This window comes from Dipodomys merriami, unplaced genomic scaffold (assembly GCF_024711535.1).
Source record: "Dipodomys merriami isolate MVZ:Mamm:240054 unplaced genomic scaffold, mDipMer1.0.p SCAF_20, whole genome shotgun sequence".
Classification (NCBI taxonomy): domain Eukaryota; kingdom Metazoa; phylum Chordata; class Mammalia; order Rodentia; family Heteromyidae; genus Dipodomys; species Dipodomys merriami.
The window spans coordinates 8,490,136-8,778,493 of record NW_027203382.1 but is presented as its reverse complement, the minus strand read 5'-3'; the positions used below and the strand labels follow the sequence as shown (position 1 = coordinate 8,778,493).

The following is a 288,358-nucleotide window of genomic DNA, read 5'->3' as shown; positions in this document are numbered from 1 at the left end:
TCATGGAACAAGCAGAAATTCAGATTAATGAAAGGAACCTTGAGTGTCGATTTGGGAGGTGATGGCCACGCCCCAGAGAACGGCATGCCCACACCCAATACTAACAGAACTCTTAGGTAAGAGGGAAAATTTTATTCATTCATTCAAGATCATGGATAGAGGGTCTGGAAGAAATCAGCTTATGTGTGCACAGATACCCATGAGATAGACTCATGGCCTTGCCTGAGAGAAAGGGGAAAAAAGTGGTTGTACATAGGAGTGAAGATAAAATCACATTACTAGGCTCTTCTGAAAACACATCTAAGTAAAGTTCTGTTTAGAATCTGTTTGGGGATGCTTCTACAAGCTGATGAAAGTATAGGTGCCATTCTTGAAGCTAAGCGCTATTCTTTTTCACACAGTTGATAAAAGCTCCACAAAGCTGCAATCAACCTGAGATAAACTTATAACCAAAATTAGATGCTCCTGAGTCTAACTTTTATCTGCATATACTTTCTCATTTGTAGACATTTACTCTACAAAACATCTGTGAACAGGTGATTTTTTGATGCTAAGCCCCTCGTGGTAGATAAACATTTTTAAAAGGTATGACAAGGTGGGGATGGGAAGGAAAAACTAGAAGAGAGCAAAAAGAATTGTATTATTTACCTGACTTAGGTAACTGTAACTGTGACCCCTTTGTATATCACCTTTATAATAACAATAAAATTCAAAAAAATAAAAAGAAAAGAAAAACATAACAAGTGCTTGTCTTCAATGTCTTCTAGAAAGATGCAAAAGCTTAGTAATAATATATTGATATGATGGAATATTTTAAATTGCTTTAAAGAGCAGGCCTATATCAACTGGCATTGACTATCTAGAATAAGATAAAGATGCAGCTCATTTATATTTTAAACTTGATATACTGAGGAAGATTTTCTTATTGTAGTAGCATTGGTAGGCTGAAGATAGGAAGGGATGAATACTGAATCTTGGACAAAGAGCCACCAACACCTAGCCTGACTTCTTTCCTAGGGCTTGCTAACAGAGGAGGGAATGGACTCCATAAAGTGTGGCACATACTCTTTGTCCACCCACATGCCTTGACCTAGTAAGGAGTATTGGAGTTTATGCTTTTGTCCATTTTCTTGTCCCCTGGATAAGTAAGAGGGGCTCTGAGAGAAACATTCTTAAAGAATGATGCATATCTGTTAGAAGCAGAGACTGAAATCTCAATGTCACTCACTAATGGGTCACTTATCAAAGATAGTGGATCCATGCATTGATCTTCCCCATGACTACTGACCAGGTATGAAAAGCCTTGGAAGACATGGAAGAGTTAGGCTTAGAAGGAATCTGTGAGTTTTCTATGGGTTACAACTTTGACCTGTCTTATTTCCTTCCATCTGCTTGTCTTACACCCATTGCAGTTTCTCACCCACATCCTAGGTCATAGGACTCTCCTAGAAGGTTAGGAACCTGACCTTGGCCTTGTCCCCTCTCCTATCATCTCCCCCCAACATCCCACACATGCAGCAAAACTCACTTAAAAATGAATAGGTAACAAAGAGCCATCATGAGATCTCAGTACAGAGAAGAAAAGAAGTATCACTAAGATCCTACAAGGATATGGCTGTTATGGGGGTCAAGGATTCTCTCCATAGTTCTGCTTGTGATAACACAAACTAACCTTAAACCCTGAGAAGGAGCCATTGTTCATGAATATGGCCATAAATGCACAGATCAGGGTAAACCTACATAACTGGCTATTTTGAAACCAGCGGCTCCTTTTTGTAATCTTACCTACTCAGGAGGCTGAAATCTGAGGATCATGGTTCAAAGTCAGCCCAGACAGGAAAGTCTGTGAGACTCTTCTTCTAAATCATAACCAAAAGAAAAATTTAAAACAGCTGGAATGGAGCTGTGGCTCAAGTGGTAGAGGGCTAGCTATGAGCAGAAAAATGAAAAGGTTCAGGGACAGTGCCCAGTCCCTGAGTTCAAGGATTGGCACACACACACACACACACACACACACACACACACACATGCATACACATAGCCCTGTATGAGATATAACATTTTAGGTGATTTATTTAATTAAATAAGAAATATATGAGCAGATCACAACATTTTAATTATACAAAAGAATATGCAATAAACAGTTCTTGTTTTATCTTTGTCACCCAACCTTTCAGCTCCTTTCACCAGGGGCAACCACTGTTCCCAGATTTTTGTGCCAGGATATAGTTCTGAATTTTATTTATAAAGTAAAATCAGAACAACTTGATTCTATACATGTAAATAGGATCTATCTATCTATCTATCTATCTATCTATCTATCTATCTATCTATCTATCTATCTATCTATCTATCTATCTATCTATCTATCTATCTATCCATCCATCTATCTATCCATCCATCCATCTATCTATCCATCCATCCATCTATCTATCTGTCAATCTATCTGTCTATCTGTCTGTCTGTCTATTCATCCATCCATCTATCTATCTGTGAACCTGAGTAAAAGTCAATTAATTAGTAAGTTTTCTCACTACTTTTTGGGTAAAAAAATTAGCAGTCAGATGGAGTAGGATGTTTTCTTTTCCATTATTCTTCAATGAATATTTATGTGCATATGCATGTATCACATTCAAATTGTTCTTTTTCTTTCTTTCTTTGTAAACTTGTTGAAAATAGTGTTTAGAGAAGCAAGGAGACACCTTCCAGACATTAAAGGAGGCCCTTCTTGCAACCTTACTGCCTCTCTCCCGGTGCTTCTCTATTTTTCCTCCATACTGCTTGCCACTCCGGAGGAAGTCTTTATGGGAACTAATTTTGTAATGGAAGGTGTCCTCCAGTTGGTATTTGCATCAATCTCAGCAGTCCTCTCACGAAATTGTGCTTACATTGATCATGGCTCAGTCCTTGTCACCATTCAGTGGCTTTTTACTGGGCCAATGGAGCTTTCTTTCCCCTCTGACCTGAGCGGAAGTAGCTTCTGTGGTATCAGAATCTGTCTTGGGTACTGGAATTAGGGCAGTCCAGCTGTGTGGCTGGATGGGGAAGGGTTTAGCAGATGTTAACTGCGAGCTAAATCTTGCCATTCCCCAACTTCTCAGCACACTTAAAGAAACAAAAATGAATGGGGCTTACAAAAAAAGTTTATCACTAACAGTATTGTAGCCATATTTAATAATGCTTAACTCCTCTCCCAGTGACCCAAGGAGAGACCATCCCTTACCATCTATTTCAGAGGGAGGAGACAAAGGGCCAAACTACAGGTTAATCTTGGCTAGAATGGGGGCTAGCATTTTGAGGGAGAGGCCTGGGTGTCAGGGACATGGAAGGGCTAGGACTGAAGATGGGTAGGCTGAAAGTCCCAAGAGGACAAGGATGCTAGGGCTTGACAAATTGCGAAAGAGACTATTCTGAGTTCCAACACAGGGAAGGGGCACGTGGAGCTCAAAGACTATGAAAGAATAGAACAGGGAGACATTAAAGTAAGGAAGACGATGGGAAAACTGGTTCAGTGGAAAAGATTAAAAACAAATAGTAAGCTGGGTGTGATGGACGGCACACCCCAGTAAGCCCAGCTACTCAGGAAACGAAGGTAGAAGCATCACTGTCCAACGCTAGCCCCAGCCCCAAAGGATAAGATCCTATCTGAAAAATAAAGTAAAACAAAAAGAACTGGGGTGTGGTTCAAGTGGTAGGGTGCTTTTCTAGTAAGGGCATGGCTCCAAGTTCAAACCCAAGTACCACAGATAAATAAAATGAAATAAGGTAAATTAAAATAAAAAAAATAGTACTTGATAGGAAATTCAGGTTTATAAGCAGACAATTATAAGAATTTGGGTTTATACAGTGGCTGAATTAGCAAATACATGCAGCAATGGCAGAAATGCTGATTTAAAGCAACAGAAGTCATTAAAAATAGCATCAAGCTTTTCTTGGAAAACACAACTGGCTAAAATCATGCCATAATGTAGTCAGGTCTATTTAACTAGTAAGACTAGTTTTTAAGGACAGCAAACTATATGTTGATAAAATCTAATGGCTCAAAATATTGAAACATTTTGTTAACATCAGGTGTACAACACCCATCTTACACAGAGTTCATAGCTATATTTTTGTACAGCTGATTGAAAAAAAATCCTTTAACATGATCTGAGATGCTGAAAGGAAATGAATCACTTTTATTGTATCTTTAGTTAGAAAAAAAACAGTTTATCCTATCCAGAAACAGCCACTAAGCACACACACACACACACACACACACACACACACACACACACACACACACACAGATGGAAAGACTTGTTCAAAGAGCTTGTGGTAAAACTAAAAGAAGCAGACTCTGGAAAATAAAAGTCTGAGCTAACAATTGCTATTGAGCAACTTTACCAGAAAATACAGGAAATAAACCAAAAGCAAATACTAGTGTTTAAGCCCTTCTTCCCTCAGGAATCCTTACTTCTATTTCTAGTTTTTTCCCAGTATCACAACTAAAAGACTCTCATTCAGATAGACAAAAAGTATAACGTGTAGCAAAAGTGTTCCTAGTGGATTTCTGATGAATAAATTTTAGCATATTCAAATAGTGGAAGAGGTTGTAGTTGTCAATAATAAGAACAGAAATATGTATGGAATGAGTTTTCTAGTATCTAAAAATCAAAGTGTGAAACCATGTATATAAGACAATATCTTGTATAAATCTCAAAATGTAGTGTAGGAGAGAATGTATATACAACAATATATAAATATATCTATGTATCCTAACCTATAGATTTTGAAGTGTTTTAAAAGTTGCAAAATAGTATCTCTCTCTAAAAAGAGAGAGAACAATGCAGAAGCTAGACCTACAAAACACAGAACTCTAGGTATTCACACTCACTGAGAGCAATGGAGACTATGTTTAGGTGAGGAACCCACAGGTACAATACCTATGTGCCTCTGATCATATAAAATAATATTTATCGAAATGAACTCCAGAAATGGAAACATGATGCTGTAACTTTGTTGCTGTTTTTTGTTTTTCTTTTCTGTCTTGTTGATTCATTTATCTGTCTTTGGGAGGGGCACAGAAATGGAAGGATAAAGTGTGAACAAATGCAGCAGTGGTACTCACTAGACACTATGTTGAAAATGAACTATATAACTTGTGGGTGGGGATGGATGAGAAAAACTGGGGGAGAGAGGAGGGAGGGCAAGGACATTATCCAAAGAGAAATGTTCTCTTTATTTGACATACATAAGAGTAACCCCTCTGTACATCACCTTTATAATAGCAATACTTTTTAAAAAAAGTGAATGAAGAACATAACATAGACATAGATTGCGGAGTCCAGCAATGTGTGGTGTGGATGCTTAGACTAAAGACTGGGCAGGTGTGTGGCCAACTGTGGGTAATGAGACCTTTGAGGAATAGGAGAGAATGGGAGGGATGGTGTGGGTTTCCCTGCTCTGCTCTGTAGATGCCTATATTTATTTGACACTTGTACAATTAGGAGGATTTAGAGGTTTTACTAATTCAAGAACATAGAAAGAGACTATAAAGACGAAGAATACAGGATCAACTTACAATACCATTGTAATCAGAGAAGCAGAAGGTAGTAACACAGACACAAAGTAACCTAGATTCCGGTCTGATCATTGTGACCACCACTTTGAGGTGCCATAAAAGAAAGAGGAAACAGAGAATATGGTTGTTATCCCAGGCTCAAACACTGCCCTCCTGTAGATTTGGGGGATACCAGCAAAGTATGAGGTGACTGAATTCTGAAGTGAAGACATGGGCACACTTGCAGGGACAGATGGTGGCAAAGGCCAGTCTGCTTGAGCGACAGGGGAAGTGGTTGACACTGTGGGTGTTTTCTGACACTGACGCTGGCTTCAGGGGAAGGCTTGCATAACATGCCGTAAGAGTGACTCACAGGCTGACAGAACACTGCTGATAGACAATATTAGTGACACGGCCTTCGAGGCCCTTCCCCTGTGCGTGGTGATAGCTCTGCCTACTGAATGAACTGGATACTTGAGAACCTGTGGCACAGAGAACTGGCAGGCCTCCATAACATGTTATCCTTCTGTACCCCTTACCAAGTATTTGGGCTAAGTTATGTTTGAAGCATGAAAGATGGATGCAGAAGGTGTTCAGTTGGAGAGGTTAGGGGGCCATTTGAGGCCAAGCCTGCTTATGACAGTGGATGACAGTGTGACATACTATTATTTGAACTTGGGTGGCTGACTTGTTTCTGCCCTGTTAAGGTACCTGATTGCTGCTCAGCTCTTCCACATCTTTCCTGGCTACCAAGTCAGAAGGGGTAAGCACCCTCCCTGTCTAATGATTAGTATGGTTTACTCTTGACATGGGCCCTTCCCATGAGTAAGGGACATCATCATCCAAAGGTGTTGTCCTCAAGTCTGTGGAGAGGGCAGACGCTCTGAGGACATATGCAGGGTGTTCATCACAGGATACACAATGGGAACACGGAGGTGGAGGGGGAAACTTAAAAGCTTCCACTTTGTTCAGCTCCATCTGAATACTAGACTCTTCTGGGAAACTTAAAAATAGCTGACTGAGCTCTATCTCCCACCCCAGACCAATTCAGTTTCAATCCCTTGGGTCCTCTTAAGTTTATGTTCCTACCAAAGACCTTTCCTCCTCAGCGGAACAGACACCCGAAGGTTCCTTTCTGTCTTGTGGGGAGACAAAAAGTTCACTTTGTTCTCTGGCTCATGGCCAAATCTTGGTAAGCTTACCATCCTATGATGTGCTATTCTGTGGCATTAGTTCCAGGAATTCAAAGCTCAGGAGCCCCAGCTGACAATTAGACTAACCTTCTGAGAAAGATCCTTTGCTTGGTCAACCTTTAGGCAGGCACCTACGTCTTCTGCTGGGTCCATCTGTGTACATCCTATTAACTCCAGTTATGGCAGAGTCCTGCTAAGTCAGCTTAGCAAAATGCTTTCTACTTCCTTTCCCACACATCACTCCCCCAGGCCCTGAGGCTTGTCTGGTCACTCTAACCTGTCTTCTGCACGAAATCTTGTTAGGATCACTTACTTAAGCAGAATTTTTCCTAACACTGATATGTCTCCTTAGTGATTTCTAGCTATAAATTTCTGGCTATAAATTTTCACACCAAGGGCTGGTGGCTCATGCCTTTAATTCTAGCTACTCAGGAGGCTGAGGTCTGAAGATCATGATTCTCAGGCAGGAAAGTCCATGAGACTCTTATTTCCAACCACCCAAAAGTCAGAAGTGGAGCTGTGGCTCAAGTGGTAGAGCACTAGTCTTGAGCAGAAAAGATAAGGACAGTGCCCAGGCCCTGAGTGCACATAAGTGTGCACATACATGCACACTTCCTACTGTCCATGATGATTTCGGAATTGATCTCAATCTCTTTCTTCTAATGCAAGACCCAGTCACTGTGGTCCTAAACTTTTTGCTATGTTCATGAATAAAATCTTCCTTGTTGTGCTTTAATAAGTATCATTAAACAAATATTAAGCTGTCCTTTTGGGAGTAGGCCCATTTATTTGTGAAAAGAATCTTCTGGCAATAAAGCTGAAAGTTTGGTGAGAGGATGCATATCACAATGATGTGTTGACAATTGCTGTGTGGTGTTTCTTGTCATGCCAGTACCTCTGCCTGCCCCTCACAGGAAGGACATGGGCCTCCGAGTTCTGAGTTCTTAATCCCCTTGTCTTTGGTGAGGAATGGGCAGAATGTCAAATGCTTTTGCTTTTGAGAATGGAAATGCTGCTTTTGAAATGTGAAGAACAGGGAGAGGCAGGTGGGAGATGAGAAATGGGCTCTGTGGGGAAGAAAAGAACATCCAGACCCTGAGGACAGTCAGGTCTCACGTAGTGGGGACATAACATGCATGTCTCTCCTCGTCAGCACCTAAACTCAGATGCATCTAGGGTGAATCAAGTAAGATGAGACCTTGTCTGACTGGCAGGTGGTAGAAACCACCAAGATGCCTGCAGGTGGAACCCAGGGGCGTGGACACAGTTTTGTTGTTTCCATGATGTACTGAAAGTCCCTGCATAATGTTCCTAAGTGGTGAAATCAGGATTCTAATGTCCCTTGATCATCCCAAGGGAGGGGCAGGGCCACCGGAGCTGTAGACTGAATCAGATTTAATTTTCTTTATAAAGATTAAGAAATGTGGCTGTTCTGTGCTCTAGGATGGGGAATGACTACCTACCATGGCTGATCATGGAGGAAGAATGTGCCTGTCCAGTAGCTTTTGAAGGGACACAGAGTTCGGGGTGTGGAGAAGTGAACCCATGAAAAGATGGGTGTGGAGGGTGTGATGTGGGAAAGCAGAAGAAGAACTCCTAGGAGTTCAACAAGTATCTGCTGTGTTCTAGGGAGTGTACTCTCATTTTCTTTCCAAGGATGTCCTTGGTGAGATTGTAACTTGGTCACTCTCAAATACTCTTACATAGGTGGTTTCTCTTCTCCCTCTTTCCTCATGAGAAAAAATTAAAAAAAAATAGGTAGGATTCATTGTTAAAAATACACGCAAGCCAGGCGCTGGGGGCTCAAGTACTAGCTACTCAGGAGGGTGAGATCTGAGGATAGCAGTTCAAAGCCAGCCCAGCAATAAATCTGTGAGACTCTTATTTCCAATTAACTACCAGAAAACCAGAAGCAGCGCTGTGGCTCAAGTGGTAGAGTGCTCGCCTTGAGCTGAAGAGCTCAGGAACAGCACCCAGGCCCAGAATTCAAGCCCCAAGACTGACAAATGTGTACTTCCTCTCATTCTTAATCTTCAACTTAGTTCCCCTCTCAAAATGCAGCCACCGGTTACCAGTTTCTTTTGGAGGTGAGCTTTAGATTGTATCACATTAGCTCTCTGCTCTGTCCTTGCTTCTGCCACTTGACAATTTACTTTGAATACTTGTAGGTTTAACTCATCTTTATAAGGCTACTTAATATTCATTTTATGAATGCATTAATGAATGCCTATTGTGGAGTTTTGGGTTTCCATCTAGTAGTAATATGACAGTGAATTTCCAGACCGTGAGCTGGTTGGGTTGGGGAACTTAAGGAAAGATGGTGAACCAAGGCTTTATAGAGATTACTGTGTTTGGGGACCAACAGAGATTACATCCTGGGGAATTGTTAATAATGGGGAACCCTGAAACAAATCACTGGAGATTTGAGATGTACCTGAAGAGATCTCAGGGCTGGTATATTTGTACTCTTCCTCAAGAAAACCCCAGAAATGCCTCAACAAAGCTTTCCTGAGTTTTCTTGAGAATGAGGAAGGAAATTCTTCATTGTATGACCACATCATCATCCACAGGCCTTGAAAACCTCCATGGAACTGAATATACAGTTACCTTAACCTCTGTTGAGGTTTGATTGCAAAACATTCAGATACCCAAGTTCTTTGTCTATTTAAGTCACTTAAATAATATGAAGTATCATTTGCATGTAACCTATACCATATTGTTCAATATACACTCATCAGGATAGTGTTTTTAGTGTTTTTTTTTTTAATGTCAGTACCTGCTTTAAGCTCAAAGCCTCACTCTTGCTGGCTTTTTTTTTCTTGGCTTACCACTTGAGCCATGCCTGTAGCATAGCTTTTTGCTAGTTACTTTAGAAATAGAGTCTCTTAGATTTTTCTTCCCAGACTGGCCTTGAACTACAATCCTCTAGATATCAGCCTTCTGAGTAGCCAGGATTACAGAGCCATCATTGCTTGGAAAATGCAAATTTTTTTCCCCTGAATATTTTGGATCTGTGGTTGGTTAAAAGACCATGGGTACATAGGGCTGACTATAACTCTGTATGTGTGTGGAGGGTGGGGGGGCAAGAATAAGAAGATAGCATTCTCTGACTTTTTCAGTTCAGCTCTTACGAATGCCTAGTTATTTCTGGTAATCCACAAGGCCTCAATGGCAAGCCCTCTGAGTCTGCATCGCTGTCCTCAATTTCTGCTTACTCTGGCCCATCTCCTCAGGCCCTACGTCCATGTTACTGAGCAGAGCAGTGTTCCTATTTCAAACACATTGAGACCCTGTATAAGCACTGCTTCCCAGGAGGCCAGCCATTCTATGACCCTGTCATGTGTGTCACCATACCCCGCTCCTAACAGGTAAGAACAGGAATGTTCCAGTTTAGGAGTTGGCTTCTGAATGCCAAATGAGTCCACATTTAAGGATTATGACATAAAGTGCCACACCTTCTTATGACCCAAAAAGCAAGTGGAAACTCCCTTTTGGAGAAGAAGTGGGTGGCTGTGTGTGCACCTGCTGTGTTTCCTAATAGTTGAAGTTGGAGGTGAGTAGCCATGCTAGCAATGCAGTAGACTCTCTGATGCACACCAGCACACCTGGAAGATGCTGTGCTCTCCTTTCCTGTGTACTGAGAGAAAGACCAATTGTGCATCGAGGGAGACATTGGTCAAGAGGAAGGTTTGCGTAAAAGAAAGGGAATGATGCAATCTGCAATTTGTTTTTTTTTTCTAGTGGAGTTCTGTGACTCCATTGTCAGACACACTAAGGCCAGTCTGGAATGGGAGTGATGTTCTTAGGAAGTTTTGAATGACTCCTGGTTGGGATGTGTGTTTAGGGCCAGTCCTGCACTAATACTCAACCAATATGGTAGACAGCAACAGAGATTCTGAGTGGTTGAGGCCTATGCCATCTTAGGGGTTAAGTACTTTAAATATGTCTGAAAACCGTATACTACATGGTGATTTTATATGTGGAAAATGAAAAAGAAAATAATCATTTATAATTCAAGCTATAAGAAACTCAGCAACAGAAGGAGGAGGAGAAGGAGGAGGAGGAGGAGGAGGAGGAGGAGGAGGAGAAGGAGGAGGAGGAGGAGGAGAAGAAGAGGAAGAGGAGAGGAAGGAAGAACACATCAGAATTGGAGATAGTAGTAACAATTTTGCACTTCTTAGGAAGGATAATGTTGAAAATCATCAATTCCATTAAAATTTGTTTTGGGGTAACACATGAAGAACCGCTTCTGTGAAAGGTCTCTCTCCATCTCTCTCTCTCTCTCTCTGTGTGTGTGTGTGTGTGTGTGTGTGTGTGTGTGTGTGTGTAGTCACACATTAATTTTGAAATCATTCGGCCTTATGTTCTTCAGCAACATGACCTCCTGAGTCTTTGGGGGCTCCTGGGTGGTGTTTCAGAGCACCTTTACTTGTCTTTGTCATTCTGTACCTTTGGGGTCTAATTCTGGACAAGGATTCCTGCAGCAAAGCGCACAGAGCAGTGTGGGCAGACTATGCATGGCTTCTGGGTCAGGCAAGCATTCCAGTCTATTGACCGCCACTCCAGCTGTATGATTTCAGGCAAGTCCCTAATCTCTTTAATGATGGAGATAGTGCCCCACTCGGAGAAGGGGTGAGGATTCTAAGAGATAATAGTATTTTCCACAGTGCCTGTCCCTAAGTGTTCAGTAATGACAGCTGGAGGTCCAGCTGCCAGTCCACAGGAGTGAGGAAGATTCTGTGATTTCCATTTCAGCCACAGAAGAGGGAGAGAGAATGCGGTAAAGGTCAGAAATCTGATTGGGAACATAAAGTGGGCAATAATTATAGTAATAATTATGGTAAGAACACAGTAAGGATTTAAGTGTCAGTGACTCATGCCTATAGGAGGCTGAGATTGAGAGTACCATGATTGAAGGCCAGAGTTTGGGCAGAAAAGTTCACAAGATGCCTTCTCAACCCTTAGTTGGGCATGGTACTGTGCACCCGCCATCTTAGCTACATGAGATCAGGAGGATCACAGTTCTAAGCCAACCTGGGCAGAAAAGTCTGCCAGACACCATCTGAATGGAAGGAGCTGGGTGTGGTGGTATGTGCACAACATCACAACTATGGTGGGGCTGAAAAAATACAAGAATGACAGCCCAGGTATGCACCTGTGAAGGAAGCAAAGTCCCATCCTAAAAAATAGCCAGTGCCAAAAAATTGTGCTGGAGTCATGGGTCAGTGGATAGTGCTTATCCAGCAAATAAGAGGCCCCGAGTTCAAATCCTAGTACTGCCAAAACTCAAACAGTAAAATAAATATAACAAAAGCAGAACAAAAATCCTAAAATACAAAAACAAAACAGTAAAATTTCTGAACTTTGGGACCTAAGTGAATCTCCAGCCCTGCTGAAGAAGAAACTTGTTTCTTGTTTTGAAGAGTATCAGGAGTAAAGTCGGGCACCAGTGAGTCTGGCTCATGCCTGTAATCCTAGCTACTCAGGAGGCGGGGATCTGAAGATCGTGGTTTGAAGCCATCCCAGGGAGAAAAATCTGTGAGATGCTTTATTTTCAATTAACCAGCAAAAAAAAAAAAAAAAAGAGCCAGAATTAGAAGTGTGGCTCAAGTAGTAGAATGCCAATCTTGGGAAAAAAAAAACCAAACACTAAGGGAGAGACTGAGTTCAAGTCCCTCTGTAGGCAGGCATGCACACATGGCTTTATTCAGTGGGCCTGACAAGGGACATTGTAGGGAACAAGTGCTCCCAGCTCAGGAAGATACATAGTTGGAGCACCACCTAGTGGCCATGCACAACAGTGTATGCGATGAACATGGGTTCCATTTCCACAGGATAAATGAGTAAATAGTACCATCAACAGCATTCAGACATTTCCTATAAAAAAAAAAAAACAAAACACCAGATCCACCTAAAAATGCTTTAGAGGAAAAAATATAGTGGGTACAATTTTATGACTTTTTTACTAATAATTCTAAAGGTATGTTGGTGCCATAACAAACAGTAATTATTTGAGTTCTCCAAGATAAGATTCACGTTTTGACTTCCAAATGTCTTATTTCTTCTTTTTCCTTGCAAAAAAGCAACACTTTTCACTCATAGAGTTGATATCAAGGGAAGACATCGTGTTGACTGTGTGTTTAAATTCAATGCTTATATGAGGTACAGCTAATTCTGTAGTTGGTACTGAATTTTTCACCAAGCATACAACCTAAGAAACCATTACTATTAAAGAGAATATTGGGAGGAACTGTATTCTAATGGCATTACCATTGGTAAGGTCAATGTAAAAAACTCTCTTGAAATTGTCTTTGATTCAATTTATATCAATCATGTCGAAAACCACACTAAGTTGATTTGGGTACTGCATTTCACAGCTCAATAGACTTTCTTAGACATCAGGTTTTTCAGATATTATCTAATTTTGAGAATTTAATCTTCTTAACACATGAAAGAGAATGGTCACATTCATATCATCGTTCCTCTCAGTGTCTAGGAGATGTTTTACTTTGTGTGTGTGTGTGCGTGTGTGTGCGTGTGTGTGTGTGTGTGTGTGTATGAGAGAGAGAGAGAGAGAGAGAGAGAGAGAGAGAGAGAGAGAGAGAGAGAGACAGAGTCAGAGAGACAGAGAGACAGAGAGACAGAGAGACAGAGACAGAGAGAGTGTCCTGGGATTTGAACTCAGGGCCTGGGCACTGTCCCGGAACATTTTTGCTTCAGGCTCATACCACTGAGCCACAGCTCCATTTCCAGCTGTTTTGTGGTTAATTGGAGACAAGAGTCTCAATCTTCCCTGACTGGATGAGCTTTGAACCATGACCCTTAGACCTTAGATCATGTGGCCTGCCTGAGATGCTTTATTTTCGAGAGGCTGCAAGCAATAAACTCTAAACTGACCACAGATACAAGGAAAGAAGTAGATGAGCAAGCAAGTACAATTAATATCATAGCAGACAGTGGTTCTTTGCATTCCAGTTAGGGAAGATTCAAAGCAAGGTCCAGGGTAAACCTAGCATGAGTGGAAATGAGAACAAGTCATTACAAGGAGGAAACCTACTCACTCGGCCAGGGTAGTTTTGTTACAATACAAGTGGTATAGTCAGACTTGGTCCCTATTTCAACAAGTTACTATTTGGACAAAAGCAAATTTATTTTATATTTTATTTATATACTTTTATTTCATTCAGACAATATCCAACATTTATGAAGTGGTTTGCAAAAGTTAAAGTCAGACCTCAAGTTAAAGCAGCATTGAAATTGCGATAGTACTCCTTGAATTATGTGTTCATTCAACTTAGGTACAATTTAAACATAAATATAGTTTTATCAAAGTGTTATGAATAAGTCACATTTATCAGTGACTGGTTTTAGATCGGTGTTTGCTGACTGGTAAGAGGGGTCATGAGTTGTGCTGGCCCGCTAAATTTGAATTAGAGCTTGATCTTAGGAATGTGACTTTATACCTCTGTACCTTCATCTTCAGGACTGTCAAATGGGAATGAGAATAATTGCACACCTTCCAAAGTGCTGTAAGGAATGGAAAGAAAATCTTTCCATTTATGGCAGCATTTGCTAAGGAGAGGTCATAGCTAACTACTGTGTTTCTCAAGGCTGGCTCTAACCACCAGATGCTGATAAAGGATCATGCAGTTGGAGTGTCTGTGGGTTGGTACACTTTGGTTCTATGTGAATGTTCTTCACTAAGGTGCAAGCAGTAGTGTTGGCTTTACCCAACTGCATTAAGGCCTACAGCATTACTGAATCCTGTCCAGAGTACTGGATTTTAATTCTTAGTAATTATGCAAAACTCTCTAGCTAGAAGTTCAGCCACTCACAGTTTTCCTTTTTGGTGAACTATTACTTAACTCAGTGAGTTTCTTCACTAGCCTGTGGTCTTTGGCTAGTCAATAAACTGTAGATTCAGCTTTCAAAAAATTGGTCTATCATCATCTATCATCTACCTTCTTTGTTCTTTATTAGCATTGATAGTCTTGATTAGCTGACAGGCCTAAACAGATTAGCATATTTAAGTCATTTAGAATGGAGCATTGTCTATATTAAGCACTGAGATGTGGTGGCTATTATTTATGTCCAGTCACTCTGGAAGATCCATGTGACATGGAAATATTTAATTAAATCTGCAAGAATATATATGAGTGAAAGTAGATTATACCTCAGGAATAGACTCTAGCCCAGATTTGTAAGTAATACTGTTGTGCTCAGGAAGGGAAGATTTTGAGCCTGTTCAGTGTAAAAGAAACTCTCAGGTCTAAGTTTGGGGTGAGTCAGAGAGCTTAAAAGCCTAAAGACTGGGATTGGAGGTGTGGCTCAGTTGGTAGAGCACAAGCCAATGAGCAAAAAATATCAGATACTCAGTTTGAGTCCCAGTCTAAAATAAACAAAGAAACCATGAAAACTAATTCATTCAGATACTTCCTAATTTTTGAAATCTTAAACAGCTTTCTCAGGAGGCAGAGTTAAAGGTAGTTTGTTGGCAGATGAGGTCTGAGAGGCTTGTTTCCTGAAGCTCAGCACATGCACACACACGTGCCACACATGTGCATGTGTCCAGTCTTGGCTTGCACTCCACATTCTTAGCACACTACACAAGTGTGGGCTTTTATTGCAGAGGAAATGGTCTGTTTTCTCAGAGGAAAGAGATATTGAGGACACATTCCTGTAAGTGATAGAAAACAAGGCTGCATTGTTTCCCAGACCTACTCATTTCCATGTAACTGAACCTCTGGGTCCAGTCCCCACCCAACAGGTCAATTCCCGCTACCTGGCACCTGTCAGTCAGGCTCCGCCCATCACCAAGGTCCACCCTTGCTGGGCTATTGTGGCTCATGTTTGAAGTGATCAGCCAGGAAAGCTTGTAGCCTAGTTTGAGTCTGCCTCAGAGTTCTGCAGCAACTTTAGGCCCAGAAATGGATGGGGTCATTGAAGTCAGGAATTCCAGGTGCCCCTGCCCCATGTGCACAGCAGCTGCTTCTGAAAACCAAGGGAAATCTATTGGCAGCTGCTTGAGGAAGATGGTAGATAGTACAGTCATGTGGAACCCATAGTCCAAGCCTTCACAAAATGGGACCCAAATCTGCTTCACATGTGAGTTATTCCTCATCTTGAAGAATTAGGCAAGACTATATTAGGAAAGGAGAATATTGGTACTTTGAAGTAAGAATAACCAAGTGCAAAAACTGGGCATTAGCCAGGTACTCGCATCTGCCACCCTACTACTCAGGAGGCAGAGATCTGAGGATCCTAGTTCAAAGCCAGCTCGTGCAGGAAAGTCTGTGAGACTCTCATTTCCAGTTAAACCCTTCCCCCCACATGTAAAGCCAGAAGTGGAGCTGTGACTCAAATGGTAGAGCACTAGCCTTGAGCACAAAAGTTCAGGGACAAGGTTCCGGTCCTGAGTTTAAGTACCAGGACAACTCCTTCCCCTCAATTAGGCATTAGAATAAAATAATTGAAATAAAGGCTATAGGAATAGAATTATAAGATGAGGAATGAATGGGTGATTTGGAAGACAAAATAAATTTTCCTAAAGGTGTACAGAAAAACAAAAGAGATAAACTCTCTGTCTGTCTCTCTGTCTCTCTGTCTGTCTCTCTCTTTGTCTCTGTCTCTCTGTCTTTCTCTCTCTCTATATATATATACATATACACTAAGGTGTGTGGAGGTTAAAAGTAGAGGTTCCAACCTCCAGATAATAGGAGTCCCAGAAAAAGAACAAAAATATGAGCACTGGAAATATTTTAAGAAAGTAATGGCAGTCATTTCCCCAGAATTGAGGGACTTTGAAAATTCTGTGGAGTTTGTCTGCAACATATACTATAGACAGAGAAACCCACACAAAGACATCAGGTGGAAAAAAATAGTAGTCTCATAAACAAAAAGTCTGAAAGGTCCAGAGAAAAAAAATAGTTAGGGGCTGGGAAGATGGCTCAGTGGTAGAGCGCTTACCTTGCATGCCTGAGGCCCTGGGTTCAATTCCTCAGCACCACATAAGCAAAAAGAAAAAAGCCGGAAGTGGCGCTGTGGCTCAAGTGGTAGAGCGCTAGCCTTGAGCTGAAGAGCTGCAGGACAGTGCCCAGGCCCAGAGTTCAGGCCCCACAACCAGACCCCCCCCAAAAAAATAGTTATCTTGTAAAGGAGTAAGACTCGGGTGACAGAGGTCTTCCAAGTAGGAGGTATGATTAACAAGTGGCAATATCAGGGCTCACTTTCGGGTTGCAGGCTTGTATTCCAACTACATTTCAATGAGAAGTTTTGCCCCCATAGAGGGCTTGCCACCAAAACCCATAGTAAAGTACTTTGGGGAAATGACCTCTCATATAAACTATACAATGCAGGATAAAGAGAGGGATGGGAAAAGGAGGATAGAGAATTGTATAATAGATTTGTCAAGTTAGTAATGTGGAAAAGTTCATCTCTTCAGATTTAGTGGTTGGGATAGTTTTGTTTTTGTTCCAGAGATAAAAGAGAAATTCAACCTGTGTGGTAAGGCATGGGGGTGGGAATTAGTACAAATCAGCAGAGCAAACAAGCATTCCTCATAGTATATACAAGTTCTCCTTATCTTAGTAGCTGTTGTGTTTAATTGAGCCCATCATTTCTTTTCTTCTCTACCTCACATTGTTTTATTGGTAGAAAGATTGTAGCACTTTCTTCTTTTTAATCCCGGGAAGAGAGTTGGGGATTTTTATGTTTCCCATCTAGAAAAAAAACCTTTTAACAAAATCTATCTCCTTTTCTTCTCTTCTTCCCTCCTCCTCTCCTTCCTTCTCTCATACACTCTCTCTCTCACACACACACACACTTTGACACATGTACACGTGATCAGCCATCCTCCAGCCCCTCCCCCACAGCATCCTCATCTCCATAGCTTAAGGTAAGGAGACATTTCTGATTCGTGCTGGGATTATCCCAACCAAAGAACCACAGGTCCTTTCATGGAGCTGGGTGGCAGGTCCATGCTGCATGGGTCTCTCCCCTGGTGTGACTGCCAGTCTGCTCACCTCCCTTGTAGCTGCTGCTCTTGAAACCTTGCAGTGACGTGGAACTTCCACAGGACTGTCCAGGACTCCACCCTGTGCCTTCTAGAAAATCAGAGCGTAGTTATATTTTAGGGCAGCCTATGTTAGCACTGCAGCCCTTCCCCTGCCTAGCCTTGCTTTACTCTCCTACCAAAACAAACCAGAACCTAGGAGGAACCCTGGAGATAATTGTTCTGCCCTATGGGGCACTGTTTGAAGGGCTCATATTTATATTTATGGGTGCATTTCTCTTGTTGAGTTTTGTCTTCACCAAGTAATCCATTGTACATGTATAACTCATTTATAAATGTGTTTTTAAAGGAACAGGATTATTTTTTTCCCAAAGAAAACTCTACAGAGGATAACCATATTTAAAGTATAACAGTGGGGTTTTCCTGGCTAACATGGGGGTTTAGGGCCCTGAGTTGTACTCTCTTGCTTAACTGCTTCTTGGCAGACCTCGATTTTGTGTAGGGTACTCATTCTTGAATTAATTGGAAAAGAAAAAAAGGTCAAAACTCCATCATTAAAGTATGGTAATCCTAACCATTTCTGTCTGATGATGTTTTTCAGTAAACAGATTAATAGCCATATTTCAGGTTGATTTTAGATTTGCAGTGAAATTGACTGGATAATAGTGTGGTAAGGAACTGAATACATTAGGGTTTGTTCTATGGGTTGGAAAGCTTTGTTTTTCTTTCCAGTTTGTTTTTATTTTTTGAGTCCATCCTGGAGCTTGAATTCAGGGCCTGGGCCACTGTCTCTGAGCTGTTTTTTCCCCCTCAGGAGTAGAATACTACTCAAGTAGTAGATTACTACTACTTGAGCCACAGCCTGGGCTGGCTTCGGACTGCAATCCTCACAGTTCACCCTCCTCAGTAGTTAGGATTACATACATGAGTGGCAGCTTATGGGTTTTAACTCACGTAAGATCAAGAGCTACCATTTCAGCAGCGTTCGTTTATGCTGTTGCACGCTTTGGCTACATGTTTATAAACTCCCCCAAACGTCACTGGGCTATGCTGTTCTGTACTTTACCATTCTCTTAATGTTGGCCATTCCTGTTTTCACTCACACAGGAGAACTAAAAGTTAGTTCACGGAAATAGTCTTCCAGGATCGAGAGTGCATTCAAGGGAAGAGCTAATTTGGAAAGAAATAGTGCTGTGTGGCATCTCCCAGCATCTCCCAGACAAAAAGGCTTTTGTTTGAAGCTGGAGGCCAGTGCCAGGTTCCAGTTTCTGCCCGGCTGCCACACTCCCGGGGGAGGCTCTGGACACCCGGGCAGGGCAGGGTGGTGGTGGGGGCTGGGAAGGGAGTGCGCTGCACCAGCTTGGCGTGGATCCTAACCTCCCAAGAAAGGGCTGCAAGCATTCTCTCCCTTCCTTCTCTACTCTCTCCAAGCCTGGCAGAGCACTGAGACCCACACCTGTCCCTGATGGGATTTTGTTTTTGTTTTTTGTTTTCCTGCTCTTAGGACTGGTTGGCTCCATGAGGATGGATGGTAGCAAAGTGGGCCTGCGGAGGTCCAGTTTGATAAAACATGTCACTCTTGATTATCTAGCACGGTCAAAGGGCTACACCATGTAACTCCGCATCCTCATGATTTTCTCCAGGGAGCAAACAACTGTAAGCACTGTGTCCCTTTGTCACGTCTCCCATAATTGCATACCAGAGTGAATGAGAAGAGTACTTTGTACTTGGTGGGATTTGCTTTTTCTCTTCTGTTTAACGCTTGCACATTTCCAGAGTATTCTGGAGCTGGGGTTTGCTGGGCCACTGCGACTCTGGGTGCTGAGCATCATCATTGTGCGGTGTGCCTTGGACTCTCTAGAGCTCTCCAAAGGTACAGCAGCTCCCCTAGTCTTGTCTGCTGCAGGGTTCAAGAGTGGGCATGTGGCAAGAGTGAAGATGCACCAGGCTGTCCCCTTCTGTCTGTTCCATTTCCAGGTGGGGGGTGTGAGCCTGTGCGGCCCAGCACACTGGAGAAGCACACTGTGAGACTTGTTTGTTTTTGCCCTGGAGTCTGGCCTGTCCCCTGACCTCTGACACAGAACTATTTGTTCCAACTGTTTCAAAACAAACTGAAGGAAAGCTCTCTCCTGAAGCCCTGCTTTCCCAGTCAGGGGCTTGAAGTGAACAAGAGGCGGGGATCAAGTGGTGATGAGGCACTTTGGCCCTCACACCAATAGTAAAATACACTGTAGTGCAGGCTCTGGCAGGGCACAAACAGCCCGAGAACAGCCAGGAACACAACAGGAGTATAGTCTTTGGGTCACAGAGACCTGGACATGCATGCTCCCTTTACTTCTTCTGAGCTATATAGCTGGCTCTGGACTCAGTTTCCCTATCTAGTCATCATAGACATCTTACAGAACACACTTACAAGAACCACATGGAAAAATAAAAACTAAAGCATTCAGCCTACTGTTTGGCATAAGCAAGCCCTCAAGCCACTGTAGTTTTTATTATTCAGCAGTCAGGGAAATAGGGGAACCAGTTGAGTAGCTTATATTCTTAGAAATGTTGGCACTCTGGACACTTGTAATCCTAGCTACTCAGGAGGCCGAGATCTGAGGATCACAGCGCAAAGCCAATCTAGACAGACAAATCTAAGAAATTTTATTTCCATTTAACCACCAAAAAGATGGCTGTGGCTCAAATGGTACAGTACCAACCTTGAGTGTAAAAGCTACGGGACACAGCCCAGATCTTGAGTTTAAGCCTAGCAAACTCTCTCTCTCTCTCTCTCTCTCTCTCTCTCTCTCTCTCTCTCTCTCTCTCTCTCTCTCTCTCTCTCTCACACACACACACACACACACACTCACGTAAAACTAACAAGCAAAAATGTGTCAACAACAAGGTACTGAGAACCATCACGTTTTTCTGAAGCCTCCAGGTTAGGTCAGAAGCCTCTTAGGCAGAAAGAATTACCTCATGATTATGACATGTGAAGCATGTCTAAATTGCCAGAGGATCTGGCAAAAACCTAAGTATGCTGTTGATCTGAGTTTTCTGAGATGGCCACCGCCAGCCAGTCTCTCAGCAGCAGTTCAAGTTTGATTTGCAACTTTTTTCCTCTAGTGGACCGGATGGTATTTCATCATCTCCTCCATGCTGAAGGCCAGTCTTCCTGGCAGGGGACAGTCTTTGTTTCCACACGGGCTAAGTGTTTGGAAAGAAGGAAAGAGTACTAATGAGCTGCTTCTCTAACGTAGCTAGCTTATGAGTAATTCTGCCAGTAGAGCCAGTATTTATTTGGTTCAGACAGTTTTATTTGCTTGTGTAGTAGGGGGAGATTAAACGAGATTGTTTAAGTAAATGTCTGTCAGCCATACAAATCCAGCAAGGAGAAGAGATGATCAGTCATTTGTGGTACCTTTGAAAGACCACATCCATTCATGCACACAGCACAGTACACCCCACACATGTACAGACAGACAGACAGACACACCAATTCACATCCATTCTCATGCACTCATGCAAACCGCCCCACATGCTACAGCGAGGAAAAGGTTGCATGTAGACTCGAGGGCTGATTTGAACGGATTGGGCCGAAAGGCACACGTTTCTCTCGAGTGTTTTTTGCTCTCCTTACAGTTCAGCGAACCAACATAATCAACACACTGTGTTTCCAGGATCCGCTCCAGGTTGCTGCAGTATCCCACGGCTTCCAGAAGGCGGCGCTGCACGCCACGCGGGCCCGCCGGCCGGCCCTCTCTGCGGGAGTCACCCAGCGGGTGCGAGGTGAGCCTGCGCGTGCCGCCGAGCTCAGCTGCGGTGCGTGCGCAAACGATGACACACAGGCTTGACGAGGGCCTTTGTCGGAAGCCGCGGGGATCTGGCGTCACCGCCCTGCGGAAAACAAAGCGCTTGTGCCTGGCCTGGCCGGAGCTCGTGTTTGCTCACCGTGGCTGTGCAGCGTTTACAGGCAGGATGAGTTCATGTGAAGTTTCAGGAGCATACCCACCGTGACTCAGATTCACTTTCTGTAAACGACTCAGCTTCCCCTCATTTTAGGCCGTCCCTTGAACTCTGGGCCACCAGCTGTCTCTGTGCTATTTCATAAGTATGATTCTTTGGGGGGGATGGACAGGCATCACTCACTTGGGATAGACCCAAGGGGGGGATTGGGTCACAAAAAGCTCCCCAAGTCCATGTGCCTGGCCCTCCCTGTCTCTGGTGAGGGGAGCATGCCATGGGGCAGGGAGACTTCAGATGGGGATTAATTCCCCCCCCCCCCCACACACTGTTTCATTCTGTCCATATCTTATCTTGTGGCTGTACCTTTGAAATATGAGGACAAAGCCAGCACGAGTTTGTTTTTCCCTCTTTGCAGTGTTCTGGATAGATGTGTCCTTCCAGTACATCTTAGCAACCTGGACATAGATTTTTTTCTTTCTTTCTTTCTTTTCCTCATGAAGTGGCAACCTTTTCCTTTGTCACTTAAGGGAGAGGTTTGGATCTTCCCTGGTGTATCTAAGTGGCTCTGGCCCTTTAGGGGGCATTGTTATCTAATATTTAATAATTAGATAATACTAGATATATAATATAATAAATAGATATTAATCAAATTAATATCTAAGAATTATTTAATATTTAAAGATAAGGGTGTCTCGAACCCCAGCACCGCAAATACCTTGCCAGTTATTCTGTGAACCCAGCCTGCTACTGGGTGACACAGGGCAGCATGCATAGTGTGGGCACAGTACTGGACAGAGGTGCACCGTGCTGAACAGCATGGACGGATACGATTGCATCACCACACTCAGAATGGCGCAAGTTGAATAGGGACCGGTTGTGTCTATGTGGAATTTACCACCTTTTCTTTTTTTGGAATGTTTGTTGGCTGTCAGGCTGAAACCACAGATATGAAAACAATGGATAAGGGGCAACAACTGTCGTTAGTTGACTCTTCGAAAGTACACTGTGAAGAAATTCAGGTAAACTTGCAACATCTTTTTCTTGGCAGGAAACCCTGGAGGGGATTGCTTATGAAGACAGTGATGACTGGACCGGGCAGGGCCACCATGGGAAATGATCTGGTGTGAAGATTTTGACAGAATTTTCCAAAGGTGGGAAAGATGTGGTTAGAAGGCAGAAACAAACAAGCAGAGCTGGAAGGGTCAGAAAGGACTTAAGCAAGTGAACCCAAAGAAGCCAGGGTAATAATACCCTAATTTACATCAGGAGAAGCACCTGAAGAGAATTAACTTGAGAGGAGGAGGGAGACTAAGGTTTTCCAGGCTAGACTCAGGACTGCAGCCCGCCTGACCTGAAGGCCCATCAGCTGCTGGCCTTGGCCCAAGGAGAATAGCTTCTTCCCATGCCCCCCTCCAGGGCCCTGGTCTTATACTCCTCTACTTCCCCTGTCCTTATGTATGGGGAAATACATTCCAAGAAGTTTCCTCAAACTCCGTTCCTAGTTCTGCCTAAGTGGCCTCCCAGGGAATTTTTCTGCCAATTTTAATAAATCCCCCAATTTCATTATTCCTCAGTTTCCCTATGGCAATCTCTAGCCAGGTTGGATTTTTTATTTGCACAGTTTTTTTGTTTTGTTTTGTTTTGTTCTTTTTGTCCATTTAAGCTTTCACTTAGGAAAACATCTTTTGGGGACTGGAGAAGGAAGGCAGACACCTTCTTGGGGACTCTCTTCAGTCTTTCCTTCTCCCCTAGCCTCCCTGTCCAAGATCTCTCTTAGCTTTGATGGAATTCAATGAGAATGCTGCGAAAACGCTTCAGACATGTAGACAGAGATGCCAGCTGAGTAAGCAAACAAGCAAACACATAAAAAATAACAGCAAGATCAACTCTTTTTCCCAACCAAGTCCAGCAGATTTATCTTTGTCCAACTAAACTACAGGACACATGATGCTTTCACATATTCTGTGTTCCCTTGCATGTGTGCTGTATTATGAGGAAGGGTTGGCTTATGATATAAAGTTTTATTCTTTTTACACTTAGAGAAACAGACTGGGGTTGAAAAAGATGAAAGAGGTCTCGTTCTATGGTGTGTGAAAAGAAAGAGGTACAGACTAGAACTTTGCTAAGTTATCACTGATTCAAATACATCAGAGTGGTAGAGAACAATAAGGCTACACAAGAAAATTGGTCAATATACAGAACGTTCCAGGTACTTCCTGCCACTTTTTTCTGAGTGTGTACCAGTCTTGAGGCTTGAATTTAGGGCCTGGATACCCTTATCTTTCCCGATTCAAGTCTGGCACTCTACCATTTGAGCCATAGCTCCACTTCTAGCTTTTTGGTGGTTAGTTGGAGATAAGAGTCTCCTGGACTTTTTCAACTGGGGGGGGGGGGGCCGGCCTTGAGCTATGATCCTCAGATCTCAATTCCCTGAGTAGCTAGGATGACAGGTGTGAGCCACCAGTGCCCAGCTTTCGTCTACCATTTTTAATGCCTGACCTTTGCACAGTAAACCTGGCAGATTGAAGTGAATTAGGGAAACAGATTCCTAGAGGGCTTCGGTGAATTTCCTGAGCTCATGTAGTTAGAAGTGTGATTCAGTCTTTCCACTTCCAATCAGACCTTTAATCTTCTGCCTCTCAACCTTTTGCCGGTGGTGAAGGGGGGAGTTAAAGGGGGGGGGGAAGGGGGTGTGACTACAGAATGCAGAAAACCAGGTTCCAGTCTGGAAAATGCCTCAATCTCATTTTAGAATAACTGAGGTCAGTCATGAAGTTCTTGCCAACAAGTCTGTGGTCATGTCCCCAGCTCACAGGTGAGCATCCCCTCCCCCTGTCTCTTACTCATCACTGATGAGACCTGTGCCCCATGAGGCCCACAGGTTGGAATATTGCTCCCTATTCCCACTTTGCCAGCACTGGTTTGGAGTCATTGGAGAGCACTGGTGAATGTCAGCCAGGCTTCCATCACACACTCCTCCTCCCTTCCTGAGGGCTGTCTGCACTAGGAGATTTCCTGTCTGTATCTTAATTGTCTAAGTCTGCAGAGTTGCCCAAGTATTTGTAACCATGTTTCACTGACTCATGCCTGGTGCCCGTGATTGAACTGATGACTGCTGAATGGAAAGATGTCAGCGTGGAAAACCCAGGAATTGTCCCACTGCCTGGCCTGTGGGTTTCTGCTGATTCTTCAGAATAAGTTGCCCATAGCTTAACTTTCAGAATGAGCAGAGTTTGACTTGTCGCTCATCTTCTTGCTGAATTGGGAAAAAAAATTATCTATTTGGGGCTACAGCAAAAGGGAACAGGCTAACATTCCTAGACCTCATTTTTAAATGGCCTTTTGCTTCTCATTGCTGTGTTCATGCTGGCTGGATTTCCCAAAACCTGAATTAGTCTGTGGCAAAGGCTTTACCCTGAAATAGCTGAGATACAAGTTTGAGGCTGCCCTGCAATTACAAGCGTTATCACTGGCTGACATCGAAAGGGTGTGGGTTGGAAATGAAATATACATTAGGAATAAGCTCTTTGGAAACAAGGGAATGGCTTTCATGAAATGAAGGCTTTGCTCAGCAGTCTGGACCTGAGGTTATCAAGACACAGAGCAGTGTTCTCCCTTTTACTTCTCTAGACTTAATTAAAAAAAAAAAAAGAAAGCCATGCACTGGTGGCTCATGCCTGTAATCCAAGCCATGCAAGAGGCTGAGATCTGAGAGTCAAGATTCAAAGCCAGACAAATCTGGGAAGACAAGTCTGAGAGACTTACTGCAGATAAGCAGCAAAAACCAGAAAGGGAGATGTGACTCAAGTGGTAGAGTACCACCCATGAATGAACAAGGCCCTTAGTTCAAGCCTCAGTACAGGCGCATACACACACACACACACACACACACACATAAATAGTGAAAAAAATTAAAATATCAAAGTAAACATCACTGTAAGTTTTTCCTTCTACCATCTATCTTGCAGATCTTTCATTTCATGTCCTCTGCCCCAAGTGTGGCTAAGGTGTCACACCCACTTCTGCCTTTTTGCTGTGTTGATTTCTCTCTCAACACCTTATTCAAAGTCATCATCACTGTGAGGTCTTCTTGCCCCAATTCTTGTCCTTCACGGTATATTATTTTACTTGCAAAACTTTAAAAACAAATGTTCTTAGGCCATTCCCTGGGTACATAGTATCTCCAGTTGATCAGGTTTTCCTTCAGAGTAAAAATGTGTATTTGATTTTTTTTTCTCCTGCTAGTTCCTTCCCAGGTGATCCGCCAAGGTAGTACCCAATCTCAGACCTCTCATTTCCACTTTGTGCCAACCTAATGTCCTCCCAGCTAAGTGAAGAACTAAAAACAGCCCATTCATCTGGAGTCCATGTGGACAGCCTCCTCAAATAGCCAGGACATGCAAATTAATTAAGTTTCATATTCCACACAAGCATGACCTTGCTGAAATCATCTCTTATTAGATGACAAATCCGGATGTTTCTATTGCACGTTTGCTATTTGCCACATGCTTCCTGGACAGGTTTCCAGGTAACCATAATGGTTACATGCTTCGGGGGAAGGAGGAGTAGAAAATAACTCACCTCTTCAGCAAGTGGTTTTAAAAATATAACAGCATTTAAAAGCTTTTAAAGAGCAGTTTTCTTTTTCCGGCCACATAGGCCTTGTTTGTTTTGTGATAGGAGCCCCTGTAATGTTTCACATTGAGCAACATCTGTGCAGGGCAGAGAGACAGGTTGAAAGGGCAGAAGATTGATTTTGTGCTTTGTAGGGCTTTCCATGAGGGGTGTGGGAGAAAAATCATTTGGGGAAGCTGTGGTCAGTGAGATTTACTTCTCCATAGATCCTTTATTCATCTAGGGGTAAACAAAGGGTACACAAAGGGTAAACAAAGTCCATTTCAAGTCAATCACAAGGCTCTCTACAGGGAAGTTTCTCCTGGAGGTTCCAAGGAGGTAGCAGGGACCTGGGATTAGAGTTCTCATTGCCATCCAAAAATTGCCAGGGAAATGGGCCCATATTGCTATGTGTTTTGATTTGCTGTGGCCACAGGATGACAGTCCAGGCTTACTTTGGCATAGCTGGATTACATGGTTCAAATTAGTCTTGAGGATCCAGTTTGGGGAATTGGGAGGAGATTTCCCCTCTGCCAGGCTTGGGGTTTACCTTCCTAAGAATAGTGAGCAAGTGCCTCATGTTTACAAAAATCCCAGGCCATATCACTTCTTCCTGTCAGGGCAGAGAAGGAGGGAGAACATGTCCTCTAGTCCTCACATGCTCCGGGCATGCGGGTGTTGGGGAGGGAGGGAGTGTACCGGTTGTTTGAGCCAATCAATTTTCACTGTACACAAAATTCTCACTGTAGACAATCTGTGTGTAGCTTCCCCCCCCCCCCCAAAGATATTCTTAAGGCTATATATCAAAATATCAATACTGTCTTTTAAATGTTCTGGGAAGTCTTTTAGTTGGTTTGGGAAAGATTTTAAGGTGTTTCCTGGTTCTTTTTAAAGATCTACATTCTTTTTTGTTTAAAAAGTTGGTAGCATGTTTTTATTATGACCCAGTGTGATATCTATCTTTCTACCTAGATATATTTAATGAAAAGATATGCAGTCTACCTCATTGTTAATTTTTTTTGTCAAAATTATATGTTAATATAATATCTATGTTATATATTAAGATCTTTTGAAACCAAGTGACCATATGGTATTTGGTGAGTGAATTTGCTAAATGAATCTCAAATTTTCTCTGAATTTGCTAAATGAATCTCAAATTTTCTCTGGCTTTTTCATCCACATTGTGTGGGCTTGAGTAGAAATGCCCTAGCTGTGCACACACAACAACCGTCTTCACGCCACCGACTCTATGTCCACATGGTTTTCTCTCTTGGAGTATAAACTGCTTCCTAATAGTTTAGGAGGAATTCTGCTATAAGACACATTCCAGTTTTAAATAAAAACATTGAAGTCCATTTTATACAGTGAATCTATATACAAACTAGTTATAATAGGTGCCCACGTACTCTAGAAGATGAGAGGTTGGGCTCATGAAATAATTGTGCTGAGTACCAGTGGCTCACACCTGTAGTCCTATCTACTTAGGAGGTTGAAATATGAGGATTAAGATTTGAAACCAGCATCTGTTGTTATCTGAGTTCTTGATTTTTGCCATTCTAACTGGGGTGAGGTGGAATCTCAATGTTGTTTTGATTTGCATTTCTTTTATGGCTAGGAGGTTGAGCATTTCTTCATGTCTATTGGCCATCCTTCTTTCCTATTCAGAGAAGTTTCTCTTTAAGTCTTTAGCCCACTTATTTATTGGGCAGTTGTTTCTTTCTTGGGAAGGAAACTCTGTGAGACTCTTATCACAATAAACTACCCCCACCAAAAAAGCCAGAAATGCTAGGGATTAGCTTTAAGCAAAAGAAGCTTAGAGATAGTGCCCAAGCCCCGAGTTCAAGCCCTAGGATCAGCACACAACACAGGAAAAAAGAGTAATAATTTATATTTGATGTGCATTCACTATGAAAAAAGAGGATTTATGAATTACCATTAAACAGAAGAACAAAACATTATCATTTGGCTTTTAAGACTGAAAGTAGGTTACTCCATGTTTTCTCTAATGATTTCCTGACTCCGAAGGAATGGTAAGAGCTAACTAGTTCATGCTAAGTAAGGATGATTAAGGTTTTGAAAGACCCAGATTTTCAGCAGGATTTATTTGAGTCACATCAGCATTGGGTGTAAGTTTCACTGGGGAGAAAAGACAAGCAAAAGACAAATCATAGGACTTTAAAAAGCAGTCTCAATAATGCCTATAGAGTCCTCATGAATGAAACATACAAAGATATAAGTTTTGCTATGCCACCATATATAATTAAAAGTAAAGACCATTCAAAAACACAAGATTGATGTTTTAAAATTTGTTTCTATGGTAACTGTGGTTATTGGTTGATTCAAAGTTTTTCTGTTTTTTCCATTTTTTTTTCTGTTTATTTCTGCTACCTAAGCAGGTGCTGGGTGTGCCTGCCGGTTATCTTAGTAGCCTGGTGCCCGTGAAGTGAAGGCAGCTAATGTAGGTGGCTTTTTGAGAGAATGTAGGTCCAAGGATGGGACAGTTCTAGCTAGAGGGCAGCATGTCTGTTCAGCCAAAGGCACAGGGAATAAAGAACCAGTTACAGCAAGAGCTCCAGAGAGGGGAGATTTCAAAATCTACTTAATAGTTCCTTTGGGCTCTTGAGAGCTGGGTGTCTAGTTTATGATTTCACATATTCATCTTCTGGCTAGAGGCAAACGAACAGCTCATTAGGAAAACAACCAAAGAGCTAAATATAATGGAGGAAGTAGTCTCAGCCACGTATCCCTGACAGACTAGGATGGCTCACAGTCCACCGGAGAGCAGAGGCCAAGCCAAACCAGGGCTCCTGTCCCTTAAAGGTCAGTCAGTTAGGCCTTTGTCAGACCAGGAAAGGGAAAGAGTTTCAAAGGGCCTTTTGTGGAATACATACAGCTCTGGCCTCTGAGATTCAAATCAAGATCTGGAACTTGTGTAGCAACTACCTGCATGCAGGATGAATAGAAGACCAGCCAAAGTCTCTGCCTGCACTCTCTCCACTCTTTTCTTTCTTTTTTTTTTTTATGAGCACTAAGATTTCCTTGTAGTTGAGAAAGAGATAATTAAAAACAAAGCTAAGGCAAAACCGAAGTTACTTATCTATCTGTACACAGAACAACCATGCTAAATATTTTTGTTGGATGTTATTCAACAAATGATAAGGAAATAAATTTCCTATACAGTTTTGATATTTTTGTTCTCATCACAGATTATATTGTTAAATGGCATTATGGGGGAATACATACACATATATTTATATATATGTGAAATGTATATTACATATGGGCTTCTATTAGGTTCAACCTCTTTTTTTCTCCCTGTCTTTCTGTCTCTGACTTAAGTTTCTCTCCCTCTCTCTCTCTCTCTCTCTCTCTCTCTCTCTCTCTCTCTCCCCCTCTCCCTCTCCCTCCCTCTCTCTCTCTCTCTCTCTCTCTCTCTCTCTCTCTCTCTCAGAGGTGTGTTTATCAAAAGAAACCTATGAATAGGTCAACAGCAAAATCTGCTAAAATTGAAATATAACAAAGTAGATTCCCACTTAGTTTGGCCTCTAGTTTCCTTTTATGGACACTACCTTCTCTGTGTACAATTATTTCTTCTGTCTTTTTCTTAGAATATCAATGAGGCTTTGGTGCCTCTTCTGTTTTCTGTATTACAAACTCTCAGAAAACTTGGGAATTGTGCCTGTATTTACTATTTTGCTCCCAAGTCTCATTGAGTTTTCAATCAGCACACAGTTACTGTTTGTTTTCTTAGTTTCACTAGGGCAGCAGCCTCAGGTTGTGACTTTGTGTTCTGAGAGGGCCAGGCCTGCAAAGCAGAACACTTGACCCTTCCCTGACTCATGCCCCACTTTCTAAGCTGTGGCCTCTGATTGGTTCTTAAGGATTTCTGAGATTCAGCTTTGCAATTGCTTACCTCACAGAGCTGTTGTGGACATAAAACAAAATGATGACCATTAAAGCACTACTTAACTATAAATGATGTGTTGCTATTAGTAAAGTTTCTATTTCATACCTAGACAAAGAAACATTGGGAGTCATTCATTTGGTATGGTTTCTTTTTATTCTAATTCATTTTATATGTTTCCCCCTTCTATTTCTGTCCATGGTTCTCTTCAAACTTTATGTTTAAAATGATGTTGTCATTATTGAGTCATAACTGAGTAAGCCATTGAAAATATGAATCAGCTGAAAGTCAAGACAGATTCATCTCCAGTCCAATAGGAAGGGACTCCATGAACTCAACGCCTGTTCGAGACAACCTTCTTTCATTGTAAAGTTCTAAGTGAGTCAAAGCCATAAGCTAAAACTTTTAGGGAAAAGAATCAGGGACCTCAATAGACAATAAATACTTAGCCAGAAGAAGGCTGCAGAGGGCAATTTTGAACCTGTAGGCCTAGTAACCTATCATCATCCTTAAAGACAAGAATATCATAATCTCAGCAAGCTGAATAAAGGAGGCGAACCAGTGAATCAAGCCCATGGTTATGCAATGGCTTGCCTGGCAGTTCCAAAGGCTAGCTTGCTAGGCAATAGTTTCTCTCTCTCTGTCTCTCTCTGTCTTTCTCTCTCTCTCTCCCCCCCACCTTTTTTTTTGAGTGCCAGTCCTGTGGATTGAACTTAGGGCCTGGGTACTGTCCCTGACCTTTTTTGTTCAAGGCTAGTGCTCTACCACTTGAGCCACAGCTCTACTTATAGTTTTTGGTAGCTATTTGGAGATAAGTCTCATAGACTTTTCTGCCCCAGGCTGGCTTTGAACCATGATCCTCAGATCTCAGACTCTTGAGTAGTTAGTGTTAAGGACATGAGACCTTGACTTTCTTCCCATTTTTCCATTGAAGTTTCTTGGTCCAGTAGGGTTGGGCATCTGTTAGAAACTCATGTCTAAATTAAATTCCTTAAGCATTTGTCATTATCATTTGTCTTGTTTCTGTTGTGATTGACACATTTATATAACCAGAAATTCCAGTTCATCTGTGAAACCTAGCACTGGAGTCTCAACCTTTGACTTTGAATCCATGGCCTCCTTTAGGAGTATGATAAAGCTCTTGGCTTTTTCTCAGAATGATGATGTTTTATGCTTAAAAGTTTGAAACAATATACAAGATACCAATTATATTGAAAAATATATTTTAATCTCATTTAAAAAAGTTGTTTCTTTATTATTATAGATGTTTATTAATATATTAAATGAGATTAACTAGTGTGAAATGTATCTTCAAAATAGCATTAAAATAACATAGTTACATAACTATTGTGGTTTGTTACCTACCTTTCTAATTAAAAGAAATGTTAACTTGAAGTTAGCAAAGTTATAGGTTAGTAAAGCTAAACAGGACTTTTCCTTATCTAGATTTTCAGACCCCTAGAATTTAGGCCAAGACTTCTGGATGTTTCTAACACCAAGCTCAGCATCAGCCATTGAAGCTTCTTTATTACTGGTCCAAAACCCAGTCACACGCATTAAGAACAGCATTACCCAAATCATTGTGCTATATCAACTCATGAAACCTAGCTTTCTCAGCTCATCCACCAAGTAGTGTCCATGTGCACTCTGAGTTTAATGGCAAGATGTAGCAAAAGTTGGGATGCAGAGACAATGTGTATGATATTTGTTTTGTGGTCTTGCTAAGGTTACCAGCTGTCCTGACAACAAATAGTCGAAGGTTCCAGACTGTCAAAATAAGTTTGTAGAGTCAGTTTGACTTTAAAGGAAGCTAGACCCCTTGAAAGAAGCTAAGAAAGCTGACACAAAAGTACACTAACAGCCAGGTGCTGATGGCTCATAGTTGTAATCTAGCTGCTCAGGAGGCTGAGATCTGAGCACCAGGAAAGTCTAAGATACTTTTACCTCCAATAAACTACCAAAAAGGAAAAGCAAAGCCAGAAGTGGAGCTGTGGCTCAAGTGGTAGAGCACTAGCCTTGACCAAAAAAGTTCAGGGCTGGAACACACACACACACACACACACACACACACACACACACACACACACACACACACACACACACACACGGAAAGTACATTAACAGCCAGAGAAAAGTCAGCGAAAGCCCACATCAAAGTATAAGACTAGGGATAGGAAGAGGCAAGAAATGTTTGGGCACAGGCATGAGGGCCCACTGAGGTAGAGTTGTATACAACTTCATCCTCCAGCCTTAATACCAGGCAGCAGAGTGTAAGCTCCATAGTTTCAACCATATCACCAGTACTGAGCTTGAGATACCACACTATAGATATAAAAATAAATCTAGCCTTATATTTCTTATGGTTTGGGAGAACTGGTTAACTGTTAGGGGCTAAGAAAAAGGCAAAGGATGTACTGATTTCCACAATTAGGTAATCTCTGTATGGATTTCATCTTCTTTACCTTGAGTGGAATAGCTTTTATTTTGGCATAGGTTTTCTTTTTTTTGCCAGTCCTGGGGCTTGAACTCAGGGCTTGAGTACTGTCCTTGAGCTTCTTTTTCTCAAGGCTAACACTCTACCACTTGATTCACAGTGCCACTTCTGGCTTTTTCTGTTTATGGGGTACTGAAAAATTGAACCCAGAGTTTCTTGCATGCTAGGCAAGCACTCTGCCACTAACCACATTCCCATCCCATTGGCATAGTTTTAAAGGAAACATTGTTATTAACATTTTTCTTTAGTGTGCAAAAGGTTTTCAGTAAATTATGTTGGCATTGGTCACATCTAATAAACATAGTATGTCTATATGCATGTAAACTATTTGTGATTTTCAGGGAGGGGGTATGTTTGGAGATACTGTTAATCCATACAAAGAATCTAGATCAACAAGCATCACTTCTAAAGAATGAATGGAAAAACAGAAAAAGAATGACAACAAGGGATTGGGAATGTGGCTTAGTGGTAGAGTGCTTGCCTAGCATGCATGAAGCCCTGGGTTTGATTCCTCAGTACCTCATAAACAGAAAAGCTGGAAGTGGTGCTGTGACTCATCATAGAGTGCTAGCCTTGAGCACAGAGAGGCTCATGGACAGTACCCAGGCTTGAGTTTCAAGCTCCAGAGCTGGCAAAAAAAAACAAAAACAAAATGAGTACACATCTTTCCTTACTTGTTTGTCCCTAAGTGATGTCCATGGTATTTCCAGATAAATAATTTGAGGGAGCTGAGCTTGCTTTGATGAGAGGGTTGAGTTAAAGGGAGGTGAGGGAGCCGCTACAAACTGAAAGAGGGGACATGAATTGGTGATGGGTTTTAGGAAGTGTGGAAATAGGTGAACACATCCACAAATCCACGTATTTACTTTTATTTTGGAAAATAATCTCTTCTGAATTGATAAGGACAGAGAGAGTAGCTGCTGGAGGCCTCTCTTATTTTCTGTTAGAGGAGGAGTTTTGGGGGCACCTGAGACATGAAGGTGTTGAGGAGCAGGCAATGGGCTGCTAGCCAGGGCCTAGTGTTTTCAGACCGCTTCTTTAATGCCATATGCCACAGTGCAAATGGACTCCATGACATTCTCACTGTTTTCTTCTGATTCCTGTGTTTCTGAAAAGCAGTGTACTCTTTTCTCTGCTTAGAGATCACTGGGTTGAGTGGAAACTCTCCAGCCATGCCGACTACGATCCTCTACTCATGGGTGGTGCTCTTGTTCAGTGGACTCTTCTCTTTCTCTATTTATTTCATGCAGGTTCAAAGTTAAAGTTTCAACTATGGTTCTATCTGAGGAGGAATGTCACTTCAGATTTTAAGGATGGGGGAAATACTACTATGGAGTTTCCCTAGAACTAATCTTTGTAGTGCTTTCAATGGAATTGTGAAACATTTGGGGGGGGTACTCCAGTGAAGAATGTGTCCCCTACTTTGCCTTATAGAAGTCATTTCCTTCCTGGAACATTGAACAAAACCACTGTACACAGTGTTCTGGGAGCTGTAGGAGGATTAAGAATGACCTTTAGCTAAGGAGCAATGCAACACAGCTACAGGAGATTCTGACCTATTTTCTTTTCACGTGTATCATGTTGCACCTCTCTGGAAAACGCTGGCTTGTCCCAAGCCAGCCTCCGACAGACCCTAAAAATCCTCAGAGAACTGGCCTTCAGTCACTAAAAACTTGCCAATCATATGCCAGGGTAAAAGCCAGCAAAAATGTGCTCATGGCGTTTTCTGTTTAAAGGAAGAAGAGGGGGATTTTGTTTCTAAAGGAGGGAACATGAGGTACACAGGAAGTTAATCCATTTCCTTATATTGCTTAATACCTGAAAACTTGAGGAGCACATTCACAACAGTTGTCCCATTTGACTGTTTAGCTACAAGGCTAACAGAGCAATAATATAGTTAAGAGTTATACAATTATATAACACATATAACTAACAGTAGAAAGACCATTCATTTAAACAACAACAACAAAAATCCTTTGAATTGGGTGTGTCTGTAATCCTAACTACTTGGGAGGCTGAGCTGAGGGGGGTAGCCAAGCACTTGCTTAGGAAAAAGTAAGAAAAAGCTTTATGTGTGTTAAATACATGACAAATAGAGGATTGATTCTATTATACAAAAGGCTTCCTTTGGAAAGAAACATCTCTGAACTATCTAGTAGGAGTCATGAATTATGCAGGCAGGGAGCTTGACAGGCCTTTTACCACTTGAACTTCAAAACAGGTGTGTAGGGCTGGGACTGTGGCTTAGTGGTAGAGTGCTTGCCTAGCACGCTTGAAGCCCCAGGTCCAGTTCCTCAGTACCACATAAAGAGAAAAAGCCAGAAGTGGTGTTATGGCTCAACACTAGCCTTGAGCAAAAAAAGCTCAGGGACAGTGCCCAGGCCCTGAGTTCAAGCCCCAGGACTAGCAAAAAAATCATCCCCACCCCCACCACAACAAACAAAACAAGTATATAGTACCATATTCTCTATTTTATTTATTTTTTTTAAATTTAATTTAATTTTATTTGTGAACATACTGTACAGAGGAGTTACAATTACATGGGCAGGATAATGCGTATATTTCTTACCAAGCATTGCAGCCTCCTCCTTTGTTTACCCTTCACATATATTCTCTATTTTATAAAGAAAAATGCTTGTGTTCAGAACTCAGTTGTTTTACTGAGGGTACATAGTCACTGATTATCTGAGAGGTGAGTCTAGTGTCACTGTAATACAAAGCCCATTATCCCCACTTCATTCATAAGATGAACATTGTCCTTTTTTTTTTTTCTCGGTTGGTCATGGGGCTTGAACTCTGGGCTTGGGCGCTGTCCCTGAGCTTTTTTTGCTCAAGGCTAGTGTTCTACCACTTCAGCTCCAGGCGAGCACTCTACCTCTTGAGCACAGCGCCACTTCCAGTTTTCTACTGGTTTATTGGAGATAAGAGTCTCATGGATGTTCCTGCCCTGGCTGGCTTTGAACTGCAATCCTCAGATCTCAGCCTCCTGAGTAGCTAGGATTATAGGCATGAGCCACCGGCGCCTGGCGAACATTGTCCTTTATTTCTTCTCTTTCTTTTTGACTATTGTCAACCCTCTGACTGAACATAATCACCTCTTGTCTTTTTTAAATAATTTGTAAAAGTTATTTTTCCCTTTTAATTTTATTAGTTCTATTAATTTTTGTTTATGTGGTACTGAGGGATTGAACCTGGGGCCTCATGCATGCCAGCCTAACACTGTACCACTAAACCATATTCCCTACCCTTTCATCATCACCATCATTACTGTCACAATTTGATCATTCCTTGACCCCATTTAAATGAATCTTATTATGGTTACTTAGGATTTCTCTTCTTGCTCACATTATACCATATGTTCCTTGAAAGTAGGTCTCATGTTTTACTCATTTTGTATCTTTAGCAGTGTCTTGCATAATGTTCTACATCTGCATCTATTATAACCTCAATAAATGTTTTTGAGTGAAACTAAGCAGAGAGAAATGGTCATAATTCAGGGAATTAATAAACTAGAGCTTTTAACAACTTATTAACGTGCTAGATAAAATACGATGGTATACAGAATGTTTTCTTTAACCCTTTTCATGAAACCTATGAAAATAATGAAGCTAGGAAGAATCTCAATTCATTATAATCTGCTAAAATGTTGAATCTGACCAAGTCAAGGAAGGCTGTGAAGAGGTGAAGCCCATCTTTTAGGTTTCAATGGTGTTGTAGATTTCTTTGGAAATAATGTAAGGGTCTCCAGGGACATCGTCCTTCAAACAAGAATTAAGGGTATGGATGGGACCCACAACAAATGAAGAACATCCTTCTGAATGTTGGTTCTACTTTGCAGAGAAGGAAAGATGATCAGACAGAAGGAAGGAAGTTACTGGAAAGACACATTGGCTCTCTCTGAAAACAGAGTTCAAATTTATAAAGTAAGACAGGAAGTATGTAAAAACAGAAATGGCAGCCAGTTGTTTGAACAAACAATTCGAAATACACATAAGAAAAGATTAGAGAGCTAGAAGTCTCCACCAAGATCCTTGCCAAATTATATCCTGCTTGGACAACCCACTCACAGGAGTTCAGTCTAAAACCCTGTGAGCAATCAGGCCTGATTGGAGGTCTGCAGCTGCCACTGATTGTCCTAACTCCTCCTATAGCATGTAATAAACAGCAAATCACAACAAATAACTTATTTTAGCCTATAATTTCATACAGATTTAGGCACATTGAAAACACCAAAAGCAAATAAAAACAACCACATCCAAGGTTGTGGAGGGGTGGAACCAAACCTGTAGTCAACAAGCAGATGAAGAGTAAACCATTAAGAGGGATTATTCGGGCAACCTACAGAATTCCAGATGCATATTTATCTACATTCTCCAAGAAAATTTAAATATATACCAACTTTGTATGAAATGAGTTTTAAGATACAGGAGGTCAGATAAAAAGAAGTTAAAGCTAAAGGAGTGATGAAAAGAATTGAAGATAATGAAACCACCATAGAAATGAAAATCATATTATAACATAAATTGTTGAAAATAAACCCAGTGATGGAAATAAGACAAGGGTGAATCAAATAGATGATGAACCTATTAACTATAACCCTCAGCCAACCGGTATATATGATAATGCTATCCTCAAAATAAAGGGGGGAGAATGAGAGAGAGAGAGAGAGAGAGAGAGAGAGAGAGGGAGGGAGGGAGGGAGGGGGAGGGTGCTCTACTGAAGCAATTTTTCGGATAAAAGAGATTTCAGCTGATAAAATATCATTACAAAATTATCAGTGTGTAATAATATTCTGTGCTTTACAAAGAAAATGCTAATATTCAGAGCTGAGTTGTTTCATTGAGGGCAGACAGTTATTGGTGATCTGGTAAGGAAAGTGGACTTTGCAGTTAGATTGGGTTCAAAGTACATCTCTAGCACTAGCAGTGTGGTCCTGGCAAAGTTATTTGACCTGTAACATGTATATAAAATGGGAATAATATTCATGGGCAATTATGAGGAGCTGATCATTTTATCATTTCCGAAGTATTTAGAGAAAAGTCAGCCATACAGCAAAAGCTATGTAAGTATTTGTTAAATAAAATATTAGGCTATGTAAGAATTCATTCCTACTGTATACTTTCCCTGGGAATGCTTGGCTCTGATTTTCACATTACTAATGGCTCAGGACAGGAAATCTGATTTGCTTGCTGTGACATGCCTAGTGCTGGGATAGTGTTGCCATGTGACAAATATGCCCTGAATGTCTTAAAGAATGAATGGTCCCTTTCATTAGGGCAAGGCTTCTGGAGGCAAATCAACACACTTTTAAAGGTAGACTGCCAGTCCTGGCTCCTCTCATGTGCCTTCCTGTCCTCACGTTTTCACATCAGATGTCTCTGCCTGAGGCAGGCTCTCACAGGCAAACTCTCAACAAATTGCTTCATAGTTTCTTGCATCTCAGTTGGACATTCAATCCATTCAGTTAAGAACACTGGAGGACTGATAAATAGAAAGCGTTTCTGAAATAAGAATCTTAATTCCATGAAAAACAAAACAAAACAACTATGGGTTTGGTGCTGGTGGCTCATACCTATAATCTTAGCTGCTCAGGAGGCTGAGATCTGAAGATCATGGCTTGAAGGCAGCCCAAGAAGAAAAGTTCCTGTGAGAGCCATATCTCCAATTAAGTGGTGCTGTGACTCAAAGTGGTAGAGTACTAGCCTTGAGCAAAAAGAGCTCAGGGACAGTTCCCAGACCCAGAGTACAAGCCCCATGACCGACCCCTAAAGAACAACATAACCAACAACAACAATAACCACAACAAAAGAACTATGGTAGATATAAGACTGTATTTCTATTCCTAAAGAAGAGCTGAAATAAAACTGTGAACTCAGAAGAGAAATGTTGTTTAAATCCATGTTTGTACTTCTAACTGAGGTTACAAAAAATAGTAGTTTTTATCATGGGTATTAACACTTGTGTCCTGTCTGTCTCTGTCTGGCTGGCTCTGGGAGAAGCTACCTTGTGTTAGGATGCTCAGGCAGCCCATGGAATGTTCTCCATGGTGAGGGCCAGGAAGTTTCAGCCACAACCATGTGAGTAAGCTTGGGACTAGAAATAGCTAGCAATGAATTCTACCAAGTCATAAAATCATAAAACAAAGATGAAAAAGACACCAATGACTACAGGTTCGCAGAGATAAGAATATAACAGAAAACCCAAGCTAAACTAATCAATTACAGATGAGCACAGTTTTCATTTTCCCAGTCTGACACCCAAACATGGCAACAAATCTCTCATCTATTACATTAGCTGGACATCACTGATGGCTAGCTACTCAGGAGAGCTGAGATCTGAGGATTGTGAATCAAAGCCATCCCAGGCAGGAAAGTCTATGATACTCTTATCTCCAATTAATTAGAAGAAGCTGGAAGTGGTGCTGTAGTTCAAGTTGTAAAGTGCTAGCCTTGAGCAAAAGGATCTTAGAGACAGGGCCCAGGCCCTGAGTTCAAGGCCCAGGACCAGCTGAAAAAAAAAAATATAGCTTCACTAAGAGATGCCAAGCTAAAAAAAAGTTGTTGAAAGGATGTGTGTGTTGTTTGTGTGTGTGAGGGTGCATCAGTACTAGGTCTTGAATTCCAGGCCTTGTGCTCTTGCTTGGCTTTCATGCTCATGGCTGAGCCATGAGAATGGCTCATGGGCCTCCAGTCAGGCTTTTTGCTGGTTAATTGGAGCTGGAGTCTCAGACTTTTATAGGTGGCCTCAAACCTTGAGCCTATGATCTTAGCCTGTTGAGTAGCTATGATTATTGGCACAAGCCACCAGTTTCTGGCTTAACAAAGAGGTATTGAGTATGAATACACAAATAGAAACAGGGACATCTAAATGGTATTTCTTCCAGGGACCCTAGTTCTGGTAAAGCATAGTTTGAGGAAGTGGGTCACAGAGCAGAGGTCCATGGGATTCCAGAAACCTGATTTGCAGCAGAAATGATGTTTTACAAACCCTCTAAGGTAACATTTTCAATGTGTTTGTTCCTTGAAATATTGATTTTGAGATACTTTTATGAAACAGGATATGGTGTGATCTCTACTTCCTCTAAAGGCATAGATCAGCATATTAAAGGTTTTGAAAAGTCCTTCATCAAAAAAAAATGCTAACAATGTTAAATCTAGCATTGTCCAAATTTCTTAGGCCAAACAACTCTTTTTTGGGTAATGTCTACAAACATTTTCACATTGCATTTGGGAGATCCAGAAATCTTATGCAGGTTAGTGGCCCTCACTTCTTACCATTCATTTCTATCATATGATAAATTTGTGTAAATGTCTTCTGTGTAATTCCTACTTCAAAAGAGTCTACCTGCAGAACTCTTTGGTCTTTGTGAGAACATAGACAAAAGTCCCTAGGTGATTTTAATTAATGGAGAGTGTTAAAGACACAAATGTTGCCTCAAATCAGAATCACCTGCAGGGCTTCATGAAGGCTCTGGTTGGTGGGTCTCAGTCCAGGGGTTTCACATCAGCCTGAGAATTTCTATTTCTAATAAGTTTCCAGGTGCTGCTATACTGCTTCTGGTCAGAGAGCATGCCTGAGACCCATCACTTTGAGGAATAGTGAGTTAGCATGGCTGTCAAGCTGTCTTCCTATTTTCCTATAGCTGATAATTCAGAGTAAAGGTCAAGTCAAAGATACAGGGGCAGAACAGATCTCCATTTCTTTTTCTGGGAAGAAGGGAGATCCAGGTATCACAATGTCAAGAATGCAGCAGCATAGCGTGCACCCACAGGTGAAAACCTTGTCCTGCCATGGTGGGTGGCATTCCACCTCCAAGCAGAAAACAGAAGCAGGAGGTGGTTGCACGAGGGAATAGGAGCTGGGGAGAGCCTCCATCTGGGCAGTTTGAATAGGAGAGGCATTTTCATAGCAGATTGGGGTGTTGACCTGCTGGGAGAATACAGGGAAATGAGAAACATGTGGCTCAGAGCATAGATAGAGCAATGGAAACTTCATGGCCATAGCGAGTGAATGGGCTGTGAGGAGACCTTGTTGAGTCCCCCCAGGCACCAGCTAAACAATGGGGGTCCCTTAGCGGAGGCTGCCAGGAATTAGGGTACAGTAGAGAGACAAGACCTACTTTCTTATCTACTGTTCACCCTCTGTGACTCTTTGGGGGTTGTGCCTGGGGGTTGTCCCATTCCACACTGAAAGTGTTTGAGGAGGACAATCAACTGAGGGCATCTGTGAAAATGTTTGGGAAGACTCGAAGTGTTGCATGTTGACAAATGGTAAACACTTGTTGCTCTTCTCTGCTGTTGCTTGTTCTCATCCTGCAAAGGGCTTCTCCTGAGCTTCTCTGACCCTTTGGCATTCCCCTCCCAGCTCTGTTGGTTTAGCTTCTTGTTTGTTCACCAGTAACCTTGTTATACTCACACCGTACAGATGGTCTGCCCAGTTGCTCACAGCAGAGCACTTGATGGCAATTTTAATAACACAGATGTTATTTCTCTGTCTCACAAGCTACCCTGGGTGATGATGTACCCTCACCATGGCCCAAACATCTTGCTCTACCCCAGAAGGGTACACTCAGGGAAGATACCAGCCTCAAACCTCCTGGAAGATGGGGGCCTCAATCATTCTTGAGAAAAAGAATCACTGTCCTTCCCAAGTTCCAACTTTCCCATGTGAACTCAGGGACTAGCTTGAGGTCCACTGACCCACCAAATGGTATCTCCCCATGTTGGAAACTTTCATCGGAAGGAATTAGCAACATGAGAAGGCCACTAGATAAGAACCCCAAGTACCAGAACACTTTTGATAAGGCAATAAACTGAAATGCCTGGGCCTCAGGAAGGAATCGTGTCTGCTTTTATCTCCCTAGATATGTTTAATAAAGACAAAGCAGCAATTTAGAGAATAAGTTCAGCAATCTAACAGGCCCCAGACAGCTTTTATTCACTAGAAGTAATTTCCAACACTTTTTTCTCTTCTATTGCTGTAAGTAGTAGCTTCATGCTGCTGCTCCAAGGAGACCTGAACATTTTCTTACTATGTCCTCTTGTGCTGGCTTGACTATAGAGAAAGGTCAGAAATGCTCATGAGAAACCCGACTATGTTCAGAAGAAACTAAGGTTAACTTCATAGGTGCCACCTAAGACTTCTCCTACCCTGTGCTAATCCCTACCTGCCTTTCCTTCAATCCTGCGGAAGCTGAGGGGTAGCAGATGAAGGAAGGATGACAAGGAGTACTTGGCTCCCAGTTCAAAGCAAGCCAAAGCTGGAAGAGGAGAGAAGCATTCATTTTAAATATACTTCAGAATTTTAGTTCTAATACAAGATTGGAATTTTAAATTGCTGAAATGAGACTCCTACTAAAAGGGGCCATGTAATTTAAGAGTAGCTATTTTGCATGAAGTATAGGACCTTCTAGAAGTTTCTGTTCCCTCCAAAGTGGGTTGGCATGGGGGGAGGGCCTGTAAAAACAAGTAGTGTCGCTTTCTGATTGTCCCTACCTAGTCCTTCTCACTTCATGAAATGTTTAATGGTCAGGTGTTACAAGGATTATCAGAGGAAGATGGAAAGCTATAGGAAAATAGCCCTGGGCCACAAGTTCATAAGAACCAGGACTCACACCCATGATATAAGGCTCCATGTTCCATTATCATCCTTCATCTCTGAAGAACAGTTCAACTTTTCCTCAACTTTCCATGTCTTTCTTTTGTACTTCTGTCTCTATCTGGCCTTTTCTCCATTTATAAGCTAAATTCAAGAAAACATGTTTAGATGTGCATGTTAAAAGAAGAGAGGAGCAGGAGAGTTCATACATGCAAGACCAGTGAGTTCAGAAAAAGGATGAAGCGGATGTGTTCATGCCTGTAATTGTAACTATTTGGGAAGTAGCTAGAGATCTGGAGGATGGTAGCTCAAGGCCAAGCCAAGCACAAAAGTTTATGAGGCCCCATCTCAAAGTAAAAGCTGGGCTAGAAGTATAAAAAGAAGGCTCACATTCCAGGTCAGTTTAGGTATAAATGTGATATCTTATTTGGAAAGTAAAGCCAAAAATAGCTAGAAGCATGGGTCAAGCAGTCAAGCAAGTGTGAGCACTGTGTTCAAACCCTAGTACTTCCACACAAAAGAAAGAAAGAAAGAGGAGAAGGAAGAGCAGGTGGGTGGTGCTAATAAGCTACCATAGCAATACAGACTTGTCAACAGGGACAGAGAGAGGAAGAAAGGAAGACGTTAGATGGAAACGTGGCTTTGCTAACAGTCTCCAGCGTCACCTCAGATCTGTTTTCAGCTGCAGGGTTCTGTAGCTCAGGTGACCATGAGACCCCTGGAGATCCTCTTGGCACTTCTTAAACAAGATAGATTTAGATGAGCTCTAGCCTTGGGATGAAAAAGAAAAGGAGAGGGAGTCTTTTTTTGGGGGGGGGGGGCTGTCGGTTGTGGGACTTGAACTCTGGGCCTGGGCACTGTCTTTGAGCTCTTTAGCTCAAGGCTAGCAATTTACCACTTGAGGCACAGCACCGCTTCTGGTTTTCTAGTGGTTAGTTGGAGGTAAGAGTCTCACCAACTTTCCTGTCTGGGCTGGTTTTGAGCTATGATCCTCAGATCTCAGCCTCCTGAGTAGCTAGGATTACAGGCGTGAGCTACCAGTGCCCCATACTATGGAGTCATTTTTATAAAAGCCTTTTTCCTAAAACATCTCACCTATAACGAACCATGTTGAACCCTTCTAGTAACTGGGTGGTAAGAAGAATGTAGATTTAAGACAAAAAGGCTCTTTTAAAAATGGTTCTTTCTAGCCAGGTCCAAAGAAACAAAGGTCCCATGGTTTCCCTTATTTGCAATAATTAGTATATGTCTGAGACAAGCAGAAACGGTCAGATAAGTCAGATAAGGCAAAATGAACCCCAAGATAGGTATTCAAATGTGTTTTCTTTCTTGTGATTGTTTCTAACATATTTATAAGATGATTTCTTTGTTGTTTTGTATGTCCCTCCCCCACGGTATAACCTGTTTTCACTGTATCTGATATTGGTATAATTTGTGGAGGGGAAGGGAAAAAACAAATTGTTTAAATAGGGATACAGTTGGACCCATTGCAACAATGAGATGTACAAGATGTTATGTTGACAAACGAACTTTACAACTCTGGCCGGGTTGGGGGAGGAGGGATGGGAAAGGATGGGAAAGGGAAACAAAGGAGGAGGCAACAATGCTTGTTAAGAAATGTACTCATTATCTTGCCCATGTAATTGTAACCCCTGTGTACAGTATTTTCACAATTAAAAAAATTGGTCCTTTCTAAAAACAACTAGAAAAGAGAATATGGAGAATTTTCAAAGTTAATCTTAAGTATGGAACAAATACACCTACACTATTGTAAGTTACTAATAGCCATGATGCTAAGGGAAGCTAAAATGGTACTCAAGAATCAGGAGCAGAGTATTTTTTTCTTTTGTCAGTTCTGGGCCTTTGAACCCTGGGCCTGGGTACTGTCCCTAAGCAACTGTTGCTAAAGACTAGCACTCTACCACTTGAGCCACAGTACCACTTCTGGCTTTTTCTGTGATTAATTGGAGATGAGACTAATGGATTTTTTCTTGCCTGGGCTGCTTTTGCCCTGTGGTCTTCAGACCGCAGCCTCCTGAGTAGCTAGAATTATAAACATGAGCCACTGGCATGTGGCAGTAGAGTCTTTAAAACATTTTAGGGCCGGGTGCTGGTGGCTCACGCCTGTAATCCTAGCTATTCAGGAGGCTGAGATCTGAGGATCATGGTTCAAAGCCAGCCTGGGCAGGAAAGTCCATGAAACTCTTCAATAAACCCCCAGAAAACTGGCAGTGTTCCTGTGGCTCAAGTGGTAGAGCGCTTGCCTTGAGCTGAAGAGCTGAGGGATAAGTCCAGGCCCAGAGTTCAAGCCCCATGATGGACAAAAACAAAAAACAAAAAACAAAACAAAACAAAAATTCTAGGTTCTGGGTTGTGTCTTTTTACCATAAGGGCTCAATCAATGTTATGCAAGAAGCTAACCCCAATAGTTCTGACTGGCTGCTTTGTTAGGAACATTGCCACAAAACTTGCAACATGCAAACAAAAGATGGAAATAATAAAAAAAATTATGCAATAAAAATACACTGGAAAATTTACTAGTTGCCAGGACCTTTCTACATATGCTTTATCATAACAGTCTCTGAGGTAGGCATTATACCACTCATAGGAAGCAAACTGAGGGCAGAGGGCTTTATAAGCTGGACCATAATCTGTAGCTTGTGAGTGGCAGAGTCAAGACTATCTGCCAGGCTGGCTCCAAATGTGCTCTCAACCTCTGTGCCTGTGGCCTGTGTTATGGCTCAGTTTGTTGGGTGCTTTACCACTATTATTGATCACTTTTCAGTAGTGGCTATAGGAGGATGAATGTGTAAGCTCCTGGGGTCTCATCCTGCTCTGCCATGCACTTGGATATTTCTACTCCATCATCTACAAAATGAAAGTGGCTTTTGTGATGGCAGGGCTCTGCTACACCATTACAGGAATCCCTGAGAGCAATTATCCTCAGAGCATTTACCACCTGGAATGTTGCACAAGTACTAAATACAAAATAAGTGTCAATAATAACCTATGTTGAATTTAAAGAAACATCAGGCTAGAGATGCTTTAAGGAAGATGGCAAGTTGATGCAGCATGTCCTTGGGGAAGTGAGAAAGCTATTTGAAAAAAAAAATAAGATTTCCTTAGGAAATTTATAATAAAAATAGACTTTAAAATCCAAACTATTACAGACTGTCTTGGCATCAAATCTGCCTTTGTTTATCAATGCCTAAATCAAGACTTTGGGAAGATAAAGTAGAAAAGAACAGATCCAAATAACACAGTGGATTCTCACAATTATCTAAATTCTCTTGCTACATGATTTTAAATATGACTTGTAAGAACAATCTACCCCACACATTCTTTCAATACATTATATTGAGTACTTTCCATATGCCCGACACCAAGCTAGAAACTGTCTTGTTCACAAGACAGTTAATAATGGAACTTAATAATGTAATGAGTATCCAGTTACAATTTTAAGTGCCACAAAGAAGTATAATATGAAAGAGGGCTTATAACCTGAGTTAGTCTGGAAGGTTACAGTCTGCTTAGTGGTATCTTAAGACTGAGGAGGACTTAACTAAGGAAGGAAGGGGAGGAGGGTAGAGATAGATAGTGGTATAGATCTTTCTTAGTGTAGGACAAGAAATGTGTACAGGAAAACCTGAAAGGAGGCCTGGGTGAATGGGGAACAGGAAATAGGGGTTGCAGGAAATGAGATTGGTAGGGAAGATCAGGCTGCCCACAAGGTATCAAAATGGTGTTTTGTAAGTCTGGCTGAAATTCATGAACAGTGAACATGGCAGTGAATCTCATTCCTTTCGTTAATGCAAACATGCTGGCTGGCTAATTATGTGAGCTCGTTTTTAGGATGTGCCATCCTCCATTTCCTAGACCCAGATACAGAGTTCTTACAGTCTACTTGCCAATGTCCAAAATGTATCAATAATCTAATCCTAGTAAGAAAAACCAGCCTGGCTGGTCAGTTGAATCAGGCAGGCAGGAGCTGAAAATGACACATCTGCACTGCCGCACACAATAGAATCATCTGCTCTCCGGCTTGAGAATTAAGCAATGGTAAAATATCACAGTCACTTATTACCATGACCAGCCTCCCAGGGCCCAATCTCAGAATGGTCAAACCAGAAGAGCAGGTACGTTTATGTCTAGCATTCAATAAAACAAACACTTCAACCGAAAGCCCAGGCTTCTCTCGGCCTCCGTCCCTTTGACTGGACTCAATCTTGTTAGGAAAACAATGTTCCAAAACATCCATTATTGCACTGGGAAGATCATCCATCCATAATTCAGACCATTATTTTTCCAGAACACTCAAATGCTCTCCTAATGAGCCCTCTTTCATAACCCCGTGCGAAGGCCTCTTTTCACTGTTGCGCTGAGGACAGGAGTCTGGCTAAAAGGGAAGTACAATGTCAGCTGTCCCATGTGAGGAGGGCTGGCAGTACTGCTGACACAGTGGTGATTTGGGGGAGACTCACCCAGCCTTGAGGCTCCTCATAAACCCAGTCACTACTGGCACTCATCATTCCAGGTTCTTAACACCAGTGCTTGACTAAGGTTTCCTTTTTTATCACTCTCTATTATTCCTTCATAAAACTTGTAGAAACTGGAAGTTAAGGATTCACTGGGGAATGTCCTTTGGCCTAGTTCAAATGGGCTACCTGCTCATGCTATACAGCTGGTTCCTGGCCTAGCCTTCTAAAATGAAAACACCAGAGGGTACCACTTCCCCCTACCTCTGCCAGTACTGCCCAAGTGTCAAACAGCCCATTGTTAAGACCGAAGATATTCAAATATAAAGGAAACATAGACATTCTCAAAAAGTATTTTGAGACCCCTTCAAAGTTTTAAAAAAATAATTTCAGAAACTTCCACTTGCCCTGAATAATCTACTGGTTATGATCCTGACTCTCACATTCTATCTCTAAACCCCAGAAGTTTTGCCCAGGACATGCGACATAGCTGAGCGCCGGCTGTCACTTTGTGAAATTATGCAAACATAGGAAGGCAAAAGGAAGAAGTGGTTAAAACAGAAAAGTGGAGGTTGGCATCAGGGTTCTCAAATGCCACCCATTTGCTAGCTGTTTGTCAGGTATGTTTCTCTTCCACACCTCAGCTTAAAAAACAGAGCTGACTGAGGTAACGAGAAATAGGATGATCAATGCAAAAACACAATGAAATGAAAGCCCTCAAGAATGGTAACTGAAGGAACTGCTCCTTTTTTTTTTTTTTTTTTTTGCTGTTGTCTTTTGCAGGGTGTGTCCTGTGCCCTGCACAGACAAAACAGGCAGGGTCCTGAAGCAAATACCCTACGTTCCCGTTTCCTGGAGTCATGACAAGTCCTATCTCTGACCAGGGAAGATCATTTACATTAGGGCATCAGAGAATATTTTGCCATGGGGGTATTTGTTTGTTTTTAAGACAAAGTGCTGTGAAATGAGACAAAGGAAAAACAAGTACCAGAACCGCCAAGTTAACATTTTTATTGAACTGAAATTGGTGAAGAACAACAGCCCATTTGAACAGCTGCCGAGCTCACAACTGAAAAGCCCCTGTGACATTTTAGCCTTGAGAGGCCTGACATGGATGGAAACAGCTTAGAGATATAGGTGTAATTCTTCTTTCAACACTCAAGATAGTTTGAAATGAGCCTTACAGCCTTGTCCAATTTACCAAGTTACATAGAACATTGTTAACACCTTCTGTGGCCTTCATTTAGTAATGTCAGTTAATATCTTTTCCCAAAATATCCCTCTCAAAGTGCTGGCTCTATTTTGTTTCCCCATTCCCCTTTAGTACACATAGAAAGAATTTAGTAACACTTGGGCAAGTAATAAACTGTCAGAACTTTGCAAGTAGTAAAGGCATTTATCAAGCATACTGACTTGACACACTGCAGGTGAACTGGCTACAGAATTCCAGCCAAGTTCCAGGAGCAAAGAATGCACTAATGGATAGGGTAAGGCACCCAGGCAGTGTCTGAACTGACGGCCTGTTTTTGTCTGAACTTCTCTACATTTTGCTTCCAACACATAAATATGCATTTGATTTTATATAATAAGATGAAATACTTTAAGCTAAAAGAAAAATCCTATACAGGGTATAAGATCAATCAGAGAGGAATAAAATTAATACTGAAAATTTTTAAATCAATGCATGGAACAACACTAAAATCTGATCACACCAACAACTACTGAACACTTCTCACTACTTAAAAAATTAAAATTTGCTGGGTGCCAGTGACTCATGCCTGTAATGCTAGCTACTCAGAAAGCTGAGATCTAAAGATCATGGTTGGAAGCCAGCCCAGGCAGGAAAGTCCATGAGATTTTTATCTCCAATAAACTACTCAGAAAAAGCCAGAAATGGCATTGTGGCTCAAGTTGTAGAGTGCTAGCCTCGAGCAAAAAGAACTTAGGGAAAGCACCCAGGCCCCAGAACCAGGAAAAAAAATAAAGCTAATCCCTCTAAAGTATTTCAAGGGAAATAACCAATGAGATAGGAAATACAATCTCCATATTAAAACATGTACTTGAATATCCTTTCAGCTGGGTTGAAGTTAGCTTCTCATTCAATAGGAAGTTTATAGGCATTGATACAAAAAAATCTTCCAGAGTGCAAATTGTTTCAGATGAAATGTGGTGAAAAAAGCAGTAAGACAATTCATCCCCTAACTGTGACAATGCTGCTTTACATTTACTGTAAAAATGAGAAAATCTTCCACAGGAGTGACTAAGTGGCCATGCCTTCCTGCAGAAATCATTTGGAAGAATCTAAAAATCTTGCAAGGGGGGGAATGGAAAAAATAATTATAAATATTTTAACAGGGCTGTAACTCTTCTTCAAAAAGGGCTGCAACCTTTGATAGACAAGGACCTCCAATGTAATACAATGACATCCAGATTAAGGATTTTTCAGGTATGTGGGTCAAGTTTATAGAATTCTGGATTTCCATAAGGCATCTCCAGTTTCCATATTACTTGACCTGTAAACCAGAAGATATGCTGTATAATGGTGGGCAGGGGCTCCAAGGGGGAGTGATGAACTGTAAACAGGTTCTGAATTAAGAGCTGGCAGTGAAACAAGAGAGGGTTTGCCCTCAGATCATAAAGAAGGGAAGAATGAATTGTACCTACTGACAGGGATGGGTTTAAAAAGAAAAAGCAGAGTTCGTTGACCTTCATTTCAAGATTTTAAAATTAAGAGGCTTAAAAGTTTAGACTACATCTAAGCCAATAGTTCTCACACTTAAGCTTGCAAAAGTCACCTACAGGAGGAAATGTGTGAAAGTGTACGTACCTGAGCCCTACCCAGAGATTCTAATTCTAGTAATGGGAGTGGTCCAAGAACCTTGCTTTTGAGAAATATTGCTCATAGCAAATAGCAGCACACAATCTTTGATTTAAAAGGCCAAGACTCCAAGAAGTAACACCAATGAGATCATTACCTATAGCAAACCCGTCAGGACACTCTACCATAATATGAGGACCAAATTTATCTCCCAATAGGCTTATACTTTTCTTTCTTTTTCAAAGGTTGAAATAAATTAATCTTTAATGATTGTACCAATTTTGAGGTAAAAGAAAGAGCACCAGGGATCTCAAGACTAAAAGAAATAGAATTCCCTAGGAGGTCCATGCTACATAGAAATAAAATATACAGTAATATTTTAGAGCTATAGTGTAAAAGTGTCACTTCAGTTCTTGCATAATGTGTATACCTTTGTATACTTGTAACATATTTTTAATCTCTCCAGTTAAAATTTTAGAAAGACTCTAAACAGAAAAGTTAATCTACATATTCTGTCATGTTTTCTAGATATCAACATTTTCTGGTTGACAGTGATACGCAACAAGTTATTTATTTTCTTGGATGCTGGAGACAAACATCTTTATTAAAGATACTACCAAAATTTTGGCAAACATTTCAAAACAGATTTGTAAACATAATGCTTCCCTTTTCAACTGGCAGCACTTGAAAAGACAATACGATAAGACAACACAACTTGAATCAACATTAGTTCAAAATCCTTATATTTTTGACCACATAACTTATGTTCCCACATGATAAAACAAGTGATAGTTTAAATCAACGTCAACAGATAAACTCCATGAAATGAAAGTTTGTGCTGTTTGATGAATCACAGTATGTTATGGTTAAATATATCTGCACTTTCTTATATTCCTGGCATCCAGGATGAAAAAAAAATCTTTAAATATACATTTCATGTAGGTAATAGCTTCTTTGCATATCTCTCTCTTCAAAAATACTTTATAGCAGTATATAAATAGGTTACCTACACATTTAATTTTATAATTTTGCCCCAAAACTATAGATCTGTTTCATTTTTATATCATATCAATTTCTGCCCAACATTAATAAAGCTGACAAACTGTTGAAATGGAAATGCTTTTGTCTTCCAAAATAGAAGAAAGTAGCAATTTGACAGGAAAAAAACAAAACAAAACGACAACAAAACCCTACGGTAACACTCGTCAGTTGTTTAACCTGAGCGTTGGGCCTACAGAGAATAGCAGCTTTTCTCCTTCATGCACGCTCACATCCACATCAGCTCTGCACACATACAGGTTGAGCACACGTTTCAGACGCTGGTAGGCCACAGTGTGCTTCCCAGTGCTCTCATCATTGGGAAGCAGTGTAGCTAATGACTAACCACACTATGTACACAACTAGCAAACACCTTAAGGCAACCATTGCAATGGGGGGTTAACTTGCAGGGCAGATTTAATATTCTAGATCAAGTCGGCCAATAGATATATATGTGTATAAAAATCTACACACATACTCCCACAACTTCCTATTTTTTTTAACCCTCCAAAACAATGTTTTATTTATTTTTTTTGTATTTTTGTGCAAATGTCTAAATGTTCTACCATTTAAGGCAAAGAGTTTGCATTAAGAAAGGTCAGAAAATAGGCTTATGTTTATCCAAAAGCATTTCACCTTGCCCATGTCACTGTGGTTGTTTAATACACACAACTTTGAAGTGTGGACATTAGATCCCCAATATCTAAAAAAAAAAAAAAAATCATTCCTAAAGACAAACACAAGCTCTCAAGAAAAAGAAAAATGATTTGCAGTATAGACACTGGATCCCCAATATCTAAAAAAAATGAAAGAAAAAAAAAAGAAAGAAAAGTTTCTATTAACAAACACAAGTCTTGAGAAGGGGGAAAGAGAAGACTAGGAGAAAGCAGCTTCGAAATGGAGAGAAGCAAAGTAAAATAGGAAAAAAAAGTAACTCAAGTTTACTAATACTGAAACTTTCAACAGGCAAAGTTTCATCTTTTAGAATCTAGAGCAACTCATTTGGAATTTTAAATAAATAAGATTAAGTTTATTCACATCTTCTGGTGCAAGCAGAGATCTAGGGCCATGACTCTGCTTGCTGTTGGTCAAATTCACCTATTAGTCTTTTGATGTGAGCCAGCTTGTTATGGAGATACTCGCATCTGTATTTTTCTTCATGGTAATTGGGACTAGACTGCAGATGAAGAAAACAGTGAGGGATTAGGTGGCAGAATTGATTACATTTATCAACTACAGGTCAGGAAACCAATAATGATGATACCTACCTGCTTGATCTTCTGATATTCCTGTAAGACTTCTTCATGAACATGCTACAAAAATTAAAAATGAGAAATCAGAAGAGAATGAATTATTTTGGGCGTTGCAATAATTAGCATGCATTTGGTAAAGTGTAGGGCTATTGATAGTGAAAATGTAACCTGGAATAATTTTTCTTGGGGCCTCATTCTTGCTTGGCAGGTGCTCTACCACACAAGCCACATCTAATCCCTTTTTGCCCTAGCTATTTTTCAGATAAGGTCTCCACTGTTGCTACCCCGCAGGGACTAGCCTTGGACCATGATCCTTCTGATCTCTGTTTCCCAAATAGCTTGGATTATAGCTGTGCACCATCATATCTGGGACTAGCCTTGGACCATGATCCTTCTGATCTCTGCTTCCCAAATAGCTTGGATTATAGCTGTACACCATCATATCCGGCCTACAATCTTTATGAAGGGCAATTTGGCAATAACTATCAAAATAGCCAATGTAAAATTGACTCAGCAATTTAATTATACTTTAGCTCTACTTGTCCTTGAGTAAAATGATGAAAGTATGTTATTCACTGCAGCAAAAGGTGGCCAAAAGTTGCAATTTACACAATGGATAGTAAGAGGACACTGAGAAGTGCGGTTGTGCTTTATCTACTGATACAAAATAAATTCTTTAATACTTTACATTGTTCCGTTAAGAGTAATATGGGCAGTTAGCTACCATTTATTTCAAACAGAGAAATTACTATATTCTAAAAATGTCATTACTTTTTTAGGATGTGCATTTCTTCTAATTCTAATGAAACCACGATAAGAAATAAAATATCATGGTTTAAGTTACTGGGATAAAACACAATGATGCCACTTATAATTAAATGAAACTTAGATTTAATTAAACACATGAATGTACACACACACACACACACACACACACACACACACACACACACACACACACACACACAAACACTAAATATACGTTTTTGAAAGAATATAATAGAAGCTACTGGTAGTGATTACCCATAGGGAGAAATCAGGTAGCTGGGGAAAAATAGCTGCTTAGCATCCATGTTTAAGGTACTAGGCATGGATTCCCAATGCTTAATGTCATTTATAAATGCTTAATGCAATTCTATGATCATCCCATTTTGTGGATGGGGAACTTGAGGCAAAGAAGAATTTGCAAACTTACCCAAAGGCAATATACAGAAATATGACATAGCTGAGGCCCCAGCTTCAGAGCCACTAATCAATCCTTAGAATTATAATATTATATTATAATATACTTAAATAAGTTTAAAATTATTATAAAGTTATTTAAATTTATAATAAATATCATATAAATGGATAAATAACTGCACAGAAAAACATAAATTGTAAATCACCACTCCAACACCTTCTATACCCTAAATATCAATTCATCTGGCAAAGTCTTTAGCTCTCTTTGTTTACTGAAAAGATGAAAGCCCATGAGTGCAAGCCACAGGTATGTGTGAGAGACACACATGCTCTTGGTCTGTTTCTCCTCCTGTGGGGAAATAGTAAGGTAAGAACCAGGGGTTGGGGGAAAAGCACTATACCATTTATGGCTGTGAAGTGAGACCAAGTTCTTGGCCTAGGTAATGATAAAATATTTATTTCTATCAATTCTTTTGCTAAGAACTATCAAAAAAAACCCACAAAAGACAGAGCTACTGTTCTTTGTCAGCTGCAGCCCTATTACCAGCTAGGGTGGGAAAGAAAATCAGATTAGTACATAATGTACTGTGTCTATGATGGCCCTAATTCTATGACTATAATCTAACTCAGAGTTATAAAAGTAATAATTAAAAGACTATCTTGAAATAACACCATTGTGTGTGTGTGTGTGTGTGTGTGTGTGTGTGTGTGTGTGTGTGTGTGTGTAGGGGCTGACTATATTCTGAGCTGAGTTGGCTGTATAATCAAATGAAGCATAAATTAATCCCAAGATCCAATTTTCCCCCTATTTAGTAATATTTGATAATTCTCAATACCTGATATCTTACAATGGTGCAAAGCTTTTATTTTTTTAGAACTATTTCAACAATTCAGTTCCAAAAGCAGCAGAGGTTTAGTTTAGAGAGCTTGTTTTAAATTTAAGTAAAGGATGGCTGAAGTTAGTGTGACAGGGAAATAAAGAAGGTAAAATATGAAAGTGAGTCTGATCAGGAACAAATCAAATCCATTTACCTGATACTCTTTTGAGCCTGGAGAAAGGCGTTTTCGTTGCGCATCCAGTTTGATAAACCTTCTGGCCACAGTCTCCATCCTGGCATGTAAAGCCCTGTATTCATCGTACTCTGCATTGAAGTCATCCTTGTAATTCTGGCGTTGCTCATAGGAGACAATAGCAATATATTTTCTAAGAAAAAAAATACCACAAAGAGTAGTTACTGACAAAACACAATGACCCGAGTCTGAGACTGAAACAAATATTAGAAATGGTATCTTTTCATGAATCATATCTATCACTAGTAGTTAATGCTGCTCCACTACTAGTTTGTTCCCAGCTCATTCTTTCACTGGTCCTTCCATGTGAAGTGACTCTACAGGTCTTAAGAGCTTTTATGAAGGGGAATCAAATGTGAAAAACAGATGGTAGCAATGAAATTAAAATGTATCTAAGTAAAAAGAAAACAGTGTCAACACACATTTGGCTTCCTAAACTAGAAAACTATATAAAATACAAAAAGGGGATTTTTAAAAAATTTTTTAAAGTGAGAGACAAAAGGAAACTATTATTTCTCTAGGTCTTTTTGAAGCAACACATTATACTCTGCAGTTTTGAACTATTAGTCTAATTTTCTTTCTTTAAAAAATTATTTTCTTTAGGTAGTTGTACAAAGGAGTTGTCATTTAACAGAATATATATTTATGAATACAGTGACTCGATCAATGTCACCCCTTTCAACATTCGCACCCACCCCTTTACCCTACTCCTTCCCTTACTTTTCTTAATTTTTAGGTTATTTATTGAAATTTGTTTTTGCTCTTTAACAAAGCAATTTATGTATCCAATGCATCTTGATCTGTGTTTTTCCTTCGACATCTTCAACCCCCTTCCACCCACCCTTTCCTTTATTTTTCTCAGGTCTATGGCATATACAGTGCATTCTTGTGTACATGTACTAATGTCTCCATTCATTCTTCTTCCACTCTCTTTGTGACCCCCCCTCCACCACCTTGCAAGTATCTACTTCCTAGTACTCAAAATTTGCTTTCTTAATAAAATTCAAGAATTCTGTTTATTCATTTGGAATGTGAGTACTCCTTGAGATCTGGAAAGTAAAAGGTATACTCCCAGATGACAGTTTATCTAGTGGTAAGTAAATTACATCAGTATTTAAATATTAAAACAAACACTATTATTTGTTCATAGATCTGGGAACTGGAACACCACAAGAGCCTAGCTCATTGCTCTTAGTACTTCTGAAATGCAAAATCCCCTTGACTAATTGAGATGAAATCTGAGATTTCAGGCAGGTAGTGGGAGCTTGAGGATATATTCTGAAGGTACACATTTATTCATCACTGTGGTAACATCTTGGAATTCAGTATCTCCACATGGCTTTATATAATCTTACCAGCTTTATTTAAATTGCTGTATCACAGATGCCTAGTTGGAAATGTGAGAAAAGTGATGCAGTGAGCAAACTTGGTGTCCTCATTAATATTTTTATTCGTGCTGAGTTAGACAGTACGGAGGTTTAATTTTTGATGTGTAATTGAGACCGCAGTAGTGTGCTGATTTAGAGCTGCCCTGCTGGTGTCTCAGCTGCACAAAGAACACAGGCAGCAGAGCATGGAAGCAGTCCTCCCCAGACATGGCTTCCTGACTGCACACCAGAGGCAGCCCCGAGGGAGCAAGAGCTTCCTGGGGATAAGCACATAGAAGCAAAATAACTAACCCAACATGGAAATTCTGTTTTACTTTGCTGTATAATATATGTATCCCGCTTATTCAAAGACATTTTTTTGTGTTTTATATAATAATTTTCTCAAGAGAAAGCTCAAAACTGGCCACAAATGAGTTTGGTTATCCTGGGATTTAAACAATTTTTTTCCATTATTATTTTTAACAGAATTTGCTATGGTTTTACAGCTGGCTCTTAGTGCAGTGATAGAACAAAACTTTTTAACTTTGGATAACTCAAAACCACAAGTAATGAAAGTATTCTTATTATACAAAATTAGCAATACCATGGTTAAGAATGAATTATTCAAAAGCAGATCATTTAGGGGTTATAGTATCTCTTTTTGGTTTTCTTATGAGCCAACTTCTGTGTTTTGGGTAATTTTCTCATTATTTATAAACCTTACTTTTGGTAAGGCATATTGCTTTTCCTTAAATGAATTAAGTACTCAATTGCAGCCCTAGAATCATAACATACAAAACTGTACCAGAACAGATGCGGCAATCATTCTTAGACCAGTAACCTAAAAAAAAAAGTCTTTTAAATATAGAATTAGTTAATTAGGCTGTCAAAACACAGCAACAGCCTTGAATCCATGGGGGGAAAGCTTAGAGTATTTTCTTTTTAGTCTCCCCACACAACTTTTATCACACATAACCACTTTTAATAAGAGGAAATCAAGAGCTGCCTCCTGGTGGGTGCTAATGTGATGGGCTGACTTGGAGAACTGGCTCTATAGCTGGAAAGGTAAAGCCAGGGGCTAACCTGGAAACCTGGCTGCAGACCTATACCCCTTTCTGGGAACTGAGAGGTAGCTGATTTCCAAGGCTCCTCTGTTAAACTAAGCTCAGCTGGCAGAGTACTTAGTTAGCATGGTTTCACAAACCCGTTATTTAAGATGATAACCAACATTATACTTTCATACAGTCTTATTCCTGGTAACTATAGTATTCTCTATATTAACCAGAGGCAAAATATTTTAAATCTGAAATGTCCTGCCTTGGAACCAAGATACAAGGACACATGCACCTCCATGTTCATTGCAGCCCTGTTCACAATAGCCAAGATATGGAAACAACCCAGATGCCCCATTACAGATGAATGGACCCAAAAATTGTGGTACCTTTATACAATAGAATATTATTCAGCCATTAGAGAGGACAAAATGATAGCATTTACAGGGAAATGGATGGAACTAGAACAAATCGTGTTGAGCGAGGTAAGCCAGGATCAGAGAAACAAACAGCACATTGTCTCCCTGATATGTGGATGTTAAATTCAAAATGCAAGGAGATATGACAAAGTAAACAGGACTCAAGAAACAAAGGACCTCTACATAATTTTCATGTTATTTCTAAATGACTCCATGTTCTTGACCTTATATGTGGTATATACATGTGCACATCGGAGGGAAGTTAGGAGGGAGGCATAGAATTAGAGGGAAATGGGAAAATATACAACAGAGGGGCCCATCAGGTGCACTAGACATTGATGAAAACAAGCAACTCAAGGGCAGTGATAGGAGAGAGGGAATGAGAGGGAAAGAGGCTACAGCTTACACTAAGCAAAAGGAAAGAGAAGTACATATCAACTGATTTGGAAGAAATCATAGAATTCACCAACTTTATAGACCATGATAATGACAATTTGCCTTGTGAAGGTTAAAATGTGTTTGTACTTTAACTATGTATCATTATCCCATAATACTGTGAAATTTGTGAAATTTATGTAATCACTTGATCTCAATAAAAAAAAAATAAAATGTCCTGTCTTCTGGGAAATAAATGGCTAAGTAAGATAGTTTATTAGATGCCATTTATAAAAAAGTTCACACAGCATACATTCTATTTTTTGTTTTACTTGTTAGGTATTTTGTTCATTTTAATATGTATCTGCTGTCAGATCTGTTTGTGCCTTCACTGTCCATTTAACAAGCTCTTGAAACAATTATTTTCTCCTTCTAGAAGCCTTTTATTCTGCAAAATTATAATGTCTATATAACCAGTTACAAAAACATCCCCAGAAAATGTCTGCAAGTCAGCATTTGGCAACTTGTTGTCATAAGAAGGAAAATGTTATATTTTCTATTCAAGTCAAAGGGTTAAATTGTATTATTTGTTCCCTTTAAAATTAATTTGAGGGCAGACGTTTATTTAAATAAAAACCAACCTATCTCCACTTTTTAGTATGCAGTGTGGAGGTCCAAGCAGTTTGTCAGTAATAAACCGTCCTTTGGGGGACCAAAGGAATGGCCATGTATTGACAGGCTGTCAGCTTTGAAGAGGCAGATCCCTGAAATCTTCCATAATCAAATGCTTGGCCTTGCCTGGGAACAAAGGACAGGCTTCTCTATACTTCCAGGCCAAGGAACATAGCTCAGGGTAGGGGGAGGAACAACCTGCTCATGAAGACAAGGGTGGATTTGGGACAGCAGGCTTAATGGCAGCTTTTCAATTGCATGGGTCGCTCCAGGACTCTATTTCTGGAATTCCTTACTTTTTTGATTTGCAAATTATGGGAAAAGAATTTGCAAACTTTCTAAAATTAAACAGCTCTCTCCACTGGCAGACAGATGAACTTACATCAAATAATCTGGGAGTTCAATGGTAGAAGAAGGCTCCACGGAGGCAGTGCAGTCCTCTTTAACTCCTATAAAGAAAAAAAAAATCAGAGCATTCATCAGCCAGTACGGTTATCAAATGCCTGTAATTCTAAAAAAAAAGATTAGAAACATCTGGAGCACTTTTCCTCAACTTCTATTCTTCCATCTCAATAAGCGACAGTGAGTAAGGAATACAATTGACCACAAACAATAGAGGCCCTCTGACCAGCGCCAGAAGAACTGACGCCAGGCATTTACGCACCCTGGCTACTGCAGTGTCTGCACAATAAAGGAATTCCATCTTAACCCAAGGTCAATCTTCTATTCTTTCAACAACAGTTGTGGCATCTGCCCAGCAATTCAAAGATTGTGGTGGCAGATGCAGCTAGACAATAAGAGATACAAATTTTACATCAACATCTACTTTTCATGGGATTCAAACAAGGCAGATGAAACAATAAAGGCAGGTAGCAGACTGCTTTGGTCACTGTATTTTCATTGCCATCTTTTCATTGCCATCTTTTTTTTTTTTTTTTTTTTTGCATGCAGACAGTGGAACTGGTAGGAAGTTTTCCCATTGGTTTAAAATAAAAGTATTATTTAATGGTGATACTGGACCTCATAATACTCACAGATTTTTTTTTTTAAATAAAGGTTCTAATTACTCATGATTATCTTGTTGAAGTATGTAAACTCTCAGTATTTATTTAAGTCTCCCATTCTCAGTGGCCTTTTATTAGTATATGTATTTTTAATTTCTTAAAGTACAGTAGGTAATGCAGGCTTTGATTTGTCTGACTTTGATTTATTCACTATAAAATAAAGGTGTCCATCTAACAATTTCTCAGTGTAATATTTTAAAAGCTAAAGCATATTGAATAAATTACATAGACTTGGGCTTACTGTTTACCTACATATATTTGATTCAGGCTTAGGCAAAAGAGCATGCTTTCACAACAACCCAGACCTTCAAGGAAATGAATCAAGTACAAGACACTTCCTCCTTGCCACAGGGGCCAGAGATGTTCCAACAGAGGGAGGATTCGGGTCTGGATCTGTCCTGGGTTTTTGATGAACCTACTCCAATTTTTTTTTTTTCCTGTGATCTTCAGGGAAGGATTCTAAAGACTAGCCCTGTTTCTCCAGATCTCCAACTGAGAACACTCATAACTTTGCTGTAGGTCTCACCATACTGGAATTCAGACCTGTTGGCACTAGGTTTCAACTCAGAATTATCCTCCTAGTGTGGGAATTGTGGAAGAGAACAGAGGATGCCCAGGAACCTGGCTAATTTACTTCTTTATGGCTTTTCCTGACCTGACAGATTCAGGTACAAAAAGTGTTAAAGAGAAATAAAGCTTAAAATGGGCATTCATTACATGTTTTGATGCAATAAACTGAATCTAGATAGACACTGTCTTGTGCTATTCTACAACTTCTTTGCAAGCACCACTAAAATCAGAGCTTGTTTCATATGACAAAAATGATTAGTTAAAGCGAAGAATTGTAGGCTTTTAGAGTTATGAGAAAAATAGAGAACAATGATTGATGTTAATTTACTATCGGTGTTCACTAAAACAGAACCTCCAAATCGAAGAACAAAACAAAAAAAGCCTTAGAGATTGTTGATAGCCAACATCCTTGCTTTCACTGCAAATTAAGATGTTTGAGATCTGTGAATGAACATTGCCTATTTTATAAAGAATTTGACATTCCCCCTGTGCTAATGATAATTACAGCATGGGGTGCCCTGATTTCTTTGAGAAAGAAGAAAATGACTATTTCTATTGCTACTTGTGTGTCTGATTAAAGTCAGTTCCAGAATATTTAACAGTAAGGTTGAGATTGCACAATACCATAGTATGTAAGAAAAAGAATAAAGTCTCCCTTCTTAAAATGTCATTTTCAAATGTCATTATATTATTAATACAGAAATCATGTTAATAGTTGCTTAAAAAGAAATTGTAAGATAAAAGAAAAAAACAGCTCAAAAGTATAATATCAAGGTAAATAATTAAACAAGCATTTGCTTATCAAGTTCTTGCTAATTATGAGTATCATCATCTCCAACTCATGCTAGGATGATCTTCCAGTTTACATAACACATACAGTCAGATCTCCCCCAACCTCTACCTCTATCTTAGCAAATGTAAAATACCTTCACTGGAATTTGGGCTGGAGTTATTTAGCTTGGCAATTGCTTCTCTTTGAAGATCTTCCTCTTTTTCTTCAATAGCTTCAATGTCGTGCTTTTTCATTTGGTCCTTTTCCTTGTGTTTTTTGGACTTCTTTTTGGACTTTTTATGAGACATTGAATGGTTTTCTTCCATAGGCTTTGGACACTTTAGTAGAACTGAACCGGGGGGTAATGTTTCCAGAGAAGTCCTCGAGGTATATTTGTCTTGCTGGTCCTCATAGATGCTACCATCTTGACTAAAACTGTCAACAGGTAGGTCTTGAGTCCCCCGGCCTTCTGGAGTGCTAGGGGAATTGGAGTTGGAATTTACAGTCTGAGGGGGATTTGAGACAGGCAGGTGCGTAGAAGGCAGTGGTGGGGGCGTGGGGATGGCAGCAGCTGCAGGGGGCGGCGGTAGTCCTGCAGCAGATTTGTCACTGGTGGAATTCAATTGACCATTTAATGTTGGAGGTACTCTATTTGTTAAGTGAGATATTCGAGCTTTTTTATTCATTAAAGGATCAATGAAATCTGAATCCAAAGGCCGTTTCTGAATGAGAAGGAAAGGGGAAAAAACAAGCAGGTTTGCACTATAATACATTCAAAACCTCTGTAATTGATCAAACAGCTGAGTATCTTACTCTCTCCCAACTCAAGCAAAAGCAAAACAATAAAGTCCTATAAACAAGCCCAAACCAAACTAAAGCAACAAATCCAAATGACAAGTAAAATAAATTGTAATGTAATGTTAAAAGCAGAACTTGGCAGATACATTGTTTTTTGGAGTTATTACTCAAGTTCTTTCTGATCTGATAGCCTTATCCATAAGATTGTGCTGATTATTAGACCATGCTGATTTATTTGGATTAGACCACTCAGAAGAGTATTAAATAGAAGCAACTGCTTTCCACTGCTGGTGATGGCTAGGCTACTTAAATGAGAAGAGAGAGCATTTTGTGCCATTTGACTCTGTACTATGAAAGCTAGGTAAAGGCCATACGTCTATAGCTATTGAATCTCTATTGCTAAAATGCTCTGGTTATAAATAGTTTGGTTGTCAATCACCATTCCCTCTATCTTAGAGTAGCCAGTACTTTCAGAGTAATTCCTCTAAGTCTCTTTCTGTCATTGCTGAAATGTTATTTAATTTTTTACTCTTCCAAACCTTTTCACAGTAGTAGTATAAGCTAAGCCTTTTCATTAAAAGTACTTTTAAAGAAAGCATGCTACATTAGCTTAATCTCAAAGCAACAATAGTTATAACAATAGTTACATGTTAAGAAGCAAATTCAACAGTCAAAAGGTATGAAATGTAAGTGCATTTTTGTATTTAAATATAATATTGGAACTTGAAATTTTGCCCAAAAAATGAACAGCTAGTAAGCACATTATTTTCTTCTGTTATAAACTGAGTGTAACTGACTTGGTACTCAGCGTATGTCATCTGATCAGAAGTAGTTTCACTATAGTTGGTGAACAAAAAGTGAGGCTTCCACAGATAAGGAACATTGCAAGGGTGAATTGCCATGTGTGATAGTCTTCTGCTCAGCACATTCTCTCCACACATGGTTTTGTCCCCCCTCATTCTCAGGAGAATCCAGAGGTACAGGGCATATGGTACAGTGCTGGGAGGGTGGGGAAGTCTCTCTCAAATGTCTGATCCAAGTGCCCAGGACATTGAAACTCTCACTGAGAATTCTCTTACTCTCTCAGGGAGAGAATTTCAGGGCTCCTTGGCAAGTTCAGTAAACTGGAACTCTTTATACTGCCAAGGACCTCTTCTACCTTCTCTAGGATGGGCCAAACTAGAAAATTCTAAGCAGGAATAATGTCTGATGGGGAGTATTTCCATTAGGATCAAGTTGAAAAGAGTTTAAGTAAGACACATACATAAATGTTCTCTTTTCTTGTTTATTTTCTAATTGCTAATACATTTTCCCTAAGAATATTCTTCTAGAACATGTTTTAGACACAATCAAATATCTTTAATTTCCCATGTAATACAAGAATTGTATAGGACTAGATAAGCCTTATAATAAGTGATCAAATTAAAGAGCAGATAACTTTACAACAAAATGTAAATTTTAAAAATGGAAAGCAAGGTATGTATTAAATATTCTGACAAGCAGAGCTGCATAGTGGAGACAGTTCTAGATTGGAAGCTGAGACTGACGTCGTGTGGCTTTGTGTAGACAAACTGTGCAGCTTTCTTGGGCCTCATTTCCCCCACTTAGGAAGAAGGGGACCTCAGCTGTTGGCCTCCATGTTAGGTTTTGTAAGTTGATGGCATACCTGAGGAGAGGATGCAGTGTCTCTGCTAGAACATACAGGAGATTCTGAACGGCTGGTGCCAGCAGCATTCTGAGATGCATTTAGTTTTCTGTCAAGAACACACATGTTCCATGTAATAATGAGAATTTTAAAATGTTTACAATAGAAAGCGTACTCTTGATTCTCTTTCCCAACTCAATATTAAAATAAGAATGACTGAAATGATTTCTTATTTCTATAATTTTTAAAGAAAAAAAAGGGAAAAAGAACTTACCTAGAGAGTACTGACTCCAATGACCGTCTGTCTGCTTCATTGTATCCTGGCCAGTCTCTTTGAAGCTCCTTATATACGTAATCCTTTAATGTATAGGAGAGGTCCTTAGGATTTAGATTGGCTACCTGGTATGTGATATAAACAGAGCGTTAGATATTTGTGCTAACTATCCAAAGCAGTTGATCTTTAGGATATATACCAAAGACAATTACTCTCATTGGCTCCAAAGGGACTATTCATTAAATGTATGCCAGGTTGCAGTAAGTGTCATTTAACTTCATTTCTGGTAGTTAAAAGCACCCAGAATTAAAACTTTATGTGTGGAGTGGAATGTTTTCCTCCATTTGCCAAACTTCTAATTAAATAACCAGGTAAATTTTCAAATCAATCTTGTCTTCTATAAGAAATCTAAAATTTATATTAACAAAATCATTATTTATTTACTTCTTATTAACTTGAGTAATTCTGAATCACAAAGAAATACTTAGTCTCATATTAAGTAGAAAACAATATTCAAATAGTAGGTTACAAACTCTCTTTTTCAGTCCTCCACAGAAACTGTCTTTAAATAGTATAAATTTTGATAACCTCATCTTTTTTTTTGATAGTTAAGCTTGCTCTGTGTATTTACCAGATCTCCTGAACTACCATTTTATCCAAAGTCCTTGAAATTCCTTTAAACCAATAAACAGAATCATAAACTGAAGGAATGCCCAAATAATTATTAGTGGCTACACAGTTCATTCCTAAGTACACTCTTATCCTATACCTTAACTGCAATTCCTAGTGTTCAGACCTATAATCCATTAAGTACACAAATCTATGGATTTAGGTGCCAAACCAAAAGTAACTTTTCAGGTTAGAGAAAAGTACTCTGGAAATGGTCTTTTATGCTAATCTAATATTATTGTTAGTTATACAAAAGAAAATAGGTTTATTTTAAAATTCAAATTTACAAATAAATGAATATGTGATCTGACAGGTTTGAGTAGAATAAATAACAACCTTTTGTTTTTTTTATTACTCCTGGCAGTACATATACAAATACCACTCCTACAGCAACTCAGTCTCTTAAGTTTCGGTACTATGTTCTCCCTTGGCACCTTTCTTTCTTGTTTACTTTCTCAAAGCTCTACATGGGGGGAATGCTTGGTCTGCTTTCTGCCCTTCATTTTCTTTATTTCTTCCTAAAATAATTGTATTCAACACTAAGACTTAGAAGGCCTAATCTTGATGATACTAATTCCTAAATTTATGGCTCCATCCTAAACTGTCCTCTGAACACCAGGCCCTTATGATCTATAACTATTTATTATATATTACTATTTGTTATTATTTATTATCTATCATTAGTTATCTCCATTTGCAGGTCTAACGGACATCTTTCAATTTAGGGAAGAATTCCTGAGTGCAACTTTACATCAGCCTCATTTCTGCCCCTTTTCCGTCTTTTTCCATTTCAGTCCATAGCTCAACATCCATTCAGTTTCTGGGACCAAAATTGCAGTCATAATCATAGGTTCCATTTTTCTCTCACTGTCTCCCTATATGCACTTCATGATCAAATCTTGTCACAAAATGTGTCTTTAACATGATAAACCATCCACTGTTTTCACAAGTCAACCCACCAACATTTCACACACTCAGATTTCTATAGTACGCTCAGTTAAATTCTCTCTCTCTTGTTCTTTTCTTGTTTCCCTAAGCCATCCTTGCCCAACCTAAGTATGAGTGTTCTCACTTTAAGTACCAATCAGATTATAGCACATTCTTGTTTAGAATTCTTTTTTTTTTTTTGCAGTCTCAGTCATCATAAAATCAAAAGTCTTTGCCCCTGGGTTGAAGCAGTTCTGTGGGTTTTGGCCTCTGCCAACTCCTTCCTTCCTTTAGTTTGAGCATACTAAGCCTTCTCCTTCACCACACTTCCAGGTGCTAACTCATTTTCTTGGTTCTTGCTCTTCATTTTCAGCTAAAATGTAAGCCTTTAAGAAAGATGTTCCCTGACCTTATCATTCCCTAGAAGCAGCAGGCCTCTCCCAACTCCAGGAGGGCAGGATTGGCCTGTGGGGGTCACTTCGAGATTCCAACATGTAGAACAGTATATCTGGTACATCTTAGATAGTCATTTTTCAGTGTTTACATCTTCAGTATCCACATCCATATATGATATGCAGGACCCCATAGATATCCAAATACTAAGGTATGTCAACTATAGTACATAAAAACTCAGATTTAATGTGTCCTCCCACACACTATAAATTTTATCTAGATTACTTATAAAATGTAACATAATTTAACTTATTTAACATGTAAATGCTATGTATGTAGTTGTTGTATTGTTTAGAGAATAATGGTGAGGAATGTTTACTGAACATTTAATTAAAAAAATATTTCTGACCTGGAGTTGGTTGAATCTATAGCTGCATAACCATTGGTAGGTACTACCAACTTCACTTAATAAATTCAATGAAGTGATCTCAATATCGAAATGTTAAGGTTAAGAAGAAAATTACCTTTATCTTGGTTTTCTGATTTCTAAAAAATTTTTTCAGAGAAACAATCAATGTAAGAAAAACCAAGCCTTATAAATTGTACCAATTTAGCAATAAACAGTATTAAGTAAAATTTCCTGGTAGATATAAAAGATTTTAAAATTTATGTACAATCTTTCAAGTTTTACTGGGAAATATTCCAGTTTACCTTAACAATCTATTACTTTGATAAAGGAATTCACAGGGTGCATTCATTCACAGGGTGCTGAAGACTTGTACATAAGAAACAAATAAATAACTTTATTGATATAGGCAAAGCAGGATCAATCCTTTTAGCTAATTTGTTTGGCAACTAGTTTGTTTAGGACAAAAATAACCATGATTGGACTGTTTATGTATTTTGCTTTTTTTCTCTTCACTTTTCTATTTCTACTTCTGGTCAGTTTCAATGGAACACAAGTGGTTTTATGTTAGGAATGTTCAGGGCAAGGAATGTGTAGAGAAGCTAGTTTAATTCAAAGTCCTCCAGATATGCCTCTGCTCTTCTTTGTGAGGATTAAACAAGATCATGACTAGTGTGGTGCCTGACACAGTACATGCCTACACAGTGGTAGATATTATTAGCCTCTCATCTCTGTTTCACTGAGCCAGTGGTTTTCTGCCCATATCACACATTTGGAATTATTCAATGGTTGTAAACACACGCACATGTTCACACACATATGCACAATTACTAAATTTCTGACACATATCAGTAGTAGTTTCTAAGAGAACTGCTTCTGGTGTCATTTTATCTTTTCCAGCCTCTTTCCAGAAGGTAATTCAAAACCTTCTAGAGATACAGTTATCAAAAAATCCCACTTCCCAAATAAGACTTAAGATACATATTTGTACACTCATCTTCATTTTTTTCTTTTCATACTTTCTTCTGAGCTCCTAAAAATGCTATGTGACATATGGATTTAAGTTATTCCAAAAGATGGTCAGTCGGTTTAATAAAAAACTCTGAGACTGACTGAGGTATCTAGGGACTGACTACTCCTGAACTGTGGTTTCACTTTTTCCTTACATTCGGTATTATGTCTTAAATGTACTAAATTATTAATGAAAAATAGATTTAAAGTGTTGTTCTTTGAGGAATAGATGAAATTCTTTAGTTTTTTAAAATTTAATTTTAATTTAAGAACAATTTTGTAAATATTATTTAAGAACAACATTGTAAATATTATTGCTTTGGAGAAAATTAAGAAGAGATGGACTACAGTTCCTAGTGGCTCTGAATGATAATTGACACTTATGACCTGAAATAAGTATAAAAAATATAGGAAGGGCTGGAAAGGTGGCTCAGCGGTAAAGTGCTTGCCTTGCATGCATGAGGCCCTAGGTTTGATTCCTCAGCACCACATAAGCAACAAAGAAAAAAGCCGGAAATGGAGTTGTAGCTTAAGTGGCAGAGCGCTAGCCTTGAGCTGAAGAGCTGAGGGACAGCACCCAGGCCCAGAGTTCAGGCCCCACAACCAGACCCCCCCCCCCAAAAAAATATATATATATATGAAGCAACAGTCTGACAAACTATTGTCTTTAATGAAAATAATGGTCTACTTTATTCTGAAGTTTGTGATTATAAGGTAACTGATCATTGCTAATCTTTTATACATTTATATCCCTTAATGCATATTTGGCATACTCAGTGGCAGAGAAAGGTGGAATATTAAGGGCTTCAAGGGTCTGGAAGACAAGGAACATTCTAATCCATTTAGCAAAGCAAAAATGTAGTTACATGTGCTAACCAAAGACTAAGAGAATACTCTATACAACTTTACTTGTATAAGTGAAAATAACTGATGATTCAAGATGAAAATCAGAAAACAAATTATCTTGCTTACTTCTTAGAGGAATTTTGAGGCAAAATTAGTGTAACCCAAATTAATACTCAGAAGTTCTATTTCACACACAATTGATCAAAATGGCTGAGGTTTCTGTATCTCAATAATAATGATACTGAAAGTCTTATGTGAACTTCTTCCAAAGAAAGAAGGTTAGCAGGAGGTTCTCACCTGTTGCAGAATTGCTCCCAGGGAGTTCTTGTCTTTTTGATTCACACCATCTTTCTGGAGTCGAGCAAGCAGCTCAGGTTTCTTGTAGGCCTTCAGTGCCAATAAGTGAATCACTCTGTCCCTATATGGCCGCTGAGAAACACTGCTGCTGCTGTGTGTCTTTCGAATTGTGTTTGCAGGGTTCATGGGGGTTGACCTTTTCCTCTCAGGGACTGCATCTGAGACAGCTTGAGGTGCTTTCCGAATTTGTACTCTTTTCCCTAAAGTCCAGTGGAAAAGATACCATTAGCTATTTGGGATGACAAACTCTCAGGTTTCTTTAGGTATAAAGAAAGGCCATTGTATTTCAAGTTTTACTTTAAAGAGACATATTAAATGTCCTAAAGTATTAACTAGGAATTTTGATGGTGTTATTCCTTGGAATAAATATGTATTATAGATGTACTTTGGCCACCTGGCTACACATGGATGATCATTTGTGATGCAAAGTGAAACAACTGACTACAGATTTTTACTTTATAGGTTATTTGACACTAAATAAAAATAATTTCCATGTTCATCTGTGCTATTAACAAAACTTAAGCCTATGTATTATATGTCATTTCTGAAAAGTGAATATAGTGAAGGTATAACAAAACTTAAACCTATTTAAGACATTTTGAAAAAAAATGGATGAATGTAATCGGTGTGGTAAAATATGAAAAATGCTTGTCAGAACTTGCTAGGAGCATACACACTCAGCTCACCAGGGTAGTACATTGCTAATATCACGGATTAAGAAACCACAAGGAGTGAAGTCAACATCCACTAGGCAACCATGAGTGATATTCCTTTTGGCAGACTATAATACATTTTGAGTCAAAACCCAAAACCAACCAATAAATAAAAGCAACCATCCAACCAACAAAATCATCTCAGAGCACCAGGCAAACAGATCTCTCCTCTGCAGAGCTAAGAGTAGACAGATGAGTTAGGAGAAAGGAAAAATGTTACAAAGGAGGCCTTCATAGCACTCTGCATAGCTGGTGCCACTCATGTTAGATAACTCATTTTCTTCTTGGATGGAGCATTGACACTTGACAAGTGGCTACTTTTAGAAAATATGGGCTGAAGTAACCTAGATACTATGTGTATGTGCAAACCTATCATATAGGACTGGTCACCAATGACAGCCAGTAACTATTTCTTGTTGAAGGAACAGAAACTAGCACGAGATGGACAAGACCGTTGTTTGACAATATCTGAAGTAGAATCTTCTAGCTCATTTATCACATACTAAACCCAACTCCATGCTGTTTGGCTGAAAAGCAGACAGAACTAGCAGTGATATTCAGTGTGGGGTAACAACATTAAGAACAAGACCAGCATGTAGAAACAATGGATAAGTAGAAGCAATTTCCATGAGCTGTGGTCTGGGGTGAGTCAGCTTGCTGGGAAGGAACTTTACTGAATAGTAATTCTGTCTGCACTGGGTTCCCCAGGCCTGGCCGGAGCATATTTGTTTGGATAACATTCTGTTTCAAGTAAGGGAAAAGGATGAATGTCTTTTGGAAACTTCTACCAGCTAGTATGTTTCTTTACCATTTGAACGTAACTGATGGTAAATACCAGATCAAACCACTGAAGAACAAAGGAATGCATCACTAAGGGAATACTGACCAATAAAAAGAAAAACTATTAAAAATTTTAAAAATAGTTTTGGATACAAATTTAGAACTATTTTCTGTATTTTTCATAATTTACAAGCAGCTAGATCAGTGTTTGATGGAAAGACACTATGCCAAAAGCCTCACACATTATCTCAGTCTCCCAGTGATCTGAAGGAGTGAGTAGTGACCCCCATTTCACAGATGAGAAATATAAGGCTTTCCCTGAGATATTCTGATAGTAATGCGCTCACTCAGCATCCAGTGATTTTGTAATTAACCCCCCCCCCAAATAGTCTCCCCTGTACTTTTTGGAAAGAGTTTTATGAAAAGCCTGATATACTGTTGCTTTGTGTTAGGCTGTAAGCACGGTGAGGGCAGGGCTGTGGCTGCTTTCTCCACCAGCAGAATGAGTTAGCACTCAATGATTAAGTGAAGGATAGCAAGTCATCAGGAAACAACATTGTCTGTGTTCTTCTACATTACCAGGTATCTGCCAGGCTGCAAATACACTGAAATCTCTAATGTAAAAATGTAAGTGCAAACCTGGTCTACCATTTCTCCTTCATGAAACTGTTACTTTTTTTGTGACAATGTTACTTTTATTTTTTGCACTAATAGGGTTTGAACTCAAGGTCATGTGCTTGTTACTGGGTGCTCTACCACTTCAGCCACATCCCATTCTGCTGTAACTCATTTTCAGATACAGCCTGTGCTTTTATCCAGGGCTAACCTTTGTCCACAATCCTCCTACCTATACTTTTTGCATAGCTGGGATTGCAGGCCTGTACCACCAAACACACTTGTTCTTTGAGATAGAGTCTAGCTGTGTGTGTGTGTGTGTGTGTGTGTGTGTGTGTGTGTGTGTGTGCGTGCGTGCCAGGAATGGACTCTAACCACAATCCTTTTTTTATCTCTGTCTCTTGCATACTTGGAATTACAAGTATAAAACACTGCACATAGTCCTATTCTTTGGAAATTAATAGGAATTTGTGAAAAAGGCACTGTCACAAAAATTTAATAGGAATTTGTGGAAAAAAATAGGATCACTCTCAGAAAAATTCCACATTACCTTCCCCTTTGCCAAGTCTTACAAAAAAGAAATCTGTTGAACATATCCTTTTCCAAACAACACTTATTGACTGATCATTTAAAATGAATTAAAGCCAGGCAAATAAAAATAAAAGAGTCCAGTTCTGCCAGTTTGTTTCAGACTGCCCTGCCTCATCTGTGCTCTGCTCTTCCTCTGATTCTCAGTCTCCGAAGGGCTCCAAGGACCACTGGGTTTGCCTTCATTCTCTAGGAAGTGAGCACAAGGGAAACAAATAAAGGAGCCTAACTTTCCCTTTAAGAGTGGAACAAGTATACTGTTTTGTAAGAAACTGGAGACTAATCAATGAGAGGACAACTTTATGGTTGTACCTTGGGTCTAGTAGCAGACACTTATCTCCTATGAATTCCCAACTCACAATCCACTCACTTCACTCTATCTCATGTTTCTTTTATACAGCCAGCCAGTCCAGGGTAGCCCCTATGAAAAATTAATTCAGCCACAATGGACCTCTGAACTATATTCAAAGATCACCTGCTTGATGTTTTCTCACCTCTTTTGGGAAAACATTAGTGACATAAATATTTAGAATTGATATGCTCAAGAAAAAAAACTACAGTAGGAAAATGTCAGATTTAGTGTGGATCAAATGGTTATGTTTTTATTTTTAATATTTGCCTCAGAAAAGCCTTTTTAATAAAGCCTATGGGAAAACGTAATTCTCTTCCCAGACCCATCTGCTAATCAATTCCCTAGGCTCCTTTATAAACAGTAGCACTGATACCAACAGGGTTGGGTAATCTGGGACTGGAACTGAGTCGCTGTTTCATAACAAGAAGTCCACTTCTAGCTCCTGCAGTTAATATGAAATGGTAAAGTATTATTACTTCAGTCTAGTGATTATGAATAAACAATTTGAAAATGAAGATGTGGAAGCATTCTATTAGAAAGAGTAGGAACTACAGCTATCTCCTCCCCTCCCCGCCCCCCCCCCCCCCATGGCACCGGAAGTCCTAGTAACACAGACTCAATGCTTTAAAACCATCACAAGGGCATGATGTCCACTACAAAATCCAATTCCACCATTTTGCGTTTGTGATCACTGTTTAAAATGTTTACTACATGCATTCATAAACACACACACACATACACACAGAGTCAGTCAGTCAGTTGGAACTACAAAGAACCTTAGAGGTTATCTAGTTCAAATACCTTTCTTTTTTTTGGCACTGGTTCTGGGGCTTGAACTCAGGGCCTGGGTGCTATCTCTGAGCCTTTTACCTCAAGACTTGAGTTATACAGCTCCAATTTCAGCTTCCTAGTTAATTGGACATTAGAGTCTCAGAGACTTTCTTGCCTGGGCTGGCTTTGAACGGTGATCCTCAGATCTCAGCCTGCTGAGTAGCTAGGATTACAGGTGTGAGCCACTATCACCCAGCTTTTCTTTAATATTTGAGAAAATAAAATAGTTACTTGTCACTCAAATATGTGACAACTCATCCCAAAAAAAGAGTAGAGAAATTGTTGAAAATGGGAGCAGAACCCTCAATATTACATTAGCTGGTTATTTTATATACTTAAGTAAATGTTAATATAAAGAAAGATGTGTACTAAATTTGTATTATAATTCTACACTTTCGCTAGGCATCAATAAGAATGATTAAGATACTGGTAATTCAGATGTTGTAGTGAATTGTGATTGTTTTCTTAAAAGGGAAGGGGTTAGAATAATATAGCAATGTCTACCCCTGATCTAAATGTAGAAATGTTACTGAAAAAACGAATAAACATTTCCAAGGTAAAAAACTTTCCAACTCATCTGTTGGCAAATATGTTTTTCTTTCCTTAGCTCAGAAGAGGGTTACAGATTATATTTTGAGTAGGCCAGGTGACCCCTAGATCCTAAGGAGTATAGACTTTATCCCTTAAATTGGATGTGTACCATAGTTCAGTTGGCAGAGGCCATGCTTGACATCATACCACCACTACACCATAGAGGGACCAGTATTACTCTTGCTTGTCTCCACCCAGGCTGACACTGCTGAAAGAAACCTTGTTCTGCAGGTACTTAGGCTAGCATAGGGGAGCTTTTGGTATGATTTAATATGGCATAGTCAAATTGAGCTGAAGTGGGTAACTCTTGCTGATTAAGGAGAGAATACAACCTGTTTATGAGGACATGCCCATATCATGTGTGATTTTCTGATCCTGACAACTTGATATGCAAAATAAAGAGGTAATCACTACCTGCTTCAGAGTGATCATCATTGCGAGATTCAGATCAGGAGACTAGCAGGGTGGTAGTAAGGGACTAAATAAAAGAAAAAGATTAAAATGGGACAATAGTTTAGGACAGTTAGAAAATCAAATAGAGAATCCAGTGAGGATACTTGTGTCTGAAGAAATAATAATATTTTTGTTAAGAGTAGCTTTCCAGTAGTAGTCCAGAGACAAACAATACAAATAATTAATACGTCGGGACACTGCCCATATTAAGGAAAACTAAAAGGAACTGGGATGATGTGACCTAGAGGTTAAAAAGCTGATGAGGTCAGAGAAGAAAAGTTGAAGAGGACCAGAGAAGAGCACTGTGCTTTGACAGGAGAAAGCTGGAGGGAAAGGCTAGATAGGACACCTGGGCTGGCTTCAGGGATCACTTTAGGGTTCTGATTCAGTTGTTATAACCTTGGATTTTTTCCCTGTAGTCCCCTCCAAAAGACATGTATGTTTTTGGAGTCCCTATAAAGTCTTACTGTTTATAAAATTCCCAGTACCATTAGGAAGCACACAGTCTATGAGATTTGGGATGCTGGGAAGTTTGTTGTATAAACTCTAAATGAACTGTGTCTGACCCTCATCAAAACAAACAGAAACACATCAACACAGGGGACACCCAAGGACCAGTCAGTGGAAAAGTGCAGTAACAGTAATCATTGCTGAGTTTCAAGCACTGGAATACATCAAGGTGAGAGTTTTCACCTTGTTCCACTGGAAGGAAAATAAAATCATTCTGATGATGATTCGAGACTTTTATTCTTTTGTTGTATACATCACTTACCTCAGTGTTCATAATAAAGCAGTGGATTAAAATAACACTTTCAAATAGGGGCAGATAAAACATAGTTTCTATTTTAAAACATAATGTAGATTTTAGCAATAATTTGAGATGTAGCCTACTAGCATAGACAGCTAATTACATTATCTATGAAAGGAAAGGAGAAAGAAAGGAGCCTGGAAGTTGTTACCTTACTCAATAGGAAAGGGTAGGTTAAAAAAATTCTCATTGCTTGCAACTTACTAGGCAAGGAACTGTGACCCTGTGGGTATAGATACCTGGGGAAGCCAAGAATTGTTGTTAAACCAAACTAAATGTATCTAAGCTAAGCACCATGTCCCAGGAGCACTGGCTTTGTTCCAAAGAAACACTTATTAAGACAAGTAGTGTTTCTTAAAGCTGAATGTACTATAGTGGGGTCAGCAACGGGGTAAAGGAAAACAGAAGTAATAACTGTATCAAACATGGAAAGATGTTGGTTAATTAAGTAAGAGATCTGGTTCTATAAGAGACCGTTTTCATAAGCATTTACATTTCTAAATTAACAATAATTTTTTAATCATTTACCAGGATGACCTGAAATATTAATCTACTAAGGACTCAAAGTCCTTGTCCTTACTCTTGATCATTTTTAGTATTGTTAATAGTCACTATGCATTGATTCATTAAGATTATTCAGGACACTGATCATAAAGGAGAGACTCATCTTGTTGGTCTGGTCTTACTTCCCTTCGATCTGATGCATGTATGAGTGAGTGATGATAAAGACAATGGGGTGAGGCAGAGACTTAATTAGTGGATAGATGAAGACAAGGATCATAATTGTGGCACAAAAAGTTGAGCTGAATGTTTTCATATAGTTTGCTGTAAGTCCATTTCATACTTTATTTTGGTGCCTGTCTCTGGCTTGAACTCGGTCCTGGGCACTATCTCTTGAGCTTTTTTACTCAAGGCTAGTGCTCTACCACTTGAGCCACAGCTTCACTTTAGCTTTTGGTAGTTAATCAGAGATAAAAATTTCCCTGCCTGGGCTGGTGTTGAATCACAATCTCAGACCTCATTTTATACTTTTGCAGTAGAATTTCTTATTATTCAAAGCTTTTCTGAAAATATAAGCAAAGTCTGCAACAGTAATATTATCAACTCAAAAAATTGACCAATAGATTTTACTGTAAAAATAGCTTTATAAAAGTGCAAAACAAGAACCACACTGTCCAGTTAAATTACATCACCCAGTGACAAAGAAAACACAACGGTACCACTGTTTATAGCCACATGTAGTAACACGATCAAATTCTAGTATTGTAAAATAAGTATCAAGTAACAGAGTATTCAAGATTAGTAAAGTCATAAAACTTTAAAATGTGTTAAAATGTGTTTTACAATTTACTAAAAGTCTGAAGAGAACAAATAATCTTTTTAAAAATTGATATTATGTATGCAAAATGGTCTGAAAAGTTAGTTCTGTGCTTTCTTTCAGTTAACAATACCAGTATTTACCTACAGCGATCTTGAATTACTCCAATCAATCAGCGAGAGGAGAAAGATATCTATACAAACCTACATATGGTCCACCGGGTTTGATAACTTTTGTGCTTCGATTGCGGGATTCTTCCTCTGCCTGGGTCATTCTTTCTCGTGTCATCTGATACGAGTCGTTTGTTGCACACACTGTAATTTTATCTTGTATAAATCCCAGACAATTGAGCTGAGAGGCTCCAGAGCTGTCAAGAAAGATAGTGGCTTTGTTAGACATGACTGTCGTTTTATACAACATAGGTACAAGAACGGTATTATCCTAAAATCAGTAGCCTTGAATAAGTTTTCAGTCAATTAGTAATTTTTAAATGCAAAGACTAATTAAAATATTTCTGTTCCTCCTTTCTATTTTTTCTATACTATATTCTCAATAAAATGGGCAAAATAAACTTTCAGAGACCAAATACAGGAATTACAAATAAATAAGCAAACAGTATTTGAAGCTGGATGCCAGTGATCACACCTGTTAGCTACTTAGGAGGCTAAGATCAGAGGACTGTAATTCAAAGCCAGCCTCTGGAAGAAAAGTCCATGGCACTCCATCTCTAAACAGCAAAATGCCTGACTGAAGATGCCAGACCTGTTGTGAGCAGGCAAGCCTTGAGCGCAGACCACAGTATGGGCACACACACACAAATCAATCAATCAATAATCTGTCATCATCTGGAGTGAAGACCAGAGTTCCAATGGATCAATATTGTAGTTTTGCTTTCACTTAACAGTCAATCATTTTTAATTTACCTACCACTGAAAGGAGAGATATTTAAACGTTTACTTTTAGTAGAATGACAGCATACATGCATAATAACAGTGGAACACTCACTGTAATTCTTGATATTTTTGATAAAGCGTGAGTTTTAAGGCTAAAATCTTGACAGACATGAGGGCGTATTCTTGTATTAGTAATCCAAAGTTCACCCAAATTTGTATTAACTACTTCCTGGAATTTCTATATCGCAAATATTGAAGAAAATAAAGGGCAAGTAATATTGTTAAAAGTCCTATTGAAACATCATTAATATTAATATTGACTCAGAATATGGTTTTGTTTGAAAAGAACATATCACATCTAGTATTTTGAAAGACAATAGCATAGCTTTTAAACAAAGTAGAATGTAAAAGTAATGAAAATAATACCATACCTTTAGTCTTATTTCTTATTATTTCCAAATGGAATTACAAGAAACTTTGTTACCATACTGAGAAGGGTTTATTCTTTAAAAATGTAACTTGATAATACTGTTCTTTGGAAATGCTCCTTTTTAAAAGAAATCAGCTCATTGAACATTTTAATAGATATTTATTGGCCAGGGACTGCACTGCACACCAGGTAATCTAAGAGACATCAAGTTTGTAACAAGGACTGGACAGATGTGGTCCTTCCTTCAAGGAGCTTTTTCTCTAATGGTAGGAAGCAAAGATGAGTTAACTGGCAATTATAACAGTATGACAAATGTCAAGAAGCAGGGATCCCCAGGAAAGGTGCCTCACTTGGACTTCCTAAAAGAAGTGATTCCTGACCTGATTAAAAAGATGGGTCGAGAAAGATGAGGAGGAATAGAAGAGTTCTAAGATGTAATCATAAGCTGTGTAGGTTTGGAATAAGAAAGATTTTCAGTTTAGCCAAAGAAATTCAGGAAGGACAATTAGAGATGAGGAAGGGTTTGAACAATGAAGACTGAAAATAAAAGAAAACAATTTGAACTGTTGGGAAATTAGTCTGGATGGAGAGTAGATGGGGAAGGGATTTCAAGAGTGAAAGCTGAAAGACCAGTTAGGGAGCTACTGAAGAAATACAAGTAGGAAGGGATGAAGAAAAGTAAGAATGTAGAAAAGTTAGTAGGTATATTCCAGAGATGGTGAGAAGGTGGGACTGGACAGGCATCTTAGGTGATGGTGTCATAATTAGATATTGGTGTGCCCAAGTGGTACATAACTTCTGGGCTGGGTGTTAGGAGAGAGCCCTTCTTCTTTTAACCAGCCACTAACAATCCAACTGTGTAACAGTGGATAAGTCATGTGTTAAACGAAGGATTGACCTATGCAATCATAAAGCACTCTTATACTTGGTGATTCTCAATCTACCACAGTGCTGTTGAAAAGAATTTCCTGCCATGATAGTAATGTGCTGTATTTGTGTTGTTTACTAAGTAGCTACTCATAGCTTTTGAGACTGTAAAATGAGGTTAGTGGAAATGCACAATGGAATTGTAAATTTTCCTTGATTTTATCAACTGAAATATGAATAACTGCATGTAGTTTGCAGCCATTAAAGTGAATAGCACGGGAACCCTATATAATCTATAATAGCCTTTGACATGATAACATGCAATCAGGCTAAAAACACAAGTTGGAGGCAGGTAATTTTCAGTAAGTAAAATCAGTATATACTTAGGGAGAATAGTAGATTAAGATAAAGAAGAAAGTTGTTTAGTCACCTTAAGTAGGAAAAGAAATCTAGGGCTCTTTCAGCTATGTGTCTTATTTTGTATCCTTGCCTTCTGTTCTTGTCTAAACCTCAGCCTTGCTTTCTTTCTCCTACAAAACGCAAGTCCTTACATAGTTTTAATGAAGATGAACTGGCATGGGTATTCTGGGCCAATGCCAAAGTTTTATACCCCAAGGATTGAGTATCTCTATACAAGAGCAGAACAAACTTCCCCTAGCTCAAGGGTCCATTTAACAAATCAGAGGCAACCAAATTAAATCAGGTGAAACAAATGGCTATTGTTTTTGGAGGATGAAAGTAATATAAATTTATATTCTTGTATTCCTCCTCTGCCTTCTCTTCTTCCTCTTTCTTCTTTTTATTTTTTAAATCAAGAAATGGGTATGCAATATTAAGGTTAATATAGAAGCTTCCAGGCTGTTGTGAAGGATGGATATATATATATATATATATATATATATATATATATATATATATATATATATATATATATCCTTCCTTTTCTTTCTTTTTTTTTTGCGGGGGGGGGGGTCTGGTCGTGGGGCCTGAATTCGGGCCTGGGCGCTGTCCCTCAGCTCTTCAGCTCAAGGTTAACGCTCTACCACTTGAGATACAGTGCCACTTCTGGCTTTTTTCTTTTTGGTTATGTGGTGCTGAGGAATCGAACCCAGGGCCTCGGGCATGCAAGGCAAGCACTCTACCACTGAGCCACCTTCCCAGCCCCTCCTTCCTTTTCTTTTGTGTTTAAGCCTTGAGTGGAGTATAAGACACTTAGTTAAATTCAAGAACAAAACCTTTAAAAACAAGCCCTCAAATATTAATTTAAATTTTACTGGTTATATATTTTCTCTACCTGAAAAAAACCTTGTTCAGTGCAAGAACCTTAGATTTTTTCAGCTGTATGTGCCCCAGTGACAAACACAATTTCTAGTATATATTAGGTGCTTAGTATTTTAAAAATAAAATCCATGTAGCTCAATTCAACAAATATTTATGGAATGGCTAGTAAGTACTTCATTAATTTTTAGAAAGTCTCAAATAAACATCTGACCTTTAGCATACCTGGAGCAGCACTTACCTGGAGAATGTTTGCTGGATGCAGTCAAAACTGCCCTGAGGGTTATCTTTGCCCACATTTGATAAATAGAAGTTAAAGTTATGTACTTCATTGAGGGGATCATTTTTGGGAATTTTGACAAGCTAGAAGTGGGGAAAAGAGAAACACCTCAAATTACAGATTTGCCACAGAAGATCTTCTAATCTTCTGACTTACTGGTTTTTCAAGTCAACCATTTTATAGCCTTCTTGATACATGTCTTTATAGCACAGCATTTAAATGGTCAAATAATTCATGTACTCTATCAAGAATGCCTACAATGCATCACATTTTTATTTACATTTTCTTCCCTTGTCAGTAATTTTTCTTGCTCAATACTTATAAGAGGAATCCTGTTAATTTCAAACTAGGAAATCTATAGTTCACATGGATCAGTAATAAATGAATTTGCTTAAAAAAAAAAAGTTCTTGCTCATTTAAGACACATAAGTAACTTTTATCTTTGGCTGATACCATCTTCTGCCTAATAGCTTCTAGGTACTAAAATAGTCTCTTTTCATTTTCCAGTCTTTTGCATTCTTAATAAAAACCCATTTTAATTCTTGCTTCTTACAGTACAACTTCTAAAGAATAATTAGCAGAACAAGGATAACTCCATAATTATATTCATGAGCAAAATGCAGTTGGGGTGTTTCTTTTAGCCCCATGATTCCCTGATTCATCCTCATGTTTATACAACAGGGTCAGAAGCCTACAGAGAAGATTCTGCAGGCCACTCCCAGGCTGAACCCCAGGCAACACTGTGGAACCTGCAGATGTATTTGCTGCTGTGTTGCTCAACTTTTGGTTTCCTTAGCTAGTGGGAAATCCCATGAACAAAGGAACAGGATTTTTCTAGGTGACTGAGGCCTTGCATCAAGTACATTTCCTGGAGTATGGCTGGAAGGCAGTAAACTTGTGTGAACAATTGAGAATCTTCTTACTGTCCTTAAACTGCTCCTGTTTACTTGGCACCTGCCTTTTTTTTTTTTTTTTAAAGAAGGAGCCACCATGGTATCAGGTGGTGTTAAACGAATAGGATTCTCGGCAATTACATAAAATATGAATTTTTACCCTCCAGCCTCAAACAGAATTTTAATAACTTGGTAGACAAGTAGGGAAGGGAAAGTGTTTTATAATACTCATTCTTCGAAAAAAAAATCTCTCCTTGCTATCATTGGAACATCAAGGACCAGAGATAACTAGTTGATGTGTATTGGCATACTTGTGAATGGGCAAGTGAGCTAGTAAGTCTTTGTAGAAGTTACCCTGTGAGTTAACCAAGCTAAAAACGCTCATTGACCTACACTTAAAATTTAGAACCCCTATTTTCAACACAGAAAATAAAAAAAATGAAGGTAAGAAGGGAGACAATTGTAGTATTGGGAATACAATAAGGAGTGAGTGAATATGAACAAGAAGAGAGTAAGGAAAATATCTTCTCAAAAAAGATTAGAAACACTTGCTTGGATGGAACAGAAAGCTCAAATTTCACTGAAGATTCTGAGTATTAGATAATAATCCACACTGTTTTCATTATCCATGAATTTAGGCAACTCTTTTTTTGCTCCTTATTTTAAATTAGTCTCATTTCTTCAAGAAACAAGCCTCTACATTTATTGTCAACTCTACAAATAATACCTCGTGGAGGCTCTGCTGTTACTCTCTAACCTCCCAAATTTCCCCCAGTTCTAAAATGTTACCACATTTTGTGAACAAGTCTTAATTTACTCTATCTGTAGGTACTTATCAGGCTGTCTAACTGGGTGAGCAAACTCCATGCCTAGTTGCCACACATCCTGGCAACATCTTTAGCAGTTGGGAGAGCAGGAGTAAAAGGAATGCCTGTGTGGAACATAGAGAATCTAAATAAAATCCATTTGCATGCTGTTCTATAAGCACACTGAGGTCAGCTTCTGCCTTCTGAAAAGAGTAGAGGCCTGCTGACAAAAAGGATATTCACCATGGCCTAAAGCCTTTCTAAGGCTGGGGAGACAAGGGAGACAGGTAGGAAAAAGATATGGACTCTTGAATGAAATCCCCTCCTGGTCACAATTCCTTTAACTAGCATCTTTCTTTCCTACTGGCCCTCCATCTTGATCTCAATACCTGCTTGAGGAGATTGTGTCAGGCTTTTGCTTTAGTAGTTAGGTCTAAGGTTTTCCTTTTGTGCATCTGGGTTTGGACAATGCATTGTAATTTAACCTTTATGGAAGATTTGCATGTGCCAGATGTAACATGCATTTAAAAAAAAGCAGACTATTTTTTCCCCATTTTTAAAGAGTGTCTGGAATCTGTACTGAAATTCTAAAAATATGTGTGTGTAGTCTAATTTTTAGTTTTTAGCTCAAATGTGTAATGAATAGGAATAGGAAAGGATCAGATAAAAAAGAAATGAAGTTTTGTTTATTCTAAAAGCAAATATAGCACATTCTCTCCCATTTCCCCCCTCCCATCCTTACCCTCAGGTAGTCCATTTTTTACATAATGTACATTGAATATAATGACTAAATTTTCTCATTCTTTCTCTCTCCATTGGAAAGGGCCATTTTAACTTATTTGAGACACTTATTCCTGTTTCATACCTGACAAGCAGAGTAATTTGAAAATCAAAAAAGATAAGTGCACACGAACCACCACAGAATGACTAAAGATTCTTTATCTGTGAATCCTGTGTGTGCATTTGCTTTTCAGTTTCCTCTGAGATAGTTGCTTAGTCCTTAAAAAGCGATTCTGGGCAATGAATTAGTACATTTTCATTACTCTCCTCCCTTGAATCCCATAAATGTGAAGGTTACTTCTTAAAACAAAGTTTTGTGACTATTTGGAAGACAAGACTATCTAGACAAGCTGTGGGACAGTGGCTACACAGCATAAAAGTGATGCAGATTCTAGGTTCTTCTGAAGCTGGATCTCAGTCTTGAAAAGGCCCACCCACATGTGGCCTTCCATAGTCTCACAGGTTCTTGTCTACGCTGACATTCCCATAGTTTGGCTGTGATGTCCCTCTGTCCCCTACCTACTCTAATTGTCATGTACAACCTGTTCTTTTCAGTAAATCTCTTGCTTGCCCACCTGTGGGCCAAAGTGTTATATATACTTACCAGCTAGAAACATAAGTGCTATTTTCATTTCATTCTTGAGGGTATACTTAGATATTAATGCAGGTAATACTTGACTCTAATCTATACTTTGAGAATGAAATATCACTTAGAAAGTGTTAAGGACTGTGTGATTCCAAATCAAGATAAAGGGTTTAAAAGTATATCACCATGTCTGGGCAACTGGAAAAGCAGATTTTAATTTTCATTTCAAAATGAGAGACTAAAAATCAAAGGCTTAGGACCACAATCCACATACAACCTTCCTCCCAAACTCCACTCTGTCTTTGATAAGAAGCCACAAAGACAAAGTTTCAGGAAACTTTCAGACATTTGTAATCAACATAAACACTGTATACCAAGATGTATAAGTCAAAGCTTCTAATTATTCTGAGATACAAGCTCAGGCATGTAGCAATGGAATTGTCTGAAAGGTCATTTCAACATCTAGTCATAGACCTGCTATTTACAGGGGATCTAGGGTAGAAGTCCAATGTGCATATGGCTGCAACTTTCACATTTATCTATAATAATATCAGCTTAACAGTAGCTGGTGCCTTTAATGCAGAGATTTCCTACCTCTAAGTCAAATACTTCCTTTCAACACTGGATTGAAGTATATGTTAGGTTTAAAATGACACCAATATGTTCAAAAATTACTCAAATACTTTTGTCTTTTGGTGGATAAGACAAATGATTAAGATGACAGAACTCTTCTTTGTCTGGAAATGATTCTATGGAGTATTAATATCCAATCTTCCTACTAAGGTGACCATAAATGTTCAGTGAGGTACTCATGACCCAGTAGAACCACAGATTGATATGACAATTCTTTTTTAAAAATTTATAAAGTACAAAAATTTATTTTTTTTTATACTTATGGAGGCTAGGAAGCTCACAATCAAGGTTCAGTGTCTGTTGATGGCCCAGTTTCTCTTCCCAAGTTGGTGCCTTGAACTTTACATCCTCACATGGCAAAAGGGACAGAGGCACAAAGGGCTGATATGACCATTCTTGAGGTAAAATTGAAACCATAGGAAAACCAGGATCATCTAGTTGAATATGCATCTTAAAATGCTGATTACCTTGTCATACTCACACATGTTTATAGTATTTCTTCCCCCACTAGAATATAAACTCTGATAGTACAGGAGCTTTTATGTGTTCCATGAATATACTGCCAGCATCATGAATGACGCACAGCACAAAGCAGTAACTCAATACATATTTGTTGAATGAATAAAAATGAATAGTATCTAACATGGGACTAGAACGGAGCTGTCTACTGCCTTTTCCATCAATATTTCCAAGACAGGATGAAAAAATGTCCTTATTTTAAAAGGGGATTCTATCATTAAATAATTTTGAGAAATGCCATCAAACAAGATGACTCTCTTTGTTTTAGATACTTGCAGCTAAGAAGATGTTTCCCAACTATTGTGATCAAAGAATTCACCTCTTCATCCCACCAGTATCTCAGAAAGCCAGCCTAAAGCTTACTACTGAAGAGATCTATTGTTTAACCACACAATGTATAGACTGTATATTAAAGTTAGTTATAAGCTTAACAGAATTCTCTGTTGTCCTACAATTTGTCCACAGTCTTGAAGATACTGATTTCCTGGCAATCTAGAAAATAGTCTAGCTAGAGATATATATTTGCATGTACTATTCAAATTCTACAAATCAGGGGCAGAACAGATAACCTAGAATCAGAATAGAAAATAGAAACTTCAACCTGAAAGCCACAAGTCCTATTTTTTAAACCAGCTCAACATGAAAGGGTTAGAACAAAAATAGTTTCTCCTGTCAGTCCAGATGTGCAAACCAATGCTGCGGGCAGGTGGGGTAAGAAATAAGAAAGAAATAAAATCATATTCTTGAAACAACAAGAAGATGCAATGCATTCCTGATGAAAGCGAAGAGCAGATGAGGAGGTAGAATAATTCTGACATATGATAGAAATAGCTGGAACTTTATATGACAGATACTTTATTGAGATGTATAAAATGTTCAATTCATGAAACACAAAGAGAAATATTGGTAGTTATTCAAAATTTCAGGTCATGTAGCAGTGATAATAAAGAATTTAGGACAATGTAAGTATGTTTGTGTTCTTCTTCTTTAGCAAGCTTATATGATACAGAAGTAAATAGTAAAGTAGAAAAGCTTTTCCTATTATTATTCATGTAGCCCCTCTAGATGCAGTAGTAAGATTTCTGAAGCAATTCTGGATTACAGAGCAGCATGTCCTACACTGACTTATGTTTGAAAAAATAAGACACTTGCCTAACCCTAATGCAGGCCTTTAAATTTACATCCATCTCCGAGAGAACATTGATGAAAGCATTTTAAAACTATTTTTTAGGTCAAATTATAAGTAAATGATGACCTTTTTTGGAATTAAAGTACAAATTTTAAAAAATCAAATATGCTCATGTTCCTATGCAATTTAAATGGAAAAAAAATCCCTGCCATACATTTTTTGGCTTTCTTAATTGATTATTAAGGGGAAACCAGTCATTCGTTTAGTTTAATTTTATTGTCAAGGTGATGGACAGAGGGGTTACATTCCATACGTAAGGTAATGAGTACATTTCTTGTCTAACATTGTTATCCCCTCTCTCATTTTTCTCCCACTTTCCCTTCCCCTCCAGTTCCCCATCCCCTGAAGTTGTAAAGTTCATTTCCAATAGGAAACCAGACATTTAAAAAAATGTTGGTGTGTTCAATGAGATAATTTTGATTAACTGACATTTAATTAATTTATTTCACAATATTAATTAAGTTTTATTGTCTTAGGCATTGTTTACATTTCTAAAATATATTACTGAATATTAAAATAAAAATCCTTGCCAGGTGCTGGTGGCTCACACCTGTAATCTTAGCTACTCAGGAGGCTGAGATCTGAGGATCACAGTTTGAGCCAACTGGAGCAGGAAAGTCCATGAGACTCTTATCTCCAATAACCACTGGAAAACCAAAAAGTGGAGCTGTGGCTCAAGTGCTAGAGTGCAGGCCGCCTTCAGCACAAAAGCTCAAGGACAGCACTGAGGCCCTGAGGAGTAGCACGAAAACAAAGCAAAGCAAAAAGGATTCTAACATGTTTTGCTATAATGAGTAGCAGACCACTTTTCTTATATACAATAATATACAACTTAAATAACTGAATCCCTCAATATATTTGCTGAGTGCATGTCTTCTTTTTAAATAGAATTGACCAATACTAGTTTCACGAACTACAGTGGAGTTTCAAGGTAAGTTTTATTATGAGTCATTTTTTTTAGCTTCATGGCTAAAAATTCTTTAGTAAAAGAAACCCAAGCAGGTGGCTAGGTGTAAGTTGGGTGGCAGCTGAGTATTTCAGGAAAAGAACGGGGATGACAGTTATTGGCAGCAGAAAGATGTAAATAATAAATACTAGATATACTTACTCTACCAGAGGAAAAAAATAAATGACCCTCGAAGTATCAAAGAATAAAAGCTTCTGTTTGAAAATAAATGAAGCCAGGTATAGTGGTACACATCAGTAATTACAGCACTTGATTGGGAGGCTGAGGCAGGAGGATCTTGAATTTTAAGTCAGTCTAGGCTACATAAGGCGTTCTAGCTAGGCTATATAGTGAGACCTTGCCTCAAAACAAAACAAAAACCCAAACAAAACAACAACAACAAAAAAAGAATGCCAACTAAGTAAAACTCAAAGTAGCTTTTGGAAGAACAGTGAGAGGGCTGCTGAGAAAAATCTAATTAACTTGTTCAAAATTAGTCATGGCTAGACTACATTCTTCTTTGGTGGCAAAACCCAAAATCTTCCATTGAGATCACCAACTCTATCATAAAGCTGCATTTTATTTTTATTTTTTTAACTAGTCACTTCATAGAATCAAGTTTTAAAAATTTTTATTTATTTGTTGCTTATGTGTTACTGAGGAACCAAACCCACACATGCCTGGCAAACACTCTACCACTTAGATCTACAGATCTACAGAATCAATTTAGAAATGAACTAAATTACCAATTCTGGCTATGTCAGGCCCAAGTATCATTTATTTTTTATACTGCTCTCTTACTTATACTTAGTAGGCCTAAGCTCTTTCATAGAATATACAAAATTCCCTTCTTACCAGACAACACTCTTGCCACTACACCCTCCACCTTGGGAATCCTCTGCCAATGAATATTAGCATGCATTGATCTGCATCCTACTTGATTTTTAGTGAGTACTAATCAATCTTCTATAAACCAATCAACTCAAGGCTTTTCCCTCTCTTGGGGAGCCTTTCCTTCCCTAGCATGATGGGTTTTTAGAACCATCTTCTGGATCCTCACTGTCCCTTCTTCTCTATATTGCTCCCTTCCCTGCATGGAATACTGAATAACTATTTATGTGTCTTTTTCTCTAGTAGACTGAGTTCTTTGGAAGTAAGGATCATGGTCCTTTGGGACATAGTAAATAATAAATATTTGCTAGATTTACATGAAGAAACTTAAAACTGGATTAAATTCACTTAAAAGGTGCTTTATAAAAGTATTCTAAATGCATTTGAAATAGATTAAAGACTCTATTGACATCTACAACTCCTAACAGAGGTAAATACCAATAAAATGAAAGGAGGAAAAGTCCACATGTATAAATGTCAGGATGAGAAAGTTTCTGATCTTTCTTATACTATATTTAGCTTCCAAACCTGGGCCAAGTGGCTTGTTTGGCTTGTGGGATTTAAACTTATATTCCATGCTTTTCTTTTTTAAAACTATATTTCATCTTTATTAAAATGTAGAAATACTTTTGCCCCACCAAATTCCATTTGAAAATATAGTCTGACCTCTTTAAAACCACTTGATGTTTTAAAGGACTTAGGGAGACCACACTAAAAAAAAAATTCTAAATTTAGTGCTCTGGTCAAGAAGCAAGACTTTGTTGTTGTTGTTTTAAACTGGTTTGATTCTCAGAAACAAAACCCAAACCTGAATTCTACAAGAAAAAAATATCTTAAGTATGACTGACAACTTCCAAATTATTGCTACTCTTCTCCTTTCTTCTTCTTTAGACTGGAGGAAAGCTGTCATGTACGATGCCAGGAAGAACTACTGGCAGACACCAGAGGGCCTAGGATCCGTGCTTGGCAGTCAAAAGTAGTTGTGTAAACCTTCTGGTAAGAGTGAGACTTGAAAGATGAGAGTTATCCTCAAGATCAACAGGGGTTTTGAAAAGTGGCTCAGACCCTAGATTTTGCAAAACACATGGTTTCAGACTATACCAATCAACATCCGTAAGATAAACAACAGTTAAGTCTGCAGAATATTTATATACAGGTTTAGAAGCATATTTAGCTCTTAATTCTGTTTCTCAAAATCAATTAATTGTAAGCTCCTTACACCCTTTTTAAAAAGCTATACAGAATGCTTTTCTGAAAATTACTCATATGGGAAATCCAACACACATTACAAGTAGTCAGAACTGCTCTGGTTGAGGAAATGGGAGATGAGGGACTGAGGCTGGGAGGCAGGCATTGTGACAACATCATAACATCTGTGGGGACAAAAGCCCACAGCCAAGGTCTATGCTAAGGAAGCAGAAACTGCAAGACTTGCAGCAATCATGGGATATTATTTTAGTAATATTGTAGTCAGATCTTAAATAAAAATTATGAAAGAATGTGTTATTAAAAGGCATCTTTGCATGTCACTTTTTTTTTGGATGGGAATTAGTGCCAAACTTTTGGAGGACACTAAGATAGAAAATGGGGCCCAGATGTTACACTGTCTTTTTTTAGTTATGAAGCTTAAAACTGGCCTCCTTGCTGGGCACAGATGAAAACTAGATATAGACCTTGTATATCTATGACCCTATCAATGTTTTTTGAAATTAAAAGCAATTCTTCCAACTGAAAAGAAAAATAAATTGACCTCCTTCAGCACTTTGAGAAAAAAAATAATATGAAGTTTTCTTTTATATACAGGTGAAAAGGAGCCGAGTGCTGGTGGTTCACACATGTAATCCTAACTACTTAGGAGACCGAGATCTGATGATTGCAGTTTGAGGCCAGCTCGGGCAGGAAAGTCCCCATGAGACTCTTATCTCCAATTAAACACTCAAAAATCAAAAGTGGCACTGTGAATCAAGTGGTAGAGCCACTAGCCTTGAGCACAAAGAGGCTCAAGGACAGAGCCCAGGCCCTGAGTTCAAGCCTCACAACCGACCAAAAAAAGCAGAAAAGGCCAAAAGCTATGTACATATGACCATATAAGATGATGATAAGTGAAATGAACCCCAAGATAGGGACACAAATATCTTTTTTCTTTCTTGCTATTGTTTCTAACGTATTTATAATGTACCATGTGATTTTTTTTGTTTCTTTGTATGTTCCTCCCCCATGGTATAACCCCTGTTTTCACTGTATTTGATGTCAGTGCCCTGCATCTTGTATATACACTTCTCTAATTCAGAGAGGGGAAGGGTAAAAAAAACCAAAATGCTTAAATAAGGACACAGGTTGACCCATTGTAACAATGAGTTGTACAAAATATTATGTTGAAAATGAACTTTACAACTTCGGGGAGGGGGGTTGGGCTAGTGGGGGGGAAGGAATGGTAGAAAACAAAGGAGGAGACAACAATGCTCAATAGGAAATGTACTCATTACCTTGCTCATGTAACTGTAAGCCCTCTGTACAGCATTTTTACAATAAAAAACATACAGGAAAAAGGAAGGAAGGAAGGAAGGAAGGAAGGAAGGAAGGAAGGAAGGAAGGAAGGAAGGAAGGAGGGAAGGAAGGAGGGAAGGAAGGAAGGAAGGAGGGAAGGAAGGAAGGAGGGAAGGAAGGAAGGAAGGAAGGAAGGAAAGAAACCAAGCACATGTAATGTCTGACCAATTTCCTGCTTCAGCTCCAGTGCCTACCATTTGTGTTTCCTTGGTAAGTAACTAGCCTGAGCAACCCTCGCGTTCTTCCCAGTAAAATATAGATAATAATATTATGCCTCCTATGACTATGGTGAAACCTAGAGATGCTCTACCGGAGGTGCTTGACATAATAATGCACAGAGTATGTGCTAAAAATTTGCCCTGATGAGATAAGAACAATATTGGGAAGCTCCTGACCTGTCTGCTGCAAGCACGCACACACCTTCCTTAGCATAATGATGTGGTTGATTTTTAAATTTTCAAGTGGGTAAAGATGGTAACAAGCACCTTGAGGATAATCAAAAGTGGGCTCTACTATATGGTGAATTCTTGGTATTTACAAAAGGAAGGAATAACAGGTCTTCTAGGATAACGCTTTTTAACATTAGTGTAAATGGAAGCCAAAGAAGCAATCTGGGAAAACAATAAAAAAGATTAGCAATATTTCTAATTGTCCCAAACCCAAAATACAGAAAGAAAAGATACAGAAGTGAATCAGCCACAACAAGTCTCCATGGAAGGCTGAAAAATTACAGATGCCTGCTGCTACTGGGGAAGGGTAGCAAACACTGCTTCCCAAGTGTCCTATGTACAAAAAATATGCTGCCTTTGGAGCCCCAGAGAGCCCCGGATACTAGGTACAGCACAACAAAGAAGCAAAGAAAATAGAATTAAGGGTTCTCATGGGAACCACAGCGTGTTACTTTAAAGCATTCAATCTTCATAAATAATAACATTTTTTAAAAATTTGTAAGTTTTTTTCCTTAGGTCAAAGCTGTAATTACCTCTAAAAGTGAGCAATGCTTGTAATATTATAATTTTTACCAATATTTCCCCAAGTGTCTGATCTGAAAATACACTTCTGTTGTGGAATCTATTCCAAAAGAACTTATTTCTATTTGATACCTTAAATTAAATTCACTTGCTAATTTCCTTTATGCTTATAGAGCAAAATTATTTCAACTAAAAGTTATAAAGTAAAATTATTTCTGATTTCACAGCTATTGATATACACATCAAGATATACACATCAAGAGCTAAATTAGAGAGTACAGTCCTGATTTCTAAGGGACCTTGGCAGGTCTAATGTAAATAAAAGGGATCATTAAACCTTTGAGATAAATTGACTTACATGTGTAAGAAATACAGAACTAAAAAGATTTCTAGGACTTGTATAGCTGGTCTTTGATAAGCTCTTCATGTAATAAAAAGAACCCATGGAAAAGGGGCAAATATTACACAGGGTCCTCCCACTTGGTTGTCTGGCCAACCCTCCACTACTTGCTACATCTCTAGCCTAGCTTTTTGCTCATTAATTGGAGATGTAGTCCCACAGACTTTTCAGCCTGAGTTGACTTCAAAGCCCCATCTTCCAGGTCTTAGCCTCCCGTGTAGCTAGGGTTACAGACATGAACAACCATTGCCCAGCTTGCATAGATTATTTTTGAGATAGGCTCTCATTTTATATGCTGGGACCAGCCTGGAGTGCAATCCTCCTATTTGTGTTTCCCTAGGTAGCGAGGAAGACAGTGCATGCTTCCATGTTCTTGGTTGAGATGGGGTGTCCTGAACCTTTTGTCTAGGCTGGCCTTGATTTAAAATTCTCCAGATCTCCAGCTCTCAAGTGGATAAGATTATAAGTGAAGGTGACAACAGCTGGCCCTATCTCACAAAAATTTTCCTTAATTATCTACTAGATAGTTATTTAATTTTGCTAGGAGGTACCATACAATCCCTCTAGGCCAAAAGAACTATATTAAGTAGTAAAACATTTTATCCTCTGGCTAGTAATTCATTTCATTGTCTTGTTTAAAAAGAAAGAGGAGAGGAAGTGGCGCTGTAGCTCAAGTGGTAGAGCGCTCGCTTTGAGCTGAAGAGCTGAGGGACAGTGCCCAGGCCCAGAGTTCAAGCCCCATGGCTGACAAAAAAAAAAAAAAAAAAAAAAAAAGAAAGAGGAGAAGGAGAAAAAAGAGGAGGAGACATGTGTTTTTAGAGATGACACTCATCTAAAGATGAAGGTAGAAAAACAGACATGTTGAATTATTAGTACCATAAACCATGATACAGAAAAAATTAAAGAAGCAAAATATATCAAAATTTAGGTAAATAATATAATTATTTAAAAAATAGTAAAATAGGGTAATTATCCCAAAGAGAGTTCATACTTATGAATTAAAAATAAAAACTCTCTCCACTGTATTAGGAGAAACATGAGTAAGATAAAAGAACTCAAACCACTCCTGGCAACATCAGATGCAGGCAGTAGAATATCGAAGAAACGTCATATCTTAAAACACTGAAAAGTTTTGCTGTGCCAGATATTACCAAGAAAATTATACTGTCAGCTTTTAAACATTATTGAATGACTAACTTTGAAATCTGAAAAAATGTGCAATCAATATTCGTCAGGGAAAGCACCTTGTGACAGACACTTCCTGAATTCTATGGAAATAGCAGCAGTGGTACTCTTGGGGCTAGTAGGGTAGGCAGTGTGTGTATGGGGGCGGGAGTGGGGAGCAAAATTCAGTGACAGTGATTGAAAATGTGATTCTCGGAGCTAGTGATTCATGCCTGTAATCCTAGCTGCTCAGGAGGCTAAGATTTGAGGACTGAGGTTTGAACCCAGCAGGGAAGTCCATGAGACTCTTACCTCCAATTAATCACCAAAAAAGCCAGAAGGGGAGTTGTAGCTCTAGTGGTAAAGTGCCAACCTTGAGCAAAAAAAAGCCAAGAGACAGTGCCCAGGCTCTGAGTTCAAGCCCCAGTACTGACAAAATAAGTAAATTAAAAAAATAAAATAAGGGTTGGGAAGGTGGCTCAGTGGTAGAGCGCTTGCCTTGCATGCATGAGGCCCTGGGTTCAATTCCTCAGCACCACATAAGCAGAAAAAACTGAAGTAGCGCTGTGGCTCAAATGGTAGAGAGCCAGCCTTGAGCTGAAGAGCTGAGGGACAGTGCCCAGGCCTAGAGTTCAGGACTTATGACCGACAAAAAAAAAAAGGAAGAAAGGAAGGAAGGAAGGAAGGAAGGAAGGAAGGAAGGAAGGAAGGAAGGAAGGAAGGGAAAAAAAGAAAGAAAGAAAGGAAGAAGGAAAGAAAGACAGACTAAAATACAATGTGAGCTTTTAGAACTTTCTATATTCAAAATTTACCTGTACATTTTATTCTATGTATCATTTTTAAAAAGTGGTGTTTACCATAACTGGAATAAAAATTCCTTGCCATCAGTTAATAATAATAATAATAATTAAATGTGAAAGCCATTACTACCTTGACCTAATAAATTATACATCTAAGAATCTTTCCTCAAAAAAGAGATGGAAATAAAAGTCTATGCACAAAATTTGTATATAAGATTATTATTATTTCTGCACAGAAATTGTTTCATAACAGAATGGCTAAATAAATGGTAATATATCCACACAATAAAATGCTAGGCAGCTACTTGAAAATATCTTTTATGATAGGAAGATGTTTATGATATATGCTTAAAAGCAGGATATAACAAAATCAATAAATATGCTGTCAATGCAATCTTAAAAATATATGTGTGGGATGGGAAAATGGCTTAGTGGTAGAGTGCTTGGCTAGCATGCATGAAGCCCTGGGTTCAATTCCTAAGTACCATATACTCAGAAAAAGCCAGAAGTGGTGCTATGGCTCAAGTGGTAGAGTGCTAGCCTTTAGCAAAAGCAGCTCAGAGACAGCACCCAGGCCCTGAGTTCAAGCCCCAGGACTGGCAAAAAAAATATGTGTGTGTGTTTGTGTGTGTGTGTGTGTGTGTGTGTGTGTGTGTGTGTGTGTGTGTGTGTGTGTGTGTGTGTGTGTGTGTGTGTGTGTGTGAAAGAGAGACAGAGACAGAGACAGAGACAGAGACAGAGAGACAGAGAGAAAGAGAGAGACACAGAGAAAGAAATCAATTTCTTTCTTTTTTACCATTCTTTTTTTTTCACCATTAGGGATGCTTTTATTACTCATCTTTACTTACATATATACTTTATATAATTCTACAATGTTCATTCACTTGATTTGCAAACTGAAACAATGAGGTTTGCAGAAGAATTGTCAATTATATTACAGGTTATCACTATGACTAATTGCCATTCATGAGTCAATCAGTTTAAACCCACTTTAAAAGAAGAAAAAATTATTTTTCTTTCTCTTTTAAAGAATCAGAAAATGCAAAGCATAAGACTTTCTCCAAAATATAGTCCAGGGTTTATGATTATCTTATTCTTCAAGTTCTATAAGGGAAGAACAGAACACTATCTTCTTTTAAAAAAACAACCAACAAATCACCAAGAATCCTTAGCACAAAGTTTTCCTTTATAGCTTACTACAGAACTTTCAGACAGCTGTGGCAATCTAAGACAACATCATCTTACTGTTTGGTGGATAAACACTCCCAAATATCTTCTTTTCTAAACTGTGAAGACTCAGTTTCATAAATTATCAATACAACTGAGAAAACTGAAAATCATTCAAATGAATTTAAAAAAGACCGCAGTACTGATTAGTAGATTATCACCACATTCATAAATATGACTACATTTTGCTCTCTAAAATAAGATATGCCTAATGTAATATTGAGTGATTATAAATACTTTGAGCTTTCTAAGTATTATAAAGGATTTTTCATTTTGCATAGCAGCATACTCATCAACCTATACTGTGTGTGCCCAATTTAGTTCTTAATCAGTTCTATATTGAATCCTGAGTTTTGTTACACTAACCCCTTAAAACTGCATCATTTTAAATTCAACTAACTGCCAACTTCAATTCCCCTAATCTATCCTTCCCAGATTGGACTTTTCCTCCCTGAAACCATTTCACAAACTCACTGCTCGAAAAATGTCAAGTGTTAACTCAGAAATAAAGATGGCCTGTCCTCCCACACCCTTGCTGATAGCACCTCTGCCTGTACCTTCTCTCGACTGGAGAGAAAGATTAGAGACAGGGAGAAACCTTTCTTTTTCCACTGATAAATGACAAAGCAATTCTATCAAGTAATTGACTAGAAAGATACATGGCTGGTGTCTAGCTATAGATATGCTCTCAAAACCTACCATTCTATTCTTCTCGTCAGTTTGTTTTTTAAAGCTTTACTGGTTTATCCAGGATTTTTAAACTCGACATCTCAAAAAATATCTTTTGGGAACAATTAGAGAATATATATAACATGGCTTTGGAGTACTATTGAAATGTACTCTGGTTTTCCTCATTTATCCCATAAACATGAAAAATTATATTTAAAATGAATGATACTGAGAATAAGCTTTAATTCACTTAACATTTGAGCCTACAAATAAATATAGTTTGTTATGAAGCTTGATGACATAATGAACTGTAATCTTGTCACTCAAGAACTAAACTAGTAATAATGATTTTCTACCTATCTGTTCACCTTCTTTCTCATCTGTCTTTCCTTACCAGGGGAAACCAATATTCTAACTTTTAAGTTTATTGTTTCTTCTTTCTTTGCTAAACTTATCACATATAAAACATACACAATATGGTGTTTCATTCTGCCTGTCATTTTATACTTAAACAATGTCATATCATATGAGATCTCTTCCCACTTGGAGTTTTCAGTATCATGTTGCTGTTATAATTGTGACTACTTTTCACCATTGACTATTCTTCCACTAACTTAACATACCATAGCTCATCTCCTTTAACCTGCCATTGTTCTTAGTGTGGACAAAATCAAGGAACAGAGCTTCTAGGTAATTAAAAGCAATAATATTCATAAATGAAGTGTTCTTGTGTAAGTCAGTATTCATCACAGCTGAAAATAAATTCTATATAGCTTCATGCCAGAGAGATTGTAAATCTCTCTCTTCCCTTTTCTTGTTGGATTTCAGGCATAATTAAACAGTAGAAAATTTCCTCTAGAATTACTTGTATGATTCCACATTCTAAGTGCTAAGGCTTCCTGGACAGTTCCATCTCCATGGAACAGGAGTTGGAGTGTTACCTGAATAGCTCAAGTACAGCACATCCCAATCATGAATATGCATATCTCCTCTCTCAACCTGCTTGAATATCATTCAAATAGTGAATAATGGGCTCACTATCCAACTGAATGCTCAAATAATCAACCCAGAGCCAATTAAGTCTTCCCTTTCCATCTTTTCCATATATATATATATATATATATATATATATATATATATATGTGTGTGTGTGTGTGTGTGTCACACACACACACACACACACACACACACACACACACACATATAATAAATCAAGGCAGCTACCAGAGAAGCATGTTAAAATGCAAATCTTGACTACATGATAGCCTGGCTAAATTTTTAAATGGATGATGATCTCCTGCAGTGTGTTTTAAGCTACAAATTGTAACCTACTAGATGTTAATGACATTAGTCCATTGGATTATGGCTATGATTCTTTTTTAATAAAAGAGAATAGAATAGAAAATCCCAGATCACATTGTCGAAGTACAGGTAAAATAAAGTGCACAATTTTTATTTAAGCTGTGGAAATGTCCACACCCTTATATGCAAAAGACAAAAAAGTCAGCTGTCTTAATGCAATTGTCTGTAAAATTGATTGAGAGAGATTCATCTTTGGAAGTAGTTTTCCCCTATAAGAAATGCCAGAGGGCTGGGCACCAGTGGCTCACGCCTATAATCCCAGCTACTCAGAGGGCTGACAGTTGAGGATCATGGTTTGAAGCCAGTCCCAGCAGAAAAGTCTATGAGACTTTTATCTACAATAAACTACTCAGAAAAAAAAAAAAAACCAGAAATGGCATTGTGGCATAAGAGGTAGAGCACTGGGGGCTCAGGGACAGGTCTGAGGCCCTAAGTTCAAACTCCAGAATCAGCAAAAAATAAAAAATTTCTTACTAAGAAATTCATGAAAACTATGAACTTTCTCCTGAGAAGACATGCTTGTATCTGCATATGTGCATATTCTCATAGTCTCATATTAGTGAATCTAGCTATTACAAGAAAACTGATGGATGGGAAGAGGTCCAGATTTTCAGATTTCATAATAGACCTATAACGAATTCCTATAGATGAGAAACATTGATCTCTAGGGTGACATATAACTTCTTTGGAAGATGGGGTTATTTGCCATACTTACTTGCTATTTTGTTATGCTGCAACTAAAGCCCCAAAAGTATTTGTGTCTTTTCTTGCCAACCAACTCCTTAATATTCTTCAGGTCAAACATGATTTCTTCTCTGAGGTCTTCCTGACCATCACTCTTCCCCTTGCTAGTCAAGGCATGCTCAACAAACGTTTGTTGTAAACTTGAATAAATTAAAATACTCACTGCCCATTTATCACAGGGGTGAGAACAGAAATAAAGAACTAAGGCAAGCTCCTTCATCAAGTAATACTATTCCAACAAGTAAGAATTTGTAAGCTTCAACAAGCAATGCAACTTTGAAGCTATGGTTTATACACTAGAAAATGGAGGCATGTTTCACACTGTTGTTATGAGGATCAAATGAGAATCCTGAGAACTAAATGGGGAGTCTAAGAAATAATATTTCTAAATGTTAATGGAAATTGCTGAAAAATACTTGAAACATATATGCAAAATGATAAAACAGATGTCTGCTTTTTATATTACATATAGGATAAATTATAAGACTTTACTTAGTAGAGGGATTTAAAAATTCCTAGCCTGAGAAAAAAATTCATGTTTCAAACCATATCTAGTGAGTTTTAAAGTTTGAAGCTAATAAAACTCTTTCCTTCTAAACTTGTTTGCTAAACATATAAGTTATAAAAGTGTTTTTGGCCTAAATACAAAGTTGATAACTTTTTTAAAAATATGTTTATCCCTTTCAATTTAAACCATGATTGTAAGAATATACTTTCCCTGTAATTTTTTTAGGTTAGCTAATATATGGGGCTATTAATTAATAATAGTCAAGTTAGTCAAGAATGGGCTCAGGAAATACTTTCTTATATTAATATTTTATTTCTCTTAACAGGAACTCTATATACTTCCACTGTATTGTTGCAGCTTATCAATCTAAGATGGTAGTACTTTCAAGATTTATGATTTTATGTATACTATATCACATAAAATACTGATAAACTGTAATATAAAAATAAGTACTACTAGTAAAGACATGCATTGTAAGTTCAAAGAGCCAACATGTCAAAAAGAAAACATATACCCTAGAATCAGTGACACACAGCATTCTTCAATGTGTTACATGTTGTTTGAGATAAGATTTGGGGCTTAGACATATACTATTAAGGTTTTTTTTTCTTGTTTTGTTTTGTTCTGCTCTGGTTTTCTTCCTTTAAATTTTAATTTGTTTCAAAAAGTTCTCACAAGTTCATCTTATACATAATATCTTATACATAAAGATCTCTTACTTGCTTATAGTTCAAATGTAAAGGATGGCTCAATAATAACAAGTAACAATGACAGGTAAAATAACTTTTCAAGCTTAAAAACCCACGTAAAATTATTTTTTCAAGCTGCAAAAACCTGTTTTTAAAGGGACATTATTTGTAACAGAGATGATACAATGTCCTAAATTTTAGTTTTTAGTGAGGATCAAAAATTTAAAAGCCATCAACGGCAGATTTTTTTTTTTTTTTGCAAGTCCTAAGGCTTGAACTCTGGGCCTAGGCACTGTCCCTGAAGTCCTTTTTACTCAAGGCTAGTACTCTACCACTTGAACTACAGTGCCACTTCTGGCTTTTTCTGTGATTAAGTAGAGATAAGAGTCTCATGGGCTTTCTTGATCAAGCTGGCTATGAACTATGATCCTCAGATTTCAACCTCCTGAGTATCTAGGATTATAGGCATGAGCTATGGGTACCAGCTGATGGCAGACTTTATTGACAGACATAATGCCTGTTGGATAATGCCATTTGGGAATAAGAGCTAGAATTTTAACATTATATTAGCTTTTGTCTTAAGGTTATATTTTGCTTCTGGTGCTGGAATGTTTATTGAATGCAACAGTAATCAACACTGCAAAGTAATTCATGGTATCTGTGGTATCTTCAGATTTCAGGTAGAATACTAGTATCAATGCGTTCCAAAGTGATGCAGTTTAATGAAAGGTGAGCACCTCAGTGAGTGCTTATATTTGGAGATTTGTCTTGAGATAGCCCTTGCTGGAATCTATGGAAAGCTGTGGTCAGCAAGCAGTTTCAAATGATTGTGTCCCCAGAAATCTAGTCAAAGTCCCTCCTATCTTCTGGCCTAGGTCCTCTTTGTATTGCTGGTGCCAGTGGTGGTATCTGTTCATGCTATATGTGTGTGTGTATATTTATATATATACACACATGCATATATATAATATATGCTATCTATACACATATATGGATGGTCAATTTAGTCACTACTTCTGCTTATTTAGGAGCCCTTATCCAGGTGAGAGAGTGAGTGAGGGAGGGAAGGAAGGAGAGAGAGAGACAGAGAGAGAGAGGAGAGAGGGAAAGGAGGGAGGGAGGGGGGATTAGAAACAAATAGAGAAGCTGGTTAATTTACAATAGCTTTGAATTATGATTAGTTTGTGATGAATTTCTAGAGCCAGCTTGCACATACCCTTGGCTAAAATGTGCATTTAAACAAGTGTGTATATTATAGCTAAATATCTTTGAAAATAAATTTTCTACTCTATTAACCTCTTAGTCAATAAACATGTAGTGATTCAATGTAAATATTAAAATAAATATCATCTCCGTGAGTATACCACTATATTTTAGAAATGAAAAAAACAAATTAAAAATTAAAACAGAACTACTATAACAAAAGAATATAATTTTAACATCCTTCCAGTGTTAATTATAATTAGAGGCAAGAGAATAAAGGTAGCTGTTAGTCAGCAAGCTTCTGAGCAGACTAACTAAACACAACCGTTGGCAAAACTAGTAGGCTAGCCAAACCAAAAATGGCAGGGAAAAGGAGTTAAGAGGGAAAACCTACTATCTAAGATGGAATGGCAGTGTTGTGAATTTATTTTTGTCTTTGCTGCTTGTTTCAAGCTGATAGTTATCTTTGCTTTCCTAGGTACTAAGTGGGGTAGGGAAGAGCAGTCTGTAGAAGCATTTTCAAGGCAGGCTGAAATTGCCTACTAATTTCAAAATACTGTATAATTTAGTTTTTCAGACCCAGTCTTCTCCTCAATCTCTATAAAGTATAACAAATAATTAGTAAAGTATTTCTGAATGTTGCCCTATGAATTTGGAGTTTAATTTTTTTACTTTAAATTTTTTAAGAGAACAAAATCTTGCCTGTTCTAATGACTCTAATGTAGAAGTTTATAGAACCATTCGGCTTTAGGGTTGGCAGTTAAATGCCAATTTAATCTTCAGAAGGTCACTGTACTTTTTGGAAGGCGTACATTTAGAACTTGTTCAGCCAGCGATTCCTGGTTCATTATTGGAAAAGTGAGTATGACTCAGGGTTACACACTCAGTGTAGAAAATGCAAAGGACATACAGAAATATTTTCTATTTTCAACTCTCTTCTTAAAACCAAAAATTTTAGCTAGCTATCCTAGCTACTTTATGAGTCTGAAATCTGAGAATCGTGGTTTCAAGATAGCCTGAGCAGGAAAGTCGGTATACATATCTCCAATGAACTACCAAAGAAGACAGAAGTAGAACTGTGGCTCAAGTGGGAGAGTGCAAAAAGGTCAGAGACAATGCCCAGGCCCCAAGTTTAACCCCAGGACTGGCACAATAACAAATAAATAAAATATATAATAAAAATTATAAGTATAATACACCTTGATCAATGTCTTTCTCCCTCACTTTCCTGATTTGTGGCATTAAATATGCTTTATATCACTACTTAAAGATAATAATAGGGGCTGGGAAGGTGGCTCAGTGGTAGAGCGCTTGCCTTGCATGCTCAAGGCCCTGGGTTCGATTCCTCAGCACCACATAAGCAAAAAGAAAAAAGCCGGAAGTGGCACTGTGGCTCAAGTGGTAGAGCGCTAGCTTTGAGCTGAAGAGCTGAGGGACAGTGCCCAGGCCCAGAGTTCAGGCCCCACAACCGGACCCAAAAAAAAAAAAAAAAAAAAAAAAAAAAAAAAAAAAAAAAAAAAGATAATAATAAAGGTGTAAAAATGAGGAGTAAAATAAATTCTTTCTCCTTCCTCTTCTCCTTTCCTCTCCTCTCCTCTCTCTCTCCCTCCCTCCCTCCTTCCCTTCCTTTCTTTCCTTCCTTCCTTCCTTCCTTCCTTCCTTCCTTCCTTCCTTCCTTCCTTCCTTCCTTCCTTCCCCCCCCCCTTTTCTTTTTGACAAAGGTTCTTGCTATGTAGCATAGGCTGGCTTCAGAACTCATAATTTTCCAATCTGAGATTCTCAGGTGCTGAGATTGCAGGCAGGTACCACTACATCCAACAACAGTTTTACCATATAGTTAAAATAGAGAGTCAGAACTATCCTGACTTTTATAAAGCTTGCTTGTAGCTTATAAAAATTGGGTGCGTTATGGCAAATCATTCCTCTGAATGTTGCATCTCTAACAACTCAGTGAAGTTGCCTGTGCCAATATTTCCAGCTATTTTTTTCTGTTCAGATATGCTTATCTGCAGATACTTATAATCTTTATAAACCTCAAGAGTCCTAGGTATGGATTGGAATTGTCCAGAGAACTGGTTGACCCACAACCTTCAGAATGAACAAGACATTTTTGATGGTATGTTCAACCTCCTAACATCCATGAGTTTAGTCATCAGAATCCACTGTTCTTATAGACATTTTGTCTTTCTGAATGCAGAAATAAAACTTCAATTACTATCCAATTTCCAGAGTGTCCTCTTCAATTAAAAAATAGGGATGGGCTGGGAAGGTAGCTCAGCGGTAGAGCGCTTGCCTTGCATGCATGAGGCCCTGGGTTCGATTCCTCTGTACCACATAAGCAGAAAAAAAAGCCGGAAGTGGGGCTGTGGCTCAAGTGGTAGAGTGCTAGACTTGAGCTGAAGAGCTGAGGGACAGCGCCCAGGCCCAGAGTTCAGGCCCCAAGACCGGGCAAAAAAAAACAAAAAAACAAAAAATAAAAAATAGGGATGGAATGAACTCTAAAGATCAGATTGTTTTTTCTGCTACAAAAGCTGTTGCCCAATTATGAAGATAAAAATTCATATCAATGAGTCTTAGAATTATTTTTATTCTTTAACAATATGCTGCTATTTTTTTAATATTATTTTATTTTATTTGAGAACATACTGTACAGAGGGGCTACAATTACATGGGCAGGATAATGCATACATTTATATTTTAATATTTTAGTCTATACTTAGAGGTTAACTCTAACCTAGGAAAACATGTTCAAGCAGAAAAGTAAATATGCTTGTAAGCTAACCTGCCAAGACCTAAATTCTGGTCTTCTAAAGACATTACTTAAGAAAAGCATCCTATAATTAGTAACAAGGAACAGCATAACCATGTAGTATTTAGCATAAGTCTCATCAGGGATAATTTTAACAAGACACTTTTTAACATGATGACTTTGAAAGGACGTTTTTAATACTGTTACAGATGCTTCAAATATGACTGATTATGACACTGTCATGATAGTCTTAAGGTATATAATTTTCAATTGTGTTTAATATAAAGATACAAATAAAATTTCTCACTAAGGAAACATCTTTTGTGTAAAATCTAAATTTAAACCTTCCAACGTAAAGCCTTGAGTATTTTCCACATAGGAATACATAAGCATATTTCTTTGGGGTTTGGAAAGCAATCAGCAAAGGCGATGTTAACTTATCACAACTCTTGAGAGAAACAGAGGAGCCCTGTATAGAAGACCCTCACATTTAAGGCTCTGCGTATTCCCTGTGGGTTGTGCCAACCCACTCTTTCCCCTGTAATGACTCTTTGTTTTTACGAAGTCCCAAAGGGCTGGGGAGAGCTCTGCAAAGAGAAAGGGGGAAGGGCAAATGGAATGCAGCTGCAGGCTCTGAAACAATGCTGAGTCCATATATTTTGTTCCCAGTTAGAATAATAAAAAGAGTGGGAGTTTGAAGAAACAGACCCTAATAAGCAAGGTAGAGCCAAGCATCCTATATCTTTCAGACTGCAATGCCTCCATTGCTTATCTATGGTACTAAATCCGGTCCCCTTGTATTCATTTGGACTATAAAGCTTATCTGCTAAAACTGAAAGATGCGCTGAGTTAAGTCTAGCAGTCATTTATAACTAAATTATATTTTATCAGCAAACCATATTCAGAGAAAGGTTACAGTAGGAAGAAGAGTGATACAAAGATCATCCAGGGGAGATTTATACAGATCTGAAATATAAACTGCTTGCTTTCAATCTTACCTAGGCCTTGCAGTAATGAGTATGTTTGAGAAAAACCATGCCTCTTCCTTGAGTGTAAAGTCTGCAAGTGTCAGAATTGAGTGTTTGGAAACCCCAGTATCAGTTCTCTATTATTTAGTCTTTCAGTCTTAGTTGTGGTGACTTCTAAGAAAAAGTCCTATATTAGCTTGAAGGGAGGCAGCAGTTCCCAAACAAAATATGGCCCTACAACGTCTAGTGAGAGAAACACAGCTCAACTTCTCTAGATCTTGCTCTACCATCTGATACCCCTTGACTGACCCCTCTGGACTTTGGCCTGGAACATCTCTTCAAATATTGCTGGGTCATTAAAATTTGTAGGAAGCTGTGCACTGGCTGTTCAGGCCTATCATCCATTCTACCTAGAAGGCGAGGATCTGAGGTTCCTGTTGGAAATCACTCTGGCTCTAATCCCCAATTAACTAGCAAAAAGCTGGAAGTGTAGGGGTGGCTCAAGTAGAAGAGTGCCAACCATGAGTGAAAAAGACAAGTGAGGGTTCCAGATGTGAGCCCAAGTCCCAGTAGTAGCATGTGCACAGGCGTGTAAGCGTGCACACACACACACACACACACACACACACACACACACACACACAGACCTATACCTTCTACATCTTTAAGGAAAACTCCTGAAGCCTTAAATAAATAATAAACTAAACCTTCAAATATGTAACCATTGTGCACTAAAAGCTACCTAAGAAGCTATCTGACAAAATTAAGAAGAACTGAATTGTTCCAAGTAGAACAATTGGAAGGAATTGGAAGAATTGTTCCAATTAGAATCCATTCATGAACACTCAGTTACTGAGGGGGAAAAAGGACTTCATTGTAAGCTGTCCTGTAGAAGCGAAGCTCTGACATCCACACAAATATCTCCTTTAACTTAGCATTACACAAATGATTTGCAAGTACTATATCCTAATCCACATTAAATGATACAATTAATCTGTTGAAATATTTTAGTTATAAAGTTTAGATAGATTGCATTTGTTAACATTGACCTGTTTGCATTTGTGATACACAAATACATAGGTTTTCAATAATAAAGAATATAAACTTCTTTTTTGGCTTGCCTTTCCTCTATAACCTAAAATCTGCTAACTCTATATTTAGCATGCATGAACAGACGTGCATATTAATTTAAGGAAGAAACAAAAGTCTATTGTTTGATTTTTGTTATTGTTGTGTTGGTCCTGGGGTCTGAACTCTGGGCCTGGGCGCTGTCCTTCAGCTCTTCAGCTCAAGGGTAGTGCTCTGCCACTAGAAACACAGTGCCACTTCTGGCTTTTTCTGTTTATGTGGTGCTGAGGAATTGAACCCAGGGCCTCATGTGAGGCGAGCACTCTACCACTGGGCCACCTTCCCAGCCCTATTGTTTTATTAATATTAAATATTAAAGATAATAACTTATAATATCACACTAATATAAAATTGTCCATCTATTGAAAACACAAATTCAAACACCCATTTTATTACAAGTTATTATATATTATACTTAGTTTTGTTTTGTTTTTTTTCCTTGGGCTTGTACTCTTTTCTCTGAGCTATAGTCTCAAGCACAGTACACATTTCAATGTAGCAATAAAATAGACATAGGGAACTTTGTGTATTCTGTATACCAGAAAAGCTTAATTTCTATTTATATATCTTGCTTTCTAGCATGTACAATTATGAAACTAAGTGTACAAGGCAGCAAAATCTTATTAATAGTAACAGCAATCATAATTCTAACTTGCATAGCATTAGTAATTTTATGGATGTTTAGTTGTGGTAAATATAACGTATGCAAAAAATTTGATGTTTAAACATTCAGAAAAGATTCCAATATGCAATATATGATCAAGAAAAAAAAATCTCAAAAATAATTACCTGAATTATTTTTAAATAAATTAGGAAGATCAAACATAATCAAAGATGTCAGAAATTGTCATTAAGTCACAAAGTTCATATGAGTGACTGATTGTATTTGGATGGTCAGTTTTATAGCATATAAGAGTAATATTAGATTTATTTTTTTGCTAAGCCAGCAAAAGTACTTACCCCTTGGAGTCCTTGGAACTGAATGGAAGGTCGAAAAGGAATTAAATTCTGTTAAAAGAAACACAAGAGAGGTAAATCTTGGTTACTGTGACATAGAAATAAAAAAAATAAACTTTAACTCTATGCATTTACTCACTGCCATATTTTTTAAAATATCCTTTTATAATGAGCACTTTTGTAAGTCATTAAGTGAAGAAGCCTTGGTGAACTGTTTACATTTCTCTGAATCATACAACTAAAAGATATTTATTTGCAGTGTAGCTAGCTATGCTTTTGAAATGGACAAGATTAGCAAAACAAAACATTAGTGTACTCATTCAATTTTATATTAAGGAGGTCTTGCATTTAATAGGGGTAAGAAAAGGGAAGAGTTATGTGGACGAACTTCGAAAAATTCAACAGGATGCTAGAAATAGAAATATAAAATTTAAAAATACTTGAGTCAATTGTAGCTTTTTATTTCACTTTTTGATTCATTCATTTATTTATTTTATTTAGCAGTGTTGGAATTTGAACTGAGGGCCTCACACTTGCCTGGCTTACTTGCTTGTTTGGGAATCTACCACTTGAGCCATGCCAGCAGCACTGCTTTTTGCCAGCTATTTTGGATAGAGAGTCTCACAGATTTTTCTGCTTGGAATAGGCTTGAATCTTGATCCTCCACATCTCAGTCTCCTGAGCAGGTAGGATAACAGGCAGGAGCCACAGACACCTTGCTACAAAACAGTTTTTACTTGTGCATCAAAAGGTTACCGATTGTTCTCATGAAATTCTTACCAGGTGAGAGTATCAACCATAGTTTGCAACAATAATGCTTTTCTAAATTGCTATTATAAATTTGTGAACAAAGTAGAGTTGAGTAGTGTTTAATAGAATATCCAAATGTAATGTATAAAAATATAAGCAGTGCCAATTGCTAGGGATTCATGCCTGTAATCCTAACTAATCAGAAGGCTGAGGGCTGCGGATCACAGTTTGAAGTCAGTTTGGGTAGGAAAATCCCCAACCTTTATCTCCATTTAACATGCAAAAATACTGGGCTGGTTGCATAGTTCAAATGAGCCAGCAATGAGCAAAAAAGCCAAGTGAGTGTGTAAAGCTCTGACTTCAAGCCCTCCTATGGGCATAGAAGAAAAACACAATAAAAGAACAAAGAAAGAAAACAGCACTTCTGTTCTCATCCATACCTCATCATATCAACTACAAACTTCCAATTACTTCCCAAAACTTCTATGTAGGTTCAAAATTCACTACCAGCTTACAGTACCTCATACACCTAGAATCCTAGTTACTCAGGAAGCTGAGATCTAAGGATCCTAGTTGGAAGCCAGCCAGGGCAGACTCTTATCTCCAATTAACTACCAAAATTTGGAAATGGAGAAATGGCTCAATTGGTAGAATTCTAACCATGATCCAAAAGGCTGAGCCAGTGCTGGAGTTCAATCAAGCACAAACAATGGCAAAGTTTCCTAATCAGGATTATAATACACAAAAGAGGGGAGAGGAAGTAAAGGATAGTACTTCTTAAAAAGAGATAGCCTGATTATAAAATTGAGTAGTATTATTATTTGTAAAACTAGATAATGTTTTGGAAAACATTATAATGAATACTGTTATTGCTCTATCACCATAAAGAGATAATTTAACCTTAAGTTTATCAACAAAATTGAAGTACCCCCCATATGACAAATTAATTTCTTGGTTGTGGTCGAAGTGGGCTTTGAAGAAAGAAAAGAAAGGGTTTTTAAAAAAGGAAAGGAAGGAGATGGAGGCATGGCTTATTTGGTGGAACCCTAGCCAATGAGCAAAGGCAGCAGGTACTAAGTTTAAGGCCTGGTCTTGGACCTTAAAAAAAGAAAAGAAAAGAAACAAAAAGGAAAGAAAGAAAAATGTAGGCTCTAATTTTTAAAGTTCGACTTTTAGAAGCGACTCGTTCCAATTTGTAAGTTTTATGAAAGTATAAAAGGTCTCTTTTCTTTAAGAGGAAACCTGACCTCAAACTTGCTGTTCCTGAGGAAATGAATGCCTATAGGAGCTTGGGGAACTGTCTTTGAGTAGAAATAGGTGGTTGTATCTCCAGCCTCCACAATGTTTCCATCCAGTCCTGCCTCCTCAACTACCCTTCAAATTATAATAGTGAAGGACTCCTTAGACACTGATTACCCTTTACTCTGTCTCCTTACTACTTACATGCTACCTTCAGCTCACCTTTAGAACTTAAAATTCTCCACTCAAGTTCATCAACTCTTCTGCGTCAAATAAATGCATACTTTTCTTTTTCTCAATTACATTGTACACTAGCGCTTCCTTGTACTTAGATATACCAGTCCTCCTAGCTTTTTGATCATAGGTTTCTTTTCAAAAGAAAAAAAAAAAACAGGGGCCAATGACTTATGCCTGTAATCCTAGTTACTCAAGACCAGAGCAGGAAAGTCCATGAGACTCATCTGCAATTAACTACCAAAAAACTGAATTGCTGTGGCTAAAGTGATAGAGCATCAGCCTTGAGGGGAAAAGCCAGTAATCCTACCTGTTTGATGACAGAATCTCTTCATTCCTCAATTTGCATCTCTCAGCTTGCTATTTGCTATGATTTACAGGACACCTGGCATTAAAAACTCGCAATGAAAGCCAAGCTATAGTGGTTCCTGCCTGCAATCCTAGCCACTCAGGCATCTGAGATCTGAGGATCTTAGTTCAAAGTCAGCCCAGGCATGAAACTCTGTGAGTCCAGCAAAAAGCTGGAAATGAGGCTGTGGCTCACGTGGTAGAGTGCTAGCCTTGAACCAAAAAGCTCAGGGACAGCGTCTAGGCCCTGAGTTCAAACCCAGGAATGGTGCATGTGTGCGCATATGTGTGTGCATGTGTGCACATGTGCGGGCGGGGGACACACACAGACAGAGACAGAGACAGACACAGACACACAGACACACAGACACACACACACCACCCTCTTTCATTGACTGGCAAATACTAAACAACTCCCCCATTTGCAATTTTTCCAACTAAATTGGCACCTCTTTCCTACTTCTCTGGTAATGGCATTTCTATCTTCTTGGTTTTCCAGGCACACAATCTTGGTTAATTTACAGTTTCTCTTCCCACCATATTCAATTACATATTTATTATAATTATAGAATTCCAAATCCAGAACAAGCCTTAGAAATTATGTAGCATACCCATCTTCCTTCCCTAGTCCTGGTATTCCATTAATAATTAAGCTTTGCTCAGAATCCTGGACTGAGTCTTCCTAGTTTGCCTTGCTAGTTTTTGGTACTACCTTGTGCTCCACACATATGTGCAGTGGGAGATATGAGAGTGTGAGGGTCTAACCCTCAAACAGAGTTCACAAACTAGTGAGGGAAAAGTTGAGAATGATTAAGCACTAGGCTAAGTACTATCAGAAAATGCAGGATGAATTCTCAAAGGGGAAAAGAGAGTATGATTAAGGATAAATACTAGGCAAGTCAAAGGGATTGTCAGAAAGATGAATCTTGAGTAGCAGAATACGGGAAACAGGCTCCAGGGAGAGACAGCCCCTTGAGAAACACTCAAGGAAGGCAAAGATGGGCACTGTGTGGGCAGAGGGCAGGTCTGTGTGTGTATAGAATTCTTTCACACTGAGACATAACCTAGTGGAAAGGAACTGTACCCCAAGATTCCTGCCTAAGGTCTTCTGTATCCCCCAAATTCTTTAGTTTTAGTTTTTCTGTGATAGAATAAATAGGATGATTAGGATTTTGCACTAAATGCTTATCACTCTGTGAAATTACTCTTCTTACTCACTGATGATCTGGAAGTCTTGTGTTTAATGTGAACAACTCCTAAAGTGTGTGTGAAAGGAGTTCTTTCTGCTACATATAAATTTGATGGAGATGGATTGGGGCAGGGAAAGTAGCTTGAAAACTGCGCTAGATGAAGTTTGAAAATACTGGAGTTAATGAAAGGCCTAAATTAGCATGAGTGAGTCAGAAGCCAACAAGAGATGGTGGAACAGCAGACATTCTGAAAAGAACAATAAGATACACTGACAGTTGAATATCAAGCACCAAAGAAAAAAATGATATAAAAGCTCTAGGACTAGTCATCAGCTCCAGTCAGTCTGCCCCAGATTCCCTCAAATTAAGCTCTTAGTCTCCTTTGAAGGCCCCTTGACCTGGCATCCTGGTTAATACATGTTTTCTTTCAAGAATATCCAAAGCATTCAAATGGCTAGCACAATCTCTCTCAGATACCAACCACTTCAATGTATCCCATTGCCCACAGTGGTTCCTTCCCACTATCTTTTAAAGCAAAGCAAACTGCTCCAACAGAACTCTTAACTACTCATGCATCTGACTTCTGCAACAGGAGGGCAGCTATAAGGAGTAAATTCTAAAAGTAAAAAACATTCTTACTTAAAGCAGAGACCTAGACTCAATGTTTACTTTAAAATATACTTGAAAAAGCAAGTCATTTTTACAAGTTAATTATGTGACCAAATATGATATGATATGTTCTTAAATAATTCTTTTTTTTTTAATTTATTTTATTTTATTTGTGAACATACTGTACAGAGGGGTTACAATTACATGGGCAGGATAATTAAATAATTCTTATCTTTGTAAGAACATTCTCATTGGAAGTGAGTCTGGGTAGACCTTGAACCTTTTGCTTTTTAGTTTTAAACATTTGCAACAAGTAGCTTTTTGAAAAATTAAGTAACTTTAGGGTTTAACTGAACAGGATGAGGCATAAATAAAGTAGTAATCTGGTATCTGCATCCAGTTAAGGGCAGATTGGAAATAGCTAGGGAAACTCCTTTGACAAAGACTTCAAAAGCAATAAAGGTGATACTTTTCAGTCAAAAGATTCTGTTAAACTCTTAGGAGTATCTCTGCTTTTACTACTTGAACTAACCCTCTATTAGTCTTAAGAAAAGGAATGAGATTTCTTTTTCTTTTTCTTTTTGTGGTTACTGGAGTTTGAACTCAGAGCCTTAGCACTTTCCAAAGTAGGAGCTCTACTATTTGAGCCACTAGTTTAAGAGCCTTTTCTGCTTTAGTTTATTTTTAGGTTGTTGTTCTTCAAGCTGGTCTGGGACTGCAGTTTTGCTACCTATATCCTTCTATATAAGTTGCATTCATTAATCCTTCTACTTAAACTGCATTGTATGATAGAGAATTTGCAAAAAAGATACCAAGTCAAACATAACTTGAAACTTTACCACAAGTAAACAAACAATTCCTTTCCATAAATGGTGACAGTTTAGGTGTCTGCTTTAGGTGAGATTTGTTTTGAGAAACAATTGCTGTTCATCAGTTAGTATTTATTGGGTGCTGAAAATATACTATAACCATTTTTACTACCACCTCCAGGAATTCCCACCAACACCTTTGTGGGGTAGGTATTAATACATTGTTATTCCTTTTTCTCAAGTAAGTCCTATGAATTACCTCAGGCTACACAGCTAAGAAGTTACCTGGGACTCAAACCCATTGGCATTTTATGAACTATGCTCTTGTTTAAAAGCTCATGTCTATCCACAATTTTATGTAACTAGCTTTTTCCTGCCTTTGAGAAATATGAAAACTAAAGAAATACAAAATAATAGCAAGTCACTTCTTTGGTTTTGTACCATGGCTTGAGGCAACTGAAGCATCATTTTCACTGTGCCAGTAACATTTTACTTGTGCAAATAACCAATAGATATAACTTTTGCTGAGTTACAACTGCTACAAAATATGCCATTTTTCTTTCCTAAAAGAGACATAATACTATTTAAGAACTTGTGGTTATGATTTTTAAATAATCATTTTATTCTTTGTAATATTACCTGATACATCTAATTGGTAGAAAATTTAAAGAAAGAAATTTGGAGCTAAAGCAGCATAGGAAATCAGTTGATCTGAAAAAAAATCAAACATACTCAGCTCTTGTTGAAGGCCAGATTACTGGCCTTCTTAGAATGATACACAATGTGAAATTTAAAGGTAATGCAAAACCCACTTTAATGAATGGTAACCCCTTTGCCTCCAATCTTCTTTTAAAAGCTAAAAAAAGTCATCAAGGTTTACAAAACCAATCTAGTATTTTGCCTTCCTTGTGAGTCAATTCAACCGTAGATATAGAAAAAACTGTTACCTCAGATTTGAGAGAATACAAAGAATTCATGTTTTTTTTTCTGTTTTCTTGTTATTATAGCACAGAAAAAAGTTAATTTTTTAAAGCAACAAAAGCCTAACATTTCTTTTAATCTTTCTTGCTTGCTTTTTTAACATTTTGGTGGTCACTAATGTTTGAATTCAGGGCCTTACACTTGCGAGGATAGCATTCTATCACTTGAGCCATGCCTCCAGTCCTGTTTTTGCCAGTTATTTTGGTGATGGAGTCTAAAGAATTTTTTATGCCCTGGTTGGCCTTAAATTGAGATCTAGATTTCAATACCCTTACTAGTTAGGCATTAGTATGGGCACCCAGTCATGATTCTTATTTTGAATGATAATGCTTAAAAAAAAACTGTAGCTAACTGATGCAGGCCAAATTTAAAAAGATAATTATTGTTATTTTTAAATCTTAAGATTTCAAACAACTGTTAAATGAATATACAAGGCAAAAAAATGTAAGCCGATAAAACAGCCAAAAAGCTATTGTCACCTCACCTTTAGACCAACACCATCTGAAACATATCTCATCACAATTGAAACATAATATCTCATTTTTTTCTCTGAGAGGTTAATGTGGGTCTTACAATTATATAATAAGCTTAATGTCAAATTTGACTTGTGGAGGCAAATAAAGCTTTATTCCCAGGGATCATGATTTCTGGAGCCAATGTACCAAGAAAAATACTAAAATAAAATTGGATTCAAAGAGAGTGAATATGTTTTAAAATTACAACTTGATAAATTGTAGCACCTAAATCATGTTATAGAGGAAGCCATTAAGGAACTACAGAAATTTCATGATCATACTGTGGTTTAAAGATCACTCTGGCACTCGGGGATGAACTATGGGGGTGGGGATGGGGACTTGAAAGCAAAGTGGGTGTCCTGGGCAGTGATCCTGAAGAGACCAGATGGTGATTGGGAGTGGAGGAGTGGTAATCTCTGGGGTTAGTTTCTGTCTTTTAAAATTGACATGACTTGCTGATGGATAGAATATATCAAGAAAAAAGATAAATCAGGGTTACTAGTCAATTCTTCACAATGAGACTGTGAACACTCAGGTAGTGTGAGCTTAAGAGTAGAATCATGTTTTGTTTGGATATAAGTTTAAGATGCCTATTAAACTTCAATGAAGGCAGGATACATTGGAAATATGTGCTCAGAATTGAAAAGGTTTTATCTGAGGTAAATATTTTCAAGTCATATAGTATATACATGGCATTTAAATCCATACAAGTAGGTATCAGAGAGTAAAGAAATAAAGACAAGGGATAATCAATATTCAGTGGCTAGTTAAGCATAAAATAGCTAAGCAGCATATGTCAGACCAAAGAGGGATAAAAGGAAAGTTAGGAAGATATTTCTAGTAGGACCTAGTAATCAGCATGATGAAATGCCCATTTTATTAAACTCTCACTAAGTCTAGTAAGGTAAGAAGAGAGATGATTAGGAACAGCACCTGTTCAGGTGTACTATCAAGGATTTTATAATTACTATGAAAACAGGCCTGGTGAAGGATGGCAAGTACATATATTACTTATCCTCAAATATAATCTTTTTCTTTCTAGATGTTTCCCCTGAGCAGAGTTCATTATTATTTATTTTTACCTTTTTTTTTCATGTTTATCTGCTTCTACTTTCCTTACCTCCCTCCCTTCACCCCCCACCCAGCGTTGTTGTTTCATTTTGTTTGGTGCCAGTACCAAAACTTGAAATCAAGGCCACTTGCTCTAACAGGGCTTTCTTGCTCAGGGAAGACACTCTACCACTTAAGTCACACCTTCAGCCTGTCATTTTGCTGGTTATTTGAGAGATGTAGTCTCACAGACCTCAGCCTCCTGAATAGCTTGTATTATAGGTGCAAACCATCACTTTATTGATAGCAAGGACCATCCATGACTTATTCACCTTTAGATCTCTAATGTCTCATGTCTGGCACATTTCAGAAGATGAATAAATATTTTTGCTAAATGACCAACTGTATATTCCATAGTTCTAACTCTGGTTCGTATCTCTGAGATCTTTTATTAAAAGAAAAAAATTTAAATACTCAACAGAGTTTTCACTACATGCAAGCATTTTCTGTTTCTTTGAGGCATAGTAGTTTCTAAGAAAGGAGCCACAAGCAATAAAACTGTTATCTTAAAATATGCTAACACTTAGATTCCAGATAAGCATATTTACATCCATTTCTCCGGTAAATCTTACAAGAAAGTGTAAGCCTATTTTCCCTCTAGCATAAGTTCACAATTGGGTAGAAAACTCCTAAGTCAAGGTCACCACCAAGGAGGAAGAAAACGGTACTTCAGGCATTCCTGATTGATTGCTTTGTTTTTCATAAAGTACTCTCAAAAAAGAAATTAGGAAATCAAAAACTTGGGGGCTGAAGGTTCAGTTCACAAGTAATTGAAATGTTTAGATTCTACTTCCTGTACCCAAAATAAAAATAAAAGAAAAAGCAGAGAAAGAAAAAGAAAAAAAAAAAACTCTCATCAAAACAAAAATGGAGGCTAGTAGAAGAATTAAAAACATGATCCTGTCAAGCCTTTAGGAATTAGTTTATTTCAAAATGAAACTCTGAAATGAAAAGTTATTAGCATATAGATAGCACTAAAATCCAAGGAATTAAATGAGCTTACATTATATAGAGTTACTTTAAGTTTCCACAATCACTAGGGATGGACACCATGGAGCTGAATGTCATGTGAAAATTAGATTTTTATATAATCTATGCTCTATGTTGGTCTTAAATGCAATCTACAGAAGCTTTTTAACTTAAAAAACCGTGTCCAAACTAAAATTTTTTGAATTTCAATTTTAAAAATATCCAAAATTTCCATGATATGGAAATAGCATACAAACAATATAATCCTGTTCCATATATCTGTCTTCGACTCCAAAATATACTTCTAGATACAAAATATATAATCAAACTTCAGTCTCTTGATTACTAAACAATAAACAAATGTTTTCCAAAGTGATACTCATCTTTATTTCCCCCACCTATAAACCCACTCTTTCAATTGCTTCTGCCTTTCCTATTAAAAATCCAAGGATGTTCTCTAGATGAATACCATAAGATTCTTCAATAAGAAAAGCAGCTCATGTCCTTTGTCTAGTTACTATTGACTAGCCAAATGCTTTGACTATAGACAGAGGTCAATTCAAGTTGCTTATTTGATTCATGAATCTTTAAGAAGCTTATAGCTGAGTAAAATTCTCTTATATCGTAAGTTGCCAACAATGAAAATGGTAGGTTTTTTACCTTTGTTGCCAAAGCTTTAAAAAATAGAAACCCTTAAACTAAAGGTTTTATAGGATTTTCAAGAGCCTTGATACTACAACAGAAATTATCGATTGGTAAAGATTTAGGAAATAAGGAAGAAAAGGAGGAAGTGAAGAAGTGTATGTGTATATGTGTGGTGGTGGGGGCGGGGGGGGGGGGGAAGTAGGGGTATAAAACAAACACAGAAAGCACTTCTCTCTGGCAAACCTGACCTGATTCTTACCATGTCTTTCAGAATTAATATGGCTGTGGAAACATAGTAATTAATTTATGGTATTTTGTTTGAGGCCTGCTTTTCTAGATTTTTGCCTAAGTCATAAGAAATGTCGAATGGAGTTGTGGTATGCAGAAGGGTTAATATGGGTTATATTACATGCTGCTTTATTGTAAAACTTAGCTCACTTCAATTTGGAATGTCTTATAAAACTGGATAAATTCTGGTGCCAGTTTCTGAACCTCTTTGTGGCAAAGAATAAGGTCACTTCATATTATTGAGGGACCCAGCATTGACTCAGCTTAGATTGTCATTTTCCTCTTTCTCCTTGTTTTATCACCAATTACCTAACAAGCCTAGGAGCACAGCTTTTGTAATTCTTTATAAGTGTAAATGGAGCAAATGGAAAGGCTGAATCTGGTGATTGTCCTTGGTAAGCTTCCATGAAATCATTCCAAGAATTCTATACTCCTTTCCTTTTAAATTCTTTTCTTGAACATGATCCAATCCTTCACATATGTTCTTTCTTTCTCCTCCCAATTTTGGTGCCAAGGTTCCCTGTCTATCTTTCAAGGCAATCTGGCTACTACTTTTCTTAGGGATAAGCACCCTCCATGGCTTGGAGCAACTAACTGAGCCTCTGAATAAACTTTTCAAATACTGCAGGTTAGAGCACTTGATTTTCCTTGACAAAAAGCATGTTACCACTGGGCGTGGTGACTCACACCTGTAAGCCTAGCTGTGCAGGAGGCCGAGATCTGAGGATCATGGTTCAAAGCCAGCCCAGGCAAGTCCCTGAGATTTGTATCTCCAATTAACAACCAGAAAATGAGAAGTGAGCTGTGGCTCAAATGGTAGAGTGCTAGGGTTGAGCTCAAGAGCTCAGGGACAGAGCCTAGGCCCAGAGTTCAAGTCCCACAACTGGGCTAATTAACGATGGTTCCAAGCTTAAAGTTAGAAAGGTTAACCTATTTAAATTATATATGGCTACATTTTTGAAGTAGACAAATGGAATCTGATTTAGCAAACCTCATGGCTTTACTTAATAAACATGTCTGACAATGATGGAAATGCTTATGCTAGCTAGTCTGATACTAAAGTGGTAGGTAAAGGAGAACATAGTCTTCTGTATTTATAAGGCAGATTATTGAAGGCATATATAGACACAATTATTTGTGAGCAAGAAAAGAAAAGGAAAAACAGGATGAATCTTTTCTGTGCCTTAAACCATAGTGAAACAAATGCTGAGGAATTCACCTGGTAGATAGAAAAGCTAAGGTAGGGAAACATCTGCCCCATGACTTGAGAAGTAGGGCTTAAAAACCAAGTAACATATATTCAGTAGATAAAATAACACCTTATGCTTTCAAAATAATAGTCTTTTTAATACAGAGACTGAGTTCTTCATGAAGAATTAAATGAAAAATTGTGTACAATTTTAAAAACAGTAACATTTTCCCAAGTAACACTAATTAAGGGAAGAAAATTTATTTCAAGAGAAATGACAGGAGAATGTGTTAAGAGAATCCTGCATAAAGACATCTGCTTTCTGATCTTCAAAGATTCCTAGAGAATGACAAGCCTCAGCAACCAAACACAACCATGCGAGATGTTTTACAGAAGAGTTGGGTAAGTTCTGTAAGTATCTGAGCCATCACCTTTGAATTTTATTTTATTTTTTTTTGCCAGTATTAGAGTTTGATTTCAATATTCTACCATTTGAGCTGGCACTCTTGACTCACCTACCAGCTAAACTTTTTGCTGGTTAGTTTGGTGTTGGAGTCTCCAATTCTTCTCCCTGGGCTGGCTCAAATGCCTACTTTCTAGATCTTAGCCTCCTGAGTAGCTTGGATAAAAAGCATGAGCCACAGGCTCAAACACCTACATAGGTTGGTTACCTATGCAGCAATGGAAAATCTAAAAACAACACTTCATCAAGATTTTTATATACAAATATATTATTTAAATGTCAAAAGAAAGCCTAACTATATTATAAAATATATTTTAGTTTTAAATATAATTTTAGATGAAATAAAATCTAATTGAAGAAATAACTATAGTAATACATGTTCATTTACATATATAGTACATATGCAGATCACATCAATTTAGATGGACTATATAGCTGTAATTTGTGATTTTATTTATTAACGTATCCTCTTGTTCAAAATCATGTACATTTTTAGAAAACTTAATGTCCTAGGGTAACTGTCATGAAAATAACCTTCCATTTAACATTTTATAGAATTGATCTGAAACTGTTTTCCATTCAAAATGAAAGGAAAACATCACTCAGGATATAGTTACTCCAACCATAACTTCCAGGATTTACAATGTCCTCCTGCCTACTTAGAGAGGATCCCAAGATCTGAAAAGTAGAAAGCTTGAATAATAAAAGTCATGTTTATCTTCTGAAACTTATGAGTTAGAAAACAAGAGTTCAGTATTTTCAAAGATTCTGCTTCCATGAACACCTTAGTAATTTATACTTAAACCATAGCGAGGGCTTAAGTTTCTGAATTCACTTCTGTGAAGCCCTAGCTCAAGTGGATAAATTAAAAGAGAAAATCAAATGGATAAAATGAGAAAAAATTCTCTGGAGCAATAGAGGGAGTGAATTTGCTCAAAGTACATAGTATGCACGTATGGAAATAACACAATGAAACCCATTTGTAAAATTTCTATCCTCTAATAAAAATTTACTCAATACAAAAAGTATGAAACATAAAAAGACAAACTGGACTTCATAAAAACAAAACCAAAAAACCCACCTCTCTGATGCTTCATTTAGCAAATTAACTTTTGAAATTTCTGAGCCTAGAACGTCATTAGAAGAAAAAGAGTACTAGTCATCCACTTTGCATTGTGAAGCCACTTGGAAGCCATTGGTCATCAAGCATCAAGCATGGGAGTTTTATGTGAGAAATAAAAGCTTTTTTTTTCTTTTTCCTCCAGAGAGAGCAAAGTTAACCATTAGAAACATTTCCCAATTATCAACACCTACCAATATATTCCCAAACAGCAGCCCTACTACTGACAATGAAAAAGACCACTCTCACGGTGCCCCCTGGAAGTCTTGGTGTGGTTGAGCCAGGAGGAAAGGCCACAGGGACTGAACTGTGAGAAGATTGGCGAAACACCAGAGGATCTTAGAATAAGTAACAAAGTTGTCCCCCAATCCCTCATTTCTTCAACCTCTTCCCACTTTTCTTTTTGACTGGGATTGATATTTTCATCCCTATTTCTGCTTGCTTTTCCAATCCCCTTGAGGGGTATTTCTGTTGCTCAAGTGACAGCAACGGCTGAGGACAGGAGCTGGTTAAATGAAAAACAAGGCAATGTCCAACTACAAAGGCCAAGTCAGCTTATTCAATCTCTCACTCTTATTGTGCCCTCGCTTCTTCCACCTAACCTGCAGTGTTTTTTTGTTGTTGTTATTCTTGTTTGTTTTGTTTTTGAGAAAAGGAAATCCTAAGGCTCCACACTTAAGAGGTATAGGGACTTGGAAAGTGTCTTTTCCTTTCCCTTTACTCCTGTTGTACAGATTGACCAGATCCATTCATTTGCATGTCCAGATAGGGAAATACTAATGATATCAATAGGCAATAGAAGTCAATAGCAAATTAAACCATTTATTTCTATTTCAGAACTTTTAAATCAAGAACTTAATGTGGTAGTTTGAGAAAGAAAATGTTGGATCTTGTTTCTTGGAAGAAATTGGTACATAAATATCAGAGCTTTAAGAACTCTGATCCTAATCCCAAGTCTTAAAACACTAGGGTACAGGAGGAAGAAATTAAGGTTACACAGGAAAGAAAAACTCCTTGTACCTCAGAGGTCAAACCTACCAGTGAATATTGAGGGCATCGCTTGTCATTTTACTCATTCTCAGAACTATCATTTGCCTTCTCCAAGTGACTTCACCCCACCAATTCCTCACTGGTAGCAATCTCACTGTTCACCTGGATCATTTCCCTGTTATTTTCCAAGGTGGCTAGCTGACCTATTGTGCCCAGATATGCCTTTTCCTGTCCACCAATCTCCGTCTTTGTCTGCAGACTGGCCTCCTCCTCCAGTCTTCTCTTCAGGACTCTGTTTTTCTTTTTCTGTCCCCTACCTACCTTTTCCTCCACTGTCATTCTTCCCCACACCCTTTCCCTGGAACAGCCAAGCTTATCTCTCCATCTTTCAGGGCTGAGTTTCTCTCCACTATCTGCTCTGGTCCCTCTGCCTGTGTATCTGGCTTCCCCCACAAGAGCCTAGGGCTACTCACTGGTGCTCACAGCAGGTGCACCTGTCTGGGAGTGGAAACTGGCACCCAGTTTTGTTTTTCTTGTTTCCCTCTGCATCTGTACTGATGGCTATATAGGGATCTCTCAGCCACATTTCAAGCCCTTTCTCACTGGCATTTCATTGTGTGTAGTTAGGTATCTTTCTCCCTGTATAAACACTTCTTTCTCCCTGTTGCCCCTTTAGCCTCCCACAAAGCTAGTGAGTGTTTTGTACCATATGCTTCTTTGGTCAAAACACATGTGTTCGAGTGTGTCCACCCAATTCTGAGTGCCCTCCTAACAGTATGCTAACCTCTGAATCTCCTGAACATAGCCTCTCACACAAGTGCATACACTTCTCAAGATGCCTCGTGTGTGTGTGTGTGTGTGTGTGTGTGTGTGTGTGTGTGTGTGTGTGTGTGTGTGATGCTTTAACCTCTGCTGACCCAGGTTTACACCTCTCTGAGGAGTTTTTGCTTCAGGCTGTTTTCTCAGTATGCACTTTAAGTGCCTGGCACTAGTGGGAGCTCAACAGATGTTTTTTTTTTTTTCCTCCACTTTTATCTGAATAAATATGGGAGCCTGTGTCTGGTGTCCTTCTACCCCTCGGAGCCTGTTTTATGAGACCAGTTGGAGCACGTTCCTGGGTATGGACTAGGCTGTCAGGATGCTCTGTGGATGGTCCACCTCCCTCTAACTACGTCTCTCATCTTGAGAGTACGTAGTTACTGGTTCCCCATATGGTAACCTGTTTTTCACTCCGCAGTGTATCCACCCTTCTCTCTCCTCCATCTTCCCTACTACGTGAGCATAAATGGCTTTCCCTGGCTGTCAAGTGTGTTTCTTCTTGGTACTTTTCTCCTACTTTCTCCCCCCCCCCCCCCCCCCCCGCCACTTCAACGTGAAAGCGTTTCTGGCTTTGGACTCTGATTTAGGCGTTGGTGTGTCTGAGCTCCTCTCTATCCCAGAGAGGTGTATGGCCGCAGCTTTCTCTCCGGAACACGCGGCAGAGGCAGGAGTCGGTGTCCCGAACGTCAGCTCCCTCCACGCCACCCTACTTCTCTCCCTACCGCTCCCTCCCCCACCCCGCCGCTTTCAGGCTTGTTCCACTTCTAAAAACTCCAGAGTCCGTCCCGGCCACGGCGCGTCTTTCGGGTAGGCTGAGCTTCCGAGAAGTCGAACCCGATGTCTGGTTCCGGCACTAGGGTAAGAGTCCTCCGGCGCGCCCGCGAGACTCAGCGCCGGTGTGTGTCTGCCTCGGATGCGGGCTTGTCCGAATCGCCCAGGGCCGGTGTTCCCGAGTCCCGGGGAGTGCAAGGTGTCCCCCCTTCCCCGCCCCCCGCTCCCCGACCTCGCCGGTCAGGGCGAGCACCCCGCCCAGGGAAAAGCGCCCCGTGTCCCCCAAGCCCCAGTGGGCACCCCCCACCCCCGCCTCACGTAGAGAGCCGGGGTTCGGGTCTCCGAGGGTCCACAGTTACCCCCCGAAAGCGCGGACAGAGGGTGCGCACGGGTGCGCCGGGTTCTTTACTGGTTCTCCGCGCGCGCCCCACTCCCCGACCCCGCCATGGACAGCGTGGGCCGCCCCACTTCTATCCGCGGGCACCTCTCTCGGTCTCCGGGACCGAGCTCGCCAGGAAACCCGCGGGCGCCGTCGGAAAGTCCCGCAAAAGGTGGCGCAGCCCAGGCCGGGCGGAGGCTGCTTCGGCCCCGCCGCCAGGGGCCGCCCGCACGCTAGCCGCGTTCCTGCACCCCCGTCGCCCCGCCGGCCCCGGACCGCGGCGTCAGCGACCCTGCCCCGGCTCGGCGCGGCCCCTCCGCCGCGGGCGCTGACGGCAGCGCTGGCGAGCCCAGGCTCGGCCGGCCCCGCGCCAGGTGCCCGGGCGAGGAAGCTCGGCCAGACGGTGCGGGGGTGCCCGCTGCCTCCCGGAGCCCGGCCGGCCGGCCCGCCCGCTCACCTTGTGGCTCTGGTAAGTCTCGAGCGCCCGGATCGCCGTCTCGGTGAGCTTCACATGCAGGACGGTGATGTTGTCCTGCCCTAGCCGCCCGCACGACAGCCCGTAGCGCTGCTCCTCCCGCAGGCCCGCCGCCCCCCCTGCCGCCATCTTAAACTCCCCGGGGTGCCACCGCCGACGCCGCTCCGGCTCTAGCCTCCACTGCGGCCGCGGCTGCTCGGGCTCCTGCAGCCGCCGCCACAGCTACGGCCATCCCGCTGCTGACGTACTGTCATAGACTGCGCGCAGCCAGACTTCGGGCTGCCACCGCCGCCACCCGCCCCACCCTCTGCCCCATGCCCCGCCCCGGGTCCATCTCATTGGTCTCTTTTCCCTCAGAGCCGCCCTCATTGGCCGCCTTCCAGTTCCCTCGGGGGCGGGGCTCAAAGTCGCCAGAGTTTTGGCTCCCCGGACGGGACGTCCGACAGATGAGAAGCTGACGTCGGGGTGACGTGCTGAGTTAATCGCCTCTGACGTCACGTCTAGTTGTCTTGGCTCACCTGCTGAGCTTGGCCAGACAGATTTGGGAATCCCCTGCTAATCGAGTACCCAGATTGTCAGGTGTACGTATCGAAGTCGGAGCCAACGCCCCTTGGAGGAAAGAGTAGGCAATCTGTGTGGGAGCTGGATGCGCGTAAAAGATTACCCACCAAATATGAGAGCAGGACCAGGGACCAACGAAGTGGCCCGACAGCTATGGGAGCTTGTGGAGGGTGTATGCCCCCGAGGAGGATACAATAGGTGGGTGGGGTCCTCGGAGACTTCTTCAAAAGCAACTTCAGATGCTATTAGAACTCCCTAATCATTTTTCCTTTAAACTTTGAAGTAGCGAATCGATCCTAGTCTTTTGGAGTTATGCTACATTGTGTGGAATAAATGCAAAACCATCTCGAGAGCTTCACTGTCTTTTCTGTGGTGGAGCTGGTATACTAGGGACATGAACTTCAAGGTCTGGTTGAGATCCGGGTATGCTTCTCTGGAGCTAGCCACGAAGTGCGGATCATGCCTTTTTATGGTGTATAGAGAGGCTACTCTGCTTCTGGTCTAATCTCTTTTCAGAGGACCTAGAAGAGTAGAACTGACTTAGACTTGAATAAAAAGAAACATGGATACCTCTAATTTTCTCCTTCAGTGTGAGTACCTCCCATCTTATTTGACAAGGCTGCAGGAAAATTTAGCTAGGGTTGAAGGCTAATTGTGATGGGTTGTAGGGGCTAAGTGAAGGAGACAGAAGCGCATGCGTGCGGACGCCTGGCATACTTTCCATTCTCTGCTGATGCTCTGTGTGTAGGTATGTCCTAAAGAAAGAGCCCAGAATCCTCTTCAGGCTGTGGGTGGATAGAAGAGGTAGGTAGTTTCCCAGGAAGATGAATAAACTGGTAATCAGAAACACCAGATAAAAATAAGTCACTAAAAAAATGTGAAAGTATACAGCAGCACTTTCAAACACACACACACACACACACACACACACACACACAATTTTCCTTTTTAAATAGACATTTACTGTTATTCTCAGATTACAGAATCTTAAGTGTTTTGTTGGAATTCCCCAGGAATTTTAGATAATTTAATCAGGGTTTCCCATTCTGTTAAAATGGGAGCAGTGCTAGGATTGTTTTTTCTACAATTCCACACACTCCCTACACACACTTGAATAAATTCCTTACAGGTACACTCACTTTTTGATTCAGTTCCTCGAGTATTCTACCTATATACAATGTAAGTTTCCAGAAGGGATTCTGTTTCCATATCATATGGGTTAAGTGGAAAGAAACACCTGCATCAATTATTGTCTCATCACAGGAAAGCATTTTGTGAATTAATTTCAATCCATTAGAATTGGCTACTGTTAAGACACAATTAACACTTGTTAATTTAATTGACTCAGTACAATAACCATGTTAGTACAATTCATTGGATAGGAAATTAAGACAATCACAAAACTAGATTAGGAATTTTAGAAGGGAATAAAAGCTTTCTATTTCCTTATTTTCTCAGCTTTCCAAAAGTAAAAAGCTTACTCCAATAGTTCATATCTAAGTGAATTATACTATAAAAAGGAATTTTGTACTTTAATTCTCTTTTTCTATTTTTTTCTTTTCTTTTTTTTATTGTGAAAATACTGTACAGAGGGGTTACAATTACATGGGCAAGGTAATGAGTACATTTCTTTTTTTCTTTTTTTATTCTTTTTTTTGGGGGGAGGTCCAATCATGGGGCCTGAACTCTGGGCCTGGGCGCTGTCCCTCAGCTCTTCAACTCAAGGCTAGTGCTCTACCACTTGAGCCACAGCGCCACTTCTGGCTTTTTTCTTTTTGCTTATGTGGTGCTGAGGAATCGAACCCAGGGCCTCAGGCATGCAAGGCAAGCGCTGTACCACTGAGCCAACTTCCCAGCCCATGAGTACATTTCTTATCAAGCATTATTGCTTCCTCCTTTGTTTCCCCTTACCATCCTTTTCCTTTTCTATTTTTTGTTTTGTTTTTGCTTCTTCATTCCATGGGGAGGAACTAATCACATGTCTAAAGTCTTATTTGAGAACAATGGTGGAGATTGGTGGGGGAGCCTCAAAATTTTGATCAGAACAAGTAAAACCTGTATTCCATTGCCTTTCCAGTGAGAGTGGGTAAACCCCCTGCCCACAAAAAGCCCCAACTTATTCTCTTACTGAGAATTTCTGATGAGATCCTAAGAGCGGGGGAGAAACAATAGTGGTTTTTCATTGTTATTTTTCAAATTTCTAATCTGTGGTCCCTTACTAGGAATTGATTTGTTTTCTCAATTGTGGTAGGAAACTTTCCTTATGCCATATTTTAATGGGTAACACATCTTTCAGTGGGTAACATATAATTGTAGTGAGTCAATGTTGCTTGCATTTTTCTCCCTTTGAGTTTACCAACCATAGAAGGAAGTAATGATCCTGTACATAGTGATAAGATAATCTAGTAATGTCTCTTAATTGATGCCTCACAGGCATAGGACACATTATGCCTGCCTGACTCAGATGGTCAAGTTGTGCTGCTCCTGCTCATGAGGGTAATTAGTTTTAAGGGGGCTGATGAAAGTTACTCTTTGGGAAAGTCACCATTGTAAACACATTTTCTGTCTCTTTATTCAGTTCAAATAACTAAGCATTGATGCTTTCTAAGTGTAAAATGCTGTGAAGAGTTAAAAAGATCAATCTTTATAGTCTAGAAAGGAATTTTCCATATAAATGTGGTGAATGAAGCAGCACACTCCAAACAAAACAATTAAAGAATTAGTAAATGCTAATTTGATGGTGTTAGTGATAAACTAAAAACTTCTTAGAAAGAGGTCTGTAGAGGTTTTGTGGAGGTGGAAGAACTTGAATTCCTCTTGAGGGCTGAGTAAATGGAGTGAGGCCAACTAAAAATGATCTTCATGATCATGCTAACTGAACCCTTTAATTTTATGAATAAGGAAACAGAGACCCCACTAATTTTAAAGTAACAGGCCTGCTCTATTATAATTAGAAGAGACAGGGTCTGAATCAGCTCCAGTGTCTTTGTACCTATATACACTGAATAACTGGATTTAACTCAAAAGAAACCTATTAATCTACTAATGTCACAAGGTCGTGGCAACACACGTGTGTGTGTGTGTGTGTGTGTGTGTTTGTGTGTGTGTGTGTGTGTGTGTGTGTGTGTGTGTGTGTGGCTGGAGAATGTACAGATGGAAGTTCCTTTTCCTTGGAATTCTCTCTCTGAAACCTCTTGTCCCTTATTATCTGACCTGTACCATTATACTGCTCTACTCTCTCCTTTCAAGACTCTCCTAGACCTGTCCAAAGATATTCTTTCCTTGGACACATTTGAAAGGTTTTTAAAGAACATCACTGGCTGGATGCAGGTGGTTCATATCTTTAATCCTATCTACTCAGGAGGCTGAGGCCTGGGAATAGTGGTTAGAAGTCAGCCCAGGCAGACAAGAGCATAAGACTTTTATCTTCCATTAACCACCAAAAAGCCAGAAGTAACCTGTGTCTCAAGTGATAACATGTTAGCTTTGAGGAAAAGAAGTGCAGGGACAATGCTCAAGCCCTGAGTTTAAGCCTTCAGACTCACACACACACACACACACACACACACACACACACACACACACACACACACACACACACACCCCATCACTATTTATAGAAAATAAAACTGTAATTCTTGTAGGAATGGTTTAAGTACATGTTGTGTAAGCACAGGTTTCAAGCTAAATTATTATTATTGTATCTTTTGTGAATGGTTTTTTAGCTCAGTTCATGTAAGTGTAAGAAATACAACATTGCATCATTTATTATTATTATTATTATTATTATTATTATTTCTAAATCTGGCTGAGTTCCCTCATCTCACTGAAAGAACATGTGGAGTGAAATGAAGATGGAAAGGTCTTGAACTGAAGTTGTTCTTAGACTTAGATTGATGTATTTACCTGGGGCAGAGGTAAGGGAAGTACTGGCAGGGGTTTTAAGAAAGCAGCTAAGACCACATGATTTCCTGAAAGGGATAACTGACCTGGGATTTTGCTGAGAGGAAAAGCCTTAGGGTACCAGGTACAGCCTGAGATTAAAAGACATTAGATCTAGCTGTGTGCTTTCTAGAACTTGTAACCTCTATATCTTCTCACAGCGAGTTTTCTGTAGACATCCACCTCTACACTTACGCTCCAGGGTTCTTTGCTCCTTCTAAAACAATCTGAAATTAAAATATTGTAATCTCAGTTTGAAAACTATTACATCTACACCCTTTCCTCCTCCACAAACTGTAGTAATCTCCTTTTCTGTTCCAATCCCTTCTTCACTTTTGTGGCTGAGTAGAAGTCAAGGTTATCATATTTTCAGATATATCAAAGCTAAAACACATAAGCTTATAAAGATGAAGATACTCATACTCAGTGGTCATTAACACCCTTCAAAGCCAATCTCTTTTTTGTTTTAACTTTTGCTTTTTTATCCCTCACTTGAAAAATAGTTGCTTTTTTTTTTTTTTTTTTCCTGGTGCTGGGGCTTGAACTGAGCTTCTTTTCCTCAAGGCTAGCACTCTACTACTTGAGCCATAGTGACATTTCCAGCTTTTTCTGAGTAGTTTATTGCACATAAAAGTCTCACGGACTTTTCTGCCTGGGCTGGCTTTAAACCTGTGATCCTCAGATCTCAGCCTCCTGAGTAGTTAGGATTACAGGCACTAGCCACCTGGCTGAAAAATAGTTTTTATGATATTGTCTTTTGGAGGAAAAAGGAGTCAGATTTAAGTTCTCTGTTTTCTGATGACAAAACTCCTTTTTATTTTGATTGAGGGACATGTCTAGTCCACAGAATTTCACATTATCATGCCTTATGTATTTCTTTCTGAAACATAATCATTGTTTTATGGTTTTTTTTGTGTAATGAGCAGTGTCCTCCATGATGTCAAATAGAAAAAGAATGGTAAAAAATAACCTTAATTATTTTATGTTGGTCTACATTTTTTACTTTTGGCAGTGTTACAGTTTGAGCTCAGGGCCTTTTGCTTTCTAGGTAGGTGGTCTACCACTTGAGCCATGCCCCCAGACCACTATGTTCTTTTATACTCAAAGGGCTTCATCTGTTTCCTAATACCCTAAAGATTTGGGTAAAAAGGGAGTGGAGGAAGAATATTCAGTTTTTCATTTTTAAGCTTGCTAATAGTAGGCCAACTGTCATCAACATCAAGAACAGCACTTCTAATGATCAATAACATTTTAGCTAATAATTATTATTTATTATAATAATGGTATATTAACTATTATAACCGAAGTTACAATTTTGAAGGAATCAAGTTCTAGATTGTCGGAATCTTTGTTTGTGATTCTGTGAGGTATTCATTGTTTAGACTCTCGTTTCCTTTAAGGTAAGGGATGCACAAAGGGTTGTGCATCACCTACTTTGATAAATGGCAGAGCCAGGCCAGAACCTGAAGTTTCCTTGCCCAATCATAGCCCCTCTACCTTCAGACATGTCACTAAGGTCTGAAGAATTAAGCTGAATGTGTGAAGTTATCATAATAAAATAATAAAGAGACTATGGTCGATTTACATCTGTGGGCATGTATGGGATGAATTGCATTCAGGCTGAAACAAGAAAAAAAAGGCAAGACTGAAGTCATTTGAATCATGTACTTCTCACCAAATACCAAATACCTTATTTTAGCTCACAAGAAGGCAAAGAAAAGATCCTTTCAGCTTTTATTTATTATACCTAGCATAGTGACTTCAGTGAGATTTATAAAAAGTAATTCTGTTTTCACTCATTGCATATGCAATTTATAATATATTGGAACTCCTGGCATGCTATATATATATATATATATATATATATACAGTACATAGTTACTTGTCAATGCTCAGGTGATCATTTTAAGTTATTATAAAGATTTATAATTTTTGCATCATTGATTTTATTGCATGTTGCTTATATCTGTGATTTATTTGACAATCAGCCTTTTAAACACCCCAGTTCTCTTGGGAAAATACTTTATAACTTGGTTTGCAGAATATAGAATGACAAAAAAAGTACAAGAAAATTATTATACCTGTGAACTCAGATGATTTTCTTTAATTCAACTTAGAGAGTTAGAATTTTAAGTGTGGCTGATCCCATTTTGCTTTTATTCTGTCATTTATTTAAGTACCATATTTGTCATCTTTCATCTTTGGACCTATGATGTGAAAAAATCAATAAAGTCAGAAACAGCTGGTTTAAGATAGAGATTGGTGGATTCATTATTTGCACTTGAAAATGTGGGTCTTAGGGCTCAGAAGCAACTTCATTGAGTCATAATAGGAGCTGTATTATTGGCCAAGTTTTTTGTGAAAGGTTATGAGAAAAGAGAATGGAAAAGAAAAGAACTGGGGAGTCTCTCAAAGTCCATGTCTACTGTGTAAGGACTACATCCCTCCTTCCTATTCAGAATTATGCAATAATTACCTTTTACCTGTTGTGTGTGTGTGTGTGTGTGTGTGTGTGTGTTTGTGTGTGTGTATGCCTGTGTATATTTTCAAGAATTTTCTAGTAGTATTACTCTTAGTTACATTCTGCTTTGTTTTATTTGGAGTAGGAGAAAAGAGGGGAATTAATCACTGTTCCTTAAGCATTGCACTTATTTGGTTCATACTCAAGGACATGTATTGACCTTGTGTATCTCATCCATTGGGACTGTCATGGCAGCAAGTAGGTGGCTAATAATTAAGGAGCCTGAAGACACCAGGAGTTGGAAAATACAGGGAACCAAAAAGATTATTAAAAAGAGTAAGTGGAGAGACCAATGATCGGAGGAGGTTCTATATTATTTGGGAGTTTGAAATAGGGTGTATCTGAAATATTGAACAGATTGAGACCTAAATGATAATTTACAAATAACAATTAGCAGAAGATCATTGATATTAGTAGTAGCCATATATATATATTTTTTGGGGGGGGGTCTGGTTGTGGGGCCTGAACTCTGGGCCTGGGCGCTGTCCCTCAGCTCTTCAGCTCAAGGCTAGTGCTCTACCACTTGAGCCACAGTGCCACTTCCGGCTTTTTTCTTTTTGCTTACGTGGTGCTGAGGAATTGAACCCAGGGCCTCATGCATTGCAAGGCAAGTGCTCTACCACTGAGCCACCTTCCCAGCCCCTAGCCATATATTTTTTGAGTAAAACTAGGTAAGTATAGTAAGTATATTGTCCTAATAGATAAAAATTTCATTTCAATAGTAGGAAAAATTATGCAACTGGGAAAGGAATATATTTATTTCCAAGAGCTTGTATTGTTGCATAGTACTAAAAGTGATGTCATCTTCAACTGTTATAACAAATTAATTTAAATGATGACAAGTAGAAATGTGTTTGATAGTCTATAATCTGATCTTGGAAGCAAAGTCAAGATTTAGAAGTGCACTTTTTGATTCTGTCCTGATTTTTGCTCAGAATAAATCTTATGTGTAAAATGATTCTGGGTGATTTAAAATCTCTTACTATTTTAATAGTGACGTTTTCTTCAATATTTCTCAACTGAACTAATATAAAAAACTACAAAGAGCATAAGGTATAATTTTAATTACCTGAAAAAAGTGGATTAGCCTCTAATAGGGTATCTGAATTTCTTGAAACAACAATCTAGAATATTGATTGTCTGTCATGACTGACTCTCATGAAAGCTTTGAGACTGAAGTAAGCAGTTTGTCTTAAACAACAGTAGTAGAGAAAGTCAAGCAGTATAGTTTAGCATTGTCAAGTATTGAAAACTGTATACTTTTCATAGGGAAAGAAGTTTGTCCTCAGTAGATTTTTAAGTTCTGGGACATTTTTACAAAAAAGTTCTATCTTGTTGTTTAAAATTAACCATTTTAGTAGATGGTATGGTATACGTTTGAAGAGACTGGATATTATTTTTAGATATTTGCCAAACAGAAGCATAGCACTAAAAATGAAGGAATTTTAGAGATTTGCCATAATTATCTCAACTTTTATCTCAGAATAAACATTTGAAAATTCATTTTATCATTTTTTTCTCTTACAGTCAATGTTTTGGTGGTGTATCCAAGGATTCTTTGTAATTCAAAGTTTTTCTCTAAGTGTCTTATACTAGTACATTTACATTTTATATCTATGCCCACTTTGAGTTAATTTTTGAGAGAGCTATATATCCCAGTTCACTTGTTTGGCTTTGGACTTTTGCTATTTGTTAAAAAGACATTTCTCCATTGAATTACCTTTGCACTCATGTAAAAAATCAATTTGTGTGGGTCTATTTCTGGACTTTCTGTTTTTTATTGATCTATGTCTATCTTTTTGCTAATAGCATACTGTCAATGATTACTGTTGCTTTATAGTAGAATTAGCTTTTCAAATCTCTGCTAGAAAAAGACAAATCCTTTGAAGCACTTTAATTTTCCTTTCAGTAGTGTAATATTCAAGAAAATGAATTATTTCTGAACAATGTTAATGTCTTCTGTGTTCATTCAGCTATGTATTGATTATGAGCTTAGTACAAATTTTAGCCATACTTCTTTTACCTTTGCTGGATAGAAAAAGATTCCTTCACACCATGACATTTATCTTGTGCTTTCCAAACATGACCAAAATACAAACATTTGCAAAAGAACAACCTACTAAATTTCCATTTACAGAAGTTCCCTTGAGGGACTTCCTCCACCCCCTACAGAGGGCCTCACCACTCTGTCTGAGCAGCCTGGACAGCACTGACCTTACCACCGGTTGATAACCATCTTCCTGTCTGGTACAGTGGCAGTTGGTCAGAACTAGCTGCTATGATTCATCCCATTGAAGATTTCTGCCTTTTGAGTAGTGGTGCTAATAGGAGTGAAACTGAATGGTGTCTGATTGGGAGAATTTTCTTTATAAAAGCAGTTTGATTTCTAGTGCTTGGGTAATTGAATCTTTTATTTTTATTTTTGTAGCAGGTACACTCCAATTTCTACTCCCTGTGTGAGCTCAGTGGATAGATAAATGTTATTTTCATCAAGTGTTTGTACTGGCTGTTATTTCTTCCTGAAAAACAAACAAGCACAGCAACACACACACACACACACACACACACACACACACACACACACACACACACATCTTCCATTACTAATTCTTGAGTAGTTTTACCAGCTTTCTTGTTTCTGATATTTTCTCATACACAAAAAAAAATCCCTATTCTAAATATGTTTTCCCTTCAATATGTGGTTAACTTAAGTTTGGAAGAAGAATTCTTAGGAGTCTGAGTAGATAAGCTGTATATATCTTAAGAGCATAGCCTTTTTCTTGGTGGCTGAAGCCAATTTAATCCTGGTCTCTTTTATTGTTTTCTTAGTTCTGATAGGATTATCAATGTTACTTTAAGATCAATATTTTAGAGATGTGGAAATACGAACCGAAAAGTAGCTATTATAAATGCCCTAAAAAGAAAATATGAAAACAAACCCTTTAAAATATTGACAAGGAGAATTATTGAAAAAATATTGATAAGATAAGGAAAAAATATATTGCTTTTTATGAGTTACCCAAAATAAATACTGCCCTTTTAATGAGAGAACATGCCAGTGGAGAAAGGTTATGATTAAACTTGACAATACCAATCTAGGTGTGGGTAAGAAACATGGATATAGGGGATCTGCTACTACTAGCAACTTTTTAAATATATATTTTTATTGTAAAGATACTGTACAGAGGGGTTACAGTTACATGAGCAAGTTACTCAGTCCATTGTCTATTGAGCATTGTTGCCTACTCCTTTGTTTTTCCCCTACCATCCCTTTCCTTCCCACATCCCCAGCTCCTCTCCCTCTGCAAAGTTGTAAAGTTCATTTTCAACATAGTGTCTTGTACATCTTGTTATTACAATGGGTCATCCTGTATCATTATTTCAGCATTTTGTTATTTCCCTTTCCCTCCCCAAATTAGAAAAATGTATATACAAGATGCAGGGCACCGGAATCAAATACAGTGACAACAGGGGTTATACCACGGGGGAAGAACATACAAAGAAACAAACAACAAAAATCACATGGTACATTATAAGTACATTAAAAAGAACAGCAAGAAAGATAAAATCTCTTGTGTCCCTATCTTGGGGTTCATTTTGCTTAGCATCAGCTTATATGGTCATATGTGCATAGCTTTTGACCATTTCTGCTTGTCCTAGACATAATAGTTATTGCAGATAAGGGAAACCATGGGACCTATGTTTCTTTGGGCCTGGCTTACTTCACTTAATATGATTTTTGCCAAGTCTTCCCATTTCTTAACAAATGGGATGGTGGCATTCTTTCTGATGGAGGCATAGAATTCCAGTGTGTGTGTGTGTGTGTGTGTGTGTGTGTGTGTGTGTGTGTGTGTGTGTGTGTGTGTGTGTATCACATTTTCTTGATTGATTCATCTACTGAGGAGAGGGGCATCTGGGTTGGTTCCATATCTTAGCTATGGTAAATAATGCTGCGATAAACATGGTTGTGCTGGTAGCTTTAGTGTGGCCTTGTTTGTGATCCTTTGGGTAAATCCCCAAAAGTGGGATTGCTGGGTCATAGGGGAGCTCTATGTGGAGTCTTTTGAGGAACCTCCATACTGCTTTCCAAAGTGTTTGAACAGGTTTACATGCCCACCAACAATGCAGTAAGGTTCCCTCCTGTCCACGTCCCCTCCAGCATCTGTTGTTATTAGAGTTCTTGAGTATAACCATTCTAACTGGGGTAAGGTAGAATCTCAATGTTGACTTTATTTGCATTTCTTTAATGGCTAGAGAAGTTGAACATTTCTTCGTGTGTCTATTGGCCATTCTTATTTCCTCTTCAGAGAAGTTTCTCTTTAAGTCTTTAGCCCACTTATTAATGAGACGGTTGTTTCTTTGAGAATTTGTTGTTGGGGGTTTAATTTCTTCAGTTCGAAGTATATTTTAGAGATGAGACCCTTTTCCATTGTATGGCTAGTGAAGATCTTCTCCCAGTCTGTGGGCTTTCTATTGATCTTGCTTGCTATGTCCTTTGCCATGCAGAAGCTCTGCAGTTTCATGCAATCGAACCTTTCTTTGTCGAACCTTTCTTTGATTTGTTGTATTTCTGAGTCTTTATTAAGAAAAACTTGGCCTGTGCCAAGGAGCCTAGAGTTTCGCCTATTCCTTCTTGTAATGTTTTCAGGGTATCTGCTTTTACTTTGAGGTCTTTGATCCATTTTGAATTGGTTCTGGTGCAGGGTGATTTATAAGGATCTAGCTTTAATTTTCTACAGGTAATTTACCAATTTTGCCAGCACCATTTACTGAAGAGGCTGTCTTTTTTTCCATTCTATTTTTTTAGTTCCCTTGTCAAAGATTAGGTGGCTATAGATCTGTGGGTTCATTTCTGTGTTTTCTATTCTATTCTATTGGTCTTCTTGTGCCAGTACCAAGCTGTTTTGATTACTGTGTCTTTGTAGTAGAATTTGAAGTTTGGTATTGATATTCTCCCAACACTGTTCTTTCTACTAGCAACTTTTTATAGGATGAGTCATATTGGGCAAACATCATTACAAAAAATACTTGCTATGAAGAGAGTAATACCCTAAGTCAAATTATAGTGGCGATTCTTCTGCTACTAGGAAGTACTTGTTTTCTGCAGCTAATTAAACTTGTGCTAGAAATTCAGCATCTTGTAATATTTTAGTTTTGGATTGATGATGTCCTAGAGCTGAAATTCTTAAACTTTGGTGTTTGGAGATGTGGTTCCATTGGTAAGACATCTGACTAGCAAGTGCAGATCCCTGAGTTCAAAGCACTGTACTGCAACACACACACATACCAAATCAACCAACCAACCAACCAACCAACAACTGAATAATAATTCCTTGGGAAGCTTGTTAATATTTAGGATCAGTTATTAGTTCAACAACCAAAAAATATCTTAACAACTTTTCTCTTGCACCATCAGTCATTTCTCAGCAGGGCACAAGATTTTCACAACAAAATCTTGTGCCCTTCAACTGAATGTTTAAAATATTATTTCATGTAGCACTAGAGCCCAAAGAAGTTTAGGGATGCTAGTTTAAAATTCCTACCCCTTCTGAGCACTGGTGGCTCATGCCTGTAATCCTAGCTATTCAGGAGGCTGAGATCTGATGATCATGGTTCAAAGCCAGCCTGGGCAGGAAACTCAGTGAGACTCTTATCTCCAATAAACTAGAAAACCAGAAGTGGTACTGTAGCTCAAGTGGTAGAGTGCTTGCTTTGAGCTGAAGAGTAGGGAGAGCGCCCAGGCCCAGAGTTCAAGCCCCATGACCAACAAAAACAAAAAAAAAATTTCCTACCCCTAAATTATAATATTCAATGAGCAGTACATAGAGACATAAGATTTGTTTTAATTAGACATTATTAGTTATACAATTTCCATTCCAGGTAATTGTACATCCACAGATGATATTAGATAAGGGAGATAGACCAGGTATAGATACCAAGGGAATTTCATAAGGTTCTTTTCATAATCATTTATTGCCTACTGTGCCCTTAATGATGTTACTCAAGATCCTATTAAGTTAGCTGTGAATATAGTAATTGGTCCCCTGACAATAGGCAGAGGAGTAAAGCTCTGTGGCTCCACCCCATAATGGTCATACTGGAGACAAGATAGAGTTGATGCTTGTAATCTTCAAGAGCATGCCTCTTTCTAGGGATAAGACTAAGGTCCACTATGCTCTAAGGGGCATTTCTCAAAATACAGCAGAAGTCTCTGTAGTTCTTGCTTTCTCAATTCAAGTAGTTACCTCTGACCAACTTTTTAAAGTAATTTGAAAAATCCCATCAAACACCCGCAATCTAAATTCACATTCTATACCAGTTACTTTGTAAATCTAGAAATAACACTGCTTCCATGTGCCAAATTACCAATTTTCATATGTTTTAGGTAGGATTTTTCCCTAAAGATGAAACATGAAGTAACTGGACTCAAAGTAGCTGCACAAACAAAACTGATAATAGCTTTGTTCTTTCTGTATGTATGTAGTAGAAGGTGTTACTGTGTATCCAAAAAGCTCCTATGTGGTGACAAGTGATTGGACCATGAAGGCTCTGACATCATACACTGTGAGTGTATTCATAATTTGATGACATTATTGGAAATGAAACATAGTTAGCAGAAGTGGGTCACTGGGACATGCTCTGGAAAGATGCAGTTTGTCCCAGTCCTCTCCCCACTTCCTGGCTGCCATAAAGTTAGCAGACTTTGACACATGCTCTCTCCGTGGCAATGATTTTAGTATCAACTCCAGCCCAAGGCAATGGAACCAAGTACCATGAGCTGATGAGTCTAAATAATTTTTTTCTCCTTTAAATTGTCTCTCTAAAGTATTTTGTCACAGTGATGAGGAGCTAACACAAAAAGGCATCAGATTTTCTTACCTGATGGTCTGCAGAATTAAAATCCTAGGCTTCCTAGATTTGTGGTTCATTTATATTTGTAGATATCTGGGATTTCCGTCTTGTATCATTTGGTAGTCTTTTGGATTGAGTGCTGAAGGATCCTTGTCTGACTGAATAATTATTCTTGATTATCACCAGACAGACTGCTGTGGTATGTGTGTGTTTGTGTGTGTGTGTGTGTGTGTGTGTGTGTGTGTGTGAGAGAGAGAGAGAGAGAGAGAGACAGAGAGACAGAGAGACAGAGAGACAGAGAGACAGAGAGACAGAGAGACAGAGAGACAGAGAGAGACAGAGAGACAGAGAAACAGAGACAGAGACAGACAGAGACAGAGACAGTGTGTCCTGGGGCTTGAACTCAGGGCCTGGGTACTGTCTCTGAGCTTTCATGCTCAAGGCTAGTGCTCTACCATTTGAGCCACAGCTCCACTTCTGGCTTTTTGGTGGTTTATTGGAGATAAGAATCTCTTGTACTTTCCTGTCTGGGCTGGCATCAAACCATGATGCTCAGATCTCAGCTTCCTAAGTAACTTGGATTACAGATGTGAGCTACCAGTGCCCTGCTAGACTGCTGTTTTGATTTTAATTTTTCAGAGTTTCTTTTATATGCTTTCCATCATCTATCCTATATGCACTGGTGCCTTTAATTCTCAGTAAAATCAGCCTATATTATTTGTATATATTTATCTCTGGCTATAATTTTCTTTTTTTCTGGGGGGGGGTCCGGTTGTGGGGCCTGAACTCTGGGCCTGGGTGCTGCCCCTCAGCTCTTCAGCTCAAGGCTAATGCTCTACCACTTGAGCCACAGCACCACTTCCAGCTTTTTTCTTTTTACTTATGTGGTGCTGAGGAATTGAACCCAGCGCCTCATGCATGCAAGGCAAGCACTCTACCACTGAGCCATCTTCCCAGCCCTCTGGCTATAATTTTCTAGTACATTTCTGTAGTCCTAGGAATTGTATATACATTTTCTAAAGTACCTGGGAAGATTAGGTTGAAAGGTTGTGAAAATGGATAGCATCATTCAGACTGGTGTAAAGCCTGTGTATGATACTGGATCTGCTACTTACTTCATTGTCTGATTAGGCTAAGTAAATTTACCTTGATAAGCCTTAATTCATTATAAGTAAAGTGGAGGTGACAATAGTACCTGCGTCATGGAGTGAAGGATGAAAGGATTGGACATATGTAAAAGCACTTTTATCCATGACTAACATGAATAAAATAGATACCATGTCCAAGCTCCCATTCTGAGATTCTAGGAAAATAGATATGGAGTGGAGGTCAGGCAACATGTATTGTTCAAAGTCCCTAGGTGACTTTAGTGTGTAGCCAGGACTCAGTGTCACTGGACCAGATGATGTTCAGAGCATAGAATAATTAGCAGTGTCATAGATGTAGAAGCTTATGTCTCTGCCCTTTTATTTTATAGTTTTATGTCCTATCTAGAAAGCACCATCGGAAAGCAGAAGTTATATGTGACACATTAACCGTAAGTACACACAGGGTGTGCTTTATTATGGTAGATTCTTTGATATTCTAGGTTGAGCAATTTCTCAGTTGAAAACAAGGAATTTTTTTTTGTTGGTTGTGGGGCTTGAATTCAGGATCTGGGTGCTCTTTTGTTCAAGGCTAGCTCTCTACCACTTTGAGTCATAGCTCCACTTCCAGGTTTTGAGTGGTAATTGGAGATAAGAGTCTCTTAGGAACTTTTTCTGCCTAGGCTGGCTTCAAACTATAGTCCTCAGATATTTGCCTCCTGAATAGGTAGGATTATAGAACCACCAGCACCAGGCTAACAGAATTTTTAAGCTGTTTCAACTCACTGTCCTATACCATCATGTGGAAACCACTCTCACAAATACTATGATTCAGTAAACAAAATCAGGAAATGCATGTTGATATATAACAGAAGAGTATGTTAATTGGATATTTGGTGTGTATATGTGATGAGTTACAATAAATTGGGTTGCCAGGTGGCTACTTAATTGCACTATTGAATGAGTTAACACTCCTTTAATGTGGAAAACTCACACTCATGGTTTAGTGGATCTTTAAGTAAATTTGTGGCTGTATCCAAAAGAGCAATTTACATTTCTTTAAAAAGTTCCAAGCAATAATGTATTTGAGAAACTTTAAGGCCTTATTGTATTTTGCAAATATTCCTTATATTATCACCTGCAAAAAAAATAAGAAAATGCAGAGGAATAAAAGCAAACTGAAATTGTCCACAAATACATAGCCTACAAAAGTCATTATTATGAACTTTATATACCAATTCTTCATAGCTATATATATCTACTTCTACATCTATATATCTCTATATAGAGATTTTATGTATCTATCTATAGATATATAGGTATGATATCATGGGATTTGATTTTAGATCATAGAATACATTAGAATTTACATTTATCCTTTGATATAAAACCTTTGAAAGCATTTTGCAAAAAATAATTTTCTTTCTATATAGTTATGCATAATATATATTAAATTTAATAGTGATTCAAGGTAAAGAATGTAAGACTATGGAAGATTATTATTCTTGAGAGAAAAGCAATAGTGCAATAAGGAATAAATAATGTGTGCTATTTTAGAGTATAATTTTAACTGTATCAATAAATTATGAGTAAGAGTTGAAAATACAAAGATACACAATTATTTACAGAAAATAATATAGGGTCTCAAAACTGCTTCAGAGATAAATAGTTCAAACTTATTAATGGTCTTTGAGGAGTGAGTTAATACATACCTTAATTGTATGAATGAATTTAAGAAGTGCTAACTATATACCAACATAAATGTAGTCCCTGCTATTGTTGGAATGTTTTCCCCAAAGTTTGTGTGTCGGAAGTTTAATTTCAAATGCAACAATGGCAAGAGGTGAGACCTTTTCCTAAGTGATAAATAATACTGATATCACAGATTGGTTTTGTTATAAAACCAGTGCAGCCTTTTCCTGCTCTCTCTTGCCTGTGATGCCTCTGTTGTATTATGACAAGAACAAGAAGGATTTCACCAGATTGTGGCCTTTTAGTCTTTGACTTCCCACACTCAGAAATAAGTTCTTCTCCTTATGAATTATCCAGTCATATCTACTCTGATATAGCAAAAGAAAATGGAAAAAGCTAAGGGAGAGTGCCCAGGCCCTGAGTTTGAGCCCCGGTTGTAGCACAAAGTGAAAATATAAGTAAGATAAAACTATGGAATACACCACATGTTGATGAAAAGATTCTTGGAGCCATCCTATTATGGCTTTTCCTACCTAATAGAGTTCCTCATTGATCCCATGAATCTGACAAGCAAGTTCATCTTTTTAAAAAAATTTTATTGTAAAGATGCTGTACAGAGGGGTTACAGATACAGTTATATGAGTAAGGCAAGTCCAAACCCTTAGTAATCAGGCTAATTTTGAAGCATGGGCAAGGACCTAAATACATTGCAATATCCTTCTATAGCCAGGAATATAGTAACAGTACTTACTTTGTAAGTATATTATACATATTAAGAAAAATAATCCATTGAAGGCACTGACACTCAGATGATTTGAGGTGTTCTTTTCACCCTTGGGCTTCCTAGGAAGTGTAGATAGCTCATAGAGCTCCAGACATACTTGGGAGAATAAACTTTAAAACAAATATAAAAGAACATTTCTAGTTTAATATTTGCTTACCCTTTTTCCCCTCATCCTGGGGCTTGAACTCAGAGCCTGGGTGCTATCCCTGAGCTTCTTTTGCTCAAGGCTAGTGCTCACTCCACTTCTACCTTTTGGTAGTTTATTGGATATAAGCGTCTCAGGGACTTTCCTGCCTTGGCTAGCTTTAAACCATGATCCTCAAATCTTAGTCTTTGTGATCTGAAAATTCGAGTTAAAAGCAATGGATGAAATAGATGTGTGCAGTGGCACACATTTGTATTCCCAGAACATACAAGGCAGAGGCAGGTCTGTGAGTTTGAAGCCAGCCTAGGCTTCTGAGAAAGTCTTCCTCAAACAAAGCCAAACAAAACCAAGAAACAAACCAGAAAATAATGGAATAATTAATTTGGGAGAAGAAATTTCAAGGTAACCTGGAGTATTTTTTATTTCAGCTGCCTGCTTTTGAGTCAGGTTTACAATGAAAATTGGAGAAATTGGAAAAGTATACAGCTCAGTCAGAAAAAAACCCTTTAAAATTGCAGACAAGAAGTACCGATTGTTTAACAGATTAGTGCCATTAAAAAAATAAGGTAATTGCTTTAGGATAACAGGAAAGATAATTTCTGGGCATCTCCTGGATTGGCCAGATCCCCTGAAGGTATGAAAGTGTAATGTTATTTGGAAAACTTTCCTTAAAGAAGAGAGAAAGCTGGGCATCCAGCTCCCACTGGGCTATCCAGGACAGTAGTTTCCCAGATTCAGCCATCCACATACTCAGAGACCATTGCAGCCATGGTCCAAGGGGAGATCCTGGATCCTGCTTGGGCTGGCAGCAGACCTTGGCTTGTCCATTGATGTGGGTTTTGTAGACCTGAAGAAAACAGAAGTTCTGGGGTCAGGAATGTTTCTATCCAGATTTTTAGGGTTAGGCAATGTATAGCCATATTCCCTGCAATGAGTTCTTGAAATGGCAATTCATGAAGTGTAATTATAAAGTTGAAGCCATAGTGGTGACTCCAGGGTGCTGGAGGTGACAGTGTGGCATATCTATCCAGCTTGTACATCTGTCCAGGAAACATGTATCAAGTGAAGCTTGCCTAAGAGTGAAGCCAACTAGATCATAGTTGTGGAGCTGCCCAAGCCAATGCGAGTTCACATCTGAATCCTATGTGCCCTAGATTTGTGATAATAGAGATTTAAGAATTAATGTTAGCTTTGCTGGGGTTTTGTCTTTTTTTTTTTTTTGTCGGCGTGGGGCCTGAGCTCTAGGCCTGGGCGCTGTCCCTCAGCTCTTCAGCTCAAGACTAGTGCTCTACCATTGAGCCAAAGCACCTCTTCTTTTTCTGTTTATGTGGTGCTGAGGAATCGAACCCAGGGCCTTGTGTGCATGCAAGGCAAGCACTCTACTGCTGAGCCACCTTCCCAGTCCTTGGGTTTCTGTCTTGCTTTGATCAGATCTTTCTTGCTTCCCCTACACTCTCTTTTCTTCCTTTTGAAAAGTTATGTTTGCTCTGTGTCATTGCATGTTGGAAGTATTTAATTTCTTTTTATTTTATGTCTTGGATATTTGGAGCTGAGGTCAAAGGCTGATAAAACAGTTTTCCAAGGAGGATAGGAGAAAAAAAAGTTTATTAGGATACTGGAATAGGAAACAGATAGTGTAGGCAGCTAGCTACTGAAGAGGCATAGCATCAAGCAAACAAAGTTAGGAGTGAGGTAGTCTGTCTTTGGTTAGGCTCCTTTAGATTGGCTAGTTGCTGTTTGTGGAAATTTTTCTCCCTTGGGAACAGATTGAGCCCTCAGTTTTCCTATTTGTATTTCAACTGGACCATTTTTAGCCTTGATTCCCTTCCTCATTCCACCTGGACCTTGGTATCTTTGTCTACCATGTCACCTTAAAGGGGGCCTCATCCACATTTTTTAATTAAAAAAATTTTAAGTAGCTGTACAAAATGTTACAATTCAACGTACCAGTTTTTGTTAACCATGTGTTTTGGTCAATGTCACTCTCCCCATCTCTCCCTTTATATTTTTATAGGAGCTCACAGCTAAGAGATCTTGAATTATGTCATAACTGTTAAAATTATTGAGCCTCATGGAGATTAACTGGATATATTTTGCATTGTGAGATGGGTATGAACCTTGTGAGAGGCTAGGGTTGGAATGTTTCTGTTCAAGGACAAAGGCTATCTTGTGCCCATTGATTTTGATTGTCCTCTGGACTGGATTTAAAATCATGGAGACTGGTGAGGCACACCTGTGGCTGCTTGCTAGGGCATTTGCTGAGAGGATTAACTGATAGGGAAAGGCCCACTCTGAATAAGAGACCCTAACCCATATTATCTCTTGGTCTTGGGGCCCTGGATGGAATTAAAATGGAAAAAGGACAAAGCCAGCCCAGTATCCACATTCCTGTTCTCTGCTTTCTGGCCACTGAACTGAACTGCTCTGCCACATTCTCCCCATCTTGAAAGGATGTCACCATGAACCCAGTATGAATCTCCCCTTCCTTGAGAAAAAAAAAAGTAATACCAAGAACAGAGATTTCAAATAAAAGGAAGAAGACTTAGTAACATACATGAGTATTTATTCAAAATATGAAAACAGGCAACATTGAGTGCTTCATGATATGTGCTTAGGTGGCAAAATTTTAAAAAGAAGCACACAGAATTAGAATTGAGAGAAGGAGGTTGGATTGAAGAGTAGTGCTTCTTAGGAGGGCTGATAATTTTTTTTTTCCTGATTTGGGTAGTGATTTCAGAGGGTGCATTTGTCTTGCACATTTACCCATTTTACATTAGATTTCATGATAACAAATGAAAGGAACTGTGCTAAGTGTATAAAGCATATTCTAATATAGAATTCATAGAAAAATGTCACAAGAGGTCCACATATACATGCAAAGAAAAAACTATGGACACTTGTCATATCTGTTGTAGGAATACAGGGTACAGAAATTTCCACTTTGCATTTTACAGCTATCCTTATCTATATAATAACATATTTGGAAATGTATTCTCTAAAATGTTATATATTGATATAGATTACTCCATTTTGATATGCCTCTATTATTTACATGTTTTTACTATAGGTTTATTTTTATTCAAAAAGTTACTGTCTTAAGACATAAATACAAATCAGAAAACAGTATTTAGGACAATAGAATGTGGAGGACAACAGGTTAGACAATATATATAAACATTTTTATATAAATATATAAAACATTTTTAGCTGGTTGAAAACAAAGCTGTAAGAACTGCTTTCACAAATAAGTACTCCTTTCAAGAGTGAGAAAAAAATCAACAGGTTTGAAATCATATATACAGTTCTCTCAGCAGTTCTAGTAAATGCAGCGGTGTGTCAAACAACATATGCAATACTTTAGCACATAACAATATTTGTTGATGGAAAATCTGTTAGACAAATCTGGTTTCAGTTGTTATTAACCAGGATTTAATATCATAATTGTATAACAACATATTCAGATGAGTGAAAACCAAACGGCTTCCAGATTTTAGAATCAGAAAATCAACAAGCATTGGGCTGTGGTAGCCAAAAACCATAGATTAGCTATTATTTCGATTTTATACATAATCAGGTTACTTTAAAAGATATCCTCTGAACCAGGTTCCTATGGCTCATGTCTGTAATACTAGCTACTCAGGAGGCCAAGACCTGAGGAACCCAGTTGAAGCCAGCCTGGGCTAGAAAATTTGTGAGACTCATCTCTAATCAACTCAAAAAAGCTGGAAGTGATGCTGTGGTTCAATTAGTAGAGCATTTACTCTAGCAAAAGAAGCTTAGAGATGGCATCCAGGCCCAGAGTTCAAGACCCAGGACCAGAAAAAAAAATATCCTCTCAAATTTTCATGAGTATTCATATGTGTGACAAATGTGTATACTACTTGTATGCTCTTGAAGAATTCTACAGTATTTTACAGTATTCTACAGTATTTTAATAGAGGTAATTGTTAAGAGGTACACCGTAAAAAAGGAGGTACACCTTGAAATGATACAGTGAGAGGTCAGGCTTTTACTTTTTACAGATTTCTGATTTGTTAGAACATGTTCTTTTACAACGAACATGTATTACTTTTAAATTTATAACATGTGCCCAAAGTGGCATTTAGCATTGTGTATATGTATATGTGAGAGAGAGAGAGAGAGAGACAGAGACAGAGACAGAGACAGAGACAGAGACAGAGTATGTATGTTCTGTCAATCTGGCTTGTAATTAGTGCCTCAAATTCTTGCCTAGCCTTTCTAACTCAAAACTAGCACTCTGCCATTTGATCCATACCTTCATTTGTGGATTTTTGATAGTAATTGGATGTAAGTCTCTTGGGTTTGTTTGCCTTGGCTGGCTTTGAACTAGGATCCTCAGATCTCAGCCTCCTGAGTAGCTAGGGTTGCAGGCTTATGCCAGTAGGGCTCAGATTAGCATATTTTTTAAATATACAAAATAGTTTTGAAGGAGTGGAAAGGAATTCACTTAAAATAGGTCAAATTTTTAGCAAAGGTTTATCTATAGAAAAAGATACACTAGAATACAAGCCTACATTTCCCATGTTCCAATATTTATAAACCAGAGTCTCTGATACTGGGTCTTACTGACTTTGAATTTAAAACCACCAATCGGGCTGGGAAGGTGGCTCAGTGGTAGAGCGCTTGCCTTGCATGCATGAGGCCCTGGGTTCGATTCTTTATCACCACATAAGCAAAAAAGAAAAAAAAAGCCAGAAGTGGTACTGTGGCTCAAGTGGTAGAGCGCTAGCCTTGAGCTGAAGAGCTAAGAGACAGCGCCCAGGCCCAGAGTTCAGGTCCCAAGACCAGACCCCCCCCCCAAAAAAAAAAATAAATAAAACCACCAAATCAGGAGTCTTCAATATGAAGCATAGCTTCTAATCAATGGAAGGTACTTGAGAGCATTTGTTGAGTTCATTGAATACTAGCACAGTGTTTAAATGATATTTGACCTACTAAATGGCCACTACTTCTGATGGTTTAGGTGTTGTATAATGAGAGATAGGAGAAGTATACAACTTGATTGGTATAGATAGTTGGTTCTTGGAAAATGTAAGTCTGTGAGGCCACCTAATATTTCACTTTGATTTTGAAAAGCAGCATATATTTTTCAAATTGTTAGTGAACAATTATACTATATTCTAATTGTTTTGTGAAATTCAGAGTCAGTGGCCTAAAATTCAATAGGAATGACTTAGCCAAACAAGAAAAATTCTCTAGAAAAACAAATATATTATAGGCGAATAGTCTGGTATTAATCAAAGTTCTGATACTGAAACTCTCTGGATAACAGGTAATTTCTGTACTTTATTGCCAATATTTAGACATTGCCAACTAATGATCAGTAATACTTTATTTTTGTAGCAGAGATAATCAAGTATGGAGATGCAAAACTGAACTCACAGAAATAGAATGTCTTTGAAATGATGTCCTGTACCAGTATAAAAGTATTGTCTAGCAACCAGCTATATGTAGTTACTGAGAACTTGAAATGTGTCAGATATGCAATAGATTTTGAAGATCTAGTTTGAAAAATAGAATGCATGGTGATAGGAAAACTGAGTGGTCACATGCAGAAGACTGAAACTAGATTCTTATCTCTTGCCCTGTACCATTATCAATTCAAAGTAAATAAAGGATCTTAATGTAAAAACTGAACATTTTTTCTTATTATTCTTTTCTCTTTTTCCTCCTTCCTTCACTCCCTTGCTCCCGCTTTCCCTCCCTCCTCCTTCCTTTCTCTCACCCTCTCCTTCCTTCCTTCCTTCCTTCCTTTCTTTTTTTCTTCCTTCCTTTCTTCCTTAATTTTCTCTATCTCTCATCTGTCCCTCTGTCTCTCTCTCTCTTTCTTATACAAGAATTGATGCTTGAAGTTAGGGCCCCACACTCTTGCTAAGTATTTTTGCTCATGGCTGGTGTTGTAACACTTGAGCCATACCTCCAGTTCCAAGAACTGAAACTTTGAAACAAGTACAAGAAAGAATAGAGGAAATGCTAGAACATGTTGGCATAGGCTTTAACTTTCTGAATAGAACTCCAATAGCTCAGTAAATAAGAAAAAAGACTGACAATGGGATTATATTTAAACTAAAAAGCTTCTGCACAGCAAAGGAAATAGTTACTAGACCGAAGAGATGACCTATAGAATGAGAGAAAGAAATGTTTATATAAGTAGATAAACTTGTAGCCAAGTAAATAAACTTCTAAAGAATCAACAACTAATAACTTAACCAACTAACAATAATCAACAATTAATAAATGTGCAAATGAACTGAGAAGACAATTGCTGAAAGAACTAAAAATGACAAATGAGTACCTGGAGAATTGATACAAATCAAAACAATTCTGAAATTTTTATCTCATTTCAGAGTGGCCATTTGCTGAAAATACAAACAACAAATGCTAGTGAGGACATTGGTGAGGGAATACAGCCTTTGGATCCTGTCAGTGGGAACTTAAACGAGTACAACCATTACGGAAATCAGATTGGAAGTTCTTCAAAAAACTAAAGATAGAACAGCTACATGATCCAGTACTATATGTTCATGCTTGGACATATATCTAAAAGGAATGTAAGTCAGCATACAACAGAGGTACTGGAACATGCACATTCTTTGAAGTACTATTCATAGTATCCAAGCTATTGGAAAAGCCTGGCTACCTTACAGCTGATGAATGAATCAAGAAAAGGTAGCACACACACAATGAAGTATTGTTTGTCTATAAAGAAAAATGAAATTATATCATTTGCAGACAAATGGATGAAATTGGAGGACATGATATTTAGTGAAGTAGGATAGGTTCAGAAGGACAAAATTTTCTCCTATATATACTATATCTAAAAGATAAACACATATGGATACATATGTATACATACATACAGGTCATATTTGTGACTGTGGGTCTGCTTGAGGATTGGGGTTGGGAGAGAGAATGTTGGAGGGAGACAATAGGAAAATGGAACTCACCGAAGGTTGCAGAGTAATAGGGGGTGATGAGGATGGAGAAAGCTAAACAAGGCATCAATGTGATTAAAATGCTGCATAGATATATGTGCAATACTATAGTGAAATACCTTTGAATAATTAGCATTTATACATAAAAATGAATGGCAGGAAGGGGTAGAGAAAACAGAGGATGACGAGGGGAGAATAGTATCAAAACCATGAAAAGAGAACAATGAAATCGATTGAGATTGGTTTTGGAAGGAGGAAGGAGGATGAGGAAAAGTGAGAGAGGGAGTGAATTTGAGCAAGATTTATTGTATGCAGAGATGAATATGTGGAGATGAAATCCTTTTGGACAACTAATTGATGCTAATAAAAAAATGAAAAAAATCCCCCTAAAAGTAGAATGTAAGCTGTTAGTAATATTATAAATATTACTAATTAATATTATAAATATTACTAATTAATATAAATATATTGTATGTTGATTACTTATTGAAATGACAATGATTTGAGTGTTGTGGGGTGAATATAAAACATTATTATTTAAACTTACCTGTTAAAAAGTTTTTGTATTGAAAAATTTAAAATGATGTATGTCTTTTTCTGTTAGTGACAATAGGAAGGTATGAATTAGAAATAAACAATAATTTCACTCCCTTACTTCCTCCCAAAGTGGGGAGCAAAACCCCAGAGAGGGGGAATTTTTGTTTAAATGCACAGACCTAGTTGGGGAGAAGTAGGACGAGACTTTCCATCTTTTGATTGTGTCTCAAGTCCTCTAGCATACAACTGATCTCTAAGAGGAAATTTGAGACAGGAGTGAAACAGATTTCCTTCAGACATTTTCTTATTGGACAACCCTGTTTCTAGAACCTTTTACAAGTTAGGCAATAGTTTTAAGAATTTGAAGAGACATTGAATAGGATTGAGAGTAAATGAGGCAGGAGACTTTTGTATTCAGTTACACATACCTCTGTGTTGTTTATGATCTCTGGGCTTGTATTACATATGGAGAAAAAAAAAAGAGGGTGGGTGTATGCCTGTAATCCTAGCTACTTGAGAGGTAAAGATCTGAAAGAACATGGTGAGGACAGCTCAGGCAAAAAGTTAGGAAGACAGAATCTCAACCAACAAGCTGGAGTTAGTGGCACATGTCTGAAATCCCTACTACGTGAGAGGCACAGGTAGGACAGCTAGGAGGATCATGGTGAGAGGCCAGCCTTGGGCAAAAGGGAAAGGGATCATATCTTCAAAACTAAGTATTAAAGGGCTGGAAGCATAGCTTAAGATGCTTAACAAGGGCAAGGCTCTTCTGTGTGTGTGTGTGTGTGTGTGTGTGTGTGTGTGTGTATGTGTGTGTGTGTCTGTGTGTGTGTGCGCACGGCACGCGCGCGCGCACGCTTCAACTTTTTCTGGCAATTAATTGAAGATAAGAGTCTCATAAGCTTTCTCTCCTGCCTTGGCTGGCTACCAATGGTGATCTTCAGATTTCAGCCTTTTTAGTAACAGACTTGAGACACTGGTGTCAACCTAAGGGTAGGGCTGACTTCAAACCCTAAGATTACCACCACACCCACCAAAACCAATAATTAATTAAGAAATTTAAATGTGGTTCTTGAAATGACTTTTTCTACCATTACCACCTTCTACATCTTTTAATATCCTCTGTTAATCCTCTATCCTCTGTTAATTCTTCCCGAACCCTTGGAGTTGTTCTACTTTTTTGCATTACTAAAGCAACATCAACCACTGCAGCTGTATCTTGGAAAAACTTATGTTTTCTTCCTTATTTCTGTAAGCAGCAGGTCCAAAAGAATGATTTGTGATTTGTTTGAAGAGAATACAAGTTCTGCCTTCTAAAGGACACTTGTCAACAGGCTCCATGTTTCTATTTGAAGCCATTTGATACAATCATCCTGGCAATGTTTTTGCTTTGTTTTTCAGAGCTGTTACTTGGAAAGGCAAATTCTTAGAATGTAAGTTCATTTAGCCATTCCTTATGTCAGCTGTGTTGAGTCTCTGAATGGAGAAGTGATTTCCCTAGCACATTTTATAACTATACATCATTTATGAGGATAATCTAAAACACAAATTATTTTTTATTTTTGATCCTGTATTGTGTAGGAGAAAGAGGGAGCTAGTCTGATGATGATCATTTCCCGCAGCATTTTCTATTTTGATGCCAGTTTGCCTCTAGCATCTGCATTACTAACATTCTCAACTCAAATCTTGAACACGACTCTCCTAACCCCAGAAGGGATAGATACAGATTGTATGTACATAACAGGACTCTGTTAGCATTACTGTATGGGACAGATTTCTCTATCAACTTATTGACAATATTCTTGTTTTCTCTTGCTATTTCACCACTTCCAAACCTTTTCAACAAAGGGTTGGAACAGCAACAGCAGAAAACAATTCTGATTTAAAAAAAGGTATCAAGCTGGGCGCCTGTGGCTCACGCCTGTAATCCTAGCTACTCAGGAGGCTGAGATCTGAGGATCTCGGTTCAAAGCCAACCCCAGGCAGGAAAGTCCATGAAACTCTTACCTCCAATAAACCACCAGAAAACCGGAAGTGGCACTGTAGTTCAAGTGGTAGAGCGCTAGCCTTGAGCTGAATAGTTGAGGGACAGTGCTCAGGCCCACAGTTCAAGCCCCAACACCGACATAAAAAAAAAAAAAAGAAAGAAAAACCTGATATCATTTTTTTTCTAATCACTTTTAAGTGGAAAAGACTTGGAAAGGACTTTTGTATTTGTGTGTGTGTGTGAGCGCGCGTGTGCATGTGTGTGCGTATGAGAATGTTGTATGTATGTGCATTGGAGCTTGAGCTCAAGGTCTAGGCACTGTTACTTAGCTTTTTTTCTTCTTCTTATATCTCCTTCTCTGGCTTTTTGCTGGTTAATTGAACTTTCCTGCCCAGGCACTTTCCTACTCAGCCTTCTGGGTGAAAGCCACCAAAACCCAGCTGGAATTTGACTTTTAAAAAGTTACCTATCACACACATACTCAATATTTGAAGCCATGTAAAATCTAAGTAATTCTAGTGATTTGAATTCCAAAATCTGCCTTTGGGTTTGGGGATGGAGCTCTGTTGGTAAAGTGCATGCCTAGATTGTGCCAGGCCTTGGAATGATTTGTAACACTTTAAAACCAAAACAAACCAAATGAAACCCACTCAAATCAGCTATCATTTTTTTCAAAGTTATAATTATAAGTACCTACTATGTACCAGAGTAATTTATATCTACAGAAAGCAATCTTTGCAGAATGAAGAGTGTTGCACACCCTGTTGGACTATTCTGAAAGACTTTTGAAAAGCAGGAAGAGAGGTGGAGAGGATGAAGATAACAGGTATGGGAGAGCCCAGTGTTTCTACTTGTAGGAGTAGGCAAGTGTACACTGCCAAAGCATCAGCCTGCTTTCAGGCTTCTTGTTGGTTGGTACTCTAAACTTTTGGGCTTTCCTGACCTTTGGTTCATTGCTGCCAATACCTTGGCCTTAGTCTTACTGCTGTCACAAACGACACCAACTCTGACGTCTTACATTCATTCTGCAAAATGAAGTCACTGGACTGTGTTTTTTAACTTTGTGTGTGCGTACATGTGTATGGGTCCTGAGGCTTGAACTCAGGGCCTGTGCACTGTCCCTGAGCTTTTTTGCTCAAGGTTAGCACTCTACAGCTTGAGTCACAGCTCCACTTCTGGCTTTTTTTGGGGGAGAGGTGGGTGGGTAATTGGAGTTAAGAATCTCACAGACTCTCCTGCCCAGGGCTAGCTTTGAATCTCAATCCTTAGATTTCAGTCTCCTGAGTAGCTAGAATTACATGCACAAGCTAGGCTCTATCTTTAAAGTTGACTGCATTTAAGACAGGAGATGAAGGTAGAATTTACTCACAGATACCTTTTGGAAATTTTTTCCCACTCCTGGAGTTGGGGCGTTCATCCCACTAGTGGTGTTGCACTATGGAAATTTTAGAGATGTACATGTGCTAGGCCCAGCCTAATCATCTGAACAAAAACTTCTAGGGAGTGGGTGATTAATTTTGACAAGTGCACCATCTAATATGCAGCCAGTGTTGAGAACCCTATGTAGTAAGAACATGAGAATTTGAAAGGGAAAGATGTAGGTATAACATTTACCATTTATCCGTTAAAAATTATAGGCAAGTCACTTACTCTCTCTGAACTTCAGTTTATTAGTAAAATGGGGACAAAATTATGCCTTCTGAATAGTAGCTATGCAGCACACAAAAGATACTAAATGGTTACAATGTGACTTAGCTGTTCTGTCAAATATCACAGCCATTAGCCATATACAATGACTTAACTTAAAATCAGGTCAAGAATTGGTTCCCAAATTCCACTGTCCACATTCCAAGTTCTGCACGGTCACACATAGCTAGTGGCTATAACATTAAACAGTCAGGAATTTCCTCTATCACAGAAAGTTCTATTGACTGGATCTATTTCACCAAGAGGCGCCAAGATCATTTTCATTTTTAATTCTGTTCTGGAAACCCCACCACGTTAGTTCTACAGGGAAATAGGACTTCTGGACCTGGGCAGAAAAAGGGAGGACATCCAGCAACTATACCTAGTGTGGAGACTTCTTCTCTTTTTATTATATATCTATAAATGGCTTTACCTAGAGGTAAAGAAGCAGTGGTACATCCAATTCATTAAACAAATTATGATCTTTTCCTCCCCTCCCCCACACTTGTCATTTGTGAATCCACATTTACTTTTTAGTCCATTTGTTGAAGTAGAACATTAACTTCTTTCTTCCCTGTTGGTTACTATCAGACGCATCTTCTAGTGCAGCAGTAGCAGCTGCTGCTAATGTGTGTGTGTGTGTGTGTGTGTGTGTGTGTCTGTGCGCGTGCGCGCACGTGCGCGTGTGCACACACACACACATGCAAAGTGGAAAGTGGAAGTGAAAAGAGCAGAAGGTAGTAGGTACCAGCTAGCTTTGGTAAGGGAAATAACTAAATAAATATCCACCAGTAGGAAAAGAAGAACCATTATTTCATCCCTAATTGAGGTATTTTGATAGCTCTTCTATCCTGAAAATTATTATTAATTTGATTTTCTCACATTAGGTAAGAGCACAGGTTCTGAATTTCAATCCATGCTCCAACATTTTTATTAGTGGAGGGACCTAGGGCAAGGACAAGTTACTTTCTAACTTTCAGTTTTTCTATCTGCCAAATGTAGGCCAATGTTTGTCTCTATATCTCATAGCATTATTCCAGGGATTAAATGATAAAATAAGAGCTTAATACAAGATTCATGTTAACTTTTAAGAAAAGATATTGAATTGTCAGTAAAATATACTTTGACCCATGTCAACAATAGTAATATACATACATGAATATATACATGTGTATACATATTTATTCACAGGAATTTTAAGATATAGGAGTCTTATCCCTTTGTCATATCCTTTAGGATGAATAGACCTTTTTCTCAAAGAGCATTTTTAGCTCCTGTGTTACATAAATGTTCCACTCTCTTTACTGTACTTGTTTAGTTAAGCACAGGCCTAGCAGCTGGTGAAGTGTCAAAGTCTGAAAAACAAGTAGACTGTTGATTTGTGCTACCGTGTGTTAAAAATTGCTAATAGAATCAGGCAGTCTTTAAAAATAATACAAAAAAGAGACCATTTTAAATTCACTGTAGATTTATCTCCCTGCAGTGATGTTTCTCTTGTCTAAGTTATTTTATTATTTTTAAGTCATACCACACGGTAACTTCTGGGGTTTTAATGGCTGAGACCTTTCACACTCTTGTTTTGTGATGCAGTATAACAGTGTGACATAGTTAAAGAAGTAAAAGCTAACTCCCAGTGAGTAGAAAGTGCTATCATTTATTTTTAGAAGGAAGCTGTGTTGGTTCATATAGCTGCTTTCCCAGCTGAAATAACATAGCAGATTGGTGCTGTTTGAACACTGTTAATTGCTAAGCGTTCTTAAACTAGTAAATAGGCCTGATTAACTGGAAGCCAAACAGTATCCCAAACAGACTACCCCACTTTTGATAAGATAAACACTCCACTAACCTTAAACATTCCCACTAGGTTATCTTTTAGTGCTGAAATGTTAAACTCAGAAGGTTTTAGGAAAAGTTGTTTGACATACGTGAAACTAAGTTAAAGGTCCAGTGTGTGATTTAGTAGATAATTATCAGCAATGTTAAACCTAAACCATTAGTTTATGGGACTTGAACAATAAAGATTGGCCAGTTCATAACAGAAAGTTCTGGTTTACAAGATCATGCTGTACCCTGTCATTTCTGTTTGAACAACTGTGAACAAACAATAATAACTCTAACAAGAGGACAATGAGCTTTAAAAAAAAAAAATATATATATATATATATAATTTGGGTTCTTTATGAGGTGTTTTAAATCTTAAAGCTGGAAAGCTTCCTAGAATACAACCTCAATTTACTAAACCTTTCAAACATTCATTGAAAGTATAGCTCTTAAATTCCTTTGACTGGATTCTGCATTTTATTAAAATTAAGTGTAGATGCTTTACTTACTTTTAAGTTGTTTTAATTGAATATTGTTGACATGAATTTAGCCTTTCTGTTAAACTTAAAATGGAGGCTGGAATATAACAAAAATAACTTGAACGTGGTATTATGTCAAAGTAGAAAATATCAGTTTCAGATTATTGGTAATGTGCTTTTGAGTTTACACAAATATTTTAAATTCTCTCTCTCTTCTCCTTTTTGCCAGTCATGGGGCTTTAACTCAGGGCCTGGGCACTGTCCCTAAGCTTCTTTTGCATGAGGCTAGTACTCTACCACTTGAGCTACAGTGCCACGTCTGGCTTTTTCTGCTTATGTGGTACTGAGGAATTGAACCCAGGGCTTCATGCATACTAGGCAAACACTCTACCACTGAGCAACATTCTCATCCCCTAAACTCTCTCTTCTTGATAAGGAAGCTTCATTATCAATAATGTTCAGAAAATAACTTTCTAGAGTTCTCTATGGATCAGAAGTTCAATAATAAAGCAATTTTCATACGGGATTAATGAATGTTTTCTTTGGCCTACTATTGAAAAATAGCAAGTCGGAAAAAGAAAAAGAAAACATTTGCAGTCTAACCGGCTACAATTAAGGTTCTGATACAATTATGAACTATAAAGCTACTTTGGTCACTACTGTATGGTATTGCTTTAATTATAGACATATAGCAATCAGAATAAAGAGCTCAGAAATAGATTCACACTTAAAAATGAAATCAACAGATTTTGAGCAAATGTACTAAAGTATTACAATGGAAAAAAAGGATAATCTTTGTTTAAAATGGCACTAAAGCAACTGAGTATGAGATGATTATGGAAAATTTAAACTTAAATGTGTTTCAGTGTGTGTTCATGCCCATGTGAGTATGCCCATATGAGTATGTATGTGCCACTCCTGGAGTTTGAACCCAAAGTCTTACAGTTTTTCTTGGCCTTTTCATTCAAGGCTAGGGCTCTACCTACTGGACCAAACCTTCCTTCCAGCTTTTTTTTTTTTTTTTTTTTTTTTTTTGGAGATAAGTGTCCTACAAGTTTTTCTGCCCAGGTTGGCTTTGAACCATGATCCTCAGATCTCAGCCTCCTGAGTAGCTAGAATTACAGGCATGAGCCACTGGCAAATGGCTTGCAAAAGTTAACTTTAATCCTTGCTTAAGAGCCACACACGCATTAACCCAATATGGACTGTAGATCTTAACTATAGGAGCTATGACTTTGGCTATTATAGGATGAGGAAGAGTAGGAGGAGGGGAAAACTGTTTATGGACTTGAGTTAGAACAATGGTTCTTAGAGGTAATTTCAACACCATAAAGGACAATTATCAATATGTGGAGAAATTTTGGGTTGTTGCCAGCAATACTGCTAAATATTCTGCAATGCACAAAGCTGGTCCCACCACAAAGTTCCACTGAGGGTACCGCAAAATTTGATAAAGTCTGAGTTAAGCAACGATTTCTTAAGCAGGTCACAAAATCTTGTATCATATATTCAAACAACTGATAAAATGGACATTTGTCAATATTTAAGACTTTTGCTCTGTGAAAGGCACAGTAAGAAAAGGAAAAGGAAAGACGCAGACTGGGAGAAAATAGGCTGTCAAAAGGCTTGCATTCAGAATATAGAAAGAGTTCTTACAACCACTAATGAGCAAACAACACTGGGACAAGAATTTGAACAGGTGCTTTAAAAAGTAACAAATATGTATGCCTATTAAACACACACAAAGGTACTCAAGATTATTCATTATCAGTGAAATAAATCAAAGTTAAGAACCCAATGAAATATGCCTACATATTAACTACAATGACTAAAAATTAAAACTACTTAGTGACAAAGGTATGGTGCAATTGGGGTTCTCATATTTTGCTGGCAAAATAGTTCAGTTACTTTGGAAAACAACTTAATATTGTCTTACATAATGATCATTCACTTACTGTATCATCCAGCCTTCCTACTTCATATAGGAACTTGGTCAAGAGCAATGAATTTACATTGAGAGAATTTACATGAATATTTATTACCATTTTGTTCATAATAGTCACAAGTGAAAAAAATCCACTTATCAACTGTTTAGTGAATAAACTAAAATGAGATAATGATAAAGCTAAAATGAGATATTGATACATAATAACAACATTGGTGAATTTCTAAAGCATTATGCAGGAAGGCCCAACATATCTGTATAATTCCATTTATATGAGAAGGTAAGATGATAGTGACAAAACATAGTAAATTGGCTGCTTGAGGTTGGATTATTATTTAGTGTTTGCTGTTCTTTAAAACAGTATGTAGCCTTGGATGGTCTTGAACATAAGCCTTCTGCATCAGCCTCCCAAGTGCTGAGAGTGAAGGTGTATATCACCACATCTGGTTCAAATGGGGACATTTTAAAGATGGAAATATTCCATATCTTTGTGGCAATGGTTCTAGGACAATGTGCACTGTGATAAATCTTTAAACTCCAAATGAGTGAATTTGAGCCCCAGTTCTTGGGAAGCTGAGACAAGAGAATCTTCAGTTTGAGGCAAAGATGGTCTATATAATGAAACTCCAGGAGGTTCTTTCCATCTTATAGAAAGGAAGAAAAGAACAAGGAAGGAAATAATGACCAAGTGTATCCTTCAACAAGGCCCCAACTTCTCTAGTGCAGACTTTGGGGGCAGAGACTTCATATTCGAACCACTTTTGATTATGTGATACATGGAAGACTATATATTTTAGCAAGTGAGAAAGAATAAGTTTCTATGAGAATCTTCATACTAAAATATTAAATATCTTTGGGGGATTTAATTTTTTAAGTTCCAGGTATATTTTAGATATGAGACCCTTGTTCATTGTATGGCTAGTGAAGATCTCCCAATCTGTAAGCTTTCTATTGATCTTGCTAGCTATGTCCTTTGCCATGCAGAAGCTCTGCAATTTCATGCAATCCCATTTGTCCAACCTTTCTTTGATTTCTTGTGTTTCTGGGTCTCTATTAAGAAAATTTCAGCCTGTGCCAAGGAGACCTAGGGTTTCTCCTATTCCATCCTGTAGTGTTTTCAAGGTGTCTGCTTTGACTCTGAGGTCTTTGATCCATTTGGAGTTGATTCTGGTGCAGGGTGATATATAAGGATCTAGCTTTAATTTTCTACAGGTAATTAACCAATTTTGCTAGCACCATTTACTGAAGAAGCTGTCTTTCTTCCATCCTAATTTTTAGCTCCCTTATTGAAGATTAGATAGCTAAATCCTCCAAAAACAAATCTTCAAAGAAACAACTGCCCAATAAATAAGTGTGCAAAAGACTTACAGAGAAACTTTTCTGAAGAAGAAAGAAGGATGGCCAATAGACACATGAAGAAATGCTCAACCTCTCTAGCCATAAAAGAAATGCAAATCAAAACAACATTGAGATACCACCTCACCTCAGTTAGAATGGCTATAATCAAGAACTCTAATAACAACAGATGCGGGAGGGGACGTGGACAGAAGGGAACCTTACTACATTGTTGGTGGGAGTGTAAACTTGTTCAACCACTTCAGAAAGCAGTATGGAGGTTCCTCAAAAGACTCCACATAGAGCTCCCCTATGACCCAGCAATCCCACTTTGGGCATTTACCCAAATGATCACAAAGAAGACCATACTAAAGCTACCAGCACAACTATGTTTATTGCAGCATTATTTACCATAGCTAAGATATGGAACCAACCCAGATGCCCCTCAGTAGATGAATGGATCAAGAAAATGTGGTACATATACACAATGGAATTCTATGTCTTCATCAGAAAGAATGACATTGCACATTTGTTAGGAAATGGAAAGACTTGGAAAAAAATATATTAAGTGAAGTAAGCCAGGCCCAAAGAAACATAGGTCCCATTGTTTCCCTTATTTGCAATAACTAGTATATGTCTGAGACAAGCAGAAAAGGTCAGATAAGTTGATGTTAGGGAATGAACCCCAAGATAAGTATTCAAATGTTTTTTTTTCTTTCATGCAGTTGTTTCTAACATATTTCTAAGATGATTTCTATATTGCTTTGTATGCCCCTCCCCCATGGTATAACCCCTGCTTTCACTATATTTGATGTTGGTATAATTTGTGGAAAGGAAGGGCAAAAACAAGTCATTTAACTAGGGATATAGGTGGACCCATTGCAACAATGAGATGTACAAGTCATTATGTGGAAAAACGAACTTACAACTTTGGTGGGGGGTGGGGAGAGGATCTGGTGGTGGGAAGTGGAGGGAGTATGGAAAGGGATGGGAAGGGGAAACAAAGAGGAGGCAACAATGCTTGATAAGAAATGTACTCGTTATCTTGCCCATGTAATTGTAACTCCTCTGTATGGTATTCTTACAATAAAAAAAAAAAAACTGTCATGGAAAATAAAATAAAATAAAATAAAATATTAAATATCACCCTGAACAATATTTGCTAAGGGTCTTAAAAAGGTTAAAAATGTATGTATGACTCTTGTAGTATGGCAAAACCATGGCTAAACCATGTTTGGCTGAGAAAGTACATGGCTTCCTTTTGTTTTCTGTCCACTGGAAAAGTTTTTCTGATGCCAAAAACCTAAACAGAACAATTGGTGGGAGCTCAGGAATGAAGGAGGGGAGGGATGGTCAATGAGCTATGATTTAAACATGAGGCTTCTAGGTGTTGACATTTTTATTAGACTCAAACATGCTGACCCCAGTGGAGTGCATTCCATCCTGTGTGGGGTTTATCTGCTTAAGTGTCTAGACATGCTTTCTGTTGAATCCCTGTTCTTTTAAGTGGAGAGAAATAGCTTCAGCCTGACCAATTCAAGAATCAATAGTTACCTGCTTCTTCTCATGAACTTTAGTATAGTTGACATAAAATATTTTGATAGTTGCTGATCTGCAGCTTAGTAAACCTGCCAAGTTATATTTAAAATCTAAGCTCAGTTAATTACATTAGTTGTCCTATGAGTTGGTATTTCTCATCTGAGTGCTGCTGACATAGTATGTGGAAAAAAATGAAGATTTGCTTCATAGAATACATGATATTAGATTCTTGCTGATTTCAAAGCAATTAGTCAATATATTTAATTATTTCTTTTGATCTCATATCATTTAGCAAAAGAGAGGATTCAGTGTAGTCTGTTTAGGTATGGTAAAAGGGAGGAACTTTGAAAATAGTGTATTCAGTGTGCTTGAGGGTTGCTTTGTGAAGTGTGCACCCTGTCCTACTTCAAACACCTCTGATGTTCTGAGCATTTCCCAGGTATGGGCAATGAGAATATGACATACTTCTGGCATAGCGAGATGCAGTACAACAGAGCTACTAAAAATATGTGTTCAGAAGCAGAGGTGTGGCTCAAGTGGTAGAGCACCAGTCTTGAATGAAAAAGCCAAGTGAGAGCACAACACCCTGAGTTCAAGTCCCAGAACTAGCACACACACACAGAGGAGAGTATAGGGAAGAGAAGCCTATGTTGTAGAGACAGACTGCATGATGAACAGATAACAAGGATCATAACAGTTCCAAATATTTTGACCAATCACTCCATATTTTCATCATTCCCTAGGATGTGAATTTCACCCTTCTAAGGGAGCATAAAAACAAAAAAAATTAAAATGTTAGTTTTCACATTCTTCCCACAGCTAGCTAGGTTACACTAGTCTGATATATCAAGGAACTCTGACTTGAAACTGAGATATGGTAGAAAGAACATGTCACAGCATCTCTTTTCTAGCTCCAGATGAATAGCAGAAAGCAATTGATTTTAGGAGGCAGTGGCAGCAACTTCCAGTCAATTTTGAGAGTTTATCATACTTCAAACTGGCTAAGTAGCTGGGCACTGGTGGCTCATACCTATAATCCTAGCTACTCAGAAGGCTGAGATTTCAGGATCCCTGTTTGAAACCAGCCCTTGCAGACAAATCTGAAAGATTCTTATCTGTAATTAATCAGGAAAAAATTGGAAGTGGAGCTATGGCTCAAATGGTAGTATCCTAGCCTTGAGGAAAAAAAGCAAAGAGACAGCATCCAGGACCAGCGCGCACACACACACACACACACACACACACACACACACACACACACACACAACTAGAAGTAGAGGTATGACTTAAGTGGTAGAATGCCAGCCTTGAGCAAAAAAGCCAGCCAAGCAATAGGGCTGGGCTCAGAGTTCATGCCACTATACTGGCACAAAATAACTCCAAACCAAACAAAATATACAAATGAACAAATAGAAACCCCAGGAAACAAAACACCTGGCTTAACAAGATTAAAAATCTAGTGGTAAAACCCAACTCAAGAATTTCCTCTATGATAATGTTCCTGATTCTGTTGGGTGAATCTCTTCTTTTTTACCCTTTATGGTGATAATTATTTTCATGGTACCAGTAATTTTTATAATAATTTGGAGACTGTTTAGTTTAAAAGTTAATATATTAAAAATACCAACACTAAAATGTTTAATTAGGGATTCAGGTTGACCCATTGCAACAATGAGATGTAGAAGACACTATGTTGAAAAAAACGAATATTACAATTTAGGCAGGGGTTGGGGTTGGGGATCTCGGGGAGTGTTGTTGTGGAGGTGGGAGGGAAAGGATGGTAGGGGAAAAACAAAGGAGGAGGCAACAATGCTTGATAAGAAATGTACTCATTACCTTGATCATGTAACTGTAACCTCTCTGTACAGTATATTCACAATAAAAAAACATATTAAAAAAATCAACACTGAAACCATTATAGAAGAACACTCTACACATAATTACCAAGGAACCAAATAGAAATGTTTATTATTATACTGTGTCACACTTGTTTGTGATGTGAGTCCCTAGTATTACAACCGTGATTCACAGTCCTCAGTGTACAGAAGACTGACCTATAGATCTTGTCCAGATGTGTGTATATGCCCAGCATCTCCCCACAGAGATTCTTTCTCATTTGGGGTTGAAGTAGGACTCAGGGTTATACATCTGAAATAATTAAAATTTGGATCAGATGGTAGGTGGTTCATAGATTATATACTTTTAAAATCTTGGATGGTCAGCCAGGTGCTGGTGGCTCATGCCTGTAATTCTAACTACTCAGAGGATGAGATCTGAGGATCGAGGTTCAAAGCCAGCCCAATTAACCACTAGAAAACCAGAAATGGCACTGTGGTTCAAGTAGTAGAGCGTTTACCTTGAGCTGAAGAACGCAGGTGCCTAAGCCCAGAGTTCAAGTCCTATGACTGACAAAAAAAAAATCTTGGATGGCACATCTTTTTGTACTGATGCTCTGATACTGGGGCTTGAATTTAGGGAGCTGTCTTCTCTCAGCGTTTTTGTACCAGGCTAGTCCTCAACCAGTTGAGCCACAGTTCCACTTCGGGATCTCTGCTGGTTCATTGGTCTTAAGAGTCTCAAGGGCTTTTCTGCCAGAGCTAGCTTCAAACTGTGATCCTCAGATCTCAGGCCCCCGAATAGCTACAATGACAAATGTGAACCCCCAGTGCCTGGCTGCCTCATTCTTATTTATTTACCCTCATTCATCAATGTTAGTCTAGTTGGTACATGGTTAAGCTTCTGCTTTCTAGATGAATATGTGCATTAAATAATAATGAGTAAAAGACAACACTGTGCTCAATATAGTGATACGTTACATCTTTACCCTGATCAGAGATCTCAGAATGCTTCAGAACCAAAGAAACACGTTTAGTGTAGTATTTTTCCATACAATGATGTGACAGATTATCTAAAGGTCAATTTGCTGGCTCAGTGAGTTTCCCACTGAAGACAAGATTTATTTTCTCCTCATAGGTAAAAGATACTAGAAACTGAATTTTTTTGATTTACATATTTATCATAGGAAACTGTACCCACACCTGTGACATAGTTATCACCAGAGTCTCTTTATCCAAGGCCTTAGTGCATGGGTTCTGGCAGCCCTTTCCCTCCTACTGCTTGTCTAGCGCTCCTTCCTGTGGCAATATCTCTTGTATGTCAGGAACTTAAATTGTGGAGAACCAGCATTTGTGAAATAGTACCTTCGGAGACACAATTATGTATTGATGAAGTAGGGATAACTTAATCACAGGGTTCTGAATGAAAGCTCAATTATTTCTCCAGCTTCTGTGCTTTGTCTGCCCAAGTTTGTTTGAGTAGACAAGTATGATAACTGAGCTAACAGCAGGTAATGTAGTTTGGCAAGCAAAGAGAAAGGTCAAGAACAAAGAAAGATTCATAGCATAAAACATTCAGAGGAGTTTCTCTACCCACTGGCCATGGTTGAGAAGATCTTGTTCTGCTCATTTCCACCAGGGGTGATTTGACTTGGTAGATAAAATCTCCGTAGAATTTTCTACCAGTTACATCCAGTACAATCTTGCCATATTTGAAATCTCTATAGTTACTTGTCTACAGCATCTTTTCCATCAAAATGCCAGCATTTTTGAGGGCAAAGCACTGAGCCTGATTAAAAAATACTCTAAAAAGAGAGTGGGAGAGATTGAGGGAGCAGAAGACACTGTATGAAAGGAAATGTACTCATTACCTGACTCATGTAATTGTAATCCATCTGCACATCACCTCTATAATACCAATAAAGCAAATTAAGAATTAAAAATTTTAAAAAGAGAGTTGTTACTATGAATCAGCTGTGACCAAGGGCCCCTGTTTCTCTGCTGTAAATGGAAGGACTAGAAAAAATGCAGTAGGAAGTTTTGTGAGACTTTTTTTTTTCTTTTGAGGCAATGAGAGCAGGGAGGGTAAGCATCCTAAAGATGAGGAGATTAAAGAGCTTTTGAAGATTGGTCTCATGTCCAAACAGTAATGAAGAATGAAGGATCTTTTCAAAGGATAGCGGTAGCTTAATGATTCATTTACTGGTATTTTTGAAACACTTAAATGCGGTATATTTTACCTATTACAAAATTCACATACTTCAAAGCTATTATTTTTTAGTAACTTCACAGAGTGGTACAACAATCACAATAATAGTAATAATGCCCCCTGACAGTCATTCTCATTTCCAAATGCAGGTTTCTGCTTATAAATTAGCTTTGTAATATTTAATATAAATGGAATCATAACATATCACATGTTTCTGGCTTCTTTATCTTTGTATAATGTCTTTAAATTTCTCCCAATACATAGAATTTATCACTAAATAGCATTCAATAGTATTCTGTATTGAGCCATATCTCCAGTACAGGGTGTTTCTGGTAAATTGAAGATGGAATCTCTCAGAATTTTCTCTAAGACTGCCTTAGAACAGATATCCTCAAGGTCCCGACCTCTTGAGCAGCTAGAATTACAGGCATGAGCATCAGCTCCTGGCTTCAGAGGTATTATGAATTACTTCTACGAACATTTATATAATAATGTTGATATATACATAGATTGTTTAAAATTTTTTATTGTTGTTATAAAGATGATGTACAGAGGGATTTTAGTTACATAAGTCAGTAAAGAATACATTGCTTTTATGGACAGTGTTGCCCCTTCCTTCACTCTCTCCCAGTAGACATAGATCATAAATACCTAGGAGTGAAATTGATAGATTACTTGGTAGTTTTATATTTAACTTTCTGAGGAATTGCCCACTTGTTTTTCAAAGTTGCTGCAATTTATGTTTCCAGTAATAATGTAATAGGGTTCTCATTTCCATATGCTTATCAACATCTACCATTATCTGCCTTATTCATTATAGCCATTATAGTAGTATGAAATAGTATCTCATTCTTAGCCAGATCTACGTTTCTTCAACTTAATGGCATTGAACATTTTCATCTTTATTAGGCACTAGTAATTTGAATATTTTAACAGATACCTGCTCTTATACTTTGTTCACTTTTCTCTTTTGTGTGTGTGCTGGGCCTTGTAAGGTTTAGCTGAAAGGAAAATGCCTCATGGTTCCTGAAGAAAAGAGTTTTGTGGGGGAGAGTATACTGCTGGCTTGCACGAGGTAGAAGGCACACAGAGAAGGGAAGGGTTGACTCCAGGTGGAACTGGGGTTAATGTAGGGAGAGAGCAGGGAGGAGATGTGGCCACAGGGGATGGGGGATGCTGACCTGACTTCAGAGTCTGGGAATCCTCCATGGGGGTCATGCAGGAGGCATGACCGTGTTGGTCCAGGATATGACCTCAGAGAAAGGGAGGTGACTGCACCCAGGTGTGCCAGTTACCTGGATTACCAGTGCTGGGTCAGGGATTCTAGGGAAACACCTCTTGTGCACCCAGGAAGAACAATGAAAAAGGGGCTATTTTTCCGGAGCATATCTAACAGTCCTGAATTCAGGCCCTGAGTGTTGTCCTTGAGCTAGCACTTTACTACTTGAGCCACAGCTCCGGTTCTAGCTTTTTGGTGATTACTTGGAGATAAGAGTCTCAAGAACTTTACTGCCTGGGGTGGCTTTGCACCACAATCCCCGGAACTCAACTTCCTGTGTAGCTAGGATTACAGACATGAAACACATCTCTTTTGAATAAGGAGTTAACTGGGAAAAAGAAATGAGAAGGAAATCCCCAAAGGTCAGCTTATGGAATGTGCCTGCAGAAGGGAATTCACGTGTTAGCCGTGTGAATGAAGAATCCAGCCTGCTTACTATAACCAACCTGTGCACATATTTCCTCGCAACTATGGTAAGAACTGCATTTAGCTCCCTAAGAGAAGTAAAAGGGAAAGAAATGGTGGTTGGACTTGCATAATAGTATCAGTTCTCTTTACTGTATTGAACACCACCATAGGCATTACTCTTTTCCAAAAGAGCAAACATTGAGTACTTTGTGAAGGAAAAGAAATTCATGTCATTACATTAGAAGAACATGAATCTGATATATAAATCAGTGTCATATTATTTCCAAGACTTGTCTTTTACATTGGATCACCTTCTTGAATACATTTTGTTTTAACTTTCTTCTGTAACTACAACATCTTCTGACTCAGACCTAAATAATCTTGCAGTCTTTTGTGTAATGCACAGATATTTATATAGCTGTGACATTTTTCAGGGGAGGAGGGTATATGGAGGTTTGACCTCAGGGCCCCACATTTGCTAGACCAGCACTCTACCACCTGAGCCATGCTTCATGCTCCAGCTCTTTTTTGCTTTTAGATTATTTTTTTAGATAGAGTGCTTAACTAACTTTTGCCTGGGCTGTCCTCAGACAATGATCCTCCTACCTATACTTCCTCATAGTGAGATTACAGCTGTGTACCTGAAGCTTCTTATATGTGAGTTGAGAAACTGCAAAGCTTATGAGAAAATTAAGCTTATATCCATATAACATTATAATCTTTATTTGGCCAACAGACAATTTGGGATTATTTAATATTTAAGTGAATGTCATCAAGAGATTCTGAGTTGAGCCAGGCACTGGTGGCTCCCATATGGAATGCTAGCTACTCAGAGGTGGAGATCTGAGTATTGTAGTTGGAGGCTAGCCAGGGCAGAGAAAGTCCATGGGATTCTTATCTCCAATTAGCTACCAAAGGCCAGAAAAGGGGCTGTGGCTTAAATGGTAGAGTATCTGCCTTGGGTGGAAAAGCTAAGAGACCTGAGTTCAAACCCCACTATTCTGATTTGTCCAGTTTGTGTCCCTTGTTCACCTCTTGTGCCAATCATTGTGAACAGTAGATGGTACAAAGATCAACTAGTTGAGGGATTGTTTCAGCTCCCAAAGCCAGAGGAGAGTAAGATCCTCTGACAAATGCTCCATTTGCACATTGGACCATGCCCAGAAAGAGGGTCAGTTCCCCAGTGTATGACAGGCAGATACAAATGCTAGATGTTCACTATATTTGGGAATATTAAACACTTTTAAATAAAGGGAGCCTTGGTTTACATTTGCCACGACGATGTAAAGCTGCTGGCAAGATTGTCATAATCTTTACCTCAAATTTTACAGAATTCTGTTTGACTCATTCCTGCTTAGCCTTTTTCATGATAGTATCTTCACAGAATTCACATTCATTTTCTTAATATTAATTTTCAAATGCTATCAAGTTTTTATAAATATTTTCATTCTGGTTGTTTACAGAAGCCATGTCTGTTTTATAATACAACTATTCTAGTTGAGAGATCATGTAAAACATATTTCCTCTTTGATAATGTAGATGTATTGATGTTATTTAGATAGTTAGAATTGAAAATTGGAGTTCATTTCAAGGCCCTATTGAAGATTAGATTTTTTTTTTTTGTTTTTTGGTTGTGGGGTCTGAACTCTGGGCCTGGGCGCTGTCCCTCAGCTTTTCAGATCAAGGATAGCACTCTACCACTTGAGCCACGGCACCACTTCTGGCTTTTTCTGTTTATGTGGTACAGAGGAATCGCACCCAGAGCCTCATGCAACACTGAGCCACCTTTCCAGCCCAAGATTAGAGATTTTAAGAAACTATCTGTACAAGCTTCAGGTAAGCCACGTCTCCTTTATACAGAACAATTTCAGTTCTCAAGTTTTGACCCAGATAAACTTTCCAATAGAGAAAAAATCCAGAACATATATGAAAGGGAGAGTTATGTTCAGTTATTTTATGTAACAAGTGCAAATACAGTAAGTTAAAATAATAGTAGTATTATCATTAAGTAGTTTGTGCAAAGTGGCAACAATTCCATAAGTAAGTCAGGTTATGAACACAATGCTTCTTGACCAACATCACCCTTCCTTCAGTCTTCCCCCATTTCCACTTCCTGGCCCTACCCTCAAGTTACAGAGTTCACTTTTTACATGATATACATTGACTATGAAGACTGTATTTGTTCATCCTTCCTCCATTCCTGTATGTTTTTTTATACTTACAAATTATGATAGGTCCAGCTTTTACGACAGAGTAAGAAGAACATCTTATGTAAACATCTAAATGACATTTAAGTACTGTACATATAAGGTTTTGACTATCAAAGACCAGTACAATAAAATGTTAGTTGATTTGGGCTTTAGAAAGCATTCTGTACATGGGGTAGATAGGCATGCTTGTGCCATGTTTAGAACTTCATTGAATGTCTATAACAGATGAAAAAAGAGATGCAATCATATTACAAAAAGGACCTGATTTATTGTAACCTTAAGTCCTTTTGGACTAAGCCCATTACAGATACATTATACTAGCATTCCTAGGCAATTGTTACTTTTAGCAAGACCCTCTCTTGTTTGTAATCTATTAAATCATGAGCATGAGGTGAGAAGATAATTTGTTCCTCGGAGATACACACAGGAATACTTAGAGGTAGAGGCGAATTTATTCTTATATAATATAGAATGGCATTAATAATATGATATGCTATTCATAAATGTTCCATAATTTATTTAACTACCCCTATGTCAGTAATCATAGGCAGACACTAATGGGAAAACTAGATAACTTCAATTTAGGTGATTAGGTGTTCTTCAGGTACTTTTATTATTTTGTTGGAAATTTTGTGTCTCCGAAGGATTTAGTCCATACTCCAAAGTCAGTATAAATGCCACTAGAGTTAATGATTGAATTGACTAAGCACTTAAAATATTACTTCAAAGGCCCTCTGGCAAAATGTTGGAATAGTTTTTAACAGATGAGAGATTTCAACAAAGTTCTATAATATAGAAAGTAGGGAGGAAGGTGTTATAGTAGCAGTCTCCCATTTGAAGTGGCCTACTGAGTGCCTAGCACAGTAAACAAAGCTAGTCTTTATAAAATTTCAGTCTGGTAGGATTAAATAGAAAATACAAAATTCCAGAGACCAGGTCACATATAGAATGACACAGGTTATCTTAATGGAGATGTTGAAGATAAAACAATGTCACCAGAATGCTAAGAAAAAAATAGTTTTCAACCTAGAATTCCATCTTCAACTGAACAATTAGACAAAATAAATATCATTTTAAGTAAAGAAATATTTCTTTAAAATCCTGTTTTGAATCTTCTCTTAGAAAGTTACTTAATCATGTATTCCAAGAACATAAAGGAAAAATCCAAGAAAGAAAAAGTCCTGCGACACAGCTGTATCACAGGAACTTGTGAAGGAAATCTTAGCTACATAGCAAGCCTAGAGAATCACAAGGCAGACTGAGTAAGAGGATGGCATTTTTAGAATGGAAACAGAGGGGAGAAATGAAATAGATAAATTATTTGGTAATATCAGACTGCTCAGAAAGTACTCACAATAGGTGTGTGGTAGGTAGGCCTGATGGCATAATTCTGATAGGATTATTGGGACTTTCTATTTGCATAAATGAAAGACGTTTAGTATAAGTATGTTATTTAGAAATAGGTAAATAGCTAGAATAAATACCAGCACGGATGAAAGTGATTACTCATAGTGAGGAATGCAGTAGAAACTGATTAATTTGATCACTAGCTTCTAATGATTTCAGACTATATTGCCAAGTCTATCAGTTACGATGCCCTGTTGACACATACCTGTAATCCTAGCTACTCAGGAGGCTGAGATCTGAGGATAGAGGTTCAATGCCAGCCTGGGTTTTTACTTTTAACAACAACAACAACAAAAAGCCACAAGTGGAGTGTTGGCTCTAGTGGTAGCTATAGTTACTTACTAGCCTGGAGCTAAAAAGCTCAAGGACAATATCCAGGACCTGAGTTCCAATGCCAGGATTAGCACATGTACAAAAATAAACTAAAATAAAAGTTAAGGGAAAATTACAGGAGGTCTACCTATGATAAACATTTAAAGATGGTCCAGGGGAAATTGGATGTGGGGCATATGGCAACTCACTTCACAATTTTATTGTAGATCTTAAACTCCTTTAAACATTAAAATCATCTAAAATTGATTTGAAAAACAAGAAGAATGGTAGATATAATACACAGCATATAGTATATTCAATATAATACAATAAACTTAATGAATATCAAAACCATTTTCATCATTAGTAAATATTTGTTATACATAAGTATCTTCAGTTTTGGCTTATTCAATACTTCCAGTATCAGTTTATTCTTTTTCACAGAAACTTAGGATTTTAAAAATAATCAGTATGTTTAAGTAGAGGTTGGCAGATATATTTTTCCCTTCCTAGGTTAGTATAGTTTTGGAACCTGCTCACACTTGTAATCCCACTTACTTAGCAGGCCGAGATCTGAGGATTGAGGTTTAAAACTAGCCCAAGCAGGAAATTCCCTGTTGGAGATTCTTATCTCCAATTAACCACCAAAAACCTAGAAGTGGAGCTGTGCTTCAGGTGGTACTAGCCTTGAGCAAAAATGCACAGGGACAGCACCTAGGTTCTGAGTTCAAGCCTCAGTACTGGTACACACACACACACACACACACACACACACACACACACACACACACACACACACACACACACACACACACACACACACACACACACACACACACACACACACACACACACACTATAGAGCTATAGCCAGAGCCAGAGCGACAGAGACAGAGACAGAGATAGTTTGGGATCATGACTACTCAGTTTTTCCTCATCACACTGATTAACTATCTTTTTTTTTGGGCCTAGGCGCTGTCTTTCAGCTCTTCAGCTCAAGGCTAGCGCTCTACCACTTGAGCCACAGCACCACTTCCGGCTTTTTCCTTTTTGCTTATGTGGTGCTGAGGAATCAAACCCAGGGCCTCAGTCATGCAAGGCAAGCGCTCTACCACTGAGCTACCTTCCCAGCCCCTGATTAAGTATCTTAAGCCACTCTAGAAGTTATGCAGAGCTGGTTGGGAAGGGTTTGTCAGTAAGCAAATATGGCCTGGCTGCATCTGCAAAACATTGCATTCTCATTTATTGAACATTATTATTCCCTGTTCATCAGTTTGGCTAAATGCTATGCCATTTTCAAAGGTATTAAATGATAGACTGGGACTTCAAAATGAAGAATTTTTATGCTGGAGGCAGGAATAACATTTTTTGTAGGGTTTCAAAGACATATGCCATCTCTTGTTACTGAATCAGAATAATCACTAAATCCTTTTCAAGGATTGACCTTGAAAAGAAATCAAGCAGAAGGTACAATGTTTTGTTGTGCTCGTTTTAAGCAAATTTACCTAGTTCCCTTACTAGTTTCTATACTTTGGGATTCCTTTTTATAACTGAAGAAGTAGACGTTTCAGGAAACTTCTCTCACACTCTGTTTTTGACTTGGTAGATCCAGTATATGAAAATGACAGCCGCTAAATATCTAAGTTTTAAAAACATATTTTAAGAGCCCTAATTGGCATAATAGCCTATAATTTTCTTTTCTTTTTTGGCATCACCCATTTTTTCTTGTACTTCCAGTTTCTCCCAATCACATAATTATCAGATATTCTTGTGGATTTTGAAAGGTGGTTTTAATGTCATATGCTTCAATTAATTGGCCAGTTTGCTTCCATTAAGTGTAATCGCTTGTGCTTGAACTTCCTGGTGTTGGGACAGAGTTCAGTTCAATAGTACCCTTTGAGGCTTTCTTTTGATTTGTTGACTTTAATACTAGTTTCTGGTTGAGGGGAGAAAGCTTGGAGGTTGTACACAATGTGTTCTTTTCATTCTATGTACAGTTTAAGCTTCCGTAAGAATAATTCTTTTTCTGGGTGCAAACCAGATTGACCATCTTTGGTTTTGATTTTTGCTCTGTGAATAATGGCTAGACAAACATCATTCCTCTGGCCTTCTTTTTTCCATATATCTTGAAATTCATTTCAATTAGCATCATTTTATATGGTCATATGTACATAGCTATTAAACTATTGTGATCCTCTGCTAGTACTATCCTAGACATATACTAATTATTACAAGTGAGGAAGTGGGAGAGAAATGAGAGAGCAGGTAACAATGTTCAACAAGAAATATACTCATCACCTTACTCATGTAACTGTAACCCCTGTGCACAACACCTTTACAATAAAATTAAATTTACAAAATGAGGGAAACCATGGATGCTATGTTTGTTTGGGTCTGGCTTACTTCACTTAATATGATTTTTCCATATATTTCCATTTCCTTAAAAATGGGACAATCTCATTCTTTCTTATGGAAGCATAGAATTCCATTGTGTATATATACCACGTTTTCTTGATCCATTCATCTATTGAGGGGTGTCTGGGTTGGTTCCATATTTTAGCTATGGCAAATAATTCTGTAGTGAACATAGTTGTGCTAGTTGCTCTAGTGTGTCCTCATTTGTGTTTGTTTGGGTGAGTGCCCAGGAGTAGGATTGCTACATCATAGGGAACTTTACATTTAGTCTTTTGAGGAACCTCCATACTGCTTTCCAGAGTGACTGAACCAGTGTACATTCCCACCAACAGTGTAGTAGCATTCCTTTTGGCCACATCCCCATCAGACTCTACTATTATTTGTTTTCTTGATAATGGCCATTCATTCTAACTGGGGTGAGGTGGAATCCCACTGTTGTTTTGATTTGCATTTCTTTTTGTAATATATATTTTTATTGTAAAGATACTATACAGAGGGGTTACAGTTACATGAGTAAGGTAATGAGTACATTTCCCCTCTAGCATTGTTATCCCCTCCTTTGTTTTTCCCCTACTGTCCCTTCCCTCTTCACCTCCCCAACTTCTCTCTTTCTCCTGCCTCCCCCAAAATTGTAAAGTTCCTTTTCAACATAGTATCTTGTACATCTCATTGTTACAATGGGTCAACCTGTATCCTTATTTCAGCATTTGTTATTTCCCTTTCCCTCCCCAAATTAGAAAAATCTACAAGATGCAGGGCACCAGAATCAAATACAATGACCATTGGGGAAAAACATACAAAAGAAACAAAAAAATCACACAGTACATTATAAGTACATTAAAACAATAGCAAGAAAGATAAAACTTCTTGTGTCCCTATCTTGGGGTTCATTTCGCTTAATCATCTTATATGGTCATTTGTACATAGCTTTTGACCTTTTCTGCTTATCCTAAACATAGTTATTGCAAATAAGGGAAACCATGGGACCTATGTTTCTTTGGGCCTGGCTTACTTCACTTAATATAAATTTTCCCAAGTCTTTCTATTTCCTAACAAATGGGTGCCATTCTTTCTTATGGAGGCACATAATTCCATTATATATATATATATGTATATATATACATATATATATACATATACATATATATGTATATACACATACATGTATATATTTCCTTTCCCATGTTTTCATTTCATTTCATTTCAATACCCTCTTTTCTTTGGAAAGTTACCTATTCCTTTTGTCATGCCTTAGTCTATGTATTTGAAGGAACACATATCTCAGCCATGGCTCCAGGGGTAAATACGTTTTTTTAAACCAGGATATCAAAAAATATATATCTTCCTATCCACACTGACTGATTAAACATTTGACTCATTTTAGTCTGAGAGATATACCCATGGTTTTTGCTGAAATCAATTGTAAGTGGGAAACAATGCTAAGAAATGGATCTGGGAGAAATTGAGGTGACATTATTTGATAATGTATCAAATCTATATTTTTTATACAAATCTATATTTTTGATTATGTAAAACAATAATTTTGTGGTTCAGCTTAGGTGAATATTAAGTACAGGTAACAGTGCTAAACCACATGATTACCACATTCACAGACATTAAGATATCCCTCTCTACCTCCTGTCCTTCATGAGGGAGCTGCTTGGATCCATAGGCTTCTACCATCATGATAGTCTGCCTTTCCTTAGGCGCAAAGCAAAGGAGCCACCTGACTATGGAATGAAACTTCCCTAAAATCCATCTTTTCCCAAGAAGTTCATGAGGCTTGAGAAAAGTTATCTCATAAATCTGCAAAATATCCACAAGAGGTAGAAAGCCATATCTTCACAAAAAGGAAAAGGAACAGGAAGGGAAGGAGAAGACATAGGAAGGTGGTTGGAAGGGAAGGAGAAAGATAAGGAAGAGGAGAAAAACAGTATTTTAAATGGCTAAAAAGGACAACACTAATAAGATAAAGTTTACTGATGATAATATGTAAAGTCTCATGATGATTGGCTAAAATGAAGATGAATTTTTCACGTGAGAAAGATTCAGTGGTTTTCATGAGAGAAAGATTCAATTGTTTAGTCACAATTAACAGAGCAACGAGGCTAAGAATGTTGTATTTCACTAGCTTATTCACCTGTTGTTACCCATACCCTCTGGATCACAGTGTCTTGATTACTATATCTGTAATGTAATGCTCAAAAGTCAAGTAGTATAACTCTGTCAACTTCATTCTTCCAGATTGTTACCTAATGCTCAATAGGAAATGTATTCATTACCTTGCTCATGTAACTGTAACCTCTCTGTACAGCATTTTTAGAATAAAAAATGTACAAAATTTTTTTAATTAAAATTTTTTTTAAAAATTCTATATTCATGAAAGATTCCTCTAGTTAAAAGCAAGAATCACATAATCTTTTAAACGGGTGTGCTAGTGAATTCCAAATCATTTTTAATGCAATTGCCACCTTTTCTGGTTAAAAAGTACATATATGGGGCTGGGAAGGTGGCTCAGTGCTTGCCTCACAAGCATGAGGCACTGGGTTTGATTCCTCAGCATCACAGAAGCAGAAAAAGCCGGAAGTGGTGCTGTGGCTCAAATGGTAGAGCACTAGCCTTGAGTTGAAGAGCTGAAGGACGGTGCCCAGGCCCAGAGTTCAGGCCCCACGACTGACAGGGAAAAAAAAAGTATATATGGGAAAATATTGAATTACCCCATATGTTTAGAAATACACTCTTAGTACAAAATACATATACCCTGTATATTTATCTATATAAACATAGAAAGTATAGAATATTATGTAATGAACAAGTAATAGTGGGGTTTGAACTCTGGGTTTGGGCGCTGTCCCTGCGCTCTTCATCTCCAGGTGAATGCTCTACTACTTGAGCCACAGTGACGCTTCTAGTTTTCTTTTTTTTTTTTTTCAAGTTTTTTTTTTTTTGGGGGGGGGGTCCGGTCATGGGCCTGAACTCTGGGCCTGTGAGCTGTCCCTCAGCTCTTCAGCTCAAGACTAGCGCTCTACCACTTGAGCCACAGCGCCACTTCCGGCTTTTTTCTTTTTGCTTATGTGGTGCTGAGGAATTGAACCCAGGGCCTCAGGCATGCAAGGCAAGCACTTTGCCACTGAGCCACCTTCCCAGCCCGCTTCTAGTTTTCTTATGGTTTATTGGCAATAAGAATCTCATGGACTTTTCCTGCCGTGGATGTCTTTGAACCGTGATCCTCAGATCTCCACTTCCTGAGTAGCAAGGATTACAGGCATGAGCCACTGGTGCCCGGCTACCCTTAAAATCTTTTAAATTAAAAAAAGTCATGAATATTTTCAAAATAAATGTTATAAACACTATTATTTTCATGTACATATGTAATCTATTTTCTAAAACAACTTGTTTATACACATGAACTACATCCTGACTTATGACTGTGGGTGCTGTTAGTAACTAATGTTACTGCCATTCCTTCTCATTATTTCCCACATCACCTGTAATGTTTAAACATTACCTGTAATGTTTAAGAAACTTTAATTAATTAATCTTTTACATCATGTATTTTAACAAATTCTTGCCTCATAAGCATTTTTTATGACTGCTCTTTATCTTATATAAATAATTGTTTTAGGAAGTAAGGTTTTACTTTAGTGTTGCTTGTCTTGCTCAAGTTAACTTAGTTTCTTGTGTGTTCTAAGTTAATTTATTTAGGCTTCAATTGCCCCATCTATAAAAGGCACTAGGTAAAGTACAGTCCAAAGTCCCTTGCAGTCTTATGAGTTTGCAAGTCTATATTCCATTCCATTCCATTTTATTCTGTGTCCATATTCATATAGGCAGTGATGACATGACTCTTCAAGAGAAGATGTAGAATTTATAGAGTGCTCAATCTTTAGAAAAGTTTATGCCTTTACTACTCCTAATACCTGTGATTCACAGTTCTAATTTTAGAATATTTCCAGATGTATGTAGTGATCAATAGCTGTGATGAACTGAATCATGGGCTCCTCCCTGAATCCGCGTTCTTGCTATGGCTTTGTTGTGGACAGAGAATACTTTGTTAGCCTCTGGTTTGCTTTGTTAATGGCATATGGTAAGTAATTGAGCCAGTTTTTTTTTTTTTTTGGCACCGGACTTAAAAGGCTTTACACAATAGCGCTGGTTATCTTGTGCCTCTGTTTCTGTAGATCTAAAGAAAAAGAGAGACACAGGGAACAGTCCTACATATCTGAGAGAATCAAATCTACCCTAGGCACTGAAGATAAGCAGAAACTCTTACGTGAGCCCAGCTTGGATCAGCTGAGTTTTTGCTGACTGATAGATTTTTGAGAATAGTTATTAAATCTTGGTGGGGCCTGAGATAATGTGACAATTATCAACACCACTGGAATTACTTCAATCAATGTATAGTTTTTTGAAATAGGAATATTTAAAATGGGAGACATCCATTTGGTTCAAAATTAAAAATATGCAAAGATATACAGTGAGAAGTTTTGATCCAGGCATGGTTCCTCATTCACTCAGGTTCTGTCCAATGATCTACCACCACAATTGGATTTCATTGTTGGCTTCTTTTGTTTGCTTCTAAAGTTTCTTTCTGTATATAAAAACAGACCTTCATACATATAATATATGATGAAGTCAGGTGCCAGTGGCTCATGCCTGTAATCTAGCTACTCAGGAGGCAGAGATCTGAGGATCACGGGTCAAAGCCAGCCTGGTCAGGAAAGTTCATGAGACTTATTCCAATTCACCACCAGAAAACTGGAAGTGGTGTGTGGCTCACATGGTAGAGCACTAGCCTTAAGCTGAAGAGCTCAGAGATAGCACCCAGGCCCAGAGTTCAAGCCCCACAACCAACCAAATATATATAGATACACACACACACACACACACACACACACAGTGAATATAGCCCCAGCACTTATCCTTTTACAGTTTTATACTTTGCTATATCCTGTTTGTATTTACATACTAATAAATAGAAAATATTCTTAATCATTTTTGTAGCTACCTAATATTCTAGTATATATCATTATGAAAGGGAATACACCCCCAATACACAGTTATTTGATTTGTTTTTTATGTTCCACTGTAATGCAATTATGTGAAATATATGCAAAAATATCTGCAGGACAAATTCCCAGGGGATACAGATATAGATAGGTGGAATTTTGGTAATTACTTCCAAATTGCCCTTCATAAGGGAACAACTAACTTTTCATTTGGAAGAGGTATCAGAAATGATTCCATGAACCTGGAGGGAAAAATGTAGTATTTCATACAGAACGCCTCCAACTGATTTTCCAGAACATGAAATAATGATTTCGAAGAACTGATGCCTAGAGACCATGAAGTTCTCAGCACTTTACCAGGATCAGCATTTTAAGTTCTCATAACACTCTGTGTGATGTAAATGCTGTTACTACCCTCATCTTAAACACTGGAGGATTTATCTGGAAGAGAACTAAGTCACTTGTATGAATTCATTCACCTCCACAGCAATGGAGCTAGTCCTATGGAAGACTTGTCCCAAAAGAAGACAGCTAAGCCATAATTTCTCTAAAATTACTTTTAAAAGGCAATAAATACACTTTTTTTTAAACTTTTTTTTTTGGGGGTCCGGTCGTGGGGCCTGAACTCTGGGCCTGGGCACTGTCCCTCAGCTCTTCAGCTCAAGGCTAGTGCTCTACCACTTGAGCCACAGCACAACTTTTGGCTTTTTCTTTTGGCTTATGGGGTGCTGAGGAATCAAACCCAGGGCCTCATGCATGCAAGGCAAGCGCTCTACCACTGAGCCACCTTCCCAGCCCCGGCAATAAATACACTTTTAAACTATAATGTTTAAACTAATAATATCCCCAAATCATTTTCTTTTCATTTTAGGTGTTTAAGTAATCCTTAACTTCCATTGCATAATACATGCTATTTGATTGTAGTAGTAACACGAATTAGAATATTCATCAATAAAACTGTATAAACTACACTTATATGAACAATTCTGTGATTATAATTGTTGAAATTTTCAAAATATGTTATCTAAAATATGCCAACTTGCTATTGGCTAATGCATCTTTTTTTCCCCTTAGTCCTGGGGCTTGAACTCAGGGCCTGGGCACAGTCCCTGAGCTGCTTTTTCCCAAGGCTAACACTCTACCACTTGAGCCATAGCATCACTTCTGGCTTTTTCTGTTTACGTGATACTGAGGAATCAAACCCAGGGCTTCATGCATACGAGGCAAGCACTCTACCACTAAGCCACATTCCCAGCCCTTGCTAGTATATCTTCAGTTTTTTAAATTTTATTTTCTTGTAAAGATGCTGTACCAAGGGGTTACAGTTACATCAGTAAGGTAATGAGTACATTTCTTGTCGAGCATTGTTACCCCCTCCTTTGTTTTTCTCCTACTATCCCTTCTGCTAATATTGACACATGTATATAAATCACCTCTCACATATATTTGCTTAATTAGTATATCACTGACTGGGGAACATAGCTCAGCAGTAGAGTACTAACACTGGAAGAAAACTCTCCTACCACTCCTGTCAGTAGTAGGTATTAAAATGCTAATTTTACAGATGCTTATAAATAGGTGTTGATTTCCCCAACATCACCCAGCTAGTAAGCATGATGGTGGAAATGATGAGTCATACTTCCTGAAAATTAGTATATGTCAAGCATAGTGCTAGGTCCACTCTGCATAGATCTTAGTTTATCTTTGCAACAATTCTATGAGGTAAATATACCTTTACAGATAAGAAAACAAGCACTTAAAGAAATCTGCAGATGTTTTCTTGGGACTTAGTTTGTTATGATAGCCAGTTTGACATGTCAGTACAGCTACAACCTAATCCTTACTAGACTGTTCAGTCTAGTATAGGTTTTGCTGTGAAGGTATTTCTGTAGCTCTGATTAAAGTCCACAATCTCTTGACTGTAAGGAAGGCAGGTCATCTGAGAGCATCTGCATGGGTCTGACTCAATCAGTTGAAAGGCTGCAAGACCAGAGCTTAGGCTTTCTGAAGGAAGGAAATCTGCAGAAACTCCATAGATTGCAGCTTCAGCTGCCTGGGAGCTGCAGCCTGGCCTTTCTGATGGCCTGTCTGGGATTTCAAATTTCCCCACAGTCACTAAAGCCAATTTCTTTTCTGTAAATCTCTTAACATTGAGAATTTTTGTTTTGTTTTGTTTGAGACAGGATCTTGCTAAATAGCCCTCAGGCAGGCTTTGAACTTGTGACTCTCTTACTTCACTTTTCACTGCTGGGATTACAAGTTTGCATCACTAGGCCCAACTAGCAATTTCTTTCTTGTGTATATGTATATATGCTGTTATGGGGGCTTGAATTCAGGTCCTGGGCAATGTCGTTTAGCTAAGTTATCACTAAAGATTAGTGTTCTACCACTTGAGCCACAGCTCCACTTCTGGGTTTTTGGTGGTTAATTGAATGTGAGTCTCAGGTACTTTCCTGCCTGGGCTGCTTTGAACTATAATCCTCAGATCTCAACCTCCTGATAGATAGGATTATAGGCTTAAGGCTACCGGTGCCTGGCTAGCAATCTCTGTCTCATTTTAAATTTTATTGTAAAGGTGATATACAGAGGAGTCACAGTTACATAAGTAAGGTAATGAGTACATTTCTTTTTGAACAGTGTTACCCCCATCCGTCTCCCACGTGCAATATCTATTAATAAAGTTCTTCCACTAGTTCTGTTTCTGTGGTTGCTGCCTCACTGACTGATAAAGTTGTTTAAGTTCAAAACTTAAATGCTATACTCATGTTTACATACAACATATGATGAATTTGAACTCAAGTGCAGAGCTCTGTACGTACGCCTTTGAGTCACACATTGTACTTATCATATCTTGCCTCTTACAGTTTGTACATTCCAACAAGGATAAGTATTTTGAAGGCAGACACCAGGTTTTGCTTATCTCATCCCCGCCCCCTGCCCCCATGCACTGTATCAGGCACACTAAGCCTATACTATTGTCAAAATTAGGGTCACACCTGCATGCTGACAGAAATGTATCATGTACATTCTTGTTTTTATAGTTACTCTAATTTGGGGGCTCCTATTGTTTTTCCTTTTGTAATTTCTCTATCACATTTCTATTTTAATCCTTACATTAAAGACTTTTAAAAACGTTATTATGAAGGCAATGTACAGAGGGGTTAGAGTTAATTAAGTCAGGTAAAGTACATTTCTTTTTGGACAACGATCTTATGAACTTTTTTATGTTTTTTTTTTATTGTAAAAATAGTGTACAGAGGGGTTATGGTTACATGAGTAAGCTAATGAGTACATTTTCTATCAAGCATTGTTACCTCCTCCTTTGTTTTTCCCGTACCATCCCTTCAAGAGCTGAGAAATATAATGTTTAATATTGCTATCTTCTGTCTTATCAATGATTAGAGATTGTCCTCAGTAATATAAAACCTTAAAGACAAATAGAAATAATAGCCTTTTGAGGTATTAACTCATTTGGTTAGCTGCAAATATCAAATCTAGGGCTGGACCCCTGGCAAATACTGACAAAAATCCCTATGTGTTAGATTCTTTTAAGTCAGTGAGTACAGTTGGGTTGGGAGGAGTCTGTGACTTAAGTACAGATAAACTCTAAATCCAAGGTGAAAATGTTATCAAAGAGCAGATCTTAGAGGTGATAAGTTCCAAAAGACAACACTTTTCTGTTTTTCTCTATCTATTCATATTTCCTTCTTTTGGTAAGTTTTTTCTTTTTACCTTTGCTAATCTCATATCATTTTGGCTCAAAGTAAGTCTGTCACTATGAAGACAGGTGACTCCCCTTAACCTTTTTATAAGTTAATTTGTACATTTGTAATTGTAATGGCTTCTAGTTGAACATTTCCTGTCAAGACTTCCCATCATGCCTGCCCTTGGTGGCTCACATCTGTAATCCTAGCTACTCAGGAGGCTCACAGTTCAAAGCTAGCCTGGGTAAGGAAAGTCTCTTGGGGACTCTTATCTCCAATTAACCATCAGAAAACTGGAAGTGGCTCAAGTGGTAGAGTGCTAGCCTTGAGCTGAAGAGCTCTGGGTCAGAGCCCAGGCCCATGACCGAACAACAACAACAAAAAAATATAAACAAAAACTTCCCATCATCAATCTTTCAGAGTTTCCAGAGATGTAGTTAATATTAAAAATAATAATAATTGGTAAGTATATAACACAACATTGTTATTATGAATGAAGAAATCTGTAGATTGAGACTTAAGAAAAAGATTCATACGCATGTTATTATTGTAAAGACTAAGAGTATTAGATATAAAAATAATGGCTCCCCTCGTTTTTATGTCAGCTGTAATCTGAATTAAGACTGAAATTAAAAATTTTGAATATCCTTAAGGATTAAGAGATTCATTTTATTTTTTAAAATAGTTCTCAGACTGTATGAGCTCATTTTTACAATGTGGAAGGTTTATCTCAGGTTAAAAATGTACATTTGTTGGGTACTGGTGGCTCATGCCTATAATCCTAGCTACTCAGGAAGCTGAGATCTGAGAATTGCAGTTCAAAGCCAGATCAGGCAAGAAAGTCCCTGAGATACTTACTGCCAATTGACTAGCAAAACCTGAAAGTGGAGCTGTGGCTCAAGTGGTTGAACACTTGAACAAAACATTCAGGTACAGTGCCCAGAGGCTGAGTTCACACCCCAGCACCAAAACAACAATAAAATGTAAATTAAAGTTTATGTACTGTATCTTTATATTATCTAAAAATAAAGTGACATACATCTCATTTTGCAAAATCCCCAAACTAGTAGAAAAGCCTAGGTGATTATCAAGTTTATTTCTGGTTATTGAAACTACCATTACTGACTGTCAAATAGCATACTTTTTTAGGATGTGGGAAAATAGATACCTATGTAATTAAGCCCTTCATTAATCCTCTTTTTTAATGTATGCTAGCTTTAAGGGAATACACTTTTGAGTCAGAATCATTCAGAAGATAGACAATCATACAAAGCATGTTTGGAATTTGAAAAGCATATAGCTGAACATGTTCAACATTTCCCAATACTAGACATGAAGGACAGTGTGCAGAAAAGTTATTTTGAAAACAGGGGTTATACTGTGGGGGAGGGACATACAAAGCAACCAAAAATGACTTATAAATACGTTAGAAACAATAGCAAGAAAGAAAAAAACCATTTGTGTTGGTATAATTTGGGGAGGGGAAGGGATAAAATAAATTATTTAAATAAGGATACAAGTTGACTCATTGCAACAATGGGATATACAAGACGCTATGTCGAAAAACAAACTTTACAATTTAGGTGTTGGGGGGGTCGTTGAGGAGGTGGGAGGGAAGGGATGGTAGGGGAAAAACAAAGGAGGAGACAACAATGCTTGATAAGAAATGTACTCATTATGGGCTGGGAAGGTGGCTCAGTGGTAGAGTGTTTGCCTTGCATGCATGAGGCCCTGGGTTCGATTCCTCAGCACCACATAAGCAGGAAAAAAAAAGCCGGAAGTGGCACTGTGGCTCAAGTGGTAGAGCGCTAACCTTGAGCTGAAGAGCTGAAGGACAGTGCCCAGGCCCAGAGTTCAGGCCTCACGACGGGACCAAAAAAAAAAAAAAACCAAAAGAAATGTACTCATTACCTTGCTCATGTAATTGTAATCCCTCCGTACAGTATTTTCACAATAAAAAACTTATTAAAGAAGTTATTTTGAAATCAGAACTAATAGGATCAAATGCAAATTTTGAAAAGAGCAGACCTCATTTGCTTATTTCAAGCATAAATTACTTTAAAGGGGATTCAGATTAAATATATTTAGATGTGGTAGCAGGAATATATATGATTATTTTTGTTGAGTTTCTAAGGTTACAGAGAAGTTCATTAATACCATAGCTTCTTTGGTTTTTCATAAAGGGATTTCCTTTATATTATTTTAGACAATATGAAAAGGACATTGGATCCTCAGAAGACAAAACTTGCCCACTTTGGTACTCTCTCTCTGTCTCTCTATCTCTGTGTCTCTGTCTCTGTCTCTCTGTCTCTGTCTCTCTCTCTATATATATGTATATGTATATACCCTGTGATTTGTACACAGAATAAAATTTCTTTGAAACCTTTCTTCCTCCCTGGTATTTTTGAGTATTTCAACTTTTTAAATATTTTTATTGTAAAGATACTGTACAGAGGGGTTACAGTTACATGAGTAAGGTAATGAGTACATTGTTAACCCCTCCTTTGTTTTTCTCCAGCCATCCCTTCCCACGCCACTTCCCCAACTCCTCCCTTTGCTCCCCCCTCAACTTTTTTTAAGAACATGGAACTTTCTAAAAGATGTGGCAATATATTCTCCGATCACTCTCTTTAGTACACAAACCTTGGAGGCCTCTTGAGTTCTTACCCAGACTCTTTGCTATTAAGGTATCTGAATTTGAATCTCTCTTTGTTACTTTCTAATTACGTAAGTATAGTCTTTAATCCTATTCCTATCATTCTAGATTCTGGTCCCTTCTCGGGGCACATGGTACATTTTCGTTTCTTGAAGTAATTTATAATTACCTGTCTTTAGTACAAATTACATGTTTGTCTTCTCTCTGCATGAAAATTGTCCTCATTTCGGATAGCAGATGCTCTACCATACTACATCTCTGTATGAGAACAACCAGGCACAGAGTCCCAGCCCTGTCATGAAGGGCAGGTGGCAGTAATGATCAATAAAAACCTGTTGTTTTTGGCTGCTGGGATCCTGGACTTGTTTGTTATTATAATCTCCTCTATCTTTACTAACATAAAGACGTTGGACAAATACTTAAATTAACCTCTGTTAGCTTCCTTATCTGTAAGTTGGGAGTTGGTGTGAGGACTAAAGGAGTTTATCCAGTTAATGCACTTACCACATAACAAATACTTAATTAGTGTTGACTGCTGTTAATACTATTATTGTCGTCTAATTTTATCAGGGCCATAATATAAGTATATTTAAAAACTCAAAAGTTTACCCACTTCATACTCAACCTTTTTAAATAATTAGTTTTCTTTCATGCCTATCTGAAACATATTACATCATTTTCTACCTTAGTTTTTAAGAGTCTAGAGTCATTATTATTCATGTGAGATATTTTATGGTAATATGATATTATTAAAGGACTTCCAAGTATACAGGGGATCTACAGTGATTTTATTTTTGCCATGAGTATCTTTATGGCAGTTTTTGTTCTGCTATTTCCTTGCTCTTCTCAGTGTACATTTGAGAAAATTTTCATTTATGATCCTTTGAGTTCCTAATATATGGCTTCAATTTGCTATAAAGTTTGGAAGATTTGAAGCAGTTTTCTTAGAATTATGTATAATATAAAAGAAATTGGCCTGAAGAAAGAGACCATTTTGGCAAATGTACATTGTTATAATTCTTTCTGTATCCTACTGACATTCTTTTACAAAGAATCTCATTTAATCTTCTGTTACTGTTGGTAGTTTCTACTTCATTGTAGTTGAGAAGCTTAAAGTCTAAATTACCCAGTGTTAGCATTACATCAATTTTACCATCTATCAGAAAAGTAGATAGATCAGTTCTATTTGTATTTCACTGTATGATCAGATGCACATAGGCATTGTGCTTTTGGGTTCCTCTCCTAAGAGTATCCTCTTTTGGTCTCATTGTGTGTGAATGCATACGGTTGTATATTTCATTGTAGGCAAATGAACTTGGCTGCTTGTAGAAGTTCAGAAACCTACCCATTCAAACCTGGTGTTGGATTTGAAATAATTGGCTGTCATTATCAATCTTTTAAAAATCATTGTGCTCAAAATAAGGTAGAAAATTGGAATAGGAAAAGAGAAAGTAGATTTCCCCAAAGTATTTCTAAGATAAAAGTGGCAGTTTGTCATTACCATTTCTAGGTGGTATGGGCTTATTGAAGAGTACTGAACACTTAGTTTACTCAAGAGTATTACTCACAATCACTAGTTCTTTACTGTTGTTAGTATATTTCATGTGCAGAAGCATTAAAGAAATAGCATAGTTTCTTTTTTGATTATTTTACTTTAGAATTAGCATATATTTGTCATATATGGGGGTTTCACTGTGACATTCTATACATGCATTTTGAAAGACTTCTTCCCCTCTATCATATTCCCATACTTTTCCTACCTCTTCCTCCTTTTTCCAAAATAGGGTCTAGTGGATGTGTGTGTGTATAATGCATATATATGTATATCTACACATATATAGAGTATATATACAAAGTATTCTCTTTATAAATATATATCATATATCATACTATATATCACATATCATATAATGTATATATGCAGAGAGTTTATATATAATATATAGAGTTTACACAGACATACACATCATTTATTTGAATGAACATGATGCCCTTGATTTCACTTTGCTAACGACAACTTATATAAAGTTTTCTTTTGAAATGTCTCTCTTAGATCAGCTCAAACCTACCATCTTCAATAATAAACCATCAGCCCAGTAGGCAGTTCAAAGACTAGTAGGGGATTTGAGGGTTCCAAATCTCTTTTGTCTTAAGAAAATTTAAAACACTTTTCCATCTTATCACTGCCATGGGCAAAAGCCTCTTGTAGTAGGACACAGAAGACAGGAATAATAACAATAACAATAATAATAAGGGAAGATTGGGTCTGGATAAGAATCTATTTTTTTATCTATTTAAGATTTTTTTACAGTATAATACAAAATATAGGTCATAGAAAAATTTAGGAGCATAGAAATGTTATCTGACAAACAGCCCAGTTATACAAGAGAAATAGGAATAAAAAATAACAAGACTTATTCACAATGATAAGGAGATGAAAATTTGTTTCCAATTTTACCTTCAGAGGCATAGATTGTTAATAAAACTCTGTGGAAATTATTGTCCTTTTCTCCTCCTAATAAAACCTGACTATAAAATAATGTAACATATAATACAGTACATGTATTATATTAAAAATGCAAAATATAACTACTATTGAAGTAAACTATACAGAGACTTTCCTTAATTTCAGAGTACTATCAGCTAAGAAATGAAATTGCTAACAAAAGAATATAGAATTATTATCCTCTGATAAAATATTTACTAAAACAATAATCTCCTAATTTGATGCTAACTGAAGAAAGATTCAGAATGATTCATCCTTATTTATAACAATAACTGCTAAAAGCATGTAGAGAGATTGCTTTCAAAGTTTCAAAGAACTTAAAAGTTGTTAATTTTTTTTTTTTGTCAGTTGCGGGGCTTGAACTCTGGGCCTGGGCGCTGTCCCTCAGCTCTTCAGCTCAAGGCGAGCACTCTACCACTTGAGCTACAGCGCCACTTCTAGTTTTCTGGTGGTTTATTGGAGATAGGAGTCTCACGGTTTCTCCTGCCCGGGCTGGCTTTGAACCGCGATCCTCAGATCTCAGCCTCCTGAGTAGCTAGGATTACAGGCGTGAGCCACCAGAAAGCAACCTATGGCTGGGTTTTGGTGGCTCACGCCTAGAATCCTAGCTACTCAGCAGGCTGAGATCTGATGATAGAGGTTCGAAGTCAGACTAGGCAGAAAAGTCCCTGTGAAACTATTAAATACAATTAACCACTCAAAAACCAGCAGTAGCACCGTGGCTCAAAGTGGTAGAACAACAACCTTGAACAAAAAAAAAGCTCAGGACAAAGCCAAGTGCCTGTAGCTCACGCATGTAATCCTAGCTACTAAGGAGGCTGAGATCTGAGGATGGTGATTCAAAGCCAGCTGGGGCAGGAAATTCCATGAGACTCTTATCTCCAATTAACCACCAGAAAACAGGAAGTGGTGCTGTGGCTCAAGGGGCAGAGTTCTAGCCTTGAGTTGAAGAGCTCAGGGACAGCTCAGGGACAGTGCCCAGGCCCAGAGTTCAAGCCCCATTGACACACACACACACACACACACCCCCACACCCACACCCACACACACACACACACACACTCTTTCTTTCTCTCTCTCTCTCTCTTTCTCTCTCTCTCTCTCTCTCTCTCTCTCATACTCTCTCTCTCTCTCTCTCTCTCTCTCTCTCTCTCTCTCTCACACACACACACACACACACACACACACACACACACACACACACACTCAGGATAGTGTCCAGGCCCTGAGCTTAAGCCCCACTACTGACAAAAAAAATAAAAATAAAAATAAAAAATAAAAAGCAAACTATGACAGTTCTTATTTTAGATACTAGCAAAAATTTATTTTGTTATGCTAAAGAAAAAAACATTGACTTGAGACTAAAAATTTACCTATAGAAAGGAGGGGGTAACAATGCTCAATAGGAACTGTACTTATTACCTTACTCACGTAACTGTAACCACTCTGTACAGTATCTTTACAGTAAAAATATATATTAAAAAATTTACCTATGGGTACTCACTTCAGCAGCACATAAACTAAAAGTATATATATGTATATATATATTAGTATATATATACTAATATATACAGAGAAGATTGGCATGCTTCCTATATATAAAGATGACAGGCATATTCATCAAGCATTTGATATTAAAAATAGTACCCATGACTAAAGTAAGAATCCCAAACCAAGTAACTGGTGGTGAGGGGTGACCAGGGAGAAAATTATATTTGTATAAAGCAAAAGGCAAAACATTTCTACCCTTGAAAATCCCTGAAAACTTCAGTAATCAATAATCAATAATTCAATTGCTTCTCAGCTGAGAAGCAATGTGGCAGTGCTACTCTCGATTCCTAAAGATTGGTCAGAGATCTATAGGGTCCATTTTCTGTGTCCTTTCAATTCCAAAGTGCTTTGTTTGATGCTCAAAGACAACTTACACAAAATCCCAGCAGAAACAGTGCTATATTTAATTAAATTATCTATCTATCTATCTATCTATCTATCTATCTATCTATCTATCTATCTATCTATCTATCTATCTATCTATCTATCTATCTATCTATCTATCTATCTATTGCCTGTCCTGGGCTTGAACTCAGGACCTGAACACTGTCTCTGAACCTCAGTGGGCTCAAGGCTAGCACTCTACCACTTGAACCATAACACCACTTCTGGCTTTTTCTGTATTATGTGATACTGAGGAATTGAACCCAGGGCTTCATGCATGCTAAGCAAACACTCTACCACTAAGCCACATTCCCAGTCCACCTGCTATATTTTATAATAGATAATATTGTAAGTTTCTATCTCTCTCTGTGTCTCTCTTAGCTACAAGCAAGATACTAGACTGTTATTATGACCTATTTTCATTGTGTTACCTAATAAAAACATTGTATTACCTCTAAAAACAGATGAAGTAGGTTCTAAATTTCTACTATATTACCTTGATTAGTGATATTTTGTATGAAATAGAGATCTCAAAGCAGCGTTGGCCTTGCTTTACATGAGAAGAAAATGTATTTTTCCTTCTCTGAAGGGCTACAACAACTAGTGTTTAATATTCAATTTCTCAGAACTTGATGGTACACTTTTTATGCCAGGATAATAGCACTGACTCCAAATGGAGGTCAGGACTTCTGGCATCATTAACTTGTCACATTCTAGGTCAGATTTTTGCTAATTTATTTCTTAACACTTTAACAAATTATTCTACTTCTCAGCCTCACTTAGTAACATTTCTGATTGAACCAGTGAGTCAGTGCTTGATCCTTTGAGTTTGAATATTATTAATCTGATTATTTTTTCACATTTCTTTCAACAGACAGAGTTTAATAAAACCCTGTTCTGCTATCTTGGTCTGCTTGAGCTACTTTAACAAATTACCAGACTGTGTGGATTGAATAACAGACACTTCTTTTTCATCATTTTGAGGGTGGAAATTTTGAGATTAAGGTGCTAACAGATGTTGTATATATGTAAACCACTGTGTATGGTGGTGATGTGAGAAGCCCATTTTCTCATAGCTCTTTTCATAAGGATACTAGTCTCATTCATGAGGGTTTTTCTCTAATCTAATGTCATCCTAAAGGCCATTTCCAAGAAAAGACCTCAAAACATGTTTGCCTTTTCTTTGGTCTTCTAATAAAGTATCACACCAATGAATGGGATCTCAGCACATTCTATTCTTAACATCTGCCTTTAAGACACGGGTAGCCTCCCTAGCTAGCTACCTCCCCCTAGTCACATGAATACCCAATACCTTTTGAGAATGAAGTACCCTATTTGACTGTCTACACCTTGATTCCTAGTGTGTGTGTTTGTATGTGTGTGTGTGTGTGTGTGTGTGTGTGCGTGTGTGTGTGCATGTGTGTGTGTGTGTGTGTCTTTTGGATAGGAGGTCTCACTATGTACCTTAGACTGGCCATGAACTTATGAACCTCATCTGCTGACCCAGTTTGCATTCTGGGTACTGGTATGTACAACCACATCTGGCCTCAACATTCCATTTTAGATGATTACATTAGTTAAAATAGACGAAGACTCAAATGAGAAAAAATTAATTGGTTTAATAAAAAACTTCCACTACAGATTCAAGTTAATAAAAGTTGTTTCTCTTTTAGTTGTTAGGTAAATGTCTAATAATTATTCTAGCTTTTTCTGTAATTCTTTTCCAACTAAACCACAAATACAGTTGTGTAAAGAAGCAGTGACCCAATAATCTGCAAATGTTTCCTCATATGGTCAGGAAAGCTGAAGAAACAAGAGTGTTTGATTAAAATTTGGTTGTGTGCACTGAATGTTAGGAGTAGTTGGGGAATGTGGGGACATATTGCCATCATTTGTTGATTCTTCCAGTTTTTCAAGTTCTCAGCAGGACTAGAATAAGCAAATGAATTTGTGGTAATAAAGTTAACTCTGGAGGAAACCAAAAGATTCAAGAAACTTTCCAGAAATATTTGTGTTTCCTTGGCATCTTAGAGTTTAGGTCAAACTACAGGCTGAGAATAAATTCTGAATCAGTTCAACAATTGTGAGCATCTTACTTCCTACTTCCCATGATCATCAGTGTTCACATACTTGATTTAAAAAAATACATTTATTGCTTATTCTGGCCATGCTATTTGGGGCACACTTAAGATTTTACTAATATCATGAAAAGATTCCCCAAATTGTAATGTATTGCTCACCATGAAACCATGTTGTCAATTTAGCTATTTCCACAATTTTGAGGAGGAGAATTCACTGGAAACACAGGTTTAAACCTGTGTTATGTAATCATGTCAGGTGGCCAAATGGAATGTTCAATTTTGAGGACATTAAATAATGAAAGGATTTGAACTAGTCAAAGGAGTCTGGGAAAACCTTTCCAAATGCTTGATGAAGAGCTATTAGAATCACTCTTTCATGGTCAGATCACACTCCAATATAAGAAATACTATAGACTGAGGGGATTCATCCACAAACATTTCTCATGTTCTGCAGGCTGGAAATTTGGGATCAGCTTGGTCACCATGATCTTGTTTTAAGGAGGCCCTGCTGCAGGCATTCCTCTGATGCTGGGCATCTCTTTTCTTGTTTCTGAAATTACTTCAGATATGTTCAGTATTTGCAATTGTTGCATATAGTGTCTGAAGAACATTTTGAAGTATTAAAATGTATATATGTAGACATCTATATCTCTGTTTAGATTAATGTGCTTAAAGTGGGGTTCTGTTTCTTGACATTGAAAACTAGATGGGCATTGAAGTTAGAAATGCAAATAGTTCTATTTTCATGAAATAGTGAAAGACTGGAAGTGAGAAATCTTGCATACAATCCCAGTTACATGGCAGGATTGATGTTGGATCCCAGGTTTGAGGCCAACCTGGGCAAACTGTCATCTAAATAAATAGGCAGAATATGGAGAGTATGTGGAGGCCACAGGTAGGATGATCATAGCCCAAGACAGACCAGACTCAGGCAAAAATATGATACATGATCTAAAAAAAATCATCAAAGCAAAGTCCTTAAGTTCAAAATTCTAGTGCTATCTGAAAAAGTTTTTTTTTGAAAAAAATAGACTAGTTTTGTTTTAAAAAACTAAAATTAAGTTATGAGCACTATATTATTATTGTTGCTATTATTGTCTGATACTGGTGTGTAACTCTACCTATTGAATTATGCCTCCAGTCTGACATTTTGCTGGTAAATTGAAGATGGAGTCTGAAGGACTTTTCTATCTTGGCTGGCTTCCAACCTGGAGCCTCTGATCTCAGCCTCCTGAATAGCCAGTATTGCAGGCAAGAGCCACTGATGCCCAGCTAGCATTATTTAACTTTGCTTTATAATTTGATATTCATTTTATTTTATATTTTTCTATTAATTTTAAATTTTTACATATTTTGGTAGAAAAACAACTTAATAAACAAAAGATTATATTTTCTATATTTTATAGTATTATATTTATTTATTACATATTTTAAATTTTTATTTACTTTATAATTTTCTTATATTTACATTATATTATATTTAATAGAAATATATTTATATTACTATATTTCAACACCCTTTTTTTGTTAAGATGATGTACAGAGGGGTTACAGTTACATAAGTAAGTTAGTGATTACATTTCTTGTCAAACTTGTTACCCCTTCCCTCATTTTTCTCCTACTTTCCCTCCCCCTCCAAGTTGTACAGATCATTTCCAACGTATTGTCTTGTGAGTAACGCTGTTGCATAAGTTCCCACTTTGTACTTTGTCTCACCATTTTGTTGTTCCCCATCCCTTCCCTAGTTCAGGCAAACTTATATACAATACCCAGGGTATCAAAATCAAACACAGTGACAACAGGGGATAAACTATAGTGGGAAAAACACAAAGGAAAAAGAAATTACCTGGTACATTGAGACCAACAACAACAACAAAAACCTCTTGTGTCCATGTCTTGGAGTTCATTTTGCTTAGCATTATATGATCATATGTTTATAGCTTTTGAGGTATTTTGCTCATCTATAAGATTATCCTAGATGAATACTAATTATTACAAGTAAGGGAAACCATGGAACCTATATTTCTTTGGGCCTGGCTTACTTCACTCAATATAATTTTTTCCCCAGTCTTTCCATTTCCTTACAAATGGGGCAGTATCATACAATTCCATTGTAAAATCCTTTAAATGGTTGAAAACAAGACCAGTAAAGTAGTAGAGAATTTCCAGGTGCTTTTGGCTCACGCCTGTAATCCTAACTACTCAGGAGGCTAAGATCTAAGGATCGTGGTTCAAAGTCAGCCAGGGAGGGAAAGTCTGTGAGACTCTTATCTCTAATAAATTACTCAGAAAAAGTCAGAAGTGGTGCTGTGGCTCAAGTGGTAGAGAGCTAGCTTTGAGCAAAAAGAGGCTCAGGGACTGCTCAGGCCCAGAGTTCAAGCCCCAGTACTACCCCCCCCCCCCAAAAAAAAGAAAAAGAAGTGAAGACTGATAGAAATATGGAATATAAAAGTAAGTTAAGAAGACAAAAAACTGGAAGTTAAAAAAATAAAAGAGCCAGGTGCCAGTGGCTCAGGAGGCTAAAATCTGAGGATTGTGGTTCAAAGCCAGCCCGGGCAGGAAAGTCGGTGAGACTCTTATCTCCAATAAACTGCTTGAAAATGTAAAGGGGTGCTGTGGCTCAAGCGGTAGAGCGCTCACCTTGAGCTGAAGAGCGCAGGGACAGTGCCCAAGCCCAGAGTTCAAGCCCCATGACCAACAACCCCCCCCAAAAAAAAAAAAACCAAAAAAAGAATATTCAAAGAAGTAGTCTATTTAAATTAAAAATAAAAAAGGAAATAAAGTAAGCAGACCAGTTGAGCATGGCTTTATAATTCCCAAGCAAGAGATTATACATTCTTATTTAATGAAGCTTCTACTGATCAAAAATAATGCAGACTAACAAGAATATTATTTGTTCCATACACAACCTAAATGGGTCAGCCAAAAGGAATCTTTGTAATGTTATGTGCTTTATTAAATGATGGTTTAATTGCTAATTAAACTAGTGGGCATGGAAAAGAGACAATTTTGTATGAATTTCATAATCTAGTAACAACAAAAGCAGCTCTGACCTATGTGGTAGAAGATAGAGGCTTTTCTCTCTTAGATGAATAGTCTTGAAATCAGCAAACTGGGGAAGAAATGCATCAGAGTATTTGACTGGGTGATGTCTTTGGAAATGAAAACACTAGATCCTTGTGGCAGCATGAAAATTTTGCTAGTAAAATACATTCCAATTCAAATGAATGATTACAATGTTCCATTCCAAGAGCATGGGAAAGTTTCTCTGTTTTCTTTTTTCTTCCTTCTTTCTCTCCTCCCCTTTCCTCTCTCCCTTCCTTCCCCCTCCTCTGTCCCCAACCCCCTCCTCCTCACCTCCCTTCCTTCTCTTCTTCCCCTTCCTCCCCTTCCTTTTGTTGGCAACTGAACAATTGAATAGGGGCCTTGCAAGTGCTTAGTGTAAGTTCTACCACCGAGCTACACACTAAGCCCATGAATTATCATATTTCATTTAGTCTAAACCCTTCCAAGTAGATTATATAAAGTGTTCTTTGTGTTCTTTATTTAGAAACTATTTTGTCATCACCGTTCCAAGTTTCACAACCAATATTCAAGATAGACTTCAGCTAATAAATGTCTATGACAGACAGAAACACCTCTCAATTAAAATATCATGAAATGTCCTTCATATACTTACATATTGTGTGTAACCATGAACCATAATCTTCTGTTGTTTATGAATTATAGTCTGGGATATTCTTTCATAGCTGCATAAAAGAAACTGAAAAAGTTGTTGCTGAGACTGAGGTGGTTGCTTTAACAAGTATCTGAAATGTGGCAGCAGTTTTGGAACTGGATGAGTAGATGAGTCAATGGAGGAAAGAAGCATTTGGAGGAGCAGGCAAAGCCAGAATTTCAGGAATAGAGGAATGGGTGACTTTGGGTAAGGGATCAGAGAAGGACTAGGAAGAGTGTGGAATTTCTGTGAAATTGCTTAAGTGATAGTGACCAGGATGCTGGCTAATGTGTGGATTGCAAGGGTCATTCCAACATGAGATCAAATGAAACTAAGAATTGGACTCTAAAGGCCATCCTTATTATATAGATGGAAAGAACTTAGATACATTCCTCTTCTGTATGCAAAGGGGTTTATGAAGTTCAAGGGTGATGAATTGGGATGTCTGGCAGAAGAAATCTCTATGCAGCAAATCATTCAAGGTGCTGTATCATTTCTCTTAACTGATTACAATAACATGAAAAAAAGAAATAAATGATATGCAATTGCAAGGAAAGAAGAAAGCAAACATTTTGAACAATTTGAGCCTAACTATGAGGATTGCAAATGCAAACCAAAGACAATACTAAGATATTTAAGACCTTAAAAAATAATGATATGATGTACAAAGAGGCTCTTGGGGAGTGGGAAAGGAAAGGTAAGGGTGATGATGTATGTATGTACAATTATATAGGTTTATTGTATATATATTATATAATATATAATAAATATATAATATATAATATAATATATAATAAAACATATAATATATAATAAAAATAATATGTAATATAATATATAATATATAATAAAACCAACTAAAAACTAAAAAACTTAAAAAAGAAGTGGTGAAGAGTTAAGAAAGATGTGATGTGTATTGTAAAACAACACAGTGAAGCCCTTTTGTCTATTAATTTATGCTAATGATTTTTTAAAAGATGGTCAAGGAACCCTTTGCTATTTTGATTTCCATGGACAAAAGGGCACCAAGTGTTTTTTCTTCAGTGGGAGAAACATTCGGAAGGCATTTCAGAGATCTTCAAAGCAGACCCTCCATCACAGACCAGAGCCGGTCTCTGTGAACAAGGTTATCTGGCAGGCAGAATAACCAAAGAACAGCATTCTTCTCCAGCCCTGTGTTTGCCCATAGACCTTGCTCCAGGCACTCCAGTGTACCGCATCTTATATACCCCAGCTCAGGCTCAAACAGTTCCACTGAAAACTAGTTCATGTCATTTTCAGTGATGAATTTTGATCTTGGTGGAGAACAGTTTCTCCTCTTTTCTTGTCTACTTGTCTGGCAGGGATATGTCTGATATTCTTATCCACCATTGTACTTTAGGAGTTAGTAATGTCTTTGATTTCACAGCCTCACAACTCAGGATGAATCATGTCTTGAGCATCAACCATGTCTGGTTTAAATAAGCCTTTGGACTTTTGAGTTGGCACTGGAATGAGCTAAAACTTTGCATCTATTGTGTTGAAGTGAAATTTATTTTGCATATGAGACAGCCATGAATTTGGGGGTCTAGGTGTGGAATGCTATGGTTTGAATATGTCCTGCAAAGTAAATACATTGGAAACTTAATCTTTAATACAACCAGTGTTTGAAGTGAGACCTTCAACAGGCGTTCAGGTCATGGTGAATTCCTGGTGTTATCTTGAGAATGGGTTAGTTATATATATATATAACAAGAGTGGATTCCTAAGAAAAGGGTAGCGAGGCCCTTCCCCTCTTTCCCAGTCTCTTTTGTGATGCAATCAACTTATTAGGACACAGAAAGGATCACTTAGCCCATAGTCCTTGTATATGGAATCTCAGCCTCTGGAATTGTGAACCACTCTTATGTACTCTATTACAATAGCATGAAACTGATTAATACACACATACACATATTTACAAACACACACACACACACACACAGAAATTGTAGATGTGTAACTAGAACTGCAAAAAGCATCAAAAGAAGGGAACAACTAACTTTCAACAAATAAAAATAAATAGAAGTACATGAGTGTAATGTTGTTTTTTTACCTTTATTAAAATACAATTGGTCCATCTCATCACAGTTAGATTGGCCAACATTGTGAAATCGAAAAATAACAAATGTTGGCGGAATGTGAGGAAAAAGGAATCCTATTGCACTGTTGGTGGGAATGTAAACTAGTGTAACCACCCTGGACAGAAGTCTGGAAGTTCCTGAAAAATAATTAAATATAGATAGATCTTCCCCACGACCCAGCCATACCACTCCTGGGCATCTACCCAGAGCATGACAAGGCAAGTTACCTTAAAGACACTTACACATCTGTGTTTATTACTGCAATATGCACAGTAACTAAGCTGTCGAAAAAGTTCAGGTACCCAACAATAGATGAATGGATCCAAAACGTATGTTACCTATACACAGTGGAATTTTACACAGCCATTAATGTTATTTGTAGGGAAATGGATGGACCATGTTAAGTGAGGTAAGCCAAACTCAGAGAGACAAATGCATATTTTCTCCCATATGTGGAAGCTAGATCGAAAAAACACTGGGGCATGATAAACTATACAGGACTCTAGGCATTCACACATAAAACACATAGTGGGACCAAAGGTGAATATTCTTAGGAGAGGAACACAAAGGTACTGTGCATCTGATCATACAAAATAATATTTATTAAAATGAATTCCAGGAAATGGAAATAAAAATTATTTTCTTCATTGCTGTATTTGTTTTCTTTTTGTCTTGTGTCTTCATTTATCTTTCTTTGGGACAAAGATATGGAAGAAAGGAGGACAAAGAAATGGAAAGACAAAGGGTGAACAAATGCAGCAGTAGTATCACTAAACACTATGTTGAAATTAACTAATCAACTTGTAGGTGGCGATGGGAGGAAAAACTGGGAGAGAAATGTGCTCATTACATTACTTGTGCAACTGAAACCCCTCTGTATATCACCTTTATAATAACAATAATAAAAGCAAAAAAAGTACAACTGACAAATATTGCACAGCATAATGTTATTTAAAAATAATACTGTATGTTCAGTACTAGACCAAACTTAATGATGTCTTTCAAGGCATAACAACACACTGTTTATAGATTTGAGTGGGAAATGTATAGCATTTGCAGAAAGAATGACTAAAAGGTTAGGATAAATGGAAAATAGTTAATTGATTTTTTAGTAAAGTGAATGTAAAAAGAAATTAATAACATGTATTTACTGTATATTTAAGTTGAATTATTAGGGGAGGAATGTAAAGTAGTACAGATAACATTTCAATGGTTTCACACCTTTTATACAAAACAAAGATTTTTTTTTTTTGCTTGAGGAATGAATTGAGAAGCAACTTCAATCGTAGCATCTGATTTAAAATACTGCTTAGGTAGAGACTATAATACTGGAGTCAACATTCTTCATAACTATAAAGGTAAAGAGAGCAGGGTTCATTTTCCTGATATCACATTATCTGACCTTTTCCGTTTGACTCATACATATACTAGATATTGCAAATAAGGGAAACCATGGGACCTATGTTTCTTTGGGCCTGGCTTACTTCACTTAATATAATTTTTTCTAAGTTTTTCCATTTCCTAACAAATGGGGCAATGTCATTCTTTCTGATGGAAGCATAGAATTCCATTGTGTATATATACCACATTTTCTTGATCCATTCATCTACATATGTATTTTAATGTTTTTTTCTTTCATGCATGTGTTTCTAACGCATTTATAAGATTATCTCTTTGTTGCTTTGTATGTCCCTCCCACACAGTATAACCCCTGCTTTCACTATATTTGATGTCAGTATAACTTGTGGAGGAGATGGGGAAAAACCAGTTGTTTAAGGATACAGGTGGACCTGTTGCAACAATGAGAAGTACAAGTTGTCATGTCCAAAATGAGCTTTACAACGTCGGTGAGGGGGGGGGGTAAGGAGGGAGAAGAAGAAGGATTGGGATTGGGGGGAGGGGGGAGGCTGGGAAGGGATATGAAGGGTAAACAAAGGAGGAGGCTGCAATGCTTGGTAAGAAATGTATGCATTATCCTGCCCATGTAATTATAACTCCTCTGTACAGTATGTTCACAAATAAAATTAAATTAAATTAAAAAAAAAAGAGAGCAGGGTTTGGTAAAAAAAAAAAATCTAGAAGTATTAGGTAATCACCTTATACAGTATTGATTGTTTCTAAAAACCATGGCTTCACTACTACAGATGTGGATAATATTTTTGGGAATAGTTGAAAATCTTTATACAATATATTCAGGATCTATGTAACTGTGGGGCAACCATGAAAAATACAAATTTGACCAACTAGATACTTTGTTATAAAATAAGAAATGTGAAGCAAATATTAAAACAATTAGATTTAGCAAAATTCAGAATGAAAGATAGCAAAAGAAATTTAGAATTTCTCAAATAGTGAATTGAATTTGGAATAGAAAATACAATTAATTTTGAATATATATATCTATATTATTTGTTTGCTGTTAATAGTAGCTAAAGGTTAGGAAAACAGATGTTTGATTCTTTTAATTTTTTCAAATTTAAAGAAAATGCATTTTATAAATATAATGAGGGCTAGGAAGATGGCTCAGTGGTAGAGCGCTTGCCTTGCATGCATGAGGCCCTGGGTTCGATTCCTTAGCACCACATAAGCAAAAAGAAAAAGCCGGAAGTGGTGCTGTGGCTCAAGTGGTAGAGTGCTAGCCTTGAGCTCAAGAGCTGAGGGACAGTGCTCAGGCCTGGAGTTCAGGCCCCACGACCGGACCCAAAAATAAATAAATAAATAAAATAAAATGAAATAAATATAATGAAACTGCATGTTCAGTATATGAGTGAAAGAATCTAGAAAAATAAGAAAATTAAAGTGAATAAATACATATAAAAAGATATATAAATTCCCAAACTAATTATAAAGCTTAGTTTCTTACTTTTAGAGATCAAGGTATATTCTCATTCAAAAAAAGATTTGTTAAAAAAAATCTGTTAAAAAGCTGTTATTCAAGATATTTAAAACTTCAATACTATTTTTAAATTTTATTTTATTGTAAAGATGCTGTACAGAGGGGTTACAGTTACATGAGTAAGGCAATGAGTACATTACTTGTTGATCATAGTTACCCCTTTCCTTCCTTGTTGTTGTCCCACTATCCCTTCCTTCCCTCACCCCCCGTACTCCTCCCCACTCTAGCCTACCCTTCCGACCAAAGTTGTGAAGTTTATTTCCAATATACTCTCTTGTGGGTTTCAAAACTATTTTAGAATTGAAAAACGTGAATGCAGAAGAGTTTAGCAGTACTATCCACACCTAAATATTTTCTTAAGTGCATGTGGAAATCACAGTGTATAGCAACAACTTATAGAATAAAATTAACAAAATATTTTGTAATATTTTTTCATTTTCGATTTTAACTTGTCCTAGGGTTTAAACTTAGGGGGCTGAGTTTGAAGGTATAAAACCACTGAGCATTTTTGCTCAAGGCTAGTGCTCGACCCTTGGGCCACAACTCCACTTACAGTTTTTCTGCTGGTTATTTGAAGATAAGAGTTTCATGTACTTTCCTGCCCAGGCTAGCTTTGAACCACAATCCTTGATCTCAGCCTCCTCAGTATAGCTAGGATAATAGGCATAAGCCAAAGCCACTTGGCTATGATTTTTGTGTTGGTAATTTTTTCATAGATCATATCTGTTCTAATGTTCAAGCATGGTATATAAAACTAATGTTCATTTCCAAGATGAATATTGCTTTGCTTTACGAACTTAATTGCTAATTCCCACTTTTACTCTCTCAGCAAAGCTGTCTTTCTGAATACAATTAATAAAAATTATGTAATAATTTTGATCCACAAAAGGTTGTTTAATTGGACATTTCCACTTATTAGATCACAAAACTTTGATTCCAACAATATAATTAGTAATTTTGATGACCTGGTCAAGTGAAATACAGTTTATGGAATAAAGTATGTTAAGAATTACTGATGTTATATTTCATCCAAATATCACTCTTTTGAACATACTACTCAGGCAGGTACCGTAATAACTGAGTTCAGTAGCCTTTGTTTGTAGACTTTCAGTAATACGAAAACCCGTAGACTTACTTATATTTGAATATTTTTGTTTTTATGAAGTCAAAATAGAATGATAGAACATGTTTTAGCTAACAGTTGGCAAGTCTAATTTGTAACTTTAAAAAATGTGTTTCTATTTGTATTCTTACCTGAGCCCTGTTAATATTGGCAATAGAGGTAGAGGTACTGGTAGGCTAGTTTGCATAAAATTCTAAGAGAGAGAGAGAGAGAGAGAGAGAGAGAGAGAGAGAGAGAGAGAGAGAGAGAGAGAGAGAGAGAGAGAGCACTGAACATGCCTGTTAGACACTAACCTACAGGATCATGTTTGATCAACTTTTTTTAGGTTAATGACACAACGGATAGGACAAGATTGTGGACAGCTTAGAATTAGGTTATGCAAATAGACAGCACACAGGCAGTCCTTCAAAATGGTTTAGAGCAGACAGGCAAATTCATGAATGCCAGACATCTCAACATGAGGATAGTGGAGAAAATGTCATTTTTAAGTGATTTTTTTTTTCAGAATCTCTTCTTCCCTTCACTCTTTACTTCTAAACAGGCATGGCACAGAAAAAATAACTGCACAAGACTGAAATAATATCGCCTAAGTTTAGCCCTAATGTTTACTTAAAAAAACTGTACTTAATCTTACTTGTTTGTATTTCCTCCTTTAGAAATTGTGAGTTAGGATTATTTACTTATTTGCAGGGCACCAGTGGCCTGTAATCTTAGCTACTCAGAAGGCTGAGATGTAGGCTCATGGTTTGAAGTCAGCCTGAGCAAGAAAGTCTGTGAAACTCTTATCTCCAATTAACTGCTAACAAACAAACAAACAAAAACAAAAAAGAAGTGGAGCTGTGGCTCAAGTGGTAGAGCACTAGCATTGAGCAATGCAGCTCAGGGACAGCACCTAGGCCCTGAGTTCAAGCCCCAGGATAGACATAAAAAGAAAGATTATTCATTTATTTATTATGCCATATTGCTTTATTAGGTCATTGATAAAAGTAATTATAAAACGGTTGGCAAACTAAAGCCCAAATGAGTGATCTCTGAAACATTGCCTATTTCTGTGTTATACCAAAAACTTAGACATATCTAGTTATGCCCCATTTTCATTTAGGGTTAGTTATTTGCCTAGTAATAATTTTATATGAGTGATCCAAAAGATCAGATTTAAACTTGTTTTAAACTTGTTTTCAGAGCATAAAGGAAGAGAAGAAGGAAGGAGGAGGAAGAAAAGGATAGAATGTAAGGAAAGAAAAAAGAAAAGAGAAGAAAAGAGAAAATGAAAGGAAAGGGAAAGGAAATGTTTAGAGGAAGAGAAAAGGAAAGAAAGGAAAGGGAGAGGAAGGAAAGGAAAGGAAAGGAAAGGACAGGATAGGAAAGGAAAGGAAAGAAAAGAAAAGGAAAGGGAAAACATCTACCTTGGACAGAAAAATTCAGTTTTATTTATTTTTATTGCTTTTTCTCCCCCCCCCCCTCAGTCTCCTGGAGTGACTAACAGATGGTCCCTGTTGTGTTTGAAAGACCAGTGGGCAAACATGTGTTTCATCTTTAGTTGGCAAAAATAGTCATCTGAGGCTGTATGTCAGAGTCTGGCAACAGCACTGAGCCCTATTTACAAAACCACTTCTGCTCACTTGGTAGATTATTTCATTTTTTTAGTCATACTGGTTCAAGTATCAAATTCATAAAAATAATTTGTTATTGAGGTGACCTTCCCCTGCTGGTTTATTTGCTCTAATTTTGACATCAGTGCTTCATAAAATGAAGTAAAAAATTAATAATATTTGAAAAGCTTAATAAAAATCTTTTTTCTCCCCAAGTGACTGTATCAGCATATGTCACAGACAAGACATACATATCGATATATGACATATTGCCACAATAGTTAGTGACATAAGACAATAAATATGATCATAGTTTCTGCAAATCAGGGATATGGGAGCAGGTTATCTGAGGGTCTGACTCAGGATGTCTGATGTGTTTGCAGTCAAGATATCATCTAGGATTGTAGTCATCTGAAGGTTTGACTGGAGCTGAAAGATCTGCCAAGCCATACAGTTTATTCCCATTTCTGTTGGCAGGTTCTCACCGTGTGAGCCTTTCCATAGGTTTATTTGAGTATTTCCATCACACAGTGGCTGGCTTCCCCCAGAGACAGTGATCTAGTTTTTGAGGTCATATACCATCATTTTTGCTGCATTTTATTAATTATACAGACTGATCCTGCTACAATGTGGGAGAAAGAATACAGTCATTGGGAACCAGCTTGGAGACTGCCTACTGCAAATGTGCTTATGTTCAGAGCGCTCAATAGCTAGGGTTGAAGCAAAAATACAACCAAGGAAAGCTGTATTGTTGGAGCTCTTCTTGAGCCTATAGTCAAAAATAAACAAAAAAGAAAAAGGTGGAACTTAGGAACTTGGGAGTTAGAGCCATTTGTTCAAATTCTAGCTCTTAATGCCACCTTTGAGAGAGATTTGACTCAGATCTGGTTAGCTCAGCTATTTTTTTCTTCCAATTGGGAATTTTATAAATAAAGAAATCAGTATACAACTATCTAGGCTCAGTAGATTGTAAAACAAAAATAAACACAACAACGAACAAAAAATTACAATCTTAGCTCTATTAGGCTTGCTAAACATACAATACTGAAACATTGCTACTTCCTATTCTCCTTTCCATCTAAAACATTGTGAATTAAAGGCTATCCTCCACCTTACTCTATTCCTCTTGGGTCTATTGTCTCTCTCTCTCTCTCTGAAGTGGCCATCTCCAATGTGCCCAAAACATTAACACATTATAGGTTTATCATTATGAATAACTTTGGGTAGTACTTTTCTAAAAAAGGATTTCTTTTAAAAGCAACTAGAATTCAAGAATATAAGAGGTCCTAACTGGAATAGTTATAAGAAGGAAATGACCTCCTAATTGGAGAGGAAGAAGTTAAATTGTCCCTGTTTGTGGAAGATGCTATTTTAAATAGAAAAAACTCTGGAAATGACCAGAAACAAACAGACAAAACAAAACCCCTCTAGAACTAATGAACAAATGTAGTCAAGTTGAAGGATAAAAACAACATGCAAAAATCAAAATATTAGCAACAAACTATCTGAAAAAGAAATTTAAAACACAATCTTTTTTTTTTTTTTTTTTTTTTTGGTCCGGTTGTGGGGCCTGAACTCTGGGCCTGAGCACTGTCCCTCAGCTCTTCAGCTCAAGGCCAGTGCTCTACCACTTGAGCCACAGCGCCACTTCCGGCTTTTTTCTTTTTGCTTATGTGGTGCTGAGGAATCGAACCCAGGGCCTCATGCATGCAAGGCAAGCGCTCTACCACTGAGCCAACTTCCCAGCCCCAAAACACAATCTTATTTGAAAAAGAAATTTAAAAAACAATCTTATTCGCAATGACTGCAAAAAACTTAGGAACAAACTTAAGCAAGGGTTGGAAAGAACTTTATAAGGGAAACAACAGTGATGAGAGGAATTGAAGAAGACACACATAAATGTAAAGGTATGTTATCTTCATAGATGAGAAAAATTAATATCATATTATACTTCCCAAAGCAATATACAAATTTGATGTAATCTTTATATGTATATAATTAATTAACATGTATATTTATTATATATAATATATTAATATATACATTAATTTAGATATAATGTTTATTTATAAGTATAAACAAAATGTCAGAGTAAAATGTTCACAGTGAGAGACCTAAGAGACAGAAAATTTGAGTAAAGAGGGGGAAAGAACTAGGAATAAAGTAAAATTTGATCTACAACCCCACATAGAAAAAAAAAAAAACCAGATGCCTTATAACTTTCTTGAATCTGGTAATCTTACCTGGTCACGGATAATCTTATCTCTTCTGGTGGTGTAATTTGGCTGCTTTCCCTACCCCACCCCCACCTCTACATAGCCCATTAACTCCCGGAAATGTACAGTTCATGTAGAAAAGCAATGAATTCTCCCCACTGGTTGAATGGGGATTTGTGTTCCCCAAGACCCTGTCAAGGTGCCAATAGCAGTTTACATTGGCCCAGATATAGAAATTTATTTCCTACCATGATGCTGGCAAACATTTTCACATTTCTGGATTCTTGCTGGAAAATTCAATTCAGAAGTCTGCTTTGCTATGACTAATTGTTCAACAGACAGCAGTTACTGAAGACTGTCTTGAAATGGACATTAATATCTTTAGAAATCCTAGTTATCTTCCTAGAGCAATACTTCCTATCAAAATGTTGCCAGAGGAACCCCAGAGGTTAACTAAGCGTATTTGAGAAGAAAACTTCATGAACATTTTGTCATGTTTAATTTTAACCTTGGTTAGGAGCTAAAAATATAACCTAGTAGAATTTTTTTTGGTGATACTGGGGTTAGAGCTCAGTGCTTTTTCTTGCCAGCGATATCTCCCACTACTGTGCCACACCTTTAGTCCTTTTTGTTCTAGCTGTTTTTGAGTTTGGGTCTTGCTTTTTGCCCGAACCTGACTGGGCTGTAATCCTCTTGTTTTTGCTTTTCACTGTGGCTGGGATGACAGGTATCTCAAAGTCATCAGAAACAAGAAAAGCTGAGAAACAGTCATGACCAAAAAGAGCTTAAGGCGACATGACAAGTAAATATACCATGGTGAACTGGATAGAGCCTGGAGCAGAAAAGGATATTAGGAGAACACTAAAACAAACTGGCAAACTATTATGACTTTCATTAAAAATAATTTTAATATGTGTTGGTTAATTATAATAAATTTAAGATGTAAATTGTAGAAGAAATTGAGTACAGATATAAGGGAACTCCACAATACTTTTCTCTGTTCCTTAAATTAAAATCTGTCCTAAAAATAAAGTCTATTAAAAATGTTATAGAATTAGCCCATATATGAAGGCCAAGAATAGCAAAAGATGTAATTCACTGGAGCCAGTCTACAATAGTGTGCACCATAGAGATTTCCTTCACAGCATCTACTTCTCTACTATCCCTATTCATGTGATTGGAAGCTCTTACTTAGGCTACATATAGAGGGAGTGACTCTGGCCCTAAGGCATTTTTAACTCTCTTACCAGAAATGGTAAAGCCTATCTATTTAGCATAGGATAGTTTTGGGGAGAGCAGTGACTTAAACTAGTTCAATCAGTGATATTTTAGAACTACTAGAAAAGAAATTCTGGTCTAGCATTTGGACATAGAAGAGCTGTGAACTGTATTTTGCCGTTAGGAATGGAAACACTGGAGGTACCTGGAGCCACCAAGAGAGTCTGAAAAGGAACCCAACAAAATTAGTAAGACAGAGGATAAAGATATTAAGAAAAGCAAGTGATGGCACATTCCAGATTGCAGAATCCAGTTCCTGATCAGAGGAGGTCTGCCTCTGGAGATTTCTCAATTATGTAAATCAGTATTTGCTTTTTGTCATACGCCAGTGTCATTTGGGGTTTTATTTGATCCCTTAAAATGGAAAAAAAGTTCTCAAATGATAGGAACAATTGAATTGCATGGAATGTCCTAAAGTTTATTTTTATGTTAAACATGATCAGATAATTTTGTGGGATTTTTTTTTTTTTTTGCTGTTACTGTTTTTTCTTAGGGTCTTGCATTGTACCCAGCGCTGGCCTCCAACTCAACTCAAGATCCTCCTGCCTCAGCCCCACCATGCCTGATAATTCAGTATTAATTGCTTGCAAGATGATGATGATGATGGTGATGGTTATTATTATTATTATTGTCAGTCATGGGACTTGAACTCTGGGCCTGGGTGCTGTTCCTCAGCTCTTCAGCTCAAGGCTAGCACTCTACCACTTGAGCCACAGCACCACTTCTAGTTTTCTAGTAGTTTATTGGAGATAAGAGTCTCACAGACTTTCCTGCCCGGGCTGGCTTTGAACCATGATCCTCAGATCTCAGCCTTCTGAGGAGCTAGGATTACAGGTGTGTGCATTGGCCCTCAGCGTAGCAAGATTAATTCATTTTTGAAGCTTTTCTAGTTATAATCAAATAATTCCATACTCATCCGAAGATAAACTTGCAAAGAGTAAATTGTTTAATATTCTTAAATATTTAGAATGATTGCACAGCAAATAGGAAGTGTGTGATTTTTTTTAAATCTTATAGATTTTTTCTAAATATGTGCTACTTTTACAATAAAAATGATTTTTTAAAAGATTAAAGTTGATGTTGTCTGCCTGGAGATTGGATTACACTCAAAATGAGAGATCAATATGGAAGTAACTGCAACATAAAATTGCTAAAATGACAGAAAGTAACCTGTTTTGAGCCAGAAAAATTTAAACTTGGATGGTCCTGACTCTGCTTGGACTGTGGGAACCTAGGCATCTATTTTTCTCTCTTTGGGACTCACTTATTTCATTTGTAAGAAAATGATTAGTAAGTATCTCTTGACATTATGCTCTGTTGTAAGGAATTGTGTTATGTTCTTAGCATATAGCACTACAAGCAAACATGGTTCTTGCTATTTTTACTGTAGAAGAGTCTGATTTAAGGCAGAGACAGTGGCTATGAAGAAAGGGAATGATGACCATGATGTCCAGGAGATAGATGTACAATCCTCCAGGATTGTTGGATACATGTATGAGGCAGGATTAGAAGGCTACCTTACTTGCCAAGGACCCCACCTATTTGATTACATGATTAGGCAGATGGTGATACTGTTCACTTAGAAAGAAAACAAGAAAATCCATTTGTGAATTATGAACTTAGGGTGAGACTTTTTTCTTTTTTTCTTTCTTTCTTTCTTTCTTTCTTTCTTTCTTTCTTTCTTTCTTCCTTCCTTCCTTCCTTCCTTCCTTCCTTCCTTTCTCTCTCTCTCTCTTTCTTTCTTCTTTCTTTCTTTCTTTCTTTCTTTCTTTCTTTCTTTCTTTCTTTCTTTCTTTCTTTCTTTCTTTCTTTCTTTCTTTCTTTCTTTCTTTCTTTCTTTCTTTCTTTCCAGAAGATATGAAAAGAGATTCCTGAAGACAGTGACTCTTGAGTTTATATCTCAGATCATTTCAGACCCCAGGATGGACATTAGAGAGCTGGTACTTCCTAAGGAATCACACTCATGGTAATGAGTAGAGAAACAAATATTTAACAAGGAGAGCATTGAAAAGAAGTCTCAAAAGGGGAAATGATGGGAAAATGTCCTATGTTAACATAAAAGGCAAAAGACATAAGATGAGAGGAGAAACATTTAACAGGGGCAGCTTTATATTGTCAAGTAGCACGGAGACATCAGGGAAGACTGGCAATGAAGAAAACCCAGAAGCAGCTTTAGCAAAGGGGACAGGTGCCAGAGCTTTGTCAGAAACACCTGAAGTGGAAATGATGGTCCTGGAATTGGTGAAAGAGTAGACAGGAGGTAAGAAATGGACATAAAGTCAGGCACCAGGGGCTCACGACTGTAAGCCTAGCTACTCAGTAGGCTGAGATCTGAGGATTACTGTTTTGAAGCCAGCCTAGGTAAGAAACTCCCAATTAATCAGCAAAAAGCTGCAAGTGGAGGAGGTATGGCTCAAGTGATAGAACACCAGTTTTGAATGTAAAAGCTAAGGAACAGTGCCCAGATCCTGAGTTCAAGCCTGGTACTGACAAAAAAAGAAAAGAAAAGGGAAAAAAAGAAGTAAACATGGAGTTAGAATGGTTTTCCATTGGTTCAGGGTATTTGCCTGTGAAGGGGAAAGAGAGAAACAGGAAGGGTGGAATTTTGCTTTTGGCTTGTTTTAAAAAGTGAATACGAGGGCTGGGAAGTTGGCTCAGTGGTAGAGCGCTTGCCTTGCATGCCTGAGGCCCTGGGTTCGATTCCTCAGCACCATATAAGCAAAAAGAAAAAAAGCCAGAAGTGGCGCTGTGGCTCAAGTGGTAGAGCACTAGCCTTGAGCTGAAGAGCTGAGGGACAGTACTCAGGCCCAGAGTTCAGGCGCCATGACCGGACCCCCCCCCAAAAAAAAAAAAAGTGAATACGAGAGAGGTGGTAACAGTGTCTGAAAAAAAATGTACTCACTACCTTACTTATGTAACTGTAACCCCTCTGTAAGTTAACTTTACAATAAAATAAAACTTTTTAAAAAAGGGAACCAGTTGGGTGTGTGATGAAGAAGCCAAAACTGAAGAAAGAGCCCTGAAGTATGCGGGGGGGGGGGGGGTGGTGGTGGTGGTGGAATTTGCTTGTACAAATGAAGGAATTAGCAGGACACTAGATAAAAGGTCATTTCTTCTTTAACAAGACCAGAGCCGGGACTGACGGAAGCAAATTAGAAGTAATAAAAGTGTTGGTTAGCATGGGGTGTAGGCGAGGTGTTGATGAGGTCTTTGTAGATCATCTCTGGAGTCTGTGAGAAATCTGTGGAGAACATGGCACTGGCTTCAGAGAGAGGGTTGAGGAAGCCAGACCTGGTAAGAAGCTTCTGGAGGACAGCAGATGTGGATTTGGAGTAGGATTGCGGAGCCCTGTAGCCTGGGCTGCGGGTTGGAGGTGGTGTGCTTGGTGGTTTCAGTGTTTCCCGAAAGTTTGGAGGATAGTGACGGCTACTGGGAACAGCTTGGAAGATGTGGTAGAATGAAGGAGCTGGGGGTACTGTCTGGGAAGTGTGTGAGTGGTGCTAACATGTCCCCAGGGTTAAGACTGTGGTGGGTTAGTAGTAGGACTTTCTTTCTCCTCCTTCTAACACTTCCCTTTCTTCTTTTCTCAGTCTTTTTCTATCTTTCTTTTTTTTGGGGGGGGGGCACATTGGGTATTGAACTCAGGGCATAACACATCTTAGGCAAGTTCACTACCATTGATATTGAGTTCTATAAAGTACATCTTTAACTTTTGTTTTTTAATCCTGACACTTTTTTTTATTGTTGTTGTTCTGGTACCAGGGCTTGAACTCAGGGCCTTGTCCTTTTGTTCAGACATACCTCCACTTTCAATGTTTTTGCTGGTTAATTGGACATAAGAATCTCATCAAAATTGTTTGCTTGGATTGGCTTTGAACTACAGGGCAGGCCAACCATATGAACCTTTGTCATCAAATGGTGAGTGAAAAAAAAAATCACCGAATACTATATATGTTTCAATATCATTTTTATAATTAACATTCCAAAGTAAGAAAGGGATTAATAAACACAAATCTCTGGACAGTGATTACCCTGAGGGAGAATACACAGGGAGTAGAATACTTTTGTTATTTGATTTGGATTGGGTGGTGTGTTTGTGAATGCAAATACATAGTAAATAAAATAAATAAAGTTAAAATAAAGGGGGGTATGGATTAACAGAGAGTACTTGGAAACAAAAGGTAAAGCTACATGACACTTTGGCAGCAAATGTGAGCATCACATGAACTCAGTTGGCAAGGTAGCTCTTCTGGTCTGGTGTACTAGACAGCCAACACTCCCCAGTATTTGCCTTCTAGTCTTAAAGGTAGATTATAAAGAAGCAAAAATTTCAGGAAATGGTAAGTGTTATGGAAAAAAAACTTATCATCAATATCTCCTAAATCGATGGGGTAATTGATTGAAAGAGTATGTACATTTAAATTTTTGACAAAAAATGTGTATTTGCAATTTTCTGCCAAATTGCTGTTTGGAAAAGGTTTGCAGAACCTTGTGTCTGAACATTCTCACCAATACTGGTACTCATCAGTCTTCTGGAGTAGCTAACTTGCCAAAAAAAAAATGGTATTGTGTTTTTGCATCAAACAGCTAATTTTGGTGAAAGAGCCATTTGTGAATTAGAAACATTGTATACACATATTTCTGTTTCATTATTGGCAAAAATAAATGGTTATAGTTGCATATTTCTACAAATTCATTAGGAACAAATGTACTTTTGATTAAGTCTATTATTCCCTGCTTATACCTGAAACATGAAGAGAAGGCAGGAAAGGGAAGGGATATTCATTTATTCATGTGGTGCCAGGCAGTGGACTAGATTTTTTTTCCATATGTTTTCTCACTGAGCTTTTTCTTTGTGGCAGCCCTCTGAAGTAGTCTTGAAACCCAGAATCAAAGGCATGACTCTAATCACGTAGGAAGAAAGTGATTCCAACAGCATTTTAACCTTCAAATCCCATGCTCTCATTTCAAATAATGTGTATTTTTCTTAAGCCTAAGAGAAGACAGTTTCAATGGATCTAGAACAGTGCTTCTCAATTTTAGATGCAGTTAGAATCATTTGAAGAACCCAATTCTCAGAGATTCTGATGTGATCAGTCTAGATTGCAGCTTGGACACTAATTGTTGTAAAAGCCCCAGTAGATTCTAATGTTCAGCCAATGTTGAGAAGCATCTAACTCAATGATCTTTAAACTTCTTTTTAGACTTGCATTATCATGATCGTATTTTATGACATTCTAAAATAATGTCACTTTATCTTCTAAAACTTTTGTGACTTTTCTCCTTGTATTATTTTCAGGCTTGGGGAAAAATATTCCATTATAACTTGGAAACAATGGTAGATATCCTGTGTGTAAAATAGGTATAAAAATCACATTAGGGCTGGGAAGGTGGCTCAGTGGTAGAGCGCTTGCCTTGCATGTATGAGGCCCTGGGTTCGATCCCTCAGCACCACATAAGCAAAAAGAAAAAAAGCCGGAAGTGGCGCTGTGGCTCAAGTGGTAGAGCGCTAGCCTTGAGCTGAAGAGCTGAGGGACAGTGCCCAGGCCCAGAGTTCAGGCCCCATGACCGGATCCCCCCGCCCCCCCCCAAAAAAATCACATTACCCAATGTGAGTCAAGAATTGCTGAGCACATGTCTCATATCTTTGTTTGTTTTTATTGTTGTCTTTGTTTTTTGTTGGCTGTGGGGCCTGAACTTGGGGCCTGAGCACTGTCTCACAACTCTTTAGCTCAAGGCTCGTACTCTATCACATAAGACACAGTGCCACTTCTAGCCTTTTCTGCTTATGTGGTGCTGAGGAATCAAACCCAGGGCCTCATGCATGCAAGGCAAGCGCTCTACCACTGAGCCATCTTCCCAGACTCAGAGCTTTCTTTTTGTGATTAGAACAATAATCAACAGGCCAGTTTGTAAAGGAGTATTAACAAAATATTAGTATCACCTGGCTTTGCACAAAAATATTTTCATTTCATGAAATAAGGTAGGTGGGGAGCTCAATAAAGAAAATATAATAGCTGTCATAAAGGAAATCTTTTTCAAATATTAGTGAGTTATTTTCTATAAATGTAAGGTACCTCTGATTGTGAATCACGTGTGTAAGATGAGTTTGTTAGAATAAGTGCTCTATATATGATATCAAGATGCCTTCTCCACCCCCACTGCAACTGTAGGAAAATTGGACGTAGTTATTTTGGCCGTTCAAAGGGGACTAGAGTTCTTCTTAATTATTCATTTGTGGTTTATTCCTAATTTGTGTTGATCTTTAATGTATTTCTTGGTATAGTGGGCAGATAGCATGCAAACAGCTACAGGAGAGCCTGGTGGTAATTCCAGGAGAGACCTTGCGTTTCTTTTTCCAAAGCACTTACTCTTATTATTGTTGCTAATATTTTAATTTGCATTGTTCCTCCAAATCAGTTTAATGTAAATGATTGTGGGATCCTATCCTGTTTTGCTGTCCTTTCCCCTTCTGTTGTTTATTTAGTTAAATTTCATTCATTATGGTTTAATTCTGAGATCAGCTTTGCAAACTCCATGCACCAGCAAAGGAACTCAATATGGTGGTATAGGAAAAGCTCACACTTGCTGGACCTTGCTTTTAATTCTGTACCACTAAGTTCTTGGGGGAATTTTTGGCTTACTCTGTTCCATCATTTTCTTACCTAGAAAATGTAAGTAATAATTCCTAGTCTCCTCAATTAAAATGAGGAGCAAACAATATTGCTGTTGTGAAACCATTTAAAAATATTTTATTATTATCTTAAGCAGTTGTACAAAGGAGTCACACTTTAACAAAGCCATTTGTGAATACAATAGGCCTTGATCAATTTCCCCTTTTATAACATATATAAAATGGGGTGTAGTAAATTCATTTTTCTTTTTTTTTCTTTTTTTTAAATTTTATTTTATTTTATTTGAGAACATACTGTACAGAGGGGTTACAATTACATGGGCAGGATAATGCATACATTTCTTACCAAGCATTGCAGCCTCCTCCTTTGTTTACCCTTCACCTCCCTTCCCAGCCTCCCCCTCCCCCCACCCAATCATACCCCCCTCCCTCCCCACACCGACATTGTAAAGCTGGTTTTGACATGACATTTTGTACTTCTCATTGTTGCAACAGGTCCACCTGAATCCCTAAACGACTTGTTTGTCCCCATCTCCTCCACATGTTATACTGACATCAAATATAGTGAAAGCGGGGGTTACACTGTGGGGGAGGGACATACAAAGCAACAAAGAAATAATCTTATAAATAGTAAATTCATTTTTCTTTTAATGTCTACAAAGTTAGTATAATATATCAGATTCCATCTTGAAGCTTCGTTGTGGTTCACAAACAATGTATGAGATTGCGTATACAGGCCTAAGTTAAGTCAGCACAAATAATTTCCCTGAAATGTCATCATCTCAGATGGTAGATGGAATAAATTCCATAATGAATATGAAAGTACTTTCTAAATGGTAAAGTACCCCAAACATTAGATAATTGTTTTAAATTTAGGCATGCATACCATCTTTGAAGTCCTTAAGATTTGCCCTTCACTCCAGGACTTCCTTTCAACTGAGGATCAGAGGCTTCTTCCAGATTTCCCTCTTCCTCCCATTTTGTTCTTTTTTGCTAGGGACTCCCACCTGATTATTTTGTCTTCAAACTTCTCTGTCTTTCATCTGTTTTAATCCCACACTTCCTTCACATTATATAGACATATTCCATCTGAGTTGTATTTTTTTAGTTACATAACTTTACTTCCATTACACACAGATCATACTTCCATTAACACAGATTAAGACGATAGGATCTTTTTCGTTTTTCATTGCTTCTGGCTATCATTTTAGACAATTTACTGTATTAATCCCAAATAAGTTGTACTAACTAGTTTTCTTTCTTCCTAGAATATATTGTATTTTAACAGTAACTAAGGAAACTAGAACCCAAAGGGATAATGAACATAAGCAAACATTCTAGGTGTGTATTAACATGAGGTGAATATTTGTGGGAGGATAGGTGTGCTTTAGTTACCACAGCATACTTTTACTGCTCTCTTTGCTATGCCAGGCTATAGTGTAGCTGTTGGACTGGTAAACACACAAACTAAACCTTAAACACTTCTTATTTCCTTTGTTCAATTCTGACGTAGAGTTAATCAATAATACCATGATTATATTTTCTACAACTTTAAATATATCAAATAATATGTATTTTAATTACTTTTGTTGAACTTTGATTCAAACATAGACAATAAACTTGTAAAATGTCACAGGAATTCTCTAAGGATATAGTTGATGTGACACCCATGACCTAAAAAAATCCTAAAACTATTTTCCTATCTTAATAGCATTCTAAAATGTTTTCTACCAAAAAAATATCCAATAACATACTTTTGGTTTTTTAAAACCATCATGTTGAAGTAGATTTTCCTTTAAGAAGTTTTCATAAATCAGCCTATTTGCCCTTGTTTATATAAACCTCACATAGAGCAGCTGAATTCCGAAAATTATTTTATGAACTCACAGGAGAAATAAGTTAGGTAACACAAGTAAAAAAAGACAACTACATAAACACATCTGATTATTTAAGAGTTCTCTTTTGCTTTTTTTCCTCTAGTGTTTTGCTATACCTTAAATTTCAACACATTTTCCACAAATACTGTATGTGTGTGTACATGTGTGCGTGTGTGTATACATACATACATATTATATATATATATATATATATATATATGTTGCTTTTCTTGGGTAAATAATGACTTTCAGGATATTTGTGTGTGTGTGTGTGTGTGTGTGTGTTTGTGTATGTGTGTGTGTGTGTGTCTGTGTGTGTGTCTGTGTGTGTTACTTTTCTTGGTTAAGTAATGACTTTCAGGACATTTTAAACAAAAACAATGTCTCCTTCCTTTGGATTCTGAGAATTTGAGTGAAATGAGGGACTATTTACCCACAACTTCTGGACTGATTTCCACGTGTGGGAATTGACTCCAAGGAGGTAACATTTTACTTAGATTCTACAGATGAATCACTTTATTGAGAGTTCTTGAGAAAGAGTATTGAAGATTGCCATATCTAGGTATGAGATAGAAGAATCTGCATTGCATTAGTTTGTAGAGCCTCATGGCATTGAATCACTCAGATGTCATTAACCATGCTTCCATTTTCTTGTCTAGGTGAAGTCATGGAAATAGGATTCCTGTTGTATTGCTGAGGTCGGTCTATGTATAATGCAGATGCTGAAGGCAGCCTCTGTTTGGAGCTTTACTTCTTTCCAGGCCTGGGATTATGTTAATTCTTTTCTTTTAGCCCTAGAAATAGAATTCTAAAGTATTAGTGTGGAGAGACCAGTTGTAGTCTCCATCTGGTAAGGTATAGCCCCTTCCTACAACACCCAAGAAGATGCCCAGTCTTGAGTTGAACATTTTCAGCAAGCATCACTTCTGGCTCCACTAATAATACCTCTGTTTGTAAGTTTTTTTGCTCTGTTTAGTTGGAATACTCCCTGTACTTTTTATTTTATTTTATTTTTCATTGTGAGAATACCATACAGAGGAGTTACAATTACATGGTCAAGATAACGAGTACATTTCTTACCAAGCATTGTTGCCTCCTCTTTGTTTCCCCTTCCCATCCCTTCCCATACTCTCCCTACCTCCCCCCCATCCGATCCTCCCCCCACCCCCCACCAAAGTTGTACTTTTTATCCACAAATTGTTGTCCTTTACTTTGAAGAAAGGCAGGCCAAATACATTCAATTTACACCCTTTTCTTTTCTCTCATAAAATCTCATCCCCTATAATGCATTATTTGCAGATTTCTGATTGCTATTCTTTTTTTTTTTTACAAGGAATCCTAATTATCCCTTTTATTATTCTCCCTTGCTTCTTCCCTCTTCTTCTTCTTCTTCTTTTTAATTGTGAAAATACTGAACAGAGGGGTTACAATTACATGGGCAAGATAATGAGTACATTTCTTATCAAGCATTGTAGCCTCCTCCTTTGTTTCCCCTTCCCATCTCTTCCCAACCTCCCCCCCCCCCGCCCCCCCAAACCTCCCCGCCCCCCCCACCAAAGTTGTAAAGTTCGTTTTTGACATAACAACTTGTACATCTCATTGTTGCAATGGGTCCACCTGTATCCCTATTTAAACGATTTGTTTTTTCCCTCCACAAATTATACCAACATCAAATACAGTGAAAACAGGGGTTATACCGTGGGGGAGGGACATACAAAGCAACAAAGAAATATTCTTATAAATGTGTTAGAAACAATCCAATGAAAGAATTCTTAAGGCTTAGTCTGTTGTTAAATTGGTGTCCTGTAAAAATATAATGCTCAGAAATGAACATCTCTCCAGATGTGGCCATCCATTATGGGAACTATGGCAGAACCATAACAGCTGCTGATGACAGTGTATTTCTATTAATAGAGACTAAGAATGTGCCTGCTTTCTTAGAGGTTGCCTTATACTTGACAAATATTAACCTTGGAAGCAGCTGGGCTCCTGTATATTTTCTGCATGATAGGTTGTCATATCAAGTTTCTTCTAGCCTATGTTTATGCAATTCAATATTGTGAACCTACATTTATCTATGTTAGATGTTATATTTTGGGCATATTGTGGCAAGAGTATTTAAATTCTCAACCTTGTCATTTATCCTTGATTGAAATCATTTGTGAACTTCTCTTATTGCATATTGAAAGGTGGATTCCTTTATTTTTTTTAGAAATATCTTGTATATCTAATAATACAAAGTCCCGAGTTCAACCCTAATGTCCCTCCCTCCCTCCCTCCCTCTCTTCTTCCCTCTCTCCTTCCCTCCTTCTCTGCCTCCCTCCCTAGCTCCCTCTCTCCCTCTTTCCTTCCCTCCTTCACTCCCTCCTTCCCTCCTTCACTCCCTCCTTCCCTTCTTCACTCCCTCCTTCCCTTCTTCACTCCCTCCCTCCCTCCCTCCCTGCCTGCCTGCCTGCCTTCCTTCCTTCCTTCCTTCTTTCCTTCCTTCCTTCCTTCCTTCCTTCCTTCCTTCCTTCCTTCCTTCCTTCCTTCCTTCCTTCCTTCCTTCCTTCCTTCCTTCCTTCCTTCTTGACCCGGTATTCTATCACTCCCAGGCAGTACTGCTTGATCTCACTGAGTCTTTAAAAAATCTGCATTGTAGGGCCATAATGTGTGTGCAGGATGTGTTTATTCTATGTTGTTACTATGGTGCTTTGCTGGATATGTCTTTGAGAATCAAGTCATTAGTTCCCCCAATAATTAGAGAAATTAGTGCCTGAGGGACCTAAACAGAGTCACTCTCAGGAAACTGGTTTTAGTTATGCAGTTGCTTTTTTTTTTTTTTTGTCAGTTGGGGAGCTTGAACTCTGCGCCTGGGCACTGTCCCTCAGCCATTCAGCTCAAGGCTAGCGCTCTACCACTTGAGCCACAGCACTACTTCTGGCTTTTTCTGTTTATGTGGTACTGAGGAATTGAACCCAGGGCCTCATGCATGCAAGGCAAGCACTCTACCACTGAGCCACCTTCCCAGCCCTGCAGTTGTTTTTTTAACTCTATGTACTTCCTATGTGTGGATTGGCTCAGGCAAGGCAATGAAGGCTCAGTTTTCTTGCTTTGAGGAAAAGGTATCCCAGTTCCAAAGATTTCCAATGTCAGAATTAAATGTGTTTGTGTGTGTGTGTGTGTGTGTGTGTGTGTGTGTGTGTGTGTGTGTGTGTGTGTGTGTGCGCGCGCGTGCGCGTGTGCTCGCACATAGGCACGATCATGTAGATATTTGTTTTGTAATTCTAGTGTAGCCACATCTACTTCACTGGTTCACAAGTGTGTATCTGAAGGGATTTCCTCAATTAACTTCCTAATTTAAATCTTTAGAATTTTTGGCAACTTTGACCATAAGAGATTTGGTACAGATAACTTAAAAATAAATGCTCTATGAAAGCTGATTTTAAAATAAATTTTAGAGTGTGGTTATGGCAGTGGCTACCAATGGTAGATAATCATTATGAAGCAGTCACCTAATTATTTCTGTTTTCACTGGTGGTGACTTGTGATGGAAATCTGTGGAAAAGAATGAATTGGCTGGTGTAGTCTCTTAAGGGATTAAAATACTAATTTTAAAGACAATGGAATTGGATTGCCATTACTGAGTGTCATTAATGCCTAGAAGAGAGGCATAAACATCTGAAATGCCTGTTGTCTCTTATGCCTGGAAGATAGAAAATGTTGAGGACCAGGATTTAGTTTTATAAGAAACATCGCTCCAGTAAAGGTTAGAATTTTACCCCAGGGACATTTCAATGCCAGATTAGGAAAAGAACGAGACTATAGGTTACGAAAACATGGAAGGGGCTGGTGGCACACACAGCTCAAGTGGTAGAGAACCTACAAACAAGAAGCCTTGGATTCAATTCCCAGTAATGGAAAAACAAAACAAAAAAGCAGATGAATGTACTGAATTCTCACAGAAGTAGCCTCTTCTTTCGGCTAGAGATCATACTCTATCTTTACCTCATACTCTATCATCTACACTTCATATTCTATCTTCACCTTAAAGACCTGTGAATTGCAGAATTCTTCCCTTCAGGAGATTGGCTTTCCCTTCCTGCTGCAAGACCAATGGCTAAGGAAGGTCAAGTCAAATACAACTGGGTTAGGAAAGTTTGAGTTTACTAAAGGATAGAAACTCAACTCTAGGACTCCTAATTTTGAAATCTTGAGATAGTTTTCACATTTAGAACCATTTATTAAAGCAAGACATTCTTGAGGGAGAAGCCCCACTCCACCTCACTCCTGCAATAGAAGAAACAATGTTTAAGGTAGTTTCTTCAATTTCTTCCCCCTAAAGACTAAAGGCTGTTTACTCTTCTGACTACACTGAAAAAGGTGGGATGCTCAAACATTCGAAGGACTAATGGATATAAGGCTCAAGTTAGTATTGTTAGAAACACATGGTCTTGGTCTTCCACAGTGAAACTCCTCTCCAAATATTATACATCTTTTAGAAAATAAAAAAGAAAATAAACTCCTGGCTTTGTATTATGAGAGACAAAGGAAGGAGTGGTATGAAAGTCAATAATGAATGGACTCAGAACTGACTCAGAACTGACTCAGAGCTGACTCCCAATGAGTCTATAGGTCCATCCTGTGTTGATGCTCTGAATGTATAATTGGAATGAGCAGGTATTTGCATAACACCACATTGGTCCTCTGGCCTATGAAGTAACAAGTATAGTAAGAAAGGTCAAGTGGAATCCTCCAAAATTCTCCTCAACCCTAATCCTGAGAGCAATGGAAAAATCATATCATATCTTAGAAGCAATGGGCAAAAACATTGCCGACCTATTAAAGGGCTGAAGGAAGCAGATAGCCACTCTCTACATCTCATATATCCATTTAGTGTGACTTCTTCAAAAGAGACAAAGATCCTAGAGAATGAGAATGATCTAACTGAAAATTCCGCCAAATAACCCAATTTTGGCTGCTTTAGTAATTGTAATATCTTTATTAGGACACAACCTTAAGCACATGGTATATGGACATTATCTTAGGTTCTGTATTCTTTTCCATCCCTTACAGATATGATCATAGTTCTAAGCCCCTATTAACTCTTCCACTCTCTTAAGATAATATAGTAAAGAGACAAATCATCTGAACATTCTGTGGTATATCATCTTCATCTTAGGTATCAATGATGCCATGCGAATTTAACTGGGTGAATGAGAAATAAAAAGTATGTTGGAATTGTTGGCAATAATAGATAATGAGAGATAACCTTATGATGATTCCAGTGCTTGCAACAATAGTAAAGTTTATTGATTTGAGTCATGCTGAGTCATCCCTACAAAATAAAAAATAATTCTTGCTGTCCAAGTCTCCTATTACTGCTAGGGTTTTTCAAATTCCAGTGGCAGTATATTCTACCTTTAGGGATATTTCTTCAGCCCATAAGGTTCTAGGCTGGTGTATAAATGATTTGCTGTTTGTTCCATGTGATTAAGTCTATTGTAGGATAGAGAAGGTATTGATGGAGGGAGAAGATGCCATATGTAGTTTGTGGAAAGCCTCTGGGATTGCCATGACAAAGTACAATAGACTAGGTAATTTAAACAACTGATACTTATTTTCTCACTCTTCTAAATGGTGGTAGATCAAGGTCCAACAGGTTTGGTTTGGGGGATGTGGTACCTTCCTGGCTTGCATGTGAGTACTTTCTTATCGTGTCTACAAATGACTGTGTGCATGCAGAGGGAAAATTGGAACTCTTCTTTCAAGGAACTTTCTATGAAGATTTTTCTGTCACTTTTATGTCCTATTGGGTCAAGGCCTCACATTTAACTTTAACTACTAAAAAAACCCATCTCCAAATATATCTTCCCTATGGGTTAGGGCTTTAACTTATTACTTTGGAAAAGGACATCCTAAAATTAGTCTATAGCACCCCAAAATAAGAAGCACAGTGTAGACTTCTAGGTCATGCTGTCTGTAGTGGATGATTATACATAATTCAGTAAACCTCATGGAGTTACAAGGCTCTGATTATAGAATATCAAATAACACTGCACCTAGAATTGTCTATCACAAACTGCATAGGGTCACAATGTAAGTGTCAAGTCTAATGAGCTCAGCAATAATGAAGCATAAATAAAAGCAATACATTAATGCAGCCCATGTGATCCGTGGTAATTCATTCTTAAATCACAAATAAGACTTTAGGATTAAGGAGTCCTTTTGGCTAGCTAACAGAAGAAAACAGCCCGAGCTTAATTCACATATTACTTGAATTGACATTATGTGTGGCTGCAAGCCAAACATAGACTTGGGATGATGCACTACAGGTACTCAGAAATAGCCCTTAGGAAAGTGATGTGGGAAAATCATCCCAATGGGTAGTCTAGGGTGATGCCCTGTACACACTGTGCTGGGAGGGGGAGTCTGAGGTGAGAGCACATATTAAGTCATGGGCTGGGTAAAATAGTAAAATAGTTGATTAGGATACCAGAAGAATAAATATTGGAAGATACCAGACAAGTCAGGCTGTAGAGTGCCATATAGATGCCCACATAAGGAGTGTACACATAGAACAAAGATACTTGTATCTCCCAACAGTCTCTTGCAGAAAGCATCCATCTTGGAAGAGGCACTATCAATATACATTGAATGGATTAGCTGATATCAACTAAGATGCCATTGGCCATTTTCATTCTGAGATAACAGGGCCACAACAAAATAGCCTTGGTGGCAGTGATGGAGACAAGACATGAGCCCAAGAACAGGAGCCCTCTCTTCCCAGGGTTCAAGTCATTACTGCTCCTGCTACTGCTACAGCCCCACATTCTAACAATAGAAAATACTGCTGAGTCCTTTGTATGGCACTGTGTTTCAAGGAGAACAATCAGCCATTGATGACAGTATGATTGCAAGGGACTTTTATACTGATATTAGATTATGTTCTGTGTGTGGGTTTGCCTTACCTTTCCACAGGGGAGCAATCAGCACCACTACCTGACAATTTTAGAGTTTTGATTCACCAGTATGATTGGTACAACATTGTATAGAATCATGGAACCTCTCTTTCTCTCTCCCTCTCCCTTTCCACTTCAATCTGTCTGTCTCAATCTCTCTTATATGACTGGAGAGATATGGTTGTGAGCACATACCACAGGCTCTACCAGCCTTATTAGTCACTATACCACACAGAAGCTGCCTGTTTAATAGGGTGATGAAATGACCTTGTGAAGGCACAAATGAGATGCCATGTAGGAAATGATAACCTGAAAGAATGGGAAGTAATTAATGTCAGCAAATCCCCTAAAACAGCTATACAGTATGTTTGTCCAGGAGTCAGAATTCATGTGTCCAGGGATTAAGATAGAAAGTCACAGTAGCCCCCTTAACTGATGCTCCCAGTGGCCTGTTTGGATAATTTGAATTTCCTGTTGACACAACTTTGAGATCTATGGGCTTAGAGGACCTCTTTCCCAGGGGAGGAGCCCTTCCATCATAATAGGCCAACATTATAGTCCTTTTAAACTTTAAGGTATAGCTACCACCCCATCACTTCAAGTTCCTCAGGCCAAGTAGTCAAGAAAAAGAATCTCCATCTGGGCAAGGGTAATTGTCCCTCATGAGAAAACAATGAGGCTGCTCCTTCACAGTGGGTTGCATGGAAAAATCTGGCACTTAGGTGACCCACTGGGGAATTTTTTAATACCCCTCTGGCCAGTTTTGAGAGTAAATGGAAAAATACAATGGTCATTGTTTGAGAATGATGATGAAGGGATGAGTCTTCTTGGGGATAACCTCTAGGTCACCTCACCAATTAAGGTACCCAGACCAGCAGAGGTGATTGCTGAAGATAAGAAAAATCAAGAATGAATAATAGGGGAGGGAAGCAATGAGCATCAGTTGCAGTCTTGCTGTCAGCTGTGGAGTTTGTTCCATTAGCCTTTCTTTCTGAACATTTCTTTTGTGTGTGTGTGTGTGTGTGTGTGTGTGTGTGTGTGTGTGTGTGTGTGTGTTTGTGTTTATGTGTGTGTGTTTATGTGTGAGTACTAGGTACTGCTATTGAAGCTCAGGGCCTCACACCCTTGCTTAGCTTTTTTGCTAAAGGCTGGTGCTCTATAACTTGAGCCCACCTCCAATTCTAGGGTTTTGTTGGCTAATTGGAAATAGAAGTATCTTGAATTTGTCTATCTGGACTGGCTGGAAACTGAAATCTTTACATATCGTCTTCCTTAGTAGCTAGGATTATTGGCATGAGCCATAGTTACTAGCTTTCTTTAAGCTTTTTCCTTTCCAGGAAAAGAAACCAGTCAGAATCTCAAAGACTCTTTAGAGTTTATTGTAGAAAGCAAGTGAATGATTATGGCTCAGGTTGTGCTATGTATGTAATGTGTGTCCACTTCATCCCATCAGAACTGAAGCCCTCACTACACAGATGCTAGGATGATGAAGGCTAGTAGTCTTTATGTGAACCCCTCTCAAGGAATTGCTCTAAGATGAGGGGAGCCATTCACCAAGTTCAGGACTCCTCTATTGGATAGTCTATAGCAAATGACTTGATCCATGTAGAGTTATAAAGGATCAATCACCAACTCAAGTGGTACAGCTCCCAGGTCTATAAAACTGTGGATTGACTGAAGCCTTGGTTCCAATTATAAGGCAGTTTAACTCATCTTGGCACACGTTCTTATTTTCCATAAATATCTATGGTCATTGGTGTTAAGAACAACTCCCCAAAATGTTCCTACATTGAAATATTCACCCAAGAGTCCAGTTTCTAGGAAAAATTCCTGAAGTCATACTGTTCCTTATTCTGCTAAGTCAACAAATATCAGAGATATTCAAGCTCATTACATGCAGACATACAACTGTTCTTTAGTATAAAATACTGGCTAACCATCTTATTTATTTGAGACTGTAATAGCACTTTACACATCTTATTTAATCCTTTCAACAATCCTGGGAAGTAGTTATATGCCATTCTCAATATACACATTGCCCAAACTGAGGCACAGAGAAGTTAGGTAAATTCACACAGGTAGTTAATGCAAAAGCTGGATTTGAAGTTTATCATTTTCTCTCCTCCTATGATTTGCTTTTGTGAAACTTTTGGAATATAAGGAAGTGTGTATTTGCAGGAGAGTAAGGTCCTCCCAAGTGGTATATGATCCATTTATAAGTTTCCCTATGGGAGAGCTAATGTAGCAGCCATTATAGTTTATGCCCAAGTGATTTAAAATTGGTTACTTGTTAAGGATGGATTTAACTCTTAAATGATTTTAAGTAACATACATATGTGTGTTTTGTTGATCATGAAAATGAGAACACAAAGGCTGACAAAGGAACCATATTTTCATTTTTAAGTTTCGATTTTCTCCTCCCTCCCTTTCCCTCCCTCTATTCCTTCCTTCCTCCTTCTCTCTCTCCCTCCCTCACCATCTCTCTCTCTTTCTTCCTTCCTTTCTTTCTTTCTTCCTTCCTTCCTTTCTTTCTTTCTTTCTTTCTTTCTTTCTTTCTTTCTTTCTTTCTTTCTTTCTTTCTTTCTTTCTTTCTTTCTTTCTTTCTCTCTCTCTCTCTCTTTCTTTCTTTCTCTTTTTTCTTTCTCTTTCTTCCCTTTCCCTCTCCTCCCTCTTTTCTCCCCCCCCCCTTAACAGTCCTAGAGCTTGAACTCAGGGCCTAGGTACTGTGTCTTAACTTTTTTGCTCAAGGATGGTACTCTATCCCTTGAGCCAGAGCCCCACTTTTGGCTTTTTGGTAGTTAATTGGAGATGAGTCCCATGGACTTTCTTGGCCTGGCTGTTTGAACTGCAATCCTCAGATCTTAGCCTCCTGAATAGCTAGAATTACAGGTGCAAGCCACTGGCTACTGGCTTAATTCTAGATTGCTTTACATTATTGATCAGGTAGTAGTAGGAAATTAGTCTTGGTTCTCTTACCTATTTTTGTCTTTTGCATTAGCAAAAGCTGAAGAGAAGTTATGTCAGGAAGTGGAAAATGTTAGCTACCCTTATGATCCCAGCATCTCTAGCCTTTATCTAAGATGCTTGGATACAGAGTTATCAATAGAGTATTGAAGATAGCTGTTGGTTGATGGGGAAATAAAGCAGCCATAGCCCTCATGAAGATTTCCCTTTTTTTAAAATTGTCAATTAAATTTGTGATTACATTTAAGAGCGTCAGTTTAAGTGTGTGTGTGTGTGTGTGTGTGTGTGTGTGTGTGTGTGTGTGTGTGTGTGTGTGTGTGTGTGTGTGTGTGTTATGCCAGTATTGGGGCTTGGACTCAGGACCTAATAATCTTGCCTAGATTTTTACTCAAGGCTGGTACTCTACCACTTGAACCACAGCTACACTTCCAGCTTTTCACTGCTTAATTGGAGATAAGAGTCTCATGAAATTTTCTACCCAGCCCAGCTTTGAACTATGATCCTCCGATCTCAGCTTCCTTTGTAGGTAGGATTACAAGGGTGAGCCACCAGTGTTCAGCTAAGAATGCCAATCTTTACTAATTGCAGAATGTGTCTCAGACTCTGACCATGAGGGTGGTAGCTATGGTGGTAAAACCTCTTGGTTCTGTCTATAGCTTATTGGATTTGTAAAACTTCTCTTTATTGTACCTGATTTTCACAAATGATATTGTATTGCCCGTGGCTTATGTTATGTGGTCTACAGATGATCAAAACCCTGACTGCAAAAAGCCCTAAATCCAGTTCAAGCACATAATTTAACTTTCTTAAAAAGTTGTGAAATTCTGCTTTCCGGGAATTGGTTTTTTTTTTTGGTTTTGATTTTTTTTGCTCACAAACATCTATGCTGATATACTATTTCTGTGTTAAATAAAACTAAAGCATACTTTTTACAAACTTCACAAGTTTAACTCTCTATTTCAATCTTCTTATTCACTCTCTACTGGCCTTACAAGGCTAGATTTGGATGTCTGAAGTGATATGGTTTCAAAATGTCTGAAGTTACTTCAAAATATGGAAAGTTCCTGGGTTAAAAAAGTAAGTGTTAATAACTATTTTCTGGTATTTGTTACTTATGTTACTAATTTTTGTTGTTGTTGTTGTTGGTTGTGGGGCTTGAACTCTGGGCCTGAGCTCTGTCCCTCAGCTCTTCAAGGCTAGCGCTCTACCACTTGAGCTACAACACCACTTCTGGTTTTCTGGTGGTTTATTGGAGATAAGAGTTTCACGGACTTTCCTGCTGGGCCTGGCTTTGAACCACGATCCTCTAATCTCAGCCTCCTGACTAGCTAGGATTATAGGTATGAGCCACCGGCGCCTGGCTACTAATGTTTTTTAAGATTGCTTTTCTAAAAAAATTTTTTTTTGGTTGCTGATGAGTCAATTCAAAGAGTCTTGGATTCACTTCTTGTGCTATATTTGGAATGCAGGTAATACTTAAGGCTTCTCCCCACCCCCTTGTTATTGTTTCTTGAAACATTTTTTTTGTGTATATGCTTTTTTTTTTTTTTTTGCCAGTCCTGGGGCTTGAACTCAGGACCTGGGCACTGTCCCTGAGCTTCTTTTGCTCAAGGCTAGCACTCTATCACTTGAACCACAGCACCACTTCTGACTTTTTCTGTTTATGTGGTACTGAGGAATTGAACCCAGGGCTTCATGAATGGCTAGGCAAGCATTCTACCATTAAGCTACATCCTCAGCCTTATGTATATGCTTTTTATCAGCAATTAAACTCAAGGTCTCCAGGTCCTGCTCAGCTTTCTTACTCCCAGCTTGCAGTCTATCACTTAAACCATATCTTCAACTGGACATTTTGCTGGATAGTTGAAGATGGAATCTTGTAGACTTTTCTGCTCAGATTGGCTTTGAAGCATGATCTTTTAGGCTTCAGCATACTGTGTAGCTAGGATGAAAGGGGTGAACCATTGGCAGCTGGCTTGTTTTGGGAAATTTTGATTGCAAATCAGCTTCCTTAAATTTTAAATTTTTATTAAAGAAACTCCAAATTTTAAATATTTATTAAAAATATCAATAGTATAAAAATTATGGAGGGTATGTACACTTTATAACCTGTTGGGATGGCAGACCTCCTCTTCTATATTCTGAGCTAGGCTGATAGTTAAATTGTGTGTGTATATGTGTTTGTGTGTGTGTGTGTGTGTGTGTGTGTGTGTGTGTGTGTGTGTGTGTATAAAAGCTATATGCTTAAGATTTATAATCTATAATGTATAGTGTTATGATAAGACAAATTAAATTTTTCTTGTTTTGAAGGCTCTTTTATTTTAGAGCATTTAGAACATGGGATAAGGTAAATGAAAGAAAATATTAAAGTGTGCAGTTCTATGTAATTAAGTTAGTTGACTTTACACACTAGATATGTTTTTATTTTGGTTTGGTTTGGTTTTTGCTAGGGTTTGAACTCAGAGCCTCATGTAACTTTTTCTGCTGAGATTGGCTTTGAACTGTGGTCCTCTTCTCAGCACCCTGAGTAGCTAGGATTATAGGCATGAGTCACCAATGCCTGGCGGCTTAAACCCCTCACTCATCCTGCCAAAGAATGAGTTCTTTGTGCAGGGCTAACTTGGTTCTTGCTGTGGGCCCTAAAAGTTTAATTCTAGGCCAATTGGACTACAGATTTTTCTCAAAGTCTCTCCTTACACTGACTATGAAATAGCACGTAGTGATTCCAGTGTGATCTTGGAAAAAGTATCCAACAGCTGGAGAGAATTCAATGGAGTCAGGGGTTGTGTTAGGCTTATCTATGAGACAGCACCTCCTAAGAGTGTAATGAGGGCAAGAATAGACTAGAACACTTCTATTCCTGTTAATGCTTTGTTAAGCATTTTATGTTGGAAAACTGCTAGTGCTGGCAGGTTAATGAAGAGAGAAGATGAAAAACTGCACTGTGAGTTCCAAACTAGGTCTGTCATTAAAACAAGTTTAAATGTCACTGGCAAGCTAGTACTTTGGACCCTGACAAGTTATAGTACACTGTATCCTTTCAGCATAAATGTTGCTGATAGGGCCAGCCTGAACAATAGGACTCTGAGAGCCAGCTTGGCTTTGCTTTGCTGTGCTATTGCTATTTGATCTCTTATGATTTCTAACGTTTCCCCATTGGCTCTGTATGTTGCATTTCTTCCCACTGTTGGCTATTTGATGATAGTTCCCTAATTTTGTTCCTATTTTTATACATCTATACAGCCCAGCTTGTTCAAAGCCAACCAGGGTGCAGAGTCTTACCTTCTTTCATTCTATTTTCTGTCAATATTAAGTCAGGTTTCTTATCTCTCATTGCTTCAGAACATACAGTCCCCCTTTTCCTGTTATACTTACTGTCTGTGACCTTCAACATGGCACTTAATCATAACATTTCTGACCTTTCTTGAAAAGTTCACACACACACACACACACACACACACACACACACACACACACATTTTCCTTATTTCTTCATTATTTTGGAGAAGAAACATCACCTTCATTTTCTGCCTTTTTTAGGGTAATAGTGCTTTGTGTATATTTCTGTGTGGAGGACAAATTATGTAGTCATGGTTTCTGTAATGTCAAGTACTTTTTTGTTAAAACTTAATGTCAAGTCTTTTTTTTTTTTAAAGTTAATGGCATGTAGGAAACATGAGTACACAGTTTTGTCTTGACTTCCAAGCAATCTTGTACTTAAGGATGAAGTCTTTATTTGCTTTTCATGTTTCCTTTAATCATTCAGTCTAGTAGGAAGAATCACTTGTAGATGTATCAAAAATCCTGTGCCCAATATAGATTGCCAGCAAACACAGGTTTTAAATAATGCAATGTAGATTTGGTTCATTATACTCTCTAAATAATTACCAAGAACCTTCCATATGGAAGATACTTGCCTGATAGATCATTAGAAACACTTTGGTGGTAAACTTTTAAACTATTACGATCACAAAGACTGAATTGCTTTTGAAGGGAATAATTCTTTCTGATGTGAAGAATCACTTGCTAGCTCATCTGTTGTGCAAGACTGGATTTCTTAAACTGGCCTACTTTAATATGGGCATACCTGTGCTTAAAAAGATCTAGCAACCTATCTATCTGAAAATACAAAAATAGCAATGACAAATGACAGTCAGCCTCTTTTCACCATCAGTTATAGGGACTATTTAAAGTTATATCTTTTTTATGCTCTTGAAGTAATATGAGGTTTAGATTTGACTCCCTTTAATCTGAAACACTGACTGAGCTCCAAACCACTTAGCCGCCTGCCATTTTTCACTGGGAGGGGTAAAACAGCGATGTAATTTGCTGTCCACATTTTATAGTTTTCCCTTTAAAAAAACTTGCTTACACAGTTCCTGTATTTGCACAGACTAGAGTGAGATGGTTTTTAAATGTAGCCCTGCCTGGACACTACTCAAAGCAGCCAACATGTTATCCTAGCTAACAATTGAGATAAAGAGCCTCTCCTGGAATAAAGGTGCCAGGGAGAGTATAAGGGAAGATGTAGCCAGTGTGGCAGGTTCTGTAAGCCTGGGGACAACTCAGTGTGGGAACAGAGGGTCATGGCCACTGAACCTACTGCATTTCTAGATAACAATCCTCCCATCATTTTAGTCAGGCAGCAGCATTTACTGGGCACTGACTCATTGCTTGGGAGTTTCTTCATCATTACCTTGTCTGAACCCTGGTCGCCTAGAGATTCGGCTAAAAGAACCTCTGGCATTACATAGTATCCATTACTAATGGCCAGTATCTGTCTTGGGCTGTGTTTAGGAAAACTGTAAAAATGGCGGGACTCCTCAGCACTGCCCTGCCCCTGTCTGAACTTTCTCCATTCCTCTTGGCTCTGTACTCATATTCCATAGCATTTGTCATTTTATCCTATCAACATTCACTCAGAGCTTCATTCATTCATGGAGCAGTTACTATATATTCCTATGGAAAGGCACATCTGGGCTAATTCAGGAACTTTGTACTCATTGTTGGGGCTATCCAGAAAAAAAGATCCTATGAGATTATGCATTTGTGCATAAACATACATACCCCAATACAGGAATCAGTAAGATATATACATATATGTATAATATACATATATCATATATAAATGTTATATATTATATATAACCATATACCCAATAGCATATTTTATATACCTAGATTTATTTTAAGGAATTGGCTTATGGAATATGAGAGGCTTGAAAGTCCAAAATGTGCAAGGCTGGCAGACTGGAGATTCAAGAAGAGGAATTGGTGTTGAAAGCATCTAAAGGCTGTCCTTAGTCAATCTAAAGGTAGAATTCTCTCTTCCTTAGGGAAAGTCAGTCTATTTTCTATCACCAGTTTCCACTGATTGGATGTGGCCCTGCAACATTCTGAATAATAACCTACTATATTTATAGTCTATTGATTTAAATGCTAATCTCATCAAAAAATACCTCACAGCAACATCTTGACTACAATTTGATCAAATATTTAGGCATATGACCTAGCCAAATTGACATATAAAACACAGATAATACAGATTTTACGAAAGAAATAATGACTTCTTGTCTTCAATGAATATATGCCTGGGTCAAAGAGATGCCTACATAAACAAATAGCTATCAATCAATTCATGACAGTTTGAATTGGATTAATAACAGCTAGGAGCTTTGGGAATCCAGAGGAAAGAGTGATTTACTGATAGGGATAGTAACAAAAGCTACATAAAATATGATGTGGAGTCAGATATTGGTAGTTGATGCCTAGATTCCTAGCTCTGTGGGAGGCTGACACTGGGCAGGCTCCAGGACAGCAAAAGCAAATACCTCATGAGATCCAGATAAAGCTCATCAGACATGTGTGTACCTGTTATCCCAGCTGCTTCAGAAAGCATAAATAGGAGGATTGTGGTCCAGGCCAGACCAGGCAAAAAGGCAGAACCAATCTCAGAAATAGCCAGAGCAGAGGGCTGGAGGTATGGCTCAAGTAGTAGAGCACCTGCATAGCAACCATGAGTCTCTGTGCTCAAATCCTAGTATTAATTTTCTCTTAATGTGCATGTGAGGAACTTAGCAAGAACTCTTCCTCACTGGGACAAGGAACAGGGGAGGGGAAAATATCATTGATATCGTATCAGAATTTGTTCATGAGTTCATTTGTTTCCCATAGCTGTATTAAGTTCAATCTCCTTGCATCTGGTGCTTCAGGTACTTATGGTATGCAAATACTATGCCTGTTTGGATGAATGGTAATGGTTACTACATAATATTTTCCATGTCACAGTACAATCATCTTAATTATTATCTCACTACTCTGTGCTGTGGGAAGAGATCAGTGGCAGTGGTCATCTAGTACAGAATACTATCCAAGTGTGGTGAGGAGTCTTTCTTGAGCCCATTCCTTGGCCAGAGAAAGGAAAGAGGGTTTCCACACGAAGAGGCTGCAGCTGAAGAACATAGCTTTTTATTTTTTATTGCTAGCCCAGGTCTGGCAGGACTTGGATCTAGTCTTAGCTTCTGCCCAAGTGACTCTAGGTTTTCTGGAGTAGCTTGTGTGACAGTACTCAGAAGAACTGAATTGTATAATAGTCCTGTCTTTAATTCCTTGCTAAGTTTGTTTCTATGAAAGTAACCAGTTGCATCCCAATGAAACAGAATTAATGATGTTCAGAGAATTTTGTATGATTCCTGAAGATGCTGAGGTTCAACTTGGCTGGTTGATCTCAACCTCTGTGCTCCTTCCACTAAACCACACTGCCTTAACTCCTAGACGGATGGAGAAAACAGGGATTCAAAACAAATAACTCCTAAGGAATAGGGCCAGTACTATGGTACAGCATCTATGGGGTACAGATGATGACAAAATGAGTTCTAATGGAGGTGTGGATAATGAGGCTCACATTGCATAGTGTAGTGAGGCCAATGAGCAGGCGATGAAGCTAGCACCAAGGCAATGAAAATGAAAAGAAGTATTCTGTAAATGTAGAAGATGAAGCTTAGTAATTGGCGATGTGAAAGTGGCAGGGTTGTGAGTTGCAAGAACAGTCTTAGCTAATTGAAACAGAAAAGAAACTATGCAGGGGCATTTTATAGGTGGTAGGCTTTCCAAGAGCACCAGAGAGTCAGACTTGGAGAATACTCAGCTCAGAACCATGCTCGGACTATACCCATGGAACCCCTCCAATGAAGACTGCACAAATGGGCACTATATCATATCCCAGATGACCACTGGTGGCTGGTCACAGGTAACCAGGTACTTATTTTCCAACCTGCCCCAAACCTGCATACTACTTCCTCCAATTTACAAAAAGAGAATATTTCCTAGCTCTGCTTTTCTCATAGCCTCAGGGGAGGCTGGAAAAGGAGATTCTTATTTTCACTTTGGGAGAATAAGGCACAGAATATGAAAATTTATTTGACTGTAGGAAGCATAGATGTCACAAGATGCTGGATAGCCACACACATGCCCACTTCAGGTAGTCAGGGAGGGTTTAGAATCAAAACTGATTCCAGGTTTTTGTTTTAGCAAGTGGGTGACTGAAATGCTGGGATCAAGATAAGGACAGTGGGAAGATGACTGCATTTGTGAGAATGAAGTATAGCTTTTGAATATATTAAATTTAAGATATCAGTTATACATTAGTGTAAAAGCCATTGTATAAGTCATTAGAAATGTTGGTCCTATGCTCAAGATAGCCTATAGGGCTAGGAATTTGGATTTGGGGACTACCATATAGATGGACTGACACTGAACAGGAAGCTGGTGGGCCAGAGGAACACTTGATCCTGAAGGCACAAAGAGGAGAGAGATTCACCCAAGGATTTTGAGGAGAATCAGTAGTGGAGGAAATCCAGGGTGTCCTGGAAATGAAAGGTACAAAGAAAGGGAATGGTGGTGGAAAGAGGAAAATGCTGCAGAGGTGAGTCAGGTGCGGACTGAAGGGCACTGGGTGTCCCAGGCAGAAGTTTATTGGTGGTTTGCAGAGGTGCTTTTACAGCAGGTCAAGATCATGATCCATTTAGGGCCTCTCCTTAACTCCCATCCAATATACAGCACTTATTATAATTTGCCCCTCCATAGTGGATAATCCAGTGCAGAGTTAGAAAATAAATTGGCCTAGTATACCCTTTACTTCAGGCTGTAGAATGGGCGAAATGAAAGCTTTTCCCCAGAACATAGGCTGCCAAGAAGCAAATGCTGCATTGAAATGAGCACCTGGATTTTTCCTTCTTCTTTGTTTACTTTGGTCTTTAAGAATGTAAGAAATTCCTACTGCAGGAATTCTTTCCCTGGCTTTTAGTCAACTTTTCCCAATATAGGTTCATCTTTTATTTTTAAAGCTTTATTTGATCTATGTTGTTAACTCTAAGAGTAGTGCTTTCCATCAAGTTATTTACTTTTGGGAACTCAAGGGAGATAAAGATGTACCATCAGATTTAAGAAACTCTACAATAATTTCATCTTTAGATGAATAGTACATTTTGAATTTAATGGTATTAATAGTTTAGAAATCAGTCAGCTCATCCTTATTAGAGGTGGAGAAATATCTGGCTTGTTAATAATTATATAGTTCATTTCTGACTTTGGGAAACTCAAATCCAGTTTTCCAGATTTCTAGTTCAGTTTTTGTTCTGCGTCTACAAACTGCTACAAATTGGCCAAGCCAAGAGAATAAAAGCAATTCCCCATAAAGTTGAACTAAAGAGAAATATGGAAAATAAAATGAAATAGAGCTTTAGAACTATTAAGTTTCACTAAGCAAAAAGGGAAGGTTTGGAGCAATGTGGAAGAAAAAGGCAAGGAAGTAATGCTTTTTGGAAGAATTGCTTTTAAACCTACTGCCAGATTGCCTTATTCTCTGGGCATGTGCCTGCCTGTTTATTTCATGGGTTAAATGATCCCTTTAAGGTGAATGAACTGTCTTGTTTCCTTGTGAACAAAAATTAAAAGAATTTTCCCCCCTTTGGGAGATAGCTACATTAAATCCATTTGGTTTGAGCATCAATACTGAAAACTAGCCAAGGAGAACTGGCACTTATTTCTCTAATTGGCATTCATGGCTAGCAATCTTTGGAGAGGTGGACAATGTCTGGGCACACGGTTCCATTCCACCTCTCGGATGAGAGTCCAGAGTCTGTTCAGACAATCACACCCTAGGTCAGGATGGTTTGTTTTCACTATAGAACCAGCTGTTCCAGGATTACTTTTTCTGAATTGGAAATCATAACTTTCAACCGCCATTGGAAATTATGATCACCCAACACAACAGCCTGAGGCCAAAAGTACAAAGGAAAAGATCAAATAACAGTTTGTCAGATTAACTACTTTCTGTTTGAAAATGGAGAAAGCCCATCTTGACTGTTCTCTAATATTCTGCCTAAACATATTGCTCTAAACAACATACAATAAAGCATAAATATCGAGTGAAAGCACATATCCTTCTTTCCTCTAGGCAATGAAAGCAAACATCAAAAAGAGTAAACAGATGAAATCTGAATATTTCCCTCCTAATTAGGAGATATTTTTTGATAGCTGTCAGGGGTTGGGTTTTGGGTCTGTGTTCCTAAGTTCCTCTGTATGTAAAAAGAAGACAATAATCAAAGGAAACCTTTTAGTGAGGAACATAACTTCAGAGCCATCCTTACCATAATTGGCTGGTAGAGTTAAGTAATTAGTAGCTACAGAATTTAAGGCAGGAATTTAGGAAGTTACTCTCTGTAGTTGAAAGCATATGCCATGTCATGAGAATCTGCTGGTGATAAGACTATTCAGTGGTGTGTGTGTGTGTGTGTGTGTGTGTGTGTGTGTGTGTGTGTGTGTGTGTGTGTGTGTGTGTGTGTGTGTGTGTGTGTGTGTGTGTGTGTGTGTGTGTGTGTGTGTGTGTGTGTGTGTGTGTGTGTGTGTGTGTGCGCTGGTCCTGGGGCTTGAACTTAAAGAGTTTCTGAGCTTTTTAACTCTACCACTTGAGCCACAACTCTACTTCTGACTTTTTTTGGTGGTTAATTAGTGTTAAGAGTATCATGGGCTTTCCTCCTGCTGGTGGTGTCGAACCATAATCCTCAGATTTCAGCCTCCTGAATAGCTAGGATTTCAGGCAACTGGCACCCAGATAAGTGAATTTTTAAAAAACAGAACAAAATAAATCTCTAGTTCAATATATGAAGTAATTGCTTTTGGATAGCTGGTTATTTTCCCCTTTTATTTAGATTAAACTTATAAAACTTTTAAATAAAGATTAGTAAAAAAATATAAGCTAACACTTAAACATTAATTCACAATTGTATCTCCATAATATATATAGATATATAATATCCATATTTTTCCATATAAGTTTCTAGGTCTTTTCATATGTATATGTGTTTCATAATATTTGTAGACAGGATATTTTGTTTTCTGGTATTTTCTGTACCATTCTCTTGGCACTCTTTTTGTTAGCCTCTACTATAGACTACTTAACTTTCAACTTATGAAGTATAGCAATATAAATGCCTCCTGTAAGAACAACCATTTTTTTGATATCCAAGTGCCTTCTTTTCAGTTGCTACCCACATTTCTTTCTTTTTTTGTCAGTCATGGGACTTGAACTCTTAGCCTGGGTGCTGTCTTTCTACTCTTCAGCTCAAGGCTAGAGCTCTACCACTTGAGCCACAGCGCCTCTTCAGGCTTTTTCTGCTTATGTGGTGCTGAGGAATAAAACCCAGGGCCTCATGCATGCAAGGCAAGCACTCCACCACTGAGCCACCTTCCTAGCCCTACCTACATCTCTTGACCTAAGTTCCTGTGTACCAGCTGGCATCAGGCTTAGTTACACATCTGGATATTTGTTTTCTCTGATGAGTCAGAAGTGAATCAATACCTTGGCAGGAAGTTAAGAAGGCTGGTTTAATGAAGAGTTTTCCTGTAGGTAGATACAAACAGGGTAACGAGTGTTTGGAAATACTACTTATATGATTCTTGTGGTTGAAAAGTTTATCTTAGAATTTAAAAAACATCCTATTAGATGGTAGTTTTAAAATTGTAAGTAGTGTATAGAGTGAATTATCGTTGTTTGCACATGGTAGAAACATTACAAAAAAGGTGAAAACTCAGTGAAAACTCAATTTTATTTCCATGTTATATCCCTAGTTCTTCTGTCTCCCTTCCTCTCCTCAGAGATAATCATTGTGGATTTCTTGCTAATATCCTTACAGAAACATTCTACATAATCTATTGAGAAACTGTTTATATAAACACATAGTAGAAAAGCCAATTAAGGCATAATATATACATCTTGGTTAATTTTTTGAACTTTATCATGCTTTGTTTCTTGGAAGTTGTTTCACATCAGCACAAAATGCCTTTTCTCATTTGTATTAAAGGCTGCATAATTCTTAATTTAATAAATTTAATAATTTATTAAAATAATTCCCTATTAACAATCATATCTTATTTATAGTCTTTACAAAAGTGAACTGTACTGCCCAAAACTTTAATGTGTACGTATTTGTACTTTTAAAAAAAATCTATGTATAATAAAGTTATAGACTGAATAATGGTGTGAAGAGAAACATTAGTTGTATTGATTAAAACACATATACATTATGGGCTTGCGTACCTACTACCTACATTCCAATTATTAGCCATGTAACTCAGGCCACTTATTTAAATTTTGTATTTTTGTTTCTTCATCTGTAAAATGGTTATAAATAACAGTACATACCTTGAAGAGGAGGTGTATTAAGGGAGCTAGTGTAAATACAACATTCTGATATCAGTATATATATAAAGCATGCTAATATCTTCTCTTTAAAAACCATCACTGTCATCGTTGGTGACTAGTTGATTTTTCTTAACCTTGATCAACAACTCTAAGCTTGTTACAAGTATTGATACAGTTTATGCTTCAGAGTTTTAGCTCAAAGTTGGTGGATAAGTTGCAGCAGGAGTTCATGGCCGTAGTTGTGAGTGGAAGACTAGCTTTTAAGTCTCACTGTTTTCAGTATTAGCTCTAAAGTCAGCATGTAAGGACTTAAAACCTTTATCTATTATATACACAATTTAAATTAGGTGATCTCAAAAGTGCTTTCCAGTTCCAACAGTTACGTGGGTGCTTATTCTATTCGCAAATTGAAATATAGTTTATATTGCTTAGATAATTGTGGAAGAGACATTTAACTTCTGATTCACCTGTATATGTTATTCCCGTTGCATAGAATTACTACCTTGTCTGTTTAATGGAGCTCTGGATCTTCCTGCAGACTCTAGCTCTCATGGAACCTTCCCCATTATGCCCTTCCTAAGATTTCCAGTTGTTTAGGCACTGTCTTTCCTTTTGACCTATCCTAGTCCCTGAATTATGTGAGGGATAAAAAGTTTGAGTTAAGGGGCTGGGAAGGTAGCTCAGTGGTAGAGTGCTTGCCTTGAATGCATGAGGCTCTGGAATCGATTCCTCAGCACCACATAAGCAGAAAAAGCTGGAAGTGGCACTGTGGTTCAAGTGGTGGAGTGCTAGCCTTGATCTGAAGAGCTGAGGGACAGCGCCCAGGCCCAGAGTTCAAACCCCATGACCAGCAAAAAAAAAAAAAAAATGAGCTAATTGTGTGTGTGTGTGTGTGTGTGTGTGTGTGTGTGTGTGTGTGTGTGTGTGTGTGTGTGTGTGTCCCAGATTTGGCCCTGGTATTGTGTTTTTTTATGCATCAAGGAAGACATGAAATAGTCTTTTCCAAACTGTATGTTTCAAAACTCAGGACTCTGTAGAGAATGAAACACATATTTTCCTAGATGGGACAATTACCGTGGAAAATCATCCTCATAAAACTTTCATGCTCTAAAATAAAGTTTCCTGGGCAGGAGTAGCCAAGGAGTAAATAGACACTTGCATCCTTGTCAAACAGGTAACACTTTCTGCCTTGTCCTTTCTTCAGCTCAGAATAGAAACAAGAATGACAGAGCTTCTTGAGACATATATGGAATCAGAATAGTCTAAGAACCCAGGTTACATTTTCTGAGGTGAGCCCAGGTAGGTGGGAGGAGCCTAGAATAGAAATAGTGGCATGAACTCATAAGCCCCTATGAGTTGGTAGAGTCTGGTAGGGTATAGGAGAAGATATTGTTGTCCTGGAGAAGGGCATGGAAGTGATTGGTTGAGGATGGTTTTGCTGAGGGGTAGGGCATGTATCTTAAAGGTACAAGAGACTTATGGATCAACTACTGAAGACCTGGATCAGAAGCTCACCTACTTTAGCCTTTCCCAGAGGAATTTCCATCTGGTTAGGATAATGAGAACTCTACAGTAAAATTTAAGTTTGTTTGTTAAAAGTAACATAAATTTTAAAAAAATATATTTCTAGTCCCTGTAGAAGTTCTCCACTACCATGTGAATGTGTGATCCTTTGTCTTCTCTGGGCTGAAGTCTTCATTTTCTTTTTTATTTGCAAAGTATTGATCCAGAGAAGGCCTAGCAGCAAGCTCTTAGACTAAGCGGACACTTATTAGTTGACTATTCTGCACCACGCCCTACCCTTAACGTTTTCATAGCACAGCCCTGTGAAAGAAGCATTATTATCTCCATTTTGTAGCTGAAAAAATCTAGGCCCAAGGAAGAATAACACCAGCTCTGGGCAGGACAGGGGAACTTGTCACTCCCACTTTTGGCCCTTTGATATCAGAAGGTCTTCCTGGGGAAAAATAATTATTTACTCATACTGTCTGTATATAACTATACAATGAAGGAAAAATTCATCTTGTAGATGGGTTAGTAAATTTATCCTGCTTTACTACTTTCATCTTACATGAATTGTTTATTAGAAATTACAAAAAGTATAGTACATAACTGATCCTACAAATAAAACATGCTGGATCTTTTATTACGTTCCATAATAAAGGTGTACATAGAGCCTCTATATAAGAATACTTCCTTGCTTATTTGTAAAATAAACATATCCCCTTTGTGGAAGATTTGTTGAATAAGGAAAAGTTAATGAAGAAGTTAACATAATTCTACTTCTTACAGAGTTTCACTATTAACCTTCAGTTATAATTCACCCTGTTTTCAGAACATTTGAAAACTGACACAAACGAAGACTTAGTCTCTGGGTCACAGTATCACAAGTGTTCTGTCACAGCACAGGATGTTTAGTGTTCAGGGAGCCAAGAACCATCTATTTAGATTGTAGTGCTCAGTGTGAGAGGAAATTATTATAGTTAAGACTTCATAGGTCAATTAAGACATCCAGTATGCAAATCTTTACTTTATGTACTCTTCCAGAAAACTTTTTAAGATTCAGGGAAAGTAAAAATGTTCATGTAATACAGTAAGACTATGGTAACCACAATAATTTTTTTTTTGTTGGTCATGGGGCTTCAACTCTGGGCCTGGGTGCTGTCCCTCAGCTCTTCAGCTCAAAGCTAGAGCTCTACCACTTGAGCTACAGCATCACTTCCGGTTTTCTGGTGGTTTATTGGAGATAAGAGTTTCACGGACTTTCCTGTCCAGGCTGTCTTTGAATGGCAATCCTCAGATCTCAGCCTCCTGAGTAGCTAGGATTACAAGTGTGAGCCACAGATGCCCAGCCACAATAATGTTTAATTAGTATTTGAAACACCAAAAGAACAATACAAATAATCCAAAGGATGTTTTATGATGAATGGCTTAACAGCCTTTGAGAAAAGAGCAAGATATGTCCACCTGGCCTCTGTGTGTTATGTATAGTTACAAACAGAGATCTGCTCCATCTGTTTTCTTGGACAATTACAGAGAAGTTAGAAGTCATTCATGGGACACAAACACTGTGTGCGAGGTTCACCATACTTCCTTCCTTCTCTCCCCAGAGGAGCTGAAACACTGAACTCAAGCCAGGTATAAAAGTTGAGCACTAGATTTATAGTTCAAACTTTCAAGATAATTGACATGTCTATTTTAGGCCTCTTTAAAGAGCCACCTTCTACAAGAACATTAACAGCTTCTCAATTCGGAAGCCACTGTAGAATTGTTTTGGCTCGTTCCCATGGTATAAGAAAGTAGAGGCCTGGAGCACTCACAAAATTGACGTGATGTTTTTAGATCTTCTGACATGTGGGAACTAATTTCATTTCCATGTCAGTGTACCCTGTTAGCTGCAGCTGCAGCTTTAAATATAATTAGCCTTTCCCTTTAATTGGTCATGTAATAAACCTATCCTCTCAAAGCCATTGCTTGGTGGTTCAGAGTATAGATTTGTAGCTAGGTTGCTTACATTTGAAAACGGATTCTCCTGACTGAACAAGATCCTAAAGATCTTTCTGCATAATTTTTCTTAATTGTCCCTATCACATGGAAAATTGTGTTGTTCTTTTTTTGTGTTGGTACTGGGGCTTGAACTCAGGGCCTTGCATTCTCAGTTGGCTTTTTTGCTCAAGGCTGGCATTCTACCACTTAAGATACACCCTCATTTCTGGGTTTTTTTGTTTGTTTGTTTTTGCTGATTAGTTGGAGATAAATTCTCATGGACTTTTCTAACTATGCTGGCTTCAAATCACAATTCTTGGGCTGGGAATATGGCATAATTGTAGAGTGCTTACCTGGCAGGCATAAAGCCCTGGGTTCAATTATTCAACACCACATATACAGAAAAAGCCAGAAGTGGTGTTGTGGCTGAAGTGGTAGAGTGCTAGTCTTGAGCAAAAGAAGCTCAGGGACTATGCCCAGGCCCTGAGTTCAAGCCCCATGACCCAATAAATAAATAAATAAATATCACAATCCTTTTGTCTCAGCTTTCTAGGCAGCTAAGATTATAGATTTGAGCCACTGATGCCCACTTTTATGAATTTTTATGGTGATTTTAACGTGTTAAAATGTGTCAAACACCTACAACAATGCACAGTAAAAACTTTAAATATGTTAAGTAAAACATCGTAACTAGGCTTCCTCTTGCTGGCAAGCCAGAGGTAAACAAATAGCTGGGAGTGGGCTAAGAACATATGGCTGAGTTTGAACAATCTCATCAAATTACTAGGACGTGCCAATGGTTTTATGACATAGAGAGTAGGTGGCTAGCCGAGAAACAGGCAGGAATGAATGTGGATTCTTGAAATCCACTAGATTGCTTTAATGGACAAGATATCTTAGGGCCAACTAGGGGATGGAGATGGAAAACAAGGGTCACTTTAGGTATAGGACAAATATTTTAAAGGAGATTGAGACTTCTCAGATTATTTACCTGGATTCTGAGGTAAGTTAGAAGAGATATAATGCGGCCAGGGAGCAGACAAAGTGTTCAGAGTTCATTTTCTAGGCTTTTGATAAGCCTGTTAGAATTTGCATCATTTTATCAAGTATTGTTAGTTGCCTGCAAGCACAGAAACCACTTCCAACTAATTGTATCAAAGAAGTAATTTATTGGAGCCAGGCACTGGTGGCTCACATCTATAATCCTGGCTCTTCAGGATGCTAAAATCTAGAGGATTGTTGTTTGAGACCAGTTCAGGTCAAACTGTCCTCTAGTCTGTATTTCCAAAATAACCAGCAAAAAACCCACAACTTTTTTTTTTAAATCAAAATGATATTTACTCTATTAGATAGAATTCTATTCTACTACCAATATAAGTGGGGGGCAGGGAGCCAAAACAACACAACAACTTTCCCCCACCCCTCTCAATCCAGCCAAAAAAAAACACCCCAACCTCCAACCTTATCCTTTGCCTTTTGTAAACTTACAGTCAATGAAACATGACAGATGTATAACAAATAAATTACATGATGATAATATATGCTACAAACAGAAAATGTTCAGTTAACTCTGCCTGGGGAATGCAGTGGAGGTGACATTTAAACTAGTTTTTGAAAAACAAAAGAGTACTTATAACTTTAAATGGAGACATTTATTCTAAAAACAAAATTGTGACCCCTAAATTATAAACGTCCTTCACACTATTGTCAACAACACCAGTTATATCCACTGGCAGTATAGGTATTATCTGTCCTTCTCCCAGGACTGAAAAATGAGGTTGTAAACAATATCTTATAAGTGAAAAGGTGAGAATATGTCAACTGTTACATTCCCACATTAAAACAAAATTTCCACTTGTACTAACTGTAGTTTCAGGATCCTGACTAGGTATGCAATATAACACGTCTCTACAGAGCTTGTCAAACCTGTCACTCATGGACTGGGTAGCCTGAAGGGCCTGGCTCTGCCAGATTGGGGCAGTTTAGGAGATAGTTGTGAATTTGACATTTATATGTTGAATGAACTCATTTATAATGTGTTTCAGTGTTAACAATGCCTTTGGATGTCAAGCTTCTCTAGATACTAAAAGGAGAGTAAGAAATAGAATAATAAGAAAATATCAAAATTAGTTTGAATAAGAACATTTTATTCACAAAATAAGATGTTGAAGTCTTTTTACCAACTGTTCAAAGTATTGTTGGAAATTATTGGATGAGGTTATACTTTGTGTGTGTGTGTGTGTGTGTGTGTGTGTGTGTGTGTGTGTGTACGCACATGTGCTGTTCCTAGGGGTTGAACTCAGGGCCTGAGCACTGTCTCTATGTTTTGTTGCTGAAGGCTAGCACTCTGCCACTTGAGCCACAGCTCTACTTCTTGTTTTTTGCTAGTTAATGGAGATAAGAGTATAAGAATCTCATAGACTATCCTGCCTGGTGCTGGCTTCAAACCACAATCCTTATATCTCAGCCTCCTGCGTAGTTAGGATTATAGGCGTGAGCCACTTGTACCTAGCTAGGGAAATATTTTTTTTATATATAAATGTTTTGCTCTATTGCATTACATGAATCTCTTTCAATTAACTCAGACCATTTTTTTAAACCAAGGTGGGAAAGCAAAGATGAACTAATTGAATTAAAAAGCTCTAAAATAAAATCTATTTTAATGAATTGCATTGTCTAATTTGAATTAATTAAAATTAATAAATGCTTCCTTTGACATTCTTCTTTCCCTCAGATAATGTAGGAATTAATAGAACTGAACTTTATCTTACTCTGCTACCCATGTAAGTCTATGTAAAATACTGGCATGCCCTTGATGTATTAGGTGAGCAGTGAGACACTACATAACATGGTTCGTTCTACCCTTCCAAAATTCCTTCAAGGAAATAAATACCTCATGTGTCACTACTACTTAAAAATAAATTTTTGATTGTGGTCTACTTTTCATTTTTGTAAATATTCCTATCTATTTTGTTTAAAAGCTGTGAGGCAAAAATAACAAAAAAAAAAAGCTGTTGGTGGGGAGGAATGGATTCTAGATTATCTAGAACTTTCCTATTTGTAGTAATAGAGGAGAACACTTACCCATTAGTTACATGATCAGCCTTCATATAATTCCCATCATAGATGGCATCTCCCCATGTGTTGGGGGGGGGGGGAGAAATGCTCTAGTATAATAAATAATAAATTCAGTTGATACATTTGATGATTTTATCAGCAGAGGTTTTATGAACATTTCTTCAAGAATATGTAATAGTATACATAAGAGACACTGTCTGTATGCATTTATTTTACTCATTTCACCAAAAACTTAGAAGATTAATCTTAGAACAATTTTGAGCTTCAGTTTAATTATTTCTTTTGCTTTAGAATGCTACATTTTCTTAAAACTTTCTAATTTTCCTAGATTGTTGTTCATCCTTGCCCATGAAACCTTGCTATTGGAAATACAGGATAAATTACAGGCTGAAAGCTGGTGGCATGTGGAGGAAAAGAGATAAATTATAGAAACCAACACCGAGCTAAATGGGCCTTGGAATACAATTTGTTGATGAGTGTTCCAAATTATTTTTTTCTCTGTCCAGATGATAACAGAATAAGAAATCAATCAATCATTTAATCACAGTCAATGAGAGTGGAGCAGGGCTCATCCTAGTGGTTATGGATGAAGCTTGAAAGTGAGTTAGTGACTGATCTGGAGGGATTTCAGAGGAGTATAGGTAACCATGGAAAATCAGATTAACTTTTTTATTTATTTATTTATTTTGGTGGGGGGTCCGGTCGTGGGGCCTGAACTTTGGGCCTGGGCGCAGTCCCTCAGCTCTTCAGCTCAAGACTAGCGCTCCACCACTTGAGCCACAGCGCCACTTCCGGCTTTTTTTCTTTTTGCTTATGTGGTGCTGAGGAATCGAACCCAGGGCCTCAGGCATGCAAGGCAAGCGCTCTACCACTGAGCCACCTTCCCAGCCCCCAGATTAACTTTTATGTGTAACTGAAAGAATGTGTATAGGACACCAACATACTACTCAATAGCCTCCAACTGCCAGTGACATTGCCTTGGATGCTGTTTCAGATCTGATGAATCAAATCAAGTTGTCTGAAATCACTTTGTCAGACTTGTAATTTTTATAATAACATATCAAGCCTAAAAACATATCTTTAAGTATCTGAATGCATCTACACAGAGGCAAACCGCTCCCAACAATGTCTCATGACACTGCACTGTTGATTGCTAACTGGAAAAGCATAAGTGATAATTACAAAAGCATGGTCACTGCAGCACTGTTTACCATAGCCAAGGTATGGAATTAGCCCAGATGCCTCTCAATGGATGAATGATTCAAGAAAATGTGGTACATACCTAGTGGAATTTTACTCGTTTCTAGAAAGAATATTGTACCATTTGTAAAGAAATGAAAAGACCTGGAAAAAAATATGTTAAGTGAAGTAAGTCAGGGCTCAGAGAGACAAAGGATGTATGTGAAAAGCTAGACTTAGCTTATTTATATGTAAAAGCTAGATAAATCTAGCTTTACAAGTAAATGTGTTGAGTAATATGCAAGTATATACAAGTATTAACTGAAATAAGGTAGATTCCAGGGAGAACTCAAGTAAGTGTAATTCTTTAGAAAGGCAAATTCAAAGTTCAATGAAATAAACACAACAAAGTGAGTACTCGGCAGGGGAAAAGGATGGACAAAGAGGAGAAGATAGAGAGAATGCAGTCAAGAATCCAATGTATATCCTACAACATTAGGAAGAGTAAGGGAAGGGGTGGGAGGGGAAGGAGAGGTGAGAATGTTGAAAGAGGTGACATTAATTAAGATGCATTATATTTATACACTGCTTGGTTAAATGGCACCTCTTCTAAAAGATAATACTAAAAGATAATAATGAAAATAAATTAAAAAATTAAAAACCTATTAAAATGATTATTGTTCGTGTCAAATATCCAAAAGTGAAGACTACTCATGTAATGTCTTTCTCTGTTATTGTATCAAGAAAAGTTATTTATGTTAATTCTACCATAAAATAAAGAGATTTAAAAGAAAAGACTTAAAAAAAAAAGTGTTCTGTTGCTATCTGGAAAGCTCCTTCCCTCAAAGATGAGAATATCCAGCTCCATAGCACAACCACCTAGTTAAAAAAAATCTTGGACAGGTAGTGTTAAACACAACGCACATTTAGTTCTTGTTTTAGTCATGTAATATCTGTGCACAGTTCAAAAATAAAGCCAAGCTACAGCTGATCATTAATATGACTGCTACTGGGACGACATCATCTTCTCTAGAGACAATTTCCCTTTTTGTCATTTAGCCCTCAATGCCCATCTAAGCCATTCTCTTTCTCTTTGTTTTCTGCAGACTAAAGCTGCCAGCTTGCTTTCTCCCCTCAGGATGTTAAAAATCATCACAACAGAATGATTGCCAAGAACGAAAGGAACATTTAATAAATGTGTTCTGGAAGGATGGCAGACTCAAGACCTAGCAGATTCAAGTAAGCAAGGTGAAGACAGTTTTTGAAGCCTGGGATTTCAGCTTGATTCCGAAAATTTTGATTAGACTGCACCACCACTTGAGGAAGAGGTTAGTGTGCAAATCCAGTGAGGATTTATTTACTCTTAGAAAGGTTTCAAATTGGAAAATATAACTATAGAATATTTTATTTCCCCTTTATTTAGAAAACACTCTGTTCTGCTCAGTTTCTCTGTAGTCTTGTTTCTACTGTGTTATTCCCTCCTTTTCCATGATCTCTCCCCAGTAGGCAGGGACAGACAGTAGAGTTTGAATCTGTCTTGGTGCCTGTGTCCCACTGACAGCCTGCCCTGACCTGGCTGTGCAGTAGAAAGTCTACCCCAGGTGACTCTGACAGTACTCTGGTGCACTGAGATGATTAGTCAAAGCCAAATGTTTGTTTGCAGGGATTTAGTCCATCTTCCTACTATGCTCAAATCATCAGATTAACAATTAGATACTTTCTGTCAGCATCTTGTGCAGTTCAAGCAGCTTCAAAATTCTTCCTGTGCTTTGGAAACATAACCTTTAGACTTGAATAAATAGGTTTCCCTATCGGCTTTGAAGGAAGCATGTGATTCTCAAAGGAGGAGGTGAACACATGGGTACATTTCTTTTCAACACAGCATCATCTAACAATGCTGTTTTGGAAATCATGAGAAGGAAGGCATGGGTATATATTTTAAGGTATGTAAATTTGGACACACTTTTCTTCAGGCAAGTGGATTCTGTGAAGATTTTAAATGAATCTATTTTATATGCTCTTGACCAAATCACTACTTCTAAGACTGTACCCCCAAAGTATAACAGAATGTATTCTAAGAAGAATTACAAGCATATTTATACAAGATGATTTTCAATAGTAAAAGATTGGAAACAAAGTAACTGCATGTCTAAATCATAGAGGACTAGTTAAAAATTAACATGCATCCATAGGTTCCTTTCACAACTGATGAAAGGCTGAGGTGGATCTATATACCAATATTGGAAATTTCTAAAATAGACTACATGTGAAGGAAGACCAATCTGTCCTCTGTGTGTGTGTGTGTGTGTGTGTGTGTGTGTGTGTGTGTGTGTGTGTGTGTGTATTTAAAGAGATCTGCCCCTTCAAACAACTAATTTTTGCTAATCATACTTTTTCAAAAGAAGTTATTAAAAGATTTAAATAATTTTTAAAAAGGAAGAGGGAAGGAAAGAGTGAGGGCACACATATGTGAGTATTTTTGTTTATGTGTATTTTGTGTGTGTGTGCTGTCACTGGGACTTGAACTCGGGTATGGGTACTCTCTCTCTTAGAGTTTTTTGCTTAAGACTAGCACTTGACTCACAGCTCTACTTCTGGCTTTTTAATGGCTGATTGGCAATAAAAGTCTCATGGATTTTCTTGCCCAGCCTGGTTTCAAACCTCAATCATCAGATCTCAGTCTCCTGAATAACGAGGATTAACAGGTATGAGCCACCAGGAAAGTTGTGTAGCTTTTCTTGGCATCTTCTTAGTAGCACTTGCCTCAGATGACAGGAATTATGAAATTGAGAGAGAGGGAGGCCAAAGTTATCTTGCTTTTTGCTACATGCCTTTTTGTAAAACTTAAAATGCTTGACTTGTCCTCATAATTCCTATTGAAAGATGCAGGTAATAAGTAAATAAAGATGTTACATCTTCATATTCTCCTTAGAATTTCTTCTCATTGCTTGCTTTGCACAGAAAGAATTCTCTTTCTGGGCATAGACACTTAATTCTGGCTCCCACAGACTAGCCTTGTGATACTCAGGAAATTAGTGTTGTCCAGATTCCTGTAAAAGAAGTTAATACTATCTTAAGACCTCTTGTGAAGATTAAATATTAGGGTTCCTTGCACAACCACAATGCCCAGGCTATAATCCTTAATGAGGTGTTGATGAGAGATAATTCTTATCCTCTTTCCAACTTTCTAAGATAATGATTGCAAAGTACTTCCAAAGCTTTATCTTCAATTTTGGAGGGTATATCTTTCCTTTAGAGCCTCCTAAAGGGTTTAAGGTTTATCAGGATAAAACAAACATTTTTTTTTAAGTAAAAGACAAAAAGATAGCACAGAGCATGTAAACAAAATCTCCACACCAGTGTTGTGATTCAAAACACGTCTCCAAGTGGGCCTCCAGGCTGGGTTAGAGCAGGTGGGAGGTTTCCCCTTGAGCTCTGCATCTTCCCCAGGGCCTCAAAGCTTCACACTTCTTTGTGTCTGTGACCCTAAGGCCCCTCTGGGGTTCTCTTAGCTTTGGCAGCTGCTCAGCTCAGGAGAACCAAACAGTCATGGTGCTACCTAAAGTGATTTTCCTCAGTCTCCTAAGGCTTTTACTTTCTAAAAGAGGATTTTTTTTTGTTTTCATCCTTTTGTTAGCTTATTCCAATAGACATAAATATCTTTTTTCCCCCCTAGTCCTGGGGCTTGAACTCAGGGCCTGAGCACTGTCCCTGAGCTTCTTTTTGGTCAAGGCTAGTGCTCTACCACTTGAGTCACATTGCCACTTCTGGTTTTTTTTTGTATGTGTGTGTGATATTGAGGAATTGAACCCAGGGCTTCATACATGCTAGGCAAGCCAAATATCCCATAAAGAGATATTATTTTTTGCTGGGTGCCAGTGGCTCACACCTGTAATCCTAGCTACTCAGGAGGCTGAGATCTAAAGATCATGGTTCAAAGCCAGCCCAGGCAGGAAAGCCCAACAGACTCTTATCTCTAAAGTACCAGAAAACTGGAAGTGGTGCTGTGGCTCAGGTGGTAGAGCACTAGCCTTGAGTTGAAATGCTGAGGGACAGCGCCCAGGCCCAGAGTTCAAGCCCCACGACCGACCAAAAAAAAAATCATTTTTATTTAAAAGTAATAGACTCTCTGGGGAAACTTCTATGACAATGGACTCTGTGTGTACATGTGTGTGTGTGTGTGTGTGTGTGTGTATATGTGTGTGTGTGTGTGTGTGTGTGTGTGTGTGTGTGTGTGTGTGTATGTGTTTCATTTTGGAGACTTGCAGAGAATATGAAGCAACTGCAGTGTTTTGTTGTGGTTCCCATGTGGCATCCTTCTACTTGCTCTATAATACATGCTGGGGAGTTTTAGACACATCAGTTTCACATGCTATTGAAGACTGAGGCCATGACCTGAACTCACAGAACAGGAACTCTACTAAGAGATCACATACCCATCCAACATTCCTAGCTTTCAGATTTATTCTGGTGTGCAGGTTTCTAGTTCATTGTGATGAGGATGGAGACATATGAGAAGAGCAGAGCGCATAGGACTCCTATAAGACTCCATTACCACTGGCTAGGTTACAGGTCAGTGTCAGGTTTAGTGTAGGTGTAGAAGAGAAGGCGCTACAGCTGGAACTAGACTGACACAGGGCTGTCTAGTCTTAGACAAACTGTTGAATTTTCCAGAGATTTTGTTTCTTCATCTATGATACAGGACTGAAAATGGTTCCAACCTACTAGAACCCATGGGCTTATCAGAGTCACTGACACATGGCAAGTGCCCAGTCAGTGTATATTCTAACTGGATCTCAGCTGTCTTTAAACTTGATTGGGTCAGTTTCTGAAGAATAGACACTGTGTTGCTCTGTTAGATCAAAAGTGCCTATATATAAGCATGAGAAGAGTAAATGAAGGAAAGAAATGACCAAGGCGAGTGACAATGTAACTAATTTTCATAACACATTTATCATTCTTAATTGACCCTTGGAAGATCCACTTTTGACATTATTTCCTTGTCATCTATTCTTTCTCCCCATTAAAAAGCTTTGCTTTAGAAAATATTTATGCATTTCTTTAAGAAGTATTGTTGAGGGCTGGGAAGGTGGCTCAGTGGTAGAGCGCTTGCCTTGCATGCATGAGACCCTGGGTTTGATTCCTCAGCACCACATAAGCAAAAAGAAAAAAAAGCCGGAAGTGGCGCTGTGGCTCAAGTGGTAGAGCGCCTAGCCTTGAGCTGAAGAGCTGAGGGACAGTGCCCAGGCCCAGAGTTCAGGATCCACGACTGGACCCCCCCCCCCCAAAAAAAAAAAGAAGTATTGTTGATAGGTTATTTATTGTAACTTATTCTCTGTCTCTCTATCTCTCTCTGTCTCTGTCTCTCTCTCTGTCTCTTTCTCTCTCTCCTTCAGAGAAACTTGGTCTTCCCCAGGGCCAATATAAAAGAAATAGATCTCAGAGACTTATAGCAGACAGATAGTCTTTCTTATTGCTTAAAATATACATTTGGCTAGAAAGTAGGAGTCATATTTGCTTCTCAGGATTTATGCATAAAATTCTCTTAGGTCTATAGCGTGACATTTAATATGCGTCCTTACACTCTTTTCTGTTCAAATTGGAGTTGGGTTTCTTTTCAATTTTCATCTAGCTTTATCATGTAGCTTCATGACAACAAAACTCAAGATAGACCATTGATTTGGTTCAATACATGGATGGGGATTTTCAAAGAATGGAAATTACCTCATTGCCTTTTTTGTATTTGATTAGACAATTACTATAATATACAGGGATAAATAAGAACAACTTGATACCAAGTTCCCCAGTTAATATTGTCATTATAAAGTGAAGGCCTTCTATTTTCTGAAGAGAAATGTCTTTTTTTTGGTTTTTGTTTTTTAATAATTCTTTTATTGTAAAAATACTGTATAGAGGGGTTGCAGTTACACAAGCAAGGCAATGAGTACATTTCTTATTAAGCATTGTTCCCTCCTCCTTTGTTTTTCCCCTGTCATCCCTTCCCTCCCACCTCCTCAACTACACCCCCCTACCCCCCACCTAAATTGTAAAGTTCGTTTTTCAACATAGTGTCTTGTACATCTCATTGTTGCAATAGGTCAACCTGTATCCCTATTTGAACATCTTGTTTATTCCCTTCCCCTCCCCAAATTATACTAACATCAAATACAGTGACAACAGGGGTTATACCATAGGGGAGGGACATACAGAGCAATAAAAAATCACATGGTACCTTATAAATGCATTAGAAACAATAGCAAGGAAGCAAAAACCACTTGTGTCCCTATCTTGGGATTCATTTTGCTTAACATCATCTTATCTGACCTTTTCTGCTTGTCTCAGGCATATACTAGTTATTGCAAATAAGAGAAACCATGGGACCTATGTTTCTTTGGGTCTAGTTTACTTCACTTAATATTATTTTCTCCAAATCTTTCCATTTCCTAACAAATGGGGCGATATCATTCTTTCTGATGGAGGCATAGAATTCCATTGTGTATATATATCACATTTTCTTGATCCATTCATCTACTGAGGGGCATCTGGGTTGGTTCCGTATCTTAGCTATAGTAAATAATGCTGCAATAAACATAGTTGTGCTGGTAGCTTTAGTGTGGTCTTGTTTGTAATCATTCAGGTGCCCAAAAGTAGGATTGCTGGGTGATATGGGAGCTCTATGTGGAGTCTTTTGAGGAATCTGCATACTACTTTCCAAAGTGGTTGAACAAGTTTACACTCCCACCAACAATGCAGTAGGATTCCCTTCTGGCCACATCCCCTCCAGAATCTGTTGTTATTAGAGTTCTTGATTATAGCCATTCTAACTGGGATAGGTGGAATCTTAATGTTGTTTTCTTTTGTATTTCTTTTAGGTCTAGAGAGTTGAGCATTTCTTCATGTGTCTATTGGCCATTCTTATTTCCTCTTCAGAGAAGTTTCTCTTTAAGTCTTTAGCCCACTTACTTATTGGGCACTTGTTTCTTTGAGGATTTGTTGTTGGGGGATTTAATATTTTGAGTTCCAAGTATATTTTAGATATGAGACCCTTGTCCATTGTATGGCTAATGGAGATCTTCTCCCAATCCATGGGCTTTCTATTGATCTTGCAAGCTATGTCCTTTGCCATGCAGAAGCTCTGCAGCTTCATGTAATCCCGTTTGTCAACCTTTCTTTGATTTGTTTTGTTTCTGGGTCTTTATTAAGAAGTTTCTCTTCAGGCAGAAAACAATAGGAGCATGAGGAGAAACTTCATAACTTCCATCCTCCATAGATAATCAAACTAGGATGCTTTGATGATAGCTTTAGAAGAAAGAGTGAGAAGAGACTAGTCTAACACCTTCATTTTGTATAGATACTGTGTAGCTTAAACAGGATCAGAATTAGGCCACCTAGTCTAACACCTTCATTTTGTATAGATACTGTGTAGCTTAAACAGGATCAGAGTTAGGCCTAGCAGCCAAATCTCCCCAGTCACTGACAATTTTGCCTCAGACCTTTAATGTTACCCTCAAGATGTTTTACTGATGCACATTCTTATATCTAAATTCTGAATTAATACAATTTGAAGATTTATGATGGAAAACTGATTTCACCAAGGAATTTCCATTTTTAGTGGTAGAGTTCTTTCCAATTATTCAAGTTAAAGAAAGAAAAATGAAGGCTGTAACTAGATGTGTTTGAGGTCATGTAAGACATTAGGGCCAACTTTTTGACTTCTTATCTAGTTATGAAGACAAGTCTATTATACATACAAAACAAATGTTGAGTAAGATGTAGCTAATTTGTTAAAGGATAAAGTAAGTGGAAGAGAGAAAATGCTTCTTGGGCAATACAGAGTAAGAAAGGCTAACTCCCCCTCTTGGAGAATGAGGATGGTTTGGGTTTGCATTTGGAAAAGAGGGCCATTCCATACAAGAACCCAGAAAATGAGTGACGGAGTGGAAGAGCAACGGAGCTGTGCAGAGGTGTGTCTTGTCTGTTCATAGGAGCTTGGTAAGGAAGCCAGTCTGACTGGATAACTCATTTGCTGGGTGTGACCAGATTTTGAAGAACCTTAAGAACAGGGTAGAAGACCATAGGGAGCTTACCTTGCATTTTGTGTTAAAGCATGACTCTGGATCTCCAGGCTGATACTATCACTTGACAGTTGTTTGTATATTGTTTGGGAGAGTCTAAAAGACTACTTTTAGGGCCCTTGAGAATCTAGACCAGAGATGGTAAAATGGCAGAGATAGATGGAAGTGGAACTGAAGGAGAAATGTCTGGACTGAGCAAAGAAATTACTCAAAGTTGGGACCCCCAATTTTTGCCAGGGTGACCAAGCTAAAGAAGTTTGTGTTCTCAAGTCCATTTTCTACAAAGACCAGAGTTTGAGCTGTTTGCTGTAATGGAACTGATTCCTGGTTGGCAATCTTCCTTCCTCATGCTTCAAGTTACAGAGCTGTTATATTAAAGGCGTGTCTTATTTCCCTTAAGGAAAAACAATATTTGTAAGAAAGTTGGGTTGGTTCCTTGCACCTGCCTTCTGATTATTGTTGACTTTGCTACTTAGTTATCTCATTGTTAAATATACATAGAGAAAGATCCCTGGAGCCCATTAGTCTCCACAGGTGGGAATGAATTTAATCTTCGGGAGAAAACAAAATTGCTTACATGGAATGTTTGTTCTCTGACTAATAAAGTAGTCATGTTGATCCACCCTCTATACTTTGAAAGTTCCCAAAGGTTTGGGCATAGAGAAGAAGGGCATTAGGAATGGTTTGGTTATATGATTAAGAAAGCCAGTTGGGGGGCCTTGGCTATACAAAAGGAAATGGATGAAATTTTAGAAGGTTCTAGGCACAGAGACCTGCAGGCCTTATTGTAAACTAGAGTGATTTCTTTTTCTATTCTAAGAGCCAATTTAGCCATGTTTTCTTCATCCTGCAAGAGACTGAAAAGAAAAAAAAAATACAAGAATTCTGTCCTACTGTTTCCTAAAAGCAGCAAACATTTAGGTAGTAAAAATGTTATTGTTACTATTGAATCTGCATAGTAGTTTTGCAAGGAAGACAAAGTGATTGTTTCCATTTATGAGTACAGAGATAGGAAAAGAATGAGAGAGGTAAAAGTGAGATAGATATTGAATTCCAGACATTGGACTTGAAGTCCTGCCTTTTTTTCTTAACTCTGCTATGCAGAACTGGGCAAGAAGTCAGGCTGAACGACGCTGCCAGATTGTTTACATGTTTTATTTTTAAATTATGTGACATTGGTTCTTTATGGATTGTTTGGACTTGTCTACCACAACAAGCAATTCAGAAGATTATGTATTGCTTTCTATTGGCTGTTAGCTCTTATGAGCTAAGTATGCTACAAAAGTCATCCTTTCAGATGTTTAAATCATCTAGTAAATCCAAAACGTTGTTTTCTTCTTGCAAGGTCCTGCTTGTCCTGAAAACAAACAAACAAAAGGTAGGGGCTTCTATTTTTTTTCCCTCACTATATTAAGATGTCAAGGGTGGTACTTCTATGTATTCTTCGGGGCTTTACTTCAAAGCCAATACTGTTGTGCAAGAGAAGGGTGCAGTGGCTGGATTTAAGCTGTGTCTAGTGTCAGCCATTTTGACACAGGCAGCATTTTGAGAAAAATATAGCTATGTAGCTGAAGGAATTACTGGTTTACAAATACATTTGGTAGGGTTTTTCTCCACTGAAATTTCTTGATCATCCTGTCTTTTGACCATATGTTGCTTTACACTACAGCTGTTTGAAAGGTGGTATATTCCTTGCTGGGGCATGTAGAAAATCATCAATCTTTTTCCTTTTTCTAAATTCCAAGATAATACACTGGGAACCAAAATAATATTATGTTGTTTCTCCCCATGTAATATAATCATTGTATTCCTTTATGAGAAAAGACTTTAGTTATTTCTACCTTTTACTGTCTTCTTGACATGGATCCATTTAAGACTGTTTTTTTTCAGAAATGTCATTACATATATTAATTCCCTATATAAAATCCAAGTTCTATTTATTAATTCTAGGCCTTAGCAACTTAGATTGTATTTATCAGAAAAAATACAGATAGTCATCTAGCCATCTTCCTGGCCAATACATAGCCAATTATAAACCAATAATGTAGACAGAAGGATGTCAGAATAGATTTGGTGGTACTCAGGTCACAATGAAAGTTCTAACTTTATATCAGTAACTTCATCTCTTAACAAATCACCATCCTTGAAGGTATAATTCCACTAAACATCCTCCAAGTAAGAAATCTCTCTACATACTGACACACAAGGACAAGAAACTAGATTCTTAGAGTAAATTATCAGAGATTTCCTTTATCCCAATGATCCACAGTTACTCATCAAATGAAATAATACATATAAATAACAAGTCAAAGCCCAGTAGTTCTAAGGTTTGATAAAATGTAACACTTGTTTGAGGCTGGGCATGCTGACAAACATCAGTAATCCCAGTTACAGATTTGAAGGCAAAGACAGGAGGATCATGTTCTGAGTCTTCCTCTGGCAAAAGCATGAGACCTTGCATGAAAATAGCTAAAGCAAAAAGGTTAGAGGTTGTGGCTCAAGTGGTAGAATTCTTGCCTAACAAGTACCAGATTCTACATTAAATCCCAAATGCCTCAAAAACTATTTATTATTCTTGAGAAAAATCAGTCCCAGAGCTTAAAGTCAGCTCTCCACTTATTTTAATCCTATCACACAGAAAAGGATAAGAGAAGATAGAAGGACAAAGGAGAAAGAAGCAAACCAAAGGATCTAACCATTCCTTCTGAATACCTGTCAATATTTTAGGGAAGAGTATGCTGTCATTATCCAACCTATCTCTGTGTAACACAGCAGTGTTATTTTCAGTTCATTTCACCACTCAGCATACTGCTTCCTGCTTATACAGTTTACTGCCTCATCCTCAGATTGTCTCATTTGAAGGCCAAAGTTTAAGACCCTTTTCCATTGCCACCTACTGAAAAAGTTTCTGAATCCTCATGGCCTATATACTACCTGAGTGAAGAGCTATACCTGGCTAGTGCTCTAGAGTATCTGAATTACATAAAATGAAGTGACAACCTCATACTAGGTGCTCTAAAGAGTGGCATTGTTGTCAGGAGACAATTCCCAATAGACTCCTGTTCATAGCTTATAGCTATGAACTTCCCTGACATTTTGATCTTATACGTTTGATATGAGACCCAGGAATGATTTTTAAAGATTTGTAGAGGGTGCTAAGAGACTTTGACCTAAACAACTGAGCCTCTCCACAGAACTGATTGATCCTGAATAAATGGGGAAAGTCTTTGAGTTTTAATTTTAAAAAAACTTGTTTTATGGGGCTTTGAGTTTGTTTCATTATTTGTGCTTATTGAGTGAGATGCACTGACTATGAAGTTCATAGGCAACACCCCATATTTATTGGGACTTTGAGGTAGAACAAGGTCTTTGTAAGTCACCTTCAGTCTCTAAGCTCTGGGCTTGTTGACTGTGAGATCTATAGAAATACCTGATCATCTTACTTCCCTTGGACCTTTTTGTGGGCTCAGCCTCTTCCTTGCCACAGTCCTACCCAGCCTTAGAAGTTCATTGATAACGTTCATCTTTTTTTTTTCTCTCAATCTGGCATGAGCTCTATCTATATTTATATTTGGTGTACTAGGAGCAAATGCTATCTTAGATCTCTCCTTCCTTTGACTAACATGCTTGTTTCTGCCTCAGTTTACCAGCCTTAACATTCCAATTGTCACTGACACTGAGCCTACTCTATCTTAGCCCACTATCCCAACACCTTGACTCCAGGCTGGGCTCATGCTGGTTTCCTGCTGTGTCCTGCTGCCTGCATTCTACCTCTGACTGAGTCAATAGCTCCTGACTTAAGAACCAACAAACTGAATACGTTTGGGTAAGAGACCTAACCCCTCCTTAGTTTCTTTATATTACTTTCTTTCCTTACATTAACTACTTAGAGGATCAGAAATAATCATATTCACCTCATAGAATGATAAGGATTAGATGAGACAATATATGAAAACGATGTAGAAAGTGCCCAATAAAGGTAAGATTCTCCGGTTACAATTAGTACTGGCCCCAAGTTGCAGAGCCAGGGCTTGCTTGGTTACCATTTTACAAGTGTTGTCTGCTCAATGGGGAGCTGGGTTTACTGAATCCTTCGGACATTGCCCATCGTATTTCTTTATAACTGTGTTAGAAATTTAAATGGTAAGGTTTTTTTTTTGTCTTAGAACTGAGAGTTCAGGGCAAAGATGTGGGATTTTATATGTCGATTTTCATCTTCTAAAATGCACCAAATCAAGTAAGATTATTGACTCCAGGGAACCCTCAGCCTGCTGACCTGTCCATGTGAGAGTGGATAATGTAGCCCCTTTATGAAAGCTTCTATTTAATTCATTTGAATGAAGTGGGAATAACAGACAGAAGAAGTTTAGCAACAGAGATAAAACAACGGTCTACATTGAAAAGCCAAGAATGAGTACAGGTTAGTGGACTCCACACTAAGGAAAGACATTGTAAAAGTGAGAAGTATAGGGATTAGTGCTTTGAAAATACAATAGCCCAGGGTACAGAGCATGGGGAGCTTACAGTCATTTTCTAGCATGGTTATTCTCAACAAGAGTGCAAAAGACACCTTTCAGCTGGAGTGACTTTCACCAATGCCAGTGCCAGGGAGCCGAAGCCTTGGCAGCCAGTTGCACACAGCTTCTTCTCTGCAGAAGCGCCAGCAAGGAGAGGCTTGTAGAGCGTGTCTGTGCAGGAGACCAGCACATTCAGATTCTTTAAGTTCTACATAAGGAGACTCATTCTGACTTAGAATCCTGCATAGTCTATCCTTGATGACTCCAGAAATGATAGCCTTGTTTGTTTTAAAACAGCGTGGTGAAGAAAATGTTTAAATATTCTCCTAATGGATGTATTATAGCATAAGAATAGTCAGATTTTTTTAACCTTATGTTATCTATCATCAATCCCTTTATTTCATATATTATGAGTCTACCCTCTTAGGCCCTCCTAACATTTCTAGGAGCAATTCCAGACTTCAAAGAAAAAAAACTTTTGAAAGTAGTGTATTTTAACAACAGCTTATGGGGAAAAAAAAACATAACAGCTTGACCGTTACTTCTCGGCAAAGGTACAAAATTTTTAGACAGTAAATAAATAGAAGGTTGTTTTAAGGTGCAGTAAACCTAGAAAAGTAGTCTGGAGATAAACACAAAAGTAGACAGAATAGTCAAATTGGAGAGGGAATCTGGATAGGATATTCTAAAACCCCATGTCACTAAATATGTACTGAGGAGCAATGCTAACCACAGTACGCAGAAGAATTTAATTTTTTCTCATCCCCTAAACTGACTGAATCACAATCTAATTGTTGAGAAGAGTCTTAGGGCTAAGAACTTGGTGGCTCTTGAAGAGGCAGTGTATGTGTGAATGGGGCTTTCGAATTTCGTATGTATAAGTAACACTTGTGGAAGTGCTTAAAAATACAATTGTAAAATCCAGATCAAAGACATTTTGATTCCACAGGCTTGCATGGTACCTCAAACATCTGTAGTTCTCATAAACTTCCCAGGATTTTTGACACATGTGGATCACAAACATCTGCCACTGAAACCAAGGGTTGGCAAAGGAAGACCATATTTTAACTGAATAAAACCTATTGAGGCAGCAGAATTGTTAAGCTTTCTTGCCTCGGAGTAGAGTGGAGGGCTTCCTTGTGTGAAGCACTCATCTTTCTAACTTTGTCTTTGATTTAGTCACACTGAGCACTTCACTCTTTCTTCATATTTACCAGTTGCTTTTCTACAGTTTTCTCTGCTTGGGTTTCAGTCAGAAAGGCAGAGTTTGGATCTGAGCTTGTGGTACATACAGTCCTAGATTTGTGACCCCAGGCCAATGATTCATAACCTTTGAGACACAGTTTCCTCATGTGTAAAATAGCTACTGTTGTACCTGTCTTATGGAGTTATTGCAATCATTACAAGAGAAATGACCTGTGGAAAATATATAGCACAGTCTACAGCAGTTAGCAGACATTTTGAGCACATGATCACAATAATTGTTAGCACTCTGTTCTGGCTGAAGAGCTACTTCTTTTCCTCTAAGACTTATTCAATTGTTGGGTTCCTTAGCAAGCTCCCCTTGTTACCTCCAAGAATTGTTCATGCGCCTGTGCTGTCATGGTTCGTTACCATTACTCTTTGTGTTTCTTTCCACAGGTTGTTATGAGATTGTTATCCTTCTCTCTACTGAACTGTGATCTCACCAAAACAAATAACAAAACCAAACCCTGTCTAATCCCTTTGTAGTTTTAGTACCTCACACATAACAATAATGGTGAGGTGATTATGTGCTATGCACTTCTAAATGCCATTAATATATTAGTTCATTGAATCCTCAGAACAACCTTATGAGGTAGGCATTGCCATCATTCCCACTTTATAGATGAGGAAACAAAAGCACACTTAGGTTCAGTAATTTGCCCAAGGTCACTCCACTTAAGAGATAGACCTTAATTTGAACCCAGCAGTCTGTTTTCAGAGTCCCAGGCAACAGATGTTCAGTGAATGCTTGTTGAATTGCATCACATGGAAGAGATGTCAACTTCAGATGAAGCTTTCCTTCTCTTAAATTCAGTGTTCCGAAGACAATGAATTCAAATCTTTGTTCAGTTTTCTGATACGTCTTATTACCTTGAAATAATATCAAAACAAATCACAGGTGTAAAATGTTTAATGGGTTTCTTCTGTAAAGAAACCTCAAGTCTGTTATGAAACTTCAAAGATAAGTACTCAGATTATTTCAAAGAACAGGAATTTATAGAACAAACAGGGGGAAAAAAAGATTCTCTGAGAGCTGAGATTTCCTCAGCTTTATTAAGGCATAATTTACAGAAAGTCCATTCACTTAAGTATAGAGTTGTGTGAATTTTGGTAATTGTATACAACAATTAAGATATTAGGAAATTCTGTCATCCTAGAAGGCCCCTGGCCCCTTTTGCTTTTTATTCTTTCCTCTCCCTCCTGGTTCTGCCTAATTATTCTTCAGAATGTTAGAAATGAAATACATAACTTGAGGATAGGAACTGAAGGGGGAAAATGGAATGGAGTCATGATAAGGCAGTCTTTTGACTCTGGATTATTTTAACATAAAGCGTTTGAGATTTATCAGTATTATTGATTTTTGCAACAACTATTCTACATTACTGAAAAGTAGTTTTACATATACATACACCTAAAATTGGTTATGCATTCACCAGCTGATGGACATTTGGGTTGATCAGTTTTGGCGATTAAGAATAATGATGCTACAAAATAGTCATGAACAATTCTTTCTGTGGAAATAAGCTTTCCTTTGTGTTGGGTAAATGCATAGGAATAAGTTTGTTGAGTCATATGGCAAATGTGTATTTACTTTTGTAAGATACTGACACACTGTTTTGCAACTTGGCTGTGCTATGTTGCATTCCTCTATGTTGTAGAGTTCTGCTTGCTTCTGTCCTTGACAACAATTACCACTGCAAATCTGTTTAACTTTCGTTATTTTATTAGATATTTAGTAGTAACTTGCATTTATCTTAATGACTAGTGATATGGAGCATCTTTCTTGTGCCTATTGCTTATTTGCATATCTTCTGTGATTGTTAATTCAAACCTTCTGCTCACTTAAAACAGTAGTTGATGCATCTGCTTCTTGAATTTTATCTATTTTTTAAATTTATGTTTTGTATATAAACTCTTCACCAAATACTTGTTGTGGTAATTCTTATATTTTATGATTTCACTTTCATTGTCTTAATGCTGTCTTTTAGAGACAAAAATGTTAAATTTCAATTAACTTCATAATCTATTTTTCTTTTTATGCTTTTGGTGTCTCATTTAAGAAATTTTTCTACTCAATATCAAAATGACTTTGTTCATTCAAATAATTTCTTTGTTCTGTTAATAGTATTTAAAAACATTTATTGCAAATAAGGGAAACCATGGGACCTATGATTCTTTGGGACTAGTATATGTCTAGGATAATCTTACCAGACAAGGAGAAAAGGTCAAAACCATGTACATATGACCATATAAGATGATGCTAAACAAAATGAACCCCAAGATATGGATACAAGAGGTTGTTTTTTCTTTGTTGCTGTTGTTTTTAATGTACCAAGTGATTTTTTTTTTGTTTTTTGTTTCTTTTGTATGTTCTTCCCCCTATGGTGTAACCCCTGATGTCACTGTATTTGATTCTGGTACCCTGCATCTTGTATATACTTTTTTCTATTTTGAGGAGGGGAAAGGAAATAAAATGCTGAAACAAGGATCAGGTTGACCAATTGTAACAATGAGATGTACAAGACACTGTACTGAAAACGAACTTTACAACTTCAGGGGTGGGAGGGAGAGAAGAGTTGGGGATGTGGGGAGGGAAGGGATAGTAGGGGAAAAACAAAGGAGGGGGTGACAATGCTCAATAGGAAATGTACTCATTACCTTACTCATGTAACTGTAACCCCTCTATACAGTATCTTTACAATAAAAAAATATTTAGTACTACCATGTATTTCATATTAACTGTATCTCAAAGGAGATTTAAATCTTGCTAGAGTCCTGTGTGTTTATATACCTTACAGCTCATTATGTATCCCTATGAGGTTAAACATAGCCACGTAGAAACTAGTATGTAAGAGTGTGTGGGTGGGAAACTTTTATGGTTGGTAGCTGCTTAGTTCTCAAGCACCACAATAAACGGTATTGTTGAAATTAGGGTTGTGATTATTATCATGTGGGATGTGCAGAAAGAATTTAAGAGACAAAATCTCAAGGTAGGTGAGGAGCTCAGGTAATTTTTTAATCCTTAAACTTTAAAAAATATTTATTATTGTTAAGTGGTTATACAAAGGGGCTACAATTTTATAAGTCAGGTTATAAATACAATGCTTCTTGGTCAATGTTACCTCTTCCTTTGTTTTCTCCCATTTTTTTGGCCTTCTGTCCCTAACTTCAAGTTGTATAGTTTATTTTGGGTATAATGTTAAATCATTAAACTTTGAGTGAATAGCTGTGTTCAAATTGAAGTTAGCTAGGTAAAATAAGGAATCACTCATTATAGTGCCTATTTATGACTACCAGTTTTTGAGTCTTTTCAACATTAGACCAGTAGTATTGTTTGGCATGTTTTATAATTTTCTGGCCATTTTCTGGAAGCACAAAGTCCTGTTTTGAAAACACACTCTTTTCTTACTGTTGCAAACTTGTTGTCTCTTCTCCTAGCCTGCCTTTTGCCTATTACCACTCCCACATTCTCTGATCCTGAGATAGTCTGCAGTTTCAAAATGCCTGCAAAAAAATCCTCTGTATTTAGGTTGTTTGGGATTGTTAATTATTGGTGGCAATGGATGAGTGTTCAGCACCTTGGAACTTTTGCAAAAGAAACTTAATAAGGATACATTTGCTGTACTTGGAAAAGTATTTGATGAACAGCTGACCTTTCCAGTGTTTACATGAGTTGAATCTCTGAACTGCTTTAGGAAGGTCCAAGTTCTAAGTCAGACTCAGACACTGAATCTCTTTGTAGAGAATGCTTTAAAAATACCTTCTGCTTCAATTTTCACTTTTTTTTTTAAAAGATCAACTTCACCTATCAATTAATTGGTAATGTTTAAATGTTTTGAAAGGATGGAAAGCTTTTTCTCAGGGAAGTGCCCTATCACTCCCCGCCATGATTGTGGTTTTTCTAGTCACCGGAAGTGGGTTTGCATAGTAGAAAGGAAATGATTCTCTAGATTTTTAACCAGGGATAGAAAAACATGTGTCCTTCATGTAAAGTTTGTGAATAAAGCTTCTAGAGTTTGAAGGGGAAAATGCAAAAGGAAGTCCAGTTGTCTGGAATAGCTTACTTATAAATACATTTTAAAATATTTACATAAATCTGCACTGCGTAACCAATTTTCTGAGTATATTCCATTAAAAATTTGTTTTCAATTGTTTCAGGAAATTCACACATATGCAGTCCATGTCCATTGCATTTTACATGAAGCCTGGAATTCATGATGCTTAATTGACTGAAAGTAACAAAGCCATGAAGCTGAAAGAAGTAGTAAGGTGGTCTGCAATGATGAGGGCTGAATAATTAAGAAGAGCTTCCTTTATTGGGGGGGGGGCGGGGTCCGGTCATGGGGCCTGAACTCTGGGCCTGGGTGCTGTCCCTCAGCTCGTCAGCTCAAGGCTAGTGAAGAAGAGCTTCTTTTTTACTCTTTGCATATATATTTTTTAATCTTCGTGGAGCTTTTTCAGCAGACTATTTTTTTTTCCCTTTGAGTCAGATACTTTGTTGCTTAAGTGCCTCATTTAGATGAGTTCATGTATCCCTCATCAGCTGCTCCAGTCTTCCTGGCCATCTCACCCTTAACTGGTTTCACAATGCTTCCATTGCAATTCTTGACATCTGGAGTAGCAAGCCAGGACACTTCCCTATCTTCACTGGAAAATGTTACCTAGGAAGCATTTTGCTTGCTATTGGAGAATAAAGGGAATTGTCAGAGACTCATATACTTCTGTTACAGGCTTCATCTGGTTCTCATGAGAATTGTGGTGTTGTCAGAGATAGGAAAAAAGGAAAGATCCAATGATTGCTATTGGTGTTTGATTTTACCTTGAAGGAACTTGGGCATCAGAGGTGATAGGTAGGTATTTTATTTAACTTATACACTGCTCAAAAATTAAAAATGCAAAATAAAACATTTTTAGCTCAGTGTTTCACAGAACCAGAAATAGGACTGAAAAATGTGAAATTATAGAGTTTCCAGAAATTAAAATCAAGATATTTTACATAAAGATCTGAAATCTAAGCTTCTTTTGAAAAAAAGGGAAGATACTACATCTGCCATTCCTTAATGGCAGAATTGATTATCTTGAGGCTGCAAGTGTACAGGTGGAAGGTTTAAAAGAGCATGTCACCAGCTTGTTCCCTGAAGTTAGAATCTGTATGGTTTTCATAGTCTGTTGCTAAAAGGACAAGCAACTATCATGTTGCATACTTACTATTTCAAGGAAAGGCACTATCTATAAAGAGTAGAAGGAATGATTTAAGATGAGCTATGTACTTATATTCAACTGTTTATATAAGAATTTCATAATGCAATGCACATATAAACAAGCCTTATATGATTCATACACCCTTCCTCTGAATCTTCCAAAAGGAAAATGCATTGGATATGTTCTATTATATAGGCTTAAACAGATATATGTGTACATATGTATATATGTATGTATGTATACATACATAAAATATATGTTTATACATACATATATTCATACATGTATACCTATGTGTACACACACACACATATGGAACTGGAGTTTAAACTCAGGGATGGCTGCTATCCCTGAGCTTTTTTGGTTGAAGTACAGTTTCACTTCCAGCTTGTGGGTAGTTAATTGTAGATAAGAGTCCCATAGACTTATGCATCTGATCTCAAGTCTCTTGAGTAGTTAGGATTATAGGCATGTGCCATCTGTGCCCAGCTTAAATATTTTCCAAAACAGAGTAGCCATATATTAAGGGCCTTTTAAGGGAAAACTTTGTAAATATGATGAATTGATGCTAAAGAGCTAGACTTAATGGTAGACTGGTGAGTGTCAGCATTTTATTTATAGTTTAAGTAAGTGAATACAAGAACAACAACCCCTCTTTACTGAAAAGTATGGGCTTATTCATTAAAAGGTTTAATTCTCAGATATGTTTTATTTATAATTCTGCCCTGATCTACTTCATAGTAGATTGTTTATAGAGAAGAACTTCCTAGGCTAGATTTTCTAACATTCATTATTCCTTCCCATTAGCATCCAAACTTCTTTTCTGGGGGGGAGGGGTCCGGTCGGGGGGCCTGAACTCTGGGCCTGGGTGCTGTCCCTCAGTTCTTCAGCTCAAGGCTAGCGCTCTACCACTTGAGCCACAGTACCACTTCTGGCTTTTTTTCTTTTTGCATATGTGGTGCTGAGGAATCAAACCCAGGGCCTCATGCATGCAAGGCAAGCACTCTACCACTGAACCACCTTCCCAGCCCCAAATTTCTTTTTAGGGTGTAATCTGTCTTCTGTCAAGCACAGTCCTAGAAACCTGAGGGTGGTAAAATCAAGCCACTTGCACTCTTATTAGATAAAAGTCCCAGAGTTCTCACTGTCTACTGTTAAGCATAGGACTAGAAATGGGCAAGTGACCTATGCTTAGAAAGCCGTACTTTCCTAACCAATTGAACCTTGGGCAATGTGGCTCAAAAGCAATGGCTGAAGATCTTATTGCCTGGATAGTTAAGTTCCTGGCCTTGTTTCTATCCTGTTTCTCAAGTCTGGTTCATTGCGTTTCTTATCAATTATATGAGATTCCACAATAGTCTTTAATTTTCTTTTTTTTTTTCTTTTCTGATAGAGTGGTTTCCTGTTGCATATGATCAAAGAACTCTGACTACACTCAAGTTCTGACTCTCACCACCTCCTGGCTGCTGCCAAAGAATACTGTTCACAGCCTCCTCCTTCTGATCAAAGAAGATAAACACATATACATACCAAAACATTTTGAAGTTAAATTGAGTCACTCATTTCTCAGTTAACTGTTGAATAAATGCCCACAGCCTCACAATGCTTTGGAAGGCTTCACATGACTTGACTGCCTTTTTCTTTTGGGATCTCATCTCCTAAAACTCTTTTGTTACATGATCTCCTTGCTGATTCTCTGTTGGCAAGTATACTGCAGAACATTTTTCTCTGGCTCTTCCATTTGCCTCCATTACTTTCTATCAAAGGCATCAGCTCTATTTCACTCTCTGGTCTTTACCTTTATTTCACTGATAATATTCACCATTGTTTAATGGTACCTACTTGGTGGAAGAACTTCCCTGATTATCCTGTTTAAATGTCAAGACATTTCCAGCATAGGCTTTTCCTACACACTCCCCAGCTTATATTAGTTATACTAGCTCTTTGCTGTGTTGAAATGTTGTTTCACAGACTTTTCTGCCTAGGCTAGTTTTGTGCTGTAATTTCCTGGATACCTCTGCCTACTGAGTGGCTAGAATTACAGGTGTGACCCACTGGTACCTGGCTTATATTCATATTGCTTTTTTTAATGTTAGGAAATTAACCCAAGGCCTCATGCATTCTAGCACTGAGCCGCATTATCAGCCTTTTCTTATTGAGGTTTTATTTTTTATTATTTTGTCGGTCGTGGGGCCTGAACACTGGGCCTGGGTGCTGTCCCTCAGCTCTTCAGCTCAAGGCTAGCACTCTACCATTTGAACCACAGCACCATTTACATCTTTTTCTTGTGTGGTGATGAGGAATCGAACCCAGGGCTTCATGCATGCAAGGCAAGCACTCTACCACTGAGCCACCTTCCCAGCCCTTCTTACTGATTTTTTTTAAGACTGCTTATTTATGCTCACTACAACATAACCTTTCAAAAGGAAATGTAGTGTTTGCTGCTGTGTGTGTTCCACATAGAAGAGTGTTTGGCACATTAACTTGTCAGTCATATGATGTACAGGCAGTGAGAATAGTTATGTTTTTGTTTTCTTTTACTTATAGCTTTATAATCTAACACAGTGCTTGGCACACAATAGACACATAATAATTTTTGATTCTGTTACTGTCCCTAGCTACTGTAAGTATCCAAGAGCAGAGTCACAGGATTTAATCCTTGTATGGTTTCACTATGGCTAAGTGATTACTAATCATAGGGACTAACTCCACCCAGCATTTGAGCTGGTATTCATTTTGATGGGGGTGAGGGGAGGAAGCAACCTGATCAGGACAGAACTTGCTTTAAAAAAGGGCCCAGATTCGTTTCAACAAGTTTACATAGTCAGCGTTTTGGAGGTGAAGCTCTGAGGTTGAACCAAGCCAAGAAATACAATTGATCATCCTAGTCTGCAAATTTCATTTGCAAGTTCAATTGAAGTGTAAGTGAAATGGGATCATGTCATTGGTTCTTTCAGAGGCAAAGATTTCCAGGACAGGAAAATGTGTGTGTGTGTGTGTGTGTGTGTGTGTGTGTGTGTGTGTGTGTGTGTGTGTGTGTGTGTGTGTGTGTGTGTGTGTGTGCCCGTGCTTGACCCGACCAGTGTGAGATGGGCTGACAGTGAATGTTCCCAGAGACACTATTCTCTTCTCCACTGTCTCCGCCACCAGTGAAATCAAATTGTGTGGTATTGTGATGAAAAGATAAATGTAATTTTAATCCAAGTTTAGTCTGTTCTTTCAATCAGAATATTGTTTCTTCCCCCCCTCCCTTCTGCAATTAATCATTTGGATTTTTCTTTTCCCATTCCAAAATTGTGTCTTTTAGGTTGGCAGGGCTTCAAATGGTAGTAATAACAATTTCAAATTATTTAAGCTAGTTTAGTGATTAATAAAAACATCTATGTTTATAAGATGCTATTGGAACCTACTTCTATTTTATTTTATTTTTTTTCCAAAATCTTACTGGTCTGTTTCAATTTAGAAAAAAAATCCATAGCCAAAAATATAAGCTTTGAGAAACTCCTTTTTTTTTAAGCTTCAGACAACACTAACTCGCATTCTTATCAGAAGCAGAGGAAGGTTTTGTTGTAAACTTGAGAGAATACTGCTTAAGCTAAACTTTTTTGTAACATGAAAAGAACTTTTCTTTCTTGGGTTTTAGCAATTTTGAAATGCTGAGCTATTTTCATTTTTCCATTATAACTCAAGAATTTCTTCCTGGGATTGTGACTTCCAAACCCCAGGAGCACAGTCCAAGTTTACTTTGAATCTTTTTTTCTTCTTAATAAAAATAATAAATGACATTGGCAATATTTGAGTTAGATAAAATCCCAATTAAAGTAAAGTCCAACTTGCTTGATGTGATACTCAAATCAAAGCCACCTGGGGCCATTGGTGGTTCTGTTGGATTCAGGAATCTAAGGAATGAAATAAGGGTTCCCCCCACCAACTTCGTGGGTATGGTCAATTGACTCAGATTGAATGTGACCACATCATTGAAGATGATGAATTCTAAACAATAGTTTACTCTTTTTGTTTTTGTTTTAGTCAGTTTGTATATTTTTAAAGGTGGAATTGGTTATATGGGTTTTTAATGAGTATACAGATGGCAGAATCAACTTGCTGTTTTTATTTTTGTGTGTTTTGAAAAGTGCTTTTGTACACATAAGTCAAATAATCATCCAATTCTGACAGTATGGTTTTTATTATTCATCAGATAACATGTATTTGCAGTCAACGGAACCACTGTGATTTATAGATAGTAGGTACCATTTCAATTATTTTGCTATCTTCAGAGCCTACCATATTGCTCAGGACAGAGTAGTTTGCCTTCTCTATGTCCTTAATATGAGTTAATTGAATAATGGATAATATTTTACTATAATCTAGATTTTTTTGTGTGTGCCAGTCAGGACCTGCTCAAGGCTAGCACTTTACCACTTGAGCCATAGTTCCTGTTTTGATGGTTAATTGGAAATAAGAGTGCCACATATTTTCTTGCCTGTGCTGGCTTTGAACTGGAATCCTCAAATATCAGCCTCCTCAACAGCTAGGATTGCAAGCATGAACTGTACTCTACTTTTTTGACTTCCAGAAATTCCATCAATGGTTCATCCTCTATTCTCCTTCAGTCCCATACTCATTTTCTAAATGATCTCTTTGGTATGCTCTAGTCTTGTTTCTATAACATTTAGCAAATATTTAGGTACTTACACTGGGCTTTTAATGATGGCTCCTTGAAGTAGAATACTTTTATGAGAAACTCTCATATTCAATATTTTAGTGTCTTGGTGAAGCCTGGAGGCCTAGGAACCTAGAAGTGAGGTAATTGTTCTTCATTATCACTTGTTTTTGACACCTAGGCCAGTTTTCTATTGTTCTTTACTAACCATGTAATGATCCAAATGACCACACCATGTACTTCTAATAAGATATATTCTTCCTAAAGACTTATTGATTGGGAGTGGTTAAAACGATGGAAAATTCAAAAATAATGTTCCTGACAACTTTACCCTATTGCCACAAGTTTTGAGTTTCAAATGATTGGAATAATAACTGATATTTTCTTCTCAAAGCTGCAAGATCCACATTATATTTGGTTACCTCTTCTTACTACAAATAATTTTTGCAGTTGTTTCTATCAATATGTTAATCAACATTTATATATTTGATTTTTCAGAATTTTAGATTTGGTAAATAATTGTCTTCTCAGCAAATTGAATCATTCTGACCATTTTAATAATTTTGTTATAAAGATGGAACTTACTAACACCTGCAGCAACTTTTTTAAGGTAATTAAATTACACATTTGTCAATTTTCTCTAAATAATCTAATCTCAACTCTTTAAATACTTATTATTCATCTTCTTTTTCAATTCTTTATATTTTAAATATCCTGATTCCTTCCCACACTAGGAATATCATAATTAATTGAAATTAACTCAAAGAACTTTTGAAGTGTTCATCTTTGAAAATACATAAACATCTTAAAGACAGGATTCTTTCTTTGCTCCATACCCATCTTTACATTTTTATCCTATAGATAGTGCCTGGTGCATTCATAGAAAATGTTTTCTGCATTATTTGCATTATTTGCTTAATAAGGCTATAGGAGGCCATTCCAGTGTTTATTAATAGTGACAACAAACACTCTGAACACTGATCTCATATAAATGTGAGCTAAGTCAGTAAGAGATAATAAAACAAGGCAAATTGTTTTTATAGAACCTAAGGTTACAACAGCTATTAATGCATAATAATGTGTATGAAATATAACAGTAATTTTATCTGGATATAATTTTATAACGACACCAATTGACTTCAATGACTCATCTTACATAGTTATCTTTATCTCTCCCCCCACCTTGATTAAATTCTTAAATACCACCTTTATTCTTAGAACAAAGTATTCCTGCTTGATTGGTTCAAAGATACTTTAACCCAAGAGGACAATGTGTTTATGTGTTTGCAGATGGCTATATTTTTTACCACATCAGGCTCTGATTCTGTGCAGATTATTCTGGACCTGTTACTTAACTATGAGGATTCCAAAACCTGTAGGTGCAAAGCAATCATGGACTGTATTCTCCAAATTTGATGGTCAATTTTTACTTAACATTTTAAATGATAACTGAAATGTCCTCACATTTAAAGAGTGAATTTTTTAGGTTGCTTAGCCAGTGATTAAGAACTCTGTGTATGTCATAGTTCATGTACATATGAAAACTATAACTTACTTACAGTGTTCTTAATGGCTTTTCTCGATCATGAGACAGCCTATTTCCAAGTCTTAAGCTAACCTACATGGCAAGCCACTAGATCAGATGTGTGAATGGATCCTTCACCCACTGGGAAAGGGCTCTTACAGGGTCTAGCTATGAATCCTGGCTCTGCTGCTTGTAGGCTCTGGGGAAGTGCAAGCAAATGACTCCAACATTTTTGTTTTGTTTTGTTTTGTATCTGTTTCCTTCTATGTGTAAAGAAGCAATAGTAGTACTTCCCACATATAGTCATTACAAACTTAACATAAGATACTCAGGTTAAACTGCTCAGTTAACACACAAATTCAGATATTTATTCTTCTTTTAATCCTTTCTATAAGATATCTGTACCTTTCGCTCCTAGTCCTGGGCTTCAACTCAGGGTCTGGGTGCTATCCCTGAGCTTCTTTGTTCTCAAGGCTAGCCTTCTACCACTTGAGCCACAAACCACTTCTGGCCTTTTCTGAGCAGTTTATTGAAGATAAGAGTCTCACGGACTTTCTGCCCAGGCTGGCTATAAACTGACATTCTCAGATCTCAGCCTCCTCTGAGTAGCTAGGATTACAGACTGAGCCACTGGCACCAGGCTACATCTGTTTTTTAATTTTTTTTTTAGACATCTGCTTGACTTTGCTAGGAATTACCAGGCCCAGAAGACTAAGTCAGAATCTGCTCCTAAGAACTTCCCCTCTCATTATCTTCTTCCCTTTCCTCTTCCTGAATTTGCAATGGTGTGGAATGCAGTATTCCTAATGTGTTGTCCCTTGAATTTTCAGGTTTGATATTACAGAATTAAAAAAAACGAGTTTGACAAGTATAGGGAAATGATAAAACTTAAATTCTATAATTGGTACAGTTACAATCTCTGGTATGATTCTTTTTTGGGTCCGGTTGTGGGGCCTGAACTCTGGGCCTGGGCCCTGTCCCTCAGCTCTTCAGCTCAAGGCTAGTGCTCTACCACTTGAGCCACAGCGCCACTTCCGGCTTTTTTTTTCTTTTTGCTTATGTGGTGCTGAGGAATCGAACCCAGGGCCTCATGCATGCAAGGCAAGCACTCTACCACTGAGCCACCTTCCCAACCCTCTGGTATGATTCTTATTCATTCATTCTACAACTACCTTCTTTGTCTGTTCTCCATGAAGACAGTATTCCCGAGAAGCAGTGCAGAAGGTGGCAAGCTTGTTTGCTGGGGAAACTATTGATTTCTGTTGTACACAGGAGAGGTTCCTTTTTACAAACCCAGCACAAAACCCATTTAATCAATAAATTCTCAAATCAAGACAATGCTTTTGGTCGCTTTAGTGTAGAATTCTTGATTTTACCAAAACATTATTACTGCCATTTTCAGGGAGTATATATTAAAAATGCCCTGTAAAATATGTTTTATGTTAGAAATGTTTTTCAATCTACTTGTGATCTTTGAAGGGCTCTCAGGGGAAAAAAAATCCAGTTTTGCTTTAGTATCAGTTGATTATCAAATTATTTTCCTGAGTAATTGTTTTGGTTACTGCATGTAAACTGATAAAACTACCTTTATGACATTTTTGCATATTTACTTTATTTTTCTTCTTTCTTTGTGTTTTTATTTATTTTATATTCTAAGTATCTTTGTAAATTTCCTCCAGTATTATCTTAACAGTGGTAGTCTATGAAGCCTTTTACATTTTAAATCCTTTATTTCTTTACAATAATGATAGTTATCATTTGTTTATCTCTATGTACCAGAAACTATACTTTGTACTTGATGACTATGTGTGTGTATGTGTGTAAGTGTGCATTGCATGTGTTAGTATGAGCTGGTACTAGGACTTGAATCAGGGACTTATTCAGCTCTTTTTTGCTCATGGGCAAAAAATACTTTGTAAATTCATCTGTGTTAATTCTCACAACAGCACTGTGCAAAGGACTTCCTCTATATAGGTGAAAAAAAGACAAAGATGCAAAGGCCATAAAATTAATAAATTAGAAAGTAAGATTTTTGAACTCAGACCCAAGGCTTATACTCTAGCTTTCTAGCCTAAGAAAAAGTGATGGAATCAAAACAGCATGGTACTGGCACAAGAAGAGATCTCAGGACCAATGGAATAGAATTGAAAAGCCGGAAATGAACCCACAGACCTATAGTCAACTCATCTTCGATAAGGGAGCTAAAAAAAAAAATATAGGATGGAAGAAAGACAGCCTCTTCAGTAAATGGTGCTGGCAAAATTGGTTAATCACCTGTAGAAAACTAAAGCTAGATCCTTATATATCACCCTGCACCAGAATCAACTCCAAATGGATCAAAGACCTCAGAGTCAAAGCAGACACCCTGAAAACCTTACAGGACGGAATAGGAGAAACTTTAGGTCTCCTTGGCACAGGCCGAAATTTTCTTAATAGAGACCCAGAAACACAAGAAATCAAAGAAAGGTTGGACAAATGGGATTTTATGAAGCAACAGAGCTTCTGCATGGCAAAGGACATAGCTAACAAGATCAATAGAAAGCCCACAGATTGGGAGAAGATCTTAACTAGCCATACAACGGACAAGGGTTTCATATATAAAATATACCTGGAACTTAAAAAATTAAATCCCCCAACAACAAATCTTCAAAGAAACAACTGCCCAATAAATAAGTGGGCTAAAGACTTAAAGAGAAATTTCTATGAAGAGGAAAAAAGGATGGCCAATAGACACATGAAGAAATGCTCAACCTCCCTAGCCATAAAAGAAATGCAAATCAAAATAACATTGAGATACCACCTCACTCCAGTTAGAATGGCTAAAATCAAGAACTCTAATAACAACAGATGCTGGATAGGATGTGGACAGAAGGGAACCCTACTGCATAGTTGGTGGGAGTGTAAACTTGTTCAACCACTTTGGAAAGCAGTATGGAGGTTCCTCAAAAGACTCCACATAGAGCTCCCCTATGACCCAGCAATCCCACTTTTGGGCATTTACCCAAATGATCACAAACAAGACCACACTAAAGCTACCAGCACAACTATGTCTATTGCAGCTCTATTTACTATAGCTAAGATATGGAACCAACCCAGATGCCCCTCAGTAGATGGATGGATCCAGAAAATGTGGTATATATACACAATGGAATTCTATGTCTCCATCAGAAAGAATGGCATTGCCACATTTGTTAGGAAATGGAAAGGCTTGGAAAAAATTCTATTAAGTGAAGTAAGCCAGGCCCAAAGAAACATAGGTCCCATGGTTTCCCTTATTTGCAATATCTAGTATATGTCTGAGTCAAGCAGAAAAGGTCAGATATGTTGATGTTAGGGAAATGAACCCTAAGATATGTATTCAAATGTTTTTTTTTCTTTCATGGGATTGTTTCTAACAAATTTATAAGATTATTTCTTTGTTGCTTTGTATGTCCCTCCCCCACAGTATAACCCCTGCTTTCACTGTATGTTGGTATAATTTGTGGAGGGGAAGGGGAAAAACAAATTGTTTAAATAGGGATACAGGTGGACCCATTGCAACAATGAGACATACAAGTCTTTATGTCGAAAACGAACTTTACAACTTTGGTGGGGGGGGGGAAGGATTGAATTGGGGGGTAGGAGGAGGATGGAAAGGGATGGGAAGGGGAAACAAAGGAGGAGGCTACAAGGCTTGATAAGAAATGTACTCATTATCTTGCCCATGTAATTATAACCCCTCTGTACAGTATTTTCACAATTAAAAAAAAGAAAAAAAAACATAAAAAAAAAGTGATGGAATGGATTAGTCCTCCAGTTCTAAGACTTTGATTTCTGTCTTTTGTATGTTTGGGACATAAGTATGTTTGCTATCTAAAATTAAATTTGCAATGGCATTTGATTAGTTCAATGACCTAACCCTTTGAAATAAGGTTGGAATAATTTAGCATTATTATCAAATGTCATATAACAGATCAAGAGAGGCTTAATAAACATTTTTTTCATTTGCAGTCAGCTCAAAGACACTTTTTTTTCTAATTGATTTAAAACTTGTAGAACTGAGCATGCACCTCAGTGGCAAAACACTTTCCTAGCATATGGGAGGCCTTTGGCTCCTATCTCTAGCACTATGAACAAAATGGATAGAAAGTGGGCAGAGGGGATCACTCGCTGTATTATTACACATTAGGATTTTTATGAAATTGTAAAATTCAGTCACTGCTGGTGTCAAGACACATTCTCTTAGAATCAACTTCATTTCTGTTCATTTTGAAGCAAATTATAAATTTACTTGAAAATGAGCTAATATCTTTGAGTACTGCCATTTGCTGTTCCTGAAAACTATAGTAAATTATTCCAGCCATACTTTCTGCTTGTATTGATGAAGCCTAAAAGTAAAGAGGGAAATATAGCTTGTTTTCTTCTCCTTTTGGTTGGGAAGTCCAAAGATCTATGCTTTCTTTAGAGTATATTTTTTGGTCTTCCTAAGAAATGTTACGTGACAAGAGGAAAATTTCTCTATGTCACTCTGTCTCTGTCTCTGTTTCTGTCTCTCTGTCTCAATCTCTGTCTCTCTGTCTCTTTCTGTCTCTCTGTCTCTTTCTGTCTCTCTGTCTCTTGTCTGTCTGTCTGTGTCTGTCTGTCTGTCTTTCTCTCTCACACACACACACAGACACACACAGACACACAGACACACACACAGTCTCTCTACCTCTGTTTCTAGCTCCCTTTAAAATTACTTTCTCTAATAGGTTTGGAGAGCATGCTCCTTCCAGGTATTTAAAAGCTTTTTTGGCATATGGTACTGCCAGTGTTAACACTGGCAATTGGTGCAATTTGCAATAGTGCATTAAATATAAACCTAATTTTTATATCACTTGCTTAAACTTTAATTTGTGATAATCCTTCATTGGTTATGAGAGATTTGGCTTATGAATTATTGCATTTGTAATTCATACAGTTCAACTATATGGAAGTAGCCAATTAAACCTTAATTTTTACAGTATTAGAAACTTCTTACAAATGAATTTTTGTTTTGTCTTGTAGCTTTGAATAAGGCCAAGATGAGTTTCTTTGTCCTTGAATTAGGTAATTTCCTGTCTGGGAACAAGACACCAAGCAATTAAAATAAATGATATTAAGCACTTTTTTGAATTCCAAATTAATTTCTGAGATAGCTGAGTAGCTTCTCAACCTTGTTATTTTTAGTGGCCTCCCAGTTGCCTTTATGGCTTTAATTAGATCATTATAGTTTATGAGCATTTAGCAGTTTATCTTAGATATTTTGGGGTCCCTAGAGAAATGCTAAGAATCATAACATTTTCTAAGCCTATCTGGTTTGTCTCTTCCTGTGAATGGGGGTATTTGTTTTGGTTGTAGCTGCAGTGTTTGATTTTGGTTTGGTTTACTGTGGCCTTGGCCTTGGCCTTTGTACAGTTATTTTGCTTAGCGCATTCACCTTCACCAAGTCTGACTTTTCTCTTTGCTCCCTTAGATCTCAAGTGGTTGTTTTGGCTTCTAGTTTATTTTTTATTATTGTCTAGGTTATGTGCCTTCACCAAAATTAGATTTATTCCTCAGTTTAACCTTATCTTTTAAAATAAATGGTGACAGTGTGCTCTAACCTTTCTCAGTTTTGGTTTACATGAGAGAAGTTAGCCTTACTGAAAATGATTGAAATAGTTGTACTTTTTACAAGTCTTTTGAGATTGGCATGGAGGTATTTTGTTTTTGGATGCATAGGTTCCTTTGGGACTTTGAACTTAATTCTGTATGGCTTAGGACAGTAAAATGTACTTTAAACATATACTAACAAGAGATGCTTTTTGTTGCCTACAATGTGCCAGTCACCTTAAGATAGAATATCTTATTAATATAGGGTCACCTGGTAGAGCTTCAATTAAGCTTCTGGTATAGTTTGAATATTTCTCTAGGGGCCATAAAATGATTAATTCTAGATCCCTAGGGTGGCAGTGGGAGGAGGTAGTGGAACATTTTTAGAATGAAACATTGTGAGAGATTCTTGAATCATGAGAGGTGGAAGGCATTTTTCATGGGACACTTTCGTTAGTTGTACTGCAAACCATGTAGTAGTTTTTACCAGAGAATTTTTATTAAAAAAAAAAAAAGCAAATTGGCCACACTCATCCTCCTCTCCTGTTGGAGATGTGTTCACTTGACTCTATACATACTACCACTGTAATGTACTACCATCCGCTGCCCTCACCATAGGACAAACAGTTGGGGTCCTCACTTGCTTGTGATCTTTGAACCTCCAAAATGGTGAGCTAAATACATCTTCCGCTTTAAACTTAACTGCCTTAAGTGTTTCACTGTAATAATGCAAATGGGTTAATACAGTCTTTCATGCCTTTTATTTATTTTGAAGGCTAATGAGCTAGGTCAACATTGGTTGGTTGATCTTGCAAGGGAATAATGTAACAATGCGCTTGAGGCCTTATGCCACCTGATGATGAGACCATGCAATTTGCTCTCTTCCCTATCCTTAGCACCTATAGTTTCTGGACTATGGCTGGTACATGATAAGTTTTTTCAAAAAGTAAGATGTAATATAGATACCTTCTATTTTTCAGTATGATTTTTTGTTATTATTAAGGTATTATACAGAGGGTTACAATTCCATAGGACAGGTAATGAGTGCAATCCTTCTTGGACAATGTGTAATCTATATATCTTGATATACCTATTCATTTTTAATATTTAAGGTAGTTTTATATACTTTCATTTTAAAAGGTTGGGGCCTTCCCCAACCTATATTACAATAGATAAACACTCAGGGAATGCCAGGTTGAGGGGATTTGTTCTATAAATGTGGTAGGTGAGAGAGGCAGTGCATTTTTTTCACTGTAGGTCTATGGCAAGAAGCCAGGATGTCCTGGGTTTTTAGGTCATTGGCTAATGCTACATTAAATGTGACAAGAGGGATTACATGAGGCCACACTTCTCACAAGAAGCTGTCATGAATCACTGCTTTTATTGGAAAGAAATTGTTCAGTCATACGAAGAGTTTGAAACAAAAGTGATCATCAACTGGCACAGCAATGTCTAAATGAAAAGCTTGGTACCATTTCCAGATCCATTTGAAAATAATTATACTGAAAGTAACATCAGAAATGTTTCTCTCCATTATAGGTAAGAACAATTTGACTTTGGTGACAGTGACTGCAGTGAGGATCTAAAATTATTTAGAAAATGGGACTTGTCTTCAACAAGTGAAAAAAAAAACCCAGCAATTTTAGATACTATGAATCTTATCCTAAGTAGTATCTACTATAGTGGCACTGTCCTGATGACATTTGCTAAAAATACAGAATATAATATTATAATACATCTCTTAAAAATTAATCTTATTGACATCAGTATGCCAATCATGTGACACAATATACAGTGACATTATTGGTGTTATAAATAAATGTACCAGGTAAGAGTATAAACTTTAAGAAATGAAATGATGAAAAGGAAAATGGGTGAAAGGTTGATGGGGGTGAGTTGAGGAAGGAAGTGAGAACAGGATACAAAAGATAATAGCTTATAAACCCTTGGGAAAAATAGAAACCGTGAGGGAGATCTAGTTCTCCCCATGATAAAGAGCTGTTTTTCTAAGGTCTCAAGAATTTGAGACCTGGAACTGGTCTTATCTGTAATCTTAGCAACTTGGGAAGCTGAGATAGAGAGGCTCTTGGTTAGAGCCCAGCCAAGGCAGAAAAGTTCTAGAGACCTCTTCTCAATGAAGAGCTGGATGTGGTGGTATACCTGTTGTCCTAGGTACATGGAAGCCTAGCATAGATGGTTTGAAGCTAGGTATGTGCCCAGAGGTAAAAATAAGACCATATCTCAAAAATAAACAGCAAAAATCAGAGGTACAGCTCAGCAGAAAGAGTGCCTGTTAGGGTGAAAGTTCAAACCAATATCAAATACATACATACTAGTATGGAGGTTCCTCAAAAGACTCCACATAGAGCTCCCCTATGACCCAGCAATCCCACTTTTGGGCATTTACCCAAATGTTCACAAACAAGACCACACTAAAGCTACCAGCACAACTATGTTTATTGTAGCATTATTTACCATAGCTAAGATATGGAACCAACCAGATGCCCCTTAGTAGATGAATGGATCAAGAAAATGTGGTATATATACACAATGGAATTCTATGCCTCCATCAGAAAGAATGATATCGCTCCATTTGTTAGGAAATGGAAAGGCTTGGAGAAAATTATAGTAAGTGAAGTAAGCCAGGCCCAAAGAAACATAGGTCCCATGGTTTCCCTTATTTGCAATAACTAGTATATGTCTGGGACAAGCAGAAAAGGTCAGATAAGATGAAGTTAAGCGAAATGAATCCCAAGATAGGGATGCAAGCGGTTTTTTTGTTTCTTACTATTTTTTCTAATGTATTTATAAGGCATCATGTGATTTTTTTGTTGCTTTGTATGTCCTTCCCCCATGGTATAACCCCTGTTGTCACTGTGTTTGATGTTGGTATAATTTGGGGAGGGGAAAGGGGGGATATAGTTGAGGTGGTGGGAGGAACAGGATGGTAGGGGAAAATCAAAGGAGGAGGCAACAATGCTTGATAAGAAATGTACTCATTACCTTGCTCATGTAACTGTAAACCCTCTGTACAGTATTTTCACAATAAAAAACTTATAAAAATAAATGAGTGCAGCTCTTGGAAAAAAACACATAAATACATATATACATACGTATATACACACACATTTGGAAACCTCTAGTATTTCTGGGTAACAATATTCATGTTTCAAGTTTTTCCTCAAGATTTCTCCAGCTTTTCCTTGAGTTTTCCCTCACTCAAACCACTACCAGTTCTACTTACTAAAGCTAAACCCTAGGAGGAATTACTTTGTTTTGTTTTGTTTTTTTGAGGGGGGGTCGGTCGTGGGGCCTGAACTCTGGGCCTGGGCGCTGTCCCTCAGCTCTTCAGCTCAAGACTAGTGCTCTACCATTTGAGCCACAGTGCCACTTCCGGCTTTTTTCTTTTTGCTTATGTGGTGCTGAGGAATTGAACCCAGGGCCTCAGGCATGTAAGGCAAGCGCTCTACCACTGAGCCACCTTCCCAGCCCCAGGAATTATTGTTGATTGCACATTTTCCCTTCCTTCCTATAACTACTTACTTCCTATAACTAACCCCTCAGCAATTCTGCAGTTCTATTCCAAAATCAACTTTGAGACTATTTACTTGTGTCCTTCTTACTGCACCTCTGATCCCAAGTCACTATCATTTTCTTTCCTGCCAATAGGGAGAAAATTCTAATTGCCATTCTAATCACCTCTTTTGAACTTTTGCTTGCCATATTCCTTTCTTACACAGCACACTGATATTTTAAAGCAATAAATAAAATATGCTCTCTTTCTGGTTTTAATTTCTCCAGTGGCTTTCAATAACTCTGAAGTAGAAGGAAAACAAACTCCTCTGGTGTTTGTGCTCTTACAGGTCTCAATAGACTCCAGCCGTGCTACCTGCCTTTTGTCCTCTGAGGGCCAACATTTTTCCTGCCTTACAGTTTTTGTTTTTTGTTTATGTAGTACTGAGGAATCCAACCCAGGGCTTCATGCATGCTGGGCAAGCATCCTATCACTAAGCCCCAACAGCCTCAACAGTTTTGATTCTTACTGTTTCTTGGACATGCTTGTCTTTCCTCTCATCCCAATTGCTCATTCCCTCTGCCCATGTCGCTTCAAATGTTTCTCCCTGAGAGGGTCTTTCTTTCTATAGTATCTAAAGTTACCATTTGCTCCCTTGTTTTATTTCTCTTATAGCCCTCATTGTCATCTAAAATATATTTGCATACTATTTCCCTTCTTGCCAGAGGTGAGAACTTGTGTTTTTTTCACTGCTGTGGTGTCATAACCTAGAACAATTAGACCAGTGCGTGGGCTATATAGCTAGCACTCCATTAATATTGGCTAGGTTAATAAAATTCTTGTTTAGATGTTGTTGTACTAGTCAATTTTGTATTGCTACAATATTGAAATAGTAGAGGCAAGCTAAGTTTTTTTTTTAAGGTATTTATTTTGCTTGTAGTTTTGGAGCTCAGAAGTCCAAACAGGTCTAGGCTTTGTCACCTCATAGTGGACCTTAACAGTGAAAGCATATGTAGGAAACAGATATTGCATCATCAAACAAGAACTCAGGGATCAATTCAGAGATTAGTGTCACCCTTGTAATATCTTGTTTGTGAGAACCCAGGAGTCCCACAAGAACTACCTTAATCTCTTCTGAGGAACAGATTCACGAGTGATATAATCAGCTCTCACCAGATCCCCTCCCTTAGATATTCTCCCACCCTCCCATATTTCTACCATAAGAACCGTGCTTCTTTTTTTAAAAAATGTTTTTTATTGTGAAAATACTATACAGAGGAGTTACATTTACATGAGCAAGGTAATGAGTACATTTCTTTTTTTTATTGTGAAAATACTGTACAGAGGGGTGATAATTACATGGGCAAGATACTGAGTACATTTCTTATCAAGCATTGTAGCCTCCTCCTTTGTTTCCCCTTCTCATCCCTTCCCATCTTCCCCCTCCCCACTCCCCCCTCCCACCCAATCCTCCTCCCCCCCCCACCAAAGTTGTAAAGTTAGTTTTTGACATAACAAATTATACATCTCATTGTTGCAATGCGTCCACCTGTATCCCTATTTAAATGATTTGTTTTTTCTCTTCCCCTCCCGAAATTTTATGCCAACAGCAAATACAGTAAAAACAGGGGTTATACTGTGGCAGAGGGACATACAAGGCAACAAAAAAAATCACATTGTACCTTATAAATACATTAGAAACAATAGCAAGAAAGAAAAAACCACGTGTGTCCCTCTCTTGGGGTTCATTTCACTTAACATAGGTCCCATGATTTCCCTTTTTTGCAATAACTAATATATATACATATTATATATATATATATATATATATATATATATATATATATGGGACAAGCAGAAAACCTCAGATAAGATTATGTTAAAGGGGCTGGGAAGGTGGCTCAGTGGTAGAGCACTTGCCTTGCATGCCTGAGGCCCTGGGTTCGATTCCTCAGCACCACATAAGCAAAAAGAAAAAAGCCAGAAGTGGCACTGTGGCTCAAGTGGTAAGCACTAGCCTTGAGCTGAAGAGCTGAGGGACAGCGCCCAGGCCCAGAGTTCAGACCCCACGACTGGACCCCCCCCCCAAAAAAAAAGATGATGTTAAAAGAACCATGCTTCTAATACATTAGCCTTTGGGGCACTAACTCAAACCATATCTAAACCCTAGCAGATGTTGTTCTGACTTTTGGATATCATTGGCTCACCACCACTCTCTTCCTATGGCTTAGAGAAAACCATATGCTCCCTCCTCCCATCAAACAAACCTTCCATAAATCCACTTACATAATACATTTCAACCTGTGTGTGTGTGTGTGTGTGTGTGTGTGTGTGTGTGTGTGTGTGTGTGTGTGTGTGTGTAACCTCTTCAGTTGTCCTATAAGCCTAGACATGGCTGAGTCCCAGTAGTGATAATGGCTAGGCTGAAACTAGGTTTTTGATGAAACCATCTTAGAGTTAGTTCTTGCTACTCATTCTTTACCTCCAAAGTAAAGTGATTTCCAAGATATGATACATATTTTACTTCTGAGAGGGAAGACTGAGATTAATCTGTTCCTCTTGAAATCAGTTTTAATCAAAGGAAGTCTTTGGTGTATGAGTAGCATAGTCATAAGTCTGTAATTCTGGTCAAGTTTTGGTTTTAGTAATATTCTGAACACATTTGAGTATATTTGGGGTCATCAGGAAAATCAGGTTATAATAGGTTAGTACAGACTATTGATTGCCTTCACATGTATTTTTGTTTATAATTATTTTGTACAATGTGAGTGCTAAACGACATTAGTTTCCTCACTGTAGAAATAGAGGATATTTAGTAGCTTAAACAGAGGAATGTTCTTCAACCTTTGTTTCCAGTATGTTTGCCAGTGTTACTTATGTGTGGTAACCTTGACTTTCACTTTGAGTCTGAGGAGGCTCAAAGGTAGAAACTTGAAGCTTTGTCACTGGTGTAATCTCTTTGCCTAGGATGATGCATGCATCCCATTCTAATTGGTTGGTCTTCAGGGACCCCTGAGAAGTTCCAGTAGAGAAGTTGAGTGAACACACTCCTTTCAAGCTCTCTCTCCCCTTCTCACTACAACCATTCCTGTCTTTAACAAAGCAGCTTCCCCTTTTCATTTTCATTTTGTATGATGTCTCTCTTCTGAGTAACAAGCCAGTTGACCAAAGAGCATTGCAAAACTAGTTTGAAAGCCACGGGAGTAGACCATGGATGTTCCAGGTAAGAATCTCAAATATTACAAGAATTTGTAATGGAAACAATTGGCTAAGATTTGATTATATCCTTTATTTTTAGAAGTAAAATATGGGAAACTGGCTAAAACTCAGAACCACAAGCATGAGTAAATTTTCACTGAAAGCAAAAGAAAGCACATTTCAGTTGTATCACATACAGTATCAGAGTGGGCAACTTTACCCTTAACAGTTTATGGGTAGATGTGTAAGATGGGCACTACATGGGGCAGAAACTGCTGACTAAGCTATAGCCTTCTTGACTCTTTTTTAAGGTACTCTACATTTTTCTGCCTCTTCCTCTCTTTCTAGAAATTACCTTACTGAGAGAGACTTAATATGTCTAGAGAAATGTTTTTCCCTCCAGAGCATTTTTAGGAGTTTATTATGTGAAAATAAGCATCCTTTAAATCAGTGTTGGTATATTTGTGATTTTCTTAATTGTATTTTCTCTTCAGTCTGGTATTCTTTTTTATATTCTTTTTGCTATAGCAAATGGAAATAAGTAAAGCTTTTACTACATATTCTTTCCCTTTCTGAGGATATTGGAGTTATGTGACAGGGCTGATTACAAAAGAAAACACTATAATGTTGCCACCTCCCATCTCAAGGGTTTAACTATTGCTTGCTGCCTGCTTAGTATTTCTTATGCAGTAATCAGAAACATACTGATACATTTACTTGGTATGTGAACTCATTTGTGCTGTTTCTATTAGCATGCTGTTTTTGGTTTCAATGTATACAAGAACTTACTGTACAGAGAATGGGTGTGCTTCAAGCTTGCTTATACTCTCTGGGTTGAATACAACCAGGACCTCATTTCTTTCACTTGTAAGGTCTGTGTTACTAGGTTGGATGGAAGAGTTCTTGAGGTTTTCCATCTGTTTGTTCTTTCAGTCCATGAAGATGCTAGAGATCCTCTTTTTAAAAATGTGCACACCAGAGGGAAACCAGGAGGATGACACGGAACTAGAGAGAATCAGGGAAAAACATACAACAGTGAGACCCATCAGCTGCACTGGACATTGATCAAAATGAACTGATCAACTTAATGGCAGCAATGGGAGGGAGGGAACAAGTGGGAAAAAGGGAACAGCTATGCAATATGCTGATGCTATGCAAAACAAAAGAAATGTACACATCACCCAGTGTGGAAGAAATAACTGTATTGCAAAGCTCATAGGACTCATAAATGTCATAGATCATGATAGACAATTTGCCCCATGAAAGTTAGAATGCGTTTGTGACTTTAACTAAGCATCACTATCCCTCAATACTGTGAAATTTGGGAAATTATGTAATCACTTAATCACAATAAAGAATTTTAAAATAAAATAAAAAATGCAAACCTTTAAATGTTTATACAAAAGGGTTTCAATTCAACAAGTCACTCTATGTGTACAATGCATCTTGACCAATGTCGCTCCTTCTATTGTTATTCCTCATCTCTCCCAACCCTATTTATCCTCTCAAGTTACCTGGTTCTAGTTTTTATGTATGCACACTGAATATTATGACTATATTTGCTTGTTCTTCTTTTCTCCATTGAAAGTCTTCTTTTGTATGCGTATAACTATGCAGATTTAAGGTTATATTTCTTTGGAGACTGTCACCATTCTCTTTAGTTACTTTTAATTGCCTACCTCTTTCTTCCCCTCCCTTATTTCAACACACAATTTATTGCTATACTTTGAGTCAGTGTTTGTCATATAGTTGAACATAATTGTTGGTGCTACTGCATAGTTACTGCATGGGGAAGAAACAGTTTTAAAATATTCTGCTAAATTTTCTATTTTCTGACTTTTTCTTTTCAGGCTTAACCAATGAAAATTTCCTGATTATTATTATCATTATTTACACCAGTACTGAGGCTAGTTAATTGGAGATAATGAGTCCCTTGGATTTGTCTGCCTGAGCTGCTCCAAACTGACATCCTCAGACCCCAGCTTTCTGAGTAGGTAGAATTAGGAGGCATGATTCACCAGTGCCTAGCCTGAGTACTCTTGCGACTGAACTGCTGGTTTCAGATTTTTCCATGGTTCTCACATTACTGGAGTTGAATTTGTTGTTTTTCATCTTCCTATGTATGATTTGGTACTTAGAGATGCAGAATCTCATTTTATTTTCCAAAATGCTGTTACTCTAAGTTATTATAGATCATGTGAACGCCGCTCAACTTCTAGGAAGTTGGCAATCTCACCACATGGGATCAAACACAAACCTATTGGGCTCATTTCTCTCATGTAGGTCACTGACAAAAATAAACAACTTGGTGCTTTTTCTGTGGATGCAGAAAGTAGGTTACTGTGGTCCCAAGGAGAGTACCTTCTTGTTTTACTGTGTTACAGTAGTGCAGCTAGGCAGTGATCACATTAAGTCAACAGTTGCGGCTCAGGATTTTTATTTCCAAACCTTCCTTTGCTAAATGTAACAAGACAGTCACACTTGAAGTTTATTTGATTTTAGTTTATACATATGTAAGGAGTATCAAGAGATTAAAGTGCATTAAAGATTAAAGAGATTAAAGCAGCATCCCATTATCCTATGGTAGGTAACTCATGTTAGTAGGGTGAAAGCTTCTCAAAATACTTAAAAATTGAATTTTAAATATACCACCATACTCCACATATTACTCTGCAATGTGTTCTTACCATTTAAAATGATATATGGCATCTTTCCAAGTTAATGGCATATTATACCATTTAGGACAGTTGCGTGATAATCTTCCTCAGCCTACATATACTGCAATTTATTTAACCATTGACCTATGGGTAGACATTAATGTTATATCTAATTTTCACCACTGAAAATGTTTTACAATATTGTAATGTTATATGTTTTCCTCATGATTACATAAGAGTTAGGAGTATTTGGAAGGAAGACTACAGAGATAACCGCCACTTTTATTATGTCATGTCAAAGCCAATTCTTTCAATATGATTTAATATTACTAGTTAATGGCTGCAGGGACTTCTTTGTTGTATTTCTCCACTGAAAGTTATTCTTTCCTGTCTACATCTCTACACTGTCTCTGGAAGGAATTCTTATGTGTAGCCCAATCAAAGAAATGGGGAAGCTCTGTTTAACCTCATTTGAGGGTGAATTATCTATATAAATTATTTAGAATTCTATTTATGTATTTATTACATCAGGTACTTATGACATCCAAGGTATTAAAAACTTATTATTTATTTTGTCTCACAAGTGTTCCCATGTATCCATTAATAGGGCTGAAAACTTCTTTGACATCATGTGCTTTTATCTTCTTCTCTTCCTCATCCTTTTTCTTCGTGTGTGTGTGTGTGTGTGTGTGTTGTGTGTGTGTGTGTGTGTGTGTGTGTGTGTGTGTGTGTGTGTGTTTTCAGGGAATAGAAGATGCCCCAGGCTTATCTTGTATATTTCCTGCCCCAATTCTAGAATCAACCATATCTCCAAGGAGCCAAAATTCTTTTATTAGAAAATATATTAGAAAAACAAATCTATATACTACAGGTATGTTCGTTTCCATGGAAATACTTTTGCTTCAAGGCCCTCTCATCTAACAGAACAAGAAACATATGTGCATATACATGCATGAATAAATTTTCTACAAATAACCATTGGTGTGCTGAACATAAGTCCATAATGATATGTTTAATTCTAATCCATTGCACATGGGTAATTCTAGTCTTTGCTTCTTGGTTTACCTTTGACCTCTCATTTTTCTAATGATATACTGGCTCTAGTGTCTCTTTCTGGCTTCTCTTTCTCACATATTTTGCTACTATTACTTCGTTCTTTAGTTTTTTCACTTTATATTTTATACTACTTTTTCTGTATACACATTTTACACTTGATTGTTGTAATAAATTGGAATATCCACATAAATCAGTCAGATACACTTTCAGACACAAAGCTATCACTAACTTTAATTCTTTCTTTATTTCTTCCTCTAATGCCTGACTCACTGTCTTAGAGCTTAGTTTCTAAAACTCTACTTACTGTTTTGTAATGTTGAAACATTTGAACTTTCTCTAAGACTCAGTTTCCTCTTATGAAAAAGTTGGAATTAAAATGTTGGGATATTAGAACTTTTTTTTTTTTATAATTTTTTATTGTGAAAATACCATACAATTACAATTACATGGGCAAGATAATGAGTACATTTCTTATCAAGCATTGTAGTCTCCTCCTTTGTTTCCCCTTCCCAACCCTTCCCATCCCCCCCCACTCCCCCCTTCCACCCCCAACCAAAGTTGTAAAGTTTGTTTTTCGACATAATGTCTTGTACATCTCATTGTTGCGATGGGTACACCTGTATCCCTATTTAAACAATTTGTTTTTTCCCTTCCCCTCCCCAAATTATACCAACATCAAATACAGCGAAAACAGGGGTTATACTGCGGGGGAGGGACATACAAAGCAACAAAGAAATCATCTTATAAATACATTAGAAACAATTGTAAGAAAGAAAAAAACATTTGAGTCCTTATCTTGGGGTTCATTTCGCCTAATATCAACTTATCTGACCGTTTCTGCTTGTCTCAGACAACTTCTTTAAAAGTTTCCTATAGATAGATATACATATACATAATACACATACACACAAATTATGTATATAGTCAACACATGACTATTATCTCTGTTATACAGGAAGCTGTGATTTTTTTTATTCTGTAAAGCATTAAGTATGTATAATGCATAAATAAGATATCTGAAGAACATATGATCAGAATGTAGTTACATTTATGCCATTTTTCCTCAATAGGCAAGGAAACATCTTTGTAATACTCTAGGTTGATCCAAGTGAAAGCACTGTTATAAATAAGTAATACATCTTCTAATTATTGGTCTTGACCTGAACAATAGCAGAGGTATTAAATTTTAGTGCCAGGAAAACTTGAGACAGCATGTGTAAACATTTATCAGACATGAATAAAATGTGGTTGTACACTGGAAAGTTAAGATTTGTTTAAATGCTTTGTATCACTTATAAGTGAATGCAAGGAATGTTATTAGATAATTACCAATAAAAGAATTCTTAGTGTGCTATTATTTCATTATTAATGTTCAGGAAAGTTTATAGTTTAGTGTGCACAAGTTTAGTGTGCCCTAATTCTTTATCACAGTAGGTATTTTGTACTTCTTAGACATCACAAATTAGGAACTGCTTGGCTAGAAATGGCTAGGGTTATGCTGGGAAGAGGATTTAATTGGGAATGTGTTATTGGAATTTCTTAATCTGAAGCAGTATGATTGTTGAAAGCACACCAAGTATTCAAAAACTAATTTGTGCCAACCATGTAAAATCAGCATGAGTCCTCAGCTAGATAGTGAGGTATTTGGGTGCTTTGAGCCCATTGTTTCCCTTGCCCGAAATTGCTTAACCTTTTTGGGTATCTGCAGATATAAAACACGCAGTCATACTTTCCATTATATAGCTCTCAGAATGCTGTGAGAAAAGAATAATGTGGGTCTAAGGTTCTTCATTTGTTTTCCATTACGTATAGGCTGAAATCCAAATTCTTTAGCAATCTCATAGTGGCTGGAAGGATAGGTTTTGGAGTCAGACAGATGCTGTGAGCCCAGATTCTGACTCTGCCATTTACAGCCATGGTCTTGGACAGTTTACTTGACCTTATGAAGTTTCAGTTTCTTTATCTATAAGATGGAGATAATGATAGTCCTTTCCTCATAAGCGATGCTGTAAGAGTTCAAATGGGAAATAATCTGTAAGTACAAGTATATTACAAAGGCATGAGGCCTTTGCTAGCTGGTTTTTACCACCTCATCTGCCATCATTATTACTTCAATACATTCACCCCTTCTTAATTCTGAGTGTAGTTCTCTATTACATTGTATCCCACTGACTTCCTGCCTTTTAAAATCTACTATTAGACTGTATCTCTTCCATATCACAAATGTTATCTTATTCATAGCTAGATTCTCTTCAGTTATTTCCCAGTGGAACTGTAACTGGATGTCTCAGAAAAACTGAAGAGAATTAAAGTTGCATAGTGATAATCAACTATCCATGAAAATCGACCAGATAATTGTATATTTGGTACAGTTTTGATTTCATAAATGGAAATTCCTGTGTGTATAAGATATGACAGTGGTCAATGGACCATACTAGCTATGTGGAGCAGTTTTGTCTGGTCTTTTAGTGATCAAATAGGTCAGGGGTATTTACAACAAAACTGAATTTTCTGTTCTCTTGAAAAGTTTAGAGAACCAGCAATATTAAACCTTCATTGCTGCAGAGATATGGTTGACATTTCCAATTAGATCTATTTTTCACTAAAATAATAAGCTCTTAATGTGCTTGGGTTGTATAGATTAAGTACAGAATATAGAAGAACTGATGTACCTGAAGAAACAAAAGCAGACACTCATATCACATCCCAGTTATCTGAACCAAGGGCTTGTAAATATTTTTTAGGGGGCCAGTTTGCTAGTCTTTGCTAGTCCTGGGGCTTGAATTCAGTGCTGTCCCTGAGTTTTTCTGCTCTACTACTTGCTCCATGGCTCCACTTCCAGCCTTTTTGATGGTTAATTGAAGATAAACTCTCATGGACATTCTTCCCCAGGCTCATTTTGAACCATGATCCTTAGATCTCAGCCTCCTGAATAATTAGGATTACAGTAAGTCAATGTCAGATCTTTCTGTTTTTCCACATCATCTAAACCAAGCTCCCATGAACATTTTAAGTTATATGTCTGCCACCTTTCCAACACATAAAATCATAGAGTCCAAATGTATGTCTCTAAGAGAATTTTTGGCTACTAGTTAGCCCAAGTCTTCATTTCATGGATGGAAGTCTGAAGTCTGTAGAGTAATGGGTTACCAAGCACCATTGTTAATAGGTAGATACAACCATTCAGTAATTATGTTTTGAGTAGGCAGCCAGATACTTTTGCATGATGGGGACAAAATAAATAAATTGCATCCTGGCCTCTAGAAAGTCAGTTTAGTAATAGGCCCATGTAAAAAAAATTATATATATATATATGTATATATAATTTGGGGTCACAGCTTCTGTAAGAAAGATTAAGTGGTATTACCAACAGGAAAGTAAATCCAAACAGATCAGGAGATTGGAGATCAAGGGGAGATGTTAGAGAAGGTTTCACAGAGGAAATTTTAGCCATATACTGAAGTACATATCTGTGGGACATGATTTCTATTCAAGGGGAACTTAAGTGAACTCAACAAACCCATTGCAGTCAATCAAGAGGTAAGACTGTGAGTGTCACTGCTTATATAAGAAAGATCAAGCCTGTGATAGAGTCATGTAGAGATAAATACTGAGTCACTCTATTATTACATTCTCATATATATATATATATATATATATATATATATATATATAGTCTACATACATCTCTAATTATTTCTCGCCTTACTCATGTTTATTTTCTTTTATACCAACTTACATTAAGTTGTTGAGATATCACCATTTTCAAGATGGGGGAAAAGAAAACTATCATTTCTGATTGTAACTCAGATATTGCCATGTTGGGTGACTGATTTACCAAGAAATAAATAATTACAATGGTAAATAAATGAATAGGATCAAAGGTTAAAAATACTTAAATTGATCAAAGATGTCAATGAGACACTGACACAAAATTAAATTAGGAAAAAAATCAAAAGAATAAAACATATTTACTCTCTTGATGGCTTGCAAATAACAGCTATGTTAGTGTATAATTATTTTCCTAAGTAATTTTAATATTTAAAAGTTATTAGCAAGAGTTTTGTGTTAAATTTTCCAGGGTTACAGAGGAATCCATACATATAGAGTTGAAATTCTCTTAATGTCAGATGGCTCTCCTATTACAGGACTATGAGAATCCATTGTTTTGAAGATGTGAGGGACTGCTAGGTAGCACTGTGAGATTTTCCCTTTTATGGGAGCCTTTTAAGGTGCTGAAAGCCTTGCTTTTCCTCTTCCCAGGTCTAACTGTTAAGTTGTTTGTTGTTGTTTACAAGTGATCATCAGGGCTTGTGTCTCAACTGTTTATTGGAACTTTTTGGGAAAGTAGCTCTGAAATATTTAATAATGTGTATTTCTAGAGGTATTTATATCTGAAACTCTGCCATACCTTTCCTTTATTTACACTTTGGCCTCTTTTGCTTCTTTCTTTGCCATGACCTTCATTTGTTCTTTCATTCATGAACACATATTACATATTTTTTCTATATCAGACCTTGAATACTGCAGAAGAAGAGATGAAAATATGCTCTTCACCCTCTAAAAGTTATTACACCATACAATTTGGGGGAGTTGAACAGGGATTTTGTGGGGCAGGGTTTTTGTTTTTCTAGTTGCAGACTATTGGAATTCTTAGCTTTAAATACTTGGCTCCTAAATTTAGTTAGCTATCTGTAACAGCCTACTTATCGTTGTCTCCAGCTCCCAGTTAATAAAGTAATCCAATATGAGTTTGTCTTTCATTCTTTCACTGTCTGTTTCTTTTTTTTTTTTTTTTTAAGAAATTTAAAGCTAAGATAATGCCTTTGCAGCTTTATACTTTCTGATATTTGTGTTTGATTACTACGCTTGGGGGTCGAGATGGAAATGAAAACTTTTATGTGGGCTAGAAAGTTTGATCCCCTCCCTTAACTAAATTTTGCTGAATCCCTCTGATACGATTAGTACTTCTAGCTTCCATTTCTTTTTCTTTCTCCTTAATAGTTATGTTCACAGGAGACAAAGGACTCAGTTGTTTAAGTTCATGGGATAGTTATAATTGTTTACGGAGGTGGGTGAAAAAGCAACTTGTAGTTACTGATGCATCTAAGTTAAAAGAGGTGAACATATGAGTACAATATCATTTCTAAAAAAAGCCGTAAGTATTTATTTACTTTTTTAATTTATTTTTGAACCAAAGAGATTATTTCAGGTCAATCGAACCTATTAAAATTTAGGTTTGAGACTGGGAAGGTGGCTCAGTGGTAGAGCCCTTGCCTTGAATGCCTGAGGCCCTGGGTTTGATTCCTCAGCACCACATAAGCAAAAAGAAAAAAGCGGAAGTGGCTCTGTGGCTCAAATGGTAGTTGTGCTAGCCTTGGGCTGAAGAGCTGAGAGACAATGCCCAGGCCCAGAGTTCAGACCCCATGACCAGACCCCCACCCCCCCAAAAAAATTGGGTTTGATGGTACTTTTCAAAAGCAAATGCTTCAGTTCTTTCTTTATTTTTTTATATTTTCTTCTTTTCTCCTCAAACTTAATGGCTAACATAGTTTCTAATTCTCTAGAATAACTGGGATCTTCTAGTTAGTTCAGAAGAACTAAGACAACTGCAGCTTTCTAGTTGTTCAGTATCCAAGATGCTATCCTTGCAGAGTTGATGGTTGATACTGGGAGTAACTCAGCTAGTATTATGGGGGGAGGGGACTTGATTTCCTAGCAAACTCCTATGCTCCTTCTCATGGCCGTTTAAATATCTTCATATTATAGTGACAGGATATAGAGGCTCTCAGTCCTCTTCAAGGCTAAGATTAGAAATAGCATGACTCCTGCCATATTTTATTCTGAAAAGCAATTATAGGCCCAACTTGCATTCAAAGGAGGAAAGAAATAGACTCTACTTCTCCATGTGAGCAGTGGTGAAATCTCTTTGTATAATTAATATGTATTAAATTAGATGAATGCCAGAGATATAAAACAGATTCTTTTAGATAGAGTGGTGATAATGAACAACAGAGGGTAAATATTGTTGAATTAATTTATATACAAGTATGAAAATAGAATAATGAAATATGCTAAATGGTTTTAGGAGGAGGGGGACTGAGGGACAGTGATTGAGGGTATGTTTTTGATCAAGGTACATTGTGCACATGTATGGAAATATCACAATTTGTAATGCAATATAATATAATAAATATCATAACTAATGTGCATGTATGGAAATATATAACTAATTTAAATGTAAAGAAAAGTAAAGTGAAAGTGATACAAAGGCTGCAAGCAATATATTTATTTGACTCTATAGTAAGGTTATGTGTAAGCAATTATTGTAAAAGCTGATATTTGAAAACAGAGAGAGAAACAGAGACATGAAATGGTTAGGAAGTTGAGCTTAAGGTTGATCTTGAATATATGTGATATTGAGGAGAAATTTCTTCCTGATGACTATTTTTAGGTAGCCTCAAGGGAAGGTTACCTTAGACAAGTAGTTTTCAAATGTGTGAATCACACATTTGAATCACTAGAAAAAAGGCAGTAATCCTAGCTACTCAGGAGGCTGAGATCTGAGGATTGTGGTTCAAAGCTAGCTGTGACAGGAAAGTCTTTGAGACATTTCCAATTAACCACCAGAAAGCCATAAGTAGAGCCATGGCTCAAGTGTTAAAACATTAGCCTTGAGCAAAAAAGTTCAGGGACAATGTCCAGCCCTGTTAAAGTAAGATTTTTGATTCAGTAGGCCTTTGGATAAGACCAGGTTAGGGATTTACATTTTTTTTTGTGCCTGTCCTGGGCTTAAATTCAGGGCCAAGGGCAATGTCCAGGAGTTTTTTGTTTGTTTATTTGTTTTGTTCTTGCCCAAGGTTAGTGCTCTTTCACTTAAGCCACAATTCCACTTTCAGCTCTTTTGCTAACTTAGTGGAGATAAGAGAGGCTTTCTAATTTTACTTTTTGAGATCCCCCCCCCCACCCCCTTGTCTTTGAGTTCTGTACTTTTTGTCTTGTATATAAGTTTATCTGTTTTGGAGAAGATAAGGGGAAGCACAGAAATGGAGGAACAAAGGGTAAATTTATTCAGCAGTGATACTCACTAGATACTATGTTGAAAATGAACTATACAACTTGTGGGGGAGGGGGTTAGGGAGGAAAAATTGTGAGAAAATAAGGAAAGAGATGATGCTGTTCCAAAAGAAATATAGTCATTACCTGACCTATGTAACTGTAACCCCTTTGTACATCACCTTTACAATAAGAATTAAAAAAAAAAAAAGAGTCTCACAGTCTTAGGAAAGGCAGGCTTCCAACTGAAATCCTCAGATCTCAGCCTCCTAGGTAACTAGGATTACAGGCCTGAGACACAAATTTCAAAATAAGTCCTCAGAACTATTTGTACAATCATGCCTCTAACTGTGCCATCATCAGTGTTATTACTTTAAAATCTTATCTTCTATGAGTGATTTATGGTTTTATTTCTAATTTTCTGTGTGACATTTAACAGAGTGCCTAACTACATCAGGATCTGCTATTTTTTTACTGCTTACAAATAATTTGCTGAGCCTTTGTTATCAGGTTATTTGAAAACTGACTGAATAAGACACCCTCTCCTTTTCTTTTTCTGATTTTGCCAGTCACATAAGTTTGTAGATAATTATTGCAGTGATTAATTTTGCTGCTGGAGTCCAGACAGCTTGTGCCAACTAGTGACAGGGCATTATCAGGACTTCAAAACCATCTTGTGAGCATTTTTTAAAGAAAAGAATGAAATTTATTTTTGTCCCATCCATATAAATTCCACTGTTAACTCAATTTTAGAAAATGTGGCTCAGAAAACTGTCAGTGAGAAACAGAGTATAATTTCAGTTTTGTTTCCGCATCAGGTCCCTTCTTACTGTTGTTGCCTACCTTTGGAAGTTTTGTTCTATTGTATGTTTTTTAGTTTTGTCTAATCTTTGTTTTATATTGTATGGTTTTTGGTTTTATCTGATTTTGGTTTTATATTTGATTTTACTCTGTAGCCTAGGCTGACCTCAAACTTGTGGTCTTCCGGCTTTCGCCCCTTAAGTGCTAGAATTATAGGCATGTGCCATCATGCCCAGCTGCTTTGCATGTTTTCTTATGGTACCTTCATAAAAATCGACACTGGTGAGTAAGACTGTTGGTCAATCAGTACCCTTTGGTCATGGGAAATCACTCCTTCATTTTCCTTTGCTTATAAAAGACATTATTTGGTAGGTAAAAACCTCAAAAACATGATGAGTACTCAGCTGCACCATCTTTGAGTCAAATAACCATTCCAACCATTTCCATAGATATGATGAAGCTATAGGATAATAAGATATTATTAGTACAAACATGAGTGACTGGTAGCAGACAGTTTGACTTTGGTGAACTAAAATATTGTTAAGTCATGATTATTAGAAAGCTTCTGAGTTACTTTGATGCCTGATATTATATAGACTCCGTTTGTACCTAAGATATTCATAGGATTTTCTCCCTTGATTATTTGGTAGTTACTAGACAAGCCACTACTTGAAAAGATTGCATGACAAATCAGCATTACCATGCCCACTGAAAAGATAAGGAAACCAGACAATTTCAGGACTGTCCCAATATGTTCTGATGAATCCTGGGCATAGTCAGGAACAGACTTCAGTTTGTATGGTTAGGCCAGAGCACCTTGCTGGCTGTGTTGAGAGGCAAAATTACTTTGTGGGTTT

General features: G+C 38.0%; 1 protein-coding gene and 1 long non-coding RNA gene across 2 annotated transcripts; one reads left to right on the top strand and one right to left on the bottom strand.

The window, feature by feature from the left end:
* Positions 1-47,776: 47,776 nt before the first annotated feature.
* Positions 47,777-120,041, bottom strand: Ell2 (elongation factor for RNA polymerase II 2). The gene is made up of 12 exons (XM_070031045.1): positions 119,762-120,041; positions 103,890-103,937; positions 78,519-78,640; positions 75,013-75,176; positions 67,701-67,960; positions 63,152-63,276; positions 62,899-62,986; positions 60,589-61,156; positions 58,411-58,477; positions 54,105-54,276; positions 51,906-51,950; positions 47,777-51,814 (listed from the first exon to the last, which is right to left on the bottom strand). The coding sequence occupies exons 1-12, from the start codon at positions 119,906-119,908 to the stop codon at positions 51,698-51,700; spliced, it is 1,923 nt and encodes a 640-aa protein (XP_069887146.1). The 5' UTR covers positions 119,909-120,041; the 3' UTR covers positions 47,777-51,697.
* Positions 118,949-259,104, top strand: LOC138832878 (uncharacterized). The gene is made up of 5 exons (XR_011373720.1): positions 118,949-119,012; positions 239,507-239,728; positions 256,396-256,506; positions 256,968-257,087; positions 258,833-259,104. It is a non-coding gene; the product is annotated as an uncharacterized lncRNA (long non-coding RNA).
* Positions 259,105-288,358: the final 29,254 nt, after the last annotated feature.

What these genes read in the sequence shown, in the direction of transcription:
- Ell2 (XM_070031045.1), bottom strand. Translation starts at nt 119,908, where the DNA reads ATGGCGGCAGGGGGGGCGGCGGGCCTGCGGGAGGAGCAGCGCTACGGG. An exon ending in TGGGAGCAATTCTGCAACAG is followed by an intron (nt 63,277 to 67,700) that starts GTGAGAACCTCC and finishes ATCACATACCAG; the next exon opens with GTAGCCAATCTAAATCCTAA. An exon ending in GAACTCCCAGATTATTTGAT is followed by an intron (nt 54,277 to 58,410) that starts GTAAGTTCATCT and finishes TTTTTTTCTTAG; the next exon opens with AAAATATATTGCTATTGTCT.